Source organism: Xiphophorus hellerii, chromosome 4, assembly GCF_003331165.1.
Source record: "Xiphophorus hellerii strain 12219 chromosome 4, Xiphophorus_hellerii-4.1, whole genome shotgun sequence".
Classification (NCBI taxonomy): domain Eukaryota; kingdom Metazoa; phylum Chordata; class Actinopteri; order Cyprinodontiformes; family Poeciliidae; genus Xiphophorus; species Xiphophorus hellerii.
The window spans coordinates 9,173,436-9,461,793 of NC_045675.1; the positions used below are offsets into that span (position 1 = coordinate 9,173,436).

Here is a 288,358-nt window from a genome sequence, read left to right on the forward strand (position 1 = left end):
AACCTTCCCTTTTTGAACTTTAACTTTTTTAAAAACATGTTTTACTTTTTTGGACATTAAATTAAACAAACTCTCATGCTGTTCAAGCTCGCTGGAAACAAAAAGTTGTAAAAAGGATGATAAGTGCACTTTAAACATAAATAAATAAACATTGCAACTTGTTCATGCAACATCCATTTCATTAGGATGTTGCATAAACATCCACATGTTTATGGGTGCCCCCCACTGAACGTTTGGGGGATTTTGTCGCATTACAACCTGTCTTTTTGCACACAAAAAAATAGCAATTAAATGATAAAAATAAGCGATATTGCTAGTGATGTATGACAGCCGTGGTGATAGGAGTGTGAGCATGCGTTTCTGCTAGAGGCGGGCCAACTTTTCGTATAATTAGAGGGACCTGAGCACGCCTCGGAGCGTTCCCGCGTCGAACCCTCTGGCTCAGATTTGTTGTTTCCAGAGGTAAAAAACTGTAGGGGGGAGAAAGAGATTTTTTTTTCTCATTAAAGGAAACAAGCCTGGAGTAAGTTCAATTACATGAAGTATGCAGGGATGTTGTAAATTTAAAGATTTAAATAGCTTACAAAGTGGCCCCAGGCCCCATCAGTTAATTTCCTTAATTTATGGATTTTATCAGTGTCTGAGAGGAGGAAGTAGGTCATCTTGAGTATTTGCATACAGCTCTGAGATTTCAGAAAAAAATCCAAAATATCTGCCCTCTTGACCATGACCTGAAGAGAGTAAAGGGTTAAACAGATTCCCCCTCCTTTAACAAGGAGAACGAAGAAAGAGCTGACGTTAATTTGGTCTAAGTAATGAGATTATTGATGTCTGGTCCCCAGGATGCAGGTGCAACTCTGTTAATGTTTTCATTAAAGGATTATCCCGCTGAATACACACGGGTTCAAATGCATTTCTAAGCCTAAAGTACAATTAACCCTTTACGACAACGGACCACTACTTAAAAGCTTGTTCCTCTGCGCGAGGGTGGTACATTTGCATATTAGCTACCTTATTGGACTCTAGTGTGCTATTCTAGACACTGCCACCTACTGGTCAGTCATGCAAAAACATTCTTCAAACACAACCAATAGTCTGGCAGAAATGCATAGCACATTTGGAATATTTTCCCATTTGCTCCAAAGTATTTGCCCTTTGCATGTCAAATATAGCTACTGGTAAATCATTTATGAACAACATGCAGATGAACAAATGAACCATATTTAACCTGCACTTGCAATCACTACTGTAAAAATGTGACTTATTTCAGCGGTAAGGAATGTTTTGCTAGTAAAAAAAAATATTAGGATAGCACCTAGCCACATTTTAGTTTCATCTACATGTAAATATATGCTTAGTAATTTCCCTTTCACCTATATGTTAAAATGTAACAGGCAGGTCCTGTCTTCTTGTGTGTGTTTGAAAATAATTTCAAATATGTTTAAAAAGAAAATTATTTGTCTACGTCAAAAATGATTACAAACATAATAATATTGAATGAAGTAGTCATAATTCATGCATGAAAGGGCTGATATTGATTTCTCCATAATTATGAATTAAGATGTTTAATCTGCAGCAAGATGCTGCATAAATCCATCAAAAATATCAAAGTCTCTTTCAGACTTCATATGCTAATGACATGGATGAATTAATGCATGACCCTATACCAGTAATAACTTTGCCTCTAGGTCCAAAAGCAGGTGCCATTAGTGGTGCCGGCTGCTTAAAGTGGCACAGAGGACATCACCATGTCTGTCTCTGCTTCCAGCGTTGTTCTTGCAGCAAAAGAAAGCTCTAGAGCTTTTCTACTTCCTATCAGGGAGTCTTTCTTATTTGCATCCTCAGTGCTGCCAATTGAAATCACTCTCTCACTACAAGAACATTTACAGACCACGGAATAATCTTTTGCTAGAAACAGAAATAACTTCAAGTTTTTTCTTGTAAAAAACAAAAGACTAGACCAAATTTAGTAGCATGGAAGGGAACTCCAGAACATAGTTACAGTTAGTGGTACTTTATTGTAATCTAGCCAATTTGTAATTATGATGCAGCACTATTAGTCAACAAGTTTACAGTAGATGTAGAAAACTTTAAAAATTGTTCTCCCATTGTGTCCAGAGTCCAGTAATTCTTCCATTTATTTAATGTGTAGTTTTTACCCCATAATACCAGATGTATCTTTCCAGATACACATCTTTCTGAAATCCTGCTGTATTTGTTTTCATGTTTGTTTCATTCATTTGTTTTAATTTGTACTGTACATACAAACGTAAAAGCTCCATACATTTATATCCTGACTTGAATTTGATTATCCTGAAGCAATGCATTTTGATTAAAATTAGACATTCATATGTGTATTGTCGTCAGTGCATGTAAGAATATAATATATTTAGATATTTTGTCAAAAGCATCCAACAAACAGCTTCATTTCTAAGTGTATCATCTTCTCATGTTTTTCCCCTATGAGGCTCAAACCTTGAGGACATTTACCAGATATTATTTGATTCACCCAGACCAAGTGTCTCATATACTGTACATTTAGGTGAAAACAGTAGGTACATTACAGTCAGCTAACCCCTTAAATGCGAGCATTTGCAAGAATGTCTTTCAAGCGTATCATATCCGATCAACACTTGTACTTTCCCCTCTGGCAGGTGGAGAAAGTTTGAAAAGAACATTCAGAACTCGCTTTAAGTCATCTGCATGCCTTGTGGATCCGGTTGCTGTCAATCGCTCGGTTCTTGGAGCCATTTGACATTCTGCTTGATGTTGGTGTGTGTCTGAGGTGCAGCAGCGACACTTATTGTTCATTATTTCAGAGAGAGAGAGAGAGCGGGAGAGAGAGAGAGAGAGAAAGAGATGGAGGATGAATGGGGGAGGGGGTAATAGGGTGTCAGTTTATTAATAGAACATGCGTTTTGTTGCACACAAACACCTAACAAGCACAATGCAGAATTCCCTCAAGTGCTTAAGGCCAGCAATTAAGTTTCCGAAAAAGCGGCAGCACAAAGAGAGTGTTTACTATCTGTATACTTCTGAGAGATGGTGTTATGAGTCAATTCTACTTTAACAGGCTGAACGGCAATGGCGCTAAGGCAGTCAGGATTTCTCCTCGGTGCCTTCAGTATGCTCCTGTGATTGATTGAGACACTGAGTAAACATGAATTAACCGAGAAATGGAACGAACACAAAATTCTGCATGTTAGGCAGATTCCATATCACAACTTATACGTCATCCTGTTGCACCACAAACTTCAATGTAATTCTTTTCACATCTACAGACGGAAACTTTTACCAATTTTTCTATGACAAACAACTCAAGCTCAGTCAGATTTGATGGAGAGCTTCACCTTTAAAATCTCTGCTGGGGGATTCTTGATTAGATTTACATCTGGACTTTGACACCTTCCTATGAAATCTGACAATCTCCATTTCTATGATAAAGAAATAAAACATCTCACAAAACATGAAGCTGCCACCACTGTTTATCACTGTGGAGATAGTGGACCCAGAGAGAAGTGCAGCCTCATGTTGACCAAAAAGTTAAATTTTTTACAACAGATTTTTTCTCTAAGAGTTACAGGTGTAGCTCCTCCAAAGATACCACTGTCATATTGGCTACTTTTCTTATCAATGTTCTCTTTGCACAACCTATCAATGTAGGTAGACAGTCAAGGTCTGTGCTACTTTGTGCTGGTATACAACATGAAACCCCAACTTAAGTTTGTAATTGTAAGTTTGAGATGTGTGAATTCTTTTTCAAAACCACTGTAAATACATAAGTACATCTTTCTTTCTTTCGTGGTCTATTATACTTCTCTCACACCAGAACAAGTGTTGATTTAAGAGTCAATCACAATAATTTGCTGCTATTTTGTTTTAAACTAGAATTAGTTGAGCCTGAAAAATAAATTAAAACACAAATAGTGTTTTTTTTTTAGCTGTCAATGGCATTGATCTTCTCATTTGAAGGATGTTTTATATCTATCCTGCATTTTAGTTAAATAATCTCTTTTGCTGCCATCAAGTGGTCTAAAGCTCTAATCACAGAACCAATGTACAACCTTTGATGAACACCTGTAACCTGTTAACTCTGTGTGGTCAGGTAGCAAAGCGTTGATCATCATTTTTACATTTACACGCTTTTTTTTTTTCAAATGCTAGAGTACGAATGCTACAAAAACACTGGCAGAAATGTTAAAAAGTTTGACATTTCCTCTTCATCCTCATGATGAGGCCAGCTCACTCTTCCTCGTCTGCTGCTGTTTTCATCACCGTCTCTATTTTTCCCCAAAACTGTAATCCTCTCTGAAGTTTTTTTTTTGTAAATCTTGTGAAATGTGTTATTCTGCTTCTGGCTTCCAGAGAATCCAGCTTCATGCCTTGAATGTGTGAACAGAGGAAAAATGATCTTTTGCTTTGGTTGCTGCTACTATTTGGTTAGCAGTAACAACGTGAACAGTGTGATGTCTCCGATCACATCTGGTATGCATCACATACCATTCCTCCCCACTCTGTGTGCCTCGGGGGGAAGTCCCTGGCACTGCGGAGCACCCACAGTCCTCATTAGAGTGCATGTGTCATGATGGCATCAACCCACAGCCTTGACTTATGCTTTATATTTACAGTCATCCATCAGAACACTGTCATCACAACAGTCAAAAAACATGGGTTTTATCTTGAATGGTTGGAACTGATGTTTGGAAGTCCCACAACGTTCGGCCTCCTCCAGGGCCCTTCTTCTGTCTGCAGCCATGTTGCTGTGTCCCATAAAGGGCTGAGATTTGAACTGGAGTCCCTGTCCTTTTGTTGTTCGCGGAGCTCAGTAACAGCACAGAGGAGGGACAGGGTTTGATGTGTCTTCTGAAGGCCCGCTGCTTTGTCAACACTGAGGCCCCTGCACTGACACTATGGAAGCCAAGCGCCCTGAGGGTGACAGCGGAGGGGGTGGGTGTAGAAGGGAAGGGTGGGTCACTGCAAAAAAAAGGAGACAGACAGAGTAAGAGAGACTAGAGAGGCGAAGGGGGGGAAGGGTGCTTGCTAGTGTGGCCAGCGCCCAAGGCTAGTGCAGAGTGCTCTGTGCAGCAGACAGCCTGATAGGGACTGAGGCTGCTGGCTGATGACATTTTATGGTCACAACATGCAATCCCACCAACTTTAGCTGGTGAAAATCCAGTTTTCATACACGAAAGATGTGATATTTGTTCTTCTTTTGCTTTGTTGTTTCAATTTCATATAGAGTGATGCAGTTTTGCTTGTCTTTATGTTATTTCTTTTCCAATAAACCAAACAGTAGGGGGTAAAACAGTGTCTCTAAAAATCAAACCAAAAATGATATGTCCTTAAGTATTCATATTTTCAAGTAATTGTGTAGCATAAATGTTTCTAAGACAGACTTGAAACAATTTGGCTGCCATTGATCTGAAGTTGTTTAATTAGCAAAAGAAAAAAAAAACTTGTATATAAAAGAATCAATTCAATCTGATTATACATACATTCAAATTGATCCTAGTTATCAAACAAAGCAGTAAAGTACAATTTATTATTAAAATTGGTTAAAGAAAACTTTGATTAAAGTAATGCCTACATATTGGATCAAGAATATGTACTTGCAGCATTCTCTCCTCCAAGATGAGCATGCAATGTATCTTTGACTTTGCAGCAATCCCTCATACCAAGCATGCATGTAGCAACAGTGCAGAGGAAAACTCTCCTTTAACAAGAAGAAACCAGCAAATGCTTGGACACACACTAATCAGACCAAATATTATGAGTGCTGGTAGGTGCACTGATTATGTCTTTGCCAGGGCAACTGATTGTCAATAGAAACAATTAAGGCACAAGTGAAGATTTTGCCTCAATAGATTATGTTAAAAGCTGCGGTAAATGAACGAGGTGAAGACTTTAACTGGCTTTAATAAGAAACACATTTTGAGGGTGTTGAGAATAAATAATTCTGTTTTCCTTTTATCTCTTTTAGCTAGTTGCTAAGCTAATGCTAAAAGAAATGACATGTTAGGAAATGTCCTCAAATCTAAGATTACAGGATACTAGCAGCTAGGTAACGTCCTCTTTGGGGCGTAGCTCAGAGAGAGGGTAACAAAGGGAATGGGAAACTCTTGTGGGATGACATTTCGACTTGCTACCTCTTAAAGGTGGCATGTGAAATGGACCAGCTGTATTTTGGTATTAATAAATGGAATTTATGAATTCAACTCACTGACTCTTCTGTAGTCTCACACATCAAGAACTCAGCATGGAGAACTGATAATTCTCCACAAGGGCCACACAACTGAACCACAGTGTCTTACCACTGGTCACTACATATCAAAATGTGTCTAAAGAAGGAACATTGGTGAACAATCCCATCTATGTTACGTACTGGAAAAAAGTCAGAAGACCTAAAGAATCTACTGCTAATATGTTGGTGCTTCATACCATCACAGAACTGGATCATACTTTTAGTGATGTAATGAAGTGATGTGTGGAAAACTATAGCGGCAGCATTACTGCAGGTAAATGTGAATACTAAACTAAACTAAACTAAACTACTGTAATTTCAGATAAATTACGTGATATGATTTATACATGATGTGATACATGATGTCCACTTTAATGGGCAGACAATGTATCGCAATTGCAAGTTTACAAATAAATCAACCATTGTTACTGATCTCACCAGTTTCTGTTTTTTTGTCAGCCACAGTTGGTTTGAGGCATTCTTTACTTAAACTGTTTGGTCAGTAGGTGGCAGTGTGTAGAATCAGACAAAGCAAATAGACTTTAGAGTCCAATGAAGTAGCATTAAAAGCAGGTATACTATCCACACTCGTGCACGCAGAGAACAACTTCTGAATAGATTTCCACTGCAGCAGAAAAGGATAATAAACAATTTAAACTGACCCAGGTTTCTTCTTGCTGAACTTAAAACAAGTAAAGAAACTAATATTTTGTAAAAAGGACAGACTTGTACAAATTGTAGGTCAATAACTGATTGTTCTGAGTTTTCTGTCTGGCTGGGTGTTGGATTTGAGCAGACTTTCTGAAGAGCTCCAACTGTGCCGGTGCTGCAGTTTCTGAGATGGGGAGATGGAGTTCAGCTCTGTTGTTCACACCAAACTCAGGAACAAGTCTGGAGAGTTAGCAGAGGAGGAGGAGAGAAGGTTGGGTGAGGAGGGCAACAAAAGCATTATTTTGCAGAGGATAAACAATAAAAGCTAGATTAAAAACAGGAGGGCAGAAAAATGTGTGAGTTTATTGTAACTTAAATTGTAGATTATAATTCCTGTGAATCGGATCTTGGATTAATTAAATGACTACAATTCACAATAAAGAGTTAAGAAAACAAATATTAATGGTACAAAATTGAGTGCAGAGAAACTATAACTCATAGTATAAGTATCTAACCTCCTGGTGTTTTTTACAGAGTTATACAAGGCCAGTCACTTGTGATGTTTTTGTTTTTTGCAGTGAATCAGTTCACTGAATATGTTCTCCATCCTTTGGGGATCCAGGCAGGAATGAGCCTGGAGCTAGCCGGAGGAACTTCTTGCTTCTGGGAGAGCCTGATGCAAGGTGAGAAAACAAGTCGCTCACTTTGTGATAAGTGGTCATAAGTACCATAAGTTTCCATTCTGCACCCAAAACTACTGCTGATGGTTTCGAACATTAGGTCTAACTCCTGTGTATAACCTCTGAGGTGAGTTGTCAGTTTGAGCCAGAAATCCTGTCAGTTTATTGCTCTACTATTTGACATCATTTCCTGCTGAAAAAGGAATAAAGTAGGTGACAGACAACAAGTTCTCCTGGAAAATAATTGTAAAGTAGACACACCTTTCAAGTTTTGTGACAGATTCTGGATTGTAATTAGGCCTGTCAAACACTCCAACACCTGAATATGGCCTGATCTAAACCATGAGGGTTTCAAGATCATGAATGTCTTTAAAGTGCCGGTTGTGGCAGAATGTGTTGACAAAACCACCTAATAACCAATTGTTTATATATTTTGTTTCTTTATTTTCAGTGAGAACTTCTGAAAATGAAATAATTAAAGTATTTTCACACTGATGTAATCTTGAATTATTGGATTTGTGTCACATTTGCCTGCTATGTGAACATATGTCATTGAATACACCATTCATTTTATCGTTTATCCGACATTCCTTGAGAAAAATTAAATACCAATTGGAAAAAAATGTGAGGTTAAGCAGAACTGGGTTCCACAGCATGACAATGACCAAAATATACCAGTAAACCACCAAGAACTGGTGGAAAATCAAGAAATGTAACGTCTAATTGAGATTATTGCCTGTTCATGAAGGAAACTCTTCAATTATGTCACAGCTGAAACTTAGGAGTGGAGCAATTTTTCTTTAAATTGATGCCAGAAACTGGTAGATACTTCCAAGTAATGTCTAAATGAAGTTATTTCAGCTAAAGAGTGTAATAGTGCCAATTTGGTTGAAGGGTGTTCTAACTTTTTTCAGTTATAAAGCACAGTTTCGTTATGTCAAGTTTTGTTCCTCGAGTAAAATAACATTTATTTATGTTATTTAAGTGGATGCTTATTGTATCTAAACATGAGATCAACCACTGAAATGTAAACATTTCTTAGTAAAGAACCAAATGCTTTCTTAAGTTGCTTTCTGAGATATTAAATACATTAATGTAATATGCCTTTCTCCCATCAAGTTGAATTCAATTTTCTTGTTGACTTGAATTAAAACATGGTGCTATGACAACATATTTGTCTCTTAAGTTTGCTTTTTTGTTTAACTTACATGTTTTAAAAAGCATCATGGTTGAGTTTTTGTGATGTGCTTCAGATCATTTGTCCTGCCATAAATCCCCAATGAGATTCTGCTTAAGGTCACAAGGTGATGGCCGCACATTCTCCTTCGGAATTTTTTGGTGGACAGCAGAATTCCTCAAAAACCGCAAGTCATCCTGATCCCGAAGAAGCAAAGTAGCCCCTTACCACCACACAGAATATAAATCCATTTTAATGCCACGTCATCAAAAATCTTACCTGAACATTAAACTTCTTCTTTCTTTTATTCATGGTTAGAACCTTTCTGTTCAGGCTTCCGCTTTGCCTTGCTTTGCCTTGCCTTTTTTGCTCTGGAAGTTCTCCTCTTTGGAAACTTTGTCATTGTCTAATGAACACTACCACACTGTGCCCTGCTCATGAGCGAGCTGCTGTGAGTCGGCGTGGTGCACCTGCCGTCTGCCAGGCAGCCACAGCGCTGCAGCCAGCCTCCAGGCGCTCCTAGATAACTCCTGTCTGATTAGCTCCTTAGGAGGACATTGTTCCAAAAGCAATTCACTCGACTCCCAGTATTAATTTAGTCCCAAGAGAGAGGCCCATCCATCCTAGGTGGGACGGGCTGTGCTTTGGGCCTGCCCTTCGGCCTGCTAATAGCACGGCACCTCCTGGCCTGTCACTATAAGTGATAGTCTCTGCAAGTTTGTTCCCTCCTTGTGTGTTTCTCCCATCAGGCATGGCGCCCACTTCCCTCCACTTCCCTCGTTGTTTCTCGCCCCCTTTATCAGCTGTGGTTTAGGGCAGGTGTCTCTTCTGTCACTTTCATCACTCACGCTGCTTGAAGAAGGGAAGGCACAGCTCTGAACAAGATGGGAGAAGGAGGATGATTCATTAAAAGCTCCTTCAATCTTTAAAGGGAGCAGGAGAGGGTTAAAGCTGGTGAACCTTTGGATGTTTGTGGGAGATGAGAGTGAGGAAACCCACACATTTACTTTATCGCAATTTGACATTTGGAAAATAAATTTGTTTAAAGGAAACACGCAAATTTTGAAATAACTTTTGTCTTTTGATCAAAAGTTTTGATGCTGGGATGAGGTCTCTTTTTGGCCGCACTGAAATTAGTTTAGTTCTCAAAACTGCAATGGAAATTTTTTTTTGGCAAACCATGATTCACATAATCAACAACCAGATTTTGCCACTGCAGAAAACCACAAAGAAGAAGATGACAGGAAGTAGTTGGAGGATCATGATGCAGGATGTTTTTTAATGACTTATCCTGTGAACAAACTTATCCACATGTGATTTTAATCACATTTCTTTTTAATAGAAACACTGCAATTGTGAAATTTGACATTAGCAGAATATTGAAAAGGCCTGTGCACATTTGTAATGGAAAGTCAGTTACTGATACAATGTTCAGGAATACAGATAAACTGTGCCTTTTAAAATTATTTTCCATTTTTTGATATTTTGTCACATTATACCCACAAACCTCAACATATTTTATTAGGTTTTTATCTTATAAACCCTAATAGGATGCCCAAGTCCAGCCCTCCAGAGCCATAGTTCAACAACGTTTGGATGCATCTGTTCTCCAAAACACCTGAATAAAATGGATGAAATCCCTCATCAGCAGGTTATTCAGTTCAGCAGCAGCCTGGTAACAAGTCACTTATTTGATTCTGATATATTTTTAAAGGGATGCAGCTAAAAATTGAAGAATAGTATCCCTCGAGAACTGGATGTAGGTAGTTCTTTATCTTTGGCATCCTCCTTCCTGAACTTGCTGTCTGATTTTAGTTGTTCAGTAAAGCCTTCCACTTCTTGGGCCTGGATTTGCTGAATGATTGAGGATGAAAGAATTTGCATTTTAACATCGCCTGAGTCATTCTAAATAGAGAAGGTTGATAGCTTGTTACTTTTACTTGCTTTACATTTTATTTCTGATTATATGATCTTGAAATAACACTACTGTCACGTGTATACAGTTTCTGACAACTCAACCCACCTTTTTCATCATCAAAAAGAAGAATAAGTATGTTCAATCCATTCATCCATTGTCTTTACTTGCTTAACCATGGAGTGTTATTTTTAGTCATTTGTGATTTTATTCTTTAACATAACAAACTAACTTTATATTTATGTCTGTCTGATTACCTTTTTTCACAAATTAAATCTAATGTAATGATCAATGCTTGAGCAGCTTTATTATTTTTTTTACTTTCATTCACTCATTTTCTGATCAACTCTGACCAGCTTATCGGTGAGAGATGAAGAAAAGTGCTAATGCAGGGGTCATAGCTGTCCTGTCAAAAAAATTTCCCCACATAAACTTTGAATCTCTGGAGCTCCTCCAGGGTTACCATCTTTTTTGTCTGATTAATGTTTTTGTTGCCACACCTTTTGGGTTAACTGGGGAACATTGTTAAATACTCTTTCCATTTTCTCAAATTGGATTTAAAAGGTGATTTGTAAGATGTTTTGTATATTGTTTCTATAACCTAACGGAATTTTTCTTTTCTTTAACTTTATCCTTGACCTTTTTGACATTTCTCTCTGTCTTCATAATGTTCTCCTGTTGACTAATGCTCTCAAACAAACTGCTAAGGCCTTCACAGAACAGTGGCATTTCTTATTAAGTTAATTTAGATAACTTCTGTTAGAAACTGGTTACATCAGACTTTATTTAGGGGCATCAGATTGAAAGGGCCTATAAACAAATGTTGGTCACACCAAATACCTTTCTCCTCAAAATCCACACAAAAGATAGCGAAAGATATAAGTTTTTATTTTTAATATTTGAAAACTCTGGTTTTTCAAGACAAATTGGAGTTACTTGCTAAATTGTTTCTTCCTCACATTTCTAAGCACCCTAGATGCTGGTATGTGATGCCTTTTGCACAGCCAAGAGAGTTTGCATCACTGCATTCAATACTGGAACACTGTGCTCCTTTTAGGAAGGAACAGTCAGGAACAAGTGTTAAACACAGCAGGATAAAATCATCAGAAAAAAGCTCACACCTCTGTTCTGATGCCATAAAATGAAAGAATGGTAATTCATTCAGCATCCATGTCAGATGTCTTAACTGTGAAAATACGCAAGTTGGTTTGCAAGGGTCAAAGGTGAGTTTGAAATAATAACATGCGATGTGTAATCATTCTCTTCTAGCACTCTCATGACAGAGTCCTTCCTTCCTTCTCCTGTCCATCAACATCATCATCCAGATGTTCTCCTCAACTCTCGGTGTGTTTTCATATTAAAAATACATCTGCAATATGCTGTCATTAAACCTGAGGGGAGGCATGATGGTATAAATACGAGAAAGCAAAGCAATGCAGCATTTTATCAACTCAAATGTTTCAGGATTTCTTGACAGCTGTGTCAGCTTAGTAGCAAAACTGCCTCAAGGTTAAAGAAGCACTCAGCCCACAGTAGCTTGCGTGACCTCATTATAAAACCTGTGTTTATTGATTCGACTTCATCAAAACTGCTGCATAATTTATGTCTATTTCAGTGTGTAGCCTAATTAGAGGACTTTTGTGGATGTTTTAGTGTCAAGATAGCAGTCTGACAGATGCTGACGGCAAATTGGTTGAAAAAGTGCTCATTTCTATACTGTGCATACCTCCATGTCAAAGACTGAGCATCACTCTGGGAAACGCAGTAGCAGTGTTCGGCGTTTGTAGCATATCAGATGCAGCACTGCCATCATGTGGCTGTGCTTCATATGTCCTGGGAAAAATGAGAAAATACTGTTCAAGGATGTGTGGCTTTTACAGCATGCATGATAATGAAATCTGCATAAAAACAGATCTGACAACTGAAAGGGGGAAAAAAACACTGATTATTTATTTAGATTTAATACCTGAGAATAAAAACCTTTCAGTTACACTTTGCAGATAATATCCATGAACTAAATTGAGGTTTCAGATGAGACAAAAACAGATTAACTGCAGGGTGATAATATTTTTTCAAAGTCTTCATTGTGATATTAGCATTGACTCTGTCCAGAAACTGGGGAAACAATTTGTTTTTTCAGTCTAAATATGCTCATAATAAAAGCTTTAACCTTTTATTTTATTATATATATATATATTTTTTAAAAAATCTAAATAAGATTATTGGGAAATGTACACTAAACATACATAACATTAAAGACTTCTTTCCTGATGGCTGTGATTTCTTTCAGCATTGAACTGTTTCTGTGAAAACAGTTCAATTGAATTCAGTCAAGTTTATTTATTCACAATAAATGTCATCTCAAAAAACTTTACCAAATTTTTTTTTCAAGTTCAGAAATGGTTTGAGATACCAATAAGATAAAATCTCAATCTAGCTGAGCACTAATGTGAACAAGAAACAAGAAAAGACAAGATAAAAAGAAACAAATACAATTTTTTTGTTAAAGTATTCAGATCGTTAATAGGAGGATTAAATTCTCCCCTTCCCTACTGTAGTTTTAGCCATGACCTAGATTCAAAAATTTTAAATAAACCTGGGCTTTTTATCAATTACCTTGACAGGAAGTTGTGCTATAAAACAGCACTATGTGACTGGAAAATACATAGTACTGATAATAGCAGATATTTATTGTCAGGTTTGTTTCTGGGTTGGGAAACCTTCCTATTGAGAAAGCAAGAAAGTCAACACCTAAAGTTGAGTTGCTTCTGTCAGCAAGTTGGTGATTTTTTCAAAGGCGCTGATACTCATGAAGGTGTGAAAGCAGCTGAGTGAGTGTCTCTTTTGTCTACAGTACACATGTGTGTCTGTGTTGTGTTTGTGTGATAGAGGGCTGTCGTCAGAGAATCAGCAGGAACCTGTCATCTGCCATGTTAATGCTGTCTTGAAGGCAAACATGAAGATTAACTGAGGAAGTCAGTACAATAATGCCTGAAAAATAGAGCAAAGTCAGTCCTGCCAACTGAGGGAAGGTTGATTATCACTTTGGGAAAATGTTTGGTTGCCTCTCTTGTATGTCTGCTCTGGGCCCTTAAGCTGATTTAGCAACACAAGCATGCTCTCTTCAAAGCATGTCAAGATTTTCCATGCACACTAATGAGGTAAATGGATGGCTTTTGTTTTCCATGCAGTTTTAGCTTCGCCCAAAGTGCTCTCACGACTTTGCACAATACTGCTGCCAAAATAAGCCTTGAGCATTTAATCAAATTTCTAACTCTACAGTCTGATCAATTTATGCTGCAATATTCATCTGCCACAGCAGCACACACATGATCTCATATTCATAGAAACAGCTCGACAAAGGAGAGAGCACCACTGTTTGTCTTATCAAAACAATGGCATCTTACAAGATGAAATGCTAGCGTGATTTAAAAATGCGGCTGCTGCCACAGAGAGAGTTGTTTCTGAACATGATTGTACATTCAGAGACCGTAAAGTACCGGCTCTGATCTAATCACAGAATGGAAATGAAACAAATCCTTTCCCTCAGAACCGACAAGCACCAGCAATGTGATGGAAGAATAAAGGCTGCAATTTGAAATGACTTGCATCTCAGAATAAAAAAGTTGCACTTGTAGACATTAAACATGCATTTGTGAGATGATGTGAGCACCTTCAGGGAATTTAATACAACTTTGATTTCTTTATGCCAAACAATCATTTAGAGCTGGTTTCAACACCTCAGGCCTGTGCTGGAGTGAATATTTACCAGCAACAGAAAAATCTGATGGGGATCAGAGTTAGGGGAATTTATGGGCCAACGAAGATGTGGAACAACTTAAGAGTCGCAGACAGAAACCTTCAAATATGAGGATTTAATTTATGGATGCTCAAGATGGAAAGGTTGTTCTCAAAGTATCAAGTCTTTATGTGATTTGATACTTTGCTTTTACTCTTTGTACAAACAGCATCGGTTTTGTAAAATAATTATAATTTCTCATTTTTAAGTAAAGTTTTATAAAAGATTGTTTATTTAAAAAAACCCTTTTCTGAATAAAAATGACAAAAGACTCCTTAGAAACACTTCGAAGGAGTTGTGTCAGGATTGTCATAGTTGTGTCAGAATATGAACTGTTCCCAGACGAGATCTCAGTGAGTTAAAGCTGCATTATGTAGCTTTTGTAAAAATATATATTTTTTCATATTTGCTAAAATTATCATTATGACAGTGTAATATAAGATAGATAATCTGTGAGAAAAATGAAGCTCCTCTGCTTGCTCCCAGTACTACCTGCGTTAGTACAGCACTCAGTCAGAGACAACCAATCAGAGGCAGGAGGAGGGTTTAAGCGCTGTCAATCACTCTTGTGCTCACCCCCTTCCTGCTTGCTCTTTGCTAAGCTACAGATGCTTCACCACAACATAAGCTGCCACCAATGCTAGTTAGCATGGCCGCTGATGATGAACGGTTTTCCTGTAATGGTAAGTTGTTTTGGTAAGGTGTTTTAATGGTAAGTTGAACAGAGTAGAGGAGGTTGATTGACATCAGTAAGACACGCCTCCCGGCTCTGATTGGTTGTTTCTGACTGGGACCAGTGCATTTTTGCAAACCACAGTAGAAGGAGATGGAGGAGTTCAATTTTTCAGAGTATCTGTCTCATATTATCACAACATGACAGTTTCAATAAATATGTAAAAAATAATAATAAAAAAATAAAATTTTTGTAAAAGTTACGTACTGCAGATTTAATAGGAGTACGCCTGGTTGTTAACTTCTCTGTCTAAGCATTTGTTTTGCAAATAACTGATTTTGTTGGTGTCATTAAACCATGACTTTTAGTTTGCAAAGTAACAGTTCATAGTTGCTCTCCTAAATCTGAGCTTACGTATTTCTCTCTTTCCATTTTGGGCTCTGCCTCAATTGGAGGAAGTCAAACATCTTGATGTCCATTCACAGAGTTTGAGAGAATAGAAAATTGGAGATAGGAAGGAGATATCTTGATTTACTGGTTTGTTAATGTTCCTAGCCTTACCTGTGGTCATGGGATTTGAAGTAGGCTGAAATGATTCCTCGAATGATTCGAGTACCTTGATTATTAAAATTCCTCGAGGAAAATTTATCTGCCTCGAAGCTTCATTAAATTATGTTTTATTTTGTTTTATGTTTTATGTAGCGCACCGTGTTCCACCCTGATCATTATTTGTGGTGGGCAGCGCTCTTACTAACGCCTATGAGTTGTTGTGATGATGATGATGATGATGAATTGTGTGGTGTTTTGTCAGGACTTGAAGGCAAATAAGCATTGTTGAATTGCGTGGCGCGATGGTTGGACAGCATTTCTGCTGTTGGAACCGGGCTGTCACGATCGCAACCATGATGACGAGAGAGAGAAATCTGATTCCTCAATTAATCGTAAAAATATTCAATAGAGTACTCGATTACTAAAATATTCTTTAACAGCCCTAATTTGGATTATGACAGAACAGGATCCTGAAGACAAGCGTCTAAAATTATGGTGTTTGTGTTCAGTCTTTGACTTCGACTGAAGAGCTCTGTTATTCAGGAGGAGAGGTAAGGTTTGAATCTCTTCTTTACATCAAAAGAAAATCGCTGAGGTGATTAGTGTGTCTGAATAAGAGGCCTCCTGGAAAGCTAACTTTTGAGAGTTTTCAGGTACATCCCATGCGGGGGAGGAGACCCTGAGGGAAATCCAGAATTCAGGGGAAAGATCACTTCTGGCTTACGAACAACATGGAGTCCACCGGAAGCAGCTGGAGGGTGTTGGTGGGGAGATGAACATCTTATTCTCTCCTGCAGACCTATTACCTCACAATCTAACCGAAGATAATCCCAAAGGAAAGGTTTATGTCTCTGAAAAGTCTAAAACCTTTCTTTCCTATCAATTATCTACTATGCTAGACAAGTTCTGTCAAAGGAATAGACAGCAGTATTGCACATAAAATCTGTCAGAATGCATTGTCCTGAAACAAATCTTGACTTTACATAATCTAGTAAGAAAATAAAAGAATGAAAACACAGAGAATATGCTAAAAGACAGTTTTATTAGTAGACACTCATCAGCCAGAAATAACCACCTGAAAAAGGTCTTCCTGAAATACACCATTAGATAGGCAGTGTAAAAATAAGGCAAAGGGCTTAAGATAATCAGTTTCACACATTTGCACCAAGAATAGGTTATACATTCACTTGTTACTGTAGTTATGCTCATGATAAATTTGTCCCAAGTTCTCTCAACACAACAGTGTAACAACACTTTTCATAATGCAATAACTGCTTTGGCAACAGCTTGGCAAAAAGGACAGATTTCACCCAAAACCTCAACAATAGGTAGAACCTGGCAATGAAACCAAGTATGTCTCAACAAAATGTTCATATAATTAACACCAGTTAAAGTTTATATTGTTCTGGTGACACTGTTTTCATGAAACCTGTTATAATGTGTGGCATAGATTTTATGAATTATAATTTATTGTATTCAACAGAGAAATACATTTTCTCATTATTCATTTTTCAACACAAACATTTCAAGAGAGCAAAAGGGCAAAGCAGAATAATGATTAATTAGGTTTTAATAGGGGTAAAAACATTAATATTTTTCAGTTACATGTCATATCAAATTGTTACCTTGAAGTTATTGTCTTGTGTGTCAACAATTTAGCCATTTCCCCCCTCAATTTAACCTGCAAGCTAAAACTAAATCAATGTAAATGTAAATGGTAATTTAGAGACCTCAACCTTCATTTCAGCTATTAGTCAGAGTGAAGGTTCACAGTGAGCCAACAGTCTGAACAATTTTTATTTTTTTCACTTAATTTTAAAGCCATGCTTAATTCTACAGTTAAAATGTAATTTAGCAACTGATTACAAAGTGCAAATATGCATGAGTGAAACTGTTAGTGCACATTAAGTAGTGTGACCTGCATCAAATAGAGACAAATGACAACAACAACTAAAAGTAAGTCTTAAGCTGCGTTCTGTTTGTCTAAGAAGTTGGAGCTTGGATCTGGGAATGATGTCGCACTGATTGGGAAAAGTAGGATTTACTAGTTGCTGTGTTGCTACCTACTGTTAGCAATACAAGACAATAACAATGCATTTCTCTCCATCGTAAGTGTTTAAAACCACTAAAAGGAACACTTTTACTAATAGATATTTTACATCACCCTAAGTGCAACTGGTTTAATAAGATATAAAGTGTAGAATGTGTTATCAATAGCATCTGCAGATTTCACAAGCTGTATAAGATACTGAACCTGCTAGGTTACTTGATGATTGCCGACTTTGGAAAATCTGACTTTCGAGTCCAAACAGAACGCACTTTTTGTGCTTTTATGTCCTGAAAGTTGCATTCTGTGTGAGGAATATATCAGTGGTGTATTATCATGGACATGATAGTGCAGCTCCAGTGTATTTCCGCAGTGTTTCTATAATATACACTTTCAGAAGGGTGAAAGACGCATTTTTGTGTCGAGGATCTAAAAACCTCATTCAGTGGCATCCACTAAACACACACACACAACTAATTTGGGGTTAAAAAATGTCAGGAGCCAAGATGTGTTATGAGGTGGAATTAAGCTCATCATACATCAGAGTTTAAATAATTAAAGAGCTTATTTCCAAACTTTTATATATCCTTTTTTTTCCAGAATAAGATGCTTTCTTCTCTAAAGATGCGTTTCCACAATGAGACCCAGAATTATCTCAGAGGGACTTAATTTCCTGGAAACATTTTTTTTATTCTTGCATTTTATGTGCATTTTGTCTGTGGTCACTCACAAATTATGTCCGCTGATGCTGAGACACAGATATTTTCCCACATCAACAGGAGATCAGATCGGTTCATATCGGTTTATAGTACCAAGTACCACCACTTCAAACTTTGTGGAAATGAGAGATTAAAATGGATTTTATGTGAACTGGGATGATTCTGTCTTGTTGTGTGTGGGGAAAGGAAGGAAATTCAAATTCGAACAATGAAAACTATTATTTTTGACAATGACAACAATATCTGATATTGTGATCATTCTTTATAGTTTACATAGAGTTACTCCAATTTTTAAGTTGTAATTGCAACTTTTACTTTGGCAGATTTTGTTGTGAATCAAAGGAGAGAAAAGGAAAAGGGACAAAATCCACTGAGTTTTAAAACTTAAAGCCTCCATTAACAGGACTCAAAGGCTGCACCAGCTTCAATGTGTCTGCTAAACTAAAATAGAACCAAAGATAACTTAATTAATGCATCTCAAAATATGTGATATAGTATTGTAACACTGACAGTTAAAATGTCTAAAAATCAGTGTACATAAAAATGTTACTCTCCAATTTCCACAGATGGCTGAAAGTAGAAGTCTGTGGTTTATTTAATTTATTCAATTAACCACCAAGCTTAGATGATTTCATTAATGTGTTTGAATGTTAACATGATGCTCAACAAGAGCGAGTGGATTTATATGGCTTGCAAACACCATTAATAATTACTCTCGTCTCATTATTTTAAATTAACTGTAAAGAGGTTAAGCTGGGATGACTGAAACAGAATGCTGGGATATGTTGTGAAAACCTGTGAAAAATATTTTGCATCCACAGCTCAAAACCCATCAGTTTTTTCCCACCTCTATCAGAACAGCTTTTGCATATATTTCTACCGTGGTTATCTAATTTGGCCCTTGTTTCTGAAGAAGAAACCAAGGTAAAAAAAAAACTTTGTCTCCTGGAAAAGGTTCCTGCAGTGGAAACGCACCTTAAACCACCAACTGTTACAATTTCACCTACGCAGAATCTTTGTGTGCTCAATTTGTTCCTATGACTTCAGAAAGGTTTTCTGCTGGTGGATATTCAACTTTGGAAAGAAACTCTTCAGTGACACAACACTCTACACTAATATTACTCAAAGAGAGATAAATGACATCAAATAGAGTTGAACGTACTTTCACCAAGAAGCACTAAATATACCTTTTTTTATATTCACATGGATTTTAGAAATACATAGAAAAATATATAGTCATCTGAATGCCCATTATACAATTCTACCCAGTAGAGTCAGAAAGAAGCCTGTACAGAAGTGAAGATTACATGTGATTCATATAAATAGGGCTACGGACGGCGTGAGATCTGGAAGTGAAAGCTGTTCAGGAGATATTTAATGCGGCTGATGGTGAAGTCTGGCCACAATCTTTTCCTCATCCACATCCAATATTTCAAGGAAAACATTACTGAAATCAACTGCAACTGTTTTGTCTGCATAACAACAGCATGCTGCTCATTTCATTTTGAGGGATTTGATTGACTGGCAAGTCAGCACCACCACCATACAGGGATACTGGCAACAACAACTTTTACCTTGCAAATATAGAGATGCCTTGCATTTACACCAACAACCTCCAGAAACAACCTCTGGTGACGGCGGACCCACAGCACAGTTATGAGTTAGACTACATATACATTATGTTTGTGTTAGAAGTATAAAAATGCTACAATAAGTGCACACAGCTTTCAAGCGGGCAGCATTTGACACATTTTAAAGTTTTGTTTTTTTTTACTCTTAATATTAAGAGTATAAGTTTGTTATAGTTTATATTAGTAAAGCCATTTACACAAATGATCTGCATTAGAACTCATATACAGAGGTATACTGATGGCTGACCTACTGTAAGTCACATAATATATGGAAAAACATTTCAAATTTCAAAATAAAAGGAGTTGATTTTCAAAAACTGAGGCCAATAGAAATGAAACTTTTTTTCCAAGAAGTAAATGGTAGTAATTCAAAGTTACATAGCTGTGATGCTTTTTTGACACATTCAAATGTCTTTGCTTGTCAAACTAATTCTAATATCAGAAAATATTAACTGAGGAGAAACAATGTAGAAATACAATTGTTCAAACCAACCTGGCCATATGTGAAAAAGTAATTAAAATCCTTTTCAAATCATGAATTAACTGCAAAACTGAACAAAAAAGCAGCCAACAAACGTTTCTTATAAATATAATTATCTTTTGTTAAGCTTGTAGAGAAACTCTGGAGAGCTCACTCTACTTTCAAGTAAACTATTGAAAGTAGAGAGAAAAACCTTTTTTTGTTTTGAGCCAGAGGAGTTGCTGGTGAACTTTGATAAATGTTCCTACCCAAGTGCCCTTGAGCAGACCACAAACTGAACAGACATTTTCCTTCTGGATTTTCCAACAGAGCAGAATTACAATTACAGCAAGTCACTCAGGCCCCAGAGCAGCCACAGTAAGATATTTATATTCCGAAAGGTTATTATCTATATGTAACGCAACGGGATGCAGAACTTTCAAATAGTTTGTTTCATTTCATCTCTTTTGAGAATATTTTCCCAAACATTTCCATTTCTTTGAATGTATTGTAAGACAATGTAAGATGTACCTTTGTGCTCTTTTGTGGGAGAGCATTAGTTTTCACTTTAGCTTTGTTCTCCTATGATTTTTCTTTTAAGATTGGGGAAAGATGTATTACTTTTTGAGATATTTCTTTTAGCCATGTCAATGTTGCAAAGCAGGTTCTATGAGAGTTACATCTTGATTCTGCAGCTCTCACAGTAATCAGCTGTGGGTGCAGCACAGTCAATTCATGATTTAACAAGAGCAGTGATTACTTTTTCATCCAACTTTAACAAGAGCAGCGATTACTTTTTTATCCAAATCAACCTCCATGTTGGTTTGGATGCTTTTTTTTTTTACCTTATTAAATGAAATCCTTATTTAAAAACTGCTTTCTTTTTCTTTACTCAGGTCCTCTTTGTCTGATATTAAGACTTGTTTAACCCTTTTCACTGTAAATGTTGTTGCCCATCACTCCCTTACATCTATTACAACGCCTACTTGACTCACACTAAGATTAAAGTCTATTAACTCTATCACTTTGTTTGTGTTTGCACATTTATTTAAATCACTGATTAGTTGGACAATTTAATACAACTTAAATACTATGATAAAGATATTTGTGGTGGAAAAATCCCTCCAAGAAAAAACAGGTTTTGTTAAATCCAAATATTTGGTCTCTGCTTGGGTCCAAAGAACCAAATGATGCGCATAAATTGTTATTTGTGTTAAGATTAAAACTATGGTAGAGATGTAAATGTGGAATGTTACTGATTAAAGATCCATGGCACATGATAGATTAGTAAAGATCATTAAAAGGCTTGGAGTAGTTGAACATCAGGTAGTCCATGTAGTAGAAGTCGTATGCTCTCTGTCTCTCCATCAAGCTGACCTGGGAAAAGTACTTTTCTGTGATCTCTTTAGAGGTCCGCACGTCTTTTGGATTCCTGTCTTTAAAACTAGGTAGTTTGAGGCTGTCCGGTGCTCCAATCATTCGCAGCAGGAAGTTGGACTCCTCCCCCATGTTCTCAAACTTGCCGATCAGGTCATAGTCTATGAGACAAGGGTGGCAGAGCTTGTTCATTTGCTCCCAGTGGATGTCCATTCCCACTGGTCGGTGGCCATCCAGCAAGTACTGCACAAACTCCTTGAATGTGACCCCATTGCCAGTTTTAAGGGCTTCTGCAGATGGGGCCACCCTGTATTTTGATATGATGGGTTTTCCAAACAGATTGTGGTAGTAGTCATTGGGATTCTCAAACTTGTCCCTGTATGCTGACACAACCCTATCCAGGGGTTCACGGATAAACATAAATTTTTTATAGGTTTGGAGACGGTGCATTATTTCTTTTTGGTTGAATCTATTCAGCGTCTTGAGGTACCCACCATAGTGTACCTGTTCATGATTAAGGCTGTCCGGGTTGGACGCCTTGCCCGACAACACTATAAGGGTCCTCTTCCAGTTGGAGCAACCTGATTTGGGCACCTCACAGTACAATACCTTGTATTTCTCCTCCACATATATGTATTTCACATGATCCGGTGTGATCGTCCTTGAGATGCCGCTTTTATATTTTGCACACATATTCTTCATTACCTGCTTCCGCGTTTCTAAGATGCTTGAGAGGTTACTCAGGCTCCCTTTTGCAGAAAAGCCAGGAAGAGATGTTAGGGAGACATTTTTGCTGTGAGTGATCTGAGGACTTGTTTTCAGTAGTTTGCGTTGTCTCTTGGTGATTTGAGGGGTACCTATATCCTGCTCCTGGGAGACAGTGGTAGCTTTCTGTTTGCTCTCCTCAACGTTCGGGTGCTGCATTGGGGAGACGGGGTTGGCTTCTGCAGCTTGGAGGCCCTGATCAAACAATGACAACACAGAAGGAATGAAAAAGCAGCAGACGTGAGAGACGAAACAAAAAAATACACTTTGTGCTAAAAATGGGAATAAGCATGCAAGAGTGTGCTTGTCTGAAAAAAAAAACACACAAAAAAAACCACGTCTATCCCAGGTTTTATTCTCAAATCGGTCACTTGATGGTGCTGTTTTACCACTGCTTAAACAAAGGTATAACTTTGTGAACTGCAAATGTCACATAGAGCTCAATGCAATCCGTGACCTATCAATAAACGGAGCTGTAACATCATATAAATGTCTTATAAACACTGAATGGGGAATGTAAATTAGAATCATCTACTGCCTGATTATCATCAGACGACGGCTAAGGCCATCACACATTCTGACATTTTATTTCAATTAAATGCTGTAATGACATCATTAAGCCAATGGACTAGATGTATAATTTTAGTTTTACTACAGACAAGGTGACAGGGCCATCATAAATCACCGGTCCTCATCTTTCTGACTCAAAAGGCCACATTCTTTCATCTGCAGGGACATATAAAGGGAGAAAAATAGGGAGTGTTTCCTCCCTGTCTGTTTAATGTGCAAGTCAAGCTAGACACAGAAAGCTATGCTGCAATATCCCTTTCTTTAGGCTTTGCTGTGCTGTAAGTCTCCTTGCTGCTGATGAATACATCAGAAAAAGGAGAAGGGTCAGCTGAGAGCCCATAAAACCTAGTTGATGAATTTTCTATAAGTAAAACATACTCTCTCTCTCTCTCTCTTACTGGTGAACTATCTCAACACTTAACTGCATGTGGCTCAAAGGACCAATCATCATGCCAACCGTTTATTTAATGTGATATCTAATATGTAGCTGTTTTTATTAGAAGAGCAGAGGACAAGTCAGCATATTATGAAACAAGGCTGTTCAAAATGGGGCCCTTGGGATATTTTTGTGTGGCCCCTGACCGCAGTACAAGAATGGCACAGATTAGGCCTTTCAGCAAATGGAAATGATGTTTCTTTTGTCAACCGTATTTCTTGTAGCTTGACTTTTTACACAACAAACTAAAACAAAAACAAAACCCAAAAAGTTGGAAAACAATATGACTTCCTTTTATTAAGCCAAACACCTGCAATACTTAGTTGTTTTCTTAATTGGATTAAAATAGGTAAAAGCAAGAAGAAATATGAAAATTAAAAATAAAATAATTTTTGTGTTTTAATATGGAAAAAAATGACATCCGAATGCTTTCAACTTACCGATTTTGGCTGTGTTTGCAAAACGTTTGGACAACACTAAAAATAATGAATGCATCTTAAAGACCAAACATGCTTGTTAGAGAATATTAGTGAACAAATACCACGGTGACATCACCTCAGGAAAAAACTTTTGGAGAAGTTATTGCGTTGATAAAAAGTCACAAAATAACTCAACTTACCAAGCAAACTTAAAGATCATGAAGAATAAAATAAGGTTCCAATTAACTTTGTTGACTTTTGCTTTGAATACCGGCTTAATTAATAGTTAATTACTTTAGAACTGTTCAGATTTGTTGCCCAAATTCAATACATTTTATCGACCATAATGACAGACAAGCTGGTGCCAAATCACAAAATTTAGTGAGTTAAAACAAGAAGTTCTGAGTAGCAGCCAGATGTGTTACAATCTGTGTTATCACAAACACTCTAAACTGATAGTGGAGAAAGGAGGACATATTTAAAAAGGGCATCTCAGAAAATAATGTTTTTGTTACTGTCTGTCAGCTTGAGACAGAACAATGAACCTAAACAAAGTAATATTTCCTCACAGCTTAAAAACTGACAACAAATCCTTTGTTGATGTGGATCATGCAGAGACAAAACAATAACGCACCACGCATTGAGAGAACATCTCTGAGCTGAATAAGTTTCATGAGGGAAGAATGAGCCTTCCTCAAACGCACAAGCCTGAACAGCAATCTTGGAAATGTGATTGTGTTTGCTGATACTCAGTAAGTTTTGAGTTGTAATTAAGTTAAGTATCTTTTCCCCTGAAAAGATAAACTTTATACTTTAGAGGCCAAATGCAAGCAGTCACCCAATAGTGCCAAATGTAGCCACTCTATTTCTTTAATGACTGGTGATTTTGTCAAATCCTACACTCAAAAATAGATGAAGATGGCTTTATGCACCTTTTAAGAAACACAGTTCTTAAGGAGAGCGAAGTTCTTTTTGAAATGTTTATAGGAAGTAATATATTTGGCTTATGACTCTATTAAGGCAAATAAAAACCTCAAATATTTCATTTATACATTTAAGTCTTTTGTAAATTGTCAGTATGTAATTTATCAAAGTAACTATGCAACAATCTCAATATTTAGTGATTAGTTTTAAAGTACAGATCTATCTGAAAAGTATTTATTGCATCAGCTCTTAAAGCTTCAATGGAAAATCAGGAATTGTTCTCTCCATAGTTATTGTCATATTTTTCTGTTTGCAACAAACATTATAAAACCGAACAAATCCTTGGTGTTGATGCTGTATAGATAAAAGCAATAATAATAAAAAAACTCCTATTGTGAGAGAAAAAAACTGAAAGAAAGAAAGGAACCTGCCCTTGGTAAAGTGGGATTGTCTACTCAGTAAAGCGACTGCAGGGACAGTGTAGGGTCAGCATCTCGACACAGATGTTATCAGACTCGCTGAGAGGTACAAGGCTGACAATCACTTTTTTCCCCCTCCGATAGATAACAAGTCACAAGAAACCTATGTGACTGTGTGTTGGGAGAAACAGAGTCATTACGTACCTCTTTGGACTGCCGCGGAGAGCTCATTCCTGGTGAGACACAAGGGAAAAAAATGACAAAAATGTCAGTTGTTAAGCATTTTTATCCATATGCTAAACAATTAAGAGATGGGCCGGATACCGGTGTCAAGCTTTACCAAGATTATAAACATTTACATGTCCAAAACCTCTAACATTTTCAATTATTTTCAATTATAAAAAACAGTTTTCTTCTGTTATATGTTGCATACAACAATGTGTGCACTGCCAGAAAACTGCCTAGAAGACTAACACTCTTTTCCTCCTCACTAAATAGAAATACTAATTTCATGGTTTGGAAATATCTACATTTCCAGAAACCAGGAATGGGAGAATCATTCGTCATTCTATTGCCATTTTGAAACTGAAGTAAACATGTATTAAATTCTGAAACAAAAGTGTCTTTACTTGAAAACCACTTCTAAATCTAACTGGTATTATGTTTTGTTTTTTTGTATAATTATCTTACATTATTACCACTGCAATAATCAATGTGAAAATATTTTTGAAGAAGTGGGCATAAATGTTGTTTTTCTTAAACAAGTACAATTATTGTGTTCTTAATGTTACACTACATTTTTATGCATACACAGTGATGTATAAAACTTTCATTCATTATTATACTACTGTGAGTTTCTCTCACTGGCCCATGCAAAGTTGTGAGTTCATAAACTCCAATAATTAAGTACTTCCCATTACTTTACATCGCTCCATTTAAATCATAATAAAATATGACAGTCTGATTATTACAAGTGTAAAAGATAGGTAGTTCAATATGCTGTGTTAGGAATGAACTTGCACAAGCAAGGAAACTTAACTGTGCTCAATGTGGAGAAAGAAAGGAAAAAATGGAAAAAAGGATAGTGACCGAACGTGGAGAATCGAATAAATTTGTAAGAAAATGGGAAAAGATGTAATTTACTGAACAGAGTGGATAAAGAGGCAGCTTGATAAATTTCCGGAGGACAGTGGGAGGGCAATGAAGATGTAGAAAAGAGTTTTGTGTTGTTTTTGGGACAGGTGCGATGTGTATTGGCAGATGCGCTGCAGAAGGACAGACGATGTGTTTAGTGGTCCGTCTCCAGCTGGACATCTTCTTTCCTAAGGTTCTCCCATCATGCTGATATGTAATCAAACTGACAGCTGTGAGTGGGGCTGCATGGCTGTTGATTTGGGCAGGGAAGGTGGGGAGGGGGAGTTGAAGACACCTCTGCCTGAGTGGCTTGTCACTTCCAATTTGAGGGTGGAAGTGATAGGAACCTGCATGAGGGGGTTTTAGGAGAGGAGGTCTGTTGATGCAGGCCACAAACCTCCCTTAAGTGATGAGATGTGCACAACCCTAACTCAAACTTAGACACGCCTCAGTGGGGTGGGAATAAAATATGTTGCTTTGGTTCAGTGTTGTTTTAGATTACTATGCACCACCAAGCTTGCTGTTGCTGTGTGGCTATGTGTGTTGAGTCTTTGTCTTCATTCTTTTGAACGAGAAGTACAGAAAAGAGAGAAAAAAAGAGTTGTGGTCTGAGTTGATGGGCTTTGACATCGTCTGATCTTGTTTGGATGCTGGTGTATTATTTAATCGCCAAACCCTATTTGGCGGCACATGTGGGATGTGAATTTTTCATTTCAATTTACATCGCCACACATGCAATCCATGAATATTTATCACAACCAAGATACCATCGGCTGGGAAGCACATTAAAGAGCAGCGATAGCAGAGTCTTTTTTTTATGTGTCTGCTGTTATGAACTGATGGAGCCCATTGTAGTCACAAACAGAGACAGCGTTTAAAACATGCATGGGTATTGAACTTGAGCCTCCCATTAAAGTCGTAATTGAAATCTCCACGGATTTAACTGGTTTTTAATAAAATGTGCTGTGCCTAGCCCCTTTTTCCACGTTTTAAGAGAGATTGGGAATTCTCTTTGATAGTTTCTACAACTTAATCCCAGTATAAACTTTAAAGACTTTAATATTTTTATCTAGAAATCATATACATTGCTGTCTGGAAGCTTACATCCATTTATTTGGGAGATAGATGTCATATTGCGGTATTTTAAATAATACATTAGAAATATATATATTTTTTTTATCAGGATGGAACAATAGTAATACAACAAACTAATTCAATGAATTTTAAAAAGAATGATGTGATTCACAAGTTCATATTTATTGTGGATTTTCTCCATTAGTTACAGATATAGAATTACATCCTGTGGCTCAAATATATACAATACCCCTATTGTGTGGATGAATTTGCCAAAGCAAGTTGTAGCAAAACCACATGCAAAGCATTGATTGTCATCTTCTGAGTTCTAGCCTAATTCTACTTAAATATTTCACCAGTCCTGTCATAAGGATTACTAAAGCTCATTTACATTGGTTGGTTTCAAATGATTAAACTAACCAATTATCCTAAAAAAAGATGTGGCACAATGTTTGAGTTCATTGTCCTTTCAAAAACCCATTTGTGTCCAAGTTTTGATGACTTGTGGAAAGTTTGATAAACGTGATAGTAACCATCCTTCTTTTTTCCCCCACTTTGTGCAATGCTGCACAAAATGGGTGAGTACAACACAGAAATAGTGTTCTTAGGTTCAAAAGCCTCATGCGAAGCCTACTCAAAACCTTGGCTAAATTAGTTCAATAATTGTCTTATTTCTTATCAGAAATGTATAGATTATGCTTAAAGGTTAAGCCTGTGTCTGTCTGTGCAGTGTTTACTTTAAATTGTATTGTTTTTGCTGGTTATGTAATAAGCCCAGCCTCCTTAAAGAATCAATAAAGCCCTAAATCCATGCCCATGAGAAGTGTATGTAGTTTTTTTTTTAAAGGTTTTGTTGGCTCTAGTGGCCTTTATTTGAAAGTAGCACGACAGGAAACGGGGTAATGAGAGAGGGGGATGACATGCAGTAAATGTCACCAGGCCGGGAATCTTCCCTGCGACCACTGCCACTAGGACTAAGGCCTCAATACGTGGGTCGTGCTTTTGCCCCTACGCCACCACAGTAACCCCCTGTGTATGTACTTTAATCTTCTGATCTCGATTGTACGATGATAATACCTTAATAATTTACTTTTTTAAATCATTCTTATCCTAAAAAGGGAACAAGCTGAATAAAAAACATCTCGAGGAACACAGATTAACACTGTCTACAATTGTTACATTTGTTGCTATATTGTTCAAATCATTTTGGAAATAAATCTGACACAGTTGGATTTCATTTGATAAATAAACCTTGAAAACAGAGCAGTTAATTCTGGCTCTGAAAGACCAGGTCACTCTCAAAACAGGGACCAAAAATATATTTCATCAGAGGTGCATTTGTTTCATCGCAAAGCATGAATGAAGAAACTAATATAGCTATGTAAACTGAATTTCAAGGGGATTTGTAAATATCATTATTTTCTCTGTAGTATCCACTTGGTGAGGCTAATAGTTTCCGTTTGATTGCAATTTCACACTCACTCAATTCTACTCAGTATAACTATGCTATTGATTTTCACCGCTGTGCAGTGAAAGAGTAATAAATTGTTCAGAAGTGAAACTTAACAGTGAGTGAAACAGAAAATGTCTATAAATTCACATACACAAGCAGATACAAAATATTTTTCTGCAAAAATTATATTGTTCTAATTGAATGCTTTTAGAACAATATAATATAGATATAGATCAATATAGATCTATGTCAAAATCTATGTTATTTTGACATAGATGAATGCCAATATAAAAACAACCTGTGAAATAGGAATATCTATCATGATTAAATTAAATTCAAACTGTGTTTAAAGCATGATGGGATTTACTTTCATTTCATTTTCAATTTATCAAAACTTAAAAAGCAACCATATATAAAAATGCAGAAATACGTCTATTCAAAAATAAAACAAAAACAAAGCGTAAAAATAGCGTAAGATGAAAACAAATATTTAATAAACCTTATGATCATTTCAATCTGTTCAAGTTAAACCTTGAAGAGATCCTTTGCTTTGTCTTGTCTCAGAGAATCCCAAATATTGTTTTTTATATAAACAGAATGACACCCAGGGCTGAAATGTTTTAAACACGTGATCTGCTTTGGGAAACAAATTAACCCAACTAACCCTGTATACAAATGTAATTGATATTTTGTTATATCATGAATTAATGGTATTAATTGCATCTTTAATGAAATTTAACAATCCCACCCAGGCTTGAACACTGTCAGATCTTTAAACTCAAGAAATGACTGAACCAGAACCTGTATGACAACAGGAAGTAGGCTAGAACACGCCAAGAAGCAACATATTGTACTACTAAAGTTGTAAAGAAATTCAAGGTGAAAAATAAAGTTGTTGACATGTCTTAGTCTGCAAAAAGTAAAAAAAAAAAATTGGCTAAACTTACCAGGAATGGCCGACCTACCAAAATCACTCCAAGATACAACCATGAGGTCAATAAGTAACTTGCTTATATCTGTCACAAAACTAACACAACCTTTCAGATAAAAAGCAAACATCTCAACAGTCAATTATAGTAGTTTTAATATTATGGTCTGTTTGTAACTGCTTGTGATATTACAAGAAACAGTCAACACAGAATAAATCTGTGAAGGAGAATTTGTTTTCACAACACTTTAATTAAATAAATGTGCTTTCTTATTTTTGTCTTTCATGGTGAATATTTGCTATACCCTCAAATGATACCAGTATCACACATTGATACTATTATCAAATATGAGAGCTACTACCTTTCAAAAATAATGTTTTCTAACCACACCAGATCAGTTAATATTTGGGGTAATACTAAAAACTTCAACTGTGTTAAATAATTTTTTTGTCTTTTTATTGGATACATAAATAAATACCCAGTATATTGAGTGGCTTCCATCTTAACTACAAGGAGCCACTCATGTGCTTTACTAATATAAGAGTTCATCTATTAAAACTTTGATTTTATCCCTAGACTTTGAGACTTTATTTAGCATAAAAGCAAAAAATAAAAGCAAACTGAATTGAATAGATTTGATAGTTCTGCATTTAATGCAATCAGTTACAAGAAAAAAAACCTATCCACATTAAAACACAATTTTTCACTTAATGAATAAAAAAACAATTGCTGTTGGTTTTGTTTTCAAAATACTCTGTAAATTTGATGATAGAAGGTGATTAAAAAGCAAATTCAAGTTCTGAGTCATGTCCCACTGTTGCCCTTCAAAACAACCTTGAGCAGCCACTTCTCTTTGCAGGACAAAAGCCTCTGAATATTCATACACAGCCCAGCATTACTGCAAGGATCCACATAAGCAAGGGGCACATCATTAGTGGATCCATTAGTGCTCGTTCCTCTCAAACATCCTTATTCAGCTCCCTTACAGACATATACATCAAACATTATTTCTTTTCCCTGCCACAGCCTCTGAGGAGGAGCAAAGGACAAAAACAATGTGAAATAATGAGCTTGTTAAGAGAAGGCTTGTGACCCCATGTTCGGCGAGAACTTGTTAAATCTTCGTTTTTAACCAGAGACAGTCCAGGAGGGAGCTAGAAACCAGACAAGGCGTGTCTTCCTCCAGCCCACTATTCAGACTAGGCAGTCATGCTGCGCCACCATAAACCTTTCATTAGTCATTCAGCACACTGAGCGAGCCTGACCCCAACCAGCTGCACTCCCCTTCTCTCCCTGAAACCACCCACACCTGCACTCTGCAAAACCGATCCTCCTCCACTTGACTCTTTGTAGGAATACAAGGCACAGGCGTGCTAGTGAGGTTTATCAGAGGAAAAGCGCTTGAGAGTGAAGGTATTAGGCTTTGAGCTCCGCTCCATTGATGTTTTAAGTTGTTGTGGTAAGAGATAAAACGGGGTTTTAGCTAGAACTAAATTCCTCTAGGACTGGGCAGGAGAGAGCAGCTGCTGGGGAAGGGGAGGTGACGAGTGGGCAGGCAGTGATTTGAGATTAAAGTCGTGCTTGAGGAGTCTCTCCAAAGACCAAACGGCGACCATCTGAAAATTGTTTGGAATATCATCAGAGGACTGGTGTGTGAAGTCAGGCTTGGAAGGTTTGAGACAATGTTACTGACACAAAATACATGTTTGGCTCAGAATGAATCAACATGTTTTTAATTGAATCACTGACAATGAGCGGCAAATGAGCCAAAACAAGAAAACAAAGAAAACGTGGCACCTTTCCAAATCAATCACATATGATTACTGCATGAAAAACTGACTAAAACAATTACAGGATCCAAGGATTAGATTTGAAAATGTCCGCATTGCTACATGCAGCACTTGAATTCTTAAATGCAAATCCCTGGCCATGAAAAACCTATTTACTGTTGTAGTCCTCATACATTAAGTAGTCTCTCTGAGTTCAGTGTTTTGATAAATAGATGACAGGAATTAAAGTAGGTAGTAATGCAGCAGTACAACTCAACAAAGAGTTATGACTGACTTAATAGCTGTGTGTTGCATTACGAGGTGCTTTTCAACACATCTTTCAAGCGGTTTCTATCTTTTGTCCTGAATTTTTCTGAATGTTGGAATTCTACCGTAATGTGGATTAAATTGTTGAAGAAAAAAAAATTGTTGATCCACTGAAGAGTATGGTCCAGTACTGCAATGTAGATGCACTGTGTCTAGATTTTTATGTGTGAAATAGTGAATCAGTGTGTCATTGTATGTAGGCGATCAACCTACATGCCATGACCATTTTTAGGTCAGATGTCTCTCAACCTCTTCAATTCACAATGTGGTTTAGCTTAAATGAGAACCATGATTTGGTACCAAACATCTTCCTTCCACTTAACTTTACATATTATGTTAGGAAACAATATTACATTAGCAGTAAGATTTTTTAGCAGTGTGGGTTTCCCTTTATTGCCTGCTGAACATTGTTAATGTCAGCAGTCCAACCTATGTGTAGGTGTGCCGTGACATACTTATATAGATTTGTGTTTAAAAAATATTTTTGTTGTTTCCGTTTAATATTATAATTATCTGAGAGATTAAATAGGTTTTTATTACTTTGTCTGTAATGAATGAATATAATATTAGTTTAACTTTTTGAATTGAATTGCTGGAATAATTGAATAATTTAAATTTATTGGGACGCAGTGGTAATGTTCTGCATCAAACAAACAGAATTATAATTGACTACATTACTGTCACTAACACAAGCTACAATCACAACAACAACACATATCCCCTTGCCTAGCTTAATAGTTGTAATAAAACCCCTAAAAAGGCAATGGTCTTTCAGAGTCAGTAGTTTTGCTTTCATATTGATTTGATTTTAAACTATTCGAGGCTAAAAATGCATGAGAGTTGTGGGGCTGAACTTAAAAACAGATTTTAAAGTTAGGTATTAAATGTTTGTAGATGTTGTTTTATGACTGCTAAACATTCTTACCCGTTTTTAAAAAATAGTTTTCTTTTTTAATTCTGATGTTCTTGAATTTTATTCAAATAGGTTGAATATTTTTTCTTGTAATGGTGTTATGTACAGTAGTCTTATTCCTCTTTAATTGAAACTGAATGGGTTTATCCAAATGTGTGCCTGCCTCTACTCATATCCAGAAAATGAAACGTTTACTGGAGGTTATCTACTGAGTTATTGTGTAGTTTTGATATTTTTCAGAAATCCAACATTTTGTATATTTGTTTGCCTTGTCTCAGTTAGACCAAATGATTATACACCATGTCATTTCATGGGCAGAATGAGAGTTTTCTATTTTATGGCTAGAGTCGTTTTTCTTTTTGACTTCCAGCCCTACTGCTGCATTTCCTGCTGCTCACTAATGGAGGCTAATGAAGGTCAGTAATGACGATGGCCCTTAAAAGCAGATGAATGCAGGCACTATTACAATGACTTCATAATACATTTATAAGAGCTGGAGATGTTTGAAGTGAAAACCTTTTGGAAGACATCACGTGACACGGAAATGCTAATGATGCTGGTAACGTAACGTTTTGTTTCGGCTCTCTGCCTAAACCACATCATTAAAATTCTACTCCGAACAACACAATTAATTTTTCTGCAATACAACAAGAAGAAAGAATGGCCCTGCTTACAAGGACTGAAAGGAGTGGTAAAATGAATAAATATACAGTGTTCATAAAGCCACATGTGGGCTCCAACAGGGCTCAGGACCACAATTCAAGGTCGGCTCTTTGGACTGAACGTAAATCACCGGGAATGTGCTCTTTCATTAGCGGAGAGGGGGATGAAAAAGACGACACTTCCTCCAAATAACCTACTGTGTTAAATCATTGTCCCATCCATGCACCATAAATAACACATGGTTTGGCTCATGCTTGTCGGTGGAAGAGCAAAGGTTAAAACATACAAACTATCAGTGAGGTAGGAGCTGAGCACAGCAGACGACTATATTTTAGTGAAACTGTGAGACTGCACTAAGAAAGAACAGCTGCTCACCACTGCTATTATCACTATATCATCACTTCTAAATGCTACTTTATAGCACTGTATATAGGACAATTGTGTTGAGAACATATGCAAAAAAAAAGAAGCTCAATATGTTTATAAAAGAGACCTAATTTCAACATTGATATACGAGTTGATGTAAAAATAAAATTTCACCGAATCAGGACACTTCAGAAAAGTATTTATGTATTCTGATCCAGAAGGTATAGGAAGACTGCCTCGCTGGAGTAATGACATCCATCTGTAAAAGTTTTCCACATTTAGACTTTACTTTGTGTGCCATATTAAAAACTTAGTTCTCACACAGGTAGCTTGTGCATCCCACGGGGGGAAATGATGCACTTGGAAGTTGCTGAAGTTCTTATATGTGGGATCAAATAAGACACTGATTATTGTTATGACAACTCTTTGACAGCAACGTATTCTGCGAGTGGATCCCACTTGGGGAACTTTCAGGGCTGAGAGATGCACAGACTTCTCAGGGCAGATTTCCATGGAAACAGGGAGTCAGAGAGCTCTGCGTGGGGTGTGGTGGGAGGCGCCTTGTTTTAACACCATCTGAAGGACAGTGAGTGGCAGCCTGCATGATGATGGATGTGTAAACAGATGCTGCCTGTCAGCAGGAGGCTCAGGGTTAAGTGAATTATGTCAGCTGAGACGAGGTGCTATAGGCTCTAATTGGCACAGTTCTGTGTTGGAGGCTGCAGAACTCAAGGCATATAGGTGGAAAATATGCACTGCAGAGCTAGTCTGTGAATGTACTTGATGAAAAGACTTTTGAAAGCAAAGATACCGCACTACTGGTATATTTGCAACCCTACAAGTCAAGGTTGCACCATGGTTCAGCTGGGTGCATAGATACATTGCAGAAATAAGGTCCATTTTCAGTCCCAACCAGGAGTGTTTTTGCATGGAGGTTGCATGTTCTCTCAGTGTATAAGTGAGTTCTCTCCAGGTTTTCTTGAACAGTCCAAAAACATGACTTTTAGATTAATTGAACACTCCAAGTGTGTGAAATCAAGGTTTTATTTCCTGTGTGTCTCAGTGTTGCCCTGTGAAGGACTGGCAACCTGGCCAGAGTGTCTCCGCCTTTCACCCAATTACTGCCGGAGATGGGCACCAGAACCGCTGCAACCCTGGAAGGATGAGCGGAAACAGAAATCAAAAAGTACATTTTTGAACTAATGTAATAATAAGATTTCTTGTTAATAATAAGAAATACAATTTCTTATTATTACATTACTGCTATATTACCTCTACCTCTTTAACAAAGCTTGAGACTTTCTTTAAAATCCTGCTGAACTGAATTCTTTACTTGGAACTTGTTATTTTATTTGCTCAAATATGCCGTTTATATCACAAATGTTTCTCTTTGAAAACATTTTTTTCCATTAGAAATAATGGAAAATACAATAGTTCATTATGATCCTCCACCCACCTACTCAGCACTCAAGAACAGTCATTTTCAGCATAAAAGAGTTATTGATTCTATATGTAGCACTAATAGGAGCATTATATGGCAAAAATAATGATCTAATACTAAAGAATAAGGTCATTGAACACAGTTTCTGAGATGACCAAATGTTTACAACAAGGAAGATGTTGTCTTGATTTTGGTATTTTATTTTTATTTATTTATTTTTAAATAATTGTAATTGTTAGTAGGACAAATAACTTCCATTGTGACTACAGGGAAGGCATCACGGTGTGTTGTCAATCTAGAGAAACTTGCAGTGGGCCCAGATCTTCACACAACAACAACATATTTCAGCATTACTCTTACTAATATACTACAAACTAATTCACTAGAAGAACTGACTTCGCTTGGATCACTATCTCTGCTTACAATTGAAAACAAACCCTTTCAAAATATTAGGAAAATCACAGCCTGGATAGTTTGTTAATCCATTACAGTGCAACACAAACAACTATGCACACACATAAACTCACTCCACAGGGAATTTTGGAAAGACCGATAAATATAACAGTAGTGTTTTTGGACTATGGGAGGAAGTCAGAGTACCCAGAAAGAACCAACACATACACAGGGAGAACATGCAAACTCCAGCCAGGAAGACACGAGACTGGGATTCAGACCCAGGACTTTCTCCATATATTTTTATTCCTCATTGTAGGGTAACCATGTTTCATTTCAAAATGTCACTTTTTACTATTATGCAGTTAAAAAGTATCAAAGGTAGACAGTAGACACATCCAGTCAAGTTTTCAACAGGATTTTATTTCCTTCCTTTCCTTATATCTCTTACACTACCGACAGTACTGGCTGCTAACAACCAAAATATGCTTGACACTAACCAGAACTGTCAGGGGCATCTTTGGTTCATCTGTAAATGAAGTACCACACGCAGCCACAAATCTCCCTCTGATTCCCCAAAGGCGAACGTCAGGTGATATGAAACAATTTGATTTCACTGCAAGACCAGCACATTTTGGCTTGCACAGTCGTTCAGCTGATTGCTCTGCCCTGCTCATTTTCGCTTGGCATAACCTCTGTTGCCCTTACATACAGAACACACGAAATTGCAGCAGACTTACTGTGAACTCTGCTTGTACATTCCTCTCCTTTCCCCCTTTCCTGCTTCTACAGGACAATCATGTTCAGAAGAGCTTGAATCAGCAAAAGCTTTATGTTCTCTATTCCCACCAAATGTCACATTCAAATATAAATACACAGCGAATGGTACCTCTAAAAGTTTAAATAAGTGTCCTGCATGTTCAGCTCTTTTAGTGCACAAACATGTAAATAAAAATCTAAAATGAAAACTGCTGATAAAGCATCTAAATTGTGCTAAAAAAACATTTGAAGATCCCTAAATCAAGATCTAGCAATTGAGAATCAACTCTGCTTTAAAACTGCTCAGTTTTTATCACCGGCCACCAATTACCTTTGGATTGAGACCAACCTGGTGACCTTTACTGCACAAATGTTGACTTTGCCTGATATTTCAAACAAATAAAAAGAACCCCATTGATACTTCCCAGTGCTGTACTTTGTTTTTTTTTTTTTTTTCTTTTCAAAGAGCCACTCAAAGCGTTGTGTACTGGCTTTGTTCAAAAGGGATTGAATAAATTGTTTGATGACCTCTTTTATGTCTTTCCCCTCACCCAACTTTTTCTTTCATTTCTTCGAGATTAAAGTCAGGACCAAACCCTTTTATCATGACCCGCCGGCACACTGGTGGCGAGCTGAGGTGTTGTGATCAGATGGTGCTATGTCTTCGTTAAGTCCCGGTGCTCCCCTGTTCACCTCCATTTGCACTGAGATTGGGAACTGAAATTGGCCCTGTCACTGTTTACGTTGGCCTCTCATTTGAGTTAACTTCACGTCCCTCTAGACACCCCCTGTTTTCCTGTCAGAACACTGCTGATTACAGCTGGGACTGATGAGTCCAGACATGTGAGTAAAGCACAGGGAGTGTGGCTGAATGCTAAGTAAATAGTTAGGGGATTGCTTCAACATGCTGCTACACCTGGAGAATCTCCATTCATTATAAACCTCTGGTTTACAGCAGTGCATTGCAGTCATAGCAGAAAGAGGGCAAAAACTCAACATTACCTTTGAAACAAATAAAATAATCATCTCTTTAAAGGCAATAGAAGCGCTATTCAGTATCGTAACATTTGTAATTCAAATAAGATGCAAAGTAAGTCTTGATTCTGGTATTTTGATCTTCTGCAGCCATGAATTTTACAAGTTCAAATATAATTCAGTAGATTAGAATATGCATTCTGAACTTTAACTTTTCAACATAGCTGGAAGTTAATGTGCAAATATATTCAGCTACTCGATGCCAAGATTGATTTGTGTTACAGTTAAACATAATCTAAAAGCACGACATGTTAATAAAAAAATGTATTTCCCCAGCCCATGTAAAAGCATGGTGACATGTGTTATATATTAATATTAATAAGAAAGTCAGAAAAATGTCATTAAAAAACCAAAGTAATCCAATGAAAAATAAAAAAAGTAACAAAAGTTAAAAACAAAAAAATGTTATCTATAACTATGGGGTGTGTTGTACACAAAGTATTTAACACGAAAATGAGCTACAAAAAAGCATCTAAACCAAAAATGTATCTCTATTTAAAAAATACACACAAATTTGTGTATTTTTTTTTAGTTCAAATTAATATATCTCCAGTCCAAAGTAATGGTCAATAAAAAGGTTTCTCGTTATCACGGTAAAAGACAAGACATTCTCAAGCCTATTGTTGTAAAGGCATTGGTAGAAAATGCATTTCTTAACTTCTAGATGCTCCACTGAGTACAGCTGGAGTCACATTCTGGAAGTAGAAACAACATGGTCTCACTATAAACCAGCAACAGCCAAGTGCTCTTTGCAAGATTTCAGAAAAAAATCAGAAACAGAAAAGTTTCCTAAGAGCCAATGACCACTCAGAGAGAGGGTCAGCAAGAGTCGGAATTTAAAAATCTGCTTTTATTTTCTTTTTTTACTTAGAAATGCACTTAACCACGTGTTCTTCAAACACACTTAGTGTGCTCATTCAAAACTGCTGCTGCAATAAAAAATAAAAAAAAATCTGTTGACGTGCATCTGAAGTTTAATGCAGAACATTTGGTCAATTCAGTAGAATGCAGAGCCTGGTCAGATGAAATCAAAACTGAACTTAAATTTCATTCCACACAATGTGTTTGGATGAGGAATGGCACTACATATCACCACAAATCTCCCAAAGAAACAGTAAAACTTGGAAGTGACAGCACTATGGCCAGAGGCTATTTTGTAGCTTATGGTACTGACAAATTTCACTTAACTGATGGAGGATGAATACAGTAATGCTCCAGGAGAGTCTTTCTAAGAATCCAAAGATGAAATAAGGATAAATTTTCTACCAGGAGAATTTTGCCAAACACGTAGTTAAAGAAAGATATTAAAGCTGCCAAGTATGGTTTAGTCATTCACCAAACCTAAATAAACCTAATTGAAAACCGATGGAAAGAACTTAAAGTCAGTTTAAAGAAGAAGAAATCCGAACCTTTAAGATTTTAAGGCTTTCCAGATTTTGATTAAAGAGTCAAAATGTCACCTGAGCTATGCAAGACAGCTTTTTTCACAGGAGATATTATAATTTTCTTACAAAAAAAGGTCTTGCTGAATATTTGTTACCCGTTTTATTTCACTTTAACACACATAAATAATTTGCTTAATTTTTTTTGTATGTGTGGATTTCGTGAAATTTTTTTATTGAATTAAATCAAAGACACATTCAGCACATTCAATATATATTTAGTATATTGGTTTATATTTGATAAAGCATAAATGTTTTCTAATATAAGGTCAAAATACAAACAAAATGAATGAAATAGCATTGTAAACAGAAAAAAATCATTAAACCCTAAAGTTTCATGACATAATAGGATATATCATGAAACTTACATAAAATTATCCTATGAGTTCTAGCCTCTCTTCAGCCTGATTTACACTGAAGGTTCATTTAAAGCATTATATAATTGTAATAAGTTGGAGGGTCATGAACAATTATGCAGATATTCAAATAGTTTGTTAGCTGGTCAACATTCAGGACACAGAGCCTATCATATCCCAGTCAATCTTGTCAAGGAGCAGATATTTAGAGAAAAACCCAAGGTTCATAATCTTGTATGAAAATGCGATCGGAGTGGCATGTAACTCTTTCCCAGCATTACAACTTCACAGTAAAAGCTGATTGCGGTTTCACGGATGTGTAAATGGTTCAGATTGATTAGCTGTCATGAGCTGAGCTCATATTATGTGTTGGGAATAACATGAACAGAAATAGACGGATCAGTTCAGCTACTGCCTCCGAGCGAAGCTTCTTTTTTTTTGTGAGTGGCCTTGAAGCTTTACATCCTTACTATTCCTGCCAGCTCAACTTAGTGGCTCCAGCCGCCACACAAGCAGGACCACTCGAGACTTGATAGCAGCTTCTTATTAGCCTCAAGCCCTTTTCTGTTTTGCTCTGACTTGCCTCTGGTCTCGCCTCTGTTTTTCTCTCCATCCCTTCCATTATCATTTTTCCCCCTCCAGATGCTGGCCCTATACTCTATCCTTTTCAAAGCCTCTTATCTTCTCTCTCTTTATTTCTGACTCTACACCAATACATCACTTCTGGCCTCCAAATTCCAACCTATAATTTTTTTTCTTGCTTGTACATCTGCCCTCTGTGTCATTTGGCAACACGATAATTACCAAAAGAACAAAAAAAAAAAGCAAGACGTGACACCACAAAACAGCCAAAGCATTTACAACACAATCCCTTTTGGAATATTTTTAGGATGTTTCTGTTCAAGCATGGTAACAATAGAAATAATAAGGGTAAAACTTTTTTTTTATTAAACTTTTCTAAAGAGCTTTATTCCCATAGTGCTTTGTGCTGCTGAGCTCTGACACACACAGAGAAATGTGTGTGAACTTCTAAACGCAGCAGCACTTACTCAGCCCCAGTGCAGCTCTGCACTAATGAGAAGACGACGTGCGTGTGGGCGCGCGCCTGACTGCGAATGTTGCAAAAGGGTGTCACTGTGACTGACACTCCTTTATTCCTGAAATAACTCACGCACACATCAGGTGGCTGTTGCCCCAAGGTCTCAAGAGCAGAAGTGTCATTTAAGAAACACAGCTTGTTTTTTTGCTGAAGCTTACATGCAGCTGTCTGCCAGCGTGTTGCTGGGCTCTTTGAAGGGAAACAAGCGAATGAATGACAAGAGAAGTGTTGGAAAGATTTTGGAAAGTCCAAGTGATGCAAAACTTGCAACACTGGTTCCTCATCAGTGCATGTTTTCATGCAAAAGTTTTAACAACATGTTGCTTCTTTTGAGAACAAAGAGATTCTTTTAATCCTCTAGCACACTGGGAAATCTTTTGAGTCGAGTGATATTCCAGATTGTTTTGCAATTTAGTTTTTAAAAGTACAGAGATCACAAATGATACCTCCCTGTCATGAGGTTGACTCATACATGCAATGTTGTTTTCAAATTTGATCACTTGACAACTTCAAAGTCCAACATGTTTCATTAGGGTTTTATACGATAAACCAACTGCAAAGTGGAAAGAAATGTAGAATTTTTGTTTTTTCTACATAGAAATCTATAGAATATGACATGCATTTATTCAGCTCTTTACTTTGCCACTCTGAAATAAGATGCAGTGCAACCAATCCCCCTCAGAAGACACCTAATTAGCCCAGCTGTTTTAATTTAATATTGGGTTAAATAAAACTACTCTATAACGGTCTCAGAGGTTTATTAGAGAACATTGGTGAAGAACCAGCATTAAGAGACCTAAGGAATACAGCAGAAAAGACCAGGATACTAATATGGAGAAGTTTAAAGCAAAAATAGGTAGAAAAAAATTTCCAGGTTCTCTTGTGCAACACTTTTCAGAGATTTGGTGGGAGAATGTGTAACCCCAACAACTAGAGCTGTTCATAAATCTGACCTTTAGGTAAAAATTGCAATAAAGTGATTGTTGAAGCAAAGTAATAAGTCATGTTTACTGTTTGTCACAAGTTATGTTGGGGACACAGAAAACTTGTGAAGGTTTTCTGGTCTGACTAAAATGAATGACATTTTTAGCTTGCACACAAAATGTTACATGTGGCTGAAAACTAATCCCAATTGTGAAACATGCTGTTGGGATGTTTTTATTCAGCATGGACATAGAAGCTGGCCTAAGTTGAAAAGAAGATGGCTGGAGGTAAATATAGAGCAACCTTGAAAAAAAAACTTATTAGAGGCTGCAAAAGACTTGAGATTCGGTTTAAGTTCAATAGAGAAAACACTCCCAGAGCTCCAATGAAATGGTTTAGAAATGGAAATTTGTTGGAATCATCCTGCCAAAGTTTGGACTGAAAACAAATCAAGACTGATTTTAAAATTGATGCTCATCAATGCCCTTCTTCTCTCAGAGTTTGAGCTAGTTTGCAGAAGAACAAGCAAAATTATTTTTGCTTAGGTGCAATGGTGGCAGAGACATTGCAGAAGACTTGCAAATATAAAAGTTGTAAAAGTTGGTTAGTGAGTATTGAGGAAGGTTTGACCTCAAATGCAGTTCACACTTTTTGCAGTTTATTTTACTTATTAAATTTTTTTTTTAAATCATGTCTTTTTTTTCATGTTTGTTGGTCTGTCTCAATAATAATAATAAAAAAGTAACATGAATTCAGTTTATGAGGAATTAATTTCCTCTTCTGTGTTAAATGCCTGGATATGTTAAGCTAAACTCCTAGTTGAAAATAAGCTGAAAATAGTATCCTGGTCTGAGACTGTGTGACTACCCAGCCTTAGCATTTAGAATGCTCATTGAGCTCCGAGCCCTCCCTCGTTCTGCTATCTCAGGTTCTTTTCTTCTCCCTGTCAGTGAAAATGCCAGTGAGGTGCAGTGGAAGCCATGCTCTGCTACCAGCGCCGGTAATTTGACAGCGAGCAGAGAGGGTACAGAATAATTGGAATAGCATTTATATGACACTGACAAAGAGAGCTGAGCATTTAATATGTCCAACTGGAGCTGGAGGAAATCGACAGGCTCCTGGAGCAGATTCCACAAGTTGTCAAGGCAAAAAAAGAGGTCGGTTAATCAGACAAAGTAGACTTAGCCTTTTGTCATAGCTGTTTGTGTCTGTGTCTCTGCAAGAGAACAAACTTGATGATCTGTTGTCTAATAAACAGCTAATGATCAGAGCTGGAGAGTGCTGCTGGTTTTGTTGGGACTGAATTCGTTATAACAGACTCTTCTAGACATTCGGGGAGGGTATGCAGTCAAGATGCATGTTAATTAACTTTTACACATTTAGTCTCGTTGCGACCACAAACTAATGTATTTTATTAAAATCAGACGCGATACTGGGATCTCAGATGTTAACACAACAATGAAGGGAAATTTGAAAAGTAGGGATCTGAATTTAGGCTTCTTTACTTTAATGTCCCAATTAAAATAAAGTAAATCAACAATCAGTCTCTAAAAAATGAGCTCCATTCACAAACCTATCAACTATAACTTGTTGTTGCTAAAGAAATTTGCCCCATTTCAAGACACTTCCCTCGATATGTTTATTTACTGGGGAACACTGGCTGAGGAGGTACGAGTTTGTCCTGTAACTGATGGGTTTGCGGTTTGAACCCAAGCTCCATCTGTCTCAGTCGTTGTCCTTGAGAAAACACTTCACCTGCTGGGGGTGGCGCCGATTGTGTGCCAACCTCTTTTCTGTCAGTCTGTCTCAGGCTACAATGTAGCTTACCACCATCAGTGTGTGAATGTATGGGTGAATGACTGACTGTAGTGTAAAGCACTTCTGAGTCCTCTGGACTAGATTAAGTGTTAAACAAGTACAAGCCATTCACCAATTAATGGTTTTCTTTTACCAATTGCTATTTTTGGCTCTCTTTCACAACAGGGAGATTTGTGGATTGCACAACAAATAGTTGTCAATAGATTCTCCGACCTGTATACGGTTCTCAGCACCTTGTCTAGAGTTAGTATGAGTTTCTCTCATATCAAACTAAAGGGAGATGAATACATATGCTTTTGATGTTTTTTTTAATTATTACAAATGAAAACCATATTTCTTCCACTTGAAATTAATGCTCTACTTTGTGTTGGTCTAAAATCCCAATGAAATACATTCGGATTTTATTTGGGATTTTACTGGGATACATAACCCACGATTGTTTATTTTGTTGGGGGTTCAGTACACATGGATGTCGGACCTTACTGATTGTTATTTGGAGAAACACCATGTATCCTTTTTTCACATTACTCAGTTATACACTGCTTTTCATTGGTCGACTAATCCCAATAAAATACATTGAAGTTTGTGACTGCAGTGTGACTAAATGTGAAAAAGTTCCCTGGGCATGGATACTTTAACAAGGTGTTGTATTTAATGATTAGCTTGAAGGACAGCTGGGAAGTCATCAGGCAGATGAGAGTATGATCCAACTACTGAGCGCAGCCTGTGTGACAGTGCTAGCTGGCCAGTGAGAACGACTCTTCATCCCTCTTGCTCTGTTCTCAGACTGGCTGCTGCTGCCAGTCTGAGAATAGAAGGGCAGCACAGTGTAATGAGCAGGATTACCAAGGGAGACTCGCCGGAATGGTACGGTATCAAAGGAAATCCACTCAATGCAGGATATTCAGACAGCACTCCCATTCTTTTATTCATTGCCTGTATGCCCAGAGTGACTCAGCTCACTCTCCTGCTGTCAAATCCTGTCATTATCCATTAGTGTGTTTCTGCCTCACTGGGGACCGCCTACTGCTGCTGCTGCCATGTGTGAGTAGCTGCACTCATATTTGAGTGTATTTCTATGTACTCTAAGAACAGCTGCACGTGGAAGCGGGACATGTACGTATGGGTAACTTTGTTTGGCTGGCAAGCTCCTGGTGGTGGGCTGGTTTTCTGCCACTACTGTTGTTGCCTTGGTGATGCAATGTTAACTGCAGTGCGTTAGATGAGTAGTAACAGAGCCTTGATTAGGACCATTCAGCAAGACAGATAAGACAAATTACTTGCAGGGAGCAGAGAGAATGAGTGCCTATTATGTCAGAGTCAGGGGTATAATGGCATGTTTAGTTTTTCTCTTTTGAAATTCTGATTTCAAATGACCTTAAATTATTATTTGCCCTTTCTTTTTTGACCCCACAATGCTGTGGCTCTAATTTGTATGTCAATACATAATTAATTCATTCAAACTGTGGAAAATTACAGGTCAGGTCCAAATTATTACTTTAATATTCATAAATAAGCATGCAAACCTTTGATGGAAAGTCCTTGCATGTACTTCTATTTTAACCCAATCTTACTGATTGGAAACATTAGAGATTGAGAGTTACTTAAGACATGTCTCCTATTTCTGTCTGATCAGCTTAAAGAAGAAATACAATTTCCTGAATGGAACCAAAAAGATTGATGAGGGAATGAATAGGAAACCAAACAGTTGCTGTAGAACAGTAAAAAAAAGCTTGATTAAATGACACATTTATTAAGTAAATGTAACAAAAGGTCAGGGACAGTGACATTTTGATTGAGTTTAAACTAAAAAGAGAAAAATTCTAAACACTTTATCCTCTAAGGGACTTCTGGCCCTAGGCAACAAATCAACATTTGGCCTGTCACATCACCAATGCATCTATTTTAACAATGCAAGCCTTGCATTTTATCAGCAAATCAGGCAGGAATATTCTCTTCAATAAAATACCTTGGTATAGTGAGCCCTTGAAAATTGTAAAGATCAAAACAAATTTATGATAAATGATGAAATGATAAAAACATCATTTATCATAATTTAACTAAAAAATATTTATGCTACTAAAGACAATAATCCCAATATATTTTTCTCTCTTTCTCTTCCTTTTACTAATGTGTGGCTTTGTGTACCATAAATAAGAGTGATTAAGAATAAACAATTAATAACTGTTAAGAATTATGATTAATTTGTTATTAATAACAATTAATAACTGAGAGTCTGAGAACATCAAACCTCACAAGCATGTTTTATGGTAGATATTTTGACATGTAAAAATGATACAACCTTTATAAATAATAATAATGAAGATTTCTTCCTCAGACATGGAATTAAAGCTGTAATTAAATTAATTAACTTCATCAGTATAATTATAACCTGCAAAAACATAACCTAGAGAAAAAAGGAAAGGACTTATGACAAACTACTTCTATGTGATGATGCAAGTATATGACCATGCACATGTCTTTTCAGGACAGTAAAGGTGCTGCTCCTCTGTTCTCTTTGCTTCTCAGCTGCTTTCCCTGAGGAGGTTCAGCCAGCAGGTCAGAACTACCGGGCACATAGAGGTTCAAGAAACAGACAGAAAAAGGGGAGAAGGAGGCATGCATAAAAGAAATCATAACTCTGACAGTCTGAAAGTCATCAAAAAAAGAACAAGTATCAAATATTTTAAAGGAAAGTTTTTTTTTTAATTAATAAAATACCGCTCAAATTAATAGACAGTTAGGCTAATTTAGAAGAAAAGGACAAATACATGGAACAGTACTAAATACAATTAAAGGCAGCAAATTCATTAGGGAATGTGTCAGTATTATCTGGCTGGGACAATACTGCTGAGAGGAGGGTCTGGTGTTTAGCCTACCGACGGTACTCCAGGATCACATTGATGACTCAAAAGATCACAGAACAATATCTAAAGCTTTGCAGGCCTCATGCGCCCCAGGTAAGGCCAGTATGCTTCAACAATAAGGAAGAGAGGCAAAAAAACAGAATCCACAGGAAGCTTACAAAAGGATTGAAAAACAAAATAATAATAATAAAAAAAACAGACACAAAAAACAAAACATCTGAATCTCAATCCCCAAGACACTTGGGAAAATAATCTGTGGACTGATGTGATAAAAGTAAAACTTTTGGAAAGTTATACACATGTTGTGTAAAAGATGTATTCTCCAAACAGTACATCTTATCAACACTCAGACATGATGATGATGAGCTGAGCCTGCTTTCCTGCTTTAGAAGAAGGACAAAGTGCCTCAGTTAGGGGAACTATTATGGCTGCTTTATAACAGGAAATGCAGTTTGTGACCTTAGGCTCTAGCCTAGGTTATGAAGTAAATATTTACAAGCTCACCAGAAAGACCAGTGATGAATGGCTTAAAAGAAAAAAACCTGAACAAAACAAGGTTTTGTAATGTCCTAGTGGACTTAGATGCTATTGAGATGCTGCAGCATGACCTCAGTAGGTCCTTCATGCTCCAATGTGGCTGAATTCTAAGAATATTTTTGTTTCGTTATAAAAATTGTTTCATCATCTGACAGATTTCAGGCAAGCAAAAACAGATACATGTGAGAAAGCTTATTCAAAGCACTGTAAAGGTTTTTATGAAGATGAAGGGAAAAGAAAAAATTACAAAAGTTATGCATATATACGCATAAATATACGATATTCTCGTATATTTCCTCTGAAATATTAATATTTCAGAGAAAATATTTATATTTCCTCTGAATATTGTAAGCATAGTCTAATCCCTCACCATCCAATGTTATTATATCACCAAACTATACCAGTAGCTATATTCAGATTATTCAGTAAAACATGGCCAAATGTCATCACTTTAAATCCTCTGTTGTAGTTAAATAACATGTGTCCTTTTCTATCTTGTGAATCAGTGCCTCATGTCTTTCTATATCACATTTCTCCAAATGGGCACACATCTGTTACCAAACCTAATATGAGTGACAACACATGAGGGCATAATGAGTTTGGGATCCATTGAGGCAGGAACATAAGCCTATCCGGCAGACGAAGCCCTCTAATGTGGTTTATTTCATTCATTCAATTGTCCTGCAAAGTGCATTGGCGGCAAACCACAAGTAGTGGAGGCTTTTTATGTCTGAGTGGAGCATTTTCTCCAATGTCACCAACTTGCGCTGAAAGGCAATTAATGGGGTTTTATACTTTTATGTCCATGTCATGCATAAATGGCAAGAAATTATTTTTGAATTGAATCTATTGACAAAAAACTTGAGACAATAATAATATATCTCATATATTTCATGTAATCTCATTAAATCTCATTTGAGGGTGACAAATTAAGAAATGAATCACGGTATGATAACCTCATACGAGAAGTGTGTCTCTGGTTTTGATCTGATTCATTCTTTTTCTCCACCTCCAGCTTGTGAAAAGCAGAAGAGAAAAAAATGGAGCCACATCTGATAACCATATTTCACTGCACTGGTTTCCTCGGTATTTCAAAATGTTATGTTTGACTCCACAAATTCAGACTGTGTTCTTCTTATTTCAAAGTGATGCTAAAGAATACATTTTAAACCTTCTCAGAAATCTAATCTGAAATCATTTTAAATAAGGATTCATTTGTATTCTTTTCATTTCTGCACATTTAAATTGGTTCATATTTTCATACCATTGTGATAATGCATTTTCAGCTCACCCATATGTCCAGATTATAAACAATGGAAGAGAACTAAGAGTTTGTAGTCAATGTTGTGTTCAGGGTGAGATACGAGGAGTTCAGACAACCAGCAGAGTGGAGCCGGTGTCAGACTGGGAGGCTGATGAAGTTTTGTCTTCCTAAAAATTGACAAACATTGTGACTTTTTGGAAGTCACTTGCATGTGACAAACATTTGACATACTCTATAAGCTGCAAGATGTGACATTTTCTAGAAAGAGTGTAATATAAATAATAAAACGCTATTGGTGGAAGTCAAGCCCTTTTTTCATGTATGGAAATAATCATAATGTTCCTCGGGATGTTTTTTCTTATGTGTTTTCAGTCATCTCTCAACATGACAATGTTCCAATAATTCCTTTAAAACTCTTTAAGACCCAAAGAGTTCATCACATGTGCCCTTAGGTGGACAATGTGCATATTGATTAAAAATAATAAGATATTACAAAAAGTATTAGATTTTTCATTATACTGAAATCTAATACAGTGTATTAGATTTTTGCTTTCAGTGTAATGAAAGCAAAAATAGCCTTGTGTCTGAGTCATTCTCTGTGCTCTGTATATGCTCCTGTCCCCAGTCCTGCCCCCAGTCCCCTCATTCAGCTGTTTGCTCTCAATTTTTCACATCTTGTCTTCTATCTAATTTCAAACTGCATATTTAATGACAAGTTGTTTTATAAAAGCAACTAAAATACTGCAAAGAAATTGTTCAAAAGTCAACAATAGACTCAAGAAAACATAAAACAGTGTTTGAGTACACCGAAGGCTCCCACAACAAATAAGCTTGCAGATATCTAATATTCTGCTTTATTTTGTCGTGGAACCTCAAGTGGAAAATCCTCCTTATTCTCAGCATCTTTAGCTACCTCCACATCCTTTGATCCCCCAGCATCCTCTGGTTTATGGTTACTACATGGCATGTAGATGACTTAGATGCAAACTACCATCCTATCTGTAGGTCTTTTGTCATCTGCTGCACTGATGAGATAATGTGAATAGCTTTTCTTGCTTAGGTAAACTATACATGTTTTTTTGTCTAGAGTTTTGGCAGTTAGACAAACATTTCCAATTTCAAGAGGTACTGAACGGTTTTAATGTGTTTGTCTGATGAAGGTCTGTGACCAAAATGTTGAATATTAAAAGCTTCTAAGTTTGACAGTGTGTAGGTTTCTCTCTTTTTCATGGCTTTTGGGGTTTAGCTTTTTTATGCACCTGTTCCAGTTATACACCTCTAAGGTTTATTTGAAGTATATATGTAAGCATAAAAATAAAAACAACTTTTGAATACTCGTCCACCCTAGTGACCACTATGCATGAAGTTTTTAGAGAACGGACTAGAATAGAAATTGTTACACTATTTTCACTTTACCAATGGGAAATATGATTGAAGCTAGCTCAAGTTCAGGTAAATTTAGATTGATGTTTTGTATCATGTTAGCAGATAAATTTTCAGATCCAAATATTCCACTTTGACACAAACCCCAATGTCCAGTCATGTGGTAGGATGAAATGATGTAGATTCCCCAACACTGTTGCTCTTTTGAGTTGCTCATCTAAAAATTAAATTTTTTCACTCCTGTCAGAGAAACACTGGACTGTCAAAAAAAAAAAAAGAAAAAGTCAGATTAGTTACCTCACCCTCCTACTGTGACCATCTGGAGTCATAGCAGCTGGTTTGTGTTGTACTGTTTGTTGTGCTGCAATATTAAAACAGTTCCTACAGCCTCGTTGATGGATTGACAGCTCTGATGCTGTTTGAGAAAAAGGTTCAACTGATGAGGGCTCTGGCTGATGGGGGAGTGTGGCTGGCAGTGTGCCGGCTCTATGGGGGATCCATGTTGTTGAATGGGACTCTCTTTGAGCTCAGCTACTTGCTCAGGGGCTGACAATGGACTGTTACAAATGCAACACTTCTCTAGCCTGTGCAATGTCGACAGTCAGAGCAGAAGGCGGTTTGCGTATGGGGTGCAGAGTGTAAACAAAAGAAGGGAGGCAAACAAAGAGTTTAGGAGGCAGAGATATGTTGAGCTGTGGAAGAAAGTAAGTGAAAAACGACACCAAGGGGCAGGGAGAGAGAGAAACAGAGAAAACAAGAAAGGAGACAGAGAGAGACAAAACGCAACGAAGCACAGAAACAGAACACCGCTGGAGCTCTGGAGTACAATATCTGACCCAAATATGACAATAAAATGAGATGAAACCCTCTCTCTGAAGTACAGTCACTCATTTAGATCATGGAGTACCCGGTAACCACATGGTGATGTGCTCTCTCTCTTATTTATTTATTTATCATCTTATGGCGAGACCAGGTGGAAATCTGTTTGAGCTAGAGGGGGTCCGGGCTCATTCTGTCGGGTCAAATGTAATGTGTACTCTCAGAACCGCCTGCTTCCCAGAATAGAACAGCATCTGTTCTGAGACAGTCAGTTTAGTAACCAGAAAAATATCAAGACACTATGGTACAGTGAATCTGGCATATCATATCCTCTGGATTCTATTTAAATCGTAAACCACAAGAGTATTATGTTGACCGATCAGCTTTTATGGCATCATCTTTACAGCGGAGTGCAATATTATGTTTCTATAAGACGAGCAAGTACTACAGGTATTCACAGTGTCACATTTTTCCAAAGTTAAAGTAAATTGATTTCCTTCTGAATCTTTTGTTCAGAAAAGAAACTGAAATGATGGCAAGTAAAAGTATCCAAAGTGTGGTCTAATAAGAAGCAGGTAGCTTACCTCAAATTAAAAAAAGTTACGTTTTTGAAATGTTTTACTTCTGTCATCACTTTGGCTATATTGTCCCCCGCCATCTGTTCATGTCAGTAATCACATCGTTATAGGGCTAGAGTGAAAAATTAATGCTAAAAATGTATAAGCATTTTAATAACATTCTGTGAAATCTTCCAGAAGAAACAACAGACAACAGTTGAAAATAATAATTATGGCATAAGCTATTATGGAATTCACTTGAGTGTAAAAAACTTAAGTGAATTCAATAGGACTTCCACAATAAAAACTGATGAAATATTTTATGGTGGCCATTTCATTGCTGTTCAAATTAAAAATATAAAATACCTAAACTAATTAAAACTAACCTCAGTTATTATTCATGGTTTGATATTTGTGAATTGTTTTATTCTTTTTGTAAAATCATAAAGTGTCTGTAGCATAACAATCCAGTCTATTGGTAACCTAAAATGTTGCAGCTTCCACCCTTACAAGCCAGGTCACCAAACTCCCTTTTATCTTTTCAATGAGCTTAAAGGTTTAGCAAATAAACTCTGTTTTGCAGAATCTATTTTTATTATAATTACAAAAACCTGATTGTAAAAATTGGATTATGCAGAGGCATGTATGCATGTATAGTCTTAAAAAATGTGAAAACTTCACTCATACCAAAGTGATCCAGAGTTACAGCCTTATTCTCTCATTTAATGTTTTTAACATAAAATCAATTATGCTGGAAGTATTGTGTGCCAGTGTTACTTGGAGAACTGGTTGAGGATAATGTATTAGGCATCAGAAAGTCATTAATCTGTTTTGCAACCCAGCATAGCAACAAAGCTGTCTACAAAGACTGGAAGAGAACCACAAGATACAGATGACATCAGCTACCAGGAGGATGAGCTGTCAATCCACTGACTGCCGGAGCAACACCTGAGAGTGAGAAAGAAACAGATGATTGCACAGCGAGAAAAAAGAATGAAAAGGCAGTGAACTGCTTTCTGGGCATCCCACCTAATGACGGCCCACAAACCTACATTGAAGTCTAGATCAGGCCTGCATCATGTCAGTGCAGCATTATTAATGGCAGACACTTAAAACCTAATTACAAGCTCGGCTCTTGGGCTCGGCTGATGGCTCAGAGAGTTCAGTCAGGCAGAGTCTGGGCAGGTTAATGAAAAAATGACATGCTTAGTCAGTCCACAAAAATAATATTGAGCTATTTTAACTCCGCACAGGAAAATTGAGACTTTACAAAGGGGTAAAAGTGCCTTATGTATGAAGAATAATGGCTGTGAAGTTACAATAATGGCTGCCAGACACAGGCAATGAACAGGTTAGATTATGACCTGGTGTGATAATGTTATTCCCTGTGGCCAATTTTTTACATTCAAAGGAACTTAAATAACTGAAATAAGACTTGGGCATTGACTTAATGCCTGTCATTAATCTTCAAAATGCTTCAACAGAATGTGAGCAAGACATTTTTATCTTTTTTAGTGTCCTGTGAGAGGATCATCCAAAAACATAAAGTTCACTTTGCCAAGTAACAATAGACTTTCTTAGGCTATGCATTTTAAGCTATTTAGAGTAAGACAATTTTTTTTTGTTTATATTGCCACTCTGCACCTGGAATCAAAGCCATTTTCAGCTAGCATTTATACATATGTTTATTGTTGTGTTTTAGAAAAAAATGTTCCAGCATCACAAAGCAGAAGCTAAATTCACTTTTTTCTACTGTATCTCTGTAATTCACTTCAGCATCTAAGGTAATGCATAGAAAAGCACAATTTTCCTGTTGTTGCTGAAAGGTATTGTTCAGTAAAGCCTTCGTCTGACTTAAATTTTCCCATCTCCATTCAATGCATTCACACAATTCCATTTTTCTCCACTGGTGACCCGTGGCAACCACATCTCTCTTCAACTCCAGCAACATGGAGAGGGTCTTAAAGCTGAAAAATAAAAATAAAATGCTTCACAAGCAGTCAGCAAGGAGACAGGAAGTTTGGAGTGTTATTTGAGCTAGGTTGCACTCTTCATTCCCCACCGTGCGGTGTAGTAATTGTGCCGTCTGCCAGCATGGAACAAGTGCCTCCTGTTGAGTGCTTCCATCATTGTGAAGGTTATGGCACTTTGATGTAACATGAGCTGCTTCATTTGAATAGATAATACCATATCCATTCTCCATTTAAGGTGGCTTTCTGGTGTACGTCTCAAGTGACAATATCACTGGTGCATTGAGGGTCTTAGGTGCTGCAATTATCACAATAAGATTATGCATTAGCACGATTGTGAGACAATAACTATTCTTAAAAAGCGATCTAAAGTCGTCAGTATTCTTATTGAGGGTGTGGGAGATTGTTCAGTGGTCCTGAGCCGTGTAGGGGCAGTATTATATATATACAGTATATCAACAATACAGTTTAGCTTTGTTGAGTAACTACAAACAGCTGTGCTCTGAATTAGACTAAATACAGTATATAGTTATTCAATTTGTTGATTTGTCTCATTTGACACTGCTGAATATTCAAACCAAACAAACTGTTCAAATAGACTCAGACTGTCAGTCCACAGCTTTCATTAAATGATGCTAATTTCCAATTTGGAAATTAAAACAAGTGCCAAAATCATATTTCAAAGTAAATGGTAAAGAACTGGTAGGAGTGAAAAATGTTTTAAGAAATGACCATATTGTATAGATCAGTTGGCCACAACAGCTATTGATATATTAAATTTGATGCTTCATAAAAATAAGTAAGACTGTTTCATTCACATATTTAAATCAAACTTGTTACAGATTATGCATACAGTCACATAGCAGCAACATAGAGCAGACCTAGTGGAGACCCATTGATGAACTTCAAACTGTGGGAAAAAAGGAGACGGAGAGACTTTGAGAATGGCATGGTCGTTGGTGCCAGACAGGTTGTTCTAAGTCTTTCAGAGGCTGCTGATCTAGCGGGATTTCACACAGCCATCTCTCGGATTTGCAGAAAACGATCCAAAAAAAGAAGAAAATAAGAGGCTTATACCACAGAATAGTTCAACATTTCCTAAAAGAAATCCATAGTTTTCAGACTTAGCTAATCATTAAATCATATAGATTATAGTATCAAATGAACAGGAAGGTGAAGCTGGAACATTATTTAACTAAGGCCGCATAATGCCTTAGTTAAAACACATTATGACCAGCATACAACATTCTCCACTATTCATGCTTTTTTAAACAAAATCACTTGTGAATAACTTTAACTTTGTACATTTGCAATTTATTCCTCATATATTTATTCTTCAGAATGGCCAAAAAGCATTGTCTATAAAAAATATTTAATAGCTTTCTAAATATTTTAAAATATGATGGAAAACCACAGTACAACAGGTTTCACTGTATCAGTGCTAAAGATGCAACATCCAACACCTGCAGGAGAGACTGGTCCAGTGCCTCTTATACAAGTTTTCCATATTAGAACCAACGTGATCCTGCTGCGCAGAATGACATGAATGATTTGGCCTCACTAAACAATTTAAAAACCTAAAGTAAACTAATTACTGCTAATACCACAAGTTTACATTTACTGTGCATATGGTGGCATGCAAAGGTTTATAATCCACACCCAGCAAAGATTAAGGGTAACTCAACATTTGCTAATTAGCCTTAATTGTAAATGAAACCTGGAAGGCATCATTCATTACAGCCAAGTATACAGTGGAGCTTTATGCAAATGATACAGGCCGGTGACATTTAGGCAATGAAGAGAGAACCTCCTCTGTTATTTCACATATTTTCAAGTACATTTGAGGTGTTTTACTCTTTGGAGTCACTTTGTGTTATTTATGAAACAACAAAAAGGAGCCTTTGATGTTATGCCTCCAAATTCGCAGCAGAAATAGTCATAGACCTGAACCGGTGTGCATCAGTAAAGCCAATATTGGTTGACAATGACACTGTTTGACCATCTGCCTCTGGAATGTGGACACACTGTGCTACAAAGAGACTGGAAAAAAATGGCATTCATGTGATACATCCAAAATGGGGTTCAATTGCTGACCCCAAAAAAATGCATAGGCCCCAACCACATAATATGCCAAAGTCACAGACTATCCCCAAATCTTTTGTGAAAAAGTTCAACACACTCACATTTTTAAGTATGTGCCCGTTGCATTTGATTATCACACCATTTTAGAAAAAACATAATACCTAGATGGAGGTAGTGTTTTGGTCTTTTGTTTATGGCTGCAGACAGCTGGCCATATTTTATGGAACAGCTGCTGCTTTCTAGCAAAATTTTTTTTTAAGAATGTCGACCACCAATTTGTGACTTTAACTGAAACACACATTGGTTAAGCAACAAGACAGTAATCTAAAGCACATCTCCAACCCACATCTGAATGTCATAAAAATAACAAAACTGAGATTTTGCAATGGCCCAGACTTAAATCTGATTGAGATGCTCAAAAACCTTAAACAGGCCATTCATGCTCAAAAACCCTCCAGTTTGTTTGAATTAAAACAATTCCAAAACTAATACATGAAAAATTTCCTCACAAAGATGTAAATGTATCTTTGCCAACCAGTAATAGATTTAGGGGTAATTACCTTTAAATATGTAGCCTGATTGGAACATACCACTTTTTCCATTAATAAATGAAGTCAAACTTTGTCAAAGTCATCCTTGTCTGACATAAAATTTGTCAGGAGCAAATGCCATCTCGCAGCAGTACATATTTTGAAAGGGCTTGCTGGGGAGATGTTACTTGTTCAGAGTAAATTAATACTTTTGATATAATAAAAGCAAAATGTAGTCTTATAGGGGCACAGGCAGTGTCATGATCAAAAGACAGAGAGCACACTTTAAGCCTCTTCACTTTCCCTTTGTCTGATGAAATGTGAGACAGATAAGGGGATAATATTACTATTGGCAACCTGTCTCAAAGCAAATGGACAGCTTCTGATGTTTGTGGTTTTGAACAAAATGAATCACTTTATCTTTTTAGGAAACAGCAGTGTGGGCAGTAGGAACCCCAGGAACCGTCTTTGTGTCTCCAGTGTTACATTTTCATTACAATGATTTAGTAGACATGTTCGCTCAGAGGCGCTCTCAGTGACTACAGCTATGAAATAAGCTTCAATTCCAACATCAGCAGCATCAGAGCCTTGTGTGCCAAAGTAAGAGTTCAGAGACTGCAAGAAGCAGCCAGAGGGAGCTGTGCAGGGAGAAGTGACATGGATGAGTTAGTGGAGGCTGATGACTGGGCAGGAGGAAGCTTTTTAGATGTTTCCATCCCCGTTCAAATGGCAATAAGTGAAAACCTAATCCCATAACAGTCCAATAAAGTACCGTTATGGGCCTACAGCTTCTCTTCCGTGGGACCCTTTTGATGAGCTGCTAACGTCCATGCACGGATCAGAGAAATATGGGAGGGAAAAAAACCACCTCCATATTGCATTGTGCGCGCCACAGTGATTGAATCCCACCACAACAAGTAAAAGCAATAAAAATCAGCAGGAGTGATGCCAAGACAAGGATCACAACCCTCTCTGAGTCTATATCCTGCATCTCCGAGTGCTGGAAAAGGTCAGCTCTGTTTTCTCGGGAGGCGGTTAGAACTGGATCGAATCCAAGGCAACTGGCTTGGAGAGAGCCAGTGGAAGGGCGATTCATCCTGACCTGGCATCAGTCTTCTCTGTGTGGGTGCCATTCACAGTCTTAGGTCATCTTCCCTTCAATATGTGTGTGTTTGTGTCTGCCTGCCTGCCTTAACAATCCTTATAAATGTACTGTTTAATATGCACACAAATGCACATGCACGCTCGCGCAAAGGAAGCCATCTGTTGAGATGAGTCATTGGAGTAATAAATCTGGCTTCACCTCCTCCCACAGCGGCCATCTTTTCTAAATTTCTTTAACAAAAAAACTCATTCATATCACATTGATAGTGCGCGAAAATGGGAGAAACAAAGAAAAAAAGGAAGGATGTTTGCAAATTGGATCATTGCCATGGATTCAACTGATGGATTTTTGGGTGATATTGCAATTTCACCAGAGGACAGGATTTATAGCGTTGCTCTTTTACATTCCCATCGCTGGAGACTTTCAAGAAGAGGTGCACACTGCGGTACAGAAGGATAACTGCCTCCCACACAGATTTTCTTTAACGACGAGCTGAAATGCCTTCAAATATTCATAAACATTCCGATAAAGAAAAGTTGGAGTCATTACCACACCACTACACGAAGGACTCTAATGACTGTGAGGATGAAAGGCGGAAAGATGGTTGGTGGCTGAGCCTTTTTTCTGGAATGATATCAACTGTTTAAAATGAAGAAGGCTCCAGCAAGTATATATGTGTTGGAAAAAAAAAAATCTCTTTTAATTAGATTTTTTTTAGTTCTAATTTTATGAGCATCTAAATTTTAGATTTTTATTAGCACCAAACCATAATCATCTAAATTAAAAGAAAATGTTTCAATGTATCTATGTGTACATTGAATCCACATAATATGTCAGCTTCAAGTTTTAATTAAATTCTTCAAATAATTACTTTTTTTCGATGATCCTCTAATTTCTTGAGAGGTGCCTATTAGAACTGGCACTATTAAATCCATTGCTCAACAGAGCGAGACTTTTATTTGGTTCTTTGTGTCCTTCTGCCTCCCACACAGGCTGTGAATGATAATGAAGCAGCAGGTGTATCGCTTGGAAATATTTCTGTCACTCCTCTAAAAAAGTCTCTTCTTACTCAAAACTTACAGCTATCCAAATAAGTCAGTGTCTACAAAAAAATCAAACACGCTGCAGTTGTTGGTGATATCTTAAGCCACATTTCTCCACATGTTTAAACAAAATGCAGCAATAGTCATGCATTTGTAATCACTCCCTGGATAATTGAAGTCAAAGCACTTTATTGCGAGGCAAAAATGGAATTTACCAGTGAACACGGTCACGGAGCAGAAAATTAGACAATAATACCAGGATATTAGAGTGAAATTGAATTCTCAGAGAGGCATATAAAGCCATATGAACGCACTCTCTGTCAAACTCACAATGGAAGGTCATAAAGTTAAAACATCTAACACAGAGAACTTGTCTTTTTTAGGAGTGGAATGCGGGGGCTCTTCTCTGCACAGGTGAATTTTTGAAACTGCAGAGAGAAAATATTAGCATTAGACTGACAGCAGTGCCTGTGATTGTATGCAGACAGAGAGCGGCTTTGTGATCTTTGTGTCTGGGGTTTATAAGTGAAGACTACTGTCAATTCTAAGGCATTCTGAGGGTCCCGTGAGGAGCCGAGCCATGGTTCATTTACCCTCTGTCACGCAGGAACCCACGCTAGATCTGATATACAGAACAGCGTTTCAGAACTCCTTGTGTACTCCAGTAGCATGCAATTTATTTGACACCACAGCTAATCTGAATGCTCCATCTTATTCTACGAGTGTTATCTGTGAAAGCACCGCATCTGTTCTTAGCTGCGACGTGTTAACGCCCTGTGCACACGATAAATTGCCACCTCCTGCGAGCGGGAGATAGATTGCAGCTCTTTCATGGTGAGAAGATCACCTATATTACCAAAGCAAAAGGCCACCATCATATAGAATGAACCCAGCCGCCCATAGAAGAGGAGCTGAGTCCAGAGGGGGAGAGCAGTGCTTGCCATAAGGAAGAAAATAATATACAACTCAGAGGTTGTTCACCAAAAATTCCAATTAGAATTTGAAATGAGTTTTTCTATATATATATACAATATATATATATATATATATATATATATATATATATATATATATATACAGTACAGACCAAAAGTTTGGACACACCTTCTCATTGAATTCAATTAGAAAGTGTGTCCAAACTTTTGGTCTGTACTGTATATGTAAATATTTTTTTTCCTTTGGGATACACATCCTTTCGGATAAGTAAGAGGCAACACAAAGATTAATTTAAAGTGGAACCAAATCAAAATCAAAATGTGTTGTAAGGTTAGCCTTTTAAACAACTTTAAAAACTGCCCGTCATTCTGATCATTCTTAGCAGTCTGCTTCAGCTAATTGTATTTTAAAATGAATCTCAGGGACATAAATAGAGACTTTGATTCCACACTGGAAAATATATCATCTCAAAAAAAAAGAAGATGAAACCAGAAGTTGACATACACTGAATAAAATGACACATGCAACTTTTTATTCTCACTCTCTGAGGTTAAATCCGACCAAATATTTCTTGTTTTAGGTCAGTTAGAATTATAAACAATATTTTGTTTTATAATAATAAGAGAAGGAATCTTTCAGAGATTGATGTATTTCTTCAAAATCAAAAGTTTAGAAACCAAATTATTCCTATCTCTTAAAACAATTAGCAAAAGCCCAGATGATGATGTCATAGCTTTGGAAACTTCTGACAGATTGACTTACCCATCAACCAGGTGTTATATATAAACATCGGGTTTCAACATAATCAGAATAATTTACTAACGAATGTGCTATGCCGAAGAGAGATGACAAATGACATTTTAGTTAGCTAAATATTGGGACATTTTTTCAGAAAAGAAATTACACTCCAGAGCAGGTTTGATTTCATAAGAACAATGACCCTTAACATACAGCCAGAGCAATAATGAGTGTTGATTCAGGGGTGCTAAAGAAAGATGCATGCAACATTTTTCAAATTTGTAAAATTAATTATGTCTTATTTTCTTCCCAGTTCCCAATTATACACTACTTTGTTTTGGCCTCTCATAAAACTCCAACAAAATGCACTGACCTTTGTGGTTATAAGATAACAAAATGTGAATAAGTTCAGAAAACATAAATACATTTGCAAGACAAAAATGTATGAAAAAGTGACACATTACAAAAGCATTTACTTTTTACCTTCTTTAGGCAGTAATGATTTCCTGCCAAAGAAAAAGGGAGCAAATCCTTTAGTGGATTAACTTTAAATTACAAAAATTGTCTTTAGGATAATTTTCATTTTGACTGTTAAGCTGTGGCCAATTAGAGATGATGAGAGCGCTTGGCCAATTCTTCTTTACAAAATTGCCCCAGTTCACTGAGGTTTACCGGAGGTTTTAATTCACAGCTCATTCAAAGGACACTAGAGATTGTGTGAACCTCAGAACTATGGATCTGAGCTTTTAGGGCACCCTGACATTTGTTATACACCTTTTGGATTTTGAATCCGGCCTGAAGCACCACACCTCTCAAACTACACTACTCAACAGGGTGAGATGACAAGATTCTGACATCTCACCAGATGGAGAAGATAAGTTGGGGTGTGCATTGTCTATTGGTACATTTGCAATATTGAACACACATTTTGTGGGTGAGGTGAACAAATATACGTAAAAAACAAATCAGAACTGAAACAGGATAATAGATTTTTCCTATAATTTTACATTCATTCCAGCCGCAAATAGCAAAACAAAATTTAGTGTGCGCAGTGTGTGTTTTCATGTGTCTGCTTGCCTAGCTGTTGTGCATGCGGGGTGGCTGTGCAGTCTGAGAGGTAAAGCCTGTGATATTGGGCAGCAGCCCTCCAGCTTTCAGCCCCGTGCTGTGTAAACAGTCAGAGCAGTGGGACAGACAGAGATTGCCACCACCTGCGGCTCTGCTGGGAGCTGCTGCAGAATGAGAGTTGAGTAAAGAAAAAAAAATGTGGGGGAGGAGACGAGGTATTGGAGAGGAGCTGAGTGGAGGGAGGTGAAGAAGGAGCGCATAATTACATGGCAGAGTTGCACCTCATCTCAGCTTACTCCAAGATCCCCTTTTCTTCTTTTCCACAGGGTGCACACACACCCCTACACACACACTCCACCTCCTTTATGTCTTCATTTGAGAGAAAACAATCCATCAGACAAAGGTCAGTCTACCACACACACAATTGTGAGAGGGACACACACATACGCACACCCCCGCAGACAAGACAAAAGGAGCATCAGAAAAACCAAGGAACAGTAGAAAACAATGTTTCTATCATTTCCCAAAATTAGTAGTGGATATTTTTTCCCTCTGTTGATTCAGAATAAATTCAATAATGTAAAAACACTGATACTCCAACCTTAATATATAAATTTAGCTATTTTAGCTTAGAGATTCTTAGGAAAAACATCAAAATATGAACAGAAGGAGCCTTGTAGGGAGAAGAGCAGTGAGAAGGCCCTGCTAAATGAAAGTGCTGCGGGGGTGTTTGTGTCAGGCTCGGGCCCACCACCCGCAGACCTGCCCAGGCAAAGCTGGCTCTGACTCGTCCCTTTGAAAAACCAGCTTGGCTCATGCACAAGTCTCGCCAATCGATGGATACTATCTTAGTAGACAAATGAAATAAGACTCGACTGTTTCGCTGTCATAGAACAAAAATTGATTCTATTTGTGAGGGATTTCCCAAAGCTGTACACGCAATACTTATGGGAATGTCAATTTAAGCCTACAGAGAAGCAGAACAAAGCAGGAGGGAGACCTTAAAAATCATAGGACCAGCAATGTTACAAACAAGATATCACACAAAATGCTAAAAAGTAAAAGGTGTAGAGACTACATGGTATTGTTGCACTGTAATGTTTGCCTTTATTTTGGTTTATGAGGAGTTCTTTAATGGTCTTGTTTGTCGAGATAGACTGAATTTTGACTGTTTTCAGTTCTTCCTGTTCCTAGCTGCCATACAGTGAGGGAGATATTTATATAAAGTGTGTGTTTGATTTATTCCAGACAAGTATGGCAGCTTTAGACTCGCTCCTGTAGGAGAGAGTCTGTGTCACTTTGTACGAGAGGAAGAACTGGGTTATTCATCGTTTCTTTGTATTGTCAAAGATAAATAAACAACCAAGAGAAGAACAACACTGGTCAATAGTGTAGTTTTTCTACTTCAAACCAATTTTTTTTTAAACTGTAGTTTTTATCAGATCATAGTTTGATGGCACATGTGACCAGACAGGAGTCACCATTAGCGTTGCTCTAGGGTCCTAGCAAATTTGCAGGTATAACACTATGGTAGAAATGAGAAAAGTGTGAAAGACATCAAAACAGACAACAAACATATAAACATATAAATAAAACATATAAATAAAATAAGTACAATGTCAGTGTTGGACACTGTACCCTCTGGAACCACATGGTGGAACCACTGATGGATTGCATCCAACATATTACATCACTGGCAAGACAACATTGTACATGCAAGGCAATTTTAATCAAAACTGGGGGAAAAAAAATCTATTTGAATCAGATAAGCATAAAAACTAGAGCATTTCATGTTTCTTGCCTTTTCATTTTTTACAGGTACTTTTTTTAAAGTAATTTTTTTGTTCACCATCTTGTTAGCTTGAAGTCCAAAAACTAATTTCTTAGTTTTTTTAGGATGCACACAGACCTGTTAAAAATAAATAACGGTGCTTTATATTGAGAACATATTGCATTGTGACACACCTTTTACAGATGCGAACGAAAGACCCTGGATAGTAAAGAGTTGTGACTGTCGGCTCCACCTTATGTAGACATTGCCCTCTGCACAGATTGGGGGAACCGTTCTCATATTGAAATGCTGGCTGCTCTGTTTAAGTTAAATAAGACAAGCTCAATATCAAAATGTCATTTTACTGAGCTCTGGTGCAGCAGAAACCAATAAATAATGTTCAAAATGACACAAAGCAATCCTACATTTTTATTATGAATATGAATATCCAAAGCTATATCTTGTTATTAAAATCCTTCTGTCCACAGACAGTGCTTCATATCCCTGAGATAGCCATTTTAATATCCTCATAATTTAATATCCATAGTAGGACTCATTTTATCAAACTGCCTGAAATGACTCCCCACAACTTAAAGTCAGAAACAGCCAGTGTAGATGTATTGCATTAAGTGACACTCCTGAATAATAATTTCAGGGCAATAACACAAGGATAGGATCTCAGTCTGTTTCTCTTTATCCACAAGAATGACTCATTTTTCATACTAGCAATGACAAAGAATGACTTTTCAAAACTGTCCAAGATGAAGGGAAAGCTGATGATTTTGCACCTAATCAGAAGTATTTGACTATGCAATCTTCACATATCCTTTCTTGTTGAAAGTGCATCTTCTCTCTTAAAATCTGCCTGTTTTAGGATTAAGGGATTTGTATTGATTTCATCAGTTTGCAGTGTACAAGTAAGAATTTGGACACACTCATGCATTTTTAATAGGCAGGTTTGTTGGAAACCACCTAATGTGTCTTTATGTTTCCTCACACAAATCACAAAAGTCGTTTACATTTTGTTTAACTAATCTTACAAGGCATTCCTTAACTAACATTTATTTCACTATCTTCATAGTTTGTGTCATTTTTTCCATTTCAGAACTGTCCCCTCCATGAACTGCATGACAATCTACAGGGAAAAAGACTATATCCTTTCACTATTACTTCAAAGACCCTCGCTAAGTTTGAGTTGCTTACCACCTTATTTTAATGAACATTACTTCTCCCAGCCAGCCTCTAACCTCAAAGATGATGTTTTCGACTCTCGTTTCATCTTGCACAGAAAGACTGATTTTCAGTTTTTCTCAGTTGAAAAAAAAATCCTCAAAGTGTGGTTGTGTTATAAAACTTATGACCCCTCAAACTCAAACACACATAGAGAATGCATTTACTTTGTTGCCAAACTAAACGTCCAGTCAGTGGCCATATGTTTTCCTATGGACAACTTTCCTCTCAGCATAATTGATATGGTTTAGAGCAGTGGTGCCCAAAGTCGGTCCTCGATGGCCGGCATCCAGCATGTTTTAGTTCTCTCCCTGGTTTGACACACCTGGATCCAATGATGGCTAATTAGAAGGTCTAAGAAGAACACTGACATGCTGAAAAGGTTGTTATTACCACCAGAGAGAGAACTAAAACATGCTGGACGCCGGCCCTTAAGGACTGACTTTGGGAACCACTGATTTAGAGTATTGCCGAGGAATGCTATTTTGAAAGATTTCATGACACAAATGTTCCATAGTAAGCACAACCCCTTTCTTCTGATGCCCCTAAGTAAAATCCAGTGCAACTTTTTTGCCTTCTGAAGTCACCCAGTTAATACAACGGCTCCACCTCCAAGCCATGCAGTTGTTTTGTGAAAGCCTTGTTAGAGAGCATAGCTGAACAAACAGCATCATAAAGACAAAAAAAAAAGAACATCCCAGACAGATCAGCAATGAGGTGGTTCAAAGGTTTAACATGCAAACGTTTAAGGTTACATATGGAAAAGGAATTAGCATAACTGTAAACCATCAAATCATGGCCGTTCACCTAAACAGATAGGAAGGACAAAGACAGTTTTAGCATGAGAAGGAGCCAAGAGACTCTGGATGAGCTGCAGAAATCAACATCTCAGGTAGGAGAATCTATCAACAGGAGAACTATCAGCCATTCACCCCACAGAACTGGCTTTTACAGAAGCGTAGCAGAAGATTAAACAGAGAAGAAGAAGGGGCTCTACTCAGATCAGACCAAAACTCCCCTTTTGTCAGACAGAAAAGCTGGTCAGAATTTATAAAGAAATGCATGAAGAAAAACACAGATCAGTCATGGAAGAACGTCCTTTAGGAGCTGCAAAAGACTTGAGACTGAAGTGGTGATTCAATGTGCAGTCAGATAATAGCTGTAATCCTACAACTACAATGGAATAGCAAAGCCCGTCCATGTGGTAAAATGATCCAGTCCAACTTCAGACGTAATGCTACTCAGATTCTGTAGTAAGACTTGAAAATGGATGTTAATGGTTAACGTTCTCCATAGGCCTGTCGCGATAAACAATAAATCAATTAATCGTACGATAAATTAAAACTATCGACCTCATTTTAATTATCGGCATTATCGTCTCTTCCGGCCTTTTTCTCTTTCTGTTAATGACACCGAATGAAAAAAGGCTCAACTCCAGTGCTCTCCACTGACCCTCCCTTCCTCATTTTACTTAGTGTAAAGCCCAGCGCACACGAGTTGTCGGCCGATTGTCCGCCCATTTTCAAAACCTGACAGATCACACATTACCCGACAGAAATCCTAGGTCGATCTGGTTCGTTCCTGCCCTGTGGTGTCCAACAATGGGCACAAAATAATGGCTACAAGTCCAGTGAACTAATTTTAAAATCATGCATTAATCAATGCTTTACTACAATCTACCTGCAATGCATGTGGCTAGCGTCAGTCCTGACCGAATGAAAATCATTATAACCTATTTATGTCACGTTAACGAAGAACAGCTGGTTTATCAACTGCGGTAGCAATTTCGCTCCAACTCCTCCCTTTGTCATTTCTATATTCTTTGCATGTTGAATAAACATTAATGTTGTTTCCACATATCATCTCAGATGTCCGCTGGACTTCGGGTTGCGCCGTGTCAGCTGTTTGGGATTCCCCTCCGTAATTTCCCCTCAGAAAGCGCGGAGGAGAATCCGCGCTTTCTGCTTGGCTACCTGTCGCATTCGACAGGCTGCGTTAAGCTCCCAGTCGGGGAAAACCCCTGATTTAGATCGGAGCGGCAACGACAATCAACCGTAACACACCACACAATCTTAGAAAGACCAACGATCTAAGATTATTGTAAGGGGAAAAATAGGAGCAAAATATCATGTAGTGTGAACTATTGCATCAGGTAGTGGGATGTGCCCATTTTCTCTATTTAAATCTAATTATTACTGAAGGGCAACATAGTATACAGACTTCATAATTTGCACTCTTTTGGTTGAATGCAATATTTATTTCCACTTTGGCTTTATGGTGTTTAGTTTTTTTTTTTCAAGTGAGTTTTTTGTTAATGGAGACTGAGAATCCATTTTATTTTTGTTTTTGGTTGTTTTGTTTATTTTGTTTATCAGCTCAAGTGTTTAGTGTTCTTTTGAAAATAAAGTGCATCTATCTTTGGCAGGAAATCGCATGCATTATTACGTCATTTCCATTAAATCAGTGTAAAAAAGTCTTCAAACAATATTATCGTTTATCGCAATAATTTTTGAGACAATTAATCGTTGAGCAAAATTTGCTATCGTGACAGGCCTAGTTCTCCACCTAATCTGAGGAAGCTTGAGCTATTTCTCAAACAGAATTATCACGATTTCAGTCTCTAGATTTACAAACCCGGTAACGTTATACATTAAAACAAATGCAACTGCTATTAAAGCAAAAGATGGTTCAGCAAACTTTTTGCTGATTAGAAACTGATTATTTAGATTTCACCTTATATTTCACAGCTATACACTAGGCTTTGTGATGGTCTAACATGTTTAAAATTAAGGCCTTTAAGTGTAATCCAGGCTTCTTACTTCTTTGACACTCAAACAATGACTGCATAAATTAAGCCCAATGAAAGAAGATATGATGAAAAAAGCAAATGTCTGAAAGACCTCAGAAGTGTTGAGTGCCACTAAAAAGATCCATCAAAGATAATGATTTTCTCCAATTTCAAAAGAACGGAGAGTCTGGAGAATGGTCTAAATTGTGACAGAACAGCTGGGTAGAAACTAGGGTTTTTAATCAAAGTACTACAATATTGCATGTGTCCAGTCATTTGGAGCAATACCCGAGGACAGACTCTCGATAACAGCAAGAACACGCGGCCCTAAAGTAGAAATTACCTCTTTGTATAACCTAAGTCACAGTGCACGTATAGGAAAAACTGAGAATTTAGAATAATCAAGAGTCTCGTTCAAACAGTTAAAGGTCACTGACTTGAACTGGTGAAAAGCAGCAGAGCAGAAAATTAAGACAGGTGGGACAAAGGCAGGAGGAGATATCTGAGCTCGAACTTTTGCCACTTTATACCCAAAAAAGTTCAGAACTTCTTCATGCATCTCAAAGGAAGGCTAAATGCATGTAGTTTGTGGAATATTGGAAACATTATCATTGGTTTTGAAAATTATACAAGATTTGGCAGTTTGACAAAATGATAACTAACACGTATTCTTTTCCTTTAGCAACTTTCACAGCTGCCTTATAATAATGGCAAAAGTCCCTTAAATATTGAATTAACACTTGAAGCTCATCCCTTCTCATACTAATGGTATGAATTGATTCATTCAGAACTCTGGCTTAGTTTTAGGCAACCTGAGTTTCACTGGATTCACACAGTTGATTAAAGTCTGTCAGGTGGAATGAAACCAAGAGCTAAAGTAATTTGTATTCTGACATACAATCTAAGGCATGACACATTTTTGATTGAATAGGACGTGGAACCTGTCCAGAATTTACCCGATTCTCACCCAAAGATCGCTGGAAATAACCACCAGCCCCCCAAGACCCTGCATGGATGAGCAGGTTTAGGTAATGGATGGATGGATAAATCTACTAGTTTTCCTTTTCTTTGGGACATTTTCAAATCAAATTAAGGCACAGACCTTTGGAAAAACAGAGGAGGTAGAATTTTTATCGAGTTAACCTTCTTTTTTGCATCTGGTGTTGGATCCTTTTTGTCAACAGCAGTTGTCACTTTTTGCTTTCTAGCTTTGAAAACTCCTTCACCTTTACTTTACATGTATGAAATATTAAATCAGCAACTTTTTTCTATTAAATGTATCATTTTGAAATCAGAAAAACATTCCTAGCAACTTAGGTTTTTTTGCCCTTGATCTACTTTGTTGCAGTAATCCACAAATCAAATTAATTTTATCTCACTTTTTAAGTTGTTTTAATTGCATTATATAATTAATGTTTAATGAAGCTATAAAACAAAATTGAAATCCCATAGAATTTCTTGGTACAATTTATAAATCTCCACACTCGTGGACCTCGGAGCCTCAGCACACAATCAGAAGATTTATGGGAAAGATGATTTGGAAAGTATGCATCAATTATTGATGAGAAGAGACTAGATATAACCTTAAGGACATGAAAACAGAGTTGGTGCAATTTATACTTTAACACATTTCTGAGTGCATTATATAAACAGACTGGTTTTGAACATTGTCATATTTTAGTAAAGTAGAAGAATAAAGGCAATCCAACACAGTGAAGGTAAAAAAAGATCTATTAAATTGTTCAAAATTAATTAATTATAATAAATGTAGGAAAATGCTTTTATATTATTGTCGATGTACTACAAAACCCATGTGTTTCTGGACTTTTTAAAAAATTGCACATTTACATAGTGCAATAAGTCAAGACTGCTGTTCTGCTGAGGTTATACTTGCACGGATTTAACACCTGCTAAAAACATGGATTTTTAAAAATCCTCATTTGTAAGTCTTGAAAATAAAAAAATAAAAACATCTATATAAAAGCATTTTAAACTATTAAATACATATTTATATAAAAGCAGATTATTACAATGAAATTGCAGTACATGTGACACATCACAAATGTGAAATTTCATACAAAGAAAACAAAAACAAAGTAGAATTTTGATTTTAACCATTTTTCACAAGCAGAAACTAAAAAGAAATGTGTGGTCTCACTGTCTTGATGAATCATGTGAAATTTGAATTTTCTAATTTACTCATTTATGCAAATCCTTCTCTTTTCTTCATCAGCATGTTGGAAGATGATTATGACATATTTTATTAGCCAAAGTAAGGAAATGTTGGTATAAAGTGAGAAATCAAAGGTGGCCAACGTATTGTCATTCAGCAGTGTTTCTCATATCAAGATAAGGAGCAGCGTTTTATCCTCACAGGGCAACTAGCAGACAGGATTACTCATTAGATCACACAGGAGGACACTAAGGAGCTCTCCACACTGACGGGCCAATAAGGCGTTCAGTGAAGCAAGCTGGGTGCCACTCAACTCACATCACACACGCTGCCCAAAACTGTCAGTCCATTATTGGGAGACAGCAGCATGTTCGGTGATTAGGCTGGGTAATGGGGAGTGACTGCCTCTAGAGGCTCTGGTTAGCTGGAGCAGTGTCCGGGTAACTTGCTAACAAACCAGTGCCCTGTGCTTCCTGCACATACGCAATGAACAGCTTTCCAGAGAGTCGTTTGTATTTGTTCCATTCCCCCATGAAGACATGCGTTGTGCTGTTTCACATTCAAAGGTGGTTGATAGGATTAGAATAAAGCCGTGATTCATTTCCTGACTTTTGGCACAGCCACTTGACAGTCTCTGGGGGTGTACAAAGCCTGAATTATACTGGAGATGCTTACAGAAGGCAGCTGTTAATGAAATAAGAGCTTCTCTGAACTTATGTGCCCTTTAAGTTTCAGCTGAGGCTGTTTGCAGATGTGATGTCTAGGCTTCTATTATCGAACCAAGGTTTATGCACAACATTGTTTTATTTTTCCTTCAGGATATACAAACCATTTCTATAAAAACATAACTTCTGGCCCAAAAATATTGAGATGGTGTTGCTGTAGAAGTGGCAAGGCCAATCACAATGCCAGTTTTCAACAATATGTGGGGAATGAAAATATTTAATTTGACAATAAATCATATTGTAAAAGTATTTATACTCCTTGAATTTATCTGTATTTTGTTACAAACTTTAATGTATGCTATATGGATTTTCTCAAATAGATTATCTCAAAATAATGCATAACTCTAAACTGAAAAAGAAAAACAAAACAAAACATGATATTATGAACTTTTTATGGTGCATGTTCTGTAAAGGCTTCAGAGGTTTGTTAGCATTAAAGAACTTACAGTATCAAAACCAAGGAAGAAATTAGACAAGTGAGGGACAACATTCAGGTAAATTGAAAAAAGAGCATTGTTGCACACCGGGTCTTCTTGAATCAGACAGTTATTTAGCAAAAATACAGTAAGTTGGCTAACAAAGGTCCATCTGGGAATGTTCAAAAAATAGCCTAAACAGCTATCTGTAGAGACTCACACAGAGAAAAAGCGGCAGTTAGAAAGTTTTATTGACCCGAAGTTCCTTGGCGCTCAGACACCGGCAGAAGACGTGAGTGCTGAGAATCGCCGTGAGCTTGGATGATCGGCTCGGGGCGAAGCTCAGGGTACATAATTGCAACAAAATTTCATTCCACAAAAGGATTAACTCAAAAGGATAAATGCCTATGCTCAGTCTCATCTGTAAAATATTTGGAAAACAGATTATCCCTTGCATCTCACTTATCATTTCTGCACTATATTCTGTTGATCTATCACAGAAAATCCCAGTGAACAACACTGATGTTTGTGGTTGTAACATAAGAAAATGTAAGAAAGTTCAACAGCACTTATGCACGTGAAAGATGCTGTATTTAATCATTTTTTACAGCATTACAGGATTTTCAGCATCAGCAAATTGATGCATATTTTAATCGAACACAATATGATTTTGGAAAAAGGAATACCAAACAGTTTGCAAAGGTGTTTGTTTAATGCTATATACTGTAACTTTCCAGTCACATTATATCGACTGATGATATTTTCAGAGCCTGTGATGCAGGAGTTGAATCTTAGATGTGCAAAGAACGAATATGATGCTTGATGCTGGATTTCATTTTGCCCCAGAAGAAATCCTTTTGGTCTTTGTTTACTACTTCTGAAGTTGTAGTGATTTCAAAAAGATGGAAAAGTCAAGCAGCTGAGCAGAGCAATTTTATTCTCATATGAACAAAACTAAACATTCACACCGTTATTGAAGAGGTCATTGGTCTCAGATTTGTCATCACAGTCCTTTAAATGCAGATCAGAGTGGGATGCTGGATTAATAAAAGATAAATACAGCCCTTCTAATTTATGAGGATAGAGCTGAACAAATTTTCAAACAAGTTCTCTGTCCGCTTAAATTACTTTGATCCCTAATCATTTCAAAATTTAACACAAGAAATTCTACACACGTATACACTTCGTTCTCCATTCTCAGATCAATTAAAATTTATACAGAACCGACCCGGAGAGCAGCCGAAACACTCCTGAATTTTCTTTGAGTCCCCCTTCAGGGCCTGCTGGAGTTTTTGCTGCATATTATGTACTGGTCTGTTTTGAGTCACCTCTTGTTTTTGCAGAGTACAACAGACTCAAGCCTGAGAAAAATGCTGAAGGATATCAGAAGAATGAAAACTTTGAGGGGCAACTGTAAAAAACAACAACAAAAAAACATAGTTCACGTTTTGTACTGCTTTTTAAACCTTTAACTTGGTTTGAACTAGATGTTCAAATGTAGTTTTGAAAGAATTTGTCCATAGAACAACATTTTAACTTCATGTGGTTTCACTAACTGTTCCTACAATGCTTTTAACTCCTTTGAAATATTTTTATTTTTTTGCGTATAATGCTCAACAAACTGAGCAATGTTCCAACACACTGGGTTTATCCTACGGTTCAATATATGTATATTGTATTGTAATATATACCATCTATGTTCTAGTTTAGTGTCCCTAATAAGCCTTCCAGAGAAAGAAGAATGTGAAGGTTTCATTTTAATTTATTGATGAGCAACCCATGCAACAAATTGCTTTTTCTTACTTACATTTTGGACAAGTAAAACTAAACTTTGCAGGTGCTTTGAAATCTCTTAAAAGTTAGTTTATCAAATCCCTGAACATGTCAGAATGTCTTGTCACTGCTGAGATTCACTAAGCGTTTTAACATAGAGATAATTCTCCTTTGTAATTGTCAGCAGTTTCCAATTTGTAATAGTAATTTAGTCCTAACAAGTCAATTAAGGCTTAACGAGCAAATGCGGTTCTGCGGCACGCAGTGACTGGATGCCAAAGTACTTTTAGACAAGTTTTTTCCCCAAAAAAGCAGTGAAATACAATTACTTTAGCCAAAATATATATAAATTATTCCCTATGTTTTGTTTTGTATTTGGTGTTAACTTAAGGTAGAGACACAGTTTATGTCAGATTTTGTCATTTCTAAGACAAAAACCACATGATTTTTACAAATAGTCACGCAATTCTATTCAACATCAAAGTACACTGATGTTTTGTGCTTTTGCCTCAAATGTTCAATGTACCAGCACATTCTCTACTTTGATAACGTGCTGACAAGCCCTTTGAGAATCTGCCTCCTCCGAGGTCCTGCCTTCTGTTCCCTCGTACTGTTTGTTTCCCAATCCAGGCTCAACTGTGGGCTGCCAGGCACTCCTCCCTCCTCACTCTCTCCTGCAGTAGTTCCTCCATGCTGGATGCAGGCCCAGCTCTGCCAAGCTTAAATAATGCGTGCTTCTCTCTTCCATCTCTGCTTCTGAACAGGGAGCAGTCGCTACACCTGGAGACCTAAGAGTCCTTTCAGCCAGTTACATCCAGGCGAACTGCATCCTCATCTCCTGCTTTATTTACCATCCTCCTGAATTATTCAGGACAATTTAGCCCCGCTTCAGTCAGCTGGAGAAAATGACAAGCTGTATTATAAGTCAGGATGCCCTTAAAAACCTGATGAATAATACACTGTAAGAGGAATTAATCTCTTTAAATAAACATTTGGGTGATTCATTGGGAGGCAGCGCTGTGGGCCAGAAGAAAAGAGACAAACATGTTTGACAGAGGCTGCTCTCCTTATCGTGTTTGCATGAAGGGGGAGAGCCTGAGGAGCTGCATTGTTTGGTCAGAGGGGAAGCTAATATCCTTGTGTATGACAGTGAATCAAGCCACAAGCTGAAAAGTACAACTTTGTACTTTTTTTTTATTACTTTGTGTGCATAAGCCTCTTTGGTGATTAATATGGCATTACGTATACTGTACATTTTAACAGAAAGAGCTCTGTCTTTTGGATTCGTGAGCTGGTTAGATAGGAATGCATGCAGTGGGATTAGATGTATAATTTAACTTCTTTCATTTTATTATTTCAGGTAAAAGATGAATTCTTTATTACATGCCCTGCAGCTCTGAGACGCAAGTCTCCTCCCCAAATAGCTAAAAGGTACTGCGTGGTCCCATTTCCCTAAAACCTGTCTCTCAGGGAAGCTGTTAAAGAGACAGCACTCTCCATCTGTCACTCAGCTGAAGCAAACCTGAAAAATTCCTCAGCAGTGATTGCGGGCTGATAAATATGTCTTCAGCTGCCCATCTTTCCTTAGCTGCCATCCAATTTATTTAGCCTGTAATTGATTACTTGCTCTTCCACGCCATGTGAGTTTAATATTACAGTTAGGGATTGTGTCAAGCACGCTGTAAAACCCCTATTCACTTTACATTAACCTAGAGCTGTGACTTGAAAACAGATTCTGGGAAGCTGAAGTGCTGCTGACCTCATTTCCCCACTTCACAGTTGAGTTTTAAACTTGTGCTTCCACAGTCAACACCACTGATACCAAACCTAACATTATCATCATATTTGGCATGGTGACATTTGCAGTGTCCCTAATAAATCCAAACACACACTACTGCTGATTGTGTTATGCCTGGTTTAGTTAGGAAAACCCTTGAAATAGCCAAACGTCAAGCATTGCTTGTCAATAATTGCCTATATTGATCTTCTGACAAGATATTTCTTTGAATAAGAATAAGTTATTCCAATCTAATTAAAGCAAAATGAGACAAAACATCACTTGCATGTTTCAAAGTATCCTTTTCAAGATATTTTTATCTCCTTTTTCCTCTGTCTATATCTCTGGTATTTAATTGTTTTTCTGTTTTAAAAAAGAGAAAATGACAGAATAAAAACTCTAGCACAACCTTTGGGTGGGATGCTTACATCCACTTCAGGCACAAAACTCTGAAACATTTCTACATCTTGTATAGCCATGAATTATTTGATGTACCTCCAGTTCTACTTGCACAAATTCAGCCCTATTATGGCTTGTAAGCCCAGACAGGGGTGAGGAAGCCCAGTTGTTATGCATGATTATGCAATAGGCCACATGTAGAAGACCTGTATTGCTTTAGTCTTTCCTTTTGTAAGACAATGAAAGACAAGCTCATATTGGGCAGGAAAATGAGCTGCAAAATACCCAATCAAAGGGCAAAGAGTCAGGAAGCAACAAGCTGAACCTGCAAACAATACAGAACAATAATTTTCCACATAAGTATAAAGGGCTGAGTTGGTAAAAAGGACAAAATGAAATTCTGAGGTGCTTTGTGCATAGGAAAAAAGATTTGCTGCACTGCATACATCAAAGTAATCTGGGTACGAAAAGAAATATGATTGATGCAACCTTCTCAGATCTCTGTAGGTTGGTAAAAAACTCCTTGTGCTTTACACAACTGAGATAAGCTCTATGCTACATTTTTAAAATGTATTTTCCTTTGCCAGACACAGCTGGCAAACTTTTCTCTGAACTCAATTTCCACTCCCCGCAAATTTTCTTCTTTCATACTTTCACAAACAGACTGAAGAGTTAAGACATGTGTGTTTCATCGCTAAAGCTATGGCTGTTGTGTGCTGATGCAGAGCTTTTGATCTAATTTATAAATAAGTAATGCATGATTAAAGTACTTTAAGTTCCGTCTGAGTTTCTAGTACAGCTTTTGACACAAGGGCCAATTTTAATATCTACATGGAAGCAGATTGAAGGAAAAGAAAATCTAATGAAATTATTTAAATATTTGTGTGACGTAGAGCATATGATTAAATAATGTGAGTTGAAAAATCATCAAGTGGTTTGATCAACTATATTCAGTTATATTTTTTTTAAGTTGCTACTTGTGCTTTAATCTTCTCACCTTGCTTTTCCGCTGTTACCCAAGCTGCAAATGCTTGTGGAGTGTACTAAAGCATTTTCTTCAAAACCACCTGTTTTTCCTTCTGCTTTCACTGTGTGTTGGTATCTTTTATGCCTTGTACTAAATTAATACGGCTCCCACTGCACACTGGTGTCTGTCGGTGGGAGGCTGCTTGGCCGCTGTATTTAAAAGTGAGTGAATGCAGGCCAGAGCCACCTGCCAACAGATAGCAGTTATAAAATGCACCCACTTTGATTAAAAAGTTTGCCACTGAAAATCTATAAATCCTCAGTGTGTTTACCTGAACACTGCCAGCAAACACCATATGCCACAGAAAATTTTTCTTCAAAGCTCTGAAGAAAAAGTAAAGCGTGATGAAGATTGAAAAAATTAAGAAAATCATTTCAAAGCAGAGCTATATTTTTGGTTTAAGCTAAAATGATTTGAATGTTTTCTTGTAGTAATAAGAGCCTATTCGAATAATCAGTCTTTGATTAGACATAGACCAAGGTAAGAATGGCTTTCACAAGTATTTACTCCATTTGAACTTTCCGCATTTTGTATGGGAATTAAATACAACAGATTACATTAAAAGAAGGTATTGAGTATTTGTAAAGTGAAAGGTAAATGACACATGGTTATGTAAACTTTTACAAAGAATCTGAAAAAGGTGAAAAGAATTTGTATTCAAATCCTTTTAGTCTGATTTCAATAAATAAAACAGTGCAATGATTTACCTTTAGAAGGTACCTAAATGGTCAATAGATGCAACTTTATCTAAAGGAAAATTTTGCTCTGCTAAGGCTACAGAGATTTGTTAGAGCAAATTAGTGTATTGTAAGGAAACCTGGCAACAGATGAAACAGTTCAAAGATAAAATTGTGTAAGTAAGTATGTAGGAATGAAGGGAGGAGAAAGGAGGAACATGCAAAAAAAATGTTGTGTTAAAGTTTAAAGCAGGGTTTCAACATAAAACAACATTTCAAGCTGAGTATCTCACAGAAATCTGATCAATGCATCATCTGAAAATGGAAAATGTATGGGACAACTGCAAACCTAAAAGATATCAGGACAAGAGAGCATGAATCACCAGGAGTAAAGAGTAAGTACATTTCTATGGCGTGTTACATACATTTTTACCTTCCCATGTTTTTAAGTGTTGTTTGACATTTTAATACTGTTAAATTGTGCATTTCTGCTTAGATGCAGTATTCTGGCAAACATGGCAGAATAATCTGTACCTATACTCCATACACAAGTCCAATTCTGTTCTGCTACCACCTCTGACTCAGAGGTGTAATAATTACTTCTCAGGAATGAGCATTTGTGGGACTACAGAAGTCATGTGAACGGGTTGATTTCTTTTTTAAAATCCTGGACAGCTTTCTTGGTTTTCGCTGGCATTGCTACTCTAATGAGATGTCATTAGCTGCAATGGCAGCTTAGCATTAGCATCATTTAAAGGTCATAAGGCTTTTACTGAGAGGACGCCCCCCAAGGCTGTTTAGGTTAACAGGCTTAAGATAAGAATGAAATAGAAAACGGCTGTTTGTGAAAAAAATGGAAGGATGGTGGTGGAATATAGCTTGATTTTTCAACTTTTTAAGGAAAAATAATTTAACTTAAACATTTTGAGATAATCAATAACAATAAAGTATGTATTAGGGAATGAGTTCGATTTTTATCAATGTAAAAAGTAAGGAATTTCTTTGTATCCTGCATTAAAATAGAAATCTGTTTAAAAAAGGAAATATAATGCAATACAGGATTAACACAAACAGTGTGAAGGACTAAAGGGAGATTTTGGTTGAATAATGTTTAGTAAAATAATAACAAATCAAATGAACAAATGATTTATACAAATGAAATAGTATAAATAATGTTATATTTATGGGGGCATAAAAATAAAATGATTAATTAATTAATGTAATAAACATAAACATTTACATATAATTATCACCTAAATATGTAACACCTAAGGCAAAAAGAGATTTTAAGAATAAATATGTATAGTTCTTGTAGGGTGTGTAACAGTGATGCATATATGATAAGTTATTTTATAGAGGTCTAAATTGCTGTGCAAACTGCATAACAGTGATATGAACATTGTGTTCATATAAAGGCAAATAAGTTTTTAATTAGAGGAAACTGTATATTTTATGATGTATTATTTGGATTAGTTAAATAAGTTATACGATTTAGTAGTTAAAATAACACTTGCTCATACTTTTTTATGAGCAAGTGTTATTTTGTAACTATCCGTTACAGATAGTTACAAGATTGTATTACAGATAGTAACAGATTGTAACTATCTGTTACAGATAGTTACAGATTGTAACCATCTGTAACTACTAAAATAACACTTTTAGTAGTTACAGATTGTAACCATCTGTAACTACTAAAAGTGTTATTTTAGTAGTTAAAATAACACTTGCTCATACTTTTTTAAAGCAGATAATTAGTGATTTTTATTTTTGTTCATATTTCATGTGTTCTTTCAAACATAATCTCAGCTATGAAGCAGCATAACTTTGTTGTAGATTAATATAATCTTCTGCACGCTTGCAATTTTTTGCTTATTGACAGAAAATAGTTTAAATGCTTAAAGACTTTGTTCATTCATTTGTTTATTCAGTGCAAAAACATGAATATGTTGAAATAAAATGAGTAGTTTTGACAATATAGCTTATCTTTTTTTGCAAATTGACATTAAGACACCAATAACACCTTATATGTTTCCTTTAAAAAACGTTCTTGAAGTCAACAGTAGTCCAGACACAGTAAACTACAACAGCTTTAAAAAGTGAAATTGTCAGTTTAGAAATGTTCATCTTTTCAGTTTCGTTGAATCCTGGTTCACAAACATTGTACTGGGCCAATTTTATGAAAGCGTTTCTGACAGTGAACACAGAGCCCCGTACACAAGGTGCGTATTTATATGAAAACAGATGATGCACCTGTCTCTGCTGAAGGCATTTGGCTGAAACAACAAAAGAAATCCCTGAACCGGGTTTCCAATCCAAATGGAAATGAACCCTCCAAGATGTTTATGATGTGCACAGCAGTGGGGCTTGAGAATCAGAAGAGATTATGAGGGTTGCCTCCCTTATCATCCTGTGTTTACAACAAGAGAGGGACTCATCCAGTATGCTGTCAGTGGAGACGCATGAAAACTGACAGAGCAGATAGATGATAGAGCTTTTCACTCATGGGTCTCAATTTATCCAGAAATCATAGACAAGTACTCGCCACTAAAGGGTAATAAAAGTTCTAGCAATACATACAAACCTTGATAGCAATGTTTGTTATTTCATAACTAGAGCTCTTTGTACAACAGGGCATAATTTGTCTACAAACTCAAGTAAGGCACTTTATTTCACCACTCAGAAATGTCACAAAGACTTCCAGCTGACCTTTGTAGGAATTTTCTCCTCACTGTTTGTCCCTGCGGGTTTCTTCCTCTCTGGGAAGAAAACCTCTGTCGCATATTTACTAAATTATGTTTCAAATTCTTTGCCTCTTGTGTGCTTTCCTGACAGATCAGTTAAACTGGAGAAGCTTTGACCTGACCCATTAGTGACTTCCAAAGGCCTATTGCTGTATTTTATGTCCGTTATGCTTGACGTTAATGTAATTACAGAGGAGTGAGCTGAAAAGGGCACTTTGACCCTCAGGGCAGATTGGCCTCATAACCACCCTGATAGTTGTCTGTCTAATGGCACAGAGACATGGCAAGGAGCTCATGGGTAACATGCCCTGGTGTGACAAGAGACAAGCGCAGGCATGTGTTCATGGTAAATTTTGATTTACTAACCCTTAGCTAATAGAAGGCATGCAGGTAATGAGGGCGCTGAGTCGTGGTGGGAAACAGCGAAGATAAAACATCTCAATCTGTTTACCATGTTAGTCATTTTCTTAGAAGGGATTTAGTTTCATTAATTACTTTTTACTTGATGCATCTTAAAATCTACATCCATTGATGCAAATTAATATTACCATATTTTATGTTTTGGATGCAACACAGTTTAAAGTACAGGTATATAGTGAGTAGTGAGACATGATTTAATGCATGCGATGTGTTGTGTACAGAATGGAAAAATATTTTGTATATTAGAGTTAGGATTTATTAAGCCTAGCTCATTTTACGGAATATGCACTTTTTATTTCCAAGTTTGATTATTATTCATATTTTTATTTTCTTCTTTATTTAATTTTCTCGGTTGATTTATTATATATACATATATACAGTATATATATATCTTTGATCACCATAGCTCTGGCTGTATGTTTGTTATACTGTAGTTGTCCTGCTGGAAGATAAACATCTGCTGAAGTCTTCTGCAGCTTATAATAGGTTTTCCTTCAGGATTGCCTGCATCTAGCTCAATCCATCTTTCCATTAACTCTAACCAGCCTCAAGACTATATTGCACTGATTCATCAAACTTTCAATCAAGCCAACAGTACAACCAAAGAGGTAAATAAAGAGATTACTGAGCTCAATAGCATTGTAACCATCTGTCAGTATGGAAAGGTTAGGTAATATTTTAGGAACCATCAGAAGAACTGAAGCTAGGAAGTTCACTTTAGGTCAGCAGGGAAAAATAATCTAAATAGACTTTTATATTTTTATTAATCTTAAGATCCAAATTTTATACTGATTATGAAAACGGCTTCATAAGACAAGGACATGAGACAGAGGCACTTCTGCAGATTATGATTTTCACCAACTGATCAGTAGTATCTCATTGCAATGATACTGCTTTGGCTTAGACGGCTTTCAACTGCAGTATCATCATGCATGGAGTTATCTGTTGAAGAATAACAAAAAAACACAGGGATGAAATAAAATTCCCAGCTTTTGGTCTTTCACTGCGATGAATAATTGGGTAGATGGATTGTGGCGTTTAGAAAACAAAGATTGCTTCTGGAAATACATTTAAAAGTTTCTGCTTTCCGAACATTTAGCTTTTTGTTCATACTAGTGGCCTCCGAAAATTAAGTCATTTTCTGCTTGTTGGCAAACCATCTACTTTATACCATCCCACTATCTTCCTGAACAGTACCATCTTATTTTTTCGTGTTCAGTAATAGCCTGAACATCTTTGAACAATCTTGGAACAATTAATGGACTGTAGTTTATAGTCACTGTAAGTCATCATATAAAGCATTAATTTTTTCTAAAATAAGGTAGGACTGTCCCAAATTCCTGTGATGTCAAGGTAATTGAATTTTCTTGAGTGCAGAGGGAGCTTCTCATTAAATTACTTGTTGCTCCTAATGGATCATTGCTGCCACATCTGGGTAGCACTTGTGTTAATTCTCCAGGATATGTTTACATGTGCGGTATGGTGTCTTGGAGTTGATATGCTTGTCCCATGACATGAAAAATCAATGCAAGATCCACAACAGCCTAGTGATCAAACTGTATAAGTTGTAGTATTGGATGTGCATGAAGGTAATACTGAAAGTTGTATGTATTTCCTACATATTTTAAATACAAGGCAAATACACAAGTGTGATGAGGGTATATTTATGCCAGGCCCTCTGCTTCAATAACTCTAGACCAGCTGTTATGACATCATATTTCACTAGGTTCTTGATAACTAAGATTTGGTCCACCTCAAATCATAATTGAATTTGTTATAATCCTCTTCAAACTGCTTATTACCAGTATTCGGAGTATTCGGTAGAGGAAGGTCATACTCTCATTGCTCTGCTACATGGTCATGCTACCATTTATTTAATAACCTTCTGGGTGGCTCAGAAAGTTTTGAATCTGTTGTGTCAATAATATAGGAAACTCTGTTCTGTCTCCATTCCTGCCTTTCAGACAGTCACTCTCACTCTTCCAGAGTCAAAACCAATCATAGATTTTAGTAAGGGAAACCATTATATATGTTGAATTTGGGGTTGTTGATCCCTACAGCTATTAGGTTTACACCTGAACAATAGAATACCAGAGTAAGAACCAATATCAATATTAAGTGAATGTTTCATTTTAATTTTTTAATTAAGGATTTTTCTCTTGAGTGGTTTATTTGATTTGTATTAAATATTACAGTCATATTATATTGTCTATTTATGTATTTCTGAAATGTCTTGATCAAAACTTTCTGTGATAAGCACAAAGGAAAGGAAAAATTATGTAAAATAATTTCTTGCTTTAACTGTTTCACAAAGAAAAAAATAGCACTTCACATATCTAAATACTGCAAATATGTCTAGTTAAATCTGTCTTTCAAAATGCATGATGTGCTTGAATCAGTGTTTTTATTTTTACTTTAAATACTTCCTGTAAGCAGCTTTCGTTAATTAGGTAAAGATAAACTTGTGAGTACATCAGTAGTAGTAAGGATGAGGTCTGTAAAAGTGTCTTGCTTTTATTAATTTGTTATTCATCAAAAAGACCTTTACAATGTTGCCAAAGAGATGGATGCTGTTTCAAACTAAGCCGACTGCCATTTCAACCTCAACTGTAGAAAATGGATGGGCATTTTCTATAATAGCTTCATAATTAGTGTGAAGGGCAATCAGCAGCTCTATTAGATCTCTCACATTCATTACTCAAGTCAAAACCGGCATTTCAATTTTAGCCCATTACTGAGCCATACCGGAAAATTTGTAAATCTGCCTTTTTAAGAGGATCTTGGTTTCAAACAGATGCATTATAGTTCTGAAGCAGGAAAGGGCTTTTCCCCCTCAGTAATCTAGAATAGTTTTAACTTCCTCTGAGTTCTTTTCCACTTCCTTACAAAACCACCAATGAATGTTAAATATTTCAGAAAGTGTCTGTTGGGGTTAGAAAGGAATCAGTGACTGGTAATTAAACTGCATTTTCATAAAAGGCTCAAGCCAAGCATATCCCGAAGAGGACAAGCCTCATGCAATGCAAATAAACTCCAATGAGAGCTCTTCAGTTCATTGGAGCAATTCAGCACAGAGCCAAGATCTTATTCATAGTGTGTGAATTGGAGGTAGAGCAACTTTTTTTTCAGTCTGCAATCCAAAGTAGCAAGTTTATGTGAATACATCTTTGAGTTCATCATGTAAGGTCACCACAACAAACTAAGTTGTGCAATAAATTTAAATACAAATTCATACCACAAGAGAGTCTAGCCATGACTTGGTCCAAGTTGGAGTACAAGTCATGAAATTCTTTGAGATTTGTAGAGGCAAGGTCTTCTTTTCTTTAAAAAACTAAGGCAGAATCTCAACTTCTTGCATTACCACAATGCCTCTATTCCCTTTGGCACTTACTTCCAATCAACAGTGGTTAAATATTCCACCATAAAATGTGATACCTGTAATGTCTTCAGTCTTTGTCTACTCCCTTTATGTAAACAAATACAATATAGTATGTCTATATTTGTCAAGTTAACAGCCTCCAGGACTACAGCAGATGTTGGCACTTGTTCTTTTTTTTGTTAAGTGAGAGTGTAAGAATTAACAAATGGGATGCATTAGAATAAAGACAACTCAAGCTTTCAATGGTTTGAGGGTCTTAATTGTTGCTTTCAATAAGTTTGTCATGTTTGCCATGAAGAATTCATAATGACACAAAAAAGCAGATTGAGGAATATACTAATAGATATTGCAATTGTAGTTGTAACAGTAAAATATTTTCAAATTCACAAATGCAATGTTGTCTGTCAATACCTCATTACAGTATTCAATATAGGCTTTGTGTTTTAGGGAGCATCCTAGAACAGTGTTGGCCCTCCTGTTTACCTTATCTAACCACTTCTCAGCAGTAGATATGCTCCTGTTTCAACAAACTGGCTGATGCCACTGCAGAGTTAAAGTAAGGTCTTCAGGAGCACCTGAAGTTTTAAGAGTTTTAAGTCTTTAGGGCTCAAGTCCTATTTAAAAGTCTTGAGACTTTGTTTTTGTGATATGAATGTGATTAGAGTCTACATTGTATGTTCTAGCCTTGGTAACACAGTTGCAGCTCAAGACGCCTTGAGCTACATAGTATTGTGAACAGGAGGAAATCTGAGAAACATACTTAACTATTTATTCTGTGGGAAATAGATAATATTTTATCTCCACCTAATTTTTCAAGGTCTCCTCTTCAGGCAAAAGTTGGCATATTGTATGTCAGTGTTGCTCAGTGTCGCCTCGACGATCCATGATTCATTGCTGAGTCATGCAAAATCAGCTGTGAGGCTTATTCAACTGTTCCTGAAAGTGATTGAGCCAAGTGAAGTGTTAAGTTTTTGCCTCATTATTATACACAGTTAGAGAAAGAAAAAAAGAAGTGGGTGGAACATCAGGAGGTGAGGTCCAAAGGGTTACTATGAGTGGGTGGAAAGTGAAATGTTTACTGTTTCTTAAGCAGGCTTAGAGAAGAAAATATCTTCAGTTTTCCAGTGGTACTATAACGATCCAGGTGCAGAGCGTGTCTGTCCTTCTCCCAGTGGCTAAATATTGACTGTGCTTAATAGCAGCAGATGGGCTGAATGGTGAAGGCAGGCTGTGCTGGAAGAATCGAGTGAGCGTATGAGTGACATCTGGTCCTTCCTGTGCCCAGTGGACCTGGTTGCTACATCAAGCTGCCTCATTAAACTAGCTGGGGCTTTAGGAGCATTCTGCCACTCAAGCCATTGCTCTGGTGCTCCCCATCAAATCCCTCATTTGCCAGTGCCAACACCGAAGCAGGGCATAAAATGTGGTGTTGGCAACTTTTGCACATCCTCCTTTTTCTCAGCATTCTGCAGGGGTCACTTACTCTCACTTTAGGTGACTTCATTCTGCCAAGCGTGAATTATGCTGTATTGGATTTCCAAAATGCCCCTCAAATGAACGTCACCTTATATCTGGCTCTCGGCACAGCTTGCTGGCCAGTGGGATGTGGCTTTTCAAGTGACACTAAAAGTAGAAGAGGCCCTGCTTGCAAATTTAAACATGGAGAACCTCAGTCAGTTCTCTCACAAATTTGCAGTAGAGAAAGTGTAAAAGGTAAATCTTTATAATATAGAGCCTGAAAACATGAAGTTATTGCATAAATATTAAGAGTCAAAAGTTTCACTTTTAATTTTATTGTACTGCAAACTATGTGCAATGACATTAAATCTAATCTCAAGTGTATGTTGGATCCTGGACTGATTTTGAACACATGGCTGAGTGATTAAAATAACTTTTTAATGGTGTTTCCAAAGTTATTTTAATCAAGATAACATGACTGCCTCTGTAAGCAGTCATGATTTATTGATCTATAATATAATCTCAAAAGAATAAAGTGAATGAGCATGGAGTACCCAGTGAGGAGACCACTGGTTATTTGTCTGTTGTTTGTGAGCACAAAGTTTATTGGGCAAGAAAATGCTTTCTATAACAGGGTTTATCAATAATTATGTACCTTCAGAGAACGAGTGCAAAACATCTATTAAACAACCAATTGCTTGTAGATTTTGCGATCTATAGAGCAAAATCTAATTGCTATTAGGTAAACCATGGTATTAAAGTGTTTGCTTTCTAATTCAAATATTAAGGATTTGATCCTGAGCCCCTCTTGATCAAGGTATCAAACCAGCAGGAAGATTCAGTGTCCACATTTCTAGTGATTTGCTCATAGTAGATGAGAGCGTATGTGAGTGTGTAAAGGGAATAAAAAGGCGTCGTAAAGCATTTTGTAGAACCTTGATAAGGTTAAAAGGAGCTATGTAACTGGGTGCATTTTCAACATCTACCATTAGATGGCTGAGAAGGGAATTCACATCAGTGCAATCTGAGCCGTTTTAGCTCCTGGTGAAAGCCACTGGGCTGGGTAGCCATTCAGCAGCCAAACTTACATCTCCTCACTCCTGTAATCATCATTATGCAGGATCTCTTATCACAGCAGGTTCTTTTGACTACCCCAACATGCTTAAAAACAAGTTGCCATATTATAAATCTTACAATCTACAACAGAAGAATCACTACTAATCCTGTGTCTCTATTACAGAGAGCTTTTGCAGACTTAAGCATCAGAATTTTCCTCCCTGTGGCACCTCAGGCCTATTATGCAGTACAAATTACCCTGGGAACTAAGGGTAAAGTGAAAAAAGGAAACCATAAAGATAGATAAGCTGGATGCAAATTTTGCTTAAATATTCAAACCTTTCCCACTGGAACATTAAGGGACTTAAAAGGACTGCTGATCTGTGATGAGGTCCAATATTCCTGAAATCAAGCCTTAATTATGAATACAATTGGAAAGATTCTACTTTACTTTTGCCTTTCAGCGAAATAAATCAAATCACCAGTCTGTGACAGAGCAGGCAAGTAATTTGCAGAATACTTGAAACTGACTTATGAAAGAAGAAATGGAAAACTTGTCACATTTTCTCATTTAGACTCAAAGCTTCAATCACAGGACTAAACTCCTAATCCAATGAAAAAGTGTAATCTACAGTGGGTGAAGGCACACAGAAACAAACAAATCAATACAATTCAATAGGTCCAACATAAAATCCTACCCTTTATAAGTGTATTATTTTCCCAAGAGTGTGTCAGAGATCTGGGAGTTCAGAAAACATTGAATTGTATTTTTTAGTATTTTTATGCTTTGTTCTAGTGGTTAGAAAGATTGCCTTTCAACGATTTTGTTCCTATCATTTTTATGAGTACGCAAGATCCATGATCTGTTTTTGCTTTGCTGTTTCCTTTTAAATATAATTCACCTGCCTTTATACTACTGCAAGGAAAACAGCCAAGACTGTCAGTTTATCTCCTGAAACATGATGACATGTTTCTGAATCCCAGTCATTATAATGAATGCTCCCTCCTGCTCTCTGCAAAAACAACATAAAAGGTCTCACAAAGACAAGAAATATTTTATTTGGACTCTCTAAAGTTATGCTATTTGTGCAAAAAGGTTTATATTACCCTGAACCAGGCTAGCTAATGCAAAGGTATTTACACCCTTTAAGCTTTTAGACATTTTCTCTTATTCCAACCATAAACTTCAATGCAGGCTGCTAGGATTTTATGTGATAGACCAACATAAAGTAGCAAATATTTGTGACGTGAAATGAAAATGTTCTCTTATATTAATGCCTAATATTTTGAGCTCTATCCATCTTTGACCAGCTGTCATGTCTCTGCTGAAGCTAAAGTGTCCCCAGAGCATGTTGCTGCCACCACCGTGAGAATGTGCAGTATTCATTTTGCAGGTATGCCAAAAAAGTTTAATTTTGGTTCCACCTGACCCAAAGATAACAAAAATGGAAATCCTCAGCATGTTTCCTGTTTCCTCTACTTGGCTTGTCAAACTGCATCTACTACTTCTCAGATGCAGTGGACTTCTATGTGCCACTCTTCCACAAAGACCAGAATTGTGAACTGCATAACTTACAGCTTTCTTGGCAACAGATTCTCCCACTAAGTTATGAGTCTCTACAATTTCTCTAGCCTACATCTCTGATTGATGCTCCCCTTGTATAACTAGTCAAACCTACATATCATTGGAAGTTTGCAATTGAACCATGCTCTTTCCATTTTTGTTTTATTTCCAAAACTTTGAGTTTGATTAACCTAATAATGCTCCAAACGTCTCCACAGCTTTGTCCCTTACCTGACTGTTTAGTTTCTCACTAATGTTTTCGAACAAACCTATGAGGGCTTCATAAAACTGTATTCATAATGACTCTGTTTACTGGGGTCTTCTGGAAGCATTTTTGGTACTTAGATTTATATTAAGTGATCACAGTAGAGGGAGACTGGAATCATATGCATGCCATGATTTTATTTGGGGATTGAGGGGAGCTATAAACCATCCAAATATGTTCTACTACATATTTGTCTGTGATATATGATCCCAATAAAGTACATTGAGGTTCATGATTATGACTAATACAAATGGAGTAGTAACACTTTTGAAAACAGTATAATGACTTATGTCTTGGTCAAAATGATGGTATTTTACAGTAAACTGTAATAGTGTAACATTATTATTATTAAAAAACTAAACCTCAAAAAACGTGTTTAAAAATCTTTGTTTTGGCATCATATTGATTTAATTTGACACTGTTGCAGCAGCCCTTGAGTAGCTGCTGACTAAATATAAGCCCTACATTCAGGTGATAAGAAACGTCTGAGAACTACATTAACAGAGAGAGGGTTACTGCCTGATGGAATATTGACAAAATGTATTTTGTTTGCTTCTCATTGCTCAGAGAGCTGACGCCGGCTCACTGCACTAAATCATAAAGCCCAGTTGGGTGCACAGCAGAGTCAATAACCAGTTCTTTCTCTATTCTTGGAACACTCAGTTTCCGGGAGGGCCTCCATTGAAGCAGCAGGGGTGTTAAAATACAGAGAACAATTCTTTTCCTTTTAAACCTATACCGGACAAAAATGTGCAAAAATACTCTGCAGTCCATTCAAAGAGAAACATTCTTGTCATCAGCGGACACCTGCAATTTCTCATTAGGACTGATAAATATATTTTTTATTGTATTGAAGTGAATTAAATGTATCATTTTAGACGTTATGTTGCTATTTATTTATAGGCCACGGTTCACCCCAGGGCAAGGGTCAGTCTCTGCCTCCAGCTGAGGACTTCAAGTAGATTGATATCTTGTTCTTGAGTGACTGAAGGATGGGGTGGAAGGTGGACAGGCACAGTGGGGCCTCTACTGCATCAATGAGTGTGGTGCTCTTAAACAAAAGTTGATTTAACAGTTTCTCAATATTTATTGAAACAATGTTAGAGGCAACTTTTTTTTGTTTCAGCCATAAGTCATTTAAGTTAATAAAATTTAATAAATAAAATACTAGGTTTGACAAACTTTCTTGAAATTATTCCTTGTGGTAAGGAAACATTTTAAATGTTCAAGCTCATCTAAAAGCATGTTGATCTAAACATGAGGAAATTCTATTTTGTAGTACATCTAATTTTGCCATTATCATCATCATCATCAAAGTATGTGTGTCACTTTTTAGGCATTCTTAGCTTGAATAGCTCATACTGCATACATGGGGATTAAGGATATATCTGTAATTGATGTCAAAGTATAATTTTGTATTAGATTACATAATTAACTGATTGTCTGGGATCTGCCTCCAAGCTTGCAGTCAATAAAACATACAAAGGCTAATCTATCAATTTCTTTTAGCACATTGAGTGAATCTTTTGTTTATGTTAGTGTCACATGTAGTAAGGTGATGCTTGATTAATATTTTTCTACTGCATCATGTCTATGGTACTTAAATGAAACACAAGCAACCAGCATTGTGTGGCGGTATTATTATATTTTTTTCTTAGAAAACTAGGATCAGCTTTAAACCGCTACCAAACAGAAGTGTCAAAATAAAATGTTAGTCTAGCTGCAGCAAATCCCTTGTCCCAACAACTACAGTTACACTCAAAAGTCTTTCTCTGCTGCTTTCACCCTAATACTACCTTTAAAAGAATGTTTTCAATTTTGCTTTCTGATGTGTTTACACTTCGATAGAACCAGAGCAAACACAATGCAAACACCACTGGCTTTCTGAACCGATCCATTCTCTGACATGCCCTGCCTACGTGTGCTCATGCATTAACAGGCACATATCACATCTGAAACAAAACAAAACAAAAAACAATTGCAGATACAGTATATGCTCTAAATCTCAGCCATTTGACAGTTATTGTAAATGCTTGTGGTTCTCCTTGCGGGCTACTGACATGTATCTTCATAGTAAATGAAATGTTTTCCTCTGCATGGTGACAGGTGGGTTGAACAGCCATGTTGGAGCTCTGGCAGTCTGTGCAGCAGCAGCAGCACTGAAGCTGAGAAAAGGAGATGGCCTTGCCAGGGGTTGTGATGACGCCAAGTGCTGTGGTATCATTACAAAACAATCTTTCCGCTATGAATTATACACTAGCTCTTTAAAACTTAACATAGGTACCTCTAAGTGGTGGATACCTGAGTGTATTACTTCCTTAATGGGCATGATTGATTTTATAACACAGTATCTGAGAAAGAAAAAAATAATAATCGGCAGAAAACCCAGAGGAATCCTTACTGCTGGTCAGTATTGGTTAAGAAGTGGGTGTTTACTAACCACAGTTACGTCTTGCTTAGAAAAATGTTAATGCATGTGTTGAATGAGTTCTGCTTTTGTGCATCATCAGTCAAAAACAGGTCATCAGTGACTTGACGCCTAGAATTTTTTAAACTGCTAAGATTACAATTATTTGAGAAACTCATCATTTTTCCTGACAAACAAAGCATAAGAGAGGAGCTCAATCGATGTGTTATCCGCAGCACCCTGGCTGTCGGGCTTGGTGTTGAGACCGTATCTCGAGGGACGGAGGGCAATGGAGCTGTGATGTGTTTATTTATAGAGTACAACAAGCCTAATTGGTAAATTGGTCTAATGATTGATTTGCGATCGAGTTTGGTGTCGTCTGTCTTGAGTCTACAGTGAGGGATGTCTTGAAATAGCAGGGTTGACAGCAAGGAGAAAGAAGAGCCAATACTTTTCCCTGAGTGCAGGATCATTTGATTAACTGTCCGAAGTCTCCCTGAGAGTTTGGCCCACAATAAGCAATTAGACAAACCAAGGTTACGACCCAGTCTGGCTGTCACCAGGCTGAATTAAAGCCCTGTGAGGGGGACTTTTATTTTGGTACCTGCTGAATTTCATTTCAGATATCCAAGATTTCTTTGCATAACTTTAAATCTATACCATTCAATTTATGTGTAAAGATTTGAGTAGATTTAATTTTTATTTGTTTTAAAGAAATAAATGACAACCTGATGATTCCTATATGTCATACAGAAAGAGTTAATATTAAAGCAGAAATATCCAAGCTATCGCAAAAGTATTAAAAACCTTAAGTATAAATTATTATGTATTTTATCTGGATTTCTGTGATAGAAAATTAGAGGAATAAAGCAATAAAGCATAAAAAATATGCCATACGTTGAACAAATTCCAATACAAACAGCTTTATTTACAAGTCTCTCAATAAGCAAAAATTGTCTAATGTTGGTACTTTCATTTTAGATTAAATCCGGCTGTTAATGTCTCTGTTAACATTAATAAACAAACTACATTAAAAAGGACAAGTACTACAGCAGACAGAGTAAACCGATGCTAAGCCTTTTGGTTTAGATATTAAACTATATCCGGGAGGAAAAATAACACCAAACACCAGCCAGAACTCACCATCTAATGGTGACGTGGTGGATTCAGCATCATGCTGTAAGGACGTTAACTCAGAATAGTGGGCAATCCTGGAAGGTAATATGTTGGAGGCTACAAAAGACTTGAAACTTATTCGAAGGTTCATCTTTCAGCAGGAAAGTGACCCTAAACGTACAGCTGATGCTGTACGTTTAGGGTCACTTCTAAAAGGCTACACAATTTTAGAAGACCTTACAATGACAATAATATTGGTAATTATTGTGATGACCATATCAGTTGCGATATAGTTCTGTTTTCTTCATTCCTGCCTTTGTAGTTTGTGCTTCCTACTCTACGTGACCTGTAGCATTTTTGTAGCATTTTTCTGTTTTCTTGGCTAAATATTCAAAACTCTTGAAATATATTAGCAATCAATGATTGCACTCCAACCAATCCTTTGCAATATGAATGTTGGGTAGGCTTATATTGAGATGAAGTAAAATGAAATGGTTTCAATCACAACTTGCTCCTGTTAGAATGGCCCAGTCAACTCCAGATCCATTTAAATCTTTCCGCTTCTTGCCAAAACCACTAAAGCACAGGGAATTGTGGGTAAATACAAAAAAAAAAAAAATGCGTGAGTCTAGATCTATTGGGAGAAATGACTTGTGCTGAGCCCATTGTTGAAGAGTGTTTGTCCTACACTTGCCAAAATCTGACAACATTTCATTTTTGTTTTCATTTTGTGAAGAAGGAAGTTACGCTCAGTGTCTTGTTCAGGGGTTTTTGGGGCACTTCCTTCAGTTTGTTTTGGGGCAGCGCCATGATAGGCAGGGGGATAACCAGGTTGCTCATAGGTTTTGATACATTTGACAATTCAGAGTGCAAGCAAACCGCACCAGCTGAAAATGCAACAAATGCCGCAATTTTGGTCCCCACTCAAACCAAGTTTACTAGACCAACAGTTCATGTGTAATGGAGGCTCTTGATCCAATCTGTGTGAGCTTTAACTATTTTTGCAAAGACAAATGGGCAAAAATGCCTGATTAGCAAACCTGGTACAGATGTAGAAATGCAGAGAAAGGTGACTCAAACAGACTCAAGGTAGCAGCATAAACATGGACATTAAAGTTTTCAGATTTGTATTTGTCAAAAGAAACTTAAAACATTGTGTCTTTCTCTTCTAATTTGTGGCTATTCCTCAATTTGCGATGATCTATCACATAAAATCCCCAAAAATATATTAAAGTTTTTAGTTATAATGTGATAAAACATAAAAAAAGTTTACAATATGAATGCTTTTCGCTAGGCACTGCAAGTCTGCTGTTTACCTTAACAATTCCACAAATTATTCCAGCCAATGACAGAAAGCAGCACATTACGAGGTTTGATATTCACAAATAAATCAAGAGTGTATGCAGAACGGTGTTCCACCTCATGCTGAGGCCTTAGCTCAGGGGCCTATCTGTTTCCTGGCTTCAGGTTTGAAATTCAATTACCTACTGCCCTGGGAAGCTGCTCGCTGGAAGCAAATCATGGATCTGAGGTAAGGTTTAATGGATTTGAAATATAATTTAGCTCTGGCTTGGCTCCTTGGAGACAGGTCACCATTACCTATAACCACATTACAGGTAATCAAAGATTCTCCTGAATTCGTTACATTGGCTTCCAGCTTGCTTGAAAAGTGTTCCATTTTTTGTCTACCTGTGATGCATTTAAAGAGGGAAATTTATGTGCAGGCATAAATTGTGGATGTAATGTAGATTTATTGCCAGAGACAGCATTTTTTCTCCTTTGTAGAAGCGTTTCTCAGAGACTCTTTACTCTGACTATTAATTTGGATAATTGCAGCATGCCTTTACCAAGTGTTGTATAACAGAAAGACCTTCAATGCAGCTCATATGAAACAGCAAACATACAAACAGGCTTCCCACTGCTCTTTACCTCTAATTGCAGACTGTGTCTTGCTGCTTGGCCCATCTTGCAAAGAAACCTTTTCCCAGACACCCTCCTCAGACACCTGTTATTAATTCTCCCCTGTTTAATCAGAGACCTGGGAGGTATCAGCCGCTGCTCAGGCTGCAAGGATGACAAATGAATCGCCGACTTAGAAAAATGGACCCAGATTCATCCTCCACCTGAAATTTGTGTTCACATCCATGCATTGTTCTTATTCTGGGATAATGGATGGCATGGAGGGGCATTGAGGGCGCTCCCACAGAATTCCAATAAATAGTTAATGTTGCAAAAAGTCTCCTAAAGTGTTGGCAGTCTGGAAGTTCTTCGTCTTGCTAGCTCGGTATGGAAGAAAAACTGACATATATTGTTGACAAAATACAAAACACATCAGTTTTAGAGCATTTATGGATTTCTTTTGCACATAAATACAAATCATTGTAATAAGATTTCCAACCCGTTTGCTTTGGTGTCTGCCCTCCATCAGAAAATCCACCTGGAAATGTCACTGCTGCCACCTCTAATATGATCATTCATTCATGGTGCATGCGAGGATCAGGCAGCATAATAGATGTGCTTCAACATTACCATAAAAAGATGTTGAGGGCTTTACATTTAATTAATTTTGGCTTGTGTTAAACAAACCATAAAATTCATTTTTTATTAGTTTAGAAAAAACGTCAGTGATCAGCCATAAGTTAGTTCGCTTGTTCTCTAATAGCCATCTTTTGCACTTCATTTATATTTTCTCCCATCAGTTTTCTTAATTCATTAATCAGCTCATTAGTATTACCAAGCGAAGAAATTACTTCTCTGACTGCATAAAGATGAAGCATGTGAACAGCCTGAGTGAGCTCCAAAAAATGTTACAGTGGAATAAAAAAGATTTCTATGGTGGAAAAGTGCATTTAGTCAGAATTGCGTCATGAAAAAGGAGCAGAATCCCAGGTGAAGTGTTGAATTGTAGAGCTTTCAAGGGCCAGAGAAGGAAGGATATTTTTCTCTTGTCAGTCATAAGCCGTTCTGACCAGCTGGTATTCATAGCTGGTCAGGATGGCTTATGACTTTGTTCTGCTAAACTGTGATGGGTTGATTCCAGTCGTGGTCATTTCCAACTCTCCTATGGATTTAAACAAGCTTTGTAAAATGACGCTGTCAACAGTTGTGCTTTTAAGAAACTTTGATCAGAAAAATAAATAACATTTTAACTCAATGGTGTCAAACTCATTTTCTTCAAAGGGCTGGTTGTAGTAGAATATACCAATAAAACTACCCACTAATAAACAGATATTGTATAAATAAATAGCTGTCTGCATCTGTAGTACTTCTTAAATTAAGTAAATATTAAACCTCTTAACAATTTGGCAGTATACACAGAAAAACAGCTTTGATTTGAATGATACAATAATATTTAATCACACAATTTGTGGAAAAGCAATGCTGCCAAATACTAAAGGAATGTGTCTGATTTAGTATAAGAAAGTAATGAACAGATTGAAAGTAGTCATTGATTATAATTTACATAAACATGCAGTTTCAGCTGGAATTTTTCAATTAATTGAAAAATCTACAGAGGGTTAAAAAAAATATCTTGGATTCAAAGCCAGTATAAAAGTGAAGTAAATCATGTTTTATCTTAACTAATTTAATTACTAATTTTTAGGATAAATATTTCTATGTGGATCCTGCTGTTTAACATCAAACCATCATCAAGTAAATGACTTCATACAATATCACCCAGCAACCTTCTATCACTGTAGTACAGCCAGCACAGTATGCTCGGTTTTAAATGTTCTGTATGCTTAAGACCTTAGTAGAATAAGTCATGGCATTGATTGAAGTTTGAAGCCTGCTTTCTAGGATTTATGCCCATTATGCACAATTTATTAGTGAACATAATATCCTAAGAGGGTTAGGGTGCTTTAAAAAAGAAGTGGATGTAAAGAAAGGCCCTAGAGGCTATGAAAAGAGGAAGTGTTGTGTTTCTGAGGTTGCAACCATCACAGGCAGGCTTGTGTTTCAAAAAATCAAAAAATGACATGCAACCGTCTGTCTGCTCCTGCTCACCTGATTCAATAGTGGCACAGAATTGGATTTCTCTCCTTAAAGCTATCAGCCTTTGATGTGACACAGTGACCGTGAGAGTGAGTCAGTGGGTGCAAGAATGAACAGAAACCCTCCGATGCTGCAGGTCTCTCAGGTCTCAGACGCTCACCGCTGTTTTTCTGGACTTCTGACATATGCTCAAGGCACAAATCAAAGCCTGCAGCCTCCTCTCTAAGCTGAAAACTATTATCAGGGTAACTAAAGCTCATGGTAATTAGCTAATTAGTTTTTTTTCTTTTTTAATGAGTTTGAGGGATAACTTGCTTTTAAGCGTCTGCTTGAAACACGATAATACCCTGCATTAGAAACGAACTTGACTTTTCTTTCTAATGAGTTTAAAGTCACCAAAAACTATACTTAATGAACAATATCTAAGAATGGAAACTGTGAATAGATAGAGGCAGGAGTAAAGAAAATAAGAAGAGAGGAATATGAGCATAGCGTAGATAGATGGAGGGAGGATTTTGAGAGACTTCAAAGCCAGAAGTTTCATCAGAGCCAACCTTATTGTGAGGATCCAGCCCACGGTAAGGTGATAATCAGGCCGCTCTGCGCTGCATCCACGAAGTTTGTGGATAATCACAACGGACCAGTGGGCTGGTGAATAAGACCTGTGTGCTTGTCTATCCTTCGGCTATTTGATCACTGTGGGTGGACAGTGCTGAAGCAGAGCAAGAGAAACAATCAATGCAAGAGAAACATATTCATACAAAGGTGGCAAAACAACCGAAAATCTGTGTACATAAAAGCAATAGTGTCTTTTATTCCCTCACTGAAGGGACATTAACAATGTAACCAAAGATGTTTACTACTTTATATTAAGTGTCAAACAGAAAAAGATCTATTGAACTCTGTTGCTGTGATACAAGCAAAACCTAGAGCAGATGAATGGCAGTATTTTTACACTCATCAAACTGTCCAAAAGCTTCTCACACACCCACACACACCTAGCTGCAGCTATGGTCAGTCAAAAACTACCAGAGCAGATTGTTTTCTATTGTTGGACTTATTTGATTTTGCTCACAGAAAATAAATACTGTAATAATTTGTGAGAACTTCTTCCTATACTACAACATGTACCCAATAACATGTCGCCAAAGTCGCCCACACATGCACAAAGCAGAGCTAGCAGTTTTTTATTGTTTTATTTGGGTTTTCTGTGATAGCCCAACATAAACTAGTGGATAGAACTTAAATCAATTACAATTTTTTGCCAAAGATACACATTTAGATTTAAATCTGGACCCACAGGATGATCCTGTGGATCCACAAATACTATTTTACAGTTTAATTTTGCACCCAGAGACATGGCACATTCACACAACTGTGTCCCCCAGAGAGACCAAAAAAACATAATAATTATCATTCATTAAATGAAAATAACAGGATATAATGTTGTGCAACTCGTTATTTAAAAGGAGCATTTGGTTTTAATGTCTGAACAGTCAAGTACACAGAGCACTATGACAGCATGAATGCACCTGCACCCATGTTTGTCACAGCATATACTGTATGTTGTCATGATTATTTCAAAATGATTTTTAACTAAGCAAGAGAGGTCACCCACCCCAACAGCAGGGAAGAATGTGGTGCAAAGTTGTTGTTCATGAAAGAGGAAGTGGAAGAACAAGATCAAGGTAGAAAAAGTAACACGTCTCACTTGAAAGGATGTTCAAGTGAGACGAATCAAAATAAACTAGTCTGCAAATGCAACATCACAGATACTGTACCTTCATTAAGTGGAACTACGCTGGCATTCAGAATTCAACTTTTTAGATTCACCAAAGTCACCCAGGGGTATGGTTAGCCAGTGCATCACAGTCACCGCAGTCACACTTTTGTGAAATTATTTCAGCTACCAAAGATTTTATGACAATAATTATCCAGCTGGGATATGAGAAAATTATAGGAGAATAAACAATGTGGGCAATTACAGAATTCAAAGTCAGCACAAAGACACAAAGATCTTAACTGCAAGACCTGCATGCCATAAAACACGTAATAACTCACAGATATGTTGATGAGCTTTACACATCAACGTTGTCTACACAGGTAGTACATCTCAAAAAAATGTTCAATACTGGGTAAAAGTTTTATATTTCTTGCCAGTCATCTCAGAAAGTGAAACTGTAATTTCACTGAGAATCAATGAAATTTAAAGCTTTTATTTTTTGCAATTTAAATGATTATGGCTTACAGGTAAAAAAAACGCCAAATTAAGTGTTTAAGTGAAAATTCTATCACATTAGACGAATCAAAGAGGGATTTTTTAAGCACAAAATGTCAGGCTTTTGTATATTATATATAAGTTCAGGAAACCTTTGCAGGTTTTTTGACTTACTGAGCTGATGGGGTGTGACACCATGACTTTTCATTAATGACCTTTTTCACAATATTTTAATTTTCTAAGACACTGAATTTTAGGTTTCATTATGTGTAGGTCATAATCATCAAAATTACAAGAAACAAAGTTATTGAATATAGCACTATGAGTGATAATTTTACAGGGTTAGGGTTACGAGTTTCACTTCCTAAGATGACTGGCAAAAAATAATGCATTTATAGGGAATATTCAATTTCTTTTAGGTGTAATAGTATAATGCTCACTTTGGATTGTTATTAATTGAATGATTATGCAACGCACCGTGGTACAGCTCACATTTTAGAAATATCCACAGAGGGTCAACTCTAAAAAACAACCAAGACAAACTGTATGCACAAGTGGGAAAACTCTCTCATCCATGTAATGTTCTGAAATCCTCTCAACATACTGGTGCAACCGTTTTAACTTTTATGTTGTGTTCAGTCATCTTTTAATCCACTTTTTTCATCTTCTTCTTTTTGCACTGCTTGACCCACTGTCCTCCCAACCCCAAGATAAAAGCTATGATATTAATTAATTTATTTATTAGAGTCTAAACTGTATTGTGTGGACAAAAATACTCAGACCATTGCTTAGGGATGCTTAGTGGTGAGATAGGGCTTAAAGACATTTCTGTCTTTCATGGTATTTTGCTGATTTGACATCTCTGGCAAATAAAATAAATCATCTAGTAGAGCTGCAGATATATTCCAGGCTCCAGTGGCTCTCTATAAAATATGTCAGACTGCAACTAGCAAAAAATGGTGCAGACAGGGCAGTACGTTTAAAGAATAGGACATTGCAGAACTGGTTAAGAAGAAGTGGTACAAATCTGCATATGTTACTGAGAATAAGGCAGAATGTAAAAACTACACTGTCAGGGAAGAGATTAGGTCTTCATCATCAGCTCAGAGTTCATCTATATTACTTTAGAGCTTAGCTGGGCCTTTGACAATAAAAAATTGCATCCACTGCATTCTTTGGATATTTAACAAACTACGCCTGCTTTCTGTTTCTATTTAATTCATATGGATTTGTGAACCTACTGCTGTTTTTAGTCTGTTTTTAAAAGCTTTTTCTTAGATCATTTATCTTGCCACACTAAAGTTTCCATTAAGGCACTGAAAGAGCATTATTACATTCTTCAGGTAAGTAAAACCTTTCTTGACCTTCCTCAGGTAGTCGACTTGCTCCATCTAAAAGAATGTTCTGATGATTTGAAAGCTCAAAAAATGGTTTTAGAATCCTGGATGATTAAAGAATTTTTTATCTGACTTGTACTGTATGTAGGGTCACAGCAAGACTTAGATTTTGGCTCCAGACTGATGGGGTCACTAAGAAGCACAGCAGCAAGCAGACAGGAGGAAATATTGTTTGCTGAGTATGTTGGAATATCTTTATTGAAAAGCTTTATAAAAGTTATAAGAAGTTGTTCATCTGAAATATACTATCAATTTTTACTGCTATTTTGGATAATATAGTTTAGGTTCTATGGTTGATGAATATTTATTTAGTTTTAGAGCCAATCTGGTGTTGAGACTGATTACTGCAGATCCTTTTTTGGGCAAATTCCTTCAAACCAGAAAACATTTCGCCTGAATCAGAGTCCTGCAAACTGAGAGCCTGCAATACTTTCTTTTTTCTTAACTTCTATTTTGGAAGTTTGTTCTGGTACAAGAATCATACTTCCTGTTATGAAATGTGCATTAATTAATATAACAACTCTGCTTGTGACACTTTTATTTGGAAGAAAAAAAAGGAAGAAATGCTAGTTGAGTTGGCTAATAAACTGTCAACATTTTAGGTACTCGTTATCATAGAGTTATGCTGTATGAAGCTAACAATGCTAAAGATAGCATCTGCTTCATATTGGTGCTAGGGATACGCTGAAGGGCTATTTGACCATTTTAATTAGTCAGGACAACATTGGATAATTTCTAATCAAAAATCTACTTATGCTTGAAAACCCCCGCCCCACACAGCATCCCTCCCCACACGACTCCTCAAACTGTCCCACCAGACTAGCGGCAGCAGGATTTAGCAAACACCTCGTTGAACTGTGTATCTGCTGAGCTCAAGATGGCGGTGAAAAGCCTCATGAACAGAATGGTGTTGTGATGGCGTGCTGACGGGGTAGTGCCTGAAAGGGTAGGAGGTTTTTAAAGAGACAGAGGCCATCACTACTAAAGATATTGAATAACATCTATCAATGGGCCAATATGAACATTTGGGTCGATGTCAACCTGATGTAAATATTGCTAATATGGACAATAACTCATATTTACTGATATTGTTTATATCATATCGCTGCCCTTTAGACACTTGAAAAAAATAACCACACCGCTTACTACACCACTGCTTCTCTGCTTCAGTTAAACTCCCCACAAGCCCTTGCTGCAGGACTATTACTGTCACATGACTAAACAAATATCACATAGCCAACCGCCTAGATTCCCCCTCCAGAAACAATTGAATAAATATTGGTTGCTAATATCTGCCCAAAGTTAATGGATTGAAACCGTTATGTTGGCCGATACCGATGTTAGTGCAGAAATATTACGCATTCCGAAAAAAACCCTAACATGATTTAAGCTTAAATATACACTCTACTAACTGGACTTATTTTTTTAGCTTTAATAATGTTTCACTACATCACTTAAATTGTTCAATGAAAAAAGAACCGATTTAAAATTAGAGGTGTCATTTTTTTCATTAAGTTTTATTTTAACATTTTATTGTACTTCTGTTCTTCCTGGCAGCAACAATAAATTTAGGCCCCATCAAACCTTTCCACTGGGGCTTAAGAAAAACTGATTGAAAATGGTATCTAAAACTTGTAAAGCTTTTTGTCATAAAAACGTGTCCACAAAGGCAGCGTGGGCTAGTTTGGCTTCAAATTACCAGTCTGTAATTCACCACACACAGAGTTCAAAATACATCTCCAATTCTCTACACGTGCATAAGTGTATTTGTACACATATACAAGAGGCAGAGGTAGAGCATGCACACAGGCTTGGCTCTTCAGTAAGGTGGGATGGGTAAGAGCAGGTTTATACTCTGGTCTTTCTGCATGACTCTGAGCCGTGGGAGGCTGACCCTGATAAATCACCGGCTGTGAGGCAGTGTGGCCGTATTGCGCAGAGACAGCCTCGTGTTGAGGGGTTCAATTTATGTGGGAAGACTGAGTGTGAGATGGGAGCAAAGCAGGCGGACCGCGCTTAGCAGCCAGTCTCAGCAGAGCAGCGGCAACAAACAAGACAGACACATCTCTCATGTAACTGAGTGATCTCGACAATACACTGGCAGCTGATGTGTCATGTTGCTGCCCTGCAAAAATCAAGAGTGTTGTCATGAATGCAAAAAACAAGCTGTGGGTGGATGCTCGGAGATATGCGGTGAGTTGGAATTCAAAGGAATACCGGACTAAGGCTTTTCCCTGCTGAGTTTTTACTTTTTATCAGACTTAAAGTAAATCACAGAAGAAAAATAGAACTATTTCAACATATTTTCATTTTTCTGTACCAGGATGGTTCACAATCTGTACCGCCACCCAGAGAATTACCCTGGTAGGCACCCCATGTATAAGGAATCGTTTTTATACAGCTATGGATGATAGACTGTTTTGGTTGTAGAAAAAAGGTGTTGTTTTCTAGGACAAGACGTCTCGGTTGCAACATGGATTATCATACAAATCAGACACTCACACCCAGGTGTATTATCTTCTTAGCATTTTGATATGAATACAATGTTATATTTTATACAAGGTAAACCGTTTGTTTAGCAGTTAGCCGTCTCCTGTGAGGAAAGCGTATTGAAGCTAATTGGCTTAACGCTGTATTTGAATGGTAATAAACTTTTGGAATAGTTCATAACAGATGTTGTGATGTCTCATGATATTTTCTACATTTTATTTTCCAACATGCTGACAGACCTCTGCAAATGTGATTTCCTCCAACCAAACTTTCATCACTCTCTAAGTTTCTCCTCAACAAATAGTCATTTTCTAAATTTTTATTTTTTTATTTTTTTGATGCAGCAGCCTATAAACACATTCATTACACATAATTTGCAACTACCGCGAAAATAGAAAACAACTCAGTAAAAAAAAAAAAAAAAATGTCCTCCACCAAGCCAAATTCCTCCCGGGGAAAACAATAGCCTTCATATCTTCAAACAAATGCAAGTATGCAAGCTCTGCTGAAATGTTTTCTGCTGTGCTGCACTGTGCATAGGGATGTAGTTTGCATATCTATTACTCGCTTTCTCTGTGAACAAGCAACCTTGTGGAACTCATCCGAAATTTGCCTTATTTTTACTCTGAAATCAATATTCAGCTTGTTGTTACCAAGTCAGCCTACGACAGCTTGCCTCCGGGCCCTGAAATGATCAGTTTTTGTATTAAAATACTTTCAGTGATAATAAGTGACTAAACTATATACTTGTGGCCAGCTTTGTTTCGCTTCCCTTTTCAAGCAAGGCTCGTCTGTGTGGTAAATTTTCAAACTTTGATGTGCTGGGCAAATTACATGTTGGACCTAAAATTTGTTGGGCTTTTATAACGATGCAAAGAAGACATGTTTGAGCAAGAGAATAACATTTGTGCTTACCTGTCAAGTGTCCACAATACAGCACATAAAAAGAGATAGAGAAACAAGAAGGAAAAAATGTTAGTCATGGATTTGAAACTGAGATGTTTCAAAAACACAAAGTGCTCTTTGAGGATGATTTATATTTGTTTACAATTTTGCACAAAACACAGGGAAATAAACATAACATTTCTAGTGACTGAAACACATGATGTAGTCAAAGTAATTGTCACTTTCATGGTTCTTGTTGAAACAGCAACCCTGGAAACTAACATCAGATGTTGCTGCAAAAAGATGAAGGAAGTTAGAGCATTTTCAAGACAATATGTGTTTATAAAGTCTTCTCAGTCACTCTACTGCATAATTTAAACTGGACATTGACTAATGAATACAAATGTTGACTGAATCAATATGAAAGTAAAGAATAATGCCCTTGCATCAATATTTGTAAGTCAAGAAATGTTCTATTTTTATTTCCTAAAGACTGGTATATATTTTCCGTAGGTTTGTAAACTGTATGAAAAGATCTGACCTTAAGTAAGCACTCCAACATCACTTTTCTATGCATCTAATACTGTTTGTATCTTATATCAAATGTACGCTACTAGGCAGGGATGAATTATTTTTAGACATCTAAAAAAAAAAAAAATCACATTTCAGATCTATAACAATAAGTTGTCGGAGCCACCCAACAATAATGTCACAAAATTTCAAGGTGACCTATGCAGACAGGCTGTCTGTGCTGATGATGGTTCATTCATCTTGGCATGCTGAATACTTTAAATGTCATAGTGAACTTGGCCCTACCTTCTGAGTAATTCAGCTATTATTTATTTGAACACTTGAGGGAACTCAGAAACTCCAAAACTTTCAAATCTTTTGATCAGTGTGGCATAAAATGTGACTTTATATCACAACAAAGAGTAACCTTACCAACCCTACTAACTCCTACCACTGTCACCATCGTTGCTATGGTGTATTTAGTTTACTTCAATGACATTATTTTGCACATTTACTATGGGACATTTGTACAATCAGACTTTTAAACCTTTAAAGTAGACTGATTAGGAGAAATCACCAGCCAACCCACAGAAAACATATATTATCCAAATACATACACATCCCCAGACATAATACTAAAAGTTTGACTTTAGTGCGACATTTATTCTGTTTTAAGATTTGCCCAAACACAGATTAAAGTCAGGGAGGGCTAATTTATCTGATTATTCCTAAAACCTTTTCAACCATTTTTAGAAATTGGAAAGCAAAATCTGATGAGACGATCATAAAATGTGGCTTTTCAATGCTCATTGCATTTTTGCATTATATAGTAAACAGTGAAGATTTTCGGATAAATCAGCAAAAATTAAATCACACCATAACTCGAATATATAAATAACTTTGCAGGATTTAAATTGCGCTGCTGTGTAGAATGCAGCCTGACAAAACTCTTTTCTTTTTCACTGGTTAAAATATGAGAATGTGGAACTGCTTCTAATCCTTTCCGTCTATCTGCCCTCCACTGTCTCCGTTTCTACTAATGCATGCCTGTGTGAGCCAAGGAAGACAAGCTCCAGCAGAACAAGAAAAATGCATAAAAATCCCTGTACAAACAACATTGCACTCATGCACAATCTATTCAGTGTCAAGCTGTTGGATGCGGCATAAGGTCAGGAGCAGTTCAACCTTGCTTGTGATGAGAAAAAAAAAAAACATCTCAAGGGCCAGTTCAAGTGGACTTGAAGACAATCTTTGCACATTATTTCTCCCCTATCTAAGAAGCTCTGAGTGTTCTACTGCCAAATTAATGCAAGAGGTTTTTTTTTCTAGGTTTGTATCCCTCCACTTTTGCCTAAAGTCATTAGCCCTGGGGCTTCAATGAGGATGGCCCCTGGCCCTTGGCTCCTCTAGTCACCTGCAGTGAATAGCTGGCTTTAAGACTTCGCCAAAGGCAACTCAGACCAAAATCAATGTGGGAAATGTGAGGGGGCGTTACTTATTTTCAGATGAGGTGAGTGAAGGTGCAATTAAAATTTGCACCCTCTTGTCAAAGCAAAACTGTGAGAGGGTACAGTAAGAAGGAAATTATCATTTTAGTACCCTGTCATTATCTTATTTAGTCTTGACAACCTGTGTTGCTGCTCCCTAATAAATTGCAAGTGATTTAATTAATTATACAGTAGTACTGAATAAAACATTAGAAAAATTATTTTTTATTAAATTAACTGTTCACCTTGGCAATTATTCTCCATTTAATTTTCCATAGCCTCTTTAAATAACGAAAATTACAGTAGTTGCAATTGAAGGTTAGAGAATATAAAGCACATATCCCTCCATGAAACATTATGCTAATGACAGTGGATGATTTTATAATGAACCTTCCTTCTTGGTACTTTTTAAATGGAGGAATAATTTTTTGGCTCAGCAGTGGAAGCGACAAAAAGCTGAGCTTCAAAGTAAAATGCTTTCAGGCAAGAACATTGTCTTACATTGTTAATATTGTAAAAAAACCTTAGGTAGGGTTGCTCCTCATTAAGTGTCCTTTAGAAATAAAATCGTCTGTGTGTGTTCTTTGGAATCAAGTTGTGATTTTATCTGGAGGTGAAATAGTTAAAGGTCTTTAGTAAATATTCAGTAAATAAATTCATAGAACCAGTATTATGACAATATAAGGGAATCCCATGAAGTATGGTGAATCAAATAGAATTGCTCAATATAAGTATAGTAAAAACTTAACATGAACTAAGCGATTCATTCTTGTTAAAATCTCTGCTCATGTTCTAGATGAGCCACGACGGCACAATATTGTGACATTGAGAAACTGTTAGTACCCACATGTGCACTTTATAGAAAATTACTATTACATGTGTATAATTGTCTTGTGTACATTGATTTCACTACTTGCTTGTTTAAAATTATGTTTCTTTAACACAATTTAAATGTACAAAAAAACCTTTTCCTTATTTGAAAACACCTTTCGTTTTTACTGAAAACAAACCTATTAAGTGCAACTATCCCTCTATATTTAATAAACAATTATTTAGGATAAAATTCTAACATTTTATAATATCACCGAATAAATACATGCTCACAAAGAGCAGCTGTTTGTGTTTCACTAAGATTTGTTCATGTTGAGAGGACAAACAACTTATCCTGTCTGCAGTGAAAGAAGAAGCAGGGAAAAACCCCACAGAGTAGAAATGTATGGGGCAATGTAATGGGAAAAACGCCATTAGTGGCAGCAGTGGAGATGAAATACAACACTGAGTTGAAAAAAGAAAGTAGTTGTAAAGACTAGACGTAGCAGAATGTTATGAAAAATAGCATGTAGATGTTAATAGCAACAACTATATGTACTCCCTGTAATTCACCACTTTTGATAAAATAATCAGTACTATCAATAATGAACATTATAAGACAAGACATAGTGATGATATTGGAAGTATATTTCCAATATGTTGGTTTAGAGGCATGCTTCCACTGCCACTTTTGTTTTGAGAAAAGTAAAGCATTAATCACCACAAACATTTGTTTTAAAGATATACGATATTTAAATCAAATAAGTAAAATTACAATAAATCTTTGATACCTTAATTTCATTTAGAAATATTAATATGTGCTGCAAAATTGCAATTTATTTAAGCATCAGGAATTATATTTAGTTTGATGCATTAAGAGCACACTGACCACTGCTCAAGTGAAAGAAGATTTGAGACCTACTACTGAAAATCACTTCACAAATCACCACTTAAAAATATACAAAACAACCCCTTAAACATTAGTCTTCTAGATTTGCAAAAACAATATCTTATGTAAAAAGACATAAATCAGGACATCTATTAACTTCTTTATTTCAGTTTGTCCTTAATTAGTGATTATTTATATGTTATAGAGCATATAGGCCCTATCAACATATTTTATATACAGAAAATCTAAAACTCTTACATATTAAACATAAATGGACTTTAAGCTGGTTTACAAAGTGGAGAAGGAATTTTAAAACAAAATTTTGTGATTCAAAAAGCCTTTTTCAATAGCATCCACTAAAACACAAAGGCTCGACCACATAAAGAAGATGTTGTGTTGTCTGGAACTGTACTAACTGGAAATGTGAATACATCAAACGAATGTGCAACCGTACATGGGCTGCACAGAAAAAGGATGGTGTGACTGTGACTGATTTTGCCACAGAAAGCATCTGTGAATGAAATGTTGGTAAACTCGGTGGAAATAAACACAGGTAATGGATGGATGTATCCTTCTTCAATAAAAACAGCCTCTCTGGTAGAAACACCTTTTTTCCCCTGGATAGAGAACTATTAGAATCAAGAAACAACCTGAGGGAGGGGGACACAATATAATTGATGCCAGATAGCTCAAAGATGAAGTCACCAGCCAAACCAGTGATGCAACTCTGGGTGTTGTAGCTTAACTAAAAAATAATGAGGCAGGATTTTGTTTTTCTTTTTTTTTCCTGATGATTAGCTGTAGTAGCATTCTTTATTTTGTCTGAGCCAAATGAAGAAAGAACAACAGACTGCAAGAGCAATTCTTTTTTACTACATCTATAGCATTAGATTAGTATAAGCCAGATCTTTGTTCTATGCTGTACTTTCTACAGAGGGTCTGCAACAACTATCCCCCACTGCAATGAGAGGATTGCAGAGTTGAAGGAGATGGCTTCGTTCACTTCCTCTCCTGGTGAAACTACTTAGACTACAGTTCTAAAACGGCTCAGAAAATTGTCGTCATCATTCACAATTTCTTCTTTTTGCCTATTGCCCAGTTGAAATTCAACCAAAGAAATCAAGCTCAATTGGAGGACTAAAGGTATATGAGAATCAATTACGTAGGAAGGCAATTGCCAGGCTAGCATAGCATTAGCTTGAAGTAACTTTGTATATTCAAACAAGTAAAAAAAAAGTGGGACTGAGCATCAGAGTAACAATGCTGGTCAGAATTGGAGCAGAAATTAAAATGCCCACCTGATTGGGGCTACAGTTCTAGTGTTAATACGTTTGAACACATCTGTTTAGTGGTTGGTTCTTTAAATCCCTCTGCTACTGTGCTCTCAGTCAACATTTCTCATGAATTCCCCTCTTAGTAGATTAATCCTTATAAATTTTCCAAGATCAGAGCTGCCTTAAAATAATTGTTGGCAAATATGTAGGTTATTGCATGTAATAATGGCCTTGAACTGTAAGAAGTAGCACAGATTTTGCTTCATGTGTTGTCAGACATGCTGTCAATGACATGGTGGATTACGTTGGGCTGTTGACTACTATGGTAAAATAATATTACAGCGATAAATGTGGCTGTGTTACAAAAGTGTCCATCAAATAACAAATGTTAGACAGCTGAGTCAAGCTCTAACTTTATAGTGGTATTGAAATGATTACAATCGCCAGTACTGACACTATCCTAATGGGATATGAATTCTGAGTACTTAAATGTAAGAAAAAAGAAAAACATCTACCATTTCTGCAATGCTAATTAGTTATCCAGCTTTCTGATAACATCACAGAAGTATTTCTTTGAATCCCTGACACTTCTGCTTTAATGTCCTTGTGTAAATCCAAGAAAGAAAATAGAAAACCCATACTATACCAAATTAATGTTAGAAAAAGCCTTTAGAATACATTTTATCTGACCTTACAGTGTAAGCAACAACATTTATTGCTTTTTTAAAGCCTATTAAATATTACTTTTATTTTCTATTTAAAGTTGAACCACTCATTTTTCTTTGACCAGCCTAATGCTGCTTAATTTTTTCTACCTTCTCATAGTTTCCACCAACTCAGCTAATTCTGTTATTCCTCACAGGTAATGCAGTGATAATTATTAGAGTCAATATGTTTTTGCAACTTATGCTCAGCACAATTTTAATCTGGCAGTCTTAGTTTGGTGTGCAAAAAGCTAAATTGGCTGAGGGAGAATGTGGGTTCATGTAATGAACTTTCAGTTGTGGTCTCAGCAGACATACAAAAACAAACACACAGACACACATTGCTGGTGCACATTGTTGCTGTTTGTTTGGTTTCATTAGGGTTGCCAGAGTCTGACAGGTTGAAAGAATTTTTTGAAATGCCAGAAATAGTTAAGCTCCTTGCCTGATGTGGAGCACAGATGTTTTCATTTAAGCTGGTTAATTGGACCAATCTGTTGTGTACCTTTATCACAGCAGACATTCTGACTTGTTGTGGCTGCTAAGAAGCAGATGCAACTGTTGTTGATGATGTCTTAGATCAAACCCTGTGAACAAATATGCACTTCCATACGAAAGAACTCAAGGTTTATGTCAGTGGTGTGCAACTCCAGTCCTCAGTTCTATTGTCCTGCAACTTTTAGATGCATCTCTGCTCCAGCACACTTGAATCAAAAGGCTGAATTACCTTCTTGGTATGCCAGCTAGTTTTGAAAAGACTTTGTCATTAATGATGCATTTGACTCAGGTGTGTTGGAGCAGATTTAAATCCAAAAGTGGCAATACAGTGGAAGACCCCTGGGGCAAGATCAGTGGTAACTTAAGTGGCTAGCCACATTTTTTTGGCGATCTTTATTAATTATTCTGTTATTGCAGTATAGAAACCTCACACTGTATAAAAACTATTTAATTTGTATATGTTTATTCAGGAAGGAAAAAAACTATGCTAAGAAGCAATTGTTTTGTACATATTTCCTGGTAACAAGAGAAGAACAATTGTTGTTTTACCACCACACACAGTGGGAATGATGATTTGGGATAAAACATTTACAAAGATCACTTTCAGATTAAGTCTCGATAACAACCGTATATTATTGGGAGACATTCTGGGAAAATGAGTTTTCTGTCTTACCATCAAAAACATAATAAATGGAGATTAATAAATCCAACTGGGAACTCAACTGAAACAGTGTGGGCTGGTCAAATAACAAAGATAGTCAATGCGAAGACCCGTCCATGCATTGCATGCAGAAAAGTCGCAGGCAAGGTGGCAAGCCAAGGACCTTCTTGCTACAAGGCAACAGTACTGCAAACGCAGGTCAACTTCACATAAACTAGTGAGGCTCAAGAAATCAATGTTAGCTCTGCTCATAATCCCGTCTCGATGTAGATGGGTGAGAATGACAGATAAAATAAAATCATGGTGGTGCTAACGGAGCAGAAACCATGAAATAATAAAATACATAATTAATTAATTATATGCATCAGGTATTGTCAGTTTGCATTTTAATGTTTTCATAACATATTTAATAAATTAATTATCTATTAAATGCAATCAAGTAATTTCCATGTAATGAGTTACTTCCCAACCGTTTCACATGTGTTTATCAGAGGGGCTCATAAATGTGCCTAATACTTAATATTTCACTTTAAATAAGCTTTTATCTATCATTACGTAAATACTACACAGACAAACAAAACACTCTTTATTAGTTTGTTTTATCAATCACTTGCCTTCAAGCAGCATCTTTGCTTTGGAAGTTGTGGAGATGAAATTCAGTTTAATATGTGTTCAAAATTACTAAACTGAACTAGATTTTACCTTTAATTAAAAGGTATTCATGTGTTAACTTTCAGTTAAGTTAATAAAATCTGCAACTTTTAAAAAATTATTGTGACTAATATATTTTTGGGGCATGTTACAAGTTCACTCGAGCTCTGATTTTTACCAGCCTACTGTAACTGTGAGGAAGCCTTCATGTAACAGCTGAACTGGGAAGGACACACGCGTGGCTCATTATGGGAATGTTGTTACGCTTCAGATCAGTCAGAAAAAAAAATTAGGAGTTATATTATGCGGTGTCATACATTGTGAGAGACAGAAGCCATCCAGTTGGGATCGATTGTACTCGATTTGCTCAGGCAAAAGTAATAAACATAATTATGCTTTTTTTTTATTATTTCTCTTTGAATTGGAGGCACACAGTGTGACTGAGCAGGATGTGTATGCACACTGAAGCAGAATGTCTTGCCAATTACCACAAATCATAGTCAGCTGATTTCCTACCCACTTTAATAAGATTCAAAATTTTCGTCTGCTTGGCATCGTCGAGCACGGCCCTTTGAACACTTCCATCTAATGTCAGGCTCATTAGAATATAAATTGGTTCATGATTACTACCTGTAACTTTGCAACTGGACGGTTGGATAATGATTTGGCCAGAACCAGCGGAAGATTAAAGGACAACATGGCCCATTGCCGAAAGAAATATTGTTACAATTATCACTAATACAACTCCATGACAGTCATAGTTCGTTTTTCGATCATTTTGAGTCTACTCTTGACAATAATAAAAATGAATACAGAAAATTCTTGCCATAAAAGTCTTGCTGTAGAATTTATGTATTAAATATAATCTTCCTTTAGAAACCTATCACCATTACGTCTTCTGATGTGGGGGAAATGTTATTTGCTGGAGGATATTATGTCCTAAAATTACATGCTGAGACCATTGAAAGTAACTAAAAGCTTCTTAAACATTAGGTGCTCAGTTTACCCCTCTGTACTGTAAAATGGTTGGACCTCAAGTTCTTCAGTGGAGGGCAGCAAATTACCATCTTCCAATAAATGAAAGGTTCCCCAAACAAGAGCAATAAACTCTACTCACAATAGTACTCATATCTTACAAAGCAAATGTTTGCTTCTGAATTTGCATTCTTTTCCAAATTTAAAAAAAACTTGTCTGTGGCAAAATACTGGACTCTGTTCCAGGCAAAAAGTCTTTCTGAAGTCCTGAACTTTTTATAGAAAATATGTACTACAGAAGATAATTTGCTATTTTTGTAACAAATGTCTGATTTACAAGGAAGACCGTTGAAGAGTATATAAAAATTATGTCACAGACTATTTCAGGTACACTGAAATTTTACTAAATATGACAACAATAGTGTGGGTTTAACACTATTGTTAAACCCACACTACATGTTTTTCTACATCAGATTTTTGGACTTTATTTGAAAAATGCAGTGTTGTCCAAAAGTATTTTCCACCCTACAGTTTTGTGCTGTTTTTGCTTTATTTGTCATGCTTAAACATTTCAGACAATCCAAATTTTGATAACAGAGACAAATTACGTACCCAATACAGTGTTCATATGATGATTTCATTTATTAAGGCGGGATAACTAACATATTCCCCTTATTAAATTATGATTGACTGTGATTAAACCGTGTTCAGTTTCACAATACACATCCAGTTCTGAATGATACCTGATGTGCAAAATCAATAAATTCCTTAATCAAAACCTGAAGTAGTGTAAAAAAACATTAACAACAAAATATTGAAGCGGGAAAAGCCACTGACCAGTATGGAAAATGTTACGAAGCTATTTCTAAGGCTTTGGGACAAAGAACCAGAGAAACAGCATTAATAAGTAAACATGGAGCATTGGAAAACCTTCCAAGGAGTGGCCAGCCAACCAAAACTACTCCAGGAGTGTACAGATAATTCCTCTGGAATGTAACAAAATAACCTAGATATCACCAAATAACCAAAAACAACACAAAGATTTGATGATCGGCAAACAACTTTGTAAAATACTCAGTAGAAGGACAGGACAAAGTCAAACTTTCTGACTGCATCCTGCTACATCTGGTCTACAGCTTACAGTTTTTCAGAAATAGAACAACAGAGTAATGGCCAAACAGGGTGGTGGTAGCATGATAATCTAGGAGCAGCTTTGATGCTATCAAGTCACGGTTGAAGGAGCCATGACTTCTGCTCTCAAGCAGGAAATACTGAAGAAGAACATCTAGCCATCAGATTAGGATTATCTGATCAAGTCCACTTGGGTTATCCAGATGGGCAACAATCAGAAGCACAGCAGCATAAAAAATACTGTATAAAATACTTTTATACAGCACTGTTAAGTGACCCTTAGGTCAGCTTAACAATAGATTTCTTTCTACCTTCAACAAAATAAACTTCTTTTCAGCACACTGAATTTAGGAGCTATTTTTTAAGCATCTCTGCTGTGTTGCTCTTCTCTGAAGTGTGTACAAACGCGGCTCTAGCTAAGATGACAGACAGTGTGAGCGCTAGACAACCCATACGTGAGCATCCAATATAAGACATAGATGTGCAGATCCATGTCAGGAGCAGAGCATCACATAATATTAAAACCTGATTGATTTCAATATCCTGCCACACAAAGAGTCTGACATTTATATTGAATTAAAAAGTGGAACTTTAATTAATTCATATACTTCCACAGCTTAATAATACCCCATCTATCTTCAACACATTGAATTTAATAAAGCATGAGTCATTAGACATGTGAAATGGATGTTTGGCTCAAATATGCATTCTGAGAGAACAATGAATGTGCCCGATGAACTTTAATACAACTAGCGAGGTTATAATGTCTTATTTTTCTTCTGTGGCACTGTTGAAGAATAGTAGGAATTAACCAAAAATAAAGAAGAGAAAAAAATTTAAAATACCAGATGTCAAAACAGCTAAATTAGATAACTGTTATCTTTATTTGTTGTGAAAATCCTGCACATATCAAAGATAACTTAAAAGAAATTTGACTTTGCATTATAGCCGTATCTGACTCCTCCTCTCCTTTTCGACAGTCACCACCCTTAAACAATAAGAATCATAATAGAGATAAAAATGTAAAATGACAACATATCTACAAATGAAGTAAAAAATAAATTGGCTTGTAAACTATAACAAAAAACAGCACAGAGGTCAAAATGTGAATGGTTTCCAAGGAAACCTGTTTATTGTAACTCTACAAGCGCCAATTGGAAGAAAAAAACATTTCACTGGGTGAACTTGGCACTGATGTATACAATGTAGCAAACTGAGACTGCATTAATTGCAGGTAAGAGGTTTTGCAGCTCCCTAAATTTGGCAAGAAAGGTACCAACTTAACCAACTAACTATTCTAAAATCAGATTATAGACACTATTTCGCCTACTGGAGATGTGTAATTTGCAGAACACAGACGAAAATGCCATTTCAGTACAGTACTATCTGACAAAAATATATCTAAACTGTCCCCATATGTATCTAAACATATTATAACAGTGGTATTTAAATCATGTTCAGTTTGCACAACTGCCACAGTGTGTCAAGACAATATTTCCCTCACCATTACTCTACTAAACTGTTTCTGCAAAGCAGATCCATGATTTCCTGATGTTTATGACAAATTCTGATCCTACTATCTGAAGGTTGCAGCTGAAATTGAAATCAAAGCTGAGGATGTTTTTTTTCTGTTATCAAATATAGTTAAGCCTGTGCAAATGAAGCATTGGGCTCTTATTAGCATTTCACAGGAGTGGGTCCTGGTCTTCTGCTGATGGAACCCTGCTTTAACATGGAGCATGTTGTACATTCAGTGAAGTTATCTTCATATTGGTTGGACCAAGTGGTTACTTGAGCTACTATTGCCTTCATCTGAAGCCAGTCTGCCAATTCTTACTTGACCTCTGAGTTCAACAAGACATTCTTGCCAACACATGATGCTAATTACTTTCTTTTATCATTCTCTGTATACCAGAGAGAGAGGTTTGCATCAAAGTTAGATCAACAGGTTCTGTTGGTGTCAGACCAGTCTGTCTGATACCAACTACTATACCAGCTGCCATGAAGACATGGTGAATCTGATATTTCTGTTAACAAGCAATAGATTTTTTAATTATCATTTATTTATTAGGGAGTAAAAATTTTTTTTATGAGTAAACACATTTATTTTTACAAGAAGAGATGCCTCACCCCACATTTAGCTTAGAGCTACTTCCCAATTGAACATGCTGTATTAGACATTCTGAATTGTATATTTAGTATACATGTACCGTAGTTACATATCTCAGATTAACAACACTATATGTAAAACTGTGTTTTGTACTGATTTCATGATTTCTGTAACAGATATTTAGATCTCAGCAATACATTTACTTTCTCTTGGAATGAATGTTTCTTTGCAGTATTTTAGTCCAGAAATGTACTTTTTCTTTTTCTTAAACCATGTAATGCCTGTAATCCATACTGTGTAAACATCAGCTAATCATGAGCAGCACATACATGCTAATGATCAGTTAATGAAGAGTATTTGACATACTGATTAGCAGCACTGGCTGCTGCTACTACCCTCTAAAGCTCTTACTGTGTACTTTTCACATGCTGCTTCTGCATGTTTTATTTGTTTGCATTAAATAAATAATCAGAGTAATGACATGCTATATTATGCCAAGCAAACTATTTACTTAGGTAAATAGTTAATCTAAAGGACCTGCTGAGGTTGATTAATTGTACTGTCCTTTTAGAGCTGAAAGAGAATGGGCTGACGTGTTGCCGGATTCCAGGAAGTCATTGCCAGTTCTAAAAACTACAATTAATTGCCTTTGTAAATTCCTGAAATAAAACAGAAAAGGGTTGCAGTAAAAAATATTTCTCATTAATGTTGCATTGGTCCTTCAACTTAACTTTCTTGACTGCTGAAAACAGGAGAGGTGAAATCATTGAATTGGTGTATTTTCTTTTATGCTGCTTCAGGAGACTGCTTTGCAGTATCACTCAGGTGACTGCTCACATTTTGTTATTAATAAATCATTATGTGAGACGCTTTGACAACTTTCATAGCAAGCAAAATAAGCATAAAACATAGTAGCAATTGCAAGGAAAAGAAATTGTTAGCCTTTCAAAAAGATGTTATATAATCTGTCTTCTGCTTTCAGGTTGATCCTATGTGGTTTTACAGCTTCCAAACATTATTTACAACAAAATTCAAAAGGGCATTTTCCACAGATTGGCAGGTCACATGTCTTGAGATGTGGTGTGATACAATTATTCACAATACAGAAGAACCTGCATACAAGTGAGGCCTCTCATATGAATAAGTAGAGGTGCAATGCTGTCCAGCAGACCATGATAATGTTTGCCTGAATTAAATGAGCTGCATTAAGTAAACACTGTTGAACTACGAAGGAGACATTTTTCAACACATGCACACATCAGTACAAAAAATGATCCCAAGTACAGGACAGCATATCACAAACGTGTTGTGGAATTAATGGCACTGCCTGTGTTTTCGCCTTCTTCCCATTTACTTGGTAAGCCTATCATAAAATAAACATAGCGCCTGGTTGTGCCTCATAAACCTCTTCCACAGTGACGGCAGGTCTTTTGACAGAAATGCCCAATCAAAGCAGCACTGGGTCAATGCAGAGATGCTCCAGAAGCGTGAGTTATAGCCAAGTTCAGAATGTTTGTTTTAATAGGGCAACAAGCTGTGGTTGTAAAATCTCAGGCACAATGTTGCCTCTGTGGACACAATTCCAGTGAATATGTTGGTTGATACAGGTGTGAGGAAACCATCTATCTAAGCGACGGTTTAACACAGCAGCAAAGCATGATGCACTTGACAACAAGACAAACAAGGTGGCAAATTATTTTCTGTTGCAACATCAAGTTAGAAGTGTAGTTTCTAAGTCACTCCAGATTTCTAGATAGAGGGCAGGTACCAAAGTTAGTTAGGACAAGGCACAGAACAAACTGGAGCTCCTGTTTTTGCCGTTTCATGAATCAACTCCCTTTCCCAGCACACCTCTCAAAGCCACGACAGACTGCGATGAATTACACTTGACAGCCCTCTCCGCGTAATTCCTCTCCAGATGGCTCTCTGCCCAACATTTAGGAATCAGCAAATAAAAAAAATTTAATTGAATGAGCAAGGAGTGATGTAGACACAGAGTTTGCCTAATTATTTTCCTGTGACCCCTGAAACAATAGACTATTATCTTCCCAGTGGTTTGCCCCCACCCCCTTCTCAATTTACAATGCAATCACCAACCAGTCCTCCAAACCTCTGCTTAGCAAAAACCTTTTAGTATTCATAGACAGTCAACTCAACATCTTCATCATAAGGTAATATGCTTCATGTTTTTTCCGCCCAGCACTAAGCCCCATTTGATGATAAATTTATCAACATCATGTTTTTGCACTGCCTCTTGTGGAGTCCTCATTTCATCATTGTAAAAGCAGCAGCAAATTGGTTCATTTAAGACGCAGACAGCAGTGTACAACTGACCCCACATGCACCACTGCACACGAAGGCGTTTGATCTCCTGAAAGACAAATGAGTCTAACTACAAATGTGAAAATGTGAAGCTTCCAAAAACATAATTGCCCTTTTTACACATCCAAAGACAATATAGTGATTTTTGACAATACTCCAATCACACAAACATTGAATCATCCAGTTTGATGCCACAGTATTTACATGAGACTTTCTGACACAAAAGAGCTCTAATTACTGTATACTACAAACCTTTCAGTCTTTGGGAGTGTAGATGCTTGACAAGCCTCTAAATGGCTGCCACAATAATAGGCTACTAAACTGAGGGGGACCGCAGAGGGAATGCCTGAGTCATTTGACATGCAAATTCAATAAGAAATAATAGCTCACAAGTTTAAATTCACAGGAGATAGGAATTTGCAACCATGTGATGTAATACAACCAATGAATGAACATGAACTCCTGTTAGTTTATAGCGGAAACCATTATTTGATCCAATTTCCCACATGAGTGTCTTTCTCGTCTCTCCCTGTGAAGAAACTGGATCAGATTTCTGAACAGAGGTCATGCATGAAGAGGCAGGCCTCTAATGGTTTGGGTATGATTTTTCCCCTTTTCTTGTATAAACCTTGTACATGTTTTTGAGCCACTCATTTATTTGAAACATGTCAAATTATATATTGTTTATATATTTCATGTAAACTCACTGGCCACTTTATTAGGTATACCTGTTCAGTTGCCTGGGTACTCAGGCAGCAACAGACAATCACATCGACAATCAAACTAACCATGAGTTAGTTTGTTAATATTTCTTTGCTTGTATTTTATGGGCCTGAGCTTTGTTTTATTTGCTTATGTTTCCATTATTATGTTATTAGCTTAGTCAGTTTCCTTGCTCTAAACTTTCCCAACATTCATGGCCCTGAATGCCAGTTTTCACACCTCTTATGCCATCATATATAGCTTATATAGATAGTTTTTGCATTTATTGCCTTCATATAATTCATACACATTTAATTTTTAAATCGCAACTTTTATTTGTTAAATTTTTTGTTACCTTGCTTCAGTTTTGTGTAATCAAAAAAGTAATTCCTCAGCTTTGATTACCACATTTCACAGCAAAATATAATGAAAGAAAGCTGATAAAACAACAATATATGTATATTTAATTTTATATGCCTCTATATGTATTGTAACCAATATGTAACCAATGTAATTCAAGGTTGACTGAAACATGTTATTTTGTATATCCAACACCTTTTCCGCTTGTTCTTAATTTATCACTCTTAGTGACTCAATGGGACATAAAGAGTGATCAGTATGTACTATAGAGTCGCTGTACTATGTTGGCTTACTAATGTGGTCCAGAAAGTTCATTTTATCTGTCTCCCAAACCTTCCGTCCATCAAAATCTATAGTCAGTATTAAAGGATCAAATCCTTCCCTTGTAGCTTCAAAGAAACTAATAAGCTCCATTTACTGCTTTGATTTTTAATCTGTTTTAATTAATGAAAAAATTAAAATTCATGACTTTACTGGTTACCAGCTCTCGTCAATTTTAACTTTTTGGTAAAATGCCAAATTTGGTGTTTTTTAAACAAAATGAATATCTGGAGAAATAACACCATGCTTTCTTTTAATGTGATTGTGAGGGATTTATCCCCCTCAACAGGTGTTGTTGTTTTTTGTGCTTCTTGTATTGTTGCTTTATTTAATATTTTGTTTTGATCATCCTCTCTTTCCTTTGAGGTCATGTGCTGCCATGGAGGCGCGCCCATGAGCAGTGATGCCTAGGACCTGGTGTTGCTAATTTACCTTACTGGGAAGGTCCATTCTTTGAGAAGGAGAGATGTTTGTTTTATTTTTTGTTTGGTACCAGCTTATTTTTGTTTGTGTTAAATTGTTAGTTGTAATTCTGTGAATATTTGTTTAGGAATATTGTTTAGCACAAATGTTTGTTCTTTTGGTTACCTGGAAATGTAATTGTTGTCTCCGCCCCTTAATTAGTCCTGGCCATGTTTTAAAAGCCAGGTGGTTTGAATCAGAGGTGGCTCCCTCTTGTCTGGAATGTTTGTCAGTTTGTCATGTAATGTGCAAAGAACGGATATAAAGAAAAGTTTAGAGCTCTATAATGGCTGGACTTGTCTGATTTTGGATCGCAAACCAACATTGTGGTGTCAGGAGTGGGATGCGACGCTGATGTCCAGATAAGAGCTAATTATGGGTCCAAAGCAGCAGACAAAAGGCCTCAGAGGGGCAGAAGCAGCTCCAGTGGAGGATGCAGAGCAGGATGGAGCTACAGGCCAGCCGACTTTGCAGTGCAGTGTTGAAACTGCGTCTGTGGACATGAACAGTATTTCTGCCATGTTGGAAAGATGTCTTCAGTTCCAGAGTGACTTTGTTGACAGATGGGACAAAGAAGAGTGTAAGCAAGAAAGGAGATGGCACCAGATGCAGGTTGAAATTAACAATCTAAGAGATGATCTGGAGAAGCAGCAGAAAGCTGAAGCTCAATCAGGCCCCTCATCAGAAGCAGATGGCGAGCCAGCTTCTGGGCATCAATCTAGAGGTGAGCCAGTACAAAGAGCATGGACTCAATCTGATATTCCAAAGTTTGAGGAGGGAGATGACATTGAACAATACCTGACAACCTTTGAAAGGTTAGCAACGGCATACCAGTGGCCCGAGAGGGACTGGGCAGTAAGGCTGCTACCTCATCTTACCGGCAGGGCCCGAGCAGCATATGTGGCCATGGCTGCAGAGGATTCCTGTGAATATGTTGAAGTAAAAGCAGCAATCTTGACAAAGTATGAGATTAATGAAGAAGTTTACCGACAAAGATTTAGAGAACCAGAGGTTCGTGTGAATGAAACCCCTAGAGAGTTCTACAACCGTCTGAAAGACCTTTACCTGAAGTGGATGCAACCTTGGAGGAGAAGAAAGGAGGACATTGGGGAGATTCTCATCCTGGAACAGTTCTACAGTTCTTTGTTACCGGAGCTGAGAGTTTGGGTCAAAGAGAGGAACCCAGCATCGGCACAAGAAGCGGCAGAACTTGTTGAGTACTTCCTGGCTGCAAGGCGGGGACCAAAAACCTTCCGATACAACCTGCAACAGATGTCCGGCTTAATGCAGGGTAAGTCTGTGGGGTTTGGTTTGGGTGGTGGTCCAGGTCAGATGGCAGGTGTAGAGAAGCAAAGGGGGAAAATATTCTCATCTAAGCCTAAGTCAGAAACAAAACCTATTGTCTGCTATTTCTGTGGTCAAGAGGGTCATATAAAACCAGAGTGCCCATTGAGAAAAGCTAAATCAGCATATTTTTGCACTGTACCAAGGCCAGTGTTTGCAGAAGACCAATTTCAGGGTAAGAAACAAGTCATGGAGGTGAAAGTAAATGGAAAGCCAGCCATTGCTCTTTTAGACACAGGAAGCGTACAGACCTTAGTCCACCCTGCTATTCTGAAAACTCAATGCTATCTAGGGGGCCCAGGCCTTGATATTTCCTGTGTGCATGGTGATCATAAAACTTACCCCACTGCTGCAGTCTATTTAGAGGTGGCAAACCAAACTTATCTATTAAGTGTTGGTGTAGTGGAAGGTCTTGCCTATAAAGTCATTTTGGGTCAGGATATTCCAGTTTTACCAGATCTGATCCAGGCCTGTAAGCCAGTGTATGTTGTAACCAGATCACAAACACAAGCTAAACAGTTAGCTGGTGATGAGGATTCTGAGCCTATACCTGAGGCTGTGGAGACAGGCCAACAAATAAACTCTGAGCCTACTGATGAGCCGAATCCTCTGCAAGAACTGCCCTTCTTTAATTTTAATATTCCGTCCGAGAGTGTGGTTAAGGTGAGGAAAAGCAAACGGCAAAGAAGGCTTCATAAAATGGCAGGCACAGTTAGGCAAACATCATTGGGATTGCCAGATCTTGATGGGGACATTGTGGGTTCACAAATTGACTTTAAGAGATTACAAGAGTCTGATGAATCACTGAAGGGTCTTTTTGATCAAGCAATTCCTATCACTGATGGAGAAATTGGTAAACATCCTGATGGGGGGAATTATATCCTTAGAGATGGGTTGCTTTACCTTCATGGGGGGAAAACAGGATCTGAGAAACCGGTGGTTCCACAAAGTCTAAGGGAACAAGTGCTAAAGTTGGGTCATGGTGCTCCCTGGGCAGGACATTTGGGTTTTAAAAAGACCTATGACAGGATTTATGCCAGGTTTTATTGGCCAGGTCTCTATAATCAAATAAAAGAGTACTGCCAATCATGTTCAGTGTGTCAACTGTCAGGAGGAAAGAATGTCCCAAAATATCCACTGCAGTCATTACCTATTATTGATGTTCCTTTCAGCAGAATAGGTATGGATATCGTGGGACCACTTGAACGGACCCAGGCAGGAAATCGGTTTATCCTGGTTGTATGCGACTATAGCACTCGCTATCCAGAGGCTTTTCCCCTTAGAGATATAACAGCTAAACAGATAGCATATGCTTTACTCCAGTTGTTCTCTAGGGTGGGGATTCCATCAGAGGTACTTACTGACCAAGGTACTAACTTTTTGTCAAACAATCTTAAGCAGGTCTACAGATTGTTGGGCATAAAGGGTATTCGGACCACCCCCTACCACCCACAGACTGATGGGCTGGTGGAGAGATACAACAGGACATTAAAGAGTATGCTGAAGAAGTTTATCTCTGTCAATGGCAAAGACTGGGATAAGTGGTTACCCTATCTTCTGTTTGCTTATCGTGAAGTTCCACAGGCGTCCACTGGCTTTTCGCCATTTGAACTTCTTTATGGCAGGCAGCTGAGGGGTCCTCTGGATGTTCTTCAAGAGTCCTGGGTTGGCAAGAAGGATCAGTCAACGAACGTCATTAGCTACGTTTTAAATATGAGACAGAAGATGGAGGAGACAACCAACCTCGTCAGAAGGCACCTGGAGAAGGTTCAGCAGCAGCAACAGATCTGGTATGATAAAACGGCCAGATGCAGATCCTTCAAACCAGGTCAGAAGGTTCTCTTACTACTTCCAACATCTGACAATAAACTTTTAGCAAAATGGCAGGGACCATACACTGTTGTAAAGAAGCTAAGTGCTACCACCTATGAGATTGAGATGCCTGAGAGAAGGAACACAAAGCAAACCTTTCATATCAATCTGCTTAAGGAGTGGAAATCCCGGGCTCCGCCCCTTAGTCAGCAGTGCTTTGTGCGTGCTGTGGAAGAGGAAGATGATGATGAGGGTGAGTTGCCAACTGTTAAAGACTCTATTTTACTTGACCTCTCTCATCTCACCCTCACCCAGCAACAGGAGTTGGAGACCATTATTCCTTCAGATCTCTTCAAGGAACAACCAGGTTCAACAGACTTGGTGGAACATGATATTCGTCTGAAGGCCAGTGGCCCCATCCGGCAACGAATGTATCGTATCCCGGAGAAGATGACTCCTGTGTTAAAGGAGGAAATTGAGGTCATGTTGAAGCTTGGCGTGATTGAACCATCCACCAGTGAATGGAGCAACCCAGTGGTTTTGGTAATCAAGAAGGATGGGAGCATCCGTTTTTGCATTGACTTTAGAAAGGTAAATGCTCAATCAGATTTTGATGCCTACCCATTACCAAGGTTGGATGATCTCATTGAATGTGTTGGCCAGGCTAAATATATAAGTACTTTAGATCTCTAAATATATAAGTACTTTAGATGGGACAAAGAAGAGTGTAAGCCACAATGTTGGTTTGCGATCCAAAATCAGACAAGTCCAGCCATTATAGAGCTCTAAACTTTTCTTTATATCCGTTCTTTGCACATTACATGACAAACTGACAAACATTCCAGACAAGAGGGAGCCACCTCTGATTCAAACCACCTGGCTTTTAAAACATGGCCAGGACTAATTAAGGGGCGGAGACAACAATTACATTTCCAGGTAACCAAAAGAACAAACATTTGTGCTAAACAATATTCCTAAACAAATATTCACAGAATTACAACTAACAATTTAACACAAACAAAAATAAGCTGGTACCAAACAAAAAATAAAACAAACATCTCTCCTTCTCAAAGAATGGACCTTCCCAGTAAGGTAAATTAGCAACACCAGGTCCTAGGCATCACTGCTCATGGGCGCGCCTCCATGGCAGCACATGACCTCAAAGGAAAGAGAGGATGATCAAAACAAAATATTAAATAAAGCAACAATACAAGAAGCACAAAAAACAACAACACCTGTTGAGGGGGATAAATCCCTCACACTTCTCTCCCCTTCAGGAGACTCGCTGTGGTTCACAGCGAGACAAAAAGTCTGCAACTGTGTTCTCTTTTCCTGGAATGTAGCCCATCTTAAATCGATAAGGTTGAAGAGACAGGAACCATCGTGTTATGCGACTGTTTGTGTCTTTCATGGCTTCCAACCATTTCAGTGCCCGATGGTCAGTCTCAAGAGTGAACTCTCGCCCCAAAAGATAATATCTGAGAGAGTCAATTGTCCATTTGATAGCCAGACACTCCAGCTCCACTGCCGAATATCTGGTCTCTCGCGGAAACAACTTCCTACTAATGTAGGCAACTGGTTTCTTCTCTGCTTCTCCCTGCAAAAGAACCCCACCAATTCCCCTGGCAGATGCGTCGGTCTGAACTGTGAAGGGTAAAGTGAAGTTTGGGCTCTGTAGTACAGGTTCTTGACACAGTGCCTGCTTCAAATCCTGGAAGGCCCTCTCCTGTTCTTCTCCCCACACAATTTTTACTTTTGATGTCCCATTGAGGTCAGAAAGAGGAGCTGCTCTAGCAGAAAAGTTTTTAATAAATCGACGGTACCAACCTACCAGGCCCAAAAAGGACCTGACTTGTCTTCTGGTTGTTGGTCTTTCTGCTGCTTTGATTGCCTCAACCTTGTCTTTCACTGGCTTTATGACTCCTCCACCCAGGATATGGCCTAAATATTGGAGCTCCTTCTTTGCCAATGAGCATTTCTTGGGATGAATAGTCAGGCCGGCTCGCTTAATGGACTGCAGCACCCGTCTCAGATGAATCAGGTGTTCTTGCCATGAGTTGCTGTAAATGACAATATCGTCAAGGTAAGCTGCAGTAAATGACTCCATACCTGACAATACCTTATTCATCAGTCTTTGAAATGTGGCAGGTGCACCATGAAGTCCAAAAGGCATCTTTGTAAACTGCCATAATCCCTGCGGGGTCCTGAAGGCAGTGAGAGGCTTGGCAGCATCTGTCAGAGGAACCTGCCAGTATCCCTTGCAGAGATCTAAAGTACTTATATATTTAGCCTGGCCAACACATTCAATGAGATCATCCAACCTTGGTAATGGGTAGGCATCAAAATCTGATTGAGCATTTACCTTTCTAAAGTCAATGCAAAAACGGATGCTCCCATCCTTCTTGATTACCAAAACCACTGGGTTGCTCCATTCACTGGTGGATGGTTCAATCACGCCAAGCTTCAACATGACCTCAATTTCCTCCTTTAACACAGGAGCCATCTTCTCCGGGATACGATACATTCGTTGCCGGATGGGGCCACTGGCCTTCAGACGAATATCATGTTCCACCAAGTCTGTTGAACCTGGTTGTTCCTTGAAGAGATCTGAAGGAATAATGGTCTCCAACTCCTGTTGCTGGGTGAGGGTGAGATGAGAGAGGTCAAGTAAAATAGAGTCTTTAACAGTTGGCAACTCACCCTCATCATCATCTTCCTCTTCCACAGCACGCACAAAGCACTGCTGACTAAGGGGCGGAGCCCGGGATTTCCACTCCTTAAGCAGATTGATATGAAAGGTTTGCTTTGTGTTCCTTCTCTCAGGCATCTCAATCTCATAGGTGGTAGCACTTAGCTTCTTTACAACAGTGTATGGTCCCTGCCATTTTGCTAAAAGTTTATTGTCAGATGTTGGAAGTAGTAAGAGAACCTTCTGACCTGGTTTGAAGGATCTGCATCTGGCCGTTTTATCATACCAGATCTGTTGCTGCTGCTGAACCTTCTCCAGGTGCCTTCTGACGAGGTTGGTTGTCTCCTCCATCTTCTGTCTCATATTTAAAACGTAGCTAATGACGTTCGTTGACTGATCCTTCTTGCCAACCCAGGACTCTTGAAGAACATCCAGAGGACCCCTCAGCTGCCTGCCATAAAGAAGTTCAAATGGCGAAAAGCCAGTGGACGCCTGTGGAACTTCACGATAAGCAAACAGAAGATAGGGTAACCACTTATCCCAGTCTTTGCCATTGACAGAGATAAACTTCTTCAGCATACTCTTTAATGTCCTGTTGTATCTCTCCACCAGCCCATCAGTCTGTGGGTGGTAGGGGGTGGTCCGAATACCCTTTATGCCCAACAATCTGTAGACCTGCTTAAGATTGTTTGACAAAAAGTTAGTACCTTGGTCAGTAAGTACCTCTGATGGAATCCCCACCCTAGAGAACAACTGGAGTAAAGCATATGCTATCTGTTTAGCTGTTATATCTCTAAGGGGAAAAGCCTCTGGATAGCGAGTGCTATAGTCGCATACAACCAGGATAAACCGATTTCCTGCCTGGGTCCGTTCAAGTGGTCCCACGATATCCATACCTATTCTGCTGAAAGGAACATCAATAATAGGTAATGACTGCAGTGGATATTTTGGGACATTCTTTCCTCCTGACAGTGATGTTGAACTGGAAAGAAAAAGCATATGGTGAGTCTGATTTAGGAGAATTAAACCAAGTATTTCAACCTCATCACAAACCTTAAAGTTTTGGCAAACTATCAAAGAAAGGCTTGATAAGTGTAAAAATAAAAGACAAACGGACTGCTTCTCATATTTCTTGAAGACATTTAGCCAAAGCCTTTTGGATGAGAAGTATTATTCTTGATGAAGGAATTATTTCTGTTAAATTGTTAAATGCAAAAAACAATTTAACAAAAATAGTTAAATTTATTTTTTTGCATTTAAATTGTTAAATGCAAAAAAACCACCTAGCACTTCAGCATTCTATTTTAATAAAACAAATTATTCAAATGTCTTTATGAAAGACAGAGTTATGTCTTTATGAAAGACAGAGTTAATAAATCGACAACAACAACAACAACAACAACAAAACATTTGTGTTCACAGCCAGCCACTGATGCAGAAGTGAGGACCAAACTTGAGTACAATAATCCCAGCAACCACCGGCAGTCTCTTGACTGCCGACAGGCTGGAAGAGGAGGCAATGAACTGATGTTTGCACATCATATTAAGAATTAATATTCATGGATGCAAAAAGCACACATATTTATTGATGAGGCATGTGTGTTTATTATGAGAAACAATAGTTGTTTTATGTTCTATGTGATAAATAATGAAAAAGCTCTGTTGATTTTTTTTTATTTGTAATCTACTGACTGAACAAAAAATGATGGACAATGAGAATGACAGCAGGAATGAGGGGGAGATGAACTGTCCTGAAGCATCTGCTTGCTATGTTCACACTGCAGGCAAATGAGGCCCATATCTGATTTTTTGGAGTGAGATTTGAGCCACCTCCATATGTGGTCCTGAATCCAACTCGTATCCAATCTTTTTGAATGTGATTCCAGTGGGAACAACCAAAGGGGTTTTGATGTGACTTTGATGTCACTTTCCATCAAAATTTGTCATAACTGTACACCGGCAAAGGTGTTAGTAGTTAGCAAGATGGGCAACATTTACCACAGTAATCTGCCCCCTTTTTAATCCAACACTACGATGCTTCTTCGCAGATAGGTCACCTCAAACAACTTGCCAAAATGCTGAATTTTACTCTCTTTTTTATTTGTGCAACTCCGTCTCAATGCCTGCTGACACATTAAGCAGCCAATATTAGACAAGCAAATTAGAAAAATTAATGCACATTTCTTTCATGTTTCCTGCACCAAGGAATGCTGTGCAAAGCATCATTGTTTATTGTTCTTTTGTGCAAGTGAAACAGTTCACACTGATATAGACAACATTTTAATAGTAATGTGGATGACCAAGAAAAAAAAAAAAAGATTTAAAAAAATATATATATTTGATTTGAGCATCAAAATCTGCAGTGTGAATGTAGCCTAGGTCACCACTTAGCACAAACAGATCACCAGTCATTGTTAAGAAATCCTCCATGAAAGTTCTTACAGATAGAGGGATGATTAGTTACAACTGCATCTCAAATGTCATCGAAAGGTTAATTTATTTCAGTAATTCAAAAAATGAAACTAATATATAGATTCTTGCTATAACAGCAACCTGGGCTTTGTTAACACCTGAGCAGAGCCACAGACTGATTCCCTCCGTCACACAGAGTAGTGATGCAATAATTCATGCAAATGAAGCCTGAGCCAAGTATGAAGTGAAAACACCGTACAGTACTATGATACTTCAACCTACGTGATTATTTCTGTATTAACCTTGTTATCTTTGTTAGTTACTCTTAAATAAAATCGTAGGTTTCTAAAACACTGAATATTAGGTTTTAATTAGCTGTACCTTAAAGTACATTTATTATATAAAATGAATTTATATAATTCCCTTTTTTGGATTAGTAAAACGATGTGGTACAGATAACATTAATGTAAAGAATTACTGTGCTACATAGTACTTGTCAAAAATTACACAGAGAAAATCAAAGCCAAATAAACATATAGATACAGTATATGTTGCAATAATTATGTTGGGTTGTGTAGCACATCAAGGTTTTCAAGTTCAATCCTGCAACACATTTCTTTTTTTCACTTGGGCTTGGTGCATCTCTTTTCCACCGTGCAGCTCTTTTCATGCTGTCTCTTTGGCCTCACCGGGGAGTTTTCCCTTAGATAACATCACATGGCTGCCAAGATAAAGTTAGTGACACACGGATAAAAGGCAGCACAAGCTATCAGTAGCTATTGAAGCCCTGGTTCACCAGCTAAAGTAGTGTTACCCATAGCTTTGCTGTGAGCTTTACCACTCTTGGTCGATTAATGCAAACTGCACTGCTCTGAACATTTATTTAATTCCTCTTTAATACAGTTAAGTGAATGCAGCAAGATCAAATTCGAAAAATGTCCTGACAGCATGATCTGATGGAAAAAAAAAAAAAAATCCTGCTGCTCCAAAGTTATTAATCTGCAGACTCTAAGCTTTGAATTGTAGTGAAGTGCCAAGTTAAGTGATGGAGAACATTATTTTCTTGCTAAATTAATGGAAGGCTTTTCCTAATTAGAAGTGGCATTTTACTGAGCAGAGAGAAACACTGCAATCTAGCGATTGTTTGTTTCCCCATTTGTTAAAATTTATTTGAAAGTCAAAATCATTTCAACAATTTACCGGTTTGCTAAATGACTCCTGCAGTGATTAGGAGATAAACACAACCCAAAATTGTCATTTCTTGAATAAATCTGATCAGTGTTTTCAAAGGGATTTTGCATGCAGTCCTAGAGTAACTGTGTCCACACCAGCTGTGAGTCCCCAGGCTCGGATTTGCTAATCGAGAAAGAAAAATAAGTTTAGCTTGTTAGTTGTGGATGAGTTGATTAATGGCTATCCTTTCTGGTCTGCCTGTTACATGATGCAGATCAACCTGGAGGGGATTCTTACTTAACTCATAAAAGGACTGCTAGGAAATAGTAGGCATGTGAAAAACTGATATTTGCATTAGCATACAAACAAGCAGTAATATAGGGCATCCTTTCGGACAATCAGCAGTGGGTTTTTTTTCTCTTTTTTTGCTGGATTTTGGAGATGAGGGTAATGAATTGTGTTTCACATATGGCACATTGATAAACTCGCTTCGTGCCATTAATCAGTACTGGAGGGAAATGAGAGAGTCCTGGGAATGTGCTTTGATTGACAAGCTAATTTAGTGGAAGAAACAGCCTGTCTCTCAGTGAATATGGCTCTCCTCACATGAGCAAAATAAAAGTGGCTATTTTCTCCCAGATTAGAGTGTCCACCACTATTTTTTTTTGCTAGATTAAATATTTGTGGTAGGGTTGAATTAGTGTGTCAGTGAGTAAGACAAAGGATCTGGAAGAGCTACTGCAAGGCAGAGGCTTTCCACAGATGCTGGTCAGTAGTTGCTGTAGGCCGTCTGCCCAGTTACAACCATGCCAAAACTGGAATTGTTTGGCTAGAGGGGATTATTGCTGTTATGATTGCCTCAATAAAAAGTGATTGTGCTCTGTGATAATCTCACTCTGAGTCTCATCTTCTCCTAACAGCAGTAGAGCTGAGATGGCATTATACATCAGCTTTGCCTCCAGTCTCAAAATATCTTCTGTGCATTGCCTCCCCTTTGAATTTGTCCGAGGGCAATTCTTCTTTTCTATTAGCATCTCATCCAGCCTTACACATAGAATTTTCTCACTTTGCATTTGTGTGCCAAGCACCGCTTCTGCTTGAATAGCAGAATAATCCAATCAGCACAGAGCGCCTCATAACCTAGACATCTGACCTCTACAGAGGATGGGATCTTGTCAAAGATCATCTTATTTCACAAAATAGCGCTCTGCTTTGTTTGTAGATTCTCCTTCCAGCTCCATGCTACAATCTGTAAGATATTATGAAAATGCCATGGAATATTTTCTGAAAGAGGCCTTTGATAATATTAAATCAACACCTACAAGAATGATGGCATTGTGTGTTTTTGCCTGCATAATTTCTGCCTCAGGTTCCCATTCAGTCAGATTTACCTCAGAGAAAAATATCAAAATGAATGCACAAGAGTTTGGGCTTACAGACTGTAGTGAACTGATTCTTTTTGGCTCTAAAATGTCAGAAATCTATGCTCTCTCTTACTTTGTTTGCAGAATTGTACAGCGTAAACTATCAAGCTTGTAGCCTTTTTTGTCTCTTCACCTCTAGTTCCTGGTAAGTGCGTTGACATTAGGATTAGCTTCTTCTTAAAAGTTCTTACCAAACGACACTGCAATAAATAAAGAGTAGAACTTGACTCCAAAAGTCCGAGGCTGAAAATATGACTGGATTAGATACTAACTAAATTAAAAAATATATTCTCTTTGACAAATCCAATAGCAGGCTTAGTGGTTTTCTGATTTGAAAAAAGGGAATGTAATGCGTCTTTAAAAGAGGAATTATAACTTTAATTCTGGTTTAACTATAAACCAAATTATATTTTACCCAATATATCCAAAATTATTGAAAGGTCAGGGGCAGATACAAATTTTGATTTAAAAAAAAATCTGCTACTGCAATTAAATTTGTCCATCCATTAAAATTTTCAAACAACTTTCACAAGCAGTTAAGAATTGTAGATTCATTTATAATATTCTGCATAAAAAGATAAAGATTCTGGGATTGATGATATTTCCTTTTGGTTAGCTATTCCAGGGATGTATTTATGGTTAGATAAAGCAAAGAGTTTTACAATTAAATAAATGATTGTTGATGTGTACGTATGTGGATAAATGTGGACTGGTACATCAAGATTCAGCATTCTTTATGGGCTTACATTGAAAGCAAATAAAAGATTTGGGAAAAAAATCCCATCATACTCGCTGGAAGCATACTGTCTGTGGAAACTTTTAAGTACCCCAAAATGAAGCCAATAGATCACTGAGAGACTGGACACAATATATCACCGATTAGATCCTGTAAGAGGTCCAAATTATCTTATTGCCACATCTACTACCCCTTTCAGGGAAAACAACAAGATCAATTGCTACCTGTACAAAGCTCACAGAAATACCTGCTGGGAACAGCAGCCTGCCTGCTTCATGGCATCTGATGATTTAAGGCTCCTAGATATAATCTCAAGAAAGTCAGTAGTTAGATTCTGTGTAAAGACAATACATCAGAAGTTTAGGAAAGTTTGCATGTTTTGCTGCCATCCACATCCTTATAACACAATTTCCTTAATCAAACTCATCCATAATAGAGAAATGTGGCCAACTCTATACCAGCTACAGCAGCTCGATCAATTTCACATTTCATCACATTACAAACATCACACTACTTTATTTGGATTTTTTTTCAGTGACGAACCAACATAAAAAGTAAAAACAAGTGTTTTCAGATGTCCTCTTACAAGCATTTTTTTGCAGTTACCTTCCCAACATTCTCTTCCCCCAGACTGTAGAAATATCATTAACATTGAACCCAGAAAACTAGCAGAATTTGTGATGTCATTTTTGATGAGATACGGTGGTTTACAAATGCTCAGTGAGGTCAGCCTTAGGTCAGAAAAAATTATAGTTAAGATGCTTACAATCTGCCTGATCCTGACCTTGATCTTGTGTTTATGTTATAAATATATTAAATTTAACTCATCACATTCCACCTCACTCCACATTAAAATCCTCTTCATCAGGATTAGAAAAAGATTATTTCCCTTAAAATAGATCCGCTTAAAGCGTTTGTCGATTGCCTAAATAAAATAAAAAATCCATATTTCCTTTCTCACAAGATGAAAAGCTCCAGCTCATTCGGGAATTGCACAAGACCACTTTTGTCAAGAAATATTTTTTTAAAAACAGAAAACAGACTGAATGCTAAATTGCCACAAGATAACTTAAACACATTGTAAATGCTAAAAACCTACAAGTAAAACAGAATATTAAAAACTATATTTTATAAGACCTAGCATTTTTTAGAACAAATTGAATATACAGTATGGTTAAATATTGGTGAATCTCAGGAAAAGTGTGATTTTCATTGGTTAAAATGGAAATCTCAATATGGAAGTTGCTGCTGCCTATCGCCAGCAGCCATTGGGCAGAGGCAAGTTACAGCTTTGAAAGGTCGCTATGAACCAATGCGATAAAAACATGTACAATTTTGTCCAATGTAAGTCTATATATTTTGTCTTCGTCAATAAAATTTGTAAAATCAATTTTTGGTAAGATTGACGGAGAAGACAGAGATAGACCTTTAAAATTTAAACGGGATGGATTATTTAAATTCTTATACATATCATTAATGTTAGAAAATACTTTATTGGTCATTTTAGTCAAAGTGTCAAAGCTGAACCTTCAAACTAGGATTGGTTGTTGTAGATACTCTAAGCCATGAAATTTCAGTTTAATCTGGGACTAGGAAGAATAAAAAAAAAGGTTTCTGCAGCAACAGAAAAGCAGTGTGACATGTATTTTTACATCCCATTGTGTTTATTAAACATACTAAGTCGTCTGTTTATTAGTAATAACAGAACTGTGCATGCCATGTTTTTCTTGAACTGATGTATTGTTGTGAAGTCACATAATGCTTAAGAGAAATTCTGCCAGAAGTGCAAGTAAATTCTGAATATTAATGAGGTATAATTTCTGACTACTGGCGAGGACACTAGAGCACACTGCGGCGAAGGCTAATTAGAAAAACATGATAAGTTATGGTTTGATGGGTTTTCAGCCCCCACAGTGCTGACAGTATAATTCTTATTTACCAGTCATCTCCAGATGCATGCATATCTTTGGCTTTGAAGAAATACTTGTCACACTCACAGAATGCTTATGTTGCTTCACCACATTACGGCCCATATGTTACACTCCTGTTAATATTTCTTTTTTACATGTTAATTGTCAGCCCTTTATTATCTATTCTTGACAGCATCCCCAAGTTTATGTAACATATTAAACACTTTATGATCTGTTGGGGCAAATTAAATCAAAGCTGTGGGGAAAAACAAGGAGGACGTTAGGCACTGAAAGGAGAGAGTGACTAATATTCATGGTGCATCACTCGCTCAGCATAAGAGGAACTTCTGCCATGGTAACATAAGCCTCGACTAAGGCCTCCAGATTATGTGAAAGGACACGGAGCCTGAATCTTTCATTAAAAGAAGCCTTAATTCATTATTTAAAAGGTGTTATTATCTGCCTCAGCTCACAGGCTAAATGCCAACTGGCAAGTCCAAGGCCATTTTAAACGAGCTAAATTCCAGTCCCATCTGGCCGCTGCATCTTCCTACCCTTCCCAACGAGTGGGTGGCAAAACTGGATAATGCTGTCATTCTGTGAGGCGCAGACTGTCCTCCGCTCTGTCTTTCATGTCCCATCAGAGCACCTCCACTTACCTGCACAGAGGCCTTGGTTGCAGTAATATGCAGACCTTCCATACAGCCACAGGTAGCAGCATCAATAATGGAAACTCCGTGGCAGATAGATTGGTCAGGGTATCATAAAGAAACTATATTTATATGTCTCCCTGGTGGGGATGTACCATATCAAGAGAAGTTGGAAATAACTTATAAAAGAAGTTGAATGCCAAGCATCTTAACAGAAGTGGTAAAAAGACTGAAAGCAATTTTTATTAAGAATCTTCCATTTTAATAAAGTCAAAGGTTTAGTGGTAGAAGTGATATTAGCTCTAGCAGGAAAGAGAATAAAAAAGTGCCCATTTTTTTATTTTGCCTCTAATGTGCATGATGTGTTCGTGGATCTCTGTGCTTTTAGTTCATTTAATAATTTTGGAGAGGAAGGTCAGTATTTCACACCCCTCAGTCGCTCCTTTAACCTATTACCCCAAAGAGGAGGAGAATAATATCCCATTGTGGGTTAGTAAAGCATATTTCTATTCCATTCTATTCTTCTAAACAGATACATTTCTTGGCAAAAATGTACTGATATCCCATTGGTGACAGGACAGCAGCAAACTTTGATAAATTATACTGGGATTGATTTTGTGTGACACTTCAACACCAAATAGCATATTGTGAATTGGAAGGAAAATGATTCATATATATATTTTTTTACAAATAGAAATCTGAAAAATGTGGCATGCTTTTGTTTTCAGCCCCCCTCAACTTTGATACCTCTAAATCCAACGCAGTGTAATCAACTGCCTTCAGAATTCACTTAATTAGTAAAACAATCCTGGAGATAACAGATGTTGGTGGCGGAATCATACTGCAGTGATGTTTTTCTTCATCAGAAACAGTGAAAATTTTACAAGGCACTTCACTAAATGCAAAAATAATATCACTAATGACAATATTACACACTGAATGACAACAGTCTTACAATTAAGTAAAAAGGTAAAGGCTGTGTATTATTAATATAACATATAGTATGATGGTATGTCGTACTAATCAATGTATATACTTCCATATGTCAGGTAACACCAACAAAGAAAGCAAAAGAAAATTATTGTATATGGCTTTATGTATCTTATGCATATTAGATGCCAAATTAAACAAAATGCTATTCAATATGCTATAAATTGTTTATTGAACCAGTCTACTGGTAAAGTTTCTTCAGAGGGAGACAGAGGCCAAAACAAGTGAACTTTGTGAGCATGTGAAGTTTTGTTTGATTTCACATCAAAAGACGTTTCTCTCAATAACATTTGCAAAAGGTCAGTTTAAGTCCATCAGCATATCTGTGCTGGAGATATTTTGAGAAATGAACATTCAGCATGCTGTTGTGACTGCACAAGGCCAAAAGAGTCATTCTTGCTTTACATAAATTACATTACGTACATACATTATATTCACGCAAAATAAATGGTTTTGTACTTTCCCAGAGACATGAGAAGCATAATCATGTCACCTACTTTGAGATTTCATGTTCACTGTGAATGAATGGCGTCGCTTTTATAGCCCGTCAAATAGAAAGCATCATTACACACGGATCAGACTGCTGACGGATCATTTGAATAAAGTACTAGGTTTCATTATTATCTCTTTCATTCATTATTGACTGGTAGGGTAGCTCTGTTCCCATTACAGAAGGATAACACTTCACTGTATGAAACCCTTCATTTAGCAGCCTGACTTTGGCATAACACTGTGTGCTGTCTCCGAGGAAGAAGCCATTATCTGCAGAGCAGAAATCCTCCCAACATAGAAAGCCCAGAGCTTTATAACAAACAAAAACAGTTTCTCCCCCTTTTACTTAATTTTCCAAATGACTTAGCGAATAAATCTCTGCTGAGGAATAAACCAGCCTCCACAGCTACTTATCGAGGGATTTGTGTAGCTCTGAGCGCTAAATAGCAAACAAAGCCAGGGGGGAAAAAATAGCCAGCACAAACCCATAAATATATCATCTGTTGAAATTAGCCTTTAAGGTAAGTTTGACCGCAATGCGCATACTCCATAAAAACTGTCAGTTTGTTCTGATCTGTTACAGACAGAGCACTGTCAAGCTGATGAAACTTTCTGAATTAATTAGAGAATTTGGCACTCTATGCCAGTAAAGCTTCCCTAGTGAGCAATGTGATCCCTTGTTACACTAATGTACAAAATAACTCCCTACTTGGCCAGATGTCCCACTGTCCAGCACTATGTGTTAATTATCATGTATGAATACAACAAGACATTCCCACTTGCAGATCCTTGAGCTGTCTCAACAGTCTAAATTCATAATGTGTGGAAATGTCTTTTTAATGTGGAACGGTAGCAGATTTTTCAGTAACGAATGTTCTCAGTGCCAGTTATCCCAAAGTAAGCAGGATGAGGTCAACCACAGGTCATTGCTGCTGAAGCAGTTTTTTTTTCCTTCTCTTTATTTTGAACAAGATCAATACTGAATGGATGGCTTCACCCCATGCCATCCATTATATTAAGAGAAATTTTACACAAATGTTGGTGGAGAAATGCAGTCAAGACTGGAGTCAATACTGTCCTGAATAATCTCCTAATGCAGGTCTGGAGTGAAGTTTGAAATAAAAATGAAGGTTGGTACCTTGAAGCACAGGATTAGAGTAACTGAAGGACTGTTTTTTTTTTTGTTTTACCAAAAAAGAATATGCAATAAAGACTAGCATTATGAACAATGATATAAGAAAAGGGTAACTTGAGTCACTCCATGCTTACCTACAGATCTATTTGGCACCAAGATATTGCAGATTCATTAATTGTGTATTAACTCCAAGAAAGTCCTTTGGTAAAGACCAAAAGCAGATTAGATTTTTTTTTTCTTTTTCTGTTCAGTGCAGTTTTCTTTCACATTGTGTTTTTTTGCAAACAGATTATAATTTGTAAACAAGCCACTTGGGTAACAATCATCGATCCATTAAACAGAGATGACAAGGGTGGGACAGAGCACAGATTGAGAAAGTAAATAAATATGGCAGTCCTGCATTCTGCATTTCTGTTGTGCACATTTGCGCTGTAATAATAACTCCAACACCATTTTGAATATCAAGAGCAACTCATTCAATGCCGGTCTTGCAATCGGACATTTCTAATTTTGAAATGGCATCAGCAAATGCATGCTGCAAGCTGAATGACATGAGATGCTCTGTGTGTCCTGACCCACAGCAGCAGCAGCATTTTGGGCATTGCACGATTTCAGTACAATAAGTACATGCAGTAGCAGTGTTAGCAACATGGAAGGGTTCATTTTTAATATAATGCCCAGTAATGGTGGCAGCTGTTTCAGTTGCCTAACCAATCAATTCACTATAGAGCAAACTTCAAATCTAACACTTAATTGGTAAACAACTAACCCAAGAATCATTTTAAGTTTTCTTGGGGGCACCATACTGAAGGTCTTTTATTAATCCTCTTGAAAAGAATGTGAGAACCAGAGGATATTACAATATGAATTATTTAATTATTAAAAACACAAAATACACAGTAGGCACAGTTCAAACTGCATCTGGCCATAAGATCGTGAAAGCTTTTTTAAAATTTTCTCTCAGAAGCTTTACTTCCATTCTGTGAGTGGAATAGTTGATATCCTGTCTGTTTTTTTTTTCTCAGGGAGTAATCAGAGGCAAAATCAAATCAGCAGTATAATTAGGTTAATTAAAAAACCATGGAGAAGGCAATATTTTGGATGCCACAATTCACAAAGCACAGTCCCTGGGTGGTAATTACATATATACACTCCCAGCTTGAGCTTTGTTCAAGGTTTTGCTAAACTAGCCTTGAATTGTGTAAGAGTATTTTTGTGAATGCAGAAGGGACATAATTAGCTTTAGAGCTGAAAAAACTGTATTTCAAACTGAGATAAGTTATAAATTAGTAATGTAGGAAGCAAGCAGTCTTTATCTTCACATTTAACCTCTGCAGTAAAAAAAAGTAAGTATTTTTCACATGAATTTTGATTGTCTTAGTTTTTTTCAGATGCATCTTCAATCTTCAAGCATGTAAGAAAAAAAAATTGTCCACCACATTACGTTTTACATTTCAGAGTTAATTTTTTTGTTGTCTTTTTTCAGAACACACTTTAAGATTTGAAGATATAGACTGACAAACAAATTCAAGGGGTGCTCTGTGAGACAGAAGCTCAGCTGAAAACTGCAGCTGAAGAAATAGGCGGTGCTTTGTGAGAGCAAGCTTTTAGGCACCCCTGAATAGCTACCACATTCAAGGATTTCTCAAACATGCATGAAAGAATCAAAGCAACACTCCAGCTATGAGTTTGATGAGGGAATAACAGTATTACATAATATAGAGCTTATGGCTCCCTTTAAGAAGTAGATGAACACTACACTATTCAGAATGGCTTTTAATGACTTTTATGCTGTATAATATTACATGTCATCTGTTTATCTTCTCTTTTAAATTTTAGTTTCTGCTTTTTGTATACTTGTTTTTATTGTAATGCACTTTGTGGTTTAAGTTTATTTAATAATGGACACTACTGCTCCACTGCTGGCTTTATTGTCAGCAGTACATGATGTCCATTTTAAATGGACCATTAATTAACTGGAGTTTCCTCCCAACCACAAACATAAAAAAAATAAAAACCTTAACATTAAATAATATTAGAACGTATCTATGAAATGATATTACTAATATGTATTTACATGTAAGGACGTCATACTGTGGAACTACTGGCTTTTTTGTGAATGTGCCCCCGCTGATCAGTAGGTGGCAGTGTATGGAGTAACAGACTAGAGTCCAACATGTAAAAATACCATCAGCAGCCACACTTAGGATCAGAGTGGCTGTCCACTGAGGTGACCGCTGTGCAGAAAAGGAACGCCGTTATTCTACAACACATATTTTCCTGAACTGCAGCAAAACGTGATAAACAATGTTATAATATCTGCTATGTGATATATTTTGAGTTCATATTCCATATATTGAATAGATTATATAAAGATAACCTTGATGCATTATTATGCCAGTCTTTCACATTCTTTCTGGTCTTTAAGTACTCCAGACACTGCATATGAGGTGAAATGCTCATTTCCCACTGCACTGTGAACCTCTCCACAGTATCAGGAGTACACTTGTGAACAGACATGGTGTGATGCTGATAAGATTTGTGCTCCAGTCATGCCCCTTTGGTGCACTTCGGTCTAGCTGAAGAGGCACACTCATGCACTATTATAGAATCATTTACATTCTATTGAACTCAGCTTGCTTCACAACATGGCATAGATCATCTCTGAGGAGAAATATAAATTCAGATATTGGAAAAGGAGTGATCCATCCCCTTCCTGCAAATTAAAATTCCTCTGCTAGTCAGACCTGGTAAAATAGATCACACTTTGAGGGTAGCTTTCATCAAACTAAAGTCAGTTATCTCATGACCCAAATAATGCAAATAGTTTTGGAGATATTATTTTTTTAAAGGAAGAAGGGTAAAAAGTCAGCTCTAGTAGGAATTTTCCCAGTGCAGACTCATTTCTGACTTTTAATTTTACAGCAAAAAAAAAAGGCCCCATTAAAACTCAAGAAGGAGCTCTGCTCGAGCAATTTCATAAAGTATGCCAACTTTTTCTTGCAAATTACTTTTTACCGTCTTTGCCAAGGGGGGCACATTTTGTTCCCCTGAGACGAAACGGGAACATGGTAAATTCCTTTTCCACATTAAGAATCCAGCTTGTTTTCCAACTTGTGTTTGGCTGCGTTACATCCATTTGATCCCTTTTTATGGAAATCAGAATTTTTGTCTGCAGTAGAAAGGGTGAACTGGAGGACGGCTCTTATTTCCAAGCTGATGCAATTAAATGGTTTGTAAAAGCCAAAGCTGGTATTTATTATGCTCATTGCCCTCATATTTTAATACTGTGTTATGACAGAGGAAGAGGCAATGCTAAGTCAAAGTAACTTGAATATTTGCTAATTAGGAATGATTTTTTTTTCTTTTGCAACTCTGATGAAATTACTTTGACAAGTGATAGGGACAGATTTAATGACGGAAATGCACTTAACAACTGTAAATCTATCTATCTTTTCTTTAAAAACACCTTCTATCACTCAGTGGAGTGCTATAAAAGCAGCTTCCCTTGTGTTCGTAGACATTACCCTGAGAAATCTCATTAAGTTGCAGTCAATTATCATCACATTGCATTTGGGGGAAAGCGAGACACAGGTAGATAGTATCAATACTGGAATTGCTTTAGGACTGGCTCCTCATTCACTTAACAAGTGAGTGATCCCAATGCATTTTAGATGCTGTAATTAATCATTTACATACTCTGAGTGCCACCTGATAGGTCATCCTGCTGGGCTTCGCTCATGCTCTTCTCATTAAAATGCTAATTTAAACCGCTGACCCGCCCTGCTGCTAAGGAAGACTCCTCGTAATGACTTTCCATCCGGCGTCTTCGTGCCCTCTTAAGACCCCCATAACGGCAGGTGCTGTGGGACGAAAACAGGAAAACTTTCCCATCACAAAGAAGCCCTCCAAGTGTGTAGATATTCATTTATTCCGATGTGCTGCTGTGCAGAAGCAGGCCTTATTACCCAAATGTTATTTTTATTTTAAATAGCAATTTCCACTCGCCTTGTCTAACATATATTGGATGATGATATAGGTTAAAAAGGTGAAGTAACAAGATATTATGAACTGCTCAGAAAAATGTCAACTCATTAAGACTGCACAAAAAAACCCATCAAGATATCCTTTGGGTACGATGGAAGAAATAATGTAAAATATTATTACTCTTATAACCAATTAAAGATGTTGATATTGAAAATGTTACAATTTTCATTGTCAAATTTTTATTTCTTTTAGAATGTGCAATCCTGACTGAAGTTATATGCGTATTGCACTTTTTCTTTTGGCATACATGATAAAAATTACATTAGGTAGTTCACAAAATAATAAATTATGTCTTGACACATTAAAATAATAGTACCTGTATACCAAAACTATCACTACTAATACATTTGTTCAGTTTTTCTGTTTAAATTTCAATATTTTAATTTAATAATTGATGTGATATTCTATAAAAGACAGAAGCAAACTTCACAAATGAGTTTCTTCACATCTAATGTCCTGTAAATTTCTTTCTCAGTGAAAAATCTGCATGGCAGAGGGTACATGCAGACATCTTGGACTTTTGAATAAAACAGTTGCATATCACTTTTAGCTCTTAAGTTGTTCCCCAGAGCACGTCATATAAAAATAGGATTCAATACAATAGGACAAGGAAAGCAGCAACTTTTGTAAAGTTATAGTGGTCACAGAAAAACTGTGCAGGAAAATGATGAATTTTAAAGTATAAGATTAATATAAACCTTCAAGAAGCTTTGAGGGGGAAAAATTTTGTTTTACCGTATTGTAACGGTGTCCTAATTCATAGTTAGCAACAACATAAGATAAATTCATCCTGAAACATAGTTTCAAGAGCAATTATTATTTTTTCACTCTGATGGTAATTACTTTTAGTAAATGGTTCTGTGAAGAGTTACTAAACCATGCTCAATAAGATTTCAAAAAGGCTTCCTGCAGGCATTCTATGAAATTTTTGAAGGCAAAAATTATCCACAAACTGAGACTAAAATATGAAAGATGATGGATATCAAAGTGCAACATGATAACAGTGTTATTTTGACCAGATACTGCCTGCAAGCAATGCGTGTAAGAGCACACATGAACGGGCGGCTGCACAGTCAACCAAGCATGCTGGCATCACAAGCCAGGCAGAGTCTTCCAGTGACTGGTAGGGACACGGCTATATATACTAAACATATTCTCACACATTCACAGTTCAGTACATTTCCATAAACTGTTGTTTACACTGGAATGTTTTTTTTTAACAACAGACCTTTACAAGTTTATAGATGTATATAGTTTTGCGCTTCTTTTATGAAATAATGCATCTCCATCCTGTTTCCAAATATTCACAGCATGAACTTAAACATAAATGACATTCTGATTCTTTTTAGACATCTCTACTGAGCTAGAGAACATCCACAGATATTTAAACCCCAGAGACTTTCAACAAATATCTTTAAGATGATGTTTGAGGGATGACTTCCCACACCAAGAAAGATACATCATGAGTAATAACAGCAGTGACATGCATGATGTTGCTCAAAGGTGACTTACATCATACTGATGCATACAAATTATGACTCTGGTTACTAAGACACTTAAATGGTAGATTAAATCCATTATCAATTTAGACCTTGTCCAGATTTCAACTCACTGTAAAGTTAATGTGGCAATCAACTTTCTAGCATAAATCAATCACAAGAAGACACAACAGGGGTTCACAGTAAAAGCAGATAAAACAAACACATACAAAAGGATAAATAAGATTACTTTATGTAAGAAAAAAAATAAAACCATGTATAATTTGTTTCACTTCACAGTTATGCTGTATGTTGGTTCATCTAATAAAATTCTAACTAAACCATTAAAGTTTGTGGTTATGTGAATGCTTCTGTGAGGAAAATGATAATCCAAGATATTATAAAGTGGCATACAAAGTTCTAAATATTTCTGTTGTTTTAGCTATAATTGTTATGTTTTCTGAATCTAAACTGCCAACATATCCATTTACTATTTTTGTATTAGACACAATGACAGCTTATTTCCAATTACTGGCAACAACCTAGACAGCAGGATCATAATTAATATGTTTCAGTGTATATCAGTCTCATTAAGCCTAAAGATCCACTGTCACAGCAGCAGACGGGATGAGTCACAAATTTTAATGGGTGCCAAATCAGATGCATAAACAAAAGATTCCAAACTATACTGTGTCACAGAGACAGAATACAGTCCAGCATTCAGAAAATGTGTACAAAATGTGTTGCAAAATAATTTTTAAAAAGTTATCTTGTCTGATTAAAATTAGACCAAGGTGAAGCTAATTTATTTTGAGAAAGCAGAGCAAGAAATCTGCTTTTTAAAAAATGGGTTTTCATTAATACTATCCACGACAACACTAACCACATCAAACCTCCAATGGAGTCAAGATGAGGAGTGAGCAGCATGCTTCATTCACAAAATAAACTCTCAGTGTGATTATTGATAAAGTTAATCTCCAACACAGAAACAGCAGCTACTGTACAACTCCAGGCCTCAATCAGGATACAGTTTTTTTGTTTGTTTTTTGTTTTTTTCAGAGATGAATCAAATAAATAGAACAAACTGATCGGAAGTGATAAGTCACATTATTAGATGGGCTTGTGCCACTCTTTCCTGCTTCTATATGAAATGTTGCCTCCAGCTCAGATTCTACAGTGCTTTAGCAAACTGAAAGACAAACACAATGTAAAATGGAGCTGTACAATAATGAAAGATCTTTTTCAAGAGTGAATCTGTGTAATTCCCAGATTCCCAGTAATTCCTCTGGAACCCTTTATGTTCAGGTTCGAGAGTGTTTCTTTTCCCCAGAATTTAATTTCCCGGAGAATTTTAATCCAGCTAGTCTCCGTCCACTTTCGGGTTCAAATCTTAGGCTTTTCATTGATTGCAACCCTGGACACGAAGTGAGCTCTCTTCCTGTAGGAGTACTACTGCAATCTGGGAAAACAGAACCCCACCTTAAGCAACAGACTAACTCAAAATGGAATGAAAAACACTGAAATCAGATCAATGCAGTATTAATATCAAATTGTCTCAAAGTGGTTACAATTCACATATAGTCCATCCAATAATTTTAGAAATGTTTAATTAGAATGGATCTTAAATCCCTTACATGGATCCTGGTTTCGAGTGTGTGTACTAGAGATGGAGGACAACAATATTTACACTTGAGAACATATGCAGGGTCACTATGAAAACTTTATAGAAAGGTCAAAAACCTTTCTATAAAGTCTGTAAATTAACTTTGCAGACAGAGAGTTCTAGTGGGGGAGTGTCAAAAATGAGATTACAACCTGAGATCTAAAGGCAATTTATCATTTATTCAATTGTGGTTAACTTAAACAAAAAATCCATTTTAAGAAATTGTAGTACCTCAAGACCTTTAATAATGCAAACCAGACAGATATGCCTCTTAAAACGAATCAAATGGAAACAGCAACTGCAGAGAGTCTCCTCTATTAAAACTTTAAATAATGATACACTCTGCTGAGGGATTGTGATTGTTTAAATTTGCATCTCACGCCTTAAAAGCTGTGAAACATATTTAAATAATTTGAGTTAAATCCACAACTTTTCTGTGAATGACAGTGGCTCAGTGGGTAGAGTAGTTGTCTTGCAATCGGAAGGCTATAGATTTGATTCCAGCCTCCACATGTCGATGTGACCCTGAAAGGCACTTAACCCTGAGTTGCTTACTGATCAGGGTATAAATGTATTTGAGTGTGAAAGTGGCTGTGGCATAAAGTGCTTTGAGCACTCAGTATGACTGGTAAAGCGATACACAAGTTCATTTCATTTGTAATCAAACTTGATTTGAATTCAAAGTTACTTTCTTTGTCTACAAAGTCCAAGCTACATTTGATTGAATTAGTTAATATTATAAATCTATTTGTGATATTAACACTGTAAAAAGCTGTTTTGAGTGACTGGGTTTAGGTGTTGTGTTTGTCAAGGTAAGTATTAATGATTCTTGTTTATCTTTTAAAGTTTACATAAAATATTAACTGGGGAATGACTGAAGTAAAATGTCTGGAATACTCAACCAAGAAATGTTTAGCATCCTGAAACCACACAAAAATCCATATAACTCAGGGTCCATCCAAAAAAAAAAAAAAACTTTTTTTTTCTATGGTATATCCACCATAGTTCCAGGTAATCTGATTTGGCCTCTTCAGATAAAATAATCAAGGTAAAAAGGATGTCAACAGAAAACTAGCCTATTTTAGCAAAGTGTATGGAGTTGGGCTTAAGTTCCTCCAATTGAGGTTGATGGTTGTATCAGTGAGATAAGCTGCAACTAGCAATCCACTGTAAGTCTACCAAAAGTAAACTAATCTTTTGGATTTGATGACATGCTGCTATGGAGCTGCATTAAAGTCTGTACATTCCTGTGCTTTTCCAGGTCTCATAGATGTTTGGAAACTTTCCCAGTGGACTTGTAATCAGCTATCGGGGGGATTGATAGCACATTGACAGAGCAGGCAGCCTCTGCCAAGTAGTAGTCATAGCACAAAAGGTGCTTATCGACTAAATAGCCACAAAAACAGCCATTATCATTTGTGAAAGTCTGGACATGTATTGATAATATGGTTTTGTATCATGCAAATGTAGACAGTTTGCATTTGAGTTGTTTCTAACTCCTTTAAAATAACTAGAAACATACCTTTCTCATAATGGCTTTTGTAATAATATAAAACATGACAAAACTGCAACACTAATTATAGCAAATGTGTTTATATTTCAGAACTCCAATTTGCTGGGAAGGGTTTTTGCATTGTTTTGTTTTTGCTGAGAAGAACTTCAGCAAAAAACATAGTTAATTTTAAAATAAGTCAGAGCAGCTATTTAATCTTCCAACTGCTGTGGAGACATCAGAACAGCTGCTGCTTATGCTCTGTTGTCAAGATGCACTTCATTCACGGTACTGCCGGAATTGCTTTTCTCATTTTTCACTGACACTGAAGCAAGTGGAAATTTCTTTTTCTGTTTACCAGCTTCAACTTCTGGCAGAGTCATGCAAAACCTACCTATCTGAATTTAATGAAACTTCTGTAGATGCAGAGGATAAAGAAGGAATCTATTCATTTTTGATGCTGATCTGAATCCTTTTCATTAATGTTGCAGAATGGGGTTGTGGCCTTGGCAGGTGTTGTCACGTTTATTCAAACCTTTCTGCTTTTATCTCATTGTAGCAGCATTTGGGTCTTTTTGATTAAGCTAAATTAAACCTCACAAAAATCATTTGGATTAAAGTGAAATAGAATTTTATTTTTTTTTACAATCTTTTCATAAAAACCGAGGGAAAGATGCCTTATTTGTACCAAGCAAAAGGTGTACCTCAGCCACAGTGTGGATCCAATTAGAAATCTTAGCCAAAGTAGCACAAAAGAAACAGAATCAATAGTACGATTGTCAAGATAGACCAAAGCCAATCTAAAAATCCCCTCCATCTCCCACATAAAGGATAAGTATTTTTCATTGTCTCCCTGGAACTTTACTTATTGTCCTTTTAACTTTAGTAAGCCTGATAAAGCAGGCGTGATTTATCACTGGTCAACAGAGAGGCTAGTGATCGCTGAAAGAGGTTTGTGTTTATGCATTATTCAAAACTTTTTCTAATCTGAGAATTTCATATTATAGACGGGGGTGTTCTTTCTTCCAAAGGCTTACTGAAGCGCCTTCTGATTTCCAAACAGCATTACCTTTTCAGTGTCACCCGCAAACTTTCCTAATAAAAGGCTTATGAGAATTCTATGAGATTCATATAAAATATTTTCAAGCTGATTAAAATACATCAATGTACCTTCCCTATGTGTTTGTCTATCTATCCATACATGGTCTCTTAAAAAACAACACCACAATAATATTCTTAAGCTTAATGCATTTGCACACAATAATCAAGATGTAAAATGTTTATCTCTGCTTGACATTTTAATAGTTTCCATGTCAAACATCTTCTTTGATTGTTCCAATAGCATGTTCAGTTTTCTCAATAGGGAAGTCCAATCAATCAGGCTTCATTATTAGAGGGTTGCTGTAATAGCAAGGGAGCATCCATTCAGCTGCAACAGAGTCAGAGGAGCCAAGTGTAAATGAGGTGAGTAATTAAAGAGGGGGTTATTAAGCCCGCTGACCCCTCTGGCCCTCATGAGCAGAGAGAAATGGACCACGAAGCCACATTGCGCCAAGACGACTCATTAGATGCAGTTGGTCACACATGGTGGCCTCACCCATTTTTTTGCTCCCTTTGCTCTGCTCCCTGGATATTCATAGCACCAAAAACAGTTTACTCTGCTGGATGGTAGTTTGTTTAAAACGCACCGCTGCAAATATCCCATAAAAACGACAGATCTACTGTAAAAAAATCTACTTTAATTGGACAGGATACGTTTAAAAACAGCTGATTGCACAAATCAAACAACGCAAGTTTCTGGAAATCCAAGTAAGATGTTTCCACTTTAATTAGTCTTTTTTTAAATTTCTTTAAATACAATATATTCTGCTGAAGGGGCTACATCTTCCTTTGTGGAAATATAATGTGCTGACCATTTCTACTGTCTTCACCACATCTACATCCTATTATTTGCTATTCTTCACATTATATTGTACATTTGTCTAGAAATTAAATCAATTAGACCTCAATGTAGGAAGTTACTAAGAACTCAAAATCCCCCAAAACTGCCAATTTCACCAAATTTCATAAACAGGGCAGTCACACTGGATTATGAACTGAAGGCCACATACCAAGTTGTACTATCATATTGCAATTCCTACTTTGTAGAGGCATCCATCCATCCATCCATCCATCGTCTTACAGCTTTGTCCCTACTGGGGTAGGGAGGGGTGGTGGTGCCCATCTCCAGTGAATGTGTCGTCCATTGCAGAGTAACTTTGTAGAGGCATTGCTTGGCAATTTATCTGACTGTGATTGATGGATGGACGGATGTACAGACGGACAGATGGATTACATAAAGTTCAACATAACATCTACAATTTTTCTGTAGATGCACAGAAAAAGGGGTAGGTCATGTTAGAATTGTAACAAAATCAGAGCAAGTAAAATTTAAAGGCCTTTAGGATTTGGCACAGAAACAGATGAGCCAGAGTTTCAAATCAATCATCTGCCACAGATAAGTTTCCCTCCCTTTGGATATTGACATAGAGTGTGAGATAAAGATCAATAATCCAAAATGCTTTATTGTCCCAATGGCAGCTGACTATGCTGATGAAAAATATTTTGAACATTTCACCCTCATTAACTCTGAGTTTTGGCTTTTAGCAAAACATTCATCAAATGACTTGGGATGTGTGTAATTACAGAGCAAGTGTAAGTACCTTGTGATTTGTACTTTCTGAAACAATAGAAGCTTTTATCTCACTTTGATGAAACATAAAATGCAGTTTCTGGCAGAAATAAATCACTGCAAAACAACATATTCTATAAACCAGCATCATGTCAGTGGCTCAACCCAGAGAATACCAATCAGAAATAATAAGCACTTTATTCAATCACTTTCTGTCCCCAGCTTGGCCTGAGATCCCAAAATAGAAGCATTCTTGAGCATGTCATCCCATGGTCATCACCTGTATAACAGAGCATCATCGTTCTCTAGAGTGTAAACAGTCGATTCTACCTAATCGCCTGTTCAAATTTGTACATGGCAATCATCTCTCTGATGAGCTGATTGGCACAGAGTCAATCCGAACCTGGCATGTTGTGCTGAAAAGCAGTCAGCTCATTGCTTTCCAGGAAAATGGCTTTTTCTTTATGGCATGTCTGCTTTAAAGTTTGAGAATACAAATTGGGAATCTGTAATGCCATCTTGGAGAAGCATATTATTTGCAGTGTCACTTTTCTTGAAGGCATTGAACCGTGAGATCCGAAAATATATAAAAAATGTTTATTTTTATACGGGTATTTGTGAGCCAAAATCTAATTTGTAGTGTAGGAAGAGCAGGAAGAGTATTTTGAGCCGCTGAGATTTCCATGAAACCAATCTATGAATAACAAAGTAAGAATACACCCACATCCTCTCCTCACTGTATGATTCCATCAGTTATTAAATATGGAGAAAAATAGTTTTAACACCCTAGTACTGACAAGGAAATCAATGTGCAGTTTTCTCGCCCACACTCAAACTATTTCTGTCAAAGGTGGATAATCCATAGCAGTGGCACACATTCAGGTAGAATAGTGATATAAAACAATATTTGTCATAATTAGGAACACCTGTGGTGATAAGAACTCATTGCTTTGGTGTTCGAATTCGATGGAATCATAGGTTGAAAATGCTAAACTGACAGGTGTACTAAAAACCTCAACATAAAATGTCACAATGGGTAAGTACAACCAAACAAGGGAGAAAATATACACATTTTTAAACTTATGTTTATATATAAAATATGCTTTACTCTTATAATATTTGATTAAATTAACTGTATCAAATTAATGTGAATGTGTTGTTTTAAATAGTTGTGTTTAGAATATTTTTATAGTTTTGTTTTACTTTTTATAACCCCAAAACTTTTCAGGGCCACCATATGCATCAGATATCAAGAATTTAGAACAACATACCATCTTTTGATATTGGAGATGTGGCTTTACAACCAGTGAAGAACAGACTGGAAAGCATTACAAGGAAATAAAACAAAAACTGAAAAAACATTTTTCAGTTTCATTCCAAATGGCTGTTCTATTGCTTATTGGCATAGCCATAAAATGATACTTGGACCCCTACAGAGTCCACAATGTAAATTATGGGAGAATATATTGTACACCATTCATGGCTGACAGTGATATTTGATTCACAATTTATTATTTATCAACAATTAAATAGTTGTTTCAATGTTTCTGAGGAGCCTAGATTTTCTTTTGACCATGGGTAGTTAAAGATCTTAGATTCATACAACATAAATTGCATTCTTCTACACTGTATACAGAAAAGACATAAGTCTAAGAAAATCAGTGCAAATTAATGACATCCAATTAATGGCCTTCATGATGTTTACAAAAAATAGTAAATTAAATGAATTTTACTGACTGCACAAAGTGCTTTACACAAGAGCCACATTTACCTAGCCTCTTTCATAAACACATTCATACACAGATACACAGAACGATAAGTAAGCTAGGGTTAAGTTCCTTGCTCAGAGCCACATACACATGCTATACATGTAGCAGAAGTGGATGTTGGATTTGAACTTTCAACCTTCTGATTGCAAGATGAGACATAGTCACCCAAAATTATTGCACAAACTAGCATCTCTTCATTGGTAAAAGCAAAGAGGTTTCTTGTGTCATTTACAATGTTATTGAAGCAAACTATGCTCATGGCATTGGTTCAAGATAAATATTTAAACTTCAAAATTTTTTTGAGTAGGCACTGTTAGCAGCATAACCCATAAGGGGAAGGTCATAATTTCACCACGAAGGGGCCACAGCCAGGTGCTCCTTGCTACATTTCTGATAAAAGAGTTAAAAGTAAGGTCTGAAGATATTTCAGAGAGTTAAAGACCACTCTCAGAGATTTTTAGAAAGATCTGTTAGGAAAGATTTTTACATTAAAACAAGAAGTAATGAACTCAGCCACCTTTATAAACGCTCATAGTGCAAGTATCCACCGCTGAAGAAAAAGCATGCATGAAGCTTTAAGCCAGTGAAGTGTTTGGTGCTAAACATGTGGACAATCTTATGAAACAGAAAGAATAATGGTCTAATCAGACGAGACTAAACCTGAGCTCTTCGGATGTGATTGCCCTCGGTATATTTGGAGGGAGACACCGTACTAAAGATAAAGAAAACCACAATACTTGGAGTTAAATTTGGAGATGAAAAAATAATGATACGAGGCTGTTTTCAGCATGGGGTACTGGCAGACTTCAGTGAACTGATCATGGAGAAATCCAACTGGACATTGCTGAGGATACTGAAGCAGGGAAAGATTGTAAGGCAATGATCCAAACACACAGGCAACAAAACTCTCAATTGATTTCATTGAAGGAAAATAAAACGACTAGGATGTAGCCCAGTAAGTCACATGGCTTGATTCCAGTTTAAAATCTATATATGGAACGAAAGATCAAATACACAGAAGATCTCCTAGAACCTTAATTTAAAGACCTTACTTAAGCAAATGATGAGAATATTTTCTCTACACAGGGAAAAGGCATTTACCAAAAGACGCTTTTCTAAAAAATATCGAACATTTCAGTAAGCAAGTTCAATATCTATCCCAAGTGCCATTCCACTTTATTAAACACAACTTGATTCATGTACTTATGTTGATTTGTTTGTATGTGCAGCTTACTGGGGTTGTTAGTAACAAGCAAAATGTTGACTTGTTCAATACTTATTTTCCTTGCCGTGTTATTTTTGGGATTGGCAGAAGAAGGGGCCCAAATTAAAGAAAGAGCAGTCACAATATTGTCTACAAGACTTTTAGGCAAAAACATCTGCCCTGAAAAATCTAATAAACTAGAAATAGTTGGGGGGAGGGGGTTTCTGAGCAGTCTTTCATGATGAGTCCTTCACATTCATAAGCATAGCAGAGAGCTCATACTGCTCCTCCCATGGTGTAACTGTACAGATGAAGGCAGCCGAAGCTGGGCGTCCAGATGGTGCAGCTGTTGAGTTTTCCTGAACAGGGCTGATTATACTGTTAAAGCCAATGAAGCCTCTGAACTTTACACTGTCAACACATCCGTCATGTTCCAGCAACAAACCGTGCTTCTCAATCAATCCAAGCCATATTTGGTTTTAGCCACACACTCACTGCCAACAACAAGACCTGCTTTCCTGCATACTCTAACCTCAATCCAAGAGGCACAGCATGCCTCCTCCTTCAGACATCCTATGATCATCTCCGAAGACAGCCCAAATTGTATGCTGAGAGAGTTCTTAAACTTTAGAGAGAATTCAAGTTAGTTTTCTTCCCTTTACTTTTGTGATTGGTGGCATTTTCTCTAAAGAGTTCAGCTCGGCATCTTGGCACATTGTGATACCAATAAATTCCAAACATGAAGGGGAGCAGATGAAAGGCAAACAGAATGAGCATTTGAAAATAACCTGTGCGAAGACACGTACAGAATTAACATCTTAAGCAGCCCTGAAATCTCCTCCTTATTATTGCCTACACCTGTGCCTGTGACCCTGCATTCTGCAGTGCAGCTTAGACTCCTAATGCAAAGTTTGTCTTTCCGGGCTGCTGTCAGTGCATGGTAGCAATGTATACCATGCAATTATCACCATCAGCCCCAATGGCTTATCTTAACATTAGCCCTTCAAAAATAGGTTTACATTTGCCATCTACATTTTTTCAGTAAAGCAAGATCTGTCTTGTTCCAAGCATTTGAACACACACAAAGGGCCACTGAGAAGGTATAATCGAGGCAATGCCCCAGTTCTGTCAAAATGTTGCCTCGCTTAGTCCCCCCTGCTTTTTTTCTGCAGTGCTTTGTTGCCTGGCTTGGCTGCAAGAATCAATCCACGCTTTACACCTGGGGTATGATGGCCGCCACTGGCATCTGTGAGTTACAGAGGCAGCATTAACAAAATACCTTTTTTTGCCCAACTCAAATGGTGCACTTTGACAGAGTCTAAACCACAGTGTTTCATGAGATAAAGAACAATAGTTCATTTAAAAATCAATGAATATAGCAACTGAAAATGAGAAAAAAATGTTGGCAAAAACAAACAATAGTTTCTGAACAGATGTAAAAAGGATAATACAGACAAGAAGCCTTTAATATTGTTAATATACAATTAGAATGTTGTTATAGATGTCTTCAGTCCAACAAAATATTTGCATGCATGTAATTCTACTTCTTTTAAAACTTCTACTCTAAATAATGGAAACTTTTCAGGCCGCAGAACACATTAGTGAATGAGCGAATGCAGCCTGAAGCAAAATGTGTGGATGTAAAAATCAGTACAGGTTCCATGAACGTGAGCTGAATGCTTATTCTCAGCTATGGGTCACGGGCAGTGACCTGGCTCCAATCTCGGTGACAGATCCAAATGTCTCCGGGAGCAAAATGACAAAGATTAACTGTCCCTTGGAACTTGAAGGCTCATAATTAATGCCGCCTCACTTCTCTATGTGCACTGAATTGATAGACTTGCCATTTAAGGGTCAGTCATACCATGATTGGATAGACATTCCCAGACATGTCTTTGTCAGGCTTAAGCCTACATTGATCCATTGATGGATCTTTTTAATTTTTATACAGCTGATTATTTGCACAGCACAAAAGTACACCGAATTAATAAGGCTTTTATTTACAACAGAAAAGATAAAATAATTCCTTCTTCTGCTCAAATAATATAACATATTGATCACTATGTCTATGCCAATCTCATCTAATATTTACCTAATATTTAACTTTACTCTTTAATACAAGTATGATAAGGTATTATTAGCTAGTTAATAAGATGGCTAATAATCAGTCTGCTCTCAGTTGCTGAACAGAAATGTCACTCATAGCTAGTCAAGAGGCTTTTGATAATAGCCTAAAATAGTGAACATCCTTTAGTTTTCAACCCATGACTGTCCATATCAAGTGTCCTGGACAATCATAAGTTGACAAGCAAATGGTTTACATTCCATAATGTTCTAACTGAAACAAATCATCTGTATAACTTAGATCAGGGGTCTCAAACTCCAGGCCTCGAGGGCCGCAGTCCTGCAGTTTTTAGATGTGCCACAGGTACAAAACACTGGAATGAAATGACTTAATGACCTCCTCCTTGTGTAGATCAGTTTTCCAGAGCCTTAATGACCTAATTATTCTGTTCAGGTGTGGTGCAGCAGAGGCACATCTAAAAGTTGCAGGACTGCGGCCCTCGAGGACTGGAGTTTGAGACCCCTGACTTAGATGTTTGAGCTATAAATTAGGTGCTTCAGCAATTTTAGACTATATAAATGAGATTGATGTTTCTTGGAACATGTTAATGTATCCCTGTTGTGACCCTGTTTTTAATTTTCTTAAACTACCAATAATGCATTCCTTGGTATTTTGTGGTATTAAGCTTAGCGCTAGTATGCATCCCATAATCGGAAAACTGTACCTATGTGTAAGAGAAAAGTTTTTACCATGAAGCTTTTAGCTGTTCTGTTACTTATCTTTGGCAGAAATCAATAAAACAGTCACAGCTGGTTTTGGTGAGGACTTTTTGATTGTGTCAGCGGAGTATAAATCTGGTGGCTGATGGCTGAGGGAAACACTGAATGGCACCAGCCTTTGTGTGGAGTACAGTGCAGTAAACAGTCTGGGAAAAAAAGGCAGCTTTAAAAAAAAAAAAAGAGGCTCCCACCAACCTCAGAGTGGGCTTTGCAAATCCCTCTATTGAAGTGGGCTTATTTCTTAACAGTGCTTCTACAATTTTGTATGGATCCCCCAAAATCCTCTTTACACATAAACACCCACAATGAAGTTGGCAAAAAAAATGAAATAATGTCTTGTCATGAAATATAGTCTGATTCATAATCAACAGAAATGGGTGTGAGAGATGGAGTTCTATTTTCAGTGTCAAGAATGAGACAGAGTGGGGCGACTGTATCAATTTCAGCTCAGATGGACAAAATCCCCAACGATGAAAGCAGTGAAAGGAAGTCATACAGTGCTATATGGAGTTAAAGTCCTTTAGCCCCAGCTTACCCAGAGTCAATGTTCATAAAATAAGCAGTGTTGCCTCTAATGGTAAAGCAAGACAAAGCATTTCAAACTCTCTGAGATGTCAGGAAATAAATATGAAGGGATCTGTGTCTAATTCTTCTTTGCACCAAACTCTGAGAAATTGGAAGTGGATAGTGAACAGCTCAATTTATCTTGATGTAATTTAATGGCCAGTACCTGTTATGGGCTCGGACGAATGCAGTAAAACAAAATGAGTAAAAATGCTTCTTGGGAAGCAGACTTAAAAGTGCCTGGCAGATGCCTGAAAGCTTTTCAATTTTCTGAGATAGTTCTCAGTGTAAATGGCAACAAAGACACAGAAAAGGGAAGAAAGGGAAAAGGTGAAAACTGACACACAGAAACTAAAAGACTGTTTCTAAACACATCAAATTAAGAGGTTCATTTAATGTGTCAGAACTAAAATCACTGCATAATTGTAGAAAAACAGATGGCCAGCAGGGTATAACCATCTCATTTCATCAAAATGTCAGCTGTGAATGGCAGTTGTTTCAGCACTTTGAAATGACAAAAATGCATTTAAGTAAAGCTTTTGTTAGAAAGACAATAGCAAAGAGGTGAGATAATGTGGTAAATGTTCTGCTCTAAATAATAGCTGGGTCATAAGATATATTGCTTATAGAAAAATACAACTCTTGTGTAACAGTTTGCCTGACTGCAAAGTGCTCTATAAAAATATTGATGGAAAACAGCTTTGTTAATATAATACTGCAGCCGCCATGACATTAAATGAACTGAAGTCAACAACAGTCAGTCATCCCATGAACATAGTTCAGCTATTTACAAACAAGAATCCTTCACTGTAACTTATTGTTTTGAATTTTACTGTACTGTTTATTATTTACAGCATTATAAATAAAGTCTTATGAAATATTGTCGTCTTACAACTGCTTATATTTCAACTTACCGGGCTTTTCAGACTATGCTCAAGATAAATTCAAACTGAGGCTGTCAAATCTTACACATTTGATCCTTTCTTTCTCATTCTGCTTCAGAGGTGGCTAGAAGACAAAAATTGTACTCCAGTTAGAGTAACACAACAACATAAATTCATTCAAGTAAAAGTAAAAAGTAGCCATCCAAGAAATTTCTTAAGTTAAAGTAAAAAAAAGTACTTATTAAAAAGGCCACATAAGTACTGACTAAGTGGTCATAAGATTAGATATTTCAAAATGCAGTCATCAGACAGACAAAAATATAAAGCTTTGTGCAAATCATGGCATTTTAAAGACTAAAATAAAAATGATACAAATAAGTATATTTACAAAATTACAGAATCTAGCAGAAGAAAATATTTTCAGTCTCACAGAACACAGAGTATGCATACATTTTAATCAAGTCAGAATAAAAAATATGGTATAAAAAAAGCAACTATTCCTAAAATAATTTTTTCCCCCAAAATGTTACTCAAGTAAATGTAACTGTGCAAATGTAAATAGTTACTATCCACATCTGCTCTGCGCAGACAAAACTCGTGCCATTTAAGAAAAGTGGTTGGTCAACAGGGACATTGTTTTCCACAGGATGCCCATTATTGGTCAATCAAGAAGCAGTGGATGTTTGTCTCTTCTCATTTTTTTTAATAGCCAGGTCTCCTCCCCAATCTCATCCTTGTCTGTGGGCAACACATAAACAGATACACACCGATGCCAACCACTGTCTGTGCCAATGAGCTTGCTTAATGGAGCGTGAAAGTCCCCCGACTGTGTGGAGCATAAACAAAACTTTGCAGTGAGATTGTGGCTGTTCATTGTGGTAGCGCTGTGTCCTGTGAGCAGCCTGCAAGGAGCAGCTTATCCATGATGTACGCCCGCGCATAACTGCATGACCATTGAATAATTTTAAGGATGACCGATTATGCTGGGCATATTCCAACCTAACTATTCCTACCGCTGGCTGGCAGCGCTTGAAGTGATTTAAGACTTTGTCATTTAAATTATACTTATTTATATTCATTTTAATTTGTATAGTGTTTGGCACCATGACTGCTATGTCCATGGCTCTGGCTGTTGTGAGACAATATATGCTAAACAATATATGCTCTCTAAACAAATCAATAAGAACAATATGAAACATAGTATGTGGTGCACCCCCGTGATAGCTTCCAATTTGGCAGAAGCATGCACCACCTTAAGTTTAAAAATTTCTCGGTTGCAGTTCATACACAGAATATATTTCTACAGCTGTCAAAGAATCCTGGCGTCGATGGTGAGGAGGAAGGAGGAAGAGTGAGCAGTGACTCATCTAGTTTATAATAAGATTTTGTAATAAATAACACTACAGACATTAGAGAGTTATTCCTCAGTGTGTTCAGAACAAAAAAAAAAAAGATTTTTGATTTTGTGCTGTGTGTGTACCTCAAGCAAGAAATGAATAAGTACTCAGAACAGAAATACTGTATTTCCTCTCCTGAATGGGCAAAATAACAGATTATCTTTCGATTGTGTATACCCCCCCATCTGCAACCTGCACCACTTTAATACTGTAGACCAATCCAAACTCTGAGGTCTGAAACAAAAATTGACAAACCTTGATACTAGCATTTGAGCATTTTCAATGTAGTCTAGAAGTCTACTATCAACCTATGTACGTATGCAAAAAATGCAATTATGCAACAGAGGATGGTTCTCCATCTGACCACAGCTGACAGTTTTGAGGAAATTACTTTTGTTGGTTACTTTGATTTGGCCTGCTCTGCTCAGAGAAAAGACAGATGGGTCCACAGGACGACATGGATCACAGAGTACCTGACAGGATGACAAAGTTTGCAGGAACTGCATATCAGGGAACGTTCTGGGCCACAAAGGCACCAGGCTGTCCATGTTCATCCTCAATTGTACATGTCAAAAAAAGTTAACTTGTGAGTCAAGAAAAGGAAGACTCAGCAAGGTAAATCAGCCAACCAGTATTTTGTCTGCATGTAATAATCTGTATTTATAGAAATGTTTTGCTGCTTTGCACTGGGAAAGAAATAACTGCTGATTTTGCCATAGAACAGATCACAGGTTCACAAGTCAGTATTTTCAAGTTCAAATCAAATATCAAATTATTAACATTCTCACATTGGATCCATGCAATGCATTGTGCCTAATATACAAAACTGCTGTAGGTTATAAATGTATACCATTGTTGTTGAAAAATCAAGAAGAAAATCATGGGAATCAGTTGCATGGTTATTATTATAATTCTGCAAGAAAACAGGTTTGGATGCATACTATTAGTAGTTCGAAATTGTGAACTTTTAAATCTTTAAATCCTAAATGTTCTGCCCGTGGTCCAGTCAAATTTGCAGTACCGTAATTCCGCCACACTTTGCGCTATCTGAAAAATTCCAACGGTTTCTGAAAGGGGAGACGTTGCACTCTCCAGCCAATATCAGGTTATTATGGTAATTTCACGTAAACAGGCTATTTAACATGTGTTTTTAATTGTATTTCTTGTTACACATTTGTAAAGCCGTGTAATAGAAACATGGCTTGGACCACGCTGGCTGACAGCGCTGGTCCTTTATTCACCCTAATTCAGAGGGAACAACAGAACCTTTACTCAAATTATCTGCCCCTACGGGGTTCCTTTCATCTCTGGTTATGACACAAAGATAGTTTATGAGGCTTGAGCCACAGACCTTTAGTCATTTTGCAGCCCTTAAATAAGCATACTTGCAAGAGAGTATAGTTCAAATACACAAATCCCACAATTAATACATAAATTAAAGTGTAACTGTATAGGTTTTTTTTCTTTTTTTCTGCAAAAAGACCTGTCATTTCCATTATCATCTGGTGCCATGACAATCTGTTGTCTTGGCAATTTACTCAAATGCCTTCTGGCAGTAAAGAATTTCATACCAAAAGGCACCATAAGATCTATGGTATCCAAAGACAAAAAAGTCTAAAAAGTTATTTTCTCCAGATGCCAAAAAACAACCTATTCATTGTCAAAACAGTTAACTGGAGGAATCCAATTTTAAACCGACTGACATGATTTTTGACAAAGTATTTCTTTTTCAAATAACTATCTACACTTGCTTTTTCTACAAACAAGAAAATGACATCTTTTACCCTATCAAAGAGACAACCCACACAGAGATTTGACATGTCAATAAAAGCTTGTCAGTATTAATAATTACTATGATCTAAGATGCCTCTATGTGCTTTATTATCCACCTTGCAGCAGCTCTGGGTAATTTAAAACCTACTTTAAAGTTTTAACATTTAGAAGGAACAAACAGAGTGGGCGAAAGGGAAAACAAGGTTGATGAGAGACAGAAAGATAATCTAGGTGAAGGCAATTAGCTGCTTGACAGTACCCTTGTTAGAAGGTTGGACCATGTCCAGTTTGGATTGCTTTACTGGCTGCAACGTGATGAGAACTCCCATATCACAGCCTTGTATTCACTGAAGGGTGCATTAGGGTGTAGTGTTGGCAGTAATATCGCTTTTACATTTAGCAATCTGGACTTAGACACAGTGGAGGGACTCCAGAGGCATGCTGACAGAGGGGAGCATCCCATCACTTGTCAGCATTGTCAGGGGGTAATTCCTTATCATCTCAAGTCTATTGGGCGCTATTCATGCCTTTTATCATTTCCATTGGCTTTTCTTTGTGGCTCACATCAGAGAGTGATGGGAGGTCTAGAGGGGATATGTGTATATAAATATGTTGAAAATTGGCTCAGTATGGATTCCTTTGCCCATGCAGACCTTTGTTGGACGCAGACAGAAGTGGCTTTTATGTATCTGCCAGCAGGGCCACAGCTCTTTCCATCAATGGCATGCCATTCAGGAGATAACCATCAGCTGGCGGCCCACTCCACTGACACCACCACTTCCTCCAGCAGTCAGCAGATTACATTTTAGAAGTTGACAGCTTGTTATCACCTTGGATAGTAGGAGGGCTTAATCTTTTGTTCTTTTCTGACTGAGGGAGGGCTGAGGAATCAGCAGCACAGGCCACTGATTCGAGTAACTTCATTCCTTGTGCCCTCTGCAATGACACACATGGTGAATGGGCCACTCTTTTCATTTTCCTCTAAGAGTGTCCATACTTTGTAGAGGGATTACAGTGATGGAAGTCTTAGCCTTCCACAATGATATCCATTCAATGTGTCTCACTGGCTGACAGGGGATGGGTTAAAGTCTGATTTGATAATGAGCACAGCGGATTCAGTCTGCGGGGATGGATCGCTGCTCCTGAAGCAAGGATTATCCTTCAGGAACAATCATATGGAATCCCTTTCAGAACAATAACCATGACTCAAACAGAGGAGGAAAATGGCATGGTTGTCGTACAATAATAGTCCATACATCTAAACTGAGAGAAAGACTTTAAAAATCTTTTCTTTATTTTATTTTTTTTTTTTACAAAACTTCAGTGCACAAAAACTAATTTGCCAAAATAGGTTTGAGAACAGATGTTATCTGGAACAAGGCAAATGTCATTGGTGCCACCAGAAAAAATGTTTAATTGGGTAAGTTAAAGGATTTCAAACTATAAATTCTTAATTACTATATTCAGAAGTACAGTAGATATACCTTATTTAAATGTCACAAATGTACTTCAAAATTTAAAATTTTTCTATGTACAAATTTACCTCTGGAATAAAAAAAACAATTACTATGATAAATAAATATTTTTACTTCATTGTCAAAGCATTTGTCTTCAACACTAAAAGATTTACATGGAAGGTAGCCATCACAACTAAGCAAAACATTATGACCTTATAGACAGCTAGATAGATGGATAACAATATCAAAATTTCTGACATTTAAACCATGAAGTCCACAAATTGCTGAAGCTGTTTATTGCTATCCAACTTGTCTTTCTAGCACATCTAATATATTTTTAAAACAGTTAGTGTCTGGAGAACATGAGACCATGTCAACAACTCATTGTTATCCTACACAAGCGATTCCTTAAACTTTTTTGTCTTTGTGAAATTCTACCAAGAGGACCTATTGCCATGTTCTTCCACACAGAACTGTCCATGTAGTTACAATTTTCAGAGGTGCGTGATGCAGAATATTTGGTCTGTGCAGATGCCACGCAGAGGGGCGTGGTTTCAAAATGACTCAAATTGGCGCCTCGTGGACATAGCCAACATCAAACTTTACTGAAAGTAGGTGGGTGTTGGTGTATCTCAATTTATAATGATGTGAAAACCTTTCATATCATCATTTCAATATATGCCTTCACAAAATAGGACCCTCAATAAAACGTTGCTTAAGAATGATTCTTACGATTGTTTAAGATCATTTAGAGTGGTGTGGGTGAACTTCGTATTCCACCCAAAAGCTTGAACAACACTGCACTTCTTTCAACATCCAGGCACAATTTGATGATGACAGAGTGGCTCAAAGGGAACTCCACACACCTTAACACTTCTAAACTTCTAGTCAGTCAACATCTAATGTGTTGGAGTTAATAACAGAAATTAAAACAATAAACATTGGTTTTTGGCATATACTGTATCTGATCCATTTACAAATTAAACTACAGAACAAATGATGTTAATGTTCTACAACAACCACAGAAAACTAAAAAATGTAAAGATAATAAAGCCTAAAAATGCAATATTTTATTAGAATGTTTAACGAACACTATGATTATAATATATAATATAATTATGTAACCCTATATGCATTCTTGTAAAACCTTCCTTCACTGACGGTATAATGACTTCAGCAACCTTGAACAATGGCATTTATTATCACTCCTTTGCTTTTTAGGCTGCAAGATATTTCCTTTGTGAGAGCAGTGGTTATATAACCTCTTATACTCCTCCCACTCTATCTTTGTTTCTCCTCCAGTCTGTAGTATTCCCACACCACTTGAAGATGTCTGCAATGCTAAAACTTTCAGCACTTTTTTCCTGAAATTAGTTTTTTGATCTGTTAGCAGCTTTAAATCCAAGATTTCTGAGTGAAACATTATGTTTGATATTAACAGACTCACATGGATGCTGTGATAACATTGGAAAAATCATAAAGCTTATGCAACACACCACTGCTGTCTGATGAAATCAGCTCTGCTGTCAAAGTTTTGCTATGCAGACAAGCATACAGATAAATGATATCTCCACCAACTTTCAGGAAAGCTTTCAGGCTGGTAGAAATGATTGATTTGCTTCTTTACTCTGTACACTCCAGTAAAATTTTGTGTCACTTTAAAATAATTTCAGCAAACTTCTAACTTTCATGAAATGCCAGCTCTGATAGTGGTGGTTGAAAGCATTTTTAACCTCCTTTAAACAAATTTACTGTTTATGTATCACTGCCACCACAAAAAACATCACCAGGATAAATTCAACAGACTATGGCACTTCTGCCAGAAGAGGGAGCTTCAATGAGAAGGAGATAAGAGGAGAGTATGACATGAGGTTAAAAGAATTTCAGAAAAATTGTATTACTAGGTATTGAACCATTTAGTGATTGTTCAAAAAGGAGACAAAGAGAGTGTTAGCTTACTTACAGTGCAAGTCAAGCTGCAACAAATTTAGCTTTCTATTGTAGATTTTAGAGAGAAAAATGTCACTTTTGTAAAGTTATGTTCTCTTTCTGCACTGAATTTCTCAGTGGGGGTTTTGTGTCTTTTCTATTGGACATAAATATTTTTCACATGGAGGTCAGATTTAAGAGAATGAATTCATGCTGTGTCAATGAAGACCAGTCATTGAGCTCTGTTTCAGTGTCATATGTGAACTAAAGATTTTATTTTGGCCTATTTGTAAGGCAGTTCCCAGCTTGCGTCTCATATACACCTACTTAGTTTATTATTTTACTTAGACATAGAGACCCCAGCAGTCATACAAAATGCCTTAGTTGGCAATGGAAAAGAATGAGAGCATCACAAGGCAATATTTGTGATCATTGCGTACAAAGAGTTTTTTTTTTTTTTTTATCAATCTCACTGTTGGATCCACCTTGTGTCTGGGCTCATTATGTTCTATTTCCTTTGGAGTTTAAAAGGCTTCCCAGCATGGTGTTTTGGAAAAGGGCAACCTGAAAGTCCCAGCACCACCAGCAGGATGGGTAAGCCATGCGCTGCTACTCAGGAAGGGGATCTGCATCTTCAGCACTGACCGTATTATAAAATATCACAGAATATACTTTTCTTCCTAACTTAACGTTTCTTTTTTTTCCACATCATTTCTCTTCCTACAAAGTATTATTTAGGTTATCTCATTTATATTTTGATATTATTTTAACAGTACGATTGCTGTAAATTGTTGATTCAGCTGTGCACTCATTCCAAAAATCTTACTCCAAGAGAAAAATTGAGATTTTTTTTTTTAAAGCTTTTTGAGCTTCTCCCTACTACTGTTGGGATTTTTTCCCCCTCCTAACCTTAGCCAGACTTGGAATGTGGAAAATAAAATCTGTTTCAGAATATGTTGGTAGGATCAGATGGCAGGGTAAACAGATTAGGTTGCAGGGCTCCCATGGCACAACCCCCAGCATTAATGTTAATGGAAAACCACACAACCTTTCTGTTGCCTCTGAGCAGCTCCATTTTATATCCAATTGGCATGACCTAGGTCTGGAGGAAGCTCAGGAGACAGTGATGCAGACACCTGATAACAATGAATTCATTTTTTTTTTCTTTTTCAGTGCAACCATGGTGTCAATAGAAAAGGTTTCCCTGCCACCTGAGGTGACCATGGAAAGAAACTCACTGTGTGATGGTAGTTTGTTGTAATTGGGACTGGGTTACACTACAAATACAAAATACCATATATATGATCCCAACAATTACAGCAAAGCTCTTCTTACTGGCTTTTTTGTGCCAACGGGTTTAGAATTGCATTTAAAGTTTTACAAAATAATGTAATTGGATTTCTTTAACCAGGTATTATTTCCTGCATCTCTTCATTCTTTGTGCTCTGGGAGAACCACAACAACCTGTGCCAGAGCAACACAAGCAACCTTTGTTAGTGAAGCTTTACCCACACAATGAAAGGAGAAAAAAAAAACAGGCAAACTAAAACCGACAGAGATCCACTAACATTCACTGGTGGACTTTCTTAAGAGTGAAGTGGTGACCTGTTGCAGCGGAGGCCATCAGCACAGTCTAATTACATTAAGAGACAGCTTAATTGGAAGATGCAAACAGAAAAGGCTTAAGGGATTACTGGACCTCTGACAGAGAGATCAAATTTTTCCTTCATGCATAAAACCCAGTTCCTTGCGCAGTTGATGTGGACAGAGGTTAGTTGGGAGACAGCAGAGACATTCTGATAGGGTTTATGCCTGTTTTTCTCTGTAAAGGCCCAGTTTAGCTGTGCATCTAGAGACAAATGTAAATATATTAGTAGATAATATCCAAATAAAATAGAATAAAGTTTGTGCTTGTAATATGGCAAATGAAAATGCTCAATCGGTATGAAAACTTTTCCAAGTCACTGAATGAGTTTAATGTAATGAACATGAACGATCTGTCAGATTCCTCTAAAAAACAAAACATGAACCACATTCATGCCTTTGATTCTCTCCAGTTGTGAGAAAATGAATTTCACATTTCTGCTGAGTGGAAAGTGACACCTAAATCCGATGCTACATAATAAAATGTTTATGTAACATTAGTCTGGTGATGAAGCCTCTATTTCATAGAGACCTGACCCATTTAGTTCCCTTTACAATTTATTGAAGGAGTGCCATAATGGAGTTTAAATGAATGTAAAACTACATTTGTAAATCCTGTATGTATAATTAATTTAGCTGTGTTCTGCTTTACAATATTCATTTAGTGAATTGAAGGTTTACGAAGCCTTAGGCTTTACAAACAACCCACCCTTTAGATACAAAAGACATCAGGCATGCGGTGCAACGCAAAATGAATATAATTATTGAAGATAACATCTCACCAGAAGGCTGTTTTAAACATTGGCTCTAGCTATTAGGTCAAAGAGAAAAGTAGGCTAGAGCACGTCTTAGATGTATTACAAGTTGAGATATCGTAACAACATGTTACATTTTTATCGGGCCTGTGAAGTTTCTCTAAATACTGTTTGAAAGTCAAAGCAGTTAAACACTTCTCCTCACTGTTATTGCAGATTTTGCTGATATGATTTTCAACATACAAATTTTAGTGTGAGACAAGGAAGAGTGATTGTGTGTAATAAATCCTAAATTTCCTGTATAAACCTGAAGGTGTTTCAGAAACTGATTTGACTGTCACTTTTGAGTGAATACATGCAACAATTTTTGGTTTCATAAGAGGAAATCAAGATCTCTAAATCTCTAAATAAACTTATTGACGTGATTCTGGTTTTGCCTCCTGCTTTTGTTTACGTTCTCCATTACTACATCTTCTGACATATCCAGAAGTACATACATATAAAGTACAGACCAAAAGTTTGGGCACACCTTCTAATTCAATTCGTTTTCTTTATTTTCATGACTATTTATAAGGCAAGAAATCCCACTTATTAACCTGACAGGGCACACCTATGAAGTGAAAACCATTTCAGGTGACTACCTCTTGAAGCTCATCAAGAAAATGCAGAGTGTGTGCAAAGCAGTAGTCACAGCAAAAGGTTGCTACTTTGAAGAAACTAGAATATAAGGGGTATTTTCAGTTGTTTTACACTTTTTTGTTTAGTGCATATTTCCACATGTGTTATTCATAGTTTTGATGCCTTCAGTGTGAATCTACGTATAATGTCAATAGTCATGAAAATAAAGGAAACTCATTGAATTAAAAGGTGTGTCCAAACTTTTGGTCTGTACTGTTTATACAGTATATATATATATATATATATATATATATTCTTTTTTTTTTTTTTTTCTTTTTCTCCGAAGAGTTTTTGCGGCGCTAGTGGCTCGTATTTTTTCCACAGTAGGCAGACAGGAAGGAGGGTGAGGAGAGGGGGGAAGACATGCGGCAAAGGTCGTCGGGACCGGGAGTCGAACCCGCGACGTCCGCGTCGAGGACTAAGGCCTCCAAACGTGGGGCGTGCTAACCCCCTGCGCCACCACAGCACGGCCCCATATATATATATTCTTGTTCCATTTTTATCTATTAAGGGATAGGTTGTAACAATACAAATACAAATAAAATAACAATACAAATGAGAGAAAGCAGAGGATGTTCTTTAGTCTTCACAATTGGATGTCTTCCTAACATCATGCAGACCTATTTTAATAATATCATCTGCAGATATGACATTTAAAAAATGTCTAAACAATGTTCTCAAATAATACTAAGAAGGCTGTCTGCAGTTTTAGATCATGGTATTGTAAACATGAATAAATAGAACATTTCCAATGACTCTTTATGTCATTAGCAATGGTGTATTTTGAGCTAACATTCAGCTAGATTGAATAATCTGGAAATGAGTCATTCTAGCAGCATTGTTTGTTTCTGGATAATATTTATCAATGGATTAGCAGAATATTTACTACGTGAGTCAAATCTCAGTTGTTTCTGTTTGATTGTTACTGGCACAGATTGCACCTTCTGTGCTGTACATCATCTCCTTCTACTGTCAAATTGGCTTTCTGACAGCATGTCACTGGTGACGCACATAATACACCTCAAAGGTGTGTTGGAAGCAAGAGAAGTGCTGTGGATGAGTCGTTAGATATAATTCAAGTAAATTTAAAGTAAATATATGAAAAAGGATTGTAGTGTCAAGGCATAATGAACTGCTAATGTGGGATACTTTTTGCAATGCACTTCAAAGATTGCATATAGCAGAAAGAACTTTCTTTCTACTAAGCGCACGTTTTCTTCTCTCCTCCTTTTGTGAACAGTTCTGTGCTGGGCCACGTGAGATGACAAACATACCGAGCTTCTACTCCCTACAGCAGCTGGCCATCATTCCCAAAGCCATATGCAAAAAAAAAACAAGAAAAAGAAAAAAATGTCCAGTGCTGCAAATTTATCCAAAACGCTCTGTGAGAAAGTGGCTGCTGTTCCTGAAATTGTCCTCAAACAATTATTGAGCAAAGATCAGGGGATGACTCGTGGCTTTTAAAGAGCAGTTTTTCCAACTACAATAATGCAGGCCATCTAATGCAGGGGATACAAGACTCTCAGAAACAAACCAAATAAAGAGCTAGAGAAAGAACGGAAGGCAGATAAAAGCTGACACCCAATGTATTAGAACTCAGCTCTATTAGATATGAGCTTCTGCAAGGGTGAAACACCACAGCTTAAGGCAAGATACTGCTTGCTCATTGTGCTTCAGAGAGTGAGGCTGTGAAAGCAGTGTTGCCAATGCCTTCTTTATACAGCACACAGTCCCTCATGCATGATTTAGGAAAGTGAAACTCTCACTTTAATATTAAAGTAGGAGTGAAGTAGAAGAAACAAAAGGATGTGATAAGGAAGCAAATCTCATTAAAAACTGATAATATATCTTTGGAAAAAAATTAGCTAGCAGTCAAATGAGAAAAAATAACTAATTTGCGTCCAAAGAATAATTTCACAGCTTTTATTTTTTTTTTCGCAATTTGATCATAATTACTTTAGATTTAACTTTAATGTAGGTTTTTCTCTGCACAGTGGTACAGCTGGTAGCACCTCCTTACTGAAAAGCAGTAAGGAGTTAGAGGCCCAGCATTAGCACTGTGTGTGAATGGGTACTCTGGTTTCATCAGTCCAAAAAACATGACTTTTAGTTTAACTGGTGTTTCTCGGGTATGCATGTGCATGGTTTTGTGTTGAGTCTTTTTTAAAGGGTTGACCCCTTTCCAGTTGTCTTGTGTGATTAGATATAATCTTTTTGAGCAGGTTACGAGTAAAATGCTGCTACTACTTAAATAGTTTAGATCATTTCATAATAATCACCTCCAGTTTTTCAGCTCATCATTTCAGCGTCCTGCTTCCACTTTGAATTTATGCAAGAAATTACATTTTTATATTTTTGCAGATATGTTGCAGATACTCAGTGGGTGTGAATGGGTCTTCAGCATATTAGGATGAACTTGGCTTGGTGTTTCCACTCTAAAGCTGCAGTGCCTCAGTCTTTCATGAGTTCAGAGAGTGAATCTCTGAATCCCATTGCACCACACAGCTTTGCTTTGAATTTTCCTCCACCAATGTTTCACTCATGCCTGCATTACAGTAGTACTGAGTTACTGCTTGACATACTTCAATCTGTTATTTGGGCTGTAAATTAAATACAGGTTAGTTTTAACCTAACCTGTAGCATAAGATTCAGTAACTTAAAAGGCTCAACAAGCTGATAAAGAAGGCTGGCTATGTTTTGGGACTGCTCTGGAACCTATGAAGATGATTGTGCAAAGACAAATTCTTTATAAAATGAAGAAAATTATGGACAACCCTAAACAGTCCCTTCATCAGGCTGTCATGAAAAACATATTATCTTCAGTTAGAGGTTTCTTCACAACCTCTAACTGTGAAATAGACAATTACAGGAGACCTTTCCTGCCCCTAGCCATCACCATCTCTAACAACTGTTGTACATTGCTTGTGACACATATAATGAGTTACAACAATGTTACTTTCCCTTTGGGATTAATAAAGTATTTTTGAGCTGAATTGAATTAGTTTTCTGCCTTTTCTTTGAGTTTGCTGGTAAAATTGGGGGCTTGCCTGAGATGAGAGCTTGGGATGATTGGCATCAGCCACTGTTTTAAACAGAAGAAAATGCTTATTGTAATTTTAGATTTAGGCAGGTAAAATCCCTCAAATACTTTGCTTAACTTTGTAGTAAGTCTTTGGATCCAGATCTGAACTTTGGTTTTCATCTGCAAAGCTCTAATCCACACTTCCATATTAGTGAGTTATTTTCCATCACTTCAATTCTGACCAAAATTATAAACCGGAGCTTACCTTCCAGATGTTTTATTATTCAAACAGCACAGAGAAAACAAAATGCATATCTACTTGATCTAATCATGGTATGTTTCCTCCAACCAACTATTTGTTATTATATCAAAGTTGTCACCTCTTTTAGTTTCTTACATAATAGTAATTTGTCTTGCAGGGTGCCTGGTGTGTGTTTTTGGGTCTTTGCTATGTTTGTGTTCTTGTAATAGCTCCACTTTTTTGGGGGGAGGCAAAATTGGACCTGAAAGCTTGTGCTGATCGAGTGAATATTAAAGGGTTGGGGAGATTGCACTCTGGATAAGTGGCTCTTGTTGTCGTGGAGTGTGACACTGTTCCTCTTTGTAATGATTCACAGTGCTCTTGACACATGATATTGTAGATATTCAGAGGATTGCTGGTTTTATGCTGGTGAGAATTTTATCTCCAGGAAAAACTGTTTGATGCGTTTCTCAGCTGTTGCTTTACAACATATAAATTCAGTAAAGCTAGCTGATTCCATAATTTAATGTAATTTCTGTGTAATTTTAGGTAAACGGGATTGTTTTTCATAAAGGGTTTAAGTATTAAAGTAGACACAAGCGAAGAGGCACGGAAATAATGCTTTATTTCATTTAGCTGAAAGTGTTGTTGCAAAGCCAAAGATGTGCATAAGCTCATAGCTGATCTCTTTTTTCTAAGACATGAACCAGCTTAGTTTTACACATCCATTATGGCTGCTTAAAGCCCCAATCGCTTTAGTGCTGGGAGTCAAACAGGGTCAGGCTGTGTCACAATTTTAGGATAAAGTTTTCCCCATTTAGAAATTAAATCTGGAAATAACTTTGAATAGAAAAAGACACATTTCATGTTAGACAGTTTTTATAAATCTTCCTAACATTCCTGAAGTAAGTCAGGTAATGCAGTGATTAATGTCATCACTCCGCCCACATTCGTTCTGATTGGACTGTTTTATTTTAGACATATATTTTCTCAAACCTGTTACAAAACTTGTGATGCCTTTAGAAAAGTTCCATATATTTTGAGTTTATTTTCTATCTTTTATAAACTCAAGTAAAGTCACTGGCACATGCTGTATCTATAAAAAAAAAAAAAAAATCCATGGTGTTTTTGAAATATTTACAGGGTAACATTTTGGATCCTAACGCTTTTAGTGTTTGCCACACTTTTTATTCAGACAATCTGACAGTATAAGCCTTGTTGAAGCTGTATTTTGACTCACTCTATTTACTCCCAAAATTGTTGGCCGATCTTGTGAAGGTATTTGAATCTAAAGGTTACACATCATAGATTTGTTTTGTTTTCAAGCCAACACCAATTACTCCTCTTTTATAATTAAAAGTTAATACAAAACATGAACTGTGCAGATGTTTAAATTGGGATTTGTCTGAAACAAAATGCTGTGAATACTTAACCAGTCACTATCTAACAAAAACAAAACTCCACCTATGGTACAGGGTCTATCAAAAAGTATGCACTACCTCGCTATCACGGCTGCTGTTTGGGGTTTTTGGAAAAGGATCCAGCTGTGGAAACACACCTAAGTTCCAGAAGATTTGCCTTCAGGTTTTGTTAACAATTTCAAACATACCTATCAATTTCTATAGCTATAAAAATCCTAAATATAATTTTTAGTTCTAAACCTCTACAAAAAGATCTAAAACCAGTTCTGAACGCTGTTATGTTTTTTCTTGTCTGCTTTATACATCCTTTCCACAGAGCAATGGACATCATGGAGATCTTTAAGATGAGCAGGATGTAAACTATCAACATGAGCCAATAAAGGGTCTGAGTGTTTCCGAGTTGTAAATTTGTAGGAGACAACACAACAGATTAGTTATGATGGATTATAAGGCCCTGAGATCATGGACATCAGACATCCTGCCATATTTTCCTCTCTCACAATTACATAAACATTGTTGAATAGGCATTTTGTGCGTTTCTAAATGTCTGCATACCAAACCTACACACAGATTAAAGTTATGCAAGGAAACATCTGTGTAATTGAAATAAAGTATATATTTCAAGTTCAGCTTTATAAGCTTTTTTCAACAGACTAGTTTCTATTTGGAAAGTTTATCAGTTTAATCCATCTTCATTAGAATATCGCATCCAGGTGAAATGAGCACTCACAAGATTGATTGTAAGTATTCCTCTACAAACATTCTTATCAAACTTTAACAAAAAAAAGTAGAGACTAACCAGGGCCTTGCTGTAGGAACATCTCTGATAGGATCTCTAGGTGAAGGAAGAGAAGTGCACCTCCAATGCCAAACAGCAGGATGAACCAAAAGCCACGGGGCATTCTTCGTAGTCGTATCCAAAGGGAATCCATCTCCATCCTTAACTTCATCCACACCATAATGCGGCACAGTATGGTGCGTATATAATAGGTTCTGGGGAAATATTAAAAAAGAGAGAAATGACTGCTTTTAGATTGTTTTCAGTTTAATCCATCTTTATAACAATGCAAAATAAAGCAGTAGGCATAGCAACACAGACCAACATAAATCTGATAAACAGATTTTCTTCAGCTCGTACAATGTTCTTGAAATTTTTCACATTACAAACACAAATGTTATGATAATTTGTTGGGATTTTATTAACAAAACATGATCCATAATTGCTGCACTGACGATTGTAGCCTCTGAATATAAGCTCTACAACTGATACACCTGGTGTCCCCCTTTTCAATCAGTTAGGGAACATCGAGTTTTGCAGTCTTATTGTCAATTTCTTTTTCTTTTTTTTTTAAATACTAATGACTATATTTAGAAGAAATGAAGCAATTATTATTTGGGTAATTTATTTTCTTATTGTACATTATACAATCATATTAATTTCATGCAACCCTGAAATTACACCTTTGAGATCCGCAGTATTCAGTTCAGTTTATTTATTCAGTGACAGTTAACAAGACATGTCACAAAAAGACACCTTGCAAGAAAAAAAACAATTCAGTTCAGTCACAAAGTTTAAATTGATCCTGGTTATCAAACAATGCACTCAAGTTTGTTTTAATATTCAAATTGGTTAAAAGGTTTCCTATAAGAAAAGATAGCAGAACAAACGTCAGAAACAACAACTTAATGAATTTAGCTGGTTCAACAGTCAAGCTGCACTCTACATACAAATTCTAAGCTCTCAGAAAGAGTCGCAGTACAATTATTTCATAAAAAAGTAACACTTTTTCTTGTTCTCACAGGTGGAAGTGTGAGGGATTAAAGTAGTTATAGGTTTCCAATTTGTAGGTAACTCTACAGCCTATTTCACTTGTTTTTTACATACAGTCAATCTGTATGAAAACTGTGAGCAAATGCTTCTGGCTCAAGGTTTTACAGCACTTCACAGGTTCATTAAATCTGTGTTTACAGGACTCACGTTGAACTTTTCAAGAAATAAAACATGTTTTGATGTTAAAACTAATAAAACATGATTGCAATAGAAACCTTAAAGTTTCCATTTTTCCAATATTTTCCATTTGCATTTCCATTGTGGAAATCATATGATGCAGTGTGGGGAAAACACTATATAATAGATAAGGTGGGAGTTGTGGGTGATGTGTTTCCCAATGTGAAACATGTGGAAGTTCTATTTTGTGGCTAAGCATTTTACCACATGTGAAATGTTTTCTAATGTTTCACAAATACAAATTATATGGCCTACCAACAAGTGTTTCACATGTGGTAGTTATATTATGCATCTGGATTTAACATGTGAAAATTGTGGGGAAAAGACGTACAGGTGAAACATATTTCACATTTTTCTCAGAACACCAAATTAAGTAGATGCCTGATCTACAGAGTAGAAAATGTGTTTGTTTATGATCCTTGGGTGTTTGGGTTTTTGTTTTCAGTTGCACCTGGGTTTCCCTCACCTGTTGTTGTTCATTTATGTTTCTTAAGTCTTGCCATATTCAGTTTCTCTGTGACATTGTCAGCAAGGTGTTGAAATATTAGTTAATTCCTTTGTATTTAGTTTTCTACTTTACTCTTCTGTAATGTTATTTGTGCATTTGAATTTATTCCTGTTAGATCTAAGACTTCTCCCTGGGTTTGTTGTCCATTTTGAGTCTTGATTCAGCTGCTTTGTGTTAATTAGTCTCCCTTCCTCGGTTTTTCTGCTTTCATTCTGTAACATCTATTCCACATTTCTTCCAATAAGCTCATTTGGTTCGTTTGCCATTTTTCACATTTGCCTCTGTATTTAGGCTCATATAATGTTCCTTTGCTGGATTCCTCTGTTACTCTGTCTGAACTCCATGACCTGCTCTTCATACAATTCCCCTGTAAGGTTTCCACAGTAACTGTGGTAAACTCTGTTCTGCCACAGTCACTGTCTGCACTTGAGTCTTTCACAAACAGCAACATGACACTGTATGATAATTCTCTATAGTTACTAAGAAAACTGCAGTCTATTTCTGAAAGGGGATTGTCTAAGTATTTATTTAGTGAAAGAATAATAATCTTAGGGTGACACTGAATTTTATATCTTAAAATATTTTCAGAGTACATACTAAAGCTGATCAATAAAACTGCTATCGTTTTATCATTTTATTCTAAAATTTTAAAATAAAATATGTAACCATCAATTTTTACAACTGCACTATCTTCTCTCATGCATTATTAGGAAGCCATGTTTAAGATCCTTTCATTTATAATTGATTAATTAAGCCAATTTTAAAAAATCATAATTTTTGTCTGCATACATTTAGCTTTTCTGGTCAATATACTGTTTCAAATTGCAGCAGGACTTTTTGTTTTCCATAAAAAAGTAGTTTACCCTTTGTTCAACCAGTCACTTGTGAGCCAAGTCAGACAATGCATGTCCGTCTGTCTTTGTTTTATAAAATCACCTCCAGATTATTACAACATTTTTATTTCATCTATGAAAATCTTTGTTGGTTTTAGCAGTTATGCATTTACATTATAATTATAGCTTTTACTTACCAGGAAATAACCGCAGACCCTTGTTAAGATAAGGTGAATAGTTAGATCTAATAGTTATGTGGCACATCTAAAATGCAAACAGTCATTCCTTTCAATATCAAAAGGCATATCAGATCCAACTAAAGACAAACTCCTGCTAATACACCTTCATTTACTTGAACTTACAATATACAGTACAGACCAAAGGTACAGTACACACCTTCTCATTGAATTAAATTAGAAAGTGTGTCCAAACTTTTGGTCTGTACTGTATATATATATAAACACTTATAACACCTGAACTGATTGATTTTCATATTCCCATTGCTAGATTCTCACCAACAAGTTTCAATATATTTTTGACAAGATATTTCATCATGAAAACACAGTAATAATAATAATAATTTAATTATATTACAGGTAAATTAGTTCTTTTGGTCCCTTCTCCAGCCTTATAAACGATGTACTGTCTCCGCAGAAGGAACATCTGCATAACTTGAAATGCCATTTTTTAGTCGACCTCATATTTTCTTTTGGAAAAAAGATTAATACCATAACAACATCATTTCATTCTGGGGAATAAATAAAGAAATAATTCTGCTACATTCTTTGGGCTAGTGTATTTTTTAAGCATTAAATTGAAGTACAAGGCTAATCAGGATACCGAATGAGTCACAAAGCAAAATAATATCCCTTAAAATGTCTGAGTGTGTAGCTTGACGTGACAGTACATAGGACCTTTCTTAGAAAAAATATCCGGTAAAGCTGGAGAGATTCAGTTTTCCATACAACAAAAGATATTGACATCGGGGACCATTAAGAATTGCAGCTATGGAGGTTCAGTTGTTTTCAATATTGCAATGAAAAAAAAAAACTAGCTGATATTTTATCACAGGTCACCATCATTGTAATGTTATCTGATTGGAAATCAAAGCCATGCATGTTCAAAGTTGCTGTGATTTATGGCAAAGCAGCTCTGCCCAGAAAGACTAGTTATGCAATCAATGTTAGAGCATGAGGAACAGGCTGTTTCCTACTGTTACTTAATGGTGTTTTCCTCCTTGAGCTTGTTTTTTTTTGGTCAAAGTTTACAAGTCTTTTTTTTTTATATATAGATTATGCACCCTAGTGTAAGTACTGTATGTCCATAACTGATTGTGCCTTTGTGGATTAGTGTACCATGGTATATAACATTGAGGCACATTGGTACAAATGAGGATGAAAATTAGAGTTAATGTGCAGTACACATTCATTGCTTTATTGGGATTTTATGTGACATCAAGTCAAAGAATAATGACACGTGATTTTCAAATTAGTTTACAATCAAAAATCTGAAATGCGTGGTGTGCATTTTTATTCACTCCCCTTCTGAGAATAACAAATAGTCTGTACTACCAACAGACGCTTCCACATGAGCTGTAGATCTCTGCAGCAGATTCAGAGTTCCCACAGATCTCTAAGCCATTTCTCTGAATAATGCTGTCTTTGCCTATCAGTGAATTTAGACAGCTGTTTTGATTGCAGTTGTACCAAACTCTCTATAAAACGATGGACTGATAAGTTAAATAAGTTGAATAAAAATAGATGTAGGTAAAACACAGATGTTGAAAACCATGTATCATTTTTTTCCCAGTTCACAATTATGAAAAGCTGCATATTGGTATTACATAAAATGCCAGGAGAAGAGATTGAAATTTGTCATGTTACTTGACAAAATATTGAAAGCGTAAAAACGTAATATTTTTTCAAGGCACTGTAAATTTGCACAATTATTGTTTTACTTAAGCAGACACAAACTAAACGACAGCAGCAACAAACTACACACAAAAAAACAGAAAAACACCACCTGTAAATCAAGAATTTAAGCCTACTGAATGTGTTTTTAATAATACAATAAAAAAATTAGCATTAATTTTGATATTCAAAATAGATGTTCAATAACTCAACAATTAGGCTACGCAATGTATTCAATTGCAGTTGAATACATGCAGGCTGGTGGGAAAAAAAATGGTAGGACTGATGTGGCAAAAGATTAAATCTAAGATTTCCATTACTAGTCCAGTATAAGGATTCAAATTACTATAATTCCACAGTAAGAGAGCATTTTTCATGCAGCAAAATACTATGAAGAGTTAAATTAACTAAAAGTACAAATTCAGTGACTTGCAAAATATAAAGAAATTAATTATTAAATTATTGTCAACAGCTAAGACTGAATAAGACTTAAAAAAAACCCCACCAAACTGTATGATTGCCTAGAAGTTTAACTAGCTCTGCTGGAACCACAACACCAGACAATCCCTCTGGATTTATCTGACTTCCATGTGCTCAGCAAAATATAACAGATGTGTTCAAAAATTCAAGTCACCAAACAAGACTTCAGCTCCTCCTTGTGCAAAATCACATAATGGTCATCTGACCCAGCAAAAATCATATCAACCAAACATTAGCAAGATAACAGCAGAAACTCAAAGAAGAAAATAAGAGTGTCATCAGTGACAACACAATTCCAACACTTAGCATTGGAATTGTGCTAACCAGAGCAACATGAAAAACACACACATAAATGATAATAGTTGATTATGAGCAAAGAACAACTGACAACAGCTGATAAACAGCAAAAAATAAACAACAAAAAAGACCAGAGCAATGTTGTTACTGAAACCAATAAAACATGCTGAGGAACAGAAGTTGTAGCTTACCGGCCATCTGTAAAATCCTCTCTGCAATGTCATTCAAGGTGGAGAATTCGGTCAGCTTTCTCTCGGTAACATGTGTCGCCATTATCAGTTTTATCACCAAAGCAACAGGGCGCGATTCAGCGGTACTAATTGGTCAAATATTTATAATTTTTCCCTAGCCACCATACAGGATTGGCTAGTTAGCTTCATTTTGGGGGCGCTAGTCAACAGAGGCCCAGAAGTAACCTAACGGGTCCATGGCGGCTGGTCCATAGGGGGCGCCGTCCTTGAAGAAGAAGGGGGGTGGAGAGAATCTAAAAACGACCTAACATGATTTTTTTAATAATGTATTTGCATATTTACCTTAATAGTGCGTGCCTAAATGTAATCTGCATTATTTACATAACCTTATCTCTAACTAACTCTCATTCAACGGCGAAAACCTCCCAACAGACTCCTTACCACAGAGGCCGCTTTTCATTGGCTGATGCCCATTCTACGTGGTCACGTGCGTGGCCGTCTCACAAACACACGCTTCCCGTTAGCTAAGTACAGCATAATGGCAGAACTGATACACCTTCTACACCTTGAAGCCTGTCTGCTACACAGTCTTACGTTAACTAAACAGATCAATATGCAATGTGTACTGTATCTGACATACACTAAAGATTTTATTTTAGCAGAAAAGGCTTTGGACTAAACTGTTACTCGTGTTAGCCACTCTAGCACCAAGTACAGCTAGTCAATCAACCATCGCTGTGTTCAGGGAAGCCCTGATTAATATTCGAGAAATAAATATCAAGCCTGGAAACTTGATATCGTAACGGACTGATACGCAGAGATTACGTTATGTTTTTAACGTAATCTTTGCTCGTCTTGCGGGGCGCAGGCGGTTGCCACGGTAACAGGTGTGCTTAAACTACAAAGAGAGCGAGAGTAAAAAGGTAGGAGTGGTTTTGAGTTGATCACCTGTTCGGGTTATTTTACCTTTGTTTACCTTTGCTGTGGCGCGTTACAGCCGCTGTAGTTTCTAAACTTTGGACTAATTACCTCATTCGTTTGTGAGTATACCTCATTCACAACAAACATCAAACAAAAAGTTTTTTCAAGTAGAACAAATATATTTCATTAAATTTTAACAACCAAATGGCTTCCACCGCGGTAATTATGTGAAATTAAATTAATTATATCCCAACTTCAGAAGATTTGCCTTTACCCTTAAAAAGCTCTTTAGTTCCTCCTATCAGTCTGTAGCTTCTCATATTGATGTCATCAAACCAAATTTCAGATCTACCATAAGTGACTGACACCTGCTGGCCTCAGGTTTGCAACCAGCTTGTGACTGAGAAACCAGTAACCTCCTCCCAGATGATGACATGAACTTGTTAGTTCCTCTGTCCATTGTAGTAGCTGATATATTGTGAAAATCCGGTAGAAATGATGACCTAATCGAGTCATGTTTACATAGAAACAACGCGCTGCAAGGTTTTGTTTGTGAGACTTGCGGTCGTGGGTCGGTTGTGGGAGGAGCTTGGTAAAGTCCATTGGGATTTGTGTGCTCAATTAAAACAACACATAGCTCTTTAAATGAAGACATGCTGAGATGCAATAAGCACATATGCATGCTCGAACGGTACTCATTCCATGGACAGTTTTGCCCTTTACATTCTAGATGCCCTTTTCAGACTGAAATACCAAGGTAGCATTTTCAAACAGAGCATCACAGACATTGATGGTTTAATGAGATACAGTGCAAGAATGCAACAAGAATGGAGATTATTAATGCAACAGTTTTACTACACACAAGTAGGCATGGGGTGGTTTTTGTTAATGTGGAGCATGGCTTGCACACTAAAGTCTAAGTTTGTCTTTAAAGGGGTACATAAAGAGTGTGGACATGACCAAAATTTATTCAAGCTGCAATGAGACACTGAGTAAATCTGTCAGTCAGAAATTATTCTGATCTTTTTATTTTATTATGGAAAAAAACCCATAATCCAGCTGTTTAAAAGTATTTCTGATATCCAAAACACACGGTCTTAGAGAAGCACCTCAGTTCAATAAAACAATGTTTTGAAACAAACTTGAACATCCCACTGAGCAACAGGATTTCAACTTAGACTACATGTAGACCCCATGTGCTACCCTGATCTAGACCTACTCTGTTTATTTTGTCTAACTATAAACCATATTTATTTATTCCACACAGTCAATAAGAGCAAATAAGAACTACAAAGTTTATAAATCAAACAAAAATGCCTGAAAACATAAACTGAAACTCAAACATTTTCATTTGGTTCATTATGAATGACCTAATTTTGTCTTGACTTCATTTGTGATATTGCTGTAATAACAGCAAGCTGAGAAAAATAAAAATCTATATTTCAGTTTATATGAGTGCAAAAGATTCTAAGAACATGGATGGATAAATATAAATAAATATTTCTATACAGTAGAAACCGGATATTTAGCATGCACCGAATACATAGACACCATTTTTATTTCACTATATAAAAGTTAAATCAGATCAAACTTTTGATTTAAGTGAGCCAGAATTATCAACATTCATAATTGGCAAATAATGAGAGATGAATATGCCAAAAAAGATATTTATTAATGTCTTTGAAATCAGAAGGTTACATACATTTTGTCTGTATTTGGTAATGTTACCTTTGAACTGTCAGAGTGGTTAAATGTTTTGGATTTTCTTCCACAAGGTTCTCAGTAGTTTGCTGGAGTTCTGACTTTTTCCTACTGCCAGACCTGGTGGAACTGAGTCAGGTTTGTGCACCTCCTCACTCACAAATGCCCTTTCAGATCTGCCCACAAACTATTGATAGAATTGAGGTCAGGGTTTCGTGATGACCATGTCAAAACATTGACTTTGTTGTTACCACTTTGGCTGTAATTTTGGTGTCATTGTCCATTTGGAAGGCATATTTGTGTTGAAGCTTTAACTTCCTGGCTGATGTCTGAATGATGCTTCAATATTTCTACATAATGTTCTTTATTTGCGATGTCATGGTGACTGGCCTGTACTTGTAAACCATTCATACAAAGATTCACATGCTGATAAGCTACACTGTAACCACAGTCTGACAGAAGTGAGTCTGCCATATACACCAGCGCAACCGGGCCCTCTGACCACCACCAGGTTAAATGTCTTGCCTAACTACACTGCAACTGAGAGAGACAAGGTTGGAACTGGCAACCTACCTGTTACAGGATGAACTCCCATCATCAGATGAAAGTCATTGTCCCTTTGTACATTTGCAAATTCCAATCTGCTTTTGAAACAATGTCTTAATTCTCATTGAGTAGCCTTTCATCACACAATTTTGACCAAAACATGTATGATTGGGTTGCCAGGTGAGGGGCTGGGGTCGGCTTGGGGTTGCTAGGTAACAGAAATATGCAAAAAGTGAATTTTGCATAATACGTCCCCTTTAAAATACATTCACAGGAGTGGCTCCAATTACTCAAATGTCACATCAACATCTGAGCTTTTCCTCATTGTTCAACGATATGATTTACAGTCATAGGAAAAACAACAACACACAGACAAGGATGAAAGTTATATTCTTTATCTTCTTGTGCTGCTGGTTCAATGGCTTGTTGCTCAGAAAACAGTCATATTGTTTCTCTCATATTACACCGCTTCTTTACCGAAATAATTTCGGTAAAGAAGTGGTATTTCAAGTGAGACATAGCCTAAAAACACAGATTTGCTTTGATGTACAATAAAATCATTTGAATAATTGCCTCCCACTAATCATAAATATTTTATCAGTAATTGATACATTATAGAAGACAATTTATGCAAATTATTCCCCAATCTGTTTGAAGATACAAACTTCAAAACAATCTTTTAAAAAAATATTTTTATCTTGAAATCATGTGTCCGTTTTTCCTTCACAAAGCCAACAGGTTGTGCTGTCTGTGTGAACTATATTTGCCCTATATTACTTTTAGCAAAACTTTTTACATAATATTAAGCCTATAAGATAAGTTTTAGAAATTGTCGGTTTTCTTTAAGCTGGAGTTCTTTGAAGAATAAATTAATAAAATATCATTTGGAAATGGCACTGAAATAAAACAATTATTATCCACCAAGTGTAAAGGTTCATCTGTTAAATTGGCACAACAAAACTTGACTTTCAGAGCAATCAAGTGTTGATAAATGTAGCAAATATTTCCCTAGTGCACGTAGATGATATGTATCTGTTGCTGAACAGTTCAGGTAAAAGAGCAAAGCAAAAGAGAAACTACTTGATGTGTCAATGTAACTTTTACCTAAGAAAATTAGACCCTCAGCATACTATAAGATTGGACAGACATGTAAAGCAGTATAACAACAAAAAGCACATATAATCTGACAAAAGAGATTTTCCTAATAAACATTTAGAGTAGCTCTGTTCTTCACCAGGAATAAAGACACAATCCAGTAATTTAATCTGCATCTATTTTTTGAAAGATATCTAAATGAGGACAAATTATTACTGCATGTTGTTTACTATTTCAGTAAAAGCTTGGTTAGATTATAAATAATATTAAATGTATTTAGACATTTTGCCCACAGGACCGCCAATGTATTATAAGGCTCTTTACTGTATTTTTAATCTCTCAGGGTTTCTTCAAGTATCTTTGTATTATTTTGTGCCATTCTGTTCTTCCCTATTATTATTTTTATTGATGTCTTATGAATCTCTTCAAGTATTTCCTGCCTTTTTGAACCCCAACCAATCTTCATGTCTTCCCTGACTTCCTCTGCCAAAACAACTTACCAGCTCTGACAAAATCAAGCCAGACTTGCCTCCACTAACCTGAGATGTCATATATTTCACTGGATTCTACCAAAAGGCCCCCTGCATTTTAGATCATGTTTGCATCCTGGTCCTCTAATTTGAGTGGGTTCTGTTGTCCTGGACATGCAGGTACCATGAGCCGCCTCTGCTTCTGTTCCATTTTCATTCTGGCCACCAGCCATCTGTTCAATCCGTAGAGGTTTCTCCATTTCACCACTCCAACCTACGTCCTGAATGAGTCCCAAGGGGATCTTTGCTCAGCCAGACTGGTCTACAGCCAGAATGGCCTGTGAACTGTTTTTGCTTGTTGCTTCTACACACTGGCTTCTGAGTGATGTAGCCTATTTTCTTCCCCCTTAGTCTTTAGTTGTTCAGTGGTTTGGACATCATTATAATTAAGCTATGTGACATTAGGTGGTTCAGGCACTAATATGACAACTTGAGAAGACATCTCCTGTCTTCTCAAGAAATGCATGAACTCATGAGAAATGAGTTGCATGCATTGCTCAGGAGTTATTTTGATTTCTTCTTTCAAACATTGTCTTCAAATGCAATGCTTCTATGCACTCCGACCTTCCATTCTTTCTGTGATTATCATCTTTTCACTACAGTTTCAAATAGTCAAGCCAGGTGATTATCCAGACAGTTCTTGCAGTTTTATTGTCTTTCTCTGAAACCATCTGCGAGTGTGTGTAGAATCAAGTTTACTTCTTAAAAAAACCCACCACCACCAATTCATTTTCAAATTCTTGTCAAGAATCAGGATTGTGAAATTCTATCCATAGAGCTACATTTTGGCCTTGTTTGACCATAGGAAGTAATATTTAATTGACACACACCTTACGCAGGATGCAATATACTTTTTCTTCAGTAAAGATGTCTTATGTGCACACGCATCGATAAGTAGAGCATTACCTGTAGTTTAAATGGATAAACTCCCTCTGCCAATCCAGATGTGTAGTTTTCTGATAGCTCAACTGTCTGATTATTTTTTTGAATCCATTAACAGAACTCCTATGAAATGTACCTTATCGTGTCTAGATTTTCTATTCACCACAGGTTTGAGCTTATTGAAATATAAAAATGTTTGCAAATATGTCTGTACCCATTACATCCTCATGTTATTGGCACGTTTTGCAAAAGCAGAGTTATTAAAACCCCAGCTTGGTGGTGCAGTTGATACCTGCTTGCCTTGCACCATTGAGGTACTAGATTTCAGTCCGTAGGTTGCAGAAATCCAGAGTTCTTTGCTAGTGTCCATGGTCACATGATTCTAGTGTGATGCATCAAAAATCTTATGTCAACTAGCATATAAAGGAGGCATGAATACTGACGTATTTTAGTGGTCTTCTTGATTTTCCTTGCCTTGTACCAGCTTTTCTGATCAATACGCTTTTCCTGGGTCATTTCACTTTTGAGCTCACATTTTATGGATTCACTGGTTTTGATTTCTTTGAGCTAATTGCGTTAGTTGGGCAATGCCCGGAGTACATTTCATGTCAATAGGTCTGTGTACCATTTACATTTTGTTTACAGGTTTATTTCCACATACTCCCTATGACCCTTTAATAAGCTTCTCATCTCGTCACTTGAAGCTTCAATATATTGTGCTCTAAAAGAGTTAATTATTTTTTCTGTTTCCAGTGTGGAACCAATTTTAAGTACTGATATTAGTGGAAATTGCAGTTAAGCATATTTTCTTTTGCACTGCAAATTTATTTCTTAAGTCCAGTTGACAGAAATGACTTTTGGTCTTTTTGGTAGCCTATGTTCTCAGATGTCAGAGATTCGGTCTGCTCCTGGAACAATCTTAATTGTTTTATGTGCATCTTATCAACCCCAGTGTGTATTTTTGTTCCCTCCGTCTTCTTTTTACTTTATGTCACTTCTTCTCTTCTCGGTTACTCTGTCTGACTTCAAGTTGACTGTTTCTGTTTTGTCTGCCTTTGTTTCAGTGTGTATTCATGCTTATATTTATCTTGTCAGAATCTTGTAGCTGTTAGGTCAAAAACATTTAGCTCTATGTAGGTTTGAACATTTATTTCACCTCATGTTCAGTTTCCTAATGCACCAACATTTTGTAAAACAGGACCTGTTTTATCTCTGATTTCATTCTAATCATCAGTCATGGGGTAAATAATGCCCAGAAAATGGATCACATCAGTAAACCATGCTGACGATCCTTTCATGTTAATTCCATATTTAGAATTAACTATAAGAATTTTCAGTTCTTATAGCAGGCAAAGGTTCATAAATCAATTCCTTCTGTACACTAAAATGTTAAACTAAATTTAAAACTAAACTGTTAGTGAATTATTAAAATTTTATTTCTAGAAGACATAACATTGGGGCATAAAAGGTTTATAGAATTATAAAGAATTATATCAGCAGTTTGCCATGATACTCTTTAATGTCTGCTGACTACTGAAAAAAATATGAACAGAAATGCTTACAGTCTTTATAAATTTTTTATGGATGGCTGTTTTATGAAAATAAACCACATAATTTAACACATAACATAAATTGTATCCAGCATTAAAGCTCTTCAGATTGTAACACTGGACAGATTTACCATAGTTAAAATTATCTGAGAAATGCTCGAATAAACTAGAAATGTCTTTTACAAACTTCTTAGTTTTGAAAAACGGAAGCTGACAGACAAACTGAGTTTTTTCTATCTAATGAAGCTTTTTTGGAGAAGCACCTTTAGTATTCAGGTTATAACTGCTTCTGGGTTATTTGGGATACAGCAAAACTGATAACGATGATATATATGTTTTACTTGAACATACTTCTCTCGTGGGGGCTGATATGTGCAGCTGCAGCCAAATGTTTAATAAACCAAGACTCAGCAAGCATGTGAAGTGTGTGATACAAAACACAGAAGGCACCTAACTAGAACTATATGTTGCCATATGTTTATGAAATATGTTAGCTTAGCATTCCAGGTGACCACCACTGATGTTTAAGTTCATAACTGAGGTTGACTGTAAGGTTGCTCTTCCAGTTTGAGAAATGTAAAGGATATTTAGTATTAGTCAATCAAAGCTTAAACAATGCATTGTATCTTCTAAATATTTATAACAAATAAAAACCTTGGTAGAGAAGAGATGCGTAATCTCGGATAGAGAAAAAAGAAAAATCCCAACTTGATTTTCACAGCTGAAATGTTCTCAAAATTACTCTTAGTCATATATAAAATGATATCTAATCCACTGGTTTTCAACATGTAAAGGTGAAGTGCTTTAATCAGTGCTGTTAAACAAAATGTGTATTGTTTGAAAATGTTTTTTCATTTAACAGATATCAACCTGTAAGAATTTTTGGTTGGAATGAATTGTCCCATCTTGACTGCCCTATAGGCGTTAAACAAAGGCTCCATTAGTAAACTAGTCCTGTTTATGTTCTATGTTAATGATTTCCCAGATGTTTGCATGTACAGTGTGCACACAACAGAGTGATTTTACTCATGCAAACATTGCCTGTAAAGTGTTTAAATTAGTACAATTACAAGTACAATAATTTACTTTTTAAATCTTATATTGAATACCAAGGAAAACTGTGTTTATGATGTTCTCTGAATACTAAAGGTTAAGTACCAAATAACATGTAGTTGCACTGGCTGGCCACCCACCCAGGTTTTTTTTACCACTCAGCACAACGTTGTTGTTGTTTTTTTGTTTTGTTGTCAGAGGCAGCCTTCATCAGCCTAAAAATAAAAGATTGTTATTACAGGCTGTCAAAAGTTACTGCCTGATTTTAATTACACATGTATCCACACACACACACACACACCCACACCCACCCCCACACACACACGCACACACCCCCACCAACACACACACACACCCCCCCACCCACCCACACACACACACACACAGGCAATTGCTAAAGTGGGTGCAGTTGGTAGCCTATATCAAAATGACAGTGCTTCAATCGAAAATATTATATTTGTACATATATATTTTTTTCTTAGTTTAGAGCACATTAATGGTAACTTTCAGTACTGGCTTCATATTCTTACCTTTGGCAACACATACCACATCCATTGAAGGTAATCTAAAATAACACAAATCCTATATTTTTTTCTATATTCATATAAACTGTCTTCCAGATGAGTAAATACTTTGGAGGTAAGTGCCATATTTTCTCTACAAAAAAAAAAAAAAAAATCTGAATCCTTTGCTTAAAATGTGTTTCCTGCAGGGTCAGAGTGTAGAGACTGCAAATAATTACATGTGCTTAATGAAAATCTAATTGAAAGAATGACCCTCTATTCAGGGCTTGTGTTAAATCATTTTGGGTAACAAAGAAGAAAAAAACAAACTCATTTTGTTTTGTAAAGATGATTGTGGTTGTGTGTAAACTCATCTTTTGAAATTAACATTCCATAGGAGTCCAGGTAAATGTGGGTCTATTAACTCTGTAGCATTTTTTAAATTAAATTTCTCAAGAAAGTTTTATCAGCTTTAAAATCTGTAGCATATATTGTGTCTTGCAAAGTTTAAATATTTTGTCCTTAACATTTTTCATAGGAAGTTTTCTTTGGAGGATCAACACAAAGCAGTGCATGATTGTAAATCAGAATGAAAAATGTTTTTCTACAAATAAATATCTCAAAAGTGTGCAGTTCATATATATTCAGCCCCTTTGCTGTGGTAACTCAAAACAAAATCAAGTGCAACGATTGCCTTCAGAAATCACTAAATCACCAGTTTAGTAGTTGTGATTTTATCTCCATATTAATTAATGTAGCTGCTTTGTGAAGTTTTTTTTAGATAACATTAATGAAGAAGCAGCATCACAAGGACAAGTTTAAAGATTAGCTATGTTATAATACGATATTGCAAGCAAAGGTTTTGACTTTTCAAAAACCATCATTTGAAAGTGAAAAGAGTGGCACAAGTGTAAACATACTGTAACTTGGCTGTACAAAATTTAGAGATGAATAAACATAGAAACAGCCAGGATGATGAAAATAACTCTGGAGGAGCAGAAGAATCAAACATGTGGAAGAATGATGGCACCAAAGAATCTTAATAAAAACTGTGGAAAAAGACTAATTGCTATTACCTTGTGCATACCATCCCTTCTGTGGTATTAGTAGTGTCGTTAACTAACATTAAATCTGCTAATCTGTGAATTCCAATGCCCTTCTTTATCAGGGACAGGGAAGCTGGTCAGGATTGTTGGGTAGTTGGATGAGACTGAATATAGAGCACTACTGGAAGAAAATGGAAAAACAACCAAATATTAAGATAAAGGTTCACCTTTCAGAAGGAAAACAACTCTAGACATACAGCCAGAGGACCAATGGAATGATTCTCATCAAAGCATGTCCGTGTCTTAGGCCAGTCAAGGTCCAAATCTAAATCTAATTGCAAATCTTTGGTAAGACTTTATAATTGGTCTTCAAAAACATTATCCATCCAGTCTGTCTGAGCTTAATTTGCAAAGATGAACGTTCAGAATTCCCAGCACCTAGATGTTGAAAGCTGATAAAGATTTAAAAAAAGGAAAGGTAGTTCTTCTCAGTATAATATCTTAAAAAGTTTTTTCTTTCTTAAAAGGGAGGTGTTAAAGAAAATTTATCCAACTATAAATATGTTCCTGCCATTGTCAGATGCTGATTACAACTCTCATGATAAGTGGTGTGAAGTACTGCAGGTCCTGCAGTGAAGCTGTAGACTATTGTTAATGACGGTGCCTAAACAATGATACAGAGGTTCATGAAATAATACAATGTGTTATTGTGCTGTATCAAGTACACATTTTCCAGCATCAGAAATCTTTATATTTGTAGACCACATTTAGATTCATCAGTGACGACATAGCCCCATTCAAATGAAATGAATAATGCTAGTCAGATTCTTCAGTGGAAATTTGGGGTGTTTGCAATCAAGTAAATGTCATATATTTTAGTGACGTTGCTGTTTGTCTTACATGGGACGCCTGTAGAAGAGAACTCAGTGAGCAAACTCAAAAAAATTAAATCTTCAGTGCCGTTATTGTACAGTTTAATGTAAAGTTTGTGGCTGCAGAAAGAAAAAAAAATACAGATATCCTCTAAAGGCACTGGAAAAAGAAACGAAAAAAGAAAAATAAGACTGAGAATATGCAAAATAAAAACATTTTGCTTAATTATTAACAATATCCAAATCGTTCCTGTTTTTTTTTTTTTTTCAGGATTACTCCACATGTACATTTTTGCTTTCATTGTAGCTCAGTAAACTTCAAAACAATCAGTTTGTACAAACAAAAAATGTGGCCTTAAAAATGAAAAGTAACGAAAAATTAAATCATGGATACAAATTAGTAAATGGATTGTTAGTAAATGCAAATGTTTACAATCATGCTTTGCAGCATTGAGACAACATGGAATCTGTAAGGAGGGAACATGGGATTATTTTGCCTATTGTGTTGATATTACATTGATTTCTTTTTTAAAAAAAGCATAGTACACACAACAAAAATAACTGATTCAGGAAATCTTTATACATACAGAATTTACTCACATTTAACAGAAGCACATTGATAAAAGATTATACAAGAACAACTTTGTTAAGCAAAATTAAGCCATATACGTCAAAGATGACTGACATTTAAAGGCCTTACAGGGATCTGGGATGAAGCCATAAAGACTCTCACAGTGGGGATATATTACTGAGGAGAAATAATTCTTTATTTCAGACAACTGGTTAGAGAATTATTATTATTATTTTGACTAAACGGAGAAAAAAACACCCAAACTGTTCTCAGCAACTATTCGGAAAGCCAGATTCTGTGACTTTAGGTCTGTTGGTTTTATCAATATGTTTACACTTTATACATATATGTGTGAATGAACTAAAGGTTGAAGCTGTGGACAGCACTAACTTTAGTCCCTGCCACTTCTTAAACATTTGGAACTTTTTAAAGTGAGAATTATATCAGAAACCTCAAATTCACTAAAATCTTACTACCCTACCTGTTTTGGTTGTGTCCAGATGCCTGAAAAACTGGATTGACAGAACAACAACAACAAAAAAAAAACAATGGTAATGCTGGATCTTACTAAGGATGCACTATGCAGAGGCTTTGTCCGAACTAATAAAAATTCACTCATCTACGTACTCCATCCTAACACAGTAGTGAACCTTGAATTCCCCACCCTTTACACAAGATTCAGAAACTCATCAAAAGCTAAGACGTAGACAACACTTTAGTGCTTCCAGATTAAACCAATGTAAGATAATCTTTTCGATGACCTTACACCGCAACGTAAGAAGCACAGTAACAGCAGCTTCATTATTAAGGTTATAACTGCTAATCTATGAATTCTAATGTTTTTTTTCCCAAGCACTCTCACTAAACCTGTGTTTCATCAGCCTTTTGTTTACAGCTATAAGATAAATGGCCCTTGTCACTTTGTTGCACAGAGATTGGAGAAAATAAGGTTAGTGTGTCTCAGAGAAATATTGACACAACCCAACCCCTTAATGTCACTCTGTGCAAATAACATTTTTTCTATCAAGGATCTGGAACTGAGTCACTTAAAACTCTTATAGAACTCTATCAACATTATTTAATTCAACCAAATACTGCGATAATTACAAATACTGCATTTTGGATGTCATGATGGGTACTAATACTAAATTTTAAATAATAACTCATTTTACTCACTATGGCACTGCTATTACTGTTTCTGATGTGGGTGTGTGGGTGTGTTTTTTTTAAAATAATTTATTGGCACTAGTGGCCTTTATTTGATAGTTAATTGACAGAAAAGTGGGTAATGAGAGAAGGGGAAGACATGTGGCAAAGGTCGCCAGGCCAGCTGCGTTGAAGACTAAGGCCTCCATATGTGGGTTGTGCTTAACCCCTGCGCCACCACAGCATACCCCACTCTGTTGTGTTTTTAAATCTTCCTCCAACACACTAACAGGTTGTAACTGTCTCTGATAAGTTGTATCAAGTTTGTTGACACGGGTACAAACTAATTAAGAAAATCAAAATAATATTTTTTCCCCTACTGATGAATACTGAAGTGCATTACATCATTAATCAAGTATTTTGTCAATAATGACAGCCTTGATAATCTTCCCTGTCTTCAGTAAATGCCTCAGTACAAACTGAATCTGTAAGATGGTGGCCATAGGAGGGTACGATCGATCTGTTGATTGCGTTAACGGCGACAAACACTCTCCTAATTTGATTTTCTCTGGGCTCCATGCCATCCGTTGCTTGAAAAACATGTTCTGTATCTATCTGCGTATGTGCTTCTGTTATTGCTCAGCGGTAGTAGAGTTGGCATAAGCCTTCCCCCCTTTCACACATAGATGAACACATGCATGCACACACACACACACACTTTCTGTCCCTCAGTTTACCCCCTGCCTCTCACATAACAAGATGAACATTTTCACTTTCTCTCCTTACTAAGAATCCCTTCCATGCCGCTTCCCTCTAATCCCTCCATGCAAGTGACTCACATTACACCATTCTTCAGTTTAATGCACTTTAATAGCATTAATATCTGCGTTTGCCTCTTCAGCTGCAATAAACACCTCTTTCCAGTTTAAGAAAGCTGCTTAAGAGCAATTGACATATCTTGTGTACCAAAACAGAAACGCACCTCGGGTGAAAAGCAGAATAACTCATTGTAAAAAGAGTAATCTGCTCCTTCTGTACAATGGCACCCACCCACCACAGCATGGCACATAGTGTACAGTAAACAGACACTGAGGGAGATTGGACAAGGAGCAGTCAGCTCCCTGTTGTCCTTCCTACTCACTCTCGATGTGTGGAGGAGGCCTGCAGAAACAGGAAGAACACAAGTCCTTGCCACCTTCTGTGCCACCCGTGTTGCTGCGGCAGTGACAGCCAAGGTCAGCTCAGGAATGACAGAGGGTTTTTGCATGGAGATAAGGCTCTCACAAACATCCAAGCCACAGTGCCACTTTTTGAAGGAAAGAGAATCCTGCACCTGAATTATTCATAGGGGTCTCCCCCACCCTAAATAACAGCCGGCAAGCATTGTTTGACATCCCGAATGAATAATTAAGGACTGACCTTTTGTTCGCATTAGAGGTGATGGGCTGAACCGCTAGACTTTGTGGAAGAGGCTAGTGGATGATGTGCTGTGTACAAGAAATGTGAATTCTTTGCAATAAAATCAACCCAACTCTTGTGCACAAACAATGAAGCTAAAAAAAGAAAGACGCCATATCCCTGTGGAATGCATTAAAATAAGACACAATGAAATCTCTGCTGATTGCACCGCAAGAACTGCCTGAAGTGTCTCTTTTTCACTACTTGCATGTTCTTTTGAGAGTTTTACTGTACTTTGTTCATGACACATCAGAGGTAGTGTGATTACACCATTAAAAAACTGCATGTATCAGAAAGGAGTGTTAAGGGAAAAAAAAATACAATCCCAGGTACAGATTGTCAAAATTCTACTCAGCCAAACAGGTTCCTATAAAAATATGTTGTATTCAGAATTTGTAGTTCATGGTAATATGGGATTGAATGATTTTTTTTGTCATTATCATGCATTTTATCCAAGGTCTGGTCATGGTGGTAACAAGTCTAGGAGAGAAACCAGCAACCTTCTGTTCCTTTCATCACTTTTTGTTCACTTCAAAGTGAATAAAAAGTGATGCGGCACAGTCTGTCCAGCAAGTTCTCAGTCAGTACCAGTGTCTCCTCCCAAAAGGACATGCCCTGAGAACCTCCAGAGATTGGCAGCGGAGATCAGATGCCTGCACCACCTAAACTAATTCCTTTTGACGCAGGGGAGCAGTGGCCCTACTCAGAACTTCTCCTGGAAGGGAGAGTTCCTCAACTTATCACAAAAGCTTAGCTTAGCCACCCAACGGAGAGAGCTCATTTGAGGAGCTTGTATTCAGCGTCTCTTTATTCTGGTCCCTAGTGGCAATAAGTGAAGTTTGGAAAGTGGATCAACCAGTGAATCAAGAAATTCACTTTTGGCTAAGCTCCTTCATAACCATGATAATGGCAAAGGAAATCACCATCCATCTGTACATTTTCTCTCTGTTTGATTCATCAACAAATTAAAGATCCTAGAATTTCTCCACTTGAGTCATGAAACCAGGGCATGAACACCTCAAATATTCTTGGTGAGAAGGGGCAGCCTTGACGAAGTTCAGTGAAGTGTGGAAACAAGCTTGATATTGTGCTCACAAGTCTTTCTTTGGATATTAAAGACCGTACCTTAAAATCCACCTACAGTATGTATGACATACTCCAGAAGCACACCCTTGGAAATGCTTTGAGGGTTACAGTCATAATGTTTTTCCAGATCTACATAACATTCGTAGAAAAGACAAGCAAACTCGCATGAACTATTAAAGATGTGGTTCACTGTTCCTGAGTCAGGAAAAATGCCACACTGTTCCTCATGAATACAAGTTTGGTCCTTTGGTCTGAGCCTACTTTGCAACATCCTGGAGTAACCTTTCCCAGGGAGTCTTGTTTTAATAATGTCACAAATTGTTAAGTTAGGTTTAAACTTTATAGCATTTGGTGAAGACTTTACAAAATCTTCTCCAAAATGCCAACCAATATAACATTGATAACACAAACCAGCAGTCATTCACAACTCTAACAACTGAATGCTTTTTGCCCCTCACTCACAAATATTGTTCAAACTAGTTTAAATTTAACATCAACTAATGAGATGTTTAGATGCAAGTCTGTTCTAATTACTCTCTCTTATTAAAATCCATTGTTAATTATGGTTATCAAATATTTTGAACTACAAAGACCCACTATTACTTTAAATCTGCACAACATTCTGCTTCCACACAGATGGCATATGGGCAAGCTTAACACTTTCCATTTCGGTATTATTACAGCTTTACCGGCCTACAGTAAAAATATTGATTTAATTCCAAATGGTGCTACTTTTGTTTATAGTGTAAGCAACTGTACCCAGCTTTTCCAGATAACAGACGGATAAACATATCTTTGTAAAGAACAGCCTCTGTGGTCTCACCAGGTCTTAACATGCTTTTATCTCTCTGTTTGTCTCATCTCTTTTTCAACCATTAGCAGTTATAGCACTGCTGGTAAAAACTTGTCACCATGTTATTAGATAAATGTCTACATCAGTTTGCTTCAAAGTGCTCAACTAAAATGTGGCCTTTAGATGAAGAAAAAATGTCAATAATTTAGGTGGTTTTAATTTAAACTACTAACTGTTACTATGTGTCCAGCATCCTGTGGGACATGCTCAGAAATATTAACGTCTTTCTAGTATCTGAGACAAATTTAGAGACTTTTCTGATGTTGTTGGGACTTTTCATTTTTACTTTTTCAATTGAACAGCACGTCCCTCATTCCAACGTTATTTTGCTCGTCTATGTACAACGGATCTTCACAGCTGCGCTCACAGCAGGGGAAGTTCACCTTTCTGCATCCAGATTGTAAATTCATCATCTACCTGTTTCAAGAACTTGCAATGACTGCTGCATGTTGGTTGGTTGTGGCATGTTGTTGCCACACTCTAATTTTTTATTTTAAAGGTTTTGTTGGCTCTAGTGGCCTTTATTTGAAAGTATTTTGACAGGAAATAGGGTATTGAGAGAGAGAGGGAAGACATGTGGCAAATGTCTCCAGGCCGGGAATCGAACCTGTGACCACCGCCATGAGGACTAAAGCCTCAATACGTGGGTCGTGCTTTGCCCCTGCGCCACCACAGCACCCACCACACTCTAATATTGACATCAACAGAGTATACAGCCAGATCACCATGATAAAAAGGAAGCTTACAAATCCAATGGACTTGTAGAATATAATTTCCATCCAATTTGTATGGACCTATCCAAACAAACAAAACTAGTTTGTGGTGTGGTCTACATATGCAGAAACTAGTCAAAAAATGCCTACTCTCGCTTTTTGTGCTAGACAAAAATAACTGAAGCAATTTTTGGGGGTTATTTTATGTCTTATCTGGTTATGCCCCAACTTTCCTTTAAACTTGAAATGTGAGATTTGGGGAAATGGTAAACACTATTACAGAAATAACATCGTAGCTAAGGTAGCCAAGCAATCCTTTAGCTATGTTCAGGATCTTCTTTTAAGTTCTGTAGTAAAGTTGATCATATACCCACATGCTGTTAATACAGATGTAGCACAGCAGTGTTGGCATTCGACAAGCAAGTGTATAGATTGTTTTCTAAATTGAATGACTTTTCTTTTTTAAATATCCGTTTTAAAATACCTGGGATGTGTAACCAGGGCCAAAAACTGTCTGGTGAGGTTTGCCTTTTGCACCAACTGCCTAATCACCTTTTTCTTCTTTAGCTTTGTGACACATCAGCTGATTGTTCACTTCAGACGGCTCCCTTAATTGCTTTGCCATAAGATCTCTCTCTCCTTCTGTCTCTGTGTGAGAGTGTGTGTGTATTGGAGGGTTTGAGAATAAGAAAAACAATGAACTAGAACAATTGGGGCAGACACTAGTTATTATGTCACATTGCCAATGACAGCTTTTCCCTATCGTCTGTTTGTGGTGCATTTAGTTTGTTAATATTGATTACATCCACCTTATTCTGATAACCCTTAATGCTTTGTTTGAATTATGTGCACATTTTCCAGACTAGCATTGTTGAAAATTAACAAAGGGTCTCTCATGAAGCAAATGTAGATTGAAACATCTACAAATATTATGCGCTTCACACTTTGAATATGATAATATAATCTTAGAAAATTAATTGTTCAAAGACTGTCAGGCTGATGTTAAACATTGGACTCTAATACTGTATACCTGCATGTTTATCTGCCTCATCAATTTCAAAACTTAAACCTATACAACTCCACTGAATCTTCTCTTTTTGGTCACTTTTGGTGATCCAAAGCTCAGATAAAGGAGCAGGGTTGGGAACTGTCAAATTTACAGAGTTAATTTGTCATATTGAATGTGTCTAGGGTTTCTTTTACTCACTGATATACTCTCCTACATCATCATTCGCAGTTATATATGCATGGAAAATTATGCAAAATAGATGGTAACGTTATTAAAGAATTCTCATGACTTTTAAGACAATACTGCTTTATACAGGTCCCCAGTGCATCCCATAGCAAACACAGAGAGAATGACAGAGAACCACTAAGGTACACAATCAGTCAGTTAATGTGACTGTGGTTAGAGAAACTCCTGCACCGAGAAAGGCCATTCAGTGACAGAACACAATGACTCTACAAAGAAAAGACTCTCCTGAGATCATGTTTCTGTGGGGTGCTCGCAATCAAAGCTTATTCAAAAGAGTAATAAACTTAACAATTAAAAGAAAACACAGTGAAGCTTCTTGGTTAACACCTAAAACCAGCTGTTAAACACAATTAGCTTCCCTCTTGTAGTCCCATGACTCTGACCTATTTCATACTGAAATTGATTTAGTCTAGTCTTCAGGCTAAAGGTCTGAGCAATGGGCTGTTCTAACTGAATTATGCTACCCATAAGGAACAGTGGTGCAAACAATAACAATGTTTGACTAGATGTAAGATATTCTGTAATTTTTCAGACCAAAACTATGTTTAGTCCTACCACCATATAATCAATACTGCTGTAGTCTTCATTCTAACAAGTTAGAATGAAGACCCATGGTCAACTTTCCCTTTATTTGGTTGAAGATGGGCAATGTTGCTATTTTTAGTCAGTAACTTATTGACTTTCAAGCTGTACTGCAGGACATATTTAATCTTTTATGCAGTACTTAGTCACTATGAAATGATTCATAGACAATGCCTGTCCTGAACAAAACTTGAAATGGCTAAGAAATAAACTTTAAAGGTTCCTGTGCTTCTCAGTACTCCTGCTTTTATAACCTAAAATTCAACTTAGTGTCAAATCAGCACCTTGCTATCTTGAACTGCTTGTCTGATGTGTTTTCAGAACAGTCTAGTGTCAAATAAACATGTGAAATGACCATGATGTCTTCAGAGTACTAGGTAGAAAAGGCAATTAAAGTTTTCAAATGACCGTACCTGGAGACCACTGAAAGCAATGGCTTTGTCTTAGTTTCCAGAGTAACTACAAGAATAAAAAAACAGATGATGCAAATACTAAAACCAAGCAACAATTTTCATTTTATTTTCCTTTTATTTGTTATATGAGGTTGAATAACAAGACAAATAAGGGTTTTTGCTTTCCAGACAATGTTTTCCCTGAAAAATTTTTAATATTTACTGATCTTTCTTCTGTATCACTCTTCATTGTGGATTTGATGTCATGTAAAAATAAGGTTCTGATCATGTACTGTACATTTTGACATTTAGCTTCAATATAACAGTGTGAATTGATACCATGTTGCCTTTAAGTGCTTTGAAAAGGTTTTCTACATTTTGCCTCATTCTAACAAAAATGTTTCATGTCACACATGACACATGCAAAGTAGTGCATAAATGTCAAGTGGAATGAAAAAATCCGTAGTTTTTTCACATAAAAACAGTGAAAGGCCAGGTGTGGGTTTGTCCTTGCCACTCTTTCTTTAAGGACACATTGGACGAGCTATGACGGAAAAGCTTCTCCATGATGTGGTTTTTCTCACAAATATTCGATAAAAAATCACAACTGCATTTTTACTGAGATGAAATTGCATGTAAGTGAACTTTATTTGCGACTTTACAAAGTGATTAATTGAACTTGATTGTTTTTAAGTATATCACATTGGGTTGACTCCTCCTACATGCCTACATATATACAGTATATTTGTAAAAAAATATATATATATCCTTCTGTTTTATATACTGATTTGTAATGGTCTATCACCTAAAAGTGTGGCACTGTTAAGCAGCAAAGTCAAAAAATGAATTGACAGGATGAATACTCAAGAATATGCAAGACACTGACTGTTTTGAGCCTTTGAAAAACTGCACTTTTACAATACAACGGGTGTAATAGTTAATCAAAAGTTTTACTACCATGTCTTAAGTAAATTAAACAAGCACACACTAATTGTCTATACTTGTTTATTTCTGATCAGGGTAGCAACAGGAACAGGTCCATATCTCCTGTTGTCACTGGGCAAGAGGCAGGTTTACCCTGGACAGGTTGTCAGTGGATCACAGGACAGCACAAAAACATGCTGTACAAATAACCATGCACACACGCAATGCTAATTTTGGCAATATAAAGATGCCAATTGAGTTAATGTGCATGATTTTAGGTTGTGAGAGGAAGCCAGAGTACCTGGAGACAAAATGGCTACACAGGGAAAACCTCTAAAATCAATGGAGAAAGGTTTTAAACTCAGGACCTTCATATTACAAGGCAAGTCATAAACCCTGCAGAATTTTTGCCAAAATTTGCTCAAGGCCATTTTGAAAGATTCAAAGAAAGTTTGACTCATTTGAGGCAAAATACACCAACTGAGGAAAGAATTTTGAACAGCATTGTAAATATTAAAACCTGACACACATCTAATTTCAGCTGAGATCCTATTTAGACGACTCCAGATCGGCACCTGCTGAACTGGAGTCTTTATGGGTTATTGCTCATCAAAACATATTAACTATAAAACAGCAACACATGTTGCTATGTTGTATAGCTAATGTGTTTTGATGTCGAGCAATAAATTCTCAATAAAGATGCCACAGGGTGAACAATATGTGCAGACAGTCTATTGATCCGGTCTCCTTTCAGGGCATCCCACACATACACACACGCAAACGCACGCACACACGCAAAATTTCACTTAAGAATAGAGCAACAAAGCCTCTGTCTGATTTCTTAAATTGTACTCTTTTTTATAATCAATGTAACACCAACACTCAATTGGATCTAACATTTTCATTGAAGTAGGAGCCGTGGCTCTTTCTCACTGTGAGAAAGGAAACCAAAGCTGCAGTACACTCACAGTGACACGCTCATGGGGAGAGCCACTCAGAGGCAAGCACTGATTCCTAGTTGAAAGTGTTTAGGGGGAGAGACTAGGCAACATAGACAGACCATATTTATAGCCAGGGAAAGAAATAATTCATTGTGATCAAAGTGCAGATCATGCTCCATTCCGTCACAGAGCAGATGTGGCAGAATGAAAAGAGCTTTCTTTCTTCTCCACCTGCTCTCTAGTGGCTTCCCAAATGGTAACAGTGAGGCAACTTTATCTGTGTGAAGCCTCTGTGTGTTCTCCGCTTGCTCTCAGGTGGCTTTACTTTAGATGCCTCAAAGTGGTAACAAGCAGTAATAAAATAAGCGTGAGAAAAAGCCTCCCACATGCAACATGTCTTTAACTTCAGTGTGATGACTGAATATCAGAGTATGACCCTGCAGCAGGATGATGGTGAAACTAAAGTGCTTAGATTTGAAGCAGATAGACCAGAACAAAAGAAAAGTATGTGAAAAGAGGTTGGTAAGGTCAAAGCTTCCAGAATACGTAAAAGGAGGCTTAAAGTTAAATGTACTTTGCACAGGTGTAACTATAGCAGGTAACACCAAAGACAACAAAGTAACCAACCATATCCTACATCCATTTTCCCCTTCTTACTTATTTGACTTTACTCCCTCCCTTCTCACACAAAATCTCCCACACAATTTTATTCCTTTGTTTTGTTTTTCCTCCAGTGTTTCCTCTTCCTCTCTCTCTGCAAACACACACTAGCAGACACGCAGAACTGCGTCTTCCAGTCTAATTTCTCTCTCTCTGTCCCTCCCACTCTCAAACATTCACACATGCCTGTTTCTTTCTCTTTTTTATTGCCTGTCTTTGACTGTTTTTACTTTCCTGTCGCTTCCTTCAGCATCCACACACTGCAGAAGCTGTCCTTCATCTTCTCTTTCATTTCTTCCTCCTCCCACACTTTTCCTATCACTACTTTCATGCAGTGGAACCCTTAAAGAGGTGCCTGTATCATTCGCTCTCGTATTCTCTTCCTGTCCAATCAGTCCCTAAACATGCTCATACTCCCTTCCTTCTCTCCAGTTTCTTCCTCGCGTCTCTCATCCTCTCTCCCTCCCACAACCACGTGCGCACACAAGCAAACGACACCGGCCGTCCAGCTTCCCGGACTCCCAGCTGGGCTTGGACAGCCCTCTTCCTCTGGCCTTTCTGGGCCATCTGGAGTGCAATGTCCCCGCTCTGCTGGTCTCCTGCCAGCAGCCGAGCCTCCCGGGGATGAACGCACCATCTTCAAGCACAATTTGTACGCGTCAAAGCTCTGCTGTGTGTCCGGTGACCCATCTGAGTGAAGTCATTGAGTCCTGAATTTCCCTCCTCAAAGAAGCCTCATTCTGCTTTGATGACACCTGCACTCTGTGTCCAACTGCGAGGACAATGGCACAGTAATTGATTAAAGCTGCTGGGCAGCCTTATTAGCAGTTACTGCTCTGTTTATGGTCATGTTGATAAGTTGTCCTTGCATAAAGAGGGAATGTCACAATCTGGCTCAAAAGTCAAACATTAGGAAAAATACACCATTCACCTGCATAGAACTGAACATTCAGTAGGTTTATTGTAGAATATTATAACTCATTTAATTTAAGAAAGGTAAGAATTTAAATATACGTATATATACACACACACATAGAGGCAGCAACATAATACATGTAAGCTGTGTTAATGACAACTGTAAATGCAGAACCACATTTGGACATGCAACATTCTCAGTTGAATTTTTTGGTCAGAGTAGAAAAGGTGTGTGGAAACAAGGCAGCCTACAGACATGGCTGAGTTAAATCAGGAGGACTGAACCAAAACTCCAGCAAACTAAAGCAAATTCAAAATATTTCCCCATCGCATTGTTTAAAACGCATCATTCCTGCTATTAGTTTTCTCCGTCTGTGGAGCAAAGAGTCACACAGTGCTGCTCTCCAGCACTTGTTGCTGGGTAAAAGAATGCTACTTCTACTCTTTTCCTACATTACTCAAAAAACAAAAAAAAATTCAGTTTCATTTTCACAAAATAACAGAGGATGTCAGTAAATGCTACGTGTAACTATCCTTAAGCCTGCTGTTATAAATAACTCTAAAAAATCTTTATTTACCATTTCATTGAACATCCTCTTTTGTAACAGAGAAACATTTCACTGCAATTATATACATTCAGTTATCTGCTATTCTATGAATGGTACAAATGGCTGTCATTTGCACTGCTATCTGAACTGTTCAGCACTGCTTATTCTTTTGATTCAAACTTCTAAGTCCTATTCAAAAACTTCTCATTCAGTTATTTAATGTGTGTTTTTCTTATTTATCTATTTTACTTTTAGGTGACCTAACCTGAAAGATTACCTGTGAACATTTTTCCTTCAGCCTAAACCTGCAGCTCAATGTGATATCAAAACAAAAGTGTGACGAAAAAGAAATCAGCAACAAAGATTCACCAGTCACTCTCATACTGATGCCTTTTAGGTCTGACCTGCTATTGCTATTGCTATTGCAATTGTCTTGTTGATATGAATAAAAACTAAACAGATTATACATGACATTCTGTATATCGCTATGTTATTTTGAGAAATTATTGATGCTGCTATGAAATAAAGAGCCAATTAAATCACAATTCATATGGAGCAAAAAAAAAGTAGCATCAGTAGCATTAGATTCACTGACAGCAATTTATGCACTTTAAATCAGACAGGTGTCAATATTCAACTTCTGTAAAATTTGCAGCGTTGGCCTACTAATTTGGACAGTGACACGTAAAAATAATAAGAGTACAACAGATTAACTATAATTTTAAATCCAATATAAAATAAAGGAATTAAAAGACTATCAGAATTAACTGAAAAATGCTTTAAGTTGCATATATTTGGGCAATGGGTGTAGAGATTGAAGTATCATGTGTTTAGTTTTGAATTATTTCAATAGGAAATAATTCAAAATAGGAAAAAAACCCAACTTTTAAATTCTCAGCTTTTGACCTACCAAACATCGGACTGATCTGATCAAGAAATCTGCCAATTCCAACCTCCTACCCCTGACGGATTGATGCATCTATAATTAGTGACTATGGAACAAATTGCTCAACTTCATCTCAATGAGATTTTTTCCTAATCTACTAGTGGTTTGCAAATTGGACACAATAAGACACAAAATGTTGTGCCAGGTGGATGTGAGTAACATCAAGTTTTCAGGTCGCAGAGACCAACAATGTACTGTGTTTCTTCCTTTACCGATCCAAATAAAAACACTTAACTTTAATGTTCTTTTTGCAGCAATGATGGATGCAATAAATAAAACATTTAAGGTTTCCCCAACTTATTAACTCCAAACTTACTGTGCCAATTAACTATACTCATTGATATTTAAGAAATAGAATTTAAAAAAAAAAAAAAGGTTAAATTCTAAATTATGGAAAGTTTAAAATAAATAAATAAATAAAGGCAAGATACAAAAACAAATTGCATTTCAGTGGGTGAAGAGGCTATGAAGTATTCAGGAGAGAAACTTTGTCAATCTATTGGTTAAAACTTGAATAAAGGCAAAGCATAGGGAACAGACACACTCGGAATCATATAGTTTTAGCCTACATTCGCTCTAACACAGCGCATTAGCTGTTAAAACTGTTAATCTCCGTTTCTTACACTCCAAAGCACATTACTGGACTCACCTAATCAAAGCTCCAACATCTACCATGACGCTGGGGAACAAAGTGAGACTGTCTCTCCTCTTCTTCACTAGTTGATCAGCCGAGCCCACCCGTTTCAGCACCACGGAAAGCGCGTCCTTTCCTCGCTGGCTCCTTGCGGGGCGGGAGATGGTGCAAGTTTACCTACACAGCCCGGTGCTGCTGCAAACGCGTCGACGTACGTCTTCTCCAAGTTTTGATGCCTCCCCGTGAATTCTCTGACATGCCTCGCCCGATGCTCCTCGGTGGCTTTTAGGATGAGCGCGGCCAATCACAATCCCTCGCTCTCTCGCTCTTTTTACTCTCACATCTCTGCGCATCCCAAGCCGCGGAGAGTCTCCGAGGACCGGCGCCTGCTGTCTCGCCTCCGGGCGGGGACGCTTGCAGAAACAAGTGACTTTACAGGAGCGGCTTCTCCCGCTACTGATGGCAGCCCATCTTCACTTTGCAGGGCTCCTCTTTGTCTTCACGACGATGGAGATACTGATAGAAAAAAAAAAATAGAAAAAAAAAGAGATGGGAGTTGCGAATTTCCTCCCGCACATCGACTGGCTGTAGAGGAGCGGAGCAGCGGGAGCAGGAGGAGTGTCTTCTAATAAAGACTCTTCTAATACGGACAGTCAGCGCTCCGTGTTTTATTAATGTTCCGACAGGCATTTTGTCCAAATGACAGAAACAATGGCGCTCTGCGAGAGTTAAATGTTATGTGCACTGCAATAACTTAACTGCCTCATGATTTACAGACATACAAAAAGTCTGTTGTTACTGGTTTACTGTGAGATTGATTTAATGTGAAGTTTTATGTTTAAACACTTGAGTATCAAATCGTTAATATCATAATTTAACTCTTCATCCCGTTAGAAGACCAAATTTGATCATATTAAATCTTAAAGATGACTAGATTTCTTGTACAATATCCACTTTTGAAAATCTTCCCAAAAACATTAATGAAGTTGCAATTGAAAAATCTCAGTCACAAAACGCACAGGAATTTATATTTATTTGGAATTTATTTTGCAGAAAGTCATTAAACTCGATGCATAATTATGGAAGTAAATTCTTCAATTCCTTTGTGCAACTGGAAAATGCAACTATTTGGTTCTTATTTTCTTTAGAGTTCTTGTCATGATTTCTAAACAAATGTTTTCTTCTCATAGAAGGCAAGAAAATTGATGCCAAGAGTTTATGTAGTTCACTGATTTTGCCTTCTGTGCACCACCACCGGCTACCGCGTACTGGTAACGACTAACACACCAGTGTCATTACCTTGCGAAATAATGAGCTTTGATTAAATATAAAACAGGCTGGGCTCCACTCAGTTCACCTTGGTGGTGACACCAAGTGGAGCAAAGATTGTAGCACGAGTTCAGCTTTTACTTTCTCCTCATTCTACTCCCTCTCTAAGGTGTTGGCCTGCCTTAATCAGTTTTTGTTTATGTGTTACTGTTGCCAGTCTTATATGTTATGGTGTGGTGTGAGCAGATAAAACAAATAGAAAAAGACAAAGTTCTTTTGTTCATAACAGAGTGTTTCTTATGAATTTCTTGTAACACTTTTGTTCTATAAAGTCACAAGCTTCATTATGTTTTTTATGAAGGACATTTTAGTTCCATTCGTCTTGATTTTTCACAATGTAGCACCAGGGCTTTTTTTGTTTTTTTTTATGACGTATGTTTATCCTTAACTTGATCTTTGTTAGCACATGAACTCCACTTTACACCAAACTAACTTTTAGCCACATAAAAGAGATTTTTTTTTTTTCGAGTAACAACTGAATTTTCAATTACGTCTCTAATTAGTCAAATCGCACACTGTTAAAAAGAGAAGGGTTTTAATGCATTGGACTTTAAAGTCACACTGACCAGCAAGGTCATTTTGAAATAGTTTGTTTAAGAACCACAATAAAGCCTTACTGTTGCAAATTTAAATGGCAACAATGGACTTTTTTTCTTAAAAATTCAAATTAAGAACTAACATATAAGTCAGTGTTTTTACAGCCAAAAATACTTGCTGGAAATGGTTCATATTGTAGCACTGTAGTCAGAGTAATGATATCAATAAATTAACCTTTATTTTTATTCATTGATAAAAATAAAATAAAAAAGGAGGAAATGTTGAAAAAAAGAAGAGAAGACACTTTGTAAAAGTGTAAGATTATTTTTTGATGATACCTGGAAGGGTAGGTCTGTCTAAGAAATTGTGTACTTATAGAGATTTTTGGTTTGACTTACAAAAGTTGAAGAAAAAACCTTTATAGAGTCTTGATGGGATCACAGGTTATAGGATGAGTCCTAGTGAAGTCATTATGAGCGAATAAGGCAGGTTTTAAGTAAAGTTTTGGTTTTTTAAATTCAAGGAACCAAACCTTTAGAGCACGGATGTTAAACTCATTTTGGTGTGGGGGCCGCATACAGCTTAATTTGATCTCAAGGGGCCACACCAATAAACTCATTGCAAAGTTAGAAAGAACTAAAAGAAAGTGGACTTTCTTTTATGTTAAATTAATTTTCCGTGTACAAAATATATTATGAACAACCTCAGAGTTTTTAAGAAAAGTATGTGCAAGTATGTCTAAGTTCATTATGCATAACTACTGACCACAGTAATTGTACAATGCTGCAAAACATTTAGGCATAGTTTTGGGAATTTAAAAACACTGTCCTGCATGTCAAAATACATCAAACAGATAAAAAATCTGAAATTATTTAAAATGAATTTTCCAGATCTGGGAATCAATTTGAACAAATTATTTTATTCCACACATTTGAAATTTTAAGTAGCAGCTGTTTTAAATATTTGATTAAGTAAATTTGTCAGCTTCCTTGTTGATGCATAAAATGTATACATATAACAAAAACTTACATACATAACATTTATTGCATGCATGAGAAATAATATTTTACTCAACAAAACTGTTCTGTTGTAAATCTGTTACTACCACTAGCTTTAACCAAATTAACTCAGCAAATATTCAAAAGTGTATTTTTTAATAGTGCAACGTTGAAAGTAGCATTCCATAGATGCCTTCTAAAAAACACCTTCTAAAAAACAAATTTACTTTTACTAAAGAGACCTATGGTGTTGTAGATATTGTCCACAGTGCCTTTGCGACCTCCTGCATAAGGTAATTGTGGTATATCAGCCACTTCTGGGAGGCTACACATCTGCTCCATGCTTTTTTCCATTTGTTATAATTAATTTCGCAGGGTTTTGTTTACATCCCAAAGTCTTAGAAATGGTTTTGTAACCCTTTTCAGACAGGTATATGTCAAAATTTGCCAGTCATTTCCTTTTGAACGTCTTTAGTTTTAGGTATGATCTGTTGCTTTTCCTGTAAACCTACTTCACGTTGTCATACAATTATAGTTTTTTTACTAGTCAAAATTATTAGAGTGAAACAACACAAAAACACTTTTTTTAAGTACTGTATAATGTGTAACTTTGGCAGCAAGTCTACACATCTAGGCATCGAGAGGATTCAAGCCTTTCATCAGGAGAAGGAGATTTAAACAACTTTAAATGCTGCCTAGTTGTTTGTGCCAGTTGGGCTCATATGAATATTTCAGAAAATACTGTGTTAGTGGGATCTACTCCCCGGTTTAGAAACAAGGGTGTAAAAAGAGAAAATATCCAGAAAGTGTTGAGTGGATAGAACAGTAATGTTAATCTTTAGGTGAGGGGAGAATACTGACTGCTTAGAGATGACAAATAAGCAACACTAAATCAAATAAGCACTTGCTATTGTCATGAATTGTGGCGGTGTGGTAGACGCAGTGGATCCTGGTATGAAGAGTAAATGATGGTATAATGATAATAAAAACACCTGCTCACCTGTGTAATCCAGGGAGCACAGGTGAGCAGAGGCCAGGAGCTCAGACGCTGGTAGTAACTGGTGAGAAACACGGCTACAGGCAGGATAGACGACAGACAAGACGAGGACCAGACAAGGATACAAGAGACACAGGTGGATTTAAATACACAGAGGGTAATCAGGGAAAGAAGACACAGCTGGGATCAATCAAGCAGTAGACAAGACAACACAGAGACTCAACTGACACAGAAACCTAAATAAACTTACAGAAAACTCAAATCCTCACAGCTATATCCAAGATAAGATAAGATAAGATAAGATAAGATCTTTCTGGTGTAATACCTTCTTTGAATATACATGTTCTATCAAATGTTTCCAATATCTTGCTGGATCTCTGTCACAAAGCATTGTTGCCTTGTAATAGATGGGCATCACCTAATGAAATGGCCAATGAGTGCAAAGTTGATAATTTTTTGGCTCAATTGGGTCTCCAATTGTCAACATGAATAAGCTACTTTACAATTATAACTACTGTTTAAAAATTAGTTTTGCATTCAGTGGATGTCATTAAGTTTGTGTTTTTCCCTCTTTTGTTGTTCCAAAAACTCCTTGTTTTTAAGATGAAATTTTTTTTGTGTGTTGAAAATTGTGAAAATACAGTTTCCTGCTCACTCTGATACATATTTCTGTATAGCAGGTTTTTCATATTCTGCCAAAACTCTTCGTACAGGAATTATAATGGAAGGAATGAAAGAATATTTTTAAAAATATATATTTAGTAGTTGTTTGCATTGCTTTGCAAATCATTAGTCTCTTCTTGCTTTATCATATTATATAATATTTGAGAAAATTTTTTGCTTAGTTGTAAATCAAATGTGTATTAAATAGGTATTTTCTTCAAAGCAATATTATTACCTAAAATTGTGGTCCTGGTTCTGTTTGAGGAGCCATGACTCTACGACATTCAGAAAGGAAGGATATGAAAGGAAAGTATGACCACTGGCTACATTACATGAAGCTAAACCAATTAAATGTTGCAAGTAATCAAAGCTGGTCCTTTTCTTTAATAAATTCATGAATAAAAACATTCTGTAAATTTTGGATAGAGGCCAAATATTGGGAGAAACAAACACACTGACAGGATATTTAAAAAAAAAAAATCTCAGAAGCATCAGCATTGAATTCATCCTCCAGAGCTACAGGTTGCAGACCCCTGATCTAGTAGATTAAAACTGTGACCCTTTCTCAGTACAGTTCAAGCTAAAAGTGCAGCACTTTTATTTTTATTCATTGATAAATTAAAACTGTGAAGATAGAAAAATAAAATTAGTCCAAGGAACCAATTTGTTACGCTTTCTGAGACAGCACATATATCATCCAAAGAAACTGATTTAGTGTTATTGCTTTAGTACATGGGCCATAACTGGGGAAAAGAACTGTTCTACAAAGGTGCTGGCATCTGTTTCCCCCCCCATCTACAACCACCATGCCAAAGAGAACGTTTGGAGGAACATGCAAAATCTATGCAGAAAAATAACTCTGACCAGTATTTTAAACATAGGACCTTCTTGCTGCAGGGCAACAGAGCTAACTACTGCACCAGTAGTTGGCCCTCTGGCTAAGCAACATACATTATTAAATGGCTCTGACAACCCAAAATTATTACTGGCTCCAATCTTGCCACCTCTTTCTGGAGGTGTCCATGTATAAAAGACAAAACCCCCCAAAATATTTAATAGTTAATCAGCGGATGCTTGTTCTGTTTTTTCTTAAATTCATGAATAAAAAAATATTACACAATATATTCTGGCCTCTATATTTGGCAAATTGAGAAAGGCTGTATTTTGAAATCATGGAGGCTAAATTTAGTGTTGTAGTCTGCCAAATTTGAAAAGATGCTGAGACGAAAACCTAGTATATATTTGGAAAACACAAAATTACTGACTGGTAAGGCTGTTAGCAAATCTACACTATGTGGGTGCCTATTGACACCAACTACCAACCAAGCCTCCCAAAAAGAACCAAACTGAATTTTCTACATAAAGTAAACAACTTCTTGGATCAGGAAGTTCAATTAAAACTACAGCATCAACATGAAGCCTCTTTTTTGGAGGGATATCAGATGGCTTTGGGCAGATGGGATATTGGTTCATGTGTGAAAGTCTACCTGCTGGCTGAACCCACCCAGCAGCTCCCTCCGACATTCAAATGTGGAGTGTACCATTGATTTGAGCATGACTATCGTGATTTGAGGTCCTGTCAATCTCTCCACTGTGATGAGATCAAAGCGCCACTTCAGCACGTTTGCTTTGCCAAATTATGCTGGAATGAAATATAGTAAATCTCCGAGCCAGCGCACATTTGTCGGCCTTGAAAAGAAAGCTCACACAATGAGCTATTTCGTCTGGCACTGATTCGAACTAAAACATTTTGCCCAGTCATTTTCTGTAAAAGACAAATGCATCATTGGGACGGAAAAATAGAGCTTTAATGAAAAGAGAAAAAAGGCCTAGGGGATGGATATCAAAAGACGGAATATGCATAAATTGTCTCAGATTATTTTCATAACACCCAGCAGAAAGGCTTTCTTTAACCATTTTTCATTGTTATTATTATTAAAATTTTAAATATTAGCAAATGACATGGACTGTTCATTTGTCTCTGGTTGAAACATATTTTTCAGTTTGTTCCTTACTGACAACTACAAATCCTTTCAGACAGCGCAGATCTCAAAGAACCAGACATGCTTATTTAATAAAAGCTACTGATGTAAAGCAGGACACCACATGTTTATTAAACTGTTATGTCTGCAAATACAACAAAAATTCATCTTTGTACATAACAATGTTTCAAAGTATGTATGACATGTTGTGGGTCCATCCGGCTCTCACCATTTTCTGTCCTGAAGTCAGTATTACATTTAGTCTGCTTTTATCGTGACATGCTTCATATCAGGGCGTGGCTGCTGTGAAGCATCAGAGGGTCTAGCAGTCATGGCTGACACCTTCTCTTGCTTTTCATGACTTGAGTACACCCCCCTCTGCTGGTGCTGGGCAGCAAAGAAATTTCATTTCTGAACTTGATATAGCTGCAGGGACTTTGGTTCCAGATCCAAGAACAGCATTGCAGACACAGGAAAGACTTTGCTATCAACAGCAACAAAGCATTGGCTTTATTGTGAAGCTTCTTTCTGGTTTTTTTTCTCGAATTGACAAAGCTCCCAAAGTGGGGCAGAACATTGCCCAAGTCCCAAAGATCTGAGAATCACCATCCTAGCAGTTGCTGCATGTCTCTGCTGGAATCGTATGCTTTTTACTGCAGGTGGTGTCTGCAGACCTGACTGGAAAACACAGAAAAATGCTCAGTCAGACCTGTTACATTTAAATCAAATTAGATCTTTGTTTTCCAGATTAAATTTTCTTAATTAATATATTATTATTACTAATTCATTTCAAAATGTAAAACTCAATTTTCCTGCAAAGTGATATATTTCAAGAATTAATTATTTGTTATTTGTTTTGAATATAATAGTTTGAATATTGTTATAAGGTTAATTTATTTCAGTAACTATTTACTAAGTGAAAAATTTTGAACCATTTGAACTTTAAGCCTGTATTTCTGCTACTTTTGAAGATTCACCACTTTTATTTATTTATTTTAAGGTTTATTGGCTCTAGTGGTCTTTATTTGAAAGCAGTTAGACAGGAAAGAAAATAATGAGAGAAGGGGAAGACATGCGGCAAATGTTGCCAGGCGGGGAATCAAACATTCGACCACCGCCACGAGAACCACGGCCTCAATACATGGGTTGCGCTCCGCTCCTCCGCCACCACAGCATGCTGATTCACAACTTTTAGAAAAGCACAACATTTAAGATTAGAGTATTAAGTCAGACTGTAACAAGGTAGCCGTTCGCGGTAGGATTTTACAGTGACGATGAAGCGTTGAGGCAGAGTCAGGTGGAAAACAGCAGTGGTTTTATTCTTCACACAACATCAACCAACACTTCACAGGTGAAAACTGCAGTCTTAAATAGTCCCAGCTGTGACGGATCAAACCACCTTTAATTCACAGGGGAATCTCAATTCATCAATATCCACTTATTTAATTAAAATACCTTTTACTAAATATAAACATTTCTATTTACTTTTTATAAATATTTTATGTTTTATCATTACACCAGATGAAACACCACAAAACCCATAAACAATTCCCCCCCCCACACTTTTCAATGGCCTCTCCTGGAGACTATATATGGTGTCTGGACCCCCGGGGCAGTATTTGTCCAAACACCCTGGAGAGGACACAGAAAAGACAGATGAGTCACTCTACATTAGCACTCCACACCCAACAGATTATGCACAACACATTTGCTCAGTTTTACCCACCAGTAGCTCATTGCTCTGAGTAACAATTATCCTCCCTCCACAGGCAACCACCTCACTCGTCAATGAGGAGCAGCTGTGCAGAGCCCAGAACAAAAGGCTACATGCTAATGTCTAAAAATACTCAATAAATACAATTAAAACTTCTTGTGTGCAAATTGTTACTGATGTGCAAATCTATGCTTAAAGTGCAGTGCTAAATAAAGTGCTTGTTAATAAAGTGCAAAAATACTTTAAAAATGCAATACAGTGATTTCAGTAAAATAGTCCCAGTAATGAAGATCTCTTCATTACACAGACCAATAAAAAGAAAGATTTGACGTTAATACAAAGATTGCTGAAGACTGTTTACAGATGGTTTTTTAGAAGTACCTTTAAGGAACACACATTTTAATTTATTGTATATGACTGTAGTTAATAAAAATCCAAAATGTGGATTAACTAGATAACTAGAAAATTACACTACAACAGACCAATAGCAAGGGTTTTAAAAATAGAAATGTTATATTATGACCCACAAAATCATGGGGATGATCTTTCTATTACCCAAAAGGTCAATAAATAAACCGGTTGTTTAAATAGTGCCATGTTCTATAAGTTTAATGAAAAATTGAGTGGAAGGAAAACCGTGGGAGAAAAAGGAGCCTATAAGCAACAAAGGTAACTGCACCCTAAAGGGGATTTAGAAGGATTCAAGAGCTACAAGATGCCCCATACTCTGACATATTAAGGACGTGTGCTATGGCTAAAGCATTCCTTGTGTTAAACCACTCCAGAGCCACAGGCAATGTCAGAAGTCTCTTACCTGGGCTAAGGATAGGCTTTCTCCAACAAGATGTGACCCCTGCAAGGATAAGTGGGTATAGTCAATGGATGGATGATACTAATTTTTTTTAACAAAGATCAACTCATAGAACCTCTTCATTTGTCTTTCCAGTGACAGTGACTAGGCAACAAAAGCAGGTGTTGTCATTTTAAAGCATGTTGGGATATAAAGTGTCAGGTTGTCTTATGTGCTTTAATAAACCTGTTTTCTGCAGAATGGCCAGAAGCTGATGGATTTTGAAGGTTGTGAGTTTTGACTCAATTCCCTTGCCAAAAGACAAACAACCACCTCGTGGCTCTCTCATCAGTTTCATCCTCTCAGTGCTCATCGCTCATCCAACTCTGGCATCTGGTGTTGCTCATAATCAATAGTGTTGGGATCTAAAGTCTCCCTGCAGCAAACAGATGCCATTATATAGTACCTGCAGAATATTGCTGTTATCGTGGTCCAAGTGATTTTTTTCCTTATCAGAGTTTCACACTGTCATTCATAGCACTGGTTATTAAAAAGGAGAAGTTATATTTTTCATTTACCAAGCAGGGCCTGTATGTCAACAGTACCTCATCTACTTAAAAAACGTATGGATTTTGAAGTGGTAAATGATTAATTACACTTCTATGCAATCTGTATCCCAAGGTCCAATACATCCTTATATAATCCCCCTCAAGCCTATTACAGAGTCAGCAACGGCATATTTCTGCAGTGCTCTAAATTGCTCTTTCGGCCCAACTGCCCCCTGATTGATTTTGATAAATGGGCATGAGCAACAGCTTAATAAGTTACAGTGGCCAGAAAACATCCAGGATTTCCCCATCAAAGCAGGCTGTTTTTCTCTTTGCTATTGACTGTTACACAGCATACAAACATCTCCAAAGTCATGCAGGTCACAGCCTCGAAGGTTTGCTGTGTTTTCACTGAGGATTCTGAGGCCGCCGGTGGAGTGGTGATTTATCAGAGTAAACCAGCAGAACAGAAAAACAAGGCTTTCTGAAATATTGGGGGCATTGAGTTTTCATGCTTCAGTTTGAACCAAAGTAAAACATAAAAGATACAGTGTTAAGAACAGTGTTAATGGTCAAAGGTTTGCATTAAACATTGCATGAAACAACATAAGTAAAACATGCTTTGGGAAGCGACACATTAAAGAGCTTCTGTGATAATGAGGAAATGAGAAAAACGACCACAATATGATAAATGAGATTAAAAAAAAACCCCAAAAAACCCCAGCTGGTTTCTGTAGCTCTATTATGCCAACTTAATAATTTCTGATTAGCACATTTCAAAAACATGTATCTCTTTAATAAATCTGACACGTTTGCATTAAAAAATACTGTATCAAATTCTATGAAGTCTGGATGGCCACAAAAATCTGGACTGCAGGTAGTTCAAAGAAAGGAAGAAAGAAAAAAAAGGAAGGCTGGAAAAGAGAGACAGAAAGATTTGATTTTAACAACACATTTATTTTTCAGTAAATTACAGACACCAAGCAGAAAAAAACATGCATACTTTTAATGATTTAGACTAGAATGGATTGGAAGATAAATATTTTAATGGGGAATTGATGTTCATGTCTATTTTAATAAACATATAACATATAGGTTGGTACTCATGAAAAGTTAAATTTATATATATATATATATATATATATATATATATATAAAGTTTATTTCTGGTACCATTACCAAGCAATAAAATACTAACCTCCACTGCAGCTGAAATGAAGAAAGAGCTTTGAAACTTTATCTCGCAATCCTCAGATGAAGATGAATGCATTTGTTCTGCGCCTCATTTGAGGTTTTGAGGACACACTAAGCTGGAGTCAGGCCCTGATCAATTGACAGGCAAGGCGCTGCGTGGGCAGCCAATCCCCAGAATGAATACTCCTATGTCTGGATGTGGAAGAAGAGCATTGGACTGAAAAGATATTTAAGACGGTCGAGCTACAGTCTATGGATTTTACTCTCTGTGTGCTTGTCATTTGCCTAGATTCAGACAGAAAGCTTTGGGTGATGCTTAAAAATTCAGAGGAGTCCATGGAATTTGAAGTTGTTTTGTTGAATAAGGCGTTTTCTTGCTGTTTTGGCTTGCATTTTTACATATACACAGCAGTCTTTTCCTTTAACTCCAGACTCTGTATTTGACCTCTTTTTATTTGGAGAGGATAATAAACAACCTCAGTGGCTGCAGGCTTTGGTTTCTGTTGCTGAGCACCTGCCTGCAGGTGATGCGCTTTGGGATGGCTTTATTTTGGGGATGGAGGATTCATGTTTGCGTCAGAGGATGGCCTGTCTATTTCAAAACAGGGAGAGGTAATGAGTTGTGGCCCCAGTTCTCCTGCAGACATATATTTGACTCAAATATCTGCCAGGCCTTACCTCCTGCCAGCTAACTGTTCTTCAGGAAGAGACTGCCATAAAATGAACAGTTGCTATTGATTTCCTGTTGTACACAGGCTGATGCATTCTCACCAGAATGCAGCTATCTTTAAATGTGCTTTCAATACTAGCTTTGGCAAAATAAATAAATAAATGAATAAAAATAAAACTAAATAAAATAAGAAAAATCCAAACGCATGTATCCCACTTCATGCTAGAACTTCTCAATTTTATATAAATAAAACATTTTTGACAAATTATCTGCACTTCATTGCTGGATTCTATTTGGAAGCTATCTGTAGTTGCTAAAAAGTGAATTTATGTGTCTGTTTAAATTTTAAGCTAAATGCTAGAAACAATCTTCTAAAATAGCTTTACAAATAATTGGCACTGCCAGAAAATTCAGCTGTTAGCCTGTCATGACAGTCATATCACCATCATACAGCTGCAGTCTTCAGTGAGAAGCCTCTTTGGAGTTGTTGCAAAGAGACTCCTCATCAAACTATTTCTGACTTCTACCAGAGATCCTCCCTGCTTACAGCATCGCCATTTACAATGACTCTGAAGATACTTGCATGACATAACTTATGACAATTCAATTGTAATATCCGTTTGGGATATATAACGTATTTTTTAATTTAACTGAATTGAATTGAAATAAATTAAATCAAATCAAATTCAGTTGAATTAAATTGAACTAAATTGAGGGGAGAGTTCACCTAAATTATGTTCCTAACATGTTCTACAACAGAGGCTAAATAAATTAATGAAGCCTATCTATATTTAAAATCATTTTGACGGGCTGTTAAACAGTTTTGTTTGACAGAACAGGCTTGTTTGAATTTACATTCTCTAGATGTAAGTTACATCTAGAGCAAAAAGCTTTGCATTATTAAAGACTTTTTGCCATAAACATGAACAGAAACTCTGCTACACTGGAGGCCATTTATGAGGGAGAAAAATTGGGCGAAATGTTGAACTGTTAGTCGTATTGAAATTGGATCAGGAATGTCACAGAAAGTGGAGTAGATCCTCTTTTCCGTTGCAGTTTTTCTGATATTTTTACAAATAACAATTCAAATCAAATAATCTTCTTCTGTAAAGACAAGCCAACCAAATCTTGCAGCTTGGGTAAGGTGCAGCGATAAGTCTCTGTAACAGTAGGCTGGTTAGCAGAGGGTGATGCCACTGACCAGGGAGAAAGTGGCAAGCAAGCGCTCAGACGCTTTTTCTTTTATTGATACAAACAGGATGCAACTTTCTGCAAAGGTTTCTCTTTTTTAGATGTTAATGCAAGATAATATAGCACATCTATGTACTATCATGATGCACATCTAACTTTAATCAATATTTTTCATCTCCAAATTAATCAATTTAACAGAGCATTTTTCCACCCTCTTTCTGTCAGGATCTGTGTTTTTCTGTGTTTATTTAGAGTTTTCTGTGTCCTTAAGTCTCTTCGTTGTCCTGTCCTCCCCTTGATTGTTCCCAGGTGTGTCTCGTCTCTGTGATTACCCTCCCATGTATTTAACTCCACCTGTGTTCTTTGTTCCTCGTCGGGTCCTCGTCAATGTTACGTCAATGTCCAGTCTAGTCGTTGTCAGTGTGTCCTTGTGCCTGCTGCTCGTTGTTTGGACTGTGTTGTTCTGGACTTTATCCATTAAAATCACCATATTCATCATACCTGGGTCCGCTGCATCTGCCTCACCACTCTCACCACACACCGCACTTCATGACACTTTCATTGTCTGCAGCATCTCATTGATTTAGAAACACCATTCCAATTTGATTCCCACAGTCAAATACTATTTCTAAATTTCTGATGAAGAGCTTGCCATGTAGGATCCAGATTCTATCAATTGAAGTGAAAAATTAAAAACTAAAAGCTATCTTTGTGTTAACTTAAGAACCTGCTGTGATTGTGGATCAGAGGACAACTGTAATAAGATGCAAAAAATTGGGTGCTTAGCTGGATGGATGTGTTTGTGTCTGCATGCATTTTGTGCAATCTGCTTCATAAAACTAGTGCAGAAATGAAGGAAGTAGTGTTTGCCAATTTATTGCAAAACCATGGATGTCCATGGTACTTATGTATCAAAAATCAAGCAAAAAATGTAAAAATGTAGGGTGTTGCTGTCCGTCAGAAAAGGAGGAATCTTGTTATCTATTCCATCAATATTTTTCTCATGGTTATTAGTAATGCGTTTATTTTATGCATTACAATTTTTTTCAGTGAAAGCAATTTTTTAACATTGTTTGAACTGTAAAAACCCAAATCAGTTTATTTTTATTTTCTTTATGACACACAGACTGATGGAGCTTTGTCAGATTGCAACTAGATTTTAAATTACATGAATATCAGAGGAAGTGGAGGTTTGAATAAGTGCTAGCAGACCTAGTCTATCCCTTGTGAATTCCAAGTTTGCAGCAGGCGTGCAGCAACTCATGCACACTGCCAAAGGGAATGTTTTCTTGCCGCACTGCAGCTGCCAACTGCCAGATGAAACTGGTATCCCTCCATGCCATTACTTTAAAAGATGACACACCTCTGATTGCTGGTGCAACCAGGTCAAAGATATAGTCTAAGACGTTTAAACCAGGTTATAAAAATGTTCAAAGTGAAATTTTTATAGATTTTAAAATAACATATTGCATCATTCACATGTTTAAGCACATATTTATAATATATTCCATATATTTAAGTAATTCATTTATTTTACAAAAAAACTAGATGTACAAATAGATGTAACAAAAAACTCTAATAACATGACACATAACTAAATTACATTCAGTGGATAAGTCAAATGTTTACACCCTGAAAAAATATTTTTGGTGATGTAACAAATAAATTACAGCTAAAATTCTTCTACCTTTTATGTATACTGTAACATTTAACTAAGCAAATATGTGAGTGGAGAATAGAAAATCATCCCCTGCTCATCCCAGAGCTGGCAGAAAGTCAAATAAGCCTGTCAAAATGTTTTTAAAATATAGATAGGCTTCATTAATATATTTAGTCTTACTTGTAGAACATGATAGGAACATAATAAGTGGTCTACTTTATTTTCCCTACTTTCTCTTGAAAACCCGCTGAATTTCCTCATCTGAATCTTTAAAATGTTGATAGTCAAACTGACTGTTTGAGTTAGTTTTATTTACCAATAGACACAGTTGCTCCATGTTTATGAAATTAGGGACTAGTAAATAAAGCAGAAAAGACACTTTTTTCCAGTATTATAACTTTTAGCATCAAGAAAAAAATAATGCTTTGCTCAGTAAGTTGTAGAAGGATTTAAATTTAATCTCAAGTAAACATAAAACCCTCTGCTCTCAACATTTTGACTCAACAACATTTGCCATTTTAACTGTAGATTTGCCACATTTATCTAGAGAACATCTTTTGTCCACAGCCCTTTTCAGGAGAACCCACAGATTTACTGTCATGTTTAGTTTAGTTCATGTCAGAACTTTATTTTTTTGTCTGGTGAAGTCATTCATTTTTTTGATGTGCATGTATGTTGTGATATTGAAAACTAAAATCCATAAAATTCTTGGTTTCATCAGACCAAAACACATTCTCCTACAAGGATTTGAGAGATTTTAGCCAAGCTAGTCTTGTAATCCTTCCTCTTGATCCAGAAATAATGAGAATACATGAGTTATCATCATATGAAGAAATTATCTTCACATGCTATGCTGGCTTATCAGATTCACTATAACTGATTTTAAATGTTAACCAAAGCAGATTGAAAACTGAAACAAAATATTAGTGCAAAGGGGTAGGCAACCAGGATATTGATAAATGTTTATGTATTTTTTAGATCTAGCATGCTAAAAGCCATGTGTATATTTTTAACTTCTACTCTATATAAAAAAAACGGAAGCAGGAAAGGAAAAAGAAAGGAATGGTAAACTAGTACAGCATTACAGGTTTTTTTTTTCATTAACACATATTGTGAATGATGCAAAAGCCGCCAGCAGGACTCAGGGTGTGTGGGAAGCACTTCAAGATGGCTGGAAACCCAACAAGAGGACGACCTTGAAAAACTGAATTTAACAACACAAAGCTGGAGGCTGTTCAGTCGAGTCTAAAATCCAAGTGTAACCATAAATGTGCCATTTTCTGTGTGGTTCCGGTGTCCTCAGTATTGCTTTGAGATGCAGAAGGCCATAAGAATAATGAGAACTTTTAATGTGCAGGTTGGTTTAAAAATATGTTGTTTTTTTTTAAAATGCAATGGACTCAAGGTTGCTTCATCTTTCTGCAAATAGTTTCCTCTCCAATCATGTTTTCTCTCAGTAAGGTTTCCCCCCACCCGCCCCGACCCACTTTCTCCCTCCCCCATGCATCACAGTTGGTAGTGGAGTAGATACCGCTTCAATCCCTAAATCCCCTTAATGAATCTGAGGGATCCACAGGGCATCCAGTAGTGCAAAAGCACTACTGGGCAGTCGTGGCACTGCAGTCCTCTCCTTGGGCACTCTGAGAGTGTTATTTCAGCTCTTTCTAATGTACTCTGGGGCTCACACTGCATGATCGACCTGACCTAACTGAAACCACTTTATCCTTTCAGCTCTCTTCAAAGAACCACAATAACAAATCCATGAAAGTGGTGGCTCAAAATCTTAAGGCTTTTGAAATATTTGACATGGGGAAAACAACCATTGTAGTCAAATAAAGTTGTCACTTTTGTAACACAATGACAACAATAATTATTAAGAAAAAAAAGGTAAGCTCTCCCATGCAAGTGGATGTGATCACTGTTATTAACCACACCTAGAAAGGTGTCTGCTTTTAAAATCTCAACAGTGAACCTCAAGGGAGTATGAGAGCACAGTAGATTAAGCAAAGTGCTTTCTACAGTATGTGTTACATTTACAAAAACATGGTTTACAACAAAACGGATGCCGGTGTAGGAAACAACACAATTGAAATCACACAGTAAAGCTTCTGTTGTGCGTTTAGTAGGAGAATTACCCGAATTTCAAACACAGGAAAAATCACAATTGTTCTTTGGCAACTTATGTTACTAATGAAAAAATATAACATCTACTGTGAAAACAAACTTGAACGAAAGTATAGTTAAGATAGGTTACCAGCATATTTTCCCATAAAACTGAAGCACAAGGCAGACTTGCAATAGTGTTACAGGAGTATTAGTGTTCACAGCAAGGGAAGGGGTGTCCCAGTTCTTTTAGCTTGCAGATGGAGATGAAAGTGGAGAGTGTAACCCAACAAACATAGACTGAAAAGGAAAAAAAATAAATAAATCCATTCATCCACTGTAATTACTTGTTTTTGTTTGTAGGAAGGCTGGTGCCTGTCTCCAGCGGTCACTTGGTGATAGACTGAGTGCAACTTGGACAGGTCACAAGTCCATCGCAGGGCTACATAGGGACACAGAGGACAGCTGCCACACAATGTCCACACAAAAGAACAATCTGAAGAGACCAATTAACCTAAAACACATTTTTTGTGACTTTTGGTGGAAACTAAAGTGCCAAAAGAAAACCTACACATGCAAGAGGAGAAAATGCAAACTCCAAGCAGAAATGTTTCAGGCTGGGATCTGAACACAGAACCGTCTGACTGAGGAGTTAAAAGGCCTTGAGTTGAGTCAAGAGTTGGCAGCTGCAGCCAAACTGGTGATAGTAGTCCTTATTCATTTTTTGAAATCTGTATTTGTGTATTTAAATTTTAGAATTGAAACAAGTGTAAACACAGAGCATGTAACGTGAATTCTGATGGCTAAAACATCAGTACCCAGACCCTACATGCTTTAGTAGTGTTATCAAGAAAATTATGGGAAGGACTGGCCTGCTAGTGGCTGATAACTAAAAGATGCTCACAGCAGTCATTAAAGCCCTTTAGCTACTACTCGTGATTATACAATGTACTGGTGCACTGACACCTAGCTGCACCTGCATGATGAAGAATGAGCTGAACTTTGATATCCATTGCAATTATTTTCAAACTTACCTTCTTACCCAATCAGCTTGGCCTCAAGTGACACCACTTCAGTTAATCATACTTATTTAGGTGACCTAAAGGAGCTTCATGTAACTTTTTAAAAGTAACCCACAAGCCCTGCAGCTATATAGATGTGTAAAATCTGACAAAATCAATTAAGGTCTTGTCATGTATCAAGACCAAAACCAAGGACATATCTATAATCTATTACCTAGAAGCAGAAGAAAATGCCAGGAATAAACCTGCTGTGATTTGCATCTTCCCACATTTTCTTCCACTGAGGATAATTTGCCCCTTTGCCTTCAGTCATGACAATCTCATCCAACTTTGAATTGCACAATGTAGAGTGCCATGCGTCAAACTGGCATCTCCTATTTCTGTAATAGCAAGACTCTCAAGTCAACAGCTTGCAGTCCATATCACAAACACACAAAAACCATCTGAAATCGGGATTCGGGACCTTGAGAGCCACTCATTAGAGCAATGAGACCAAGTTCCAGTGACCCTGCCAAGACTTTTCTGCCTCCTTTTTATCCCCCTGCCATTTCCTCACATGACAAAAAATTACTCTGACAAGATTCCTGTGATGCCACCAAGACTTCATTCATTCTTGCTTCCAGGTTGTCACCTCATAGCTTGACTCTGCCCTGGTTTTTAACTGAAATAACATATCAAAGTCTATTATAATTTATCTTTTTGTATTGAAAAGCCTGCACGTTTTTCATTTGGGAAAATTATGGATTCAGCATGATGAAAATCTTGGAAGGGTGTCAAAGTCAACATCATGTTAATGTAGTTTTGCATCAGGCATAGTATAGACCTGCTTCTATTAGAATAAGCAAATTAGTTTTAGCGTACAGTCTTATCTTGACTGATCATGGTGCTCTATTATGTTTTGCAAAAAATCACATAAAAAAGAAGAGCTAGATAATTTGTAAGCAGGTTTAATGTTGAAGTAGATTCTACCCTTAAGATTCTGCATGTTGGTGTTCCCGCTAAAACCTTTTTTTTTTTTTTTTGTCCCGATTTTCTCTTTACGACAATCTTACAACGTCCTGCAGTGTTTGGTGTGTTACTTGGTGGTGGATTGAATATGCCCGATATAAAATAAGGCATATTCAACATTGTCTTGGCCCGATTGTTGCAGCCTGTTGAATGTGACAGGTAGCCAATCAAAAAGCGCCTGTGGTCCTCCAGACTCAAATAATATCTAAAACGGAAATATTTAATTATTTCTTGCATGGCCCGGTACCAATTGGTCCGCGGCCAGGGGTTGGGAACCACTGGTTTAGAGTATTCTTTGATTTTAGTGATTAGTAGGATCACTAAAATCCTACTAATTTTAGTAGTAGGATTTACGGAGACCATACAGCTTTACAATGTATGCTTATATTATCTTTTTCCTATTCTATGCTGTCTGAAAATCTGTAACAATCATCTATTTCTATGACAAAACATGCTGTTTCACTGTAAAATCACTCACTTAAAATTATGGGTAAGAAGCCGATTTGTAGATATCACATCACCTATTGAGTTTCAATATCTTCAATATTTTTTCTAGAAAATGTGTCTTAAATGTTTCAGTAAATGAGCATCAAATTTACTCTGTGGTTTCCTCCAAATACAAAAACAACATAATACCTGGGAGCTCTGTTAACATCAACTGTAAAGTATCTCAGTACAGAATCACATTTGAACTGGAAAAATTTCTCCATTAAAGGAAGGCTTGTTTGGAATACCATCCCTAATAAAAACAAAAACAAAACAAAACAGTATACATACTGATTTCAAAACCATTACCTCTAAAGTCAACAAAAAGCTTAAGAACCTTTTGTCTATTTCAATAAAGTTATACTTTATTATAAGAACACTTGTGCGCAATTCTGCTACATGTCACACAGCTCTTTTGTTGTTGAAATATTTTTTGTTGTTCTTATATTGTACATGTCAATGATCTATTTTTAAAGCACTGTGAAGCACTGAATTTCTGCAGAACACCAACTACTCCAAGTCAGATAAGTTTGACTGTACTGTCTCTGATGAGAAAAGTATAAAAACAAATGAATAATATGACAGCAGCAGGGTTTTAATTATCACGTCTCAGATGATATACAAGGTGCTGAATGTTAAGGTAATAGTGTTTCTGGAACCAGGCCAATCTTGACACCTAAAGTATGAGAGTGCATTTATCAGCTGCAGCTGAGCACTACTCATCGGTGTCCTTCTAGGTGATTTTATAAAGCCACTGGCCATTAGTAACTGATGGCATATACAGTAGTATATAAAGCCTGATGTCAAGTTGATGGTATCATATACTGACAGTTTGTCAGAACCTTTTTCAGTCACCAGATTCCATTTCCAAGTGCCTTCCGTATCTAATGCGTACCCTATTCTGAGATATTATATTTGACCTCAAATAGTTGTAGATAAAAAAAGAAAGTGAAATGGGATACTCCTGTTGGAAGCCAGCATATCAAATATGTTTGCTGTTTTTTGTGCACACATGGTCTGTCAAATGAAGTTACCACTCCATGCCCAATGCCATGATAGTTGTAGCTGCAGACAAAAAAGGCCAAGTAACGATTGTTCTTATCAACTGTTTGATGCAAATTTTATGAAAATTTCTTCTGGTTATATATTCAACATCATATTAATACATTTCTAATATATTACTTGATTAAACTTTCCCCTACAGAAGTTGCTGACAACTAAAATCAGAAGGTATGATGCAGCCTTTATACTAAATGAATATAATAACTATTGAATAGTAAATAAAAGTGAGAAAACATTTAAATGTAATTCTTTATTTTTACATATTTTGTAACATTGTTTGTAGATTTACAAAATAGGTTCCTGTCCAAAATCTAATGCCTTTTGGGGGGAAAGGTTTGGTGACTCCTGTCATAATGTGTTATAAAGCAACTGTACAATAAGCTGACACAATCCTCAAAAATGTTGTTGTAGCACTCAGTTTATGCAAAACATTTATTCACATTCACAATATTGTTAAAACAATGTTTGTTATTGGAGAGTTGTGTGTTGGCAGCTTGTAGTGGATGAACAAGAGAACCTAGCCGCCCTCTGAGAAACCGATGATTCTTGTGTTTTTGTGAGGACCCTCACAGGATTCCTACAGAGATGGAAAACAACCTCCTTTTGCTGCCTAACACTGAAGGAGGCTTATCTTCATCACACTTGAAAGTGATCAGCCTCATTTTGAAATGAAAACATTTTAGGGTTGATATGGGAGAATTACATTTTTCCTTTCGATGTCTGTGTGGAGCATTAAGCCCTCTGTGGTGTATGCTGAAACGGAGTCATCTTCAAAGAGATTCCCCAGACTCTTGAGCTATGTCTTTTCACTGAAGCTCAGCTGACAGGAGCACTCTCTGATATGACTTTAATCAGCAAATTGAATAGGTGTATCCAGCTTATCTTGGAAAGGTTCTCTAACGGTGAGACGCTCCTGTAGATGAGTGCTTCAGCTTAATGCTGATTACAAAGGAGGAATATTTCCATGCTTTCTTCCTCTCTGTTGTGGATTGTTATGCATTTATGCAGCTCCTGGGTGAGATTCAGCCTTTAAAATTTCTTCTGTTGGACTAATTAGGGCTGTGCTGGCTTATCTCCACTATTGTGCTGGATATGGAAGATTGGGAAGCACTGTTTCTCACACAGTAAGCATCTTATTTTCCCTAGATATCAGTGCTGATATAGCTGTAATCATAGCAACACTGAAGTATTAGCTTTTATATTCTTAATTGCCAGCAAACAGCTTGTGAGGCATCTTGTCCAATTCTGTCAGATAAGCACAAATAAATGCTAAAAAAGATAATGAACTCACATCCATGTACATAGGTTACAATTTAACACGGTAAAAATGTTCTACTTGATCCTCAAACGCAAAATTATTAAGCACAACGTTTACGTTTTCCTCTTTTATTCTTCTTTGTCAGAGCAGGTCTCGTACATTAGAGAAGCAGCTGGAGCAGCTGGGTGAAGTCCGTGCCATCAATGTGAGGTTGTAAAAATGCAGCGAAGAGGCTAAATGAAACCCGTGTCCTTCTTGCTGTGACAAGGCAGCACTAACCGCTGAGCCACAATGGCTCAGTGGCATTAAGTCAACACAGTTAAGCTGGAGCACGCCGTGACGGATGGAGGCCAGTTGTGCCTATTCTCCCCGCAGTGAGCCATCCCACCTGACTCATTTGCTTGACCTTGACAATGAAGTCACTGTGACTCTGATGGTGTAAATGTAAGCGCCCTCAGGAGACAACCTAACCACAGCGTTCACTAATCCACTTGGTAAGAAGCCTGCACCACAGCCTCCCTGCAGCCTCCTCATTTAATGGGGTTGGTTGTGTTGACAGGTTCTGCAGCATGTGAGCAAAGCATTACCTAACAATGCAAAAACATTGTCAGGTGTTGTATACATGAATGGAAGCTCTTTTTTTGATTTTAGCTTGTTTCATGTCACAGCTGTTTTGTCTCCAGTGCTTCTTGTGATGAAAAAAGAAATCTTGTTTAAACTGTAATGTTTCTGTTGTCTAGTGTGCACATAGTCTCAAGGCTTTCTAAATCTAAAATTTTCTTGCCCTGTAACAAATCTAGTTGTTTCAATAACCACTAGCTGCATTTCCATTGACCATATGCTTGACTGACATTTCAAAAATAAATTTGCTAAATGGAAACACATCAATTAGTTTTCTTCTTTTGATAAAACGTTTATGCGCTAGGATGTATCAAATTGTATTTAGCAAAACTGCAATGGAAGCACATTTTTCACATCAAATGAGTCATGATCAACAACCCGATGTTGTTACAGGTGGAAACCATGAAGGAGAAGATGACAGGGAGTAGTTGGAACACCATGGCATGGCATGGTTTTGAATGGCATAAACTTATTCACATGTGATGCTAATTGCATTTCTTATTTAATGGAAACACCACAATTCTGAAATTGTGTTTTTAGAACATTAACGGAATATTGAGAAAGTTTTGCACCAATCTGTAATGGAAACAGAGCTACTTTTGCATATCTCTATAGAAACCATCACAAGAAAAAAACAGTTTTGCAAGTCAAGAAGGAATACAAGTTGATATAAACCAGTCCATCGTATTTTTAACTTTATTTGTAAAAACATTTGACAACCATCAATCATTCTCTCCACTGCAGTTATGCACTACCTTGGTTTACGTAATTAAAACCCCCAGAAACCACATTGCTGTCTGTGGTTGTATTTCAGCAAAATGTGAAAAACTTCAACAGGTGTAAACAGACAAGGAACAATAAATTTGTACCCTGTGGCACTGTGACACCAAGCCCTTCAGATCATTGGAAAAACAACCCATTTCCAAACTTATTGAAGGTCTTAATTTTAGCTAGTAAAACAGTCAGAAGAATGGCTAGAATACATTTTGGGGCCTCATCCATCATCATCATCCGCTAATGCTAACACCACAAAACAAAGTTTTGTAGGGGGGATGTAAAGTCTTGTCACGCATACATTTGTGTTCTATTAAACTGAAATATATATATATTTTTTTGTTGAACTCCCTTATCTATCACCAAATCTACTGTTCATTTATTTGAACAAACTCACCCTCACTGCCTGCTCAACTGTGTCGTGGTCCAGACTGCTGAATGCTAAGGCCCTTCTTCACTGTCTCCTAGCAACAACAAACCTTTGTGTGTATTTCATGTGTGACATTGTTTGTATTATTTTGCTCCTGCTTTGTTTATGCTTTTAATAATTTGATTTGTATGAAGGGCATTGATCAATTTACGGCATGTTCATTTGGTTAAAAGAACCAGATGATGTCTGTCATTGGAGCTGATGAGTGTTCAATTGTTATTTGCCTGCTATTTTAGGCAATTCATTTCCTCACTTTTTCACCAGAATTCTTATGAGCATTTAGATGCACCTACAATTATGTGCCTAAGCACTTACACAGGGCACAACCCCAAAACAGAAATATGTCCGATTTTTGTAAACTCTGAGCTTCTTTGAATTATTCCAGTTCAAGTATGGTTAATTCAGCTGGAACACAACAAGCTGCTGTTGTTCACTGCAAACATGTCAAGAATAATTAAAAAGACAGTACGATGTGAGGTATTTGTTATGGAACTCTTTTCTGAAGATTCTTATTCATTTTTATTCTAATAAAGGATACACCTCATGAAATTAGAATCAGGGGGTCCTGACCTCTATTGTGTGTCAGTCATTGTTTCAGACTCTCCTTTTAGAGTATTGCATTTTCATCTCAAAACAATGAAGATTTCTCAGATATTACATCAGCAACTTAGTGTTAATATTTAAAAAGTTGCATATATATACAGAACTGTGCAGAAATATTATAACCTTGAACAGGATCGAACAGGTCCAGTAATAAACGAATGTGGAAAAGCCTTGAGTCATTCTTCATTTCTTTCTTTTTTGCTACAACAGTTATCTTCTTGCAGTGTTCTACTGAGGCAACTTTCTCTTTTTCTGCAGCAGAAAAACATCCCCACTCCGTACTACTGCCAGCATCATGTTTCACCGTGGCAAGGTGTGCTTAGTTTGTTGCCACAAACAGTGTTTTGCATATTTCTGTGATTAATGCCTCCCTTGCCTGGCCTGTCACTTTAAGTAGACAGCAATGTCTTATCGGTTTTCAGTTGTTTTTAAAAGTCTTGGTATGTTACATTGGATGCTGTTTGCTCACTACTTCTTCTTCAACAAACTTCTGAGGGATTAACAGAAGACATATATTTAAACTGGGATAAAAATTGTACTTGTTGACTCTGTTCTCTAGGTGGCTTTGTAATTCAATAAATAATAAATTTTTATAATTATAATTTGACTTTGGGGTATCAGAGTAAATAGGGATAAACACAAATACAAAACATTCTCGTCTGAGTTTTATTTCTAAAGAAAAATGTGGAAAATAAATTTCATAATTATGCACTGCTTTCTGTTGTATCTATTACATAAAACTTGCATAATGTACACTAATGTTTGTGGTTATATTAAGTCATGGTTCATGACTTAATATGAACCATGCTGATGCACTGCAAGTCAAATAGTGCATCTGCACCAACCATATCCAACTTGGGTATTGTTGGATGTTGTTAATATCGGATGACAACATGACTTCAAGTCTGCACAGAAGCATTCCTACCTTAGAAAGAAGGAGGACAAACAAACCTCAGCATACGCTATAGCTGTCACCAGTGATAAATTCCAGTGGAGACTGAGGTGCAGGGTCCAAGCACAAGAGTTCCAGCTGAAGAGTACATTTAAAAATGTCATAATAATGCAATGCTGATAGAGAAGTTGCTTAAAGAAGCATTTTTTGCAACCTCTGAATCAAAGGAAGTTGTTTAGGAAATGAAATGGAGCACACATACACATACACCTAGATATATAGACTAATTCCAAAATGCACTTTTCCTCATGGCCAACAACATCAGCTGGAGTCGTATTTTTCTCTCTCACAAGTAATGGAAGTGTCCAGGTGTGAAGATCCATGTGTTTCAGGTAAGTAGTGAATGGAGCAAGGGAGACATGCAGGCAGGTTGTCTGTGGCAGACTGGCATGTAGCAGACAATTCAACATTTCCAGAAGGCGCAGAAAGAAGATGGACATTAATTAAGGAGGAAATTCAACAAGGCAACACTAGTATTACCAGAATATCACCACATGTCTCCTCATCCAAATAGTGACAAAAACAATCTGGCAGAAAGCAGAATGGGGGCCAGGAAAATATCAGTCAGCTTGATGAGGTGACGAATCACAGGCCTGAACAAAAACCTCCAGGAATACATCCAGGCACATGCACAACACACACCATCCCTAAAACAAACCAAAGAAGAAACTGTTATCATTACTAAATTCTTGTTTTATAAGCAATTAACACATAAATATTGCTGCCCTTCCTACTAATACTTAACACAGTGAATATATTTGAAATCAATAATGTGATAACATTACAAGTACAGCTCAAAAGATTAGAGTAGGGTGGAAAAAAAGGTCAATATTTTTCCACTGGTTACAAATCGAGTGAAGTATTCCAGGATTTTTTCCTTGTGATTTTGATGATTATGGTTTACAGATAATGAAAACCCAAAACTCTTTGTGTGAAACGTGGTGGTGGCAGCATCATGTTCAACAAGGCAACACTAGTATTGCCTGGTCAAAGTTAAAAGATGGGAAAAGGAAGCTGGTCAAAGTTAAAAGATGGAGCCAAATACAAGGCAGTTCAAGAAGAAAGCTTCTTAAAAGCTGCAAAACATTTGAGACTGAGTGGAAGTTCACTGTACATCAGGGCAACCACAAAATCACAGGCAGATCCATAATGGAATCGTTTAGATCAAAAGTACTTAAAAGTAGACATTCACAGATCCTTTCTATCCATTTTGTCTTAGCTTGAGTTATCTTGCTATGAAAATTGGGCAGCAGTTTCTGGCTCTCAGTGTGAGACTGTGTTGGAAACAAACCTCAGAAGACCCGCAGCTAAATCTGCCATGAAAAATGGTAATACAACATTTTCACTCAGAGGGGCTGAAGAGAAGTGCAATGCATGTTGTATTGTTTTTTTATTTGTGGAATATTACTTTGTTTTTTATTGTGTTTTTTCCTGCAATCAAATAAGAAGTCTTTGCTCAAAAATTGTCAAAATATGCTAAGTCTGTAGAATCAGATCATTTTGGGACATTGTAAGTCTTTTTAAATGATTTTCACATCAATCATGAGCACTGTAAAATCTGCAGCAACCATCTTAGCTGTTTCCCTGGTTGGATAAAAATATTTTAAATCTCAATCTGCAAGGGCGTGAATAATTTTCATTTAACTGCACCCCTAAAACTCGCCTATGACAAAGAAATGAAGTAGTACAAAAGAAACTCAATGCAACAACTTTATTAAATTGTTGCCCATTGAAATGTGTTTACTTTTCTACTAGGTAGAGAACCTGTTTCTATAAGTTATTTTTAAATCATAATGTGACAAATCAGTAAAAATGTCTTTCTAAAACTAAGAAAGGATCATATAAAATAGCCATATCAGCAACACTGTCCTAACCTACTAAATCTGATTTGTATAGTCTTTCAGTAAAAGTATGCTGGAATTCTATATTCATTTATTTATGCTAAGCTTGATGATTTGGAGATAGGCTTGTAATTACATGGGGGTCAGATGTCCCATTGCCTTATGTAAAGAGATTATTTTGCAGGCTTTCAGATTGCTCAAACTGTCCCACTTGAATTTGCAAGGCTGAAAACATTCATTACAAGGAGAACTGAATCTAAAGGCTTAAAGAGGACGTGAACAAGATAAACTGTGCCAGAGAAACCTTGGGCCTTACAAAACAGTGGCAGTCTGCAAACATCTCTGTTTTAGGTGGCTGTGGTTCTTTTAAAATCTTTAATAGTTCTTAAGTTCAAACCACTTGCATGTGCTTTATAATTAGATACAACCTTTTTTTCTCACAGACACTAAACCACATATATTTCCTTATTATGGCAACATTTTATTTAAGCTGTATCACTCAGGTCAACATTTTGATTATTCCAAGTGATAAATTTTTGTGTAGCTACTTTTACTGAATTTTTAGGGTCATTGTCTGTGTGCAAGTGTACCACTTATTTTCAGCAAATGTCTCCCTGGCTCTAGCCAGTTGTTATAATAAATGAGGGAAATTATAAGCAATCTGTAAGGCAATTTAACTAGAAGCCTGCCGCTAAAGAAGTCATTGTTGAAGTAATTCAGAGGTTAATTGACAAACCTGCGTTATGAGATGCACTCAGTAATATCATCATTCTCCTAGATAAAAAAATAAAAGTTACAGTAGAATAGGATGGATTAGTGAATGACTTGAAATCATTGATCCAAAAAGCTCTACTATACAAGACTCTTTTGAATAAAATTTAAAAAACAATACATATTTGGAGTACCTTAACACCTTAGCACAGCTAAAATTAAGATTTTATACTTTAACTAAAGAATTATGCTAAAATGATTGGAAACAGTTCATGGTGTTTCCAATCAGCAAGGAAATGCATTTTGTAAGTCTCTGGTAAGATAAAATCCTGTTGAACGTGGATTCCTGGCTATGCTGAAAAGGTATCACGACTATCTGCTGTGCTTTCTGACCAGTAGGTGCACGTGACTATGCAACTCGGACAGCTGATGCTGAACAACCATTCATCCAGCTGACAAATATCTTGGTTAACATAAGTGTCTGAACTTCAAAAATGATTTACTTCATATCCAAGCTTTTTCCTGTTGCCAGGCTGTAGTGTGTGAGCGGTAAGTGTGTTGCACACACTTCTAAAACCAATGTTGTGTCAACAAGAAAATGAAAACCAGATGAGAACATTAGAAAGGCAATAAATGATAAATGGGGCTCCATGAAACTCTATTTAGTATTTAAGTGTTTCTGTCTTTTCAGTTTTTCATTAGTAATAATTCGAACTTCTGTACTGTGCATCTGGAAAGTGTAAAGGAAGTGCTTCGCTTTTTCCATTTTTTGGCCTCTCCAGGATATTCAGGGGTTCAGAGGCCAGTCTTTCGAGATCTTGGCCATGTGCTTGGAGCTGTTGTCCTGCTGAAAAATAAACCATCGCCCCAGTTTGAGGTCAGGAACGCTCTAGAGCAGGTTTTCATCCAGGATGTATCTGTTCATTGCTGCATTTGTCTTTCCGTCTATCCTGACTAAGCATGGAGCTGCCGCCACCATCTTTCACTGTAGGAATGATGTAAGCCTGGTGATGGTTTCCTCCAAACCTGATGCCTGGCACACTGAAGAGTGCAATCTTTCGTCATCTGACTGGAGAATTTTGTTTCCTTGTGGTCGGAGAGTCCTTCAGGTGTGTGCTTTTCCAAACCAAGTCCAATCAACTGAATTTACCGCAGCTGGACTCCATTTAAGCTGTGGAAGCATCTCAAAGATGACCAATGGAAACAGCTCAATTTTGAGCTTCATGTGAAAGGCTGTGAAACCTTATATAAATGTGATGTACTTTTTATTTTCTCTTTCTAATAAATTAATAAAAATCTCCAAAATGTTTTTTAACATTGGGGTAGGATTTGGAGAAAATAAATTCATTTAATGCAATTTGCAATAAGAATGAGGAAAACAGTGAGAAAAATGTGCAAAATGTGATGTTGTGAGAATAATTTCTGGATGTTCTGTGTATTCTGTGCAGTATTTTTTCACCTGCAATCAGATATGGGTGATCATATCATTCACATGATCTGTTTCTGTGAATAAAGCCTCCATAACAAATGGAGGCTGGAAACAACCTTTCCAGCTTTAGGACAATACTCTACTCACTGATCCATGCATCCTCCCAGTACAGTGGTTGTATTCACAGATTTTAAATATTCAGAATCACAAAACTGGATTAAATTGGATTTCAAATAAACTATTTGAAAAAAAGTCACAATATTACTGCATATGGAAAACGTGACGGAACTATTCTGCCAGCATGCTCACTGATGCTCTGTTACATCTGAGCTGCAGAGCCAGGAAATTGCTGAAGTGACTGCTTATCAGAGAAATGCTCTAAAATTATAGCTATCATTCCTTCTTCTTTCATAATGTTTCAGGTGTACACCAATTCTGTCAAGCTGATGACAAACTACAAGAAGAACAAATATTGTTTTCCAGAGTGTATTTGCACCCTGGCCCAATCATTGCAATGAGGTCAGTTTGAAGTATGGGATTCTGTCAGCAGGAAGCTTATCAACAGCAACATCTTGGTATCTCATGTGCTCTGTGAAAAGCAGCAGCAATAACATGTTTAGACAGTAACATTGCAAATAAAATGATAAAATAGACTGAAAGCACTCCTCATGAGCAGACTTTACCACTGAGAGTGTAATGTGTTTCTAAAGTCTTCTTTTATATAGAAGCATGTCTAAAAACCCAAATGGGTTCCTGATGATTTCTGCATTAAAAATCTTGTTTAAATTATCCCCTTCTATACTATATAATCTCTGTAGAAAAGCCTTTGTGCCTGGAGCTGTAATTAAAGCTTCTTAACTTATCTGCAACAGGCAAAGAGGCCCATCTTGATTACTTCTAATGATCATCATTTTCCACTTAACTGGCAAACAGCTTTTTATGAAGGAGGGGGAAAAAACAGATTTTAAGTCCCTCCAGATTCCTAATCTGCGCCGAGTAGAAATCACTGAGCGTGTGGAAATATTGTAATCGGAACTAGAAGTGAAATCTAAATTTGTGGAAACAAGCTCATTTAATTGTATGAACTGCCACTAATTACATTAATAAATCACATTACACTCCATAAAAAGTAAACATATTCAGCTGAGTAAAAATTATTTTTATTCGACGCTCATGTGAATGTAGTGGTATAGAAATATACATATTCCTATACAAATAGTTTCCAGGTGTGACGCTCCGGTTAGGTAAAGTGGGCGGGGTATATAAGCGGCCGCTGTGCCCAGTCAGACATGTGTCTTCCTCATCATCCACTGTGTGGCCCGCGTCTCTTGGGTTCCGGCAGAAGAAAAGGCAACATATCGCCAGTGTGGTGCATGCTGTTTTGATTCCCTGGTGGTAGGTTTCCTCTCTCCCTGCACTATTGCTGATCTTTGTTAGAAAATCTAAATTTAAGTATGATTGTAGGTGAAACGCTATTGTGCTGCTCTCCTCTGCTTCCTTGGTCAGCGAGTGTGTGTGTGCGTTTTTGCCTGGATTGACAGGTAAATAACGCTCATTGAAAGCTCCAGTTTGTTGCAGTTCTGCCTAAAATGATTAACTTTCCTAGGTTTCCCCATATTCGAACCATTGCTGCTCTTTTGGATCCCGGATTTTGCACGTCATCAGTTGAACTCGGACTGTGGTGGCGCCTGCACGCCTTAATTGAAGCGGTGTTTGGGGTGTGGCATCGGCGCGCCGAGCTCGCCTCCTGCTGTGGCGTGACCAGAGCCACACCGGATCTTAATCTTCAACTTGGATTTTCTATTTTTTTCTTTATTTAGTTTCCAGCCCTTTAGTTCCTTTAGATAATTGTTTATTTATTTGGGCGGATATTGTTTTTCTTTTGTTGTATTGAGTTTAAGGTTGTTGTATTTGTTAACTGTTTTTCTTTTGTTTGCAGTGGCTGAGGTCCGGTGGCGGTGCGGTGACGGTGTCTCCCTCTTTTGTGTGCCGTGATTCCTGAGTTTGGGTTGTCTCACTGTGTCTGGTGCTTTTACGGTTTTTTTGTTTGCTGTGTTTGGTGGATGCCGTCCCCATAGTGGCCCCTTCTGCCGGTGATCTCAGCTACTGTAGTTTCTTCTGTCTTTCCTTAGTTTTTTTGTTGTAAAGAACTGGTTTTAAAAAGAGTTTTTAAAGAATTTAATAAATAGCTGTTTGTATATTTGAAATTGCCTCAGATGTTTTAATTCATGCATAACCGAACCTGAATTAATTCATGCATAACCGAACCTCTCCTCCATGGGCTGCCACCTTATCGTGGTGGAGGGGTTTGAGTGTCCCAATGATCCTAGGAGCTATGCTGTCTGGGGCTTCATGCCCCTGGTAGGGTCACCCAAGGCAGACAGGTCCTAGGTGAGGGACCAGACAAAGAGCAGCCCAAAGACCCCAATGATGAAGGAAAACTTTGGACTTGGTGTTCCCTCGCCCGGACGCGGGTCACCGGGGCCCCACTCTGGAGCCAGGCCTGGAGGGGGGGCACGATGGCGAGCGTCTGGTGGCCGGGCTTTTACCCATGGAGCCCGGCCGGGCTCAGCCCGAAGAGGAAACATGGGCCCCCCCTCCCATGGGCCCACCACCCGTGGGAGGGGCCAAAGGGGTCGGGTGCAGTGTGGGATGGGTGGCAGCAGAGGGAGGGGACCCTGGCGGTCCGATCCTCGGTTGCAGAAACTGGCTCTTGGGACGTGGAATGTCACCTCTCTGGTGGGGAAGGAGCCGGAGCTAGTGCGTGAGGTCGAGAGGTTCCGGCTAGAAATAGTCGGTCTCACCTCGACGCACGGCTCTGGTTCTGGAACCAGTCTCCTTGAGAGGGGCTGGACATACTTCCACTCTGGAGTTGCCCAAGGTGAGAGGCGTCGGGCAGGAGTGGGCATACTTGTTGCTCCCCATCTCGGCGCCTGTACGTTGGGGTTTACCCCGGTGAACGAGAGGGTAGCATCCCTCCGCCTACGGGTGGGGGGACGGGTTCTGACTGTCGTTTGTGCTTACGGGCCGAACGACAGTTCAGATTACCCACCCTTTTTGGAGTCCTTAGAGGGGGTACTGGAGAGTGCTCCTCCTGGGGACTCCCTTGTTCTGCTGGGGGACTTCAACGCTCACGTGGGCAATGACAGTGAGACCTGGAGGGGCGTGGTTGGGAGGAACGGCCCGCCCGACCTGAACTCGAGCGGTGTTCTGTTGCTGGACTTCTGTGCTCGCCATGGATTGTCCATAACGAACACCATGTTCAAGCATAAGGGTGTCCATATGTGCACTTGGCACCAGGACACCCTAGGCCGCAGTTCGATGATCGACTTTGTCATCGTTTCATCGGATCTGCGGCCGTATGTCTTGGACACTCGGGTGAAGAGAGGTGCGGAGCTGTCCACTGACCACTACCTGGTGGTGAGTTGGCTCCGGTGGTGGGGGCGAAAGCCGGTCAGACCTGGCAGGCCCAAACGTGTTGTGAGGGTCTGCTGGGAACGTCTGGCGGAATCCCCTGTGAGACGGAGCTTTAACTCCCATCTCCGGCAAAACTTCGAACACGTCCCGGGGGAGGTGGGGGACATGGAGTCTGAGTGGACCGTGTTCCGTGCCTCCATTGTCGAGGCGGCCGATCGGAGCTGTGGCCGCAAGGTTGTCGGTGCCTGTCGCGGCGGCAACCCTCGAACCCGCTGGTGGACACCTTCGGTGAGGGATGCCGTCAGGCTGAAGAAGGAGTCCTATCGGGCCTTTTTGGCCTGTGGGACTCCGGAAGCAGCTGATGGGTACCGGCGGGCGAAGCGGCATGCGGCTCGGGCGGTTGCTGAGGCAAAAACCCGGGCGTGGGAGGAGTTTGGAGAGGCCATGGAGAAAGACTTCCGTACGGCTTCGAGGCGATTCTGGTCCACCATCCGGCGTCTCAGGGGGGGGAAGCGGTGCAGCACCAACACTGTTTATAGTGGGGATGGTGTGCTGCTGACCTCTACTCGGGACGTTGTGGGCCGGTGGGCAGAGTACTTCGAAGACCTCCTCAATCCCACCAACATGCCTTCCACTGAGGAAGCGGAGCCTGGGGACTCTGGGTTAGGCTCTCCAATCTCTGGGGACGAGGTCGCCGAGGTGGTTAAAAAGCTCCTCGGTGGCAGGGCCCCGGGGGTGGATGAGATCCCCCCGGAGTTTCTTAAGGCTCTGGATGTTGTAGGGTTGTGTTGGTTGACGCGACTCTGCAATGTCGCATGGACATCGGGGGCAGTTCCCCTGGATTGGCAGACTGGGGTGGTGGTCCCCCTGTTCAAAAAGGGGGACCGGAGGGTGTGCTCCAATTATAGAGGGGTCACACTCTTAAGCCTCCCTGGCAAGGTCTATTCAGGGGTCCTGGAGAGGAGGGTCCGTCGGATAGTCGAACCTCGGATTCAGGAAGAGCAGTGTGGTTTTCGTCCTGGTCGTGGAACGCTGGACCAGCTCTACACCCTCGGCAGGGTCCTGGAGGGTGCATGGGAGTTCGCCCAACCAGTCTACATGTGTTTTGTGGACCTGGAGAAGGCGTTCGACCGTGTCCCTCGGGGAGCCCTGTGGGGGGTTCTCCGGGAGTATGGGGTACCGGGCCCTTTGATACGGGCTGTCAGGTCCCTGTATGACCGGTGTCAGAGTCTGGTCCGCATTGCCGGCAGTAAGTCGGGCTCGTTTCCGGTGAGAGTTGGACTCCGCCAGGGCTGCCCTTTGTCACCGATTCTGTTCATCACTTTCATGGACAGAATTTCTAGGCGCAGCCAAGGTGTTGAGGGGATCCGATTTGGTGGCCTTAGGATCTCATCTCTGCTTTTTGCAGACGATGTGGTCCTTTTGGCTTCATCAGATCGTGATCTGCAGCTCTCGCTGGAGCGGTTCGCAGCCGAGTGTGACGCGGCCGGGATGAGGATCAGTGCCTCCAAATCCGAGGCCATGGTCTTGAGCCGGAAAAGGGTAGAGTGCCTTCTCCGGGTCAGGGGGGGTGTCCTGCCCCAAGTGGAGGAGTTTAAGTATCTCGGGATCTTGTTCACGAATGGGGGAAGAAGGGAGCGGGAGATCGACAGGCGGATTGGCGCAGCGTCTGCTGTCAAGCGGGCGCTGTACCGGTCCGTCGTGGTGAAGAGAGAGCTGAGCCAAAAAGCGAAGCTCTCGATTTACCGGTCGATCTACGTTCCCACCCTCATCTATGGTCATGAGCTTTGGGTCATGACCGAAAGAACGAGATCGCGGATACAAGCGGCCGAAATGGGTTTTCTCCGTAGGGTGGCTGGGCTCTCCCTTAGAGATAGGGTGAGAAGCTCAGTCATCCGGGAGGGACTCAGAGTAGAGCCGCTGCTCCTTCACATCGAGAGGAGCCAGTTGAGGTGGCTCGGGCATCTGGTCAGGATGCCTCCTAGACGCCTCCCTGGTGAGGTGTTCCGGGCACGTCCCACCGGGAGGAGGCCCCGGGGAAGACCCAGGACACGCTGGAGGGACTATGTCTCTCGGCTGGCCTGGGAACGCCTCGGGATTCCCCCGGAGGAGCTAGAAGAAGTGGCTGGGGAGAGGGAAGTCTGGGCCTCCCTTCTGAAGCTGCTACCCCCGCGACCCGACCTCGGATAAGCGGAAGAAGATGGATGGATGGATGGATAACCGAACCTGTGTGCTTTAAAAAAAAGAGGTAATATTCTCTGGGTGAAATTCCCAGGGTGGTGCTGTGAGCAACTTAATTGGGTTTAGAAATTTAAATTGCCCAATATTCTTGATTTTAACCTAGTCTCGCCACATAAGCATCATCAGACAAATACAAAAAGACCAAAAAGATCATGACTGACGTAAAACGACAGCAATTAAGGGATTGTTTTAGGTGTATTTAAGACTTCTGCTGTGTTATTAGAAACGTGATAAATTAGAGTATTTCCAGCCCACTGAACCCCCACTTGTGGTCCTCATCCTCATGAGGTGGACCTGAGGATATAGTGGATACTTAGAAGAGATTTTAACAATAATAAAATTCTTATATATAAAAAAATGCACAATAAACATTTGACATTTTCTAGGATTTCAAAAAACACATTCACACAAAGCTAATGACAAAGCTGTTGAACATCTGAGCCATGACTGCCCCACTGCAGGAATCGTAGTAAATAACTGGGACTGACATGAGGCTTTGACTTTAAAGATGATTTGTTGGCTTTAGTAAACTATGATGAATTTGAAAATCCTGACAAGGATTATGAAGCATTTTCATCTAGTCTGACTTTTCTCTGGGGAAAAAACTCAGATTGAGCAAAGATCAGAGAAAAGGGAAGATTCTGGCTGCAAAAGGTTTTAACTTAGAAATTTGAAAAATAATGGGATGACTTGCATGATGAATGCTAAAGTTTCAACTATGAAACCTAAACTAGTGTAAATCTATTTGTATTCTCTTTAAAACTATAAATTTGATTGATTTTTATGTGTCTAGCAGTTGTAAAGGTCATACTCGTTTGTTTGCCTTAACAATCTACGTGTCATATACTGTATATTTGTTGCCTTGTGTTGAACCGAAGTGCTGGACTCATCTCAAAGTCTCGGAAAAATGCTGCAACATTTTACAAACTCCTCACTCGTGTTTTCTGTTTATGGTTTTTACCCTGAAGCATCAGGCCACAGATGCAAGGTGAATAACTCGACTCTGCTGAAAGAACATGTTCTAAATACTCAAAGCAAAAACTAAGAAAAGGTTACCTTAAAGGGAAAAAATGTAGGTCTTGTTTTATGCAGGCTTGTACTTTATTAGTTGAGGCGTATGGCTCCTATATTTCTGGGATTTAGGAGGTGGAATAATATACCTGTGAAGTTTCACCTTGAAACTCAATCACTGGCAAAGAAATCATTTCTGGAGGAAGTAAATAAAATGAGAATGTTATTGAAACTGACCATGCAAGTGTTGCAGACCACCATTAACAGCCTTATAACAATAAAACTGTTTGTCAAAGGCTGACAAATCATGAAGACAGCAATTTGTTTTCATTGGTGTTGTCTGGAATTTAAATAAGACCGTTACCCTTAATGTGCTTTGATCCCATAAAATAAATATCAGGGTCAATGATTATGAATGCATATTGCATATTCATACATAGGAAAAGTAATTTCTTTGACAGTTCGGTTAACTGCTTCACAAAACCAAGGATGTTTTTAATGGATATGATTCATCAAGTTTTTGAAACTTATCATTTTATGTAGAATCTATTACAGACATTCAACTATTATTTTAGAAGCAGGTAGGTCTTCTACTTCATGACTTGCTTTTATTATAAAATCCTGCATACTGTTATTAAAATAAAAAATTTATACGTTTAAAAGAAAAAAGAGAAGTTTTATACAAAAATGTGCTGTTCATAACTGCTTTCATTACCTTTCTCCGCAGGAACACAGAAATAGTCTTACTAGAACTTTATTTGCATAATAACTCTCCTGCACTGACACAGACTGTATCCAGATGAGTTGCTATAAAATGTTTCAGAAAGAACACGCTCCATATACTTCAATAAATTCATTGACATAAAAACTTTTATTTTGTTTTTGCAGCCATCATAACCAAACACCAGTTCAAAAACATAAATTATAGTAATTAGCGTTTTATATTGCTAGGGAGGGAATTTGGTCCGTTATTCTTTGCAGAATAGCTTCATTTCAGCCACTTTGGAAGGTCAGTGTACATGTTAGAAGTCATGCCACAACATCTAGTGGGATTTAAATGCAGTCTTTGACTAGGCCATTTATCCTCAATGCCAAACATGAAAGAACTGGCTATTAACATGCTAACTATGTTTAGGTCAACACACGCATGCGAGTCCTGTTAATTTCACTTGAATGCCATAAAAATATGTGTAAGGTCATCCTTAAAGGGGGGTAATATGTGAAATTAACTTTTTTGAGCTTTATATTATGTTATAGTGTTATTGGCTCATCAATAACATGACTTGATTCTTTCACACATGTTTGAGAAATCCTTTAATCTCTTTTGGCAGCCATGCCTAAAACACTTGCTCTCACAAAGCGCCGGAGCTCCTTAAAGAGACAGACTACTAAATTCAAGGTGTCAAATTGTGAAGTTAAATTTCTTTTAAATTATGTGTGACATAAAGGGCAATTTTTATAACAGCTGAATATAAAGATTACTTGATTGTGCTATAAAATGGTACTACGTGCCTGGAAAAAAACACAATAACCCCCCTTTACCGAATGAGTGCCCACATTAGCGCTTGCGTATTACTCACATCTTTTGAACCTGACTTTTCTGCAACTGTCCTGCGGAAAAAGTTCAATTTCTCTTTATTGCTGTTTAAAGTGGTGTCTAGTTCTTACACTTTTTGAGCTCTTATTTCATAACTTTGTCACTGAATTTAGCCAGGCCACCAGTGTATTTCTCCCAAGTACCACTAAATAAATTAGAATAAAAATGAAATATTATCAAAAGTTGGCATGTTAGAATCATATTTCATTTAAATGGGGTTTGTGTCATTTTGTTCATCATGATGTTTTCATGTAAGAAAATCACTACTCTTTTTGTAAGAAAAGAAACTTGAAATGAGTTACACATTTGGGTTCTGTTTCAATCAATCAATCAAATTTTATTTGTGTAGCACATTTCAGCAGCAAGGCATTTGAAAATGCTTTACATCATAACAAACAAAAACACATATTTGCATATTTAGTCATGCAATGTAGAATCAACAATCAAAACATGACATTAAGTCAAGTGCCATCATTAAATTCATAATTGATTATGTTTTGAATACAATTCTAAACAGGTGGGTTTATTGCCTTTCTGACTTAATACGGAAAAATGAACTCTTCAAAAATGGAGCAGATGATGTAAATACTTAAAACTTAATTCTTGATTTAGTTTTTTACATAATACATATTTTATTGCTGGATGCCTGGCCCCTGAACTGTTGGCTTTCAGTAACTGTGGCTGCCTGAGCAATTTAGATGAATAGCCCTGTTCTATGATGTAGTTTGTTGGAGCAGCAACTTCTCTACACCTAACAATAAACACTTAGACAAGCTCATCAGGAAGGCCAGCTGTGTCCTAGGACGCCTGCTCAACCAAGTGCAGATGGTGGAAGACAGAAGAACTTTGGCAAAAATAACATCACTGTTGGACAATGTCTCCCACTATGTGCATAAAGCTGCTGCTGAACTAGAGAGCTACTTCAGTGACAACCAGCTGAATCCTTGTTACACAAAGCATCCAGTCTTCCAAGACTTTATAACCATCATTGCTCATTATAAACTCAAACTCAATGAGTATTTACATCCCTGCTGATATTTTTTATTTCTTGTTATTTTTATTGCAACTTTCTTAAATTATCCTACTCAGTTACATATTTAATTAAATTTGTGTGTGTGTGAATCTGATCCTTTGATTTGCTGTTCATTTTGTTGTTTGCAGGATATTTGCATTTTTTTTGTCAAATCTCCCAAGTCAGAAATATACTTCCTAGTGAGTTTCACACACTTCTGCATCTTCATCTTCAGAATTTATTTGCTTAGAGTGGATTCTTTGGTTCCATTAATTACAACAAATATTCCATGTCCATATCCTTATGCAGCATATCAGTCTTAGTATTTTTAGTCATATTAGTCTTTTTACACGGCATCTAACGAAGGCTGATCTTCCAAAGATGAATTCTGTTCCAACATGAGACTGGCCTGTGGGGTCTTAGGTAACTACATACAAACACACATCACATCTCCAGCCCAAAGAAACCAAAATCACTGCAAAGGATAAGCAACAAACAAATCTTGGTTGCCCATGTGTAAGAACAGTGTCAACATTCTCCTTCTCACTACCTTTCAAATTTACATAGAAACCCTCACTAGTAAAGGACTTAACCTCACTGTTTTCATTACAGTTAGTGTTCAAATATTTCATTATTTATAATTTACTTTTATTCACAAATACACGTTAGAATCATATTCTGAGGCCATACGTATGATAAGTTTAACATAAATGACGGGTGTATAGTAATGAGATCTATATGAGTTTTAATTTAGTACCTCAAAGTACTGTTCTTCTCCCCCTTTCACTTGAATTAAACCTTTGTATTGTTTAGTTATGTACCACCAATGTGTGCTTCTCAGGGCTAATTGCTCCTATCCTCCAGTGGGCCTGAGAACATTACCGAATCAAAAATGTGCTCCTTGACACTTGAGTTGTTTGCAGAGGGGTAATAAAGTGTGCTAAGCTCATTTCAGCCTTGCCTTTTAAATGTTTTCCTCTGTGCCATGGGAGCTATAAAACCGCATCACCGCTCAAGTGAGACATGTTCTTGTGCAGAGCCAGAAATCACAGCTCAGTCTTTCCATCAGATTAGTTTGTCCCTGAACGCCTGTAGGAGATATTGGCGCACATACAATAGGCTGATAGGTGGATGGGTGTGTTGGACAGACAGACAGATGAGCAGACTGCTAAATGTAGTTCATAAGGGGGAAAAGGTAACACAGATGCTGAAGCTGTGTTCAAGGTGAATGAAGCACAAAGTACCAAAAGTAAAAAGACAAATATTAAAAAAAATAATCAGGACCAAAGACCATTCTCCAAGGACAGGTTTGCTTTAGAGTACCACTAAACTGCTTTACAGGAAGCAGAATTAAGAACAATGTTTATTTTCAATTTACCGTAGCTTAGTTTTCTTATGCAGCACCAAACACCATCCCAAGGCACTTTCCAAAGAAAAACACACCTGCTAATAATGCTTGCCAGATATATTTATTGTATATTAACAGAGCAAATATACTTTAGAGACACTTTTAGGAAGCCCTTACGTCTTCAAAGTGATTCTTGAAAATCGTAAAATGAATTGTAAACACTCCATTCTGCACCAGTGCGCTAGTAAAATGCTTGACAGACATGTGGGTCTGTCCTCTGTAGAAGTATATTGTATTGCAGCTACATGCGAGAAAGGCCTAGTTGCATCTGCAGCAACTACATGACACGCCTCCTTAATTCATGTTGATTTTGAATTGGACAACACGCCCCCCCTCCTGTAGAGTTGTTATCCATAGCAGAAAGTGGATGCCAATAATGGTTCAGATAGAACTGCATTACTCTAAATGATAACTTTATTTTTAATTCTTAAACTTGGTATTGAAAGAGCTGAAGCAGTGTGATTTTTATTTTTCAAAGCCACCAGATTCTATTCACTAAAACCAAAATGTTAATACTGTAAAAATATTATTTAACTACACAGAAAATAAAATAAAAAATAAAAACAATGTGTTGTTTTTCACTAATGAAAGAAACTCTTTACTTAATGTGTTGTGTTGTATATGACAACAATTTATGTCTGCCATGCTGGTTTGTGACGTTTACAATAACAAAATTATATGTTTCTTCAAATGAAGAAACTTTTGCTTCTCCCTGATTAGAATTAATGTTGGAAATACCCTAATTTCCAACCTACTTCCAATCCATAATCATACCCTAAGAGAATGATTATTGTCGATCTGGGTTTAAGGAAAATGAACAAAATCTCTCATCTTATCTACTTAGATTGGCAGAGGGAACAATAAAAACCTGTAATTTGGCCCCAACAGATGTTGTAAAAGTTGAGCTATTTACATAAATGACAACACATTTCAAATTAAATTGTTTTTTTATTTTGCATTTTAAACTTTAAGTGTTAGGCATAGGCTTCCTAAACAAGTACAAATGCAATCTGAAACAGTTATTGCTCTAAAAATGCTTTGTTTATTAATGTATATATAAAACAATTTTTAAAATATATTTTTGCTATTTTTGAAATATTTCTTTACGTCATTCTTTAAGAGTGTAACCTTTACAAATGCCACCTGAGCTGTGTGAGCAGCAGTCATGATCATTGTTAACAGTCCAGTTTACTGTGTGAATTTACTTTTGATAATGCTAGTAACTTTTGTTATAGAGTTTATAGTAAGTTGTTATAGATGATGTTGCTACACGTGTAGAGTATTTTGAATGAACACTAACAACATTTTTGTTTGGGTTGAGATTTTTTAGTTATTTATTATTTGGATTAATCATTTTTTTTTGCTGGAGTTTATCTTCACTTGTTTAATAGCTTGTTTATATCTATTTTATGCATGATCTTTTACTTTTGTCTCTATTTGATGGCCATGCACATTATTTGCATTGAAAATTTGACTTTTTGGTACAGTAGCACAAGTGGCTGTGCCTGTGGTTTGCATTGTTGGATATTATTGTCAAATTTAGCTCTTTTGCAGGAAGTAAGCTGCTGAAGTATAAAATAACAACACATTTTTGTGTTCATATTCATGACATGTTTGCTTTATATTTAATTATTGACAAATAATTGGTGTTGTTGACATTATTTGTCTGAAATAAAGTTATCTTTGTTTTTCTGGATGAGTGGGCAATTTGATTTGAGAAGGTGCAGTCTTAAAATATATATAAGTCGAGCTGGATGAAGGACAGAGATGGATGGGTTTCCATTTTTGGAAGCTGCTTTGTATAATGAGTGGAAAACAATAAACTGACTTATTTTTCCGCTCAGTCAAGTCATAATGCTACATTCTCTTTTCCACGCTACTCATTTCACAGCCACAAAACAGTCTTAAAGATTTGAAACCAAATAAATCACAAGCCTTTTCAATTTCCTTAAGAGGGGTAAAGTAAGTTTAAAATAAACATTTTTGATTTTAAAAAAAGGGGCTTTAAATATTACACCAAGATATGTATGGATAATGACATGACGTTTGTAATCACGCTCTGGAGGACTGCTCCTATCCACTCTATAAAACAGATAAAAACAGTTTTAATTCAGATATTCCATTTGGATCTGTTGCTGCTTGTTGGTGACAAAGAAGAAGGATTTAGTGACAATTTTTGCTGCAAAAATCCTCTGGATTCTGCAAAAGGGAGTTTGAAGAGGACAGATTCCTTCTCACCCACCAAAAGAAGGACTTTCTGTTTGAAGACTTTCTGGCCCAGCATTTATAACAGAGGGATGACACAACACAGTTCATGTCATGGTCACTCAAGATACCCAAACACATTGTAAACATCAGTGAGGCAACCTCAGGTGTTTTTGAGTGCGAAGTTTTGCAGGTGAGAACAGGCTTTGCTGTAGTGTGGTTTTCCTCGTTATGCACACTATGTTAGTAAAAAGAAAAGAACATCTGCCATCTGCGGAATTAAATAAACTAATACCCACTCTCACTAAACAATGCTCAAAATCTACTCACAATTATGAGCTTTAGTTTTGTTTTATTTCTATAGAGCTGTTACAAAGAACATAAGATAGTCGTTGTTGCTTATTTTTATTGCCGAGTGTTTTTACACGGTCCGGTTAAACTGTAAATAAAGTAAGAAAAAACAAAACATCAATACTTGGTATTGCAGAATTCAATCAACACAAACTTAAACATAGATTTATTAGCTAGGCTTGACTAACCAATTATAAGGCAGTTTATTCTTAGGAACTTCGTCATATAATAAACATCGGCATTCAACTATCACAGTGCAGCAAACACAGCTAGCATTGGGCTAATTAGCACTAGCACATTCAGCAAGCTCACGCTTAGAACAGATAACAAAAAACTCATCTCCCCACAGCTTACAGCATTAATAACTCACCACGTTGGGCAACACTCATGAACGCCAGTAGAATATGATCTTATTGTAGCTTCAGCTTGTTAGCTTCAGCTAACGGCAGTCTCGGTGCATTACTGGCCTGCCGTAAGTTTCTTCTCTTGTTTCACCTCCCCTCCACTACCAATGCAAAAACAACTACAGAGCCCCCTAGCGGAATGGGAGGAGTGAATCCAACAAGAGCACATTTGACTTCAGAAGCCATCTAAATGTATATCAGTATTTTATCTTCCCTTCCAATGACCACGTCTGACACCATTAGCTTGATGTGACCTTTTAGTCAGTAAGTTTTGGGAAAACTAACTGCAGGCATATTTATAGAGTTTAAGTCGATAAGACGGTGTTTTCTGAATAATGTTTTGCCAGCTGCATTACTGTTGCAGTTAGATCCTTAGAAGTAAAACATTGAATTATTGTGTGGAAAAATGGCACTGCATGACTCCCTTACATAATGCAGACTATTCTGGTGGCTCGGAGTAATGACTCACAGCTATTAATTTAGAACTGATGAATCACAGCAGTCTTGCGTCACCACAAATAGCTTTTAAATCTCTGGGTATGGCACCATTTTATTAAGTCTCCAAGCCACAACAGTCACTTCTCTTCCTCACTGAATAAATTACAAATATAAATTACCGGTATTTGTTTTTTCTCTTTTTTTTGGTTTTGGTAGAAAAGACATATAAGATGAAGATGCATGAAGTAGGTGAGATTGTTCTTCATCTTTACTTTTAGAAACATGGCAAGCTATTGATGTATTTTCTCAAAAAAGGTCCTCACAGTGAATTGTTAGGAAATTTTTAGAAGGAAGATTGTACCTTCTGAATAACAAGCAATCTGTAACATGTGTTTAAACTATAAACCTACATTTTATTATATTTTCATTGGTTTGACATGACATAAATTGATGGTTTATAAGGTTTACCCACCAGCAGTTCAGACATCAGATCAACACAGACCGAATGACAGGCTCATTTTTCTCACATGAAGCGAGTAATGAATTATAATGAGTTTGTTAAATCTGTTGGCTCTACAAATCTGAGTGAACCTGTTGTGACTCATACATGCTGTTTAATTCAAGACACTGAATTTGCATAATTTGTTTAATACCTGAGTCAGCAGAGAGCTTTTCCCGACTGTAAAAGGAAGCCAGCACATTATGTGTGCCATCGACCACAGGCAGCTTCATCTCTGAGGTGCTAGGAGATCACAGCTTTAGAAAACAAAGAAGATACAAATCCAGGGTATTCATCATGTCCAAGTACCTTGCTTTTATTTTAAAAATCTTAAACGCCAATTTAACCAGGAGCAGTCACATGGTTGGTCTATTTAAATCAATACATCAAAAATAACAGTTCCACAGATTTCCATAACAGTCCATTATGTAATTTCTTAAATTATATTCATGCTCACACTGCTTCAATAAAAGTGATGGTTAAAAACTGTAAGGTCTTTGTTTTTTGTCTTGTTCCTAGGAATAATGACTGATTAAGCAAAAAATATTACCTGTTTTACTTAATCTGTCACAATATACCCAATGGGTATGAAAACACTCCCCTACGGTCAGTTCTTTGTTAGGTAAAAAATTAGCTTAAGGTAAATAACTTAGGAACTTTGTCTTCCTTTAATGTTATCTATAAACTGTAAGTGTGAATTATGAAAAAAAAAACAAAGTCAAAAAACCTGTTTCATAAAAAGATAAAAACAAAATAATGTAGTTGCATAAGTATGTACATCTTATTACTGGTTTTGTGATCACATTCAAACTCATGTTAAATTGACACGAGGGTGGCTCTGCTCCCATGCTGAAGTAGAGCCAATCTCTGACAAATAAACAGTGTTATAATGGCAGAGGTAGTGGAACTCAATGCTTTACCAGAGACATTTTTTGTGTAATTTTTGCCTTATCAGCCAACACTGAAGCAAAGACAGTGGGCAAGAAATTTCTCTAACGAGTCCTACATCAGGTCTGTAAGGTGATTAGGGCCTCTTATTATTTTTCCAAGAGGAAGAATGAGAGACACAAAGTCTGGTTGGATGCGAGTGTGAATGCTGTGACAGACGCATTTTGCATTTACAAAATGGGTGAGTAATGACTTACATAATACTGGCTTGTGAAAATTTGCCTTTTGTTGGGGTTTTCCTCTTCCACTGGAAGTAGGGCCTTAATCAAGTTGGAGGAAGATATGTATAGTTCCAAATACCAGTCAATGTTGGTAAAACACCTTTCAGAACCACTACTCAAAACTTAACAAATGAAGAAAAGTAAAAATTTGGAAAGGCCTAGTCAGAACCATGACCTGAATCCAATCTGAATTACAAAAACAAGCATTTTTGTAGAGTTTTAGATCCATTGTTGGGTAGAATAAGGTGTCTGGAGACTTGAATCTTTTTCTTTTAATCTTTTTTCATGATGGTTTTGGTGTATGTTTAATGTTGGTCCCTTCGGAAAGCACGTACAGATACTAAGCTTCAGTTCTGACTTATGTGTTTTTTAAATGTTATGTAATAAACTGTAGTGACAAGCAGCAGAGACTCATGCGTTCTGTTTAAACTTAATTGCACAGGAACTGATAATTCCTCACAATAATTCACACCAAACACATGTGGATGCTGACCACAACTCCAGTGTTCTGGTGGTAATTGATGCTCATTGCATGATGCACCACACACCAGCAATATGTGTATCTTTTCTGTTTTTTAAAACTTGGCTACAACAACATCACAGCAAGATACTGACTTTTCATATGTGTTTTAAACAATACCCACTTTAAAAAACTAAATTATCCCTGTGAAGCTTATCTTTAGCTCTACAGTTGGTTTTGTTGTGAAGATATCCTGCCATCCAGGCTGTTTTTTCTATCCCACAGTCCCATCGAGAAACATTTCCTGACAGGGTATCTTGCTGTCTAGCTCAACAACCACCTGTCATAACAAACACTAAAGACTGATCTTGATTGAAGTAACTGGGTTATAAAGAACAGTGAGGCCCATTTTAATCAAACTGGTTTTGTTCACTGCCCTTTGTTGAGAGGTAATGCCTCTCAGTTCAAGGGATTATGATGTAATACATGGTATACAAGGTCACAAATAGCATAAGTGAGTGGTTTTACATTGCGCAAGTGACGGGAAGAGACAATCAAACATATATTTTTGTTAATCAAAAAAAAGAAACTGAAAAACACACCTTGTATAACACAGACAATTTGTGATTAAACTGTATTTTATCTATGGAACAACTAATTCAGGTGTCTTAATCCTCTTGCTTGCACATACCTTTTCAGCTTTGCCTACAAATTTTCTGTTTCATAAGGTTATGAAAGCCATTCCAAAATAATGAGTTTGTTGTTCTTCAAGCCACATTGTTCAGTGGTACACATTTGGTAATTTCCCATTTAGATGACCCAAACTAATTTCAATTCACTAATTCATTACCAAAGAGCAATGGTAAGATCACTTCACATTTGTTCCAGCATATGGTCCAGTGCTGCATTGGTATCATACGTCTGTGATACCAAACACAATAACCAGAAGAAAAAGCTGCTCATTAAAAGTTGTTTATTGCTAAAAAAAAAAAAAGAAAGAAACTTAACATTCTTTATGAGAATTTGTTCATGTTTTATTTATGCTGCAGACAACAGTGAGACGTCCATGACCTGCTGTCTGCCCTCCTTGCTTCTACTCTTTTCGCTCCTGCAGTCCAGAGGAAATGCTTCAGGGAGTGTCCTTGCTGCACATTCATTGGCTGAAGAAAAGTATTTTTAAAAGATGACATTTCTAACATGTCTTCACCCTTGGTACCACTAAGGAAATATTGGCTGCAGCATGTCAAGATAATTGTGTCTGAAGTCAAAAGCAGGTTGGGGTGTGTGTGGGTGTGTGTGTGTGTGTGAGTGAGTGGGGGGTGAGGGGACTGAGCTGTTTTTGGCCTCCCAGACAAAGCTGTGAGCTAGCACGCTCCTCTGTAATGGTCTCCGTGCCTTCTCGACTGCCCTTGGCATTAGATGCAGACCTTTATTACCCTGTAGGAAAGCAGTTCATAACAGCCACGCTTCTGTCCTTTCAAAAACGGAAACTTTTTCTCTCCTATCGCTTATTACTGAAGATCATCAAAGAGAGTTGAAGAGATGAACTGTTCCGGTTATGTTACATTTCTCAAATAAGCCAGAACCCGAGTAGGGCACATCTCACAGTGGGGGGGGGAAACTGCATATTTCTCGTGACAGGTGGCAATTAAAACGTGTTTTCATCCGTTTAATAAATAAAACTCAGGAGAGTATTCTGAAACAGTGTTGTTGCCTCTGATTAATTAGAACTTGGGGAGGACTGGTTGGTGCGGAGAGGAGGTGAAGTTGTGAAGAGATCAATGACACCAAGTGACGTAGTCACTGTAACCATGGGTTACTGCTGCTGCTGTTATTTCTGTGTAACTATTTTTGTAAAAACATTAATAATCTCTGGTGTCTGCTGCTCTGTGAGTCATCGGAGGTGCTGCTTCTGCTGAAGAACTGTGGAGCAGGAATCTTCAGGGAGAGTGACTGAGGATAGATCGTTAGACAGAGCGGCTCACTAAAATTTCCTTGACATTTTAGAGGAAACAAAGCCCGTCTGGCAAGCAATAGTTAGAAAATAACACAACATGGAGAAGCTGACTAAACAGCATGTGTATATAAAGGAAAATACTGAAATAAATTAGCAGAATAAATGATGGCAAAAAGTGACATAAATTAGTTAATTTCATACAAGAAACATTTGAAGCAGCATTAGTTCATAAAACCATGTGTAACTGGGTCTATATTGTTGTATATTTTCACAAAATGTTTTCTTTAATTTATTTGTCCTCTTATACTTGTCTGTCTTTGTGTTCCTCTGTGTCTGCTATGAGGGGTTTGGTCCTCCAGCTCCGCCCTACTTTCTTCTTCTTTTGTTTGGGGTCCTCCAGCACCATTATAAATGTTAAGTTGTTCATTTCCTCTTCCCTTTTGTTACTCGTTCCACTGGGAAGAGGCAAGTTTTATAATCTATTGTAATCCTTTCATTTATATTGTCCAAATGTTTATTTTTTTTCTTCTGTATTAATGTTAGGTGTTTTAATATTTTTATTCGAGTTGCTATTATGCATTTATAAGATTTGATGCATGCTAACATTATGATTTTGTATAGATCGGGTTGGAGAACTGGAGCACATGCTACGTGCTAATGCTAATATCTCCCGATTGACAGGTATGTTAGCGCGCCCTTTTGTTACTCGTTCCACTGGGAAGAGATCGGGTTGGAGAACTGGAGCACATGCTACGTGCTAATGCTAATATCTCCCGATTGACAGGCTGAATAAACGGAGTCCTCCTCCAAACCCAGACTCGGTGTTTTTATGGTTTGTCCTATAAACACACAACGCAGAAGTCCACCGGTCACACATGTTTAGATGCATCATGTTAATTTAATGTTTTTTTCCCCCCCAGTACATAATGACCATACAAGCCACAACAATATTGAATTTAAAAACTAAAAATTGGACACAGAAATCTTTATTTGTTCACATCTTTTATTAAGTTCTGTTGAAGGTTTAAGGTTTTTCAACTTGAGCAAGTTCTATTGGCTTCCTAATACCAAACATGATGGACAGCAGCTGCTTTTATGTGTCAGTATGAAATATGCCTGTTTGACAGAAATCTTTGGAATAAAAAGACTCAAAACAAACTCAATTATGTTTAGCAATGAGAATTGTAGCTTTACTCATGTTTTTGGTGCAATTTCTGTCCAACTACTGTAAGGATTGGGTTGTTTCTGTGTGTTTATTTAGATTTCTGTTTTGTGGAGTCTCTGTCTTGTCCCAGCTGCCCCTTGATTAGTTACACCTGTTTCTTGTTTCCCCTGATTGTCTCCCTGTGTATTTAAACCCACCTGTGTTCCTGATTCCTTGTCTTATCTGTCTTGCTGTCAAGCTGTCTTGTCTAGTCTGTTGGTTGCCAGTTGCTACCAGTTTTGAGCTTTAGCCTTCTGCTCATTCTGTGCTGCCTGGATTTTTGGATTTTGTATTTCTGACATCAATTCTTCATTAAATTATCATCTTCTGCACACCAACCTGGGTCCTCTGCATCTGCCTGAGCACCTCTCTACCGCAAATCGTGACAACTACAGACACAAGTATGATTCCTTTGGACAAATAAAGAAAGATCTAAATCATTTGTATATGTAACCAGTATGTCTAAGTTTGGAAAAAGACCCAAACTTTACCCACAGATAAAAGAATTAACACCAGTTTTATGTCTACGGTAATCAGTTTAAATTCTCTATGGACCAAGAAAAAAGCACCAGCTCCAAAATCAGCAACTTCGCTGCCCACAAGGACAAACTGAATAAGAAGAAGAAATTTCTTCAAAATGAATCATTTTCTTCAGAAAATGTAGAATAATTATTAGAGTAATTGCTGAAATTACTCTAATAGAGTAGTTATTAGTTACTGATGACATAGATGACAATGTGCAAAAGATTTTACTTTGTTTTGGTTAAAATTTGTTCTTTACAGATGCTATATGCTCTTGTAGTGTAGCTTTTTGTCTTATGTCGTAGAATACTTAGATTAATTTTAGACAAATTAATGATCATAATGTAGCCGGGTGGTAAATTTTGGTTGAATAAGTGTACTGTTTCAAAGTGTTGGTTTTCTTTTATATTACAGTAGCAAAGCTATTGAATTATTTTGGCTCAGTTACGTAATTTTATTTGTTTTTCACATTTAAATATGTGCAGGTAGTTGGTCTCGGGTGCTGCACATTTTGACCACCAGAGAGCAGTGTTTCAAGGTGATTACTGTTTCCCAAGAAGGGGCAGGCAATGCATCTTGTTTTCTTCCTGTGTTGCTATGCTACGTGTTGAACGTGAATGTGAACGGCAGAAAATCGGTAAATATATACATCACTTGTTGAAATATGTCGGTACATTCTCATTTATGTGATAAGCAGCCAGTATTTTAATAAGATGGTGTATTTCTGAAACGGATGGTTCAGAGAACCTGTATGTGCAGGGCGGCCATTTCCTGCATGTGACAATAAGATGTCTGATCATGATGTCCTCCAGTAGTAAGAGTGAACTGAGACGTTACTGTGGAATGTAAGTGTTGATAAAATAAGCCATCACAATCACATGTGCTCTAAATCAGTGTGGTGTAATGCAGCTCTCTGTATTTTGTTTGTGCAGCCAGAGGCCACTGCCGTATTTCTTTTCTTGTCTTTTATATATTGTATTTTCTTTTTTGTGCATTTTCTCTGTTATTTTAGAGATTGCCACATTTCATCAGTAGTTACCTAATGTTTGGTACACATGTTCTGATTTGTGAACAAAAGTACAAGACAGCTTTGTTTAATCTATCTCAACGGAAAATAAAATATACTGCACATTAAGAACCCCAGTTATTGTGTCCCGTGAGGCTAAGTAATTCCCGGGCTACAGTAATAAAGACTTCTTGACAGTCCCAGATATCAGGTACCAGTAAAGTTTTATAACGTCAAATAGTGCTTCATACAGTACAACTCAAAGGTCAGCTCAGCTGCAGTGTTCCTCGGTTCTGTCCATGCATGCAAAAGCGGATATTTAATAAATATTCAGCTAGCAGACCAAGTAGCTGATGTAATGATCAGAGAGAGGGGATCTTGGCTGCGTTTGTTGCTCTCTATTCTCACATCCTCTGATTAGGACCGATAAGGAGTTAAGAGTCCTGCGCTAACAAGATTTTCAGTCAAGCTGCGAAACTTTCCTGGGTTGGTGAGACCTGCCACATGGGAAAAGAACTCGCTGTTGAATCACGTTTTCTTGAAAAGTCCATGATGAAGGTATATTAGAGATGGAGGTGTTGGCAGTCTCTGCAGCTCTGTGCTGAGGCTGAGAGAAACAGGTACTGGAAATGCAGGACAGGAGTAGGAGGTCATCCCTAGAGCATCGACAACAGACTTGTTAACTAAATGTTTTAGTTGAACTGCATGGACAAGTGATAGAGATTTACATGTAGGCTCAACAGATTTTTTCATGTGGTCAGTTGTTCACTGTCTCAGTCTTCTGTAGTTCAGGCATAAACTCTTTGTTTTCTGAAAATATTTACAGGAAATGCACTTTTGTGGTTAAACATTAAAAAGCAGCCTTAGTCAAAATGCTAGCTTAGTAGGAGAGCATTTGACAGCACTTTTTGAAGAAAAATCAATGGTGGTGAAATGTCTCAATGTTTGAGCACATTGTAAATATCTTAACCTACAAAAACTCTCACACAGTTAAATGTTCTGTTAATGAAACATGTTATCCTAACAGACATTTATCAGCTGCCAAGTAAAATCTACAAATGACAGAATTACTAAGAATTTTAGATTTAGAACAACTTGGATACAACATAAGTTGTGGGAAAAGGCTAGAAACTTGTAGAAAAAGCAATGCAGCAAAAATCCTGTCAATATTTCACTGATATCTAGAAAGAAAATAAAATCTGTCTGCCCTTGTTAATGGACTGGATACAAATCCATAATGGGACCTTAAGTGGATCTCCAATCACCAACGTTGTTAGAAAGCCTTTGTCTCAAGAACATCCTTCCCAGCATTAGAATCTCTTGGCAGCTAGAATAGAGGTTCAACATTATTGGAGTCCTGAGAGTTATTCAACTGCAACGCCTGAACAACAACCACTTTCTACTTTTTTATTATTTAGTCTGAGTGGAGAGCAAAGCAAAGTCTGCTGGCATGTTGCAGAGGGTGGAACAACACTCATAAAAGATAGAATAAACATGACAGTCCTGATTGGCTCACAATGCACAGTGACAGAGATGTTTTGAATTTTTATGTGTGTACAGGTAAAGCTTGATGTAAAAACCCATGGGCCAAACTATAACAATCTGTGTAGGGATAGCCTGATAACGAAGCATTAAATCTTGAAACCCCTTCATATTTTAGGCTACATTATGGCCACAAATATGGTGAATGATTTCTTTTTCTTCTGGTTGTATGCAACAGACCAACAACATCCTAAATATTTAAGTGTTATGCTTTTATTATTTTGTTTGATGTACCTAGTGCTCTGTTTGTAACTTTACTTGATTTCTGTAAAGTGTCCGTGAGTGTTTAGAAAAGCAAATACATTGTATACAAATACAATACATTATATTAAGTAGTGTTGACTGGCCTATTGTTTCACTCCAAACTGCATCATTCCAGCAACAGAATTTCTTGAACCAAGCTGAACCAAGTGTGTTGTTTTCAACTTGTGAACCTAAAAATGGATTGTAACATAAAATATCTATCAGACACCTTTGTCTCTATTTTTTCTTCCTTTTTGTTGTTGGATAGTCATGTTGAAAAGAGCAAAATAGTTCCATGACAATGTCATGTTCACCTCTTGACATTTCTGAATCTGTTGAAGGTCACTTATCAACTTTAGCTACAATGAGCAAGTATGCATCTAGAACACCTGCTTGTCCATCCATTCCCTGTGATTTTGTTTGCAAAAAGGAACAAAATAGTTGAATTATACTGTACATTTCTTATTGAGAACATAAAAAATGTTCAGTTTTGTTAGTTTTGGATCTACTGGGGACATTCTCAGAAAACCCTAAAGGTTTGCTGCTGCAAATCATTGATCATTGCGTGTGTGTTTATGTTTTATTTTACTATCTGTCAAAATGTCTAAGGAAAATTCTCAAAAAAAAGTATTTCCCTGTAATTTACTCTGGTAATTTTTCTAATTTGTGATTTAAAGTTGTCTAAATCTGCTGATCTAATTATAGAGATGCTGCATAGCTTGGGGTATTTAAGTATCTCAACTAAAGCTTTCTGGGCTGGAGGACTTCTTCAGCATTTTAATAAGGTGCAGTCTGTTTCTTCCACAGAGCCATTTTCTACTCCTACAAATGCATGTAGTGTTCCAATGGAAAAAAAAACAAAACAACTCAAATCAGATGGGAATAACACTTAATCTCATGCATCAGCAGAGTTCAGCTTCAGCAAAAATGTTACTCAAATAAGACTAGTATTACTTCAGTATGTTTTTACTCAAGTAGAAGTAAAAAATAGTCATGCGAAAAATAACTCCAGCAAGAGTGAAACATACTTGGTAAAAAGACTACTTAAGTACGATTTGATTATAGTATCTGACTTAATTTGTAATACAGTTGCATCCATTTTCTTGCCAACACACAGACACATAAAACAAAGAAACATACCTATGTATAATCTGTCTTTTTTTAGTGGAGTATCTGGAGAAAATCCAAGTAAGCACAGAGAGAACATGCAAACTCCATTCAGACAGACCCAGTGCTGGGTTCCAACCTGATGCCTTCTATATGCAAGGCAACATGATATCCAAATTCAAGTATTTCAAGGAGTAAAATTTAAAAAAGTAAAAGTGAGTAACATCATTAGAAAGTTATAATTTCATAAGAAACACATTTTGAAATCACGTTTAGAAAACAAGGATTATAAAACCGGTAGTTGCAGTAGTTAATTTACACGTTAGCAAAATGTAAAGTACTTAAAGTACAATAAATACTGTTTACTGTATATTCACTTGACCTCCATAACATATTTTTAGAAGCTACTTGCTAATTAGATGTAAATGAGTTAATATAATTAGTTTGTAGCCACCTATAACCTAAAGGTGGGTTACATGGAGTATGGAGTACAAAATACAATGTACTCCATTGTATTTTGGAGTTGTAGCACTGTTGCTGTGGAAAGGTATTATTGAAATTATACATGTGTAAATACAAAAAAAGAAGAGAAAAATCACCATCTCCAACCTAGCAACTTGTCACAATTCCTCACATATATGTTTGCTCAGCAAAGATACTGTCCTCTGTGCAGGTGTTTAGGACTTTTCTCTCTGCAAACTCAGTTTTTTTTTTGTTTTTTTTTTACAGTGACATTTAAGACTAAGAGATAGGTGAACAACAACATCTGGCATCTATGTTCAGTTGCTTTTAGAGTTTGTTGAAATGTTTCTATGAGAGCAGTCATGCAGAAAAAGTCCAGATGTAGGATAAACCCCAGAGAAGAAAAATCTTGTTTCCATGGGTGGTTTTTAATTTGGACGATATGGTCCAGTTCTCCAAGTTTTCCATTGCTTACTTGCATGTCCAGATAATTAAAGATTGGACGTTCTGTATTGTGCGCAACGTCAGCAGTGTAGAAAAATGTATATGGCCATGCACAATGGTTGGTTATTTAAGTAGTTGACATTAACCTGTGTTGATGAAGACCTTTTTCAAAAAATCTGAAGTCTAACCCTTCATAATTTCTAAGTTAAAATCTAAAATATCTTGACTTGTAAAACTTAAATTTGCTTATTCTGCACTGAACAAACATTTTTGGAGATTTGTTTAAACACAGTCCTTTACTCTATTTGTGCAAATAGCCCAACTTGTGTTTAAACAAGCAGGAAATTTGTACGTACACTTACCAAATGTAGATTCAATCATTCTAAGTTATTAGATTCTTTAAAATACAGAGTTATTATTTGAAATGTATTTGTGGATAGCCAAAAACATTCTCGCTCTCAGTTGCAGATTTGCTCTTCAAAAGACAGAAGGCAAGGCTTTTTTTGTGCAGTAGCGATGACTTTCTGAGGTAGTGGTGAGCCACGTTGAGATGCTGCACAGCTCAGCATGCCCTCAGGGGATCAGGTGTGTAAGGACAGCAGCAGTTTCTCGGTCAGGTGGTTCTTAGGAACTGGAGATGCTGCTGTGCTTTCAAAACAAGTGCTGGCGTTTGTTTTCAGTGATGTCATCCACATGCAAACTCAGGAACCTCTAATCAGCTGATTCTTCTTCCTAAACTCAATGATGAATTTACTAGTTCTTTGTGCCATTCACTGACAGTTTTGTAAACCATATATTAAATATACCCATCCATTCACTGTAGGCATTTTTTTTTTCCCCAAGCATTGCTGGGTATAGATGTAGAGTGTATAAACTGTAAAATGGGAATCTATTGCATGTAAAAACAGAACCATGCTGAAGTTTAGTTGTATAGGTATTATTTTACGCAAGAGTGCATGACCAAAAGATCTGGTTTCAAAAGGCTTTCTAGTAGTGCCAAACAAAATTTTATCCCAAAATACATAAAGCATTTTATATAGTTAAGTGTTGCTCTTTGAAGAGAGATGAGCATTGTGTCTTATTTTCCAGCAGGAGCCTTGAAAGGCAAGGCTGATTTCTCCGTTTGCCTCTCGGTTAGCCCGGCCTTGAGCTTCCTCGGGCAATTGCCTGGGCTTTCTACTTCCATTTTGAGCCGGTGATGTGTATTAAATGACATAGGTCTTTATAAGTGTCATTGTCTCACTGGCTTGATGAAGACTTATAAGTGCACTCCTTTCACCGGCTTCAACAATTTTAACACTAGAGGGATTCTTAAAGTAATACAGGGGTCTGATGGCTTTAGGTAAAGAGAGAAAAAGAAAGAAGGAGCAAATCGTATGTACATGAAGATACATGTACATTTCCTTTGTTCTTATACATATATATATATATATATATATTCTTTAAGTGTGTTTGGGTTGCATGAACAAGTCTTTGAACAAAGGCTTGTGCATATTCAGCTGGAAAGATTATTACTTGAGGGACTTGGCCATCTGAAAGGTCACAGAAGCACACAGCCTGCTTTGTTATAAGTGCGGCACAAGTGGAAAAGAGGACATGTTCTGTTTCTCTCACTTTAACTGGGTAAGTGTGTTCTGTATTATGCATGCAAGCACATTACCTGCCTGGTTATTTGAACTCTTGAGTATTTTCACACAGGGAGGCTTTAAATAGGATTTCTCATTAAATATTATGATGAAGCTAATGGATTATAAATCTGTATGACTACATGCTTTATTCTTGGGTAAGGAAATTTAAATCTGTATTTTTAGCTTTGTGTCTTGGCATTCTTGGAAAAGAGGTGTGAACATCATTACAATCATTTTTAATGTTTGATGCATGATTGTTATTTCATGCTTTACCAGGAAACCCTGCAAGCAAAAACAATATTAAAAAATGACATTTCAAATTTTTTAAACATTTTGGAAGAATCTTTTTTTCTTGCTTGCCTTTCAAGGCTCCTGCAGTACCAACATCAACTTTTAATTGAAATGGATTTAGATAAGTGAAAAAACAAGTGAAAAATTACACTAAAAATTTTTTAATTTTGGTCAAATCACCTATTGCACCAGCTGACGACAATAATAGCCTATATCTTTAGTCACACTTTAAGTAGACTCCTTTCTCCAGCTTTGACTGTTTTATATCTCAGTGGACTCTTGAAAAAATGTAAATACTAAATATTGTATAACACCTCAATGTGTGATACTGTATCAGTGTATCTCACTTTTGTTGGTGTTCTTTACCTTTTTTTTTGACTGAATTACCACAGAGAGAATAAAAAGGTTTGACATATTACAGAAGAAAAATTAATATTTTAAAAAAGGCGATGTGGATGGTGGCTTTCTGAATAATGAAAAAAAAATATATAAAAAAAGTATCTGTTTGCATTTTAGGCATCTTGTATGCATTTTTCATACTTTCATACTTGTCGAACTTTCAGAATCTTAATGTCCCTGTCATGGGTTAGTTGTCTGGGATTATCTTGCTATAATTGCAGGTGTGCCAGACTTTATACCAAGCTTTGATTGAGTTAGAGTTTTATTTTTACTTAACTATGAAACATTGCACTACATCACAGTACAATAATATATGTAATTTTATCCCACTGTGCAAAATCATTTTATTAAATCCACACTGTTAGCACTCCAAGCTAGAGTTCATTACTTTTTGTGAGAGAACATTTTCTACTGTGGTGAGCAGAAAGAAAAGTTCTCTGTGTGAGAACACAGTCTGAGCCAGTTCTGAGGAGAGACACAGGCTGATTTCTCGGCTCAGTGACTGTAAATAAATGTGTCTAGGGGATCAATACATGCACTGATTCATTGTGACATTTCTTGTTTTTTTTGTTTTTTTTAACAGAACTCTGCCAATTTTGCCTGTCGTCAAGAAATGGTTAGTATCACTTTTGCTCCAGACGTTTCTTGTCTCAGCTTAAAGCCAAATATTCAACAATGAAACTGACTGACAACCTGTCTGTTGTTTTACTCAAACATAATTAAACTTCTCAGGGAAGGTGAAGGAATGGCATCAAAAAGCCAATAAAGCTGGTAGCTAGAAGAATGTGGAAGAAGTGATTTCTTTTATCTCACTTTTGCTCATTCATTATAATAATGTAAATAAGCAAACAATACAACATAATTAAATCATTAAAATATAAAGCAGCCTAACATTAAGAGGTAAAAAGAGTTCTTATTTTTGGCATTTTGACCCATTTCATGCAAAACCTTATTTGTCAAAACACAGATGGTTTTCAAAAGTGTTTCATTGTAAACATGCATGCATACATTTATTCTGATACCCCTAAATGAAATTCAGGGCAGCCAGAATTAACTAATAACCGCAGTTCACCTGAGTGTAATTTAATCTCAGTATAAATACAACCAAGAAGCTCATAAGAGAACATCAGTGAACAAACTGCATAATGATCTAAACTATGTGTTGTTCTCTCCTATAAATCTGGTTTTAATGGAAGAGTGACAAGAAAAGAGAGACAGCAAACAAGTGGAAGAAGCTCAGGGCAAGTTAAATTAAAATTTTATGTAAAAATTGAACCCTATAAATGATGCGAACTACTGAAAAACCACATCCATAGTTAAATCTAGAGCAATCCAGCTGGTCAGACTTGATGAATGAATCATAAAAGAAAGTCTATTGAGACTGGGGTGGAGGATCTGCTTCCAGGACAGTAACCCTAAAAATATAGCCAGAGCTGTAATAGAATGGTTTTGATCAATGTAGATATGAAAAAAATATCCTAAATTTAACAGAGAATCTGTGACAAGACTTGAAAATGGGTTTTCATAGAGGGTTTGTATAAAATCTGCTGTATTAGAAATAAGAATGGGCAAAAATGGTAGTCTCTAAATGTGGAAATTTGAGTTTGACTGTCATGAATGTGGTTGGAAGAGGTGAGGCAGATGCTGAGGACCCAGGTTGGTGTGAAGAAAATGAAGATTTAATGTAGATTACAGAAAACACAAAGTCCAATCATCCAGGCAGCACAGAGAGAGCGGAAGGCTAAAGCTCAACTACTGTTAGCAACTGGAAACAAATGAATAACTGATGGCAGACTAGACTCGACATCTTGAACAGACAGATACGACAAGGACCCGACAAAGAACAAGAAACAGAGGTGGGTATACATACACAGAGGGCAATCAGGGAACGAGACACACCTGGGAACAATCAAAGAGTAGATGGGTCAACACGGAGACTCAATAGACACAAAAACCTAAAATAAACACAGAAAAACTCAAATCCCCACATTTACCCTGAAAGACTTGCAATTACAATTGCAGTTGTAATTGCAGGAAAAGGTAGTGCTGCTAGAATTGGAAAATCTTGCCTTTCACTTTTTATTAATGAGTTAATTTGTGATGTAACATCCCAACAAAATTCATCATATTCTGTGGTTGTAATGTGACAGTTCAGACAAGATGATTACGTTGCATGACACTGGAAATACTGTTTTTGCCAAATGGTATCATGTGCTGTTGATTTCAAATAAAATCAGGTACAGATGGGTGTGTGGTTAAAATAAATCCAAGAGCAGCTTGACATGCTGAACTACTGCATCGCAAATGTATTTACATTTCAGGTTTTAGGCCCCCTGTGAAAGATGCCTGGGTTGATGGGAGGGTTAAATGCCTCTCAGCCATCTGCAAGGCATTTTACTTAAAGCATATTGACTAATCATTTATATGATCAAATTATTTTACCGACTCCAGATGGCAGGATAGTCTGTTTACCATGAAATGGTCGATGGCTTAAAATACAAGGAAATATCCTGAAGGAGTATAAAAGTGTTCCACAACCATTATTCATAAAAGTTCAGTAGATTCAGGATGGTAGGAGGAGGAAGAGTTTGAAAATACTGCTTTGCACACAAGCTTGTAAAGTCATTTTAAAAGTACAACAGCAGGAACCACTAAAATCTGGAGGCTTTTCCAGGCCAATATTTATGATAGAGATGCATTTTCACAGATGAGCTTCACCCAGTTGTGTACTGCACTGAAAAATGTAAGAAAGTGTCTGAAGGCCTTTAGTATGTAGTAAATCTGACAAGGGGCAGGCTGCACAGCCGTTTGACCCTTGGAGCAGTTTGATGAGAAGGTGCTGTGCGCGGTTTGATCCGGGGAATAGAGACACACGCTGTGTCAACTTGATGTACTACGTTATATGAGAGGCCCAATGTGAGGTCGTCTCACTTGCGCTCATGCTAAGTCAATATCGATGGAGGAGGGGACGTTCTGTGACATCTTGGCCGCATGTCCTTCAGCATTGTTTTCAAGCTGACCGCGCCATCTGTCACCATGGAGAAAAAAAACAAAAAAAACTGGTGTGGCTCAGTGAGGAAAATACTGTTGCCTGTTATCAACAAGTCTGAAATCCTGTGGGATGAATCAACTACTGCTGACAAAAAAATAATAATTTCAGCACATTTTGAACTGAGCAAAATGCATGACCGTCATTCTCATTTCTGCCACAAACTTTGCAGGGTGCAGTGATTCTCTTAGCAGCAAACTATTTTGGCCTCTCTGAAATGTCAAAGCATTGGGGGGATAAGCCCATTTACATGTCCCCTGCCCTCACAAGGTAACTATCCTCGACTTTGACTTGACAGGGTCAGTCTGCTTTAGCTTTGTGTTCTCTTGGGACATCATTAAATTTCAGTTTCCGGCACCTGAGCCTCTTTTAGAAATCTGACCACGTTCATTCTTATCTCCCTGAGGCTTTATGTGATGTCCTCTTTCCATTACCATGCTTAATTTTTTGAACATACAAACTTCCTCTTTCTTTAAACACATTTTTCCAACCATGATTCAAATCAGCTTGTGTTAAGAGGCCCTTCTGAGCAGTCATTGTAAAGCTGCACCGGAGGACAGTCGCAGTGAAAATGATGATACTGAAGTACTCTGCTCCACATTTGAAAGTTAAAGCTGGTAAACAATAAGTGTTTTTGACGAAAGCATATATCACAAGCTCACAGAAACACACACATACTGTGTCAGCATAGTCCAAATTAAAAGCAAGGATATTTTTATACAAGGCAAAACTGATAAAAATGCAGAGTCAGTAGATAAGGAGTTGAGGAGCTTTAAGCTGTTTTTCTCATGTGTCTTTAAAGATAGTGATAGAGCTGAAGCTCTTGATGTTGTCTGCTGAGACTGTCCACTGAACTGTAGCATTAGCTGAGAATGCTGACTGTTAAAACAGTGCAATAAAAAGTTTCAGGACAATTTCTGTAAGATGTTCTTAGAAGGCTTATTCCCTCAAGTTTTCTAAAGGAAAGTAAAATAAGGCCAAGCGAGGAGAAGCCAAACCATTTTGTGCACAGCAATCAATTTTCTTTCACTTTATAAAGTTAGAGATGACTCAGTTCCTTTATGTTTTCAAATGTTTTTATTTATTTATTGTTTTGTTTTCAGGATGCCTTTTGTGTCTCTGACGCTGCTGCAGCAGACCTCTGACCTGTTGTTCTTATATTCAACCTTAGAGAAAAAGACTTCTCTTTTCTTCTCTTCTACTTCTCTTACTAATGTACCAAATACAGTGTTTTGGAAAAGTTTACACATTCATTGAAATATGAAAATTAATGATTTGTGATTTGTTTGATTTTGTCTGATGCATAATAATCCAAATCTTCACACCTGTAGTTCAATCAAGCCCAAGACCTTTGTGGGGATAAGCACAGTTGATCTTGCCATTTACCCTTTGTTAAGAATTGTGGCTCGTCTTTAATGTCAAAGAGAGCGTCTTGGATCCTGATAAATTCTGTAGCAGAAAAGTTACAAAAAGATAGTCTGGAGCGCCAAGAACCTGATTACTAATGCTCTTTGACACTGTTGAGGTTGATGGGGAGCAACTGACCAATTTTCTAACACTAATCAGACAATCTGAAAGAAAAGAGGAGTGAGGAACATTGTCCATTGCACACTTTGTGGGGTTGTCACATTATGTTCTAATAAAATGCAGTTAAGTCTGCGATTACAACGTTCTGATACGCTTTTTGCAAGGCAATGTATTATGTACAGTGATCACCAATTGACATTTGATTAACATATAAACAAACGAAATTGGTGGACTTGTAAGCAAGATGGGACTGTTTGGATTTTTTGTGTCTGATCATTTGATTAAACTAATTTAAATTTCGAGCCTAAATAGGGAAACGTCATAACAAATCTTTTCATCAAACACCCCATATCCTCTAATGGGGGTTTTGATTTTGCTGTTTTGTATTCAGTCAGTACAATTAAACCAGGTGTCTCCAGTGGACTTGCCCTTGGAAAGACCTTTGAATTTTAAATTAGCTCAGACAAGCATATCTATCAGAAGTGTTGACATTTCCCTGGACAGCAGTGTACACATCAGTCAATGTGCTTATTGATTTATTCTGACAGCTAACAACTTGCAATGTGCTGTCATTGTTGTGCAGCATTAATGTTGACCTTCGCCAGACTGGGACAATCAGAAGAGCATCTATGTTACAACTTTAGCATCTAATAACTGAAAGAAATAGGAAAGTCTTGGTTTCTGAAATTTTTTCTTCTGTGGACTAATTGAAGAAAATATGTGGAGCTTAACCCATGTATCTGATAAGTTCTAGTTACTTATAGTACAATTAACTATAATGCAGTAACAGTACTCTCTTATACTGCACGTCTGGTGGAGCTGCAAAGATCCACAGCTCAAGTCGATCTGTTGATTGTGTATCACAAATGTAGCCTTCATGTAAGAATGGCAAGAGGAAGGCCTCTGTTAAAAAATAAAAAAATAAAAAAATTGAAAGTTTTATTTAAAGTTTGTCACAAACTATGTAAAGACACAACAAACATGTAGACGAAGATAGTCTCATCAGATGAGAATAAAACTGATCTACATTTAGTTTTCTCCAAAATTTGGTCTTTATTTAAGATCGACAAGAAAAGTCAGTTCTTGAAAGAAGTCAGAAAAGGTAATTTAGGGGACAAAGCACATATAAGAAAGAAGGTACTCTAAATACATTGTAGATAGAGAAAACCAAGCTCAGATTAGCACAGAATAAATAGAAAAACAGAGCTTTATTATTAGAAACATATATTTTCATTGTCTGTATTATCGCATGGTAAACTGACAGGGTTATGTTTTTTTTAATTGACCCTAAAAATAATATCTGCTTTGTTCCTGTTCTTTGTACCTGAGCAGTCTGCTGCTGAACAGAAGTGAGGGACAGATGAAGAGTGTTCTCTGCTTGTTCTCACTCTCAACAACACTTGTTCAAAGAACCTAAACATGTGAGTCTGACTTGTCTCCTCAGCAACACTTGTGTACCTCACATCTATGCCTTAGTTTGGCAAATGCAAGTGTTTATTTTATCTAATGCTGGGATTTTAAGCATACATCCACAGCCAGAATCTATTTTTTATGCTGAGTGAGGAAGTGACCTGTCAAGAGAACACCTGGAATGTGAAAAATGTCCTATTTGCCTTGAAGCCATACCAGCGAGCCCTAATGTGCATAACCCACATTTCTGTGCTAATTTCCTCTGCACTATGGTGGCTTCCTGATTTACGCCTCATTTAATACAAAAACCAAAAGGACTAAAATAAACAAAGAAAACATGTTGGCTAAAATTAGCTGCTTCGTGGTATAGTATTCTAAAAATAGCCTTTTGTTTCAGAACACTCATCCTGACACAGATAAGACAACCACACAGCATCTCCACAGTCCTCAAGATTTTCTTTTGCACTTCTACCAAGCCAAGATGTGATTTTGTGCTCAATTGTGTGCCCACTAAAAGGATTATTCCAAACAAAACACCACAGGCTTCCCTAGATAATTATTTTAGCCAATCTGTTGCAGTGTTGTGTGTCCAGAGCCATCTGCTGTGTTAGAAATGCAACTACTGACCACAGATATAACTCCATCATGGATAGCTTATCTCATAATTTGACCGATCTTTTAAATTTCTCTGATACCTCATCATATGTCCTGGTTGTTTTATTTCTACAGCAGAAAGAGATAAAATAGGATTGTACCTGGAATCCCTTTGGTCCCTTGTGTGTCTGTGTTCCAGGGGCTTCAACATTGATAAATATGAAGGAAAAGGCATGTTGCCATGGAGGGATTCCTTTACCCCTCAAATGTTTACTCTTTATTTCTGAGAAATTACGGCCAGCCTTTGAGCCAGTTAAGATGCTGGAATGACATGGAAAACCAGGTGGAGCTTAAAGACAAGAATAGTGGACACAGATAGACTACCATCCTCTATGAAAAGGTCATGAGGCAGTCATGTGCTCACTCTGAGGGATAGTACATGACAAGGGGACAAAGCCAGTGACCCAACACTTACAGAGCGTCCTGACACGCTACATTCTGCTCAGCACACATTTGATAGGACCTATCTGCTGTCTGATCCACTTTCTGTTCAGCATATTAGCAAGGCAGTGATTATTTTAAAAGCACACAAAAATTGTGTGAAATTGTTGTTTACAACATTTTCTTTAATTGTCTTTGATCTTGCAAGTCATAAGAGTGATAATAATTTCCAAATTCAAATTTGAGAAGTGTGTTTTCATAAAGCATGAAAGGAAAACATGAGCCCGGCTGCGAGCACCTCGAAAAGTCGTAAAAGGCTTTGACGTCAATATGAAGTGATAGCTGACTCTCCTGTTGCCATTTTAATTCCTTAAGTCAAAATATATATCCCTATTTATCCTTTGATGAGAACAAAGTTGAAAGAAATTTTGTCATCAGTGACAACAAACTAGCACCCCATCCACGGATTGTACACTAAGTTGTAAACTAAGTTGATGGTGGATGGAAGGGAAGTCAAAATGCAGATATACAACTTTGCCCTCCATTTGTCTCAGATCTGGAGGAAAACCAAGTCAGAATGGAAACAAATTATCAATAGAAAACCTATAAGAGGAATGTGAACAGGTATTGATTAAATGATATCTGCAGAAATCTAAAGATTTTTTTCTTGACAGAGGGCAGAAAAGTAAAAGTAATGTAACTCCATCGTCTCCAACTGCTTGTTTCATATTCCTAAGGCAGAGTGTTTTCAATAAAGATTTTCTTGTCTGCTTAAGGAGATATCTGCTCCTTTCTCCTGTTTACTCTCACAGAGCTAATGCACATGTACCCGCATTTTTCTAAGTCTAGTATTTTATGATATTTTTTCTAAAAATCCCAGGACCTTCACTATAATTAATAATTACCTTTAGGTTGTGAAGCTATAAAATAGCACATCATCTCTAAAACTTTTTAGTATTACAGTGAAGGGTGTCAACATGGAGTTTTTTCTGTGCATATGTCGGTTCTCACTGGACACTCCAGCTTCGTGGCACAGTCATAAAAATCATAACAGCTAGCTTAATCAGTTACTTTAAATTTCCCTTGAGTATGAATGTGGATGCTGGGTAGTTTGTTCTTTTGTCTCTTGTCTTGCCCTGTGAATGACGCCTAGAGATCAGCATCAGCTTCTCCGTGACCCTGCAAGGACAGGTGGGTATTGCAAATAGACGGATTGAATAACTTGATGGAATCAACCCATATTGAGATTTAAATAAAACATCGGATTATCATCCAGAGAAGCACAAATCTAGTGAACAGAAAGAATCCACAGGCTCACAGTTGGTGGATGGGATGATCTGTACTCCAGCCTTAATCTCTGATTCTGGCAGAGACGTCTGCAGTATTTTTGGATCATGAAATGCTTGAAGAGCATCATTTTAACTTGTCAATGCATGAAGCAAAAAACCAAATGCTGTTTTAAAAATGAAAGAAAAGCTCCACAGCTGCACGCCTTTCAAACACAGATGAGCTCAGTGGATGTCAAACCAACAAATCTAAAAGTGCGCCCACTGAGCAGAACAAGATGTTGCTCAATTCTGTTGTGACAATAAGGGAAGGAAACAAGTTGGATATTTATTATCTATGGAGATTCAATATGTCAAGATTAGAGAGCGTTTGGTGGTTTCATTAATGAGGTTTGTTGCATTGAGTGATCACAGGGTCTCCATCATCAACAATGCAGGGAAATCTAATTACTCTGACAGTAATTATTCATTCGTGCTGTTTGGAGGATGACTTTGGAAAGATGGTGTTTGATGCCCTTGCATCAAATTTTGATGAGTTACAACTGAAGAAGTTCCTGTGATCACTTAGCACTAACAGCATCCAGGGTTTGATTGTCATGTTTGAAACCAGCGAAGGTTAAAAGAGGTCGGTTGTGAAAGAAAGGAATTATGTGACATGGAAAACTCTTTTAAAAACAAGTATGTGGTTAATACAAACTCACTTCATATTGTTTTACATGCTATATGTTGGAATTTATTTTGTAGCCACGAAGAGAGAAAAATCATTTCTAAGAATTTTTAATTTTCAAATGCTTCTGTCAAAATATTATTGCAATTGCTGTGTATAATTTCCAGTCAATGAAAAGATTCACTGGACTCTGTATTCGTGATGCCTTATCTTTTGGAGTTATGTTTGTTTCTCTTCAAGGACTTTGTATTGTTCATACCTTTTGGAGCACCTCTTAATCCTGGAAATAATTGTTTCCCAGTGGCACCACCAAGTGAGCGCAGTTCACCCTGATGTCACTTAACCATGCTCTATTAGGAAAGAACAAAATATGTACTGTGTTTTTCAGGGGCAAGTTTTGGATATTTCAAGCAGAAAAGAGCCAGCAATATTTTCCCTAAAGGCAAGCACCAAGTGACTCCTTTTTGTCTCTGTGTGCATGCAGGTATAGAGACAGTCAGCTGCTGCACAGACACAGTCAGTCTTCGCAAAGACCCACTATTGAAAATGTTTGTTATAAACATTGTTCTAATGTCTTTGGCATCTTTTCAAATATTAGAATCATAGCTCATAGATTAAGGTGAGCTTTTTAATTTTATTCCACATTTTTATTTCTGAGATTTTTGTGTGACACCACTAGTGGCCTTTACATTGATCACAAAGGAAATAGGCAGAGACATGCAGCAAAGGTCAGGAATGAACCCAGGTCAGCTGCACACATACAGTAACAGTCATTTGCAGTTACTGAATTTTAATACAAATCACTTGCAATAGCATCAAGTTCAAATTCATAAATACTGTCCCTTTATTTTCAAAGGAATCATTGTTTAAACCAAAGTTAGGTTCTGACAGCTGCTTACAGGGAGGTCCTCACTGATGGTTATTATCTGAGATTGTAAGAGGACAACAAGTCACTACATGTCAGCTTTACTAAGAACAAATTGTCTTTGCTCTTTGTGAAGCATCATACTGTACATGTTGTGTTGGCCTGGCTTCTGTGATACATGTCACATCAAGCAACAAATATCCCCTTCATCTAAACACTCCAAACCCTTTGGCAAACTCTTTCTTTCCTGTGTCGTTATTGTTGTGTTCATCAAAAGTTTATAACACAGGTGTGAGGAACACATGGGACTAAATACTAATTAATTGACCTGATGAAGACCAGCCAATTGCTCTAAGCTTTGTGCAGAGGGCCTTGGTCGATTGCTTGGACTAGAGTTGGTCAAGTTACTTGAAATAGTAATTGTTTAACTTGTATTTAACCGGGAAAGTTGACTGAGAACAAATTCTCATTTTCAACAAGAACCTGTTCAGGAAACATCAAAGCATCATAGATACATCATACTGACTACTTAGCCAATAATGTAATCCAGTTATTGCTTATTTTCAAAAGAAATTAGCTACTTTAAAAAAGCACAAAATGAATATGTTATAAAGCAATATACCTTTTAGCCCAATTCTATTCTTTCTGCATATTCCATCATATATAATTTAATCAAATAAAACTTTTGTTGTGCATTTTTAACATTTTGAACATTGCATCATCAAAAACTGAATTAAATGCAACAGTCTCTTATTTGAAGAATTTTGTTGAATATTTAAACCTGTTGTCTGCACATTCCACTATGCATTTTAAGAAAAATCAAGCTTTTCTTTGTTTAGACTGTATTTATTCTTATTTCACCATATAAAATACAATTACTTTTATATTTGTACTCCTTTATTTGCATAGATGTAAAATACTGTGAAAAGATAAAGTAATTTAAATAAGTCTCTCTTGACTGTAGACTGAAGTATTCACAATTACATCTTGAGAGGAGTCATAATGGGTTTTGAAAAATGTACTTTTATTTTTTATTGCAGCTAGAAGCTAATTAATCTGTGTGTTCATAATTTAAGTATGAATCAGGACACATTGAATTTAGCTGGTCTCTTTTTGTGCTGAAATATTTATTAGCAGTCATGCAAAAATATATATTCCACACCATAAATGAACTCACCAAAATAAACTTTAAATTGCAGACTTATTAATTTATATTGGTAAACAATGGAATGATATGGAATCAATAAAAAAGCATTTCTCCTTGGCAATGTTTGTGGAGTCATCAAATATTTAAGGTGCAAAAATTTTTCAGTCAAGATAAATAAACATTGAACAGGCTTGAAAATTACACGATGGGCTCATTTTGCTTCTTTAGATTGAAAGACAAGTTGCTATGGCAACCCCATCACTTCACTTGGATACATTAATTACTCAGAATCAAAATAGCCCTTTATAGTCACCTCCAATTTATTATGACAACCTTTTATTTCTATTTATTAGGAGAAAACTTGTTTGAGTGTGCACTCTTGTCCCTTTTTTTAAATTGTTTCTGTTGAAATGGAGAGTTTAATTATTCTTTTCAAATATTCAATGTCATGGAGAGGATGGATTAATTGTTGCTTTATATTCACAAACCACAACCCTTCACACTGAGTCCACTTATACACAGAGAAAACACAACCTTTCCCTACACAAAAAAAACACTTTGTTGCTTTGTTTGATACAAAGACAAGAAATAGCATCGGTTCACCTGGGTTCAATGGCATCACTATGGAAACAGCTCTTTTGTCGGAACTGAGGGAGCACACCTCAGTAACCCAACATATTACCACATCCCAGGTGTCTCTTTTGGGGGTTTCTTTGTAGCGTGGCTATGAGTTTTTTTTCTAATGCATTGCAAACAAAAAATATATTTTCTACAGGATTGGACTCTTGCTCAGGTTTTATATCCACAAGATAAAAAATGTATTAAATATTGTTATTCCACATTGTTATTTTATATTGACGTATTACAACCTAAATTCTTTTAACATATGCATATGTTTTAGCTGTTAGCAGGTCAATTTCTGTGTCAAGTGTTTTGCAGCCTCTTACAGTTTTTTTTTTCTTTTCTTTTTACAAGATTTTCTTGTAAATCACTCCATCCATCAGGTCTGATCAGCTAACCTGCACATGTTGAAGAAAAACATGGCCACAGCACCAAGTTGCCGCCACAATTGTTTACAGTCATAATTGTGTGGTCAGGGCCATGTGCAGTGTAGTTCAGACTCTTAGAGATTTCCAGTTTTGTTGTAGCCTGATGTGTTCATCCGTCATCATTACATTGCTCCTCTCTAGAAATCAAAAATGCTTGTTTTATTAAATTTAAAAACCATTTTCAGTGAGATCATGATTCTGTAAAAGGTTTGTGTTACAACATATAAGATAGATACACAGAAGCTGCAAAAACTGTTTCAAAAAGATTGTCTTTTCATCATTTAAGAATTCTATAGGGGACAATTTAAAGGTATTGACCATGAAAAACTGGATGCAAACATTAATAAATAAATATAAGAAGCCTCTAAGATTCTGCTACAATATAATTATAATGTATTGCCAATTCTGAAAACTCATTCTCCTGAGAAGCTTGTTCAATTACAATAACGTTACTTTGCAGTGCAGGATATTAATTTCTACTTGTATCAATTTCAAAGACTGTGGCTATCTTCATTAATGGTGTTTCTTGTGAGCATTTCATTCTTCAGTCATTATTCTCTCTTCATTAAAGCCTCAGAAGATGCAGCTTTGTTCTTTTTTTTTACTGTGTTACATTTACACTTTACTTTGTAGTGCTGTGAACCTGAGACAAGTTTTTCATCAAAAAAAGTTTCACACAAGAGAAAAAGTTAAAGTTAATTTGTCTTGGTTGTCACTGGCATTTCCCACTCTGGCTCTCGTTTTGTCTTGAGTTATACCTTTATCTGTAACTAGCCAAACTACTACGGAAAAACTATCCAACCACTGTTTGCCTGGTGTGCAAGTCATAGTGCATCACACATGACTTGCACGTGTGATGCACGTGCAAGTCATGCACGTGCATGACTTGCACGTGCAATGTGACACCTCTCCTGTCACATTGTCACACAAAAGAGGTCAAACAAACAATTCAATTTGATAATTTCTGACAAAGCAAACGTTGCCCCAGCTGGCACAGGTTTAAGTTTGTCCCCAGTCGAGGTTGAACTCATCAAAAGTTTTTTCTGGCCATTCTGAATCTCAAAGTGTAGTTGTTGGGTGTCTAGTTTGGGAGTCTCTGGATATCATCTGTGTTTTTTTTTTAGTTTTTTTTTACAAATGATCTGTAGCATGCACTGGAGTGATCCTGTAAAGTGGCCAGGACAGGAGTCATCTTCTAAACTGGAAAAAGGTGGGTGGTACCCTCCATGTCAGGGTCAGGCTTTTGGAGAGCTGTTGCACAGTGATATTAGAATAGAGCAGAAGATGGATAGACTGAATGGATCCTTGTCTGCAGAGATGTCAGGGTGAAAAAAGAGCTAGACCTGAAAGAATTGTGTATACAAGACACTAAAAGTGAAAAAGTTCAATAGGAAAACTTTTGCAAGACCCTGTATTTCTTCCTGATCTCATCTCATTGTGTATAAATTAAACACCATATTTTTGGAAGAGCCTTTTCTCCTTTTCACTTTTCAGTAGAGTCATTAAATTTTTTTCTCTTTTTCCATGTCTTGTTGTCAGAATTATTCCTGTAGATGTCTTGATGCTGGATCAAAGACAGCAAAAGAATTTAATTTGCTGAAGGTCATATCTTCCTCTTTCTTGCTGGCGTCATACTGGCATCAGAATGAATCGAATCATTATTTTTAGGACGACATTCATTCTGGCCTTCCCTGCACACTGCTCTGTTCTTTAATTTGAGAACGGAAACGTGACTCATCTCATCATAATCTTTTAAGTCTCTCCAAATTACATTACAAACAAGGTCAGAACACTTTCAGAAAATAATAAGATTTCGATAATCATTTCTAATCCCCCTCTGCTGCTTCACCACAAGATAAATTGCGTTCTTGATTTATTTTCTTCCAGTGCCGTTTCAAGTAAACAGTTTTGGTTTCCTCTTTTGGTACAGGGATTATTCATTCACCTTCTTTTCTCCCTTCCCTCCTTCCAAAAGCCAGTGCTGTTTATTTGCTTTGGTAACTGTTGTCGAAGCTTGTGAGCATGCAACATTAAACAGTGGAGACAGTTTCAACTCTATACCCCACAATGCACTTGGGTCAAGTTCATTTAGGTGTGACTGCAGGATTGGTCCCTTTGGGGGCAATTAGTTTTTACTAAAAGTTCCGGGATGGTGGAAGCAGCAAGATGTCGAACAATGACTTCACCCCTCATCAGCTACACGCCTGCTCCCCCCTGTTCCTCAACTGTTGGTGTTTTTCAGTGCACACCAACCCAGCTGCATGCGTCAGTGCTCTGCTCAATAGAGCCTGCTTTTCTGCATCATTGGCGGGGTGTTATAATCACCCCACCCCGTTCCTAGATCAAACTCCTTAACAATAATCTGACACGTTTCCCTTTTCTTTCCATCACATTCTCAATGTAAGACAAAGCATTACTTCTCATGAGATCATTAAGCCTGATGGAAACTGATGAAAGATCACAGATTTCCTTCTAAAAAGTGTCATCTCTTCATCTCTCTCTGCTGACAAACAAAAGAATTATTTTTGGAACTGAAACAGTAATGGTTTCATCGCTCTCTGATTACCATATTAAAGTAAATCCACACAGCAGATCTCATCATTAACAGGTTGTGAGAGTAATGCAATCGCTGACAGCACTGATGAAAGTTTTTGGGCGCAGTGTCAGTCTTTTTATCTAAGGCACAGAGACACCTAGTGACAGGATTTTTTTTTTTTCATTCAGCAAAGAGAAAAGCCTAGTTGTTATGGTTACAAGTTATAAATAGAGCAGAAGTGAAGGTGACAGGGGAACTAAGTTTCAGGATGAAAGACACTGATGACATCTGCCCCACAAATCAGAGCTGCAGATCTGTCAACTTGGAGCAAAACATCAGTGAAGCCACAGTTGCACAGAAACCTAAGCTGCATTAGTTAATGCCTTCATGCAAGTTTTCAGTTGTTGTTTTTCTGATTAGGATGGAGGTAAAAGGAAAAGCAAAAGTTGTCCTGCAGATTTTGAAAGCAGTAAGACATGGGCAGCATGTCTTGTCATCAGAGTCTTGAGTTCCCAGACTCTCCTACGAGTTTTTGGGCATTTGTGTCATGCACATTGTTCTCCGCCCCAGTGCCCATCACCAAGGGCCTCTCTACAAAGCCTGTAATTAGAGTCAGCTCTAGGATTTAATAAAGAGGCACTCACTAGATGGCAGAAGCGCTCGAGACATTGCCAGTGGCTCCAACTTCAAAGCTAGAAAAATGGCTTGCCAGGAATGGCCAGAGAAAAGCTGCAATGAGATAACAAGTCGTGGCTTTCTTTTGATTTGTGGCATGCCAGAACTCTTACTGTACTGGTTTTCGAAGCCAGGAAGGGCATGCAAGTGGTTTGATCAATCTGCCATTGCTCTTCTGGGCAATGAGTATCTCCTATATAGTGCCCAGTAATGATGTGAGTGGGAGGCAAGATAAGTTAGTTGGTGTGAATTTTCTCTCCCCACTGATTTCCAACCTATAAGAAAAAGAATCTCTTCCTATCAACTGCTTTGGAGTACAGTGCCTTCCAGAAACAATCTCAGGAGGAGTTTTGTGATCAGCCGGAGAAGTTTAGTGTGGGTGGATGCGCTTTGATTGTTGTGAACTCAGAAAAGCAGCAGCTTCAAAAGAAACATTAAATGGCATTTGCAATTTCTGAATAAATATTGTTGATAGTTGCCAGCCTGGAATTTTGTGTTTTTACATATTGGTTATTTTGATCAGAACGTTCTCGGAGTTAATTATAGAAGATCACATTCTCATTTGCATAGCTAAAGGGTGTCTTCGCTCACTTTAATTTTATATGAACTACACTCAATCCCTTTGACTTAATTTTGCTGATAAGAAACTTTTTTCTTCTTGCTTTGAAAAGCCCCCAGAATGCTCCATGAATCCATTTTTAAACTATTACATAAGCCTCTCCATGAGGTTAAAAGAGTACTCTACATATGCATTACCGATGACTTCAAAGTTTTGAGAAAAGGCTATAGACATCGGAAGTCCCAAAATATACCCCAAAATATAATTTTTTTTCTCAAAGCAAGGCAAAATGTAACCATCACTTCCAATTTGTCTTATCTAGAATGTCACAATTTTTTGCACAAGTCCCTTACAGTTAATCTTTCAGCTGAGAAAAGTCACAGGTTGTAAAAAGCCTTAAAGGAAGATCTCCATTGTCAAGTTAAGACTTAGCAAAATCGATACTATACTGAATGTTGCATAGTTCAAAGAGAAGTGGATTTGTGTAGATCAACTACTAATATCAGCTCATTACGAAATAACTTGTCACTGTCAATTTTCTTTGGAGTTAAAACCAGATGTGTGCAGTCACTGTATGAAAAAAAATAATATTCCAAGTTATCTTACAATAAATAAAGCTAAACCTTTCCTATTCTTGGCTAATCCGGATTGCCAAAATAATTTTTATTTGCAAAAAGCTCGTATGTTGAGTGAGTTAAACTTTTATGACTCTTTTTGTACAATTTACAAATGTTTAACAACTGCATGTACAGCTGTTAATCCCACAATGGCCACTGAAATACTTGAAACTGCCAAAAGTTACAATACAAAAAAAATTACTGAAAACTAACCCTTGGAAATCAGATTCAACAGAATCACTTTAAAAAAGAAACTAATTAAACAGGCCTGGACAAAACTGATGATACTTACAGAAAAAAATGAAACCAACATAGGAACATGTTAAGGTTTCTCTTCTAATTAGCATTACAGGTGTCTTCAAGCTTGCTATCAGTCAAACTGCCTGTTTAAAGGGTGAATGTAGTCGCTGTGCTGTTCATGGCAAGGAGTGTAACACAGTGAAGTAGGACCAAAGGAAGCATAGCATAGCATAGCTCTACAGTAGAAGAAGAGAAAGAAAACTATAGACAAGCATGATAAAGGTAAAGGCTATGAGACCAGCTGCAAGCAGCTTGACTCTCCTGTGACTACAGTTGCACATGTTGTTCAGCATACTTGTTGATTAAATACAAGGAACATCATCTAACTCAATGTTTCCCAAAGCCGCTCCTCAATACACACTGGCCTGCATGCTTTGAATGTTTCCTTACTTTAGCTTTGACTCCAGTTGATGGCTAACAGGCTGTTACTGAAGTGAAATCATCTCAATCAGGTGTGTTAAGGTATGAAATGATCTAAAACATGAAGGCAGTATGCCTCGAGGACCAGAGTTGGAAAACAACTGGCCTACTCCTTCTTGTTACTGAGTTAAATTTAGGCTTTCATGTTTCTAACGAGGTTGACTCTGTTTTATTATGACAGAGTATTGGGGTCGAAGGGAGTAAAAGAAGGGGAGAACGCATTTGTTGTTGCTCATCCATTTCAAGATTAAAACTGAAATAGCATGAAGAAAGTCAAAAATGAGGTGGGGGGGAAAAGCCAACGGGGTGTGATAAGAGCTGATCAAAGACTGCTAATAGGTCCAATTACCTCATAGCATAACATAACTTTTGCATGAATTTGCCGTATTAGTATGTTAATCCCACATTAAAAGCTACCTAACAAGAGAAGCAATTATTTGACGGTGTGAAAATATCGCTGATGAATCTATTACCACTTGTCACAGCACACTGCTCCGAACAAGAGGCAACTCTCTGAGAATATAATGCCCAACATATCCGCAATTAACTTTTCCCCTCCATACCCACTGTATGATAACATTTCTGTCCCAATTTTGCCATCTTTTCACTCAGCTGAACTTGCTCCACAAGATTAATCAGCCTATTTCAATGGGCTGCATACAATGTCTTTTATTCTCATTAATTTGCTAATCTTGTTCAACTCTCATTGTCTGTAACAAATGAGAAATTATGACCTGCAACATGCACTGCAATATATGAAACTATCCTTTAAATATAAAGCATGAATCCATGCTTTATATTTAAAGCATGAAACCAGTCCCAGTGTTAAATACTGAGTACAGATATGTGTATGTAATTAATGATGTGATTGGCAGGACTTGATAACCACAGAGTGAAGTATACACAGTAATGCAATTCCTAGCCATTTCATTCCAAATGTACAGACTGCACCAAACTCCAGTGGGCATTTGTCTCAGAAAGAAAGGAAGCTTATTCTTTTATGATGTTTCTCACACAATCAGTCTCTCGCTTATGTTGCCAGTCAGCAAATTACATTCCATAAAATGAACAAAGACAAGAAGAAGAGTTTACACCAAACCCTGATGTCAGGTTTTATGACTTTTCATAGTGAGTTCATCCAATTACTATAATTGTCTTGTCCATGTATCGCATCAAGACCTCAAATGCTTCTGGAAGCCAATAACTCATCAGCTTGTTATTGAAACCAGACCAGGATGTTAAATTAACAACCACGGTTCCTTCTGATGTTTTAGTCTCTCGCTTTATGGGGTTCAATGAAAGCATAACTGGCCTTCAGAGTGCTTGTTTCTCTATGTAGTATGTAGACCAAGGAGAAATCCAGATTAAAGTGCTGGATTGCTTTCAGCTGCTTGCTTTTGATATTCATAAGAAGTCATACAAAATAGATGGGGAGGGCTGCATAGGTTGGACTGTTTAAAAGAAGGAAGAATAGAACAAAGGGAGCCTGTTGTCTCACATGTCATATTTATGTCAGCTATAAAGTCTGACATGGAAAGTTTTTCAGGGCAGAAATTGTGCCTGTCCTTGATGTGCACATATAATTTAATCTCATATTAATATTTCACTATTTGCGACAAACCTCCAATTATGTGGTTTGTTTGCAGTCTGATTATAGGACTGTGTGATATGATGCGGTGTTGAAATTTCAAAATCTTGGTTGTGCACTCTTGTTTTTGTGCAGTTTAGATGTTCTCTTCTTGTCAGTTTGCTTGTGCTCTGTGTACTCCACCATCGTTCAACAGTTTAGAAATATGCATTTTTTTCCAGTTATTGCCGAGTGGCATTTCATCTGGCTGAAAATGTTAACTTGTACATTTTCACTTGCGCTGTTATTGGTTAGCTTGCAAATGGGCTAATGAAATTTTCTTTATACGTTTGCAGCAACAACTATTTTACTATTACCATCATTAATTCACCACTTGTGCTAAAAGTGAACAAACTGGCTGGTTCTTGAATTTGGATTTGTCTTGCCTCCCTCAGATTTTTAGTATGTCTGACTTAGGAAGACTAAAACTGACTGAAACTTGACACAAACTTGACTGAGACATTCTGATTACTGGATTCTGATGCGAAACTCCATTTACCAAAGCATGTGCTGCTCTTTTGAGCATGTTTGATTGGGTCGTTGTGCTAGCCTTGTGATAGACTGGCTCCACAATCACAGAATACTATCTGTTTATTTTGTGCACAAGCCAACAAAACACAGAAAGTGTTTTATCAAGTTCACATTTCTAACCCTAAAGCTTTTCCTGTCTGAATTGTAAATGTCCATTTGGTTTGGTTTTTCATATATTTTTAGCAAAGATTACAAAAAAATATATAGCCATGAACATTTTGGTGAATCTAGGCTAATGCTTCGATTTGAGATTTCTCTCCTGTCATTCTTGCAGTCTGTGATCACTCTCAGGCTCTTCAATCAGGTACTCTGGGTACTTTGTATGTGATTTAAACAGTTTCCATTATGTGTATGACTGCCATCATCCCTAGTGAGTCCATGAAGATTACCTGTCACTCAGAAGTTTAAGGAAAGGGGCAAAGGAGGCTAATTTTGAGTGATCAGTCTGAATAGGGGGCATTTAAAGTCCACCACCTTTGAACCTTCAACTATCAAAATCAGAACCACTATAGAAACAACTGATCACCTTACTGTCTCATTAGAAATCGAGTTGTTTTTGCAGTCCCGTCTCGATGGGATTGCAAAAATCCCGTCAAGAGTCAGATAGGTTCTGTCTGACTCTGTCTAAATCCATCTCAGCTTCTCAGCCAGTCAGGAAAAGCTGATCTGCTAAGGCAGACTTGACGTAATTCAACAGATATGACATGCATCCATCAAATCCAGTCAGAAAAACGGATCGAATATTTTATTAGACTTTTACTATTAGACTCAGAGAGAATAAAAATGTCAACAATTGATTGATAGATGCAACTATTTCCTAAGTTTTCATGTTCAGAGTTTCAAACATTCGCCTAAATAAATGAAAAAACAGGCTTGCATTTCAGGGTTTTGCATATTAATCATTAAGAAAATTTAAACTTATAATGGGATATGTTTCAAAGCTTTCAGACATTCAAACTTTCACATGAAAGGAACACTGACATATATTTACAGGAAAAGCAGTTCCTGTTGGCGAAAAGTCAAATCTGATGTGTTTGTGTATTTTAGACCTATAACCTTTTTTGTTTTTGTACTTTTAACGTTATGATAAAACATGCCTCCCCAAAAACTTTGTTAACCCAATTGAGTGACAGAGTATTTAGACACTTTTCAGAATCAGGATTAGATATCTTTGTGCATCTTACCTCGAACACCTTCTGCATCCAGTTGATTGACTGTATGTCCACCATGAGCACTTCAGTCATTTTAAAAATGAAAACAGATGGTCCTCATTGTCTCCTCTCTGCACTGTTAAACCTGAAGGACATCTGAGAATAATAATGACTGATCTGCCCCACGCCTGTGATGCCAGTAGGGATGACCTCTACTGGACAGCAGTTGCATAATAATTTAGATTATTTAACAGCTAAAGTGAGCGGCTTTAGACCAATCCAGTTTCACCATATGACTGGGACAAATCCTGATGAAATATGCGTGTTGTCCCTAATCTTCATCTATCATAAACAGCTGAGCTGGGTTAGTGAATGCTGCTTGCTTAACCTGCAAAGGGAGTGGCCTTTGATCTGGATTTGGCTCTGCTTACCCTAACCTGATCCACTTTTCTCACCATCTGTCATTCCTTTATTAATCATCTTTCAAAAGCAGATTTCAAAAGCTAAATAGCATCAACATTTTCAGTTGCTTGTTTTTAATCACACTCTGAGCATGCTTACACACGTGTATATTCTCATTTCTAACCTCAAGTCCAGGTGTTGACTGCAAATCCAATATTTGTCATTTTAAAGTCAGCCAGTGACTTCTTTCCTGCCAGGTTATAACTTTTCTATTTGAGCTAATTATTCTGTTTTGACAAGGTGTTTACAAGTGTCAAGGACAAAATTATAATTTACTCTGCACATCCTTGAGAGGGAATTAACATAAGAAGGATATTAAGAAAATGAATTTTGTCCTGCTATATTTATTTATTGCTCTAGCAGCAACAGATGTCTCATTTTCTAGTATTTTGTATTCAGCCCAGATAATCCTAAAATTAAACTAAAAGCTTTTCTCTGGAACCGCAGTATGTAATTCTCCACTCTCAAAGGACAACCTTCTGTGTTGCTGTATCATCTCCCTTGACATTTGGACGGTTCTCATCCTCACTGTTCAATGTAATCAAGTGTGGTGCATAGTTTTAGTTTATTGAAATCTGCAAAGACTGCAGCAATGCTAAAATAGAAGTAACAACTTTAGGGAGCTCTCCAATTTAACTTATTTACAGCAGCTGACTGGTGCAAATATATATAACTAAACATTGGAGCTTATCTACTAAGAACAAATCTTATTTATTAATGAAAATAACTTTATTAGATACAATTATTAATGACTCAGATGGTGGTGAGCAACAGTCTATATAGAAGATATAGTGGATGTTAAGTGCATAGCTTTAGTTTTCTACTGCGTGCTACTAAACAAGAAAAGACTCCATCTGCTTAGAGTCAAACATACTTCTCAATTCGCAGTAAGTATTATTTTGCATATAAACTGCACATTTTAAATTTCAAGATGCCATATGGTTTTAAGATAAAGATATTAAAGATGTTTGCTTGTTTTATTATATTTTGTTCGTTCCTTGCTTTCTATTGTGCTATTCTAGTTCTAACAATTCGTATTTATTGTGTCCATATGAGTCTCTCCAAACTGTATAGTAATATGAATATATACATATATAATGAGGAGTTCAGATTTGCTGTCAGACTTTGTTTCAGCCCACACCCAAAAATATTGGATTTAATTTAACGACTATGTATACTAACTGATTTTCAAGTTGCATCTAACAAAACATTTTCTGTCACTGACTAACATAACTAACATCTTACTACAAATGCATATAAGTGCAGATTTCAATGTCTTCACTTTCTATGCACAATTAAAGATGACTCACTGGAAATTGTGAGCAGCACACAAGCTTTGTTACAGACCAATCTTATTTTAAAATTTGAAACACAGTTTGGTATCTTTACATCTTGTGCAAAGGCACTTTTAAATTATCACTAACCATCTGTACCTTCACAAAAACAAAGGAGTTTGAAATGACTTGTCCTCTGCATGTCATGATGTTATTTATTCTGCTCTGAGGATTGTCCCTACCTTGTATAGCCATGTTTATCTTGCACAGCTCTCTGGAGAGAAGCCTCAAGTCAGCCTTCTGACAACAGTATGACTCTCTGAGGCATACTAACAAGATGGAAACAAGCGAAGCTAATTCTACCAGACCATTCATCTCTCCGTCTGGCATCTGAGCAGATGGAAACGTATTAGCACATGATACTTGTGCCACCAACAGAGCACCCATGGGTGCACAAAGGAAGTAAAAGTCAAACTCTGAAGGACATTCTGTTTGAAGTTAAGTTGAAACTATTTCTCACAACCAAGTACAGATGTGAACATTTTAGAAGAGAACTGAGAACAGTTGTTTTCCCCCATCAAACATTCTGTTCATCTTTCATTTGGGATTAATAATCAAATTCTTGAAATAGCAAGAATTACTCTGAGGTTTCTGGGATTTATTTGTTTTTGACACATTAAAAGGACTGCAAGAATTTTAAGGGCACAATGAAAATGGAATTGTGTGAGTTGAAGCGTTAACATGGAAACATACTGACCTTGAAGCAGTGTTCGTGTGGCTTTAGTCGATCAATTCAAGCAAGAAGAGATCCAGGCTGTCATACAAGGGGCAACAAATGCTGCTTCCAATCATACAGACAGCTTTCATCCTGGTCAAAGAATCAGCCTTGACTTTTATATGTACTGTTAAACTTTAGATCTAAAAGCACCTTAATAGATGCTATGCTAATTTTCTACTTTGTCTTGCGCCACTCAAAAAGCTGGGAGGGGCCAATTTATGGTAACAAAATATTTTCTGCTTTGAATCAGTTTTCCATCTTTTTATAGTTTCCGATTTTATAAATCACTCCTTTTCTGCTCATATCTTGAGCAAAATAAGCAAATGTCAAACAGGCATGCTGCAACGCCTTTACATCAAACGTTTTTTAAATTAAAGATTATCTATGACACCACTGCATCATGTAGGTGTATTTTATTACTACAGTCTCTTACTGTAGTACATCACGTTATACATGTACAACTAAAATGGCTTTGCTAAGATTGATATCTGGTTCCTAAAAGGAAACGTTGAATAAGCAAGCAAGGAAGCAGAAATCATAAAGAAAGAGAAATAAAAAACTATGCATACTTTCCAAAATAATTACAAAATCAACAACTCAGGTCGGAAAATCTCTTAACTGGACAATAACATATTAGGTTTATGGAAGTGTTAGAAAGAAGGCTGGTGTGGAGTAAAAGTAACAGGAAGTCACTTTTAACATTTGCATCAAATCAAGTGGGAGTCACAGAAAACATGGAGGAAGGTAGTCTGACCAAATGAGATCAAAATATAATCTTTTGGCCTGCATGAAAAATTACTATATCTGGTGGAAAGCTATCACTATTCGCTAACACATCGTCTGCACCATGAGACATGTTATTGGCCACAGTGTGCTAAGAGAATGCTTTTCTTGATCTGGGGCAGGTCAAAGTTGATGGGATGATGGGTGGAGCTACATACAGGAAAATCCTCAAAACCTGTTGCAGGAATGCCTTGGTCTAGTCCTTGAGAGCTACTAACACACCTGAATCAAATGGCTGACTTCCCTCATAATCAGGTGATTCTGATCTACAGTACATTCCAGTCGTTTGATTCAGGTATGCTAGAGAAGCAGAGCACCTAGAAGTAGTGTGGCCATTGCTTTCCTTCGTCATTCTGCTCAGTTCTCATCTCCCTTCAGTGCTCCAGCTGGGATTTTTCCCATTGACCTTGATTTCTCAACAGGGTCAATTAGCAAACAGGAGTTGTGAACAATGTTTTAGAATCATTGTCTGCCCATGCTGATAATTTAGAAATGGCAGCAGAGAAAGTGAACAAAGATATTCAGTGTGTTGGCTGTGCTTCCAAATATTTAGCAATTAAGGCTGGAGCAAGAGGAATGTTTAAGACATTTTATTGTTGGCAAAGATGCCATTCAGTTTGACACTTCTCTCTTTGCACTATGAGATGGTTGTTTACAGCACATGCAATTTCTGGTAAGCTCCATAGTGTAACTTACTTCTCATACATCAAGGTCAAACATTAATAATTGGGTATAATCAAATCCAATCGTTAAAAACCTTCAGCAGAGTTCAGGCCTCTGGCAGAAAAGTGTTTTTCAATAGGCATGGCTCCAGAACCTCTGTGCAAAGCAAAGCATAAAATAAAGGGCTGGTTTTTACCAGGCTACTCTAAAAGTGCCAGAATATAAGTGGACTAGTTTTGGACACCTCTGCAAGCTGCAGAAGTTCACCTACACTGGAAAGGTACAGGTCAAGCTATGAATATGCTAGAATGACAAGTTCCAAAACTAAATCCATTTGAGAATCCGAGACATTAAAATTGATGTTCGCAGATGTTGTCTAATCAAATCTGACTGCACATTAGCTATTTTGTCATGAAGAATTAACAAAAAATTTAATCTGCAGATGTGACAAGCTGGTGGAGACATACCCCAACAGACATGCAGCTGTAATTGCCCTGCAGAGTACTGACATGGGGAAAATATTAAATTACAAACAGGTGGACTCTATTTACTAATCACTTATGTAGATGTGTCACTTCAAAGGGGGCTGAATACAAATGTGTGTTGCACATCTTAATGCAGTTTATATGAGCAATGTACAGTCAGTGTGAAGTAAAGAAATAACTTCTTTTCTAATGTCACTGTTGATGAGGTTCCCTTTTGGTATTGTGTGAAGACAAACTTGTATAATAGCCGTGGAAATGCCCCATACCATGAAAGCCCTATGCCACATTCAGTCTCTGTTGGAGAACATTTAATTTTCTGAAGGCATTTTGTCTGATGTGTCAAAACAAATTTGGTTGTGCATCTTGTTGTTGTGAAGGTTTTGCAGTAATTAGTCAGGTACTCATCTTGCTCAAGAGCTTCTAATCAGCACAACTCTACCTCAAAGAAACCCCTACTGAGAGAACTGCACCAACAAATTCCTCATGTCTGTTTTAACTTTGCTCTGCAATTCAGATGGTAATCAGCTGTTATGATACAGGTAGAGATTTATGTTCAAGAAGCTCATTCCAACAGCTCTGTTGCTCATTCAGTCCTTTGCAGATTCATGTTGCGAAATCAGTGAGCAGTGCAGCAGATACATCTGTATGTTAGATCCTGAGATGACCTAAGCTTTGTTTCTGTAGATCGACACTGACTATATGCCTCCAGTTTTGAAAGGTATTATCAGAATACCTTGAACTAATTTGTGCTGTGGAGAAAAAAAACAACTGTTTTCTTTAAATTGCTTAAATTAGGAAATCGGTCATACAAGCACACAGCTTGAATGAATTGAAAATAAACTGTGCAGTGCACAGTTAGGCTCATCTTGTAGGAGACATATGCAAATTTTAAAAGGTCAGGAAAAGCAGATGTGTTTGATGCGACTGGTGGTGGGAAGATCAGAGAATACATCATCCTAAAGCTGCTGCTGGAAATGAGGGCTAAAGAAGGTAGCAAACATATCATGTGGCGTGAAGGTAACAGAGAGAGCTCTGAGGTGATTAGCATTGCTTAAATACCTTTTAAGCCAGTGTCATTATTCCAGGAGTTAAACGCTGAGGTAGACTGATTTCTCCCTTACACTTTTTTTTCTCCTAACAATACCCGTCTTAACAGGTTTAAATAATTTAATGTAACAGACCAACACAAAGCGGTGGATAATTGTGGAGTACAAGGAATGAGATGCGATATTTAAATGTTTTATAGATAAAAATCTAAAAGTGTGGCAAGATTAAATCACATCACCATATTCCATAGTTTATAGAACCCCCTTTATCTGCAATTACACATGCAAGTCATTTGAGGCCTGGCACATGTATATAAAAGAGGAACATTGTGCTCATTGTTCTTAGCAAAATTTTCTAACTCCAACAACAAAAAGATTTTAAAATAAGAATGGCATGTTAACTGATCTCCCACAGTACATCATGCACATTATCCAATCAGTCTAAAAGCAGAAAGAGGCCAGATAAACCTTCCTCAAATTGAATGATTCAGAATAACAGTTTTGGAGGAACTGTGGTTGATAAATCACATGGATTTGTGCATAACTTTGAAGGACTACCAATACAGCTTCTGTTTGCAAGCTGGGCTCAAAAAACATCCTCTGGACATGTGACACAACTAAAGACAATTTAACCATATTGTTCAGCTCCACTTGACAAGGTTCAAGTCCAGTGCAAAAACATCCTGTGTTATTGATAAAGCATGATGGAGGAGAGCTAATGACATGGGTTTGTTTTGCAGCCAACCAGGGCCCTAATCAGATAAACACCGAATCAAATGTGAGATTCCTAGACTAAACTTGGTTAAAAGTGGGTCAGGCAACACACAGCAGCAGCTGTCAGAAAAGTGAAAATGGAAAAAAGATCAAAGTGTTAAAAGTGGCTCTTTTAAATTCCGGACAGCAACATGATTGGAATGCTGTGATAGGTCTGTGTAAAAACAAATTTTCACAGACTTCAGTGACCTGAAGAAAAGTAGGCTAAAATGCTTTTTTAGACACCGCAAGTTACCTGGGAGGTCATCCAGAAGACAATTATTTCAGATTTTTGTCTTTAATATTCACTTTACAAGCTTCTGAATCATGTACTGTACTTCACACAGTTCCTTTGCATTTTCATCCTTTCTTAGACAAGATGATGATTTTGGGAATTTCTGGGCTCAAAATTTCAAACACATCCCTTTACCGACACAACTCATTATTGTCTGAAAGAGCAAGAGTCTTTGAAGATGCCAAGTGCTTCCCTGAAAATGTCTAAAGTCCACAAGATGTGAGCTTTCAAGTTTCAAAGCCAAAAGGTTCAGCTATATCAGCATAACTTGCATCTGGCACCAAAAACAGAATATAAAATCCTGGGAAACTAGTCCCCAATGTATACTAACCCGCTGGCCGCCTGATGTCCTGTAGCTTTGGACTGCCAGGAAAAACACCTCTTTCCTACCAGTGTACATTTTGGATGAACACTGACAATATTTCAAAACTATGTGTCACACACACACACAAAGAGTGACTTGAGAGAGAAGTGGTTGGTGAACATCCTATGAATTTCTCAGCATAACTGCCCATATTATCAAGAAAGAAAACCTTGAGCAGCAAACCTTGATTATATGTTTGCCTTTCATAAAGTCCCAGGTGTATTTACACATGTAAAGTGAAGTCTGTCTAAAGCTGCTGCTGTTTAAATCTTGGCGTGACTCATTGAAAGCTGGTGGCTTTGCAGCGAAATGAATAGTGGAAAAGTTGCCAATCCTGTTAATAACTACAACTCCAAGTAACACATTTGGTTTTTGTGACATTAAATCATCCGTGCACATCTACAGGGCCTTGAAAATGAATTCATGCCCTTTAAGTTTTTTTTATTAAGTTGTCACATTAAAACCACAAACTTCAATATTTTTTTCAGAGATTTTATGCGATAAATCTACAAAAACCATCAATGCTGTCCGGCTGCCAACACACCCAACGGGGTGGTATGTGTTGGGTGATGTGCAGAATTAGTTTTACTCCACATGTAACCTTTTTCTTGGCGGGAAAAAGTGTTTTTCTGGTCTCATCTGAAAGGGTATTCTGCAAGTCGTGTCCTCAACATGACTTGTGTTAAACTCCAAAAATGATTTTTTAAGATTTTCTGTCAACAGTAGCTTTTTTCTTGCCACTTTTCCACAAAATGCATATTTTCTGAGGGCATGAACAATAATTACCAAGTTGGCAGATTCTTCCACAGAGCTTGTGGATTTGTTTTAGCTCCCACAGATATTGTATGCATAGAGTTTGAGTTTAGTGAATGTGTTGTAATACAAGAATAAACAAAGTCACATTCAAAGAAAATTTTAAAAACCAAGCAAAAGCAGAACAGCAATAAAGTACATTTACGCATTCAAGGTCCAAGTACAAATTTATTTTAAACCTTCCCCTCTTCCAGCAGTAGAGTCATCCAATGTATTATTATTTACTTGGTTATAACATTCTTTCTTAGTTAGCATTTTCTATATCCAAATCTATGACTGGTAAAATGCATTAATATTTGCAGGCCATTATTTATTTTACAGTGTTCTGTGGGATTTTTAAATTTAACATATTGCTTTAAAATCAACACAGTTTTAAGCTCCTCCAAAACTTCATCCATGAACTGTATTGGTGTGTTCCTTGGTATCCATGATGCAGTTCTCTTAAACTTCTAAGGGCTTGGCAGAACTATATTTTTACTGAGAATAAATTAAACAAAGGTGGCCTCTGTTTAAGCAACTCGTGAAAGAAACTGGTACAAATGCATTTAATTTAGGTGAATCAGATTTAAAGAATCAATTTTATCCAATTTTGAACTTCCAATTAGATGTCACCCACTACTCTGTGATGGCCTATCACATAAAACATTGACTGCCGTGGTTTTAACATGATAAAATGTTTTAGAGGTACTAATATGTTCACAATGTGCTGTGAAATTGGTTTGACTTTGTGAAATTAGAAATGAAAAATCTTGTAATGATTGCAAACTGCCTTTGAATGTGAAGGGCAACATGTGGTACGACATTTTCTCTGGCAGGTAAAATAGATTATGTCTTCCAAGATTTTAAGCATTTAAAGGCTTAACGAGTCTGCCATTCAGGAGACAAAAATAAACGACTGTCAATGTCTTGTTATCAAATAACCTATTATCAGCCTTATGTCTCTGTGGGGACAAAAGGCTGATAATGGGGTGCTAACCATGTTGACAGTTGGCCACAGTTGGATGTTGCCATTCATGACATATCATTTAGAGTTCTTGCATCATTTATCTGCACTGATCCATAATGATAATAATTCAATCTGCTCCACTGTTGTTTTAAAGGGAGCAGTATCTCCCCCTGCTGTTTTTACTGTAACTGCACCATGGCACCATTAAATAAAACAGGATTGTGTGCAGTGTAGCCAGGGACTTTTGTGTTTCCCTGAATTCACTGCTAAGTTTTATAAATGATTATGCTGCAATAGTATTTGATGTAAATTTTTTCCCTAAATGAATCACAAAATGAATATAAAGATGTAATATGCTATTTTTTTTAAAAGCACACTAAAAAGTAACTGTGAAACAAATTGTAGACTACTGAATTAATATTAAAAACTATTATCTGTTCTAAATTATAAGGTGTTTTCAGAAATCGTTTTGCTTGTTTATTTATTAAACTTTTGTGTAAGAAGGCTACAAAGCTTTGTAGAAGGAAGTATTTTTTATTATTATTGTATTATTTTATTGTAAAAAAAAAACAACACCTTAAAGAATTTCTACAATTTCATTTTAATAACATTAAAAATAATAATAATAATTTAGCCAAGACACAAAAACTGCATAAGACAGGTGCATCACAAAGGTTTAAGATCAAGCTTTGAAATATGTTGTGACTTTTGATATTTTCGAAGTTTATTAAAGTTATCAAATTCCAAGTAAAATTATACAATAAATAACAAACGTTCAAAGGAGTGGAAAACCTATTTTTTTATTTATTTTTTTTTAAACTATATTCAAATTTGTAATGTTTATTTTGTTTATTTTTATTCTGTTGTATGTTGTTTTTAACTTCTTTGTACAAGCACTTTGAATTGTCTTTGGCTGAAAGGTGCTATATAAATAAAGTTGCCTTGCCTTGCCTTGCCTTGCCTATGAACGTTTGAGGTATGTTGTAATATAGTGATGCTTAGCTGCACAAGATTTTAAAAAGGCAAAATACTACAAAAAAGGTGACATGTACTGTCACCTTTAACAAACTAATATATTTAAATAATATATTTTCCTTATACCTATTCTTATTTTATACACTTTTAGAAATTACTTTTGATCAAATGTATTTTCATAAAACTAATATATAACAGTAAAGTAAGTTAAAACGAATATGTATTAAATAAAACAATGCTGATATATATATATATATTATTATTATTATTATTATTATTATTATTATTATTATGGTGTAATCATTTTGGAGTTAACCTAAAGCAAAGTAGCTAGTTTACAATATAGATTTTATTTAAAACACGGCGGTAACGTGCAGAGTAAGAAACGCATCATGGTTGGATAACTATGTTATCCATCATGCCATACATCTACGCCATAGATGTAGACTGCAGTTTCACCGTTGACACTGTAATGTCCCGAACACCCGAATGCAGCACGACTTCTTGTAATGCACTCTGTAATCATTTTGCAGCCAGTTGGCAAAAACACGAAGGTTCGAAGTAGTTTAATGATTTTTAAATATTTTGTTTTAAAAACATTTCCTCTTTATTTAAACAGTTTCTGTTTTACGTTTTTATTTTATTTATTATTTTTGAACGGTAGTCTCGTCTTTAATAGTCTTTAGTTTACGTTCTTATGTAGTATGCCTAATTATGTTTTATGTCAACATCGATAATAATTAAAAAACAAAAAGAAAAAGAAGCGCAGCTTCCCGTCAGCTGATGCTGCTGCGTTGCAAAGCTCACGTGACCATTTTCAACACGTGACCCTCTGGAACAGAAAGTGTCGACATGGCTTCAGCTGCACAGTGAGTTACCAGAGATTATTTTATTTAATTATGTAAATATTCGCGTTAAGTCACAAAATTCCAACTTTTGCCATTTATTTGGCTCTTTAACTGCTGCCAGGGTGAGCTGCGCGCTGGAGCTGTTGCTAGGCAGAACTTTAATTAGTAATAGTAATAGTTCGGGTCATTTCTCAGTCTGTATCTTATCTCTGTCTTTACAATAACAATACTTTGAGTTTTAATTTTACGCTTGAAATAAATAGATGAGTTTAGGTGTTCTACACAGTTCTGAATAATTGAAATAGTGTTCTGTATTTTTATTTTTTAACAGGACGCACGTAGCCGAGGGGATAAAATTAAATATTTTAGCATTTCACTGGAATGTAGGTTAGATCTCCAAAGGTCTTTGACTTGTGCAAACATCTCTTATATTAGAATTAAAACAATGCACATATTCGTACTTTTCCGAAAAAAGAATCCAGTTTTTGAAGAGGTAGAAAATATCGAACGATATCTCAAAGTTTGACTATAGTGTAGAAACAATTTGTTCACATGATGAGAAATCCAGAAAACCCTACACAGAGAAACACACAGGCAGCTTAATTACAACAAGTCTCTGTATCTGATTAAGATTTTTCTGTTACTAAATTAGAATAAGCCTCATTCATTCAGGTTGCAGTAAAATACTTTTGATTCATGGATTAACCTCTGCTCTAGGTGGAAACATGTTGTGTGCTTTATCTTATCAGCAGACCTCTCGCTGGAGATCAGATTTATTTCCTAAGATCTACAAGTTTGCTTGTCAGCATCTCCTGGCTAAACTGTTTCTTCTAAACAGAACTGGGTTTTTATTGCCGTTTCGTCTAATCCTTTTCAAGCCTGTCAGATTGATCATTAGGTGTGCCTATATTTCAAATAGATTGTCATCACAAATTGGTGTGAACAATTTTAAATTTCTGAAGTACTCTTTAAAATGCAACCTTGCCTTCTGTATTTAAAGTATTCAACCTGCAGAGAGCGCAGAGGCTGGACACTTAGTGTAGATAATGTAGAGCTGGTGTTCAAGATCCCAAAGGTCACAGAATGAGTTGGAAATATTGTAGTGCCACATGAGAAACAGAGATGTTAGAAAAATTTTGATTTATCTAAACGTATATCGTCATCGCATTATGTAATTATAATATTGCCATTACATTTTCTAATACTGCATAGAGATTTAGAGAGAGGAAGTATGTATCAGTTCATTTTTGTAAGCTGCCTTGAAAACAAACTTTGAAATGTACTAAACTACTAATAAAATTACTTTCATCAGAAAATGTGCATATTTATGAATAAGGAACTATTAAATTTCTTTAAAGCCACGATTTAATACCACAGTATAGATATAAATATAGACAGACATAAAAAACTGCTGACTAAGTAAAACTGTGACATGTCTAAATAGGTAGTCTTGTTATTTTTTATTAAGTCATTTTATGGCTAAACTTTTTTCAATCCGTTCTCATGTTTAATTATTGTACCACTGAAACAGAAATTAAACTTTAAAGACGTTAGTTTTCAACTAAATATACTGCAGGTCAGTATTGTTTTACGATTTGTAATGGTTTACCTTATCCGTGCACTACATGGATAAAAATAATAAGAAGAGTCAGTATGGTTGTCATTTTGCAGGAGGTGCAAGACAAACTAATCTTAAGGCTAATCTTAGTAAAAACCTATTAAATGAATTTCAGTGTCACCAGCCACTGCCCCACTCTGACCTTCCTGAGATGTATCTTCTTGTCCTCTCAGACCCATCTACTGGCTGGGTAATGACACCCTGAGGGTGTCCGCTGCCCTTTTCGCTGAGAATCGTCAAAGATTGTGCCTGGGGTTGAGAGCTAAAAAGGCTTTACTGCCAAAGTCAGTCGTGTTGCTGCAAGGGGGAGAGCAAACGCAGAGGTACTGCACGGACACCGACGTCCTCTTCAGGCAGGTGGGTTGTATTTTTGCATTTATTTATCATTTTATAATCAGTTTACCATCTTTGTGAACAGAAGATAAAATATCTTCATGTTTTTACATTTCTGATTCTTTTTCTTGTGCAGGAGTCTTTCTTCCACTGGGCTTTTGGAGTGACAGAGGCTGACTGTTTTGGAGCCATAGATGTGGACACGGGAAAATCCATTCTTTTTGTTCCTAAACTGCCTGAAAGCTATGCTACTTGGATGGGGGAGTAAGTCCTAAAACTCCTCAAAGAGTGCCAGCACTGTGCCTAATACCACATTTGTACATTTTACATGTTTTTTGGACTTTGTCAGTTGCTGTGCTTGCATCTGTGTACAGGATCTTTCCTAGGGAGTACTTCAAGGAGAAGTACGCTGTTGATGAGGTGCAGTACACCTGTGACGTAAGTATGTGTTACGTTTCCAGACATGGCATTTTAGCATGACCATATGATATTTAATGGTGGCAGAAACTGATACTGTTGAGGCAGATAATCTGTTTAACCTTATATTTGTAGCTAATATTAATGCAAATTATCCAAATCCAATAACTGTTACTGCAGGAGTTCAGCATTTCAACTAGAAATTACAGAGATAAAAGGTACAGGGTAATATTGAAGAATGTGTTTGACTCATAGCTGTATATGTATATGATTCCTCTTTTAAGCCATGTGCAAGCATTTTTATGAAAATCTGGGAAGCTTGTATGGTCAGACCTCACGTTTTTGAGGACAAGTGCTGAGGAAGGCAAAAGATGCAGCAGCTTGTGGTTGTCCACAAGCTAATCATTAGCTCTGAAAGATGTCACAAGTTTATGGACTTTGAGAGCAAAGTTGACAATGGCTTCTTCACTTTTAAATGATTAGCTGGGCTGGTTTTGTTTGCCACAAAGTCGTCAAACTCTTAATATTGCAAAGATAAACACAAATAAAAACATATGTCCCTTGTGCGTACCTTCTTAGACATTTGAAGCGGCAGCATACACAGTTTTATAACATTCTAGAACAACTTGCCATTAATTGTTTTGGAAATGTTGAAATATTTTGTGTCAAGAACGTTACGACTCTGAGAATCCATTTGTAATTCACATTTGCCCCATACATGCAACATTTATGTTTTCAAATAGCGCAGCAATGACCCTATAATTACATTTCTTCATTGAATGTGTGCGCTTTGAAAATGTTTGGTCTGTGCCGATAAAGACGCACTCACCTTGAGATGCTGAATAACCACAGCATCTCCAACCGATGCACTCTGATTAACTTTATAATTAATTTAGCAATTAACTTATCCACTTATATAATGAACAAATCTAAACACTGAAACATACACTATACAAAATAGGAGCATATCATAAGCAGGTCACAATGTTTTTGAATTTTCTTTTCCTTTGTTTTGATTTATTTTTAAGTAATTTATGTTCACTTCAAAGAGCTGACAGGATTTTATGCTCTGCAAAGTGTTTCATTTTGTCATTCTTGTATAAATAGCAACATTTATAGCAAGAGGAAAAAACTCTTGTCACATTATTTATGATTATTTATTATTTAGATATTATTTATTGCTTTCTCCACCAAAACCAGGCAGCATGCAGTATACTGCATCTCAGTAAGGTCAACATGACATTCTCAAATCCCACCGCAATGTTTGTGAGCATTGAAACAAGAATTTGTTTTGAGATGTTTATGCTGCTGGCAGAGTACAGCAGACTCTCGTCATCAATTGTGGTGCTTATTACTGGAAAGGCCACAGTATCAGAGTGACCTTTTCATGAGGACTGATTCTTGTCTTTCTCGAAGCTCTGCTGAGTCTTCTAATTATTTTTTGTAGGTTGCTGAAGTCCTGTCCAACATGAAGCCATCAGTTCTCCTGACACTGGTAACTATCATTTAATTAACAAGATTACGCTTTATGATGCCCGCTTGTATTAGATACTAAGCAACTGTATTAGGGGTGTGACGTTTTACATATTTGTGTTTGGTACAGCAAAATCCATCATAACCTCCATTAAAAAAAAAAAAAATCTAACCAAATCTTCAGTCAGTTCTATAATGGCCATTTTTTTTATTTGTTTCCCTTGATTGAAGAGAATCAAAAGCAAATCTTGACTTTAAAACTGGAGTACACCTACTGTAATAATTGTTTTATACTGTTTGAAATGTAATAATTTTATTTCCTGTAAAGCGAGGACAGAACACGGACAGTGGGAGCATCTGCCGTGAAGCCTCCTTTGAAGGAATCAGCAGGTGTGTCTAATTTGCACTAACAGGATTTACCTTTTATTTGTTAAGGTTGGCTGTGTGGTGGAAATTCTTTACCAAAAGAAGAGAAAACTGTTCGCTAAATTAGAGAAAGATCAATCATTTTAAATGCTTTTTTCGAAGGCAAAAGCGTTCAAAACCTCTGTCTCTGGAAGTCAGAGAAGTAGAACCCCGATATGAGTTGCACAAAGCTTTTTATACAGTTTTTATCACCACATCTTGCTTACACACACCCACACACCCGCACACACACACACACCCCTACACACAAGCACACGCCAGTATGAGATGAAGAACAAAGGGAAAACCCAGCACCTGTGACTGAAAGATAAACAGCTCAGCTTATAGAGATACAGGTCTAACCAACATCTGCTTAAACACTTTTTCTCTTTCGGTGATTTCACCCAGATTGTGTGACCTTTGGTTGCATATGTTTCTTGCACTTTGTTCTAGATACTTGTTTGAGCTAATTAAATACAATTAAACAAACATGTCTATAAGAATAAGAAATCAGACAAATGTATCAATTTTTCTATTCCTGCTGTTTTACATTTATAGCTAAACATACACCAGTGTTCTACATACATGTTAGTGATTGTAATTAGGTAAACATCCATGATTTTTATTTCTTAGGTCTCACTTTATCAGAAATATGTTGCTTGCCTGCATGCATTTGTTGTACTGTACCACATTACATTTAGTTTATGGTGTACTTCTTTTTTCAGCTTCCAAGTGAACAACACTCTCTTACACCCAGTCATTGTGGAATGGTGAGTGTGCCAAACTGCATTTTATACTGCATAACTGGGAAAGGTTGCCTAAGGAGCTCCAAAATGTTTTTTCAGCAGAATTCTTAAACAAACACGTATCCTAGGGAATTTTTGTTTGTGGTTGTTTTCAGGGTGGAAGTTTTCTACTTCTGCTTCTTTCCTCTGAGTCAGAAATCTCTCTGCATGGACATAATGATCTACGTGCTCGCCTGGTTGTCTTTGCTATTAGAGTTTGAGCCCTCCAGATGAATCGATGTTCTCAGAAATGAGGAAGAATGCTTTTCAGTCACATCTCTTCGAGCCCA

The 288,358-nt window shown here is 37.1% G+C and overlaps 2 protein-coding genes and 1 long non-coding RNA gene across 3 annotated transcripts in view; 2 read left to right on the plus strand and 1 right to left on the minus strand.

Annotated features, from left to right (window-relative positions):
- Positions 1–16,708: 16,708 nt before the first annotated feature.
- chst8 (carbohydrate (N-acetylgalactosamine 4-0) sulfotransferase 8) lies at positions 16,709–198,258 on the minus strand. Its single transcript, XM_032560899.1, has 4 exons — positions 196,527–198,258; positions 166,761–166,954; positions 25,657–25,685; positions 16,709–22,879 (listed from the first exon to the last, which is right to left on the minus strand). Exons 1-4 carry the CDS (start codon positions 196,550–196,552, stop codon positions 21,827–21,829), a joined length of 1,302 nt encoding a protein of 433 aa, XP_032416790.1. The 5' UTR covers positions 196,553–198,258; the 3' UTR covers positions 16,709–21,826.
- Positions 198,259–243,489: 45,231 nt separating this feature from the next.
- On the plus strand, positions 243,490–244,070 carry LOC116718916 (uncharacterized). The gene is made up of 2 exons (XR_004339018.1): positions 243,490–243,934; positions 244,038–244,070. It is a non-coding gene; the product is annotated as an uncharacterized LOC116718916 (long non-coding RNA).
- A 38,908-nt stretch (positions 244,071–282,978) lies between these two features.
- pepd (peptidase D) overlaps positions 282,979–288,358 on the plus strand; it is a 12,409-nt gene continuing 7,029 nt past the window's right edge. The window contains exons 1-7 of the mRNA XM_032561334.1: positions 282,979–283,058; positions 284,829–285,012; positions 285,125–285,252; positions 285,363–285,426; positions 286,853–286,900; positions 287,207–287,268; positions 288,009–288,053. Of these exons, the coding sequence (XP_032417225.1) occupies positions 283,042–283,058; positions 284,829–285,012; positions 285,125–285,252; positions 285,363–285,426; positions 286,853–286,900; positions 287,207–287,268; positions 288,009–288,053 (548 nt within the window). The 5' untranslated portion in view covers positions 282,979–283,041. The remainder of the gene's footprint in view (positions 283,059–284,828; positions 285,013–285,124; positions 285,253–285,362; positions 285,427–286,852; positions 286,901–287,206; positions 287,269–288,008; positions 288,054–288,358) is intronic.

Coding starts and splice junctions, on each gene's coding strand:
- chst8 (XM_032560899.1), bottom strand. CDS start 196,552: ATGGTAGATGTTGGAGCTTTGATTAG. Junction 25,686..166,760: donor GTTCCTACAGCAAGGCCCTG/GTTAGTCTCTAC, acceptor GTGTCTCACCAG/GAATGAGCTCTCCGCGGCAG. Junction 22,880..25,656: donor CTCCGCGGCAGTCCAAAGAG/GTACGTAATGAC, acceptor TTGTTTGATCAG/GGCCTCCAAGCTGCAGAAGC.